A 288,358-nucleotide genomic window follows, 5' to 3' on the forward strand; every position below is an offset into this window, starting at 1 on the left:
TTCATTCCACCTGCTATTCAACAGCAGACCTGCAACTTTGTCAAGTCCCATGATTAGAATGGGGGTGATGTTATGTATTATTTATAATGTGGTAGGAGGTACAGGATTCCACTTGGTCAGGGACTCACTCAACTCTAACACTGGTTTTTTTTCTTTTTAATTTCTTTGCATCAAATTTTGAAAGTTTAAAAAACTGTGACCAGCACCACTAACAGAATATATTGTACTATGATCTCTGGTCCACATCCCTTTTTCTTCAGTTTTTTGTGTCACTGTGAGGTTTGAAAAGACCAGTAAAAATCAGGGCACCTACTGTTCACTCTGTCTGTCTTGAGCTAGTCAGCGTTGTTTGCATAAATATAAACTGGCAATAACCAAAGCCCAAGGCTCATGAAGTTTTCCATAGAAAGGGTTATGGAGGTTGGCTTTCCCAGAAGCTGAGCATGGGCAACAGGGGGTGGACAGTAAATGACTACCTGCATGGGCTGTGGGTGAACTCTCAAAGCCCGTCAGCCTTGCCCCTTCTGCCCAAGTCCCTTTCTCTGCATGATGGTGCCTCAAAGCCTCCACCCCTATAACAGGAAAAGCCCTGAGGTCATCTCCCCCTCAGACCAGAAGACCCCTGGAATGCCTGCTTCAGCCACATCAGGCCAACCTGTCATCGTCCCCCCCCACCAGATTGAGTTGCTCTCCTGGCCCCAGAACAGTGGTCTGGCCCCAGGGCCTGACTGGACTGGCAGCCACCCTGAGCTGGTAATAGTCAGGCTCTCCTGTTATTAAGATGAAATGCATTTACTATTGTTTTTTTCAGGGTTTGGTTTGAGCCTCCATTTTGGGAAGCATTCTTCCATAGTTCAGAGGTCTTCCATTAATGCTTTCTCAATGTCATGGAGGTTTGGTGCTTGGATTACCATAGCAGGATCATCTGTATATCCAAATATTCATTATTATATTCAAACAAACTGCTGGAGTACAAAGAGATGCAAATTAGACTGAGCTCAGAACATCTTGCCCAGTTTGAGTGGAAAGTTTACACACACTTAAATTAAGAAGGAATTATAATCCCATAGTCTGCCATAGAATTTCACTACATCATTCCTTCATCAAGTCCATAAATGTGTGTAGACCTGGGGATATACCTGCAGCAAGGGAGATTTAGGTTAGATACTAGGAAAATCTTTCTAACTATAAAGATAGTTACTAACTGATACAGGTTTACAAGGGAGGTGGTGGACTCCCTGTCCTTGGAGGTTTTGATCAGCAGAATAAACAAACTCCTTACAGGGGTGGTCTAGATATAGTTGGGAGAGTGGACTAAGAGGACTTCAACCTTACATATCCAAACCTGATTTACAGATTTCAAGTGATGGAAGATCCACCATTTCCCTATGTATGTTCTTCCGATCATTAACAAGGTACACATTTTTAACAGTGCTGCTTACTGCTAGTCTGAATGTGTTTAGCATCAGTTTCCAGCCATTGGATCATGTTATGCCTTTGGTAAATTGAAGAGCTCACTACTGTAAGAAATCTACTCCCACTGTAAGGTATTTATAGGCTGTAATATTTATATAACAGGGCACTTGTTAACCTCTTCTTGGATAAACTTAAACAGATTGAACTGCTTTACTTTCTCTTGGTAGGTTTTCCAGGCTTGGAATCCTTCTGTAGCTGGACCCTTTCCAATTTAACAGTTCTGTGGATTGTGTGCTATTTCTGTTGTGGTAAAATTAAAATGACTTCTCACTCTTTCAGATTTAACACAGCATCTCAGTTTTTAGTCTGAAATCTTTTCAGACTGCAGAAATACTTACCACAACTATTACATTCTGCTTAGACCAAACCAGGAAAGTGCCAGCACATAAAAGTGGCCGCTTCCACTTTTATCAGTGAGGACACTGTGATATATTTCCTTGGACTGTATGTCTTGAGACAAATATCTCATTCAGACCACCAGAGAGAAATGAGACTAAGCTAAAAATAGTGGTAAGGTTGTAGTGTTGGAAAATGGAATCAAACCAGGATCAGAACTCAAAAAAAAGGAGGAAAAGGAAAAGGAACACTACAAAAACTCTGTTCTTACAGCACTAATTCAACAAATGATTTTCTCTAAAAGGAAACTTGGAAATGTCCTTTATAGAGAGGAATTGTTCATATGGGGATAAAGCTTTTATGGAACAAATGTAGGCTGCTTGCTGTGACTCCCCAGTCACATTCTTTGGAATTCAGCGATGAAAAAGATTTATGTTCCAGCTCCTGTTGGTATTGTTCTCTTACTCAGACAACAGAATCTGGGCCTTCTCCTGCTTTCATTGTAATAGCAAGATTGAATCCTAGGGGCCTTGCTGCAGCTGTCTTTATAGCTTTGCAGTGCAGAACAGCTAAAAAGATGCTCAAAAGAGGCAAGTGAGGTTTCCTGCTAATGCAGGAACCCCACAGGTGATGGAGAGTTGATGTAACAAGCTCTATTGTGATGTAACAAGCTCTTCTCCAGGTCAGTGGTACATAGGGATAGGAAAGAGGAGATAGTGCAGACCACCTTGGCTAACACAGTGGTTGGCTGCAGAAAGGATAACAGAGCAGGTTTTCTCCTTCAAGGCCACACCAAGTGTAAATTTTGTGCAGCTGAGGACTGAACCGAGCGATTAATCACGATATTCCTTAGGAATAGGATGGGGCCCTGTACCCACTCCCGATAAACATAGGCATACAGAATGAAATACCAGTATTTACTGTGTTGCATTTATGTCAATCTATGGGTGGATGTGCATCTCATATTTAACTAATCCATTTAAAACAGCATGCCCTTTTATACTTAGCTATCTCCGCACTGCTGCATCTCAACCTGAAGTATGATAAGTGTCTGTCCTTCCATCCGTGTCGGTTTGTTCAAGAACTCCTCCTAAACGGAAAGAGTTCAGACCATCAACTTTTGTATGTCGCTTCCTCTTATCACAGCCTAAAGCGAGGTCAGGGTTTGGTTATTCCAGGACAATGGGACATGCATGGAATGAGATTAATTCTCTCTGCTATTACACTCCTCCCTTTCCATTCGATGGGAAACATAGTAATCAATGACCATGAGGGCAGCAAGTGCCCCAGCTCTGGGGACCCTGGGATCAGCCCCCAGTGGGCTGGGCACCGCCCTCCCCCACCTTGTGCTCTGATTCCTGCATAATCCATCCCTGCCTTGAGCCTTTCCTTTGCCCCCAGCCCTGACTCCTGCACCCCTCTCACCTCCAGCCCTCTGCCCTGAAGGACCTGAGCAATTCTGGGTAAGTCTTCTAGTTGTTAGTATAAGCCCCAAATTGCAATTTTAATTGTCTGTTTCAATGACAGAATACTCTGGATTGTTATGATTGGTAATAAAATAAAAGCCAAGTCTTCTGTATATTGCTGTCTAAACTGAAGCTTATGGGCTGGTGCTGATTTTCCTTTTGCTGGTGTAACTAACAGTCATTGCAGTCCTGTTTAACAGTGAGGGGAGATTTGAAAAAAAATCATAGACCTATGGCCGGGAAATCTAACTTTAAAAAAAAAAAAAAACGATTATGCTTGGGTGATTCATTTATCAATGGTAGGAATCCCTTCTCGATTGCCTCCAAACTTTAAATAAATCCTATCCACCTTTTAACAGCAGTTCTCAGAGTGGGGGTCTGTGGGTCCCTGGAGGCCTGCCGGGTTGTGTCCAGATTAACTCCTCCCAATCTCTCCCAGTGCCTCCTCCAATTGCAGAACAGCTGTTCAGGCACACAGGAGGTGCTGGGAGGGAGGGAAAGCAATAGAGATGGAGTGGGCTCAGGAGAGAAGATGAAGAGGTCCAGAGAGTGTACTTACTGACATGTCCACATTTACAGATCATGTCATGATCTGCTGTTTCTGTTTATCTTACTTTGTTATATGTATCATTTGTGTGTATAAAATTAGACACATGGAGTGGGGAATACTTTGTGAGTTTCAAATGTGTGAATGGGAGACATGGTGGGTATTACCCGCAACTTCTTGATGAGCCGCTGTTAAACAATATTTTGTCCTTAAGTCTGAGCACTGGTTGGTAGGGAATGGCCTCAACTCCTTAACAAAAAGATAGGAAAGCAGAGCCCTGGGTCTTTTGGCTGGGCAGCACCTGAAGGAATGAGCGTGAGACCCCAGGGTGGGGGAGACAGCCCTGGTTTTGAGAGGCAGCTGGAAAAGAGGTTTTAGGGTGAGTTTGATTAAGTTTGTACTGAGGTTTCAGTCAGAGCCGGCCCGAGTCCTTCTTGGGCCCCAGGCGTGCGGTGCATGGGTGGACCTGCCCCTGGCCGTGTGGCTCATTCTTGTGCCCCGGGCGCACAGCGCATGCGTGCCCCCACTCCTGTCCCCGCCTGGCCCCACATCACCGCACGCCGCCCCTTACAATCGGACGCTCCGGGGTATCGCCCGGTCAGCCTGTAGCTTGGGCTGGCTCTGGTTTCAGTGTAGAATTAGCCAAGTTGCCAGGTGCCCGGCATTTTTGCCTGCTGGCCAGGGAAGAAATCAGAAAGTACCGGACATTTTAGGTATTCGGTATTCTCTGAATTTTTTACCAGACAGGAGGTGAAAATACTGGACACCTGGCAATCCTATCTCCTTAGACCTGAAGAGGTTCAGTGTCTTACTGCTTCTCGGTGGGGGCAGGGACCTCAGCTCGGGGTCTTGTCTAGGGGAGACCAGTGGAGCTGGCCCAGCAGGACTGGGTGGTGAGGAGCCCCAGACAACAGGAAGGCAAATGGCTGTGGCTGTGTCAGCACCCCAGGAGGCACCCCCGAGGGGTCATCTGTGACTGTACCCCATCACAGCTGTTCTTACTATGTTGTGGAGCTGTTTACTTCAAAGAATTAATGCTGTCAGCAAATCACTGTAAAAAGTTGGAAAATGTATTGAATGCTGCACAATTGTTAGCCTCAGTTACAAGTTTTGCCATGGAAGTTTGAAATGGCTGTAAGTCCGTAGAAACAGAGGCACTAGCATTAATGGAAAATACAGATTCCTCTGATATATTTGATGAGAAGAGGTTAAAAAAACCCAACAAACCAGGAAGCTATTTTTCCATGAAATTAGAGACAATGAAATTAATTTAAAAGGGAAAGCAAAGATCATCATTGAGACGTCAATGTTATTTGTGGCACAATAAGGGTGTGTCTAGACTACAGAGTTTTGTCGACAAAAGTGGACTTTTGTCGACAAAACTATACCTGCGTCCACACTACTGCTGAGTTCTGTCGACATAACGTCGACAGAACTCAGCAGTTTTGTCGACGTTGGTAAACCTCATTTTACGAGGCATAACGCCTTCTGTTGACAGAGTTTCTGTTGGCAGAAGGTGTTATTGCATGTAAACTGTCCTTTGCGTCTACACTACCATGTCGACAAAGCAGCTTGCTTTGTCGACAGAACTGAATGTAGTGTAGACGCTCTTTGTCGACAGAAGTTTTGTCGACAGTATCTGTCGACAAAACTTCTGTCGACAAAAGCCTGTAGTCTAGACGTACCCTAACAGTGCAATTGCAGAGTAGAGGTGTATCTCTAAAGGAAACTGTTGATTTATTTTGCATGTTTTTTTGACAGAAGTATAGATGAAGATGCTAAAAGCCATTACAGTAAGAAATTAAGTGAATTCTACCGAGAGGACATAGACACAAATCTTTTTGAAGATTAAGTGAAACATTTCATTCATTTTATTGAAAATGATGAGGTCTGTGCTTTGAAATCGCTAGTTGATTTGTACAGACTTATACATGATGGTTTGCAAGCAACCTTTCCAAATGTAGAAATCATTCTGAAAATACTTTTAACACCACCTGTCACAAAAGCTTCTGGTGAACATTCTTTTTCTGTATTGAAACGAGTTAAAAATTATTGGCAAAATACGATGAGTCAGGAACATTTGACAAGTTCAGCAATATAGACAATTGAAAGTGCCTTTTACAAAATCAACAAGAAGTCCTGTGGCATTTTATAGACTAACAGATTTATTAGAGCATAAGCTTTCGTGGGCAAAGACCCACTTCATCCATGCACGTACATCTGACGTCAGATGCATGCAGGACTTCTCATTGTTTTTGCAGATTCAGACTAACATGGCTACCCCTCTGATACTTGTCTTTACAAAATATTACTTAGGATGACTTAGCTTTCTTTCTACACCTTTTCTTTACAAAATCAACTATGTGAATAAATTTATTTTTTCAAATTGAATAAGTTTCTTCAGAGGAAGCTAACTTTTCTATTTTTCCACTCATGCGTCATCTATACATTTTATTTTTACACATTTTTCACATTAGCTTAATGCAAATACGAGCTTTCATCTAGACCAGAAATTCTCAAACTGTGCTCTGAGAACTCTATTCAGCTGGACTGAGGAAAGGTTATTATGGTTTTTTTTATATAAAGTGCTCTTATTCAAAGCACTTTACAATAGTTAGGAAATGGTACAAACAATACTTGGAAAGATCATTAAGTGGTCCACCGAGGTCCTAAGCAATTTTCAAGTTGTCTGGGGCAGGGTGGGGGGGAGTTAGACGACAAAAACAATCAAAGTACCTCACTTTTATTTTCATTTACTTCTTATTACTTATAATATAGGAGGAGGATGAAGAAAAAAGAATGAAAATGGGTGGGGCAGGAAAAGTGAATGTTCTTTTTTTTGGCTCATTCTCTAGTGGAGCCCCAAAAATGAAGCTGAACTCAGGGCCCCACTAACTCTAAATTTGCCACTGTTTAAAGTGATATTGTGTCTTATTTGCAATTAAAAAGAGGGGTGTGAGTGAAGATATTAGGCTAGTGGTTAGTGGCCCCAACATACATGAGCAGTAGAAACCTTTTGCAACCATAATCCATGTCAGATAACTAGGGCTGGGAAATAAAGATTGATTAATATCTCTTATAAGCAATCTTTTTTTTTTAAAAAAAAAGCTCGATAAAAGCTTTTACTTTAGAGAATGACACAGATCACTGCTGGGACTTATTGTTGTTTTGGTCTTAATACACTTGTTTCCTCTGAGTGTACACGGAGAGAGCTAAGTATCCAATTATAACATTTTTTACTATCCAAATCATGGGACTATTCCTCAAAAATGCCACACTTCTTTGCCATTCATTCCAACATACTGGACTCTTATAAGGGAAAGTTATGCATCGTTATCTGTACACTATCAGAAGACAAACAAATCACTGATCTCTGGGGAAAAAAAGCCAAACAAACCTCTCATTAGCGATACTTCTAAAACAAAATCTGTCAGCCGAGCCTAAATCCAGATGGGAAAATATTAGCATCTGTATCCAATGGAAAAGTACTGCCTTAAAACAAACGTGTCAGTAAGGTACAGGAAGCCAGTTTTGCCAACAAAGACACTTCTCCCTGTTGCTGGGCAAAATTTGAGTGATCTATTTTGTGGCTGAAATGGTAGTGATTCACTGTGGATGTTTCACTTACTCAGCCACTTCCACTTTTCTGTGAAGTCTTCTATTTATTTAGGCACAAGAACTTTAAGCTTTTGTATTACACAAGGAAAGATGCCTTCATTTGTAACCTTCATCTGTGGCTTCCCTAGCAAACCCAGGTGACCTGTGTATTCTCAATCTCCATCCTTTTACTGAATGCATTTCCTATTAACCTGAGTCAGATTTGTAGCCAACCACCGATTATATAATAATTAAACATTTAAGTAAAGCTTTGACAGCCTTAGAACCCCAGTAAATTCTGCACTAAAATTATTGGATTACTATACAAATTCTATGTCCGGTATACTAAATGAGTTCAAATAGCTTGTACCCAAATTACAGGCAAACAGAAACAAGTCTGATTTATTCTGGGTGTAATTATACCTTAATAGGTGCAAATTTAGTAAATATCCTAATTTTGGGTAATAGATTTGAAAATCTCAGCCAGTGCCTATTAGTTAGTTTTTGATGTGCCCCCTTCCCTTGGGTACTTTTGAGAATCCCACATGTCCTATGCAGTTTTTACAAAAATAGATAGTTAATCCACTTCCTATTTGGAATTTCAGAGTTAAGATTGAAACAACTGTGCTGCTTATACAGTTCAACGCAAAAGGAGGTGGTGACAGAAAGGACACTAAAATAGGATCCTCTTTATAAGGAGACTCTTCAGAAGATTGGCTGGCAGTTTAGAAGCTGTTAGTTCGTGGTGAAGAATCATGTAGAGAACTGACTAACCAGCTTGGCACCCTTGCGTCTGTCAATAGGCTTGCATTGTTGTTGCTGTTGTCAGTGTCCATATTAATGAATCTGCCAGGTCCAAAGCTATTTAGTAATGTGAAACGTACAGTTCCAGGTGTGAGATCAGGAAACTCTTTAAATAAAACACCTGAGCACCTGGCCACTGTCCCCTTGCCTGGGTTCCAGATGCTGGCCCCAGGGTCCTGGATGCCTGAACTGCATATCCCCAGCTTGCAGTCCTGTCCATGAGCTGGGGTTCTGTAGGTGACCCCAGCTGTGACCCCACCCCCCAACCTGGGGTAGTGAGAGGCACGGACAGGAGAAAGGGTGGGGAGGTGTCACAGCTCAGCACACTCTATACTAAACATTTTTCCTTACCACTGTGGATATAGTGATTTCTTTTCCCCATGGCTAGCACACTGTGTTGAATTCCATCTGGCTACAATGTGGCTGAATATATGTATTCCAATTTTGGTGTGACGACACACAGCCCAACTGCTAGGTTCAGCTTACCATTAAAAATGTATCTTTGGAAGGGTTTACTTCCCCTCCTATTCATGGATACTTTGAATAACTAATACTGACTTCTAGTGAACCACAGAGAGAGATGTAGAAAGATACAAATAGAATCTATAGTCCTTTGCAGAGAGGCACTCTTTTTGCATTATTGAATGCCTTTCCCTTTTTCTCCTGCCTCAAATCCCTTCCCTTACATTTGCAAATTGAAGACAATGTGCATGAAAGTAGAATTTTCTGCAGTCGCAAAATGGAAGTAATTGAGAGTTCCATAAACAGAGAACTTGCAAAATAAAGCAGTCAAGCAGTTGCAGCTGTAGTTTCAAAGGAAGAAATGGCTCTATCAGAAGTTTAGTGCATTGAATGGAGGTCAGGAGAGAGAGTCAGTTCCCAAACTTGGTATCTGCATTTATTTACACACACAAACTGCCCTTTAAAAGCCTTGAACTGTGATTTAAAATCTATATATGGTAAATTTCAGTGCCATTACCTACATGGCCATACTGTACAATTATAACGGGGGAAGGGGAAGCTTAGCTCCACTAGCCCCAAATGACAGCATTGTGTTGTCATCTTTTTATTTTTATTTTTGAGCACACTGATGAAGAGGAAGCAATTATAGGCAGCATTACACTGCTATATAGGTTTTTAACAATACTAACTGGACTCAAAATGTTCATGACATTGTGCACAATTACAATACTATTAAATACCTTGATTATGGGACTGCTTTCCCCTTTCACTAACAGTAACCATATTACTGATTTAAGGCTGGAGCCTATTTCCATCAAAATCAGTGGTAATTCAGACATTGACTTTAATGGGAGTTGGATCAGTCCTTATCTGTGTATAGTACGCAGTCGGCATAATATCCATTACCACTGCTCAGTCTCAGGTTAACAATTGAATAACTCATAATGGATTTTTGTGTAGGGATGTAAAATGCTCTTTAATCTGTTAACTGGGTTAAATGTTATGTTTAATCGGTTAACTGCTTAAACAGGGGCAAGCAGGGAGCTCTGAGGCACACCGTGGGCAGAGGCTGCTCCAGATGGGTTGGCATGATCCCCACCCATGGCATGGCTAGATGGGTTGCTCCAGCCTGGCTGGGCCACCAGTTAACCAGTAACCAATAATCATCACCTGGTAAGGCTAACCGGTTAACTATTCACATCCCTATTTCTGTGTCAGCTAAAGTATTATCTGACTTGCTCTCTTTGTATCTTTTGAATCTGCTTGTGCCAATTGGTAGACAGAAAGAGCATCTACACTACACCTGTAGCTCAAAATAAGCTATGCAATTTGATCTACACAAATTGCATATCTTATTTCAACAAGAAGTCCTGTGTCACCTTATAGACTAACAGATTTATTGGAGCATAAGCTTTCATGGGCAAAGACCCACTTCATCAGATGCATGTAGTGGAAATTCCAGAGGCAGGTATAAAAATACAGGCATAAGAAAAGAGTTCCAATCAAGAGTAAGGTTAGCGATAATGAAGTCAATTCAGTCAGATAGGATGAGGCCCCCTTCTAGCAGCTGATGTGGAGGTGTGAACACCAAGGGAGGAGAAACTGCTTTAGTAGTTGGCTAGCCATTCACAGTCTTTGTTTAATCCTAAACTGAGTGTGTCAAATTTGCGGATGAATTCTAGTTCTGCAATTTCTCTTTGAAGTCTGTTTTTAAAGGTTTTTTTTGTTGCACTATGGCTACTTTTAAATCTGCTACTGTGTGTCCAGGGAGATTGAAGTGTTCTTCTACAGGTTTTTGTATATTACCATTCCTGATATCTGATTTGTGTCCGTTTATTCTTTTACATAGGGACTGTCCAGTTTGGCTGATGATACCATGGCATAGTTAGTGAATGATACCAAGCAGTGAGGGGTTGCAAGCACTCGGAAGGACAGGTTTAGAATTCAAATGATCTTGACAAACTAGAGACATTGCATGAAATAAATAGGATTAAATTAAATAAGGACAGATGACAAGTTCTACACTCAGGGTATGTCTACACTACAGTGCTAATTCGAACTAACTTAGTTCGAATTAGTTAATTCGAACTAAGCTAATTCGAACTAACGCGTCTAGAACTAAAAACTAGTTCGAATTAGCGTTTTGCTAATTTGAACTAGCATGTCCACATTAAGTGGACCCTGAACAGGGCTTAAGGATGGCCGGAAGCAGTGCCGGCAGGGCATCAGAGGAGGACTTAGAGCGTGGAGATGCTGTCTCAGGCTAGCCGAGGGCTGTGCTTAAAGGGTCCCGACCCCCACCCCGGACAGACAGTTCTCAGGGGTGCCCCGCTTGAAAACCAGTCCTGGCTTGGAGTGCCCGGAGTGCCCACACTGGGCACATCACACCACTCGGCCATCAGCCTGGCTGCACTTGCTGCAGGCTGCCATCTGGGGGGAGGGGGCAATTGGGGGGCTGCAGGAGAGCTTCCACCCCCAGAAGCCCACAGAGCCAGCCCAGTCCTCCCCATCGGGGGCTCGTGTCCCATTCCTCCCTCACCTCCTTCCACTTACCCTTCCCTAGCCCCTTTTCTTGATGTACAAAATAAAGGACAATTGTGTTCAAAAATGGCTTGGTCACTGTCCCCTCCAGGGTCCCTAGGGTTAGCCGCTGTCAGCAGACAGGCTACTGGGCTAGATGGACCTTTGGTCTGACCCAGGACGGCCATTGTAAGCTCAGGGCTCAGGGTCGGGCCCCCTTGATTTTCATGCACACCTGCTCCTGGGTGGCCAGGCTGGCAGCTCTCCTGCCCAAGCCGGCCACTTTCCTGTGCCTAGTGTGGAGATCGTGGACAAGGTCCACGATGTCCGCACTAGCCCAGGCGGGTGCCCGCCTCTTGCGGTCCCGGGTAAGCTCCTGGGAGCCGCCAGCCTGGTCCCGGGAAGAGGGGGTGGGCTGGGGGACATCGGGTGGGTGGCTCGATCCGTGCCAGGTGCAGGGTCTGCTGGCTGGGGGATGGCAGGCTTGCACCTGGCACGGGCACCGTAGCCAGCCTGTGCCCCTTTAAGGGGTCCGGGGCCAGGAGGGGGGCATAGAGTTTCCCTGGTGTTGGCCAGAGTGGCCATCAGGGAAACCTGGGAAGCCTTAGCCTCCCACTAGTTCGAATTAAGGGTCTACACAGCCCTTAATTAGAACTAGCTAGTTCGAACTAGGCTTAATCCTCGTAAAATGAGGTTTACCTAGTTCGAACTAAGCGCTCCGCTAGTTCTAATTAAATTCGAACTAGCGGAGTGCTAGTGTAGCGCCTATTAAAGTTAGTTCGAACTAACGTCCGTGGAACGAGGTGTACCGGTAGTTTGGAATAGGAAGCCTAGTCCGAACTACCTAGTTCGAGCCCCGTGTAGCCGCGCTGCACGGGGTTCGAACCAGCGGGGTTTTAAAAATGGCGGCTCCCCGCTTATGCAAATGAAGCCCGGGAAATTCAAATCCTGGGCTTCATTTGCAAGTGCGGTATGCCTACATTACCCTCCTAGTTCGAACTAGGAGGGTAGTGTAGACATACCCAGAGAGAGTTCGGGTGAAGGAATGGGTTGTGATTTGGGTCAGGAGATTGGGGTGAAGAGTCAGGGAGGGTTTTGGGGTTCAGGAGAGGATTCTGGCCTGGGGGAGCTGTGTAGGAAGGTGTATAGAGTCTGGGAGGGTATGTCTACACTGGAAAGTTAGTTCGAACTAACGGAGGTTAGTTGGAACTAACTTTAATAGGCGCTACACTAGCGCTGCGCTAGTTCGAATTTGAATCGACCTAGCGGAGCGCTTTGTTCGAACTAGGTAAAACTCATTTTACGAGGATTAAGCCTAGTTCGAACTAGCTAGTTCTAATTAAGGGAAAATGTAGGCATCTTCCTCCACATGGCTCTCTTCTCCAGAAGGAAGGAAAGGCTTGTTCAGCCCCTGTCCCTCAGGTCGATCTTTCAGCTTCTATTGTCTGGTTGTTTGTGGCCAATCAGAGCTGAGAAACTGAGTGGGGTCAGTTCCTATTGGGTGATTGTTTCTAGCCAATAGGCGCTGAGGATTTGGCTGGGGGCGGGGAGCTCACTTGAAGTCTTCCTCTTCCTCCAGAGTAAAGAGTCACTCAGAGCATCCCTGCACTTAAAACAGTGGCTGCTGTGTGCCTGCGGGTCCTGGCAGGGGGCCCTTTGGTCTAGATCTGGTGGCTTCGTGGGCTGGATCTGGCCCATGAGAGGTATCTGTCCCACCCCTGGTCTAGATAACATTAGTTCTGTCCCAGTGCAGAGAATTGGACACGATCATCTATCTAGCTACCTTCCAGCCTCATATTTCTGTGCCCGTTTTTTAACTCTCTTTCATAGATCAGATTTCTAAAGCTCTTATTTTTGTTGTTCTCCTCTGGACTTTGCAGTTTGTCTACATCTTTCCTCAAGTGACATGCCTAGAACAGAATATGGTACTCCATAAGAATTTGTAAGAGTTGAACAGAAGTATGTAGGTTTCCTGGGCAACCACCATTTCCACAGTGCCAGCAGTGACATGTACACTCCCCAAAACCTTCAATGTGCAGAAGTTACACATTACAGAAAAATCCATGTTGAGTGTCTGAGAGTTGTCTTGGTGATTGTTGATCATCTCCTTGATTCTATATAAATCCCTGGGGCATGCCAGAAAGTGTCCAGGCAATAATATTAATTTCTAGGTAGCTGCTGTGACTGTCCTGCTTCTGAATTTTTTTGCTGGTATTTACCTTGGCTCTTACTTGGATACTGAGCCCCGGTCAGTTCTGGGAACATCACCACTGACTCTGGTTCTTCTTCGAGTGATGTCCAAATGGGTGCTCCACTGTTGGTGTCGTGCTCAACCCAGTGTCATGGATCGGAGACTTTCAAGCAGTCATCAGGCGGGCTGTGCATATGTGAGGACAAGAATATTATGGCAGACACACTCAGCCGCAACTACCTCAAAGAGCAAGAGTGGAAGCTGCACGATCACATCACCCATGAGCTCTTCCAACGTTGGGGTATACCGCAGATAGACCTCCACGCCACCAGACAGAACTCCAAATGCCCCAAGTACTGTTTGAGAGCAGGCATAGGATGTGGCAGATGCAATGATCCTTTCTTGGGGGACCCATTTACTATATTCCTTTCCTCCTATCTTCCCTCTTACCCAGAGTCCTCTGAAAGATACAGGAAGACGGGGACCAAGTGATTCTAACAGCCTCAGCATGGCCTCGACAGACATGATTTCCATGTCTTTATTAACTGTCTCTACGACCTCCCTGCCCACTTCTGAACTTCCCAGACCTTCTCTCCCAGAACAAGGGCTCAATACTTCATCCCCAACCGCAAACACTACACTTGATGGCATGGTACCTACCTGGTTCTCAGAAGCGGAGCAGCAGTGTTCCCAGCAAGTGAGAAACGTACTGCTGCACAGCAGGAGGCAAACAACATGCAAGATTCACCTGTACAAATGGAGTCACTTTACACAAATGGTGTCACTTTACACAGTGGTGCATACACATAGGAATCCAACCCTCCGGGGCGCTGCTCCACCTGATAATTGTCGAGGTAAAATGGAAGATTCAGGAATGTGGCCAGCCCTGGGGAGGTGCAGAAACAGGCAACCTTGTACTGAATATCTTTTAACTTTTATTAAAATGCTTTTAACTATAACTTCTATTTAACAGTTTTTTACAGGCGTGGGCGCCAAATAACTATTAACAGGAACAGTAAACAAACTGCAGTGCAATAGAGGAAGATACCCTGAGGTTTTTCCAAGTTCCAGTAATTATCAATAACAAGCCAGGGATTTTTAACAGTTATATTTACATTAATTTCACTCATAAGGTCTAACATCTATCTAAACTCCTAACAGTACTATTTAACAAACTTCTAACTAACTTACTCCTAACAGTATTATTTAACAAACCTCTAACTAACTTTACACAGCAATACTCACACTTATCAGACATACAAGGGACAACAGAGACAACAGCATATTTGTTATACATTTACGCTCTGCAGAAGATTCAGTTGATTCGGTGAGTGGGAGGGGGCCCTCGGGTGATCAGCCCTCAGAACCTGGCTCGTGTTCTGCCTTCCAAATTTTTGGGAACCCTCAACTGGATGCAGGAGGGGTAGCTGTTTTATAGAGCGAGCAAGAGCTTTCCCACGCTTCGCTGTGATAGGCGTAATGGATTCTGTCTGCCTAGTGACAGGACTGAGGGGAAGGGGAGGGGGTGAGATGGCTCTTGGCTTGCGCGAACTTTGCATGACCCTTACCTGCCTGGTTTTTTACTCCTGCTTCTTACTGATCTTAAGTCACATAGTGCAGGATTTTTGGTTTGAGGGGAAGGTAATCTTGGGGTAAGAAGGCTATGCGCATGAGGCCTGGCCAGGAAAGAGCCTGCTTTTACAATAATGGGCTATATTATGCACCTGAAACTGCAAAATTTATCATTCTCATCACTCCAAGTGCACATAGAGGCCTTTACAGCCTTCCATCCCCCCATTGATAGGTTCTCCATATTTTCCCATCCCATCTCGAAGAGATTCTGGAAGGGTCTACAAAACGTTCACCCACAGCGTACCTCCCACGTGGGACTTAGGACTGGTCCTTCACTCACTCACAAAACCACCTTTTGAACCAATGGCAACTTCATCACTTACCTTTCTCACACTGTTCCTTCTCGCAGTCACATCCACAAGGCAAGTTAGTGAACTTGCAGCACTCAAGGCTTTGCTTTCATACATGACCTTTCACAAGCACAAGATTATTCTGCAGCCGCCTCCATCCTTTTTATCCAAATTTGGGTCAGAATTCCATATAAATGAGCTGATAGTCCTTCCCACCTTCCATCCAAAACCGCACCGCTCTAGAGAAGAAACCATATTACACACTCTGGCTGTTAGAAGGGCAATTGCCTTCTATCTTGATAGGACTCGGTCCTTTCAGTTTTCCCAGATATTGCTGGTATCCCTGGCTGAAAGGTCCAAGGGACAACCACTGTCTTCTCAGCACATTTCAAAGCTGGTAACATCATGCATGTTACTCGCTCCAGAACAGGTCATTACTGATGACTCCAAGGGCCTATTCTACCAGGGTGATGGTGACATCAGCTGCTTTCCTAAAGGGGGGGTCTCATTCCAGGAAATACACAGAGCAGCAACATGGTTATCAAATTACACATTCATGAAGCACTATACTATTCCACCATGCTCCACAACAGATACTGGAGTAGCCACTGCGGTCCTCTCCACAATTTGTAGCAATTAATCAAATCCCACTGTCCATTTCAATGGTCACTACTACAGAGTTACCAACAGTGGAGCACCCATGGAGACATCAGTCAAAGCAGAAAGAGAAGTTACTCACTTTGTGCAGTAATGATTGTTCTTCAAGATGTGTGTCCCTGTGGGTACTCTACAACCTGCCCTCCTCCCCACTTCTTCGGGTAATAATAGCAGCCCACAAGGGCGTCAAAGAAGAAACAGAGGGAAAAGCGGGCTGCATGCGTTACTTCAAAGGCAGGAATGCTGCTCTCCGCTCAGGCACGCAAGCCTGATGACTGCTTGAAAGTATCCAATCTGTGGCACCAGGACAAGTCCAACACCAACAGAGGAGCACCCATGGGGACACACATCTCGAAGAACAATAGTTACTGAATGAAGTGAGTAACTTTTCTTTCTGATCGTTGGTCTGATTTTTGACTTTGTCTCTGACACTAAGCTCAATTCCTGAACTTGATGCTAACTTTGACTCATAGCTTTCATTGCAACAGCATGTATTCTGTCTTCTTTTCTGAGCTTCCCTCGTTCATTCTCATTGGGATTACCACCTGTTCTTGTTTATTCCAGACAGAAGTTCTAACAACCTCACTCATCCATCATCACAATTCCTATGAGACTTCTCATGAAACAGAACCATGAAATTGTGGAGCAATGAAGCAGGTACAATCACAGTTGTGAAAACAAGTCTTAATATGAACATGGGTCTTAAAGCTGTGAAGGTGACATTGAAGAATAGTAAGCCTGTTTAGCTAGTTATTTAAGGAAACGACATAAAAGCTGAAACTTCATTCTATTAGACATCTTCCCTCTAGTTACCCTTAGGTCAAAGCCAATAAAAGGGAAGCAGATCTAGTGGCAGGGGTGAAGGAGAGGGATAGGAGCAGAGGAAAAGAGATTCTAGCTAATTATAAGGTGCTATGTAATATTAAGTCACAGAAAAAAATAGGTATTTCTGTGTTTAGGTTTGTTTGTCAATTTAAATGACAGTGGTAAATCACTGTATAGATTCTCTTGGAATACACAATGAATCATGTGCAAATGGTGGACAACAGGCAATTGCTTTTGATGTTTATTTTCTTCACACAACGCACAGTCACCCTGTGGAACTCCTTGCCATACTACAACAGGGTTCAAAGAAGAACTAGATACATTCATGGAGGATAGAGCCAATAACTGCTTTTAGTCAGGATAGGCAGGGGTGGTGTATCTAGCCTGTTTTGTCAGGGCTTGGAATGGGAGACAGGGAATGGGTCACTTGATAATTACCAGTTCTGTTCATTCCCTCTGGGACACTTGGCATTGGCAATAGTCAGAAGACAGGATACTGGGCTAGATGGATCTCTGGTCTGACCCACTGTGGCCATTCTTATGTTCTAATCCATGTAACTACTTACCAGTAATGCTTAGGCAATAGGTCTGCTTCGGATTCTTAGGCCAGACCTACACTAAAGAGAAAGGTCAACTCAAGATATGCAAGTCCAGTTATGCTAACTATGTAGCTAGAATCCATGTACCTTGTTTCGAGTTACTCTGCCATCCCCACAGTGGGAGGCAGTGGGAGTGCAAATGCTCCAGTAGGCTTCCCTTACTCCTCACAGAAGCAGAAGTACTGGCCACCAATGGGGGGGAGAGGTGCCCTCTGAGTTTGATTTAGTGGGTCTGAAATAGACCTGCTAAATTGAACTTCAGAGGATTGATCATGGCAGCACTGATCTTCTGCTTAGTAAATCATAGAATCATAGAATACTAGGACTGGAAGGGACCTCGAGAGGTCATCGAGTCCAATCCCCTGCCCCCATGGTGGGACCAAATACTGTCTAGACCATCCCTGATAGACATTTATCTAACCTACTCTTAAATATCTCCAGAGATGGGGATTCCACAACCTCCCTGGGCAATGGGTTTGACATGATTTGTTCTTTACAAATCCATGCTGGCTGTTCCCTATCACCTTGCCACCTTCCAAGTGTTTACAGATGATTTCCTTAATTACTTGCTCCATTATCTTCCCTGGCACAGAAGTTAAACTAACTGGTCTGTAGTTTCCTGGGTTGTTCTTATTTCCCTTTTTATAGATGGGCACTATATTTGCCCTTTTCCAGTCTTCTGGAATCTCTCCTGTCTCCCATGATTTTCCAAAGATGATAGCTAGACGCTCAGATACCTCCTCTATCAGCTCCTTGAGCATTCTAGCATGCATTAAGGACATGAAGACATGTCCTTAATGATTGCCTACTGTTCATGTAAGAACTCTCAGCTGTCAAGTGAAGGCCTGAAACTGTATAAAAAATCCTTGGGTCCTGATCTTTTTAATCTCATACCTGCTTGATGCTTTATGCAGAGGAAGCTTGAATCCTAAGAGTGAGATGTCCAGGCCTACCAGGATCATCCTGAATAGGAACATTGGACCTGTAATCTCTGGCAGAAGGTTCTTTCAGAATTAGTAAACTAGAAAGTTCACCACCTCTACTATAAAACTGATCTGAGAACTGCAATCATGTCTGTATTTGGACAACACTTCCCTTCTCTGTGTGCCCGGAACACAGAAGCATAGGTATCCAAATGAAAGTATAACCATAAGGTGCACTTTAACCCACTTGCAGCCAGCACAGTATATCTGAGTGAAACACTATTTCTTTCTCTTGCTTTCAAAACAGCCCTATAATCTGTTTGGTTTTGGACAGTGCAAAGGGTGTAAGTGTAACTTGGTGAGCTCACTGGGGACTTGTTGGAGCCAGTGCTTATTGTTTCCAAGAAATTTGAAAGACTCTGGCTGTGTCTAGACTGGCAAGTTTTTCCGCAAAAGCAGCTGCTTTTCCGGAAAAATTTGCCAGCTGTCTCCACTGGACACTTGAATTTCCGCAAGAACACTGACCATCTCATGTAAGAAATCAGTGCTTCTTGCGGAAATACTATGCTGCTCCCATTCGGGCAAAAGTCCTTTTGTGCAAAAACTTTTGCGCAAAAGGGCCAGTGCAGACAGCTCAGATTTGTTTTCCGCAAAAAAGCCCCGTTCGCGAAAATGGTGATCGGGGCTTTTTTGCGCAAAAGCGCATCTAGATTGGCACGGACGCTTTTTCGCAAAAAGTGCTTTTGCAGAAAAGTGTCTGTGCCAATCTAGATGCTCTTTTCCGCAAATACTTTTAACAGAAAACTTTTCTGTTAAAAGCATTTGCGGAAAATCGTGTCAGTTTAGACGTAGCCATTGAGTTTAGAGTTTGAAGGACATTTTATTTACATACCATTTTAAAGTTTTGTTTATCAGTAGTGAGGCCATTCTGTCCCATTGTATCTCAAAGTTACATAGGCTCTGTGTTGTTCCCAACTTCTAGATAAACTATGTAAATAAATATGCAATATATGTATCTGTTTTGATCAGGGGTGGGAAATAATTTTGGAAGGGGGCCACTTCACAAATTTTGGAAGTGCCCGTGGGCCGACTCGGAAGGGGCGGGGCCTCAGGCAGAAGGGGCATGGTTGAGAACTACCCTGTGGGGTACTGTGACCTTATTTTCTGAACCAGCTGCAGCTAGTAAGAACAGTTTAATTTAAATTATGAAACAGATTAAGCATTTTAACTTTCTCATGTTAATTTATCAAACTTTATTTTAAATAAAGTAAAATATTATGTCCAACACAAAAGATTTCAATGTTTTCTTTATTTATGGGAGGGGTAGGGAATCTTTTTGGGTCTGGGGGTCACTGACCTGCAGAAAAATCAGTTGGGGACCCCACACAAGTGAGAAGCAAAAAAACTCCTCCAAACCCCTGCAACGGTCACTGATGTGGCCCCAACTGAGACATCTCACTCCTCTTCTGCCCCAACCTCAGTGGATGAGGGGAAAGAAAGCGGGAAACTGAGGTTCAGGACTTCCCATCGATCAGATTTACTTTTCTGGGGTTCTGGAGTTAGTAGATTTTATGGACCTCCTTAGGCTCTGGGGGAGGGACAAAAATGAGGGGTACAGTGTGAGAGACAGGGCTGCCAGCAGGTAAGATAGGGATGAGGTGCAGGATCTGGGTGGGAGGTGGGGTGCAGAAGCAGGCTGGGAGTAGGCTATCTGGCCAGGTGGAGGGAGCAGGAACAAGGGAGGGTGCAGTGTGTGGCCAGGAGAGAGGGTGCAAGAACAAGGAAGGATGTTGGAGCAAGCTGGGGGTTCTGGGTCTTGTGGGAGAGGGAATTGGCAGGATTGGGGTGGGGCTGTGGGGTCTGCACATGAACAAAAACCTTAACTGGCTTCGTGCTCCCTTGCAGCAAAAGCTGCAGCCACAAGGTCCTGGCCACCCTGAAGGGAGGTCCTGTTGCTGCAGCCATGCGGTCCCGGAGGCTGGAGACACGGCTGCCATGGCCATGCATTCCAGGGCTGGCCCCGAGGCACCATGGCCACAGGCCGCCCCCAGAGGCACCCCTGCTGTGGCCATGTAGCTTGGAGCTGGCCCTGGAAGCACAGCACCCACACAGCCCCAGGGTGCTCCGGAAGCACCACGGCCCTGGGCCGGCCCCAGAGGCCCTGGAGGTGCTGCTACCATGACCCAGCAGCCTGGTGCCGGACCAGAGGTGCCACTACCACGGCCAGTTGGCCCAGTGCCAGCCTGGAGGCACCGATACTGCAGCCTGGGGCTGGTCCCGGAGGTGCCACTACCGTAGCCACTGTGGCCTGGGGCCGTCCCTGGAGGTGCAGTGGCAGCAGCACCTCCAGCGTCTGGGGCTAGCCCCAGACCATGTGGCCGTGGAAGTGGCCCCATTGAGGACCCTCAGTCCAGGCCCTGCCTCCTCTCCAGCGGCAGAAAGTGGAGGGGTGGGGCTGAGCTCCTTCCCTCCAGTGGGGCCTGTAATTGCCTCGCGGTCTGGATTAAAGCCGAAGGTAGGCTGGATCTGGCCTGCTGACAGGCTTTTGCCCACCCCTGGTTTTGATTAATATGAATGCCAAAATCCCAACACTTAAACCAATCATTCATTCAGAGCTACAGTCTTTAAATACAAATATGTCAGTTAAATAATCTGAGTAATTAGCTCCTTTTCTTTTAGCCACCCAATTGTATAAATGTTTGGAGCACCTGTGAATCTCTTCAGTCCCTCTCCCTTAGTTATGCACCTCTTGGAATGTGATTAACAAATGCCAGGTCAGTGTAGGGTTGGCATTAAAACCTTTAGTTATGCTGGGACTTGGAGAAATTTGGTTTCCATCAGTATTCTTTTAAAAAGTACCAGAAAATATTTTAACTATGTTTGCTGCCTTTTGAACATGCCACAGAGACATTGGATGATACTGTCTAATCTGCGTTCTTTAAATGCCATTTCTCCTAATCTGTCTCCTCTTTAGGAATTGAGCAGTAAACAATTTTTAAAAAATTAGTACATATACACCCTCATGAATAGATATGGGTCTGACCCAAGAGGGCAGATACAAACACTCCTGTGTTGTAGGGGTATGGAGTGCTGGAATCCAAATTCTGACTCAATTCCAAAGTATTCCCATTGTGGACTGAGCCAAAAGGCAGCACAATTATGGGGAGGCTCAAAATCCAGATTCAAATAGTGTAGCTCAGGACCTCTGTAGGTATAAATGATGATTATGATATCATAGCATCTGGGAAGTATTAGATATCAAGGTTATCAAGGTTTCCATGGCAATTTGAGCTCCTTCCTCATACACACAAGTACAAAAAGTGATCTTGTGAAAGTCGTGTTGTTTTTTTACCAGAAGAGACAGAGATAAAATCATACTATTTACCCGTTTGGGAGCTGTGCTTCATTTCTTAAACAATTCAAATAAGCAATTTCTAAAAGCAATTGTCTAAATTAACGTCACGTGCCAGTTTTAGACATTGCTTTCCTAGAGGAAATACAATGAGCAGTTCTGTGGCATGCTAGAGACTAGCAGTAGGAAACAGCAACTTTTCTTGAGCAGAGGGAGCATTAATGGCTATTCTTAGTTGTAGTTCACATTTTACAACAGTTTCTGATGTGCTCAGGAGATAGAGGTGGCTAATATTTTGGCAGCCTCCATTTGACAAAACCATGAAAGTCTGTTTATACTAAAAACCCATTTACAATTAATAAAATGGGTTAATATGAGATCAGTGTCCGGCCACTGTTTGAAGACAGGGTTGTAAGAGGCATGGTTCCAAATTTTAAGTGAAGCTTGCTTTTTATTTTCCAATAGCACTTTAAGGTTTCCCTTTTCTGTGGCGATATATTTTGCCTATATTGACAGCTGGAGTAAAATGGTTTACGAGTGTGGGGGCATTACTTCAACTTACTTCATTTTATGGTCCACGATTTACAACACATCTTAATTGTAAAGGGACTCATACTTTCCTGGTGCTTGGAAGAACAGTATAGTTTTGGTTCCAAAGCATATAGAAACCTTATGCGCTATCTCAAAAAGCTACTGTGCAATAGTAATTAAATAGGGCTGCTGCTTTGTTAGATTACAAGATTTTTTTAGTGAGCTAATGACCTAAGTAGAAAAAAATCACCAAAGGTCACCCACTGGTTTAATATATAATTAATTTATATCTAAAATAGAAGTATGCTGTATATGAGAGAAAAATTAAGGCCCAGAATCAAGAAAGTACTGAACGCGTGCTTATAGTTAAGCATAGGTATGCATGTGCTTATGTGCCCTTCCTGAATAGGGATACTTTCCTGAATGAAGACAAAAAACCTATTTGTCAGAATACTAGCTGTTAAGAATTAAAGCTATTCTCTGTCTTTCAGCAACATATAGGATCCAGTTTTCCACAGATGAAAATTAAGAGTATTTCCACTGAAGACATCTGAGTTACTCTTATGTTAAATTGGTATCTATCAGTGAAATCAAAAGCAGGTCCATAATCTCCAAATGCATACTTGTTACAATTAGAGTGAAATCCTGGTGCCTTTGCAACTGATTTTTGCATTTGACTTCCTTGGGCCCAGGATTTAAATATAGTATAGTGATCTACATATTAAGGAGAATAATTCATTGCAATAACAGGAGTGTTGTGAGCAAGACACAAGTCATTCTTCCACACTACTTTGCACTGATTAGGCCTCAGTTGGAGTATTGTGTCTAGTTCTGGGCACCACATTTCAAGGAAGATGTGGAGAAATTGGAGAAGGTCCAGAGAAGAGCAACAAAAATGACTGAAGGTCTAGAGAACATGACCTATGAAGGAAGACTGAAAGAATTGGGCTTGTTTAGTTTGGAAAGGAGAAGACTGAGAGGTGACATGACAGCGGTTTTCAGGTATCTAAAAGGGTGTCACAAGGCGAAGGGAGAACAATTGTTCTCCTTGGCCTCCGAGGATAGGACAAAAAGAAATGGGCTTAAACTTCAGCAAAGGAGGTTTAGGTTGGACATAAAGAAAAACTTCCTGTTAGGGTGGCTAAACACTGGAATAAGCTGCCTAGGGAGGTTGTGGAATCTCCATCTGTGGAGAATTAAAGAGCAGGTTAGTTAGACATCTATCAAGCATAGTCTAGACCAGTGTTTCTCAACCAGTGGCATGAGTACCCTATGGGTAGTCAAGAGAAGTCTGGGGCATACATCAACATGACTTAAATGTGGAGAGAGCTGAATTTTTGTTTTAAGTTTTACAGTGCTTTGTTATTTTTGTACTTTCTACACCCAAACATGTCATTGCCCGTCTGGCTATGATTAAGTTGTTTAAACAAATGTGTTGCAATGGTAGAAAATTTTTTTGTGTTTCTGAAAACTGTAGGTACTGGGGGCACTTATAATTTTTTTAAAGGAGTACTTTATAAAAAAAAGTTGAGAAACACTGGTCTAGATGGTACTAGGTCCTGCCATGAGGGCAGGGGACTGGACTCCATGACCTCTTGAGGTCCCTTCCAGTTCTAGTGTTCTATGATTCTATAAATAGTAGAGAATCCAGCTAGCTGTAGTTGCTTTAAGGAAATATTAATTTCTTACCATTGTAATTATTTTTAAACTGCCCTGACATTTCATAAGTAAAACTGATGGAAATTGTCTTAGGCCACCACACCCACCGACCAGGGTAGGAAGGTGTTGAAGGGGAGAACTGCCCCGGAACCTGGCAATACAAAAGACCCCTGAGATTCAGGTCCTTTAAATCACTACTGGAGTGGCATGTGACACACTCCGGGCAGCACTGAAGGTTGCCTGATGCAGGCACAGTGTTCTCTGTGCTGCTCAGGACTGCATAGCCCCAGCCCTTCCTCCTCTACCCAAAGCCACACCCTTTCCAAGAGGCCCCTCTTCCTCAGGAGCCCAGTGAGGCTTTTGGCTCTGTTCTAGGCCTCGTTCATTCTTAGTTATTGCCATTGTGAATTCAATGATCTAATAGAATCATACTAGTTTTATGGGGCAACATTTGGCTCAATTTTTGCAAATTGTGTAGTCCTACAACTCCGTTTTCCAACAAAACCTCCCTGTTAAAAAGAAGAAAAAACTGCAACCACCCTATGCTGTTAGGGGATATATTCTGTCCAGAGATGTGCATGCATAGCTTCAGCTGACTGCAATGAGAACCATGTGTGTATTATCCAGGAGCAGAATTTGTTCCAAAGGGAGCCAGCAACGTGTCTGTATGCATGCAGTTAGGGGGTGACAGCTATTTCTAGAAGGAGTGGAATTACTAGAACTGCGCCGTTTGATTATTCTCCCCAGATGGGATATATGGAAAATATTTGAACTATGAGGAAAAGTAAATAAAATTAAACAAGATATATAGATGTTTGGGCAAATGAGCCTCTCCGTGCAGATAAGATCTAGTGATGAATGTTAGTCAGAGATAGGCATGTGTACATGAAAAAGAAAACAGTTGTTTGATATTGTTGAGGAAATGTGAATGGTGCCTGTGCTGTTTGGGAGTCTGCAATATTCCACTAATAACTGAAACTTTGTGTGTGTGTGTGTGTGTGTGTGTGTAGGGGGGAGGATGATAAAAAAATATCTGAAGAATATGGTGGAAAAGACTGTGTGTGTGTGTCTGATGTTTCAAAACTGGGTAAACATAATTGCATGTATACTACTGTGTTTTTCTATTTTGCATATGCAAGTGTTATAACCTTCTCATATCAAGCATTTGCACTTACTAATGGACTCATCTGATGAAGTGGGTTTTATCACGAAAGCTCACGACCTAATATATTCCTTAGTCTCAATTGGGTGCCGAGGGACTGCTTGTTGTTATTAATGGTTCTGCAGGGGTTTGTTTTTGGACCGTCTCTGTTCAGTATCTTCCTCAACAACTTCGATGATGGCATAGAGAGTATGCTTATTAAGTTTGCAGGTGATACCAAGCTGGAAGGGGTTGCGAGTGCTTTGGATGATAGGGTAAAATTCAAAATGATCTGGACAAACCAGAGAAATGGGCTGATGCAGTTCAATAAGGACAAATGCAAAGTACTCCATTTAGGAAGGAACAATCTGTTTCATACATACAGAATGGGAAACTACTGTCTAGGAAGGATACTGCAGAAAGGGATCTAAGTGTAATAGTGGACCACAAGCTAAATATGAGTCAACCTTGTGACACTGTTGCAAAAAAAGGAAACATGATTCTGGGATGCATTAACAGGAGTGTTGTGAGCAAGACACGAGAAGTCATTCTTCTGCTCTACTCTGTGCTGATTAGGCCTCAATTGGAGTACTGTGTTCAGTTCAGGGTACCACATTCCAAGAAAGATGTGGAGAAATTGGAGAAGGTCCAGAGAAGAGCAACAAAAATTATTAAACGTCTAGAAAACATGAGCTATGAGGGAGGACTGAAAGAACTGGGCTTCTTCAGTTTAGAAAAGAGAAGACTGAGGCTATGTCTACACAGTGGCAATTTTTCGGAACAGGAAATGCAAATGAAGCGCTCATTTGCAAATCTTGCTTTCTCATTTGCATATTCTCTTCTGATCCTTTTTGCGGAAGAGGTTTTTTAAAGAGCCTTGTGTAGATGGGGCCATTGGTTGGAAGGAGGTGGAGGCAGAAAAGGAGGAGGCAGAAAAATTATTCTCCTTGGCCTCCAAGGATAGGACAAGAAGCAATGGGCTTAAATTGCAGCAAGGGAGGTTTAGGTTGGACATTAGGAAAAACTTCCTAACTGTCAGGGTGGTTAAACACTGGAATAAATTACCAAGAAAGGCTGTGGAATCTCCATCACTGGAGATATTTAAGAGCAGGTTAGATAGATATCTATCAGGGATGATCTAGATAGTGTTTGGTCCTACTGTGAGGGCAGGGGACTGGACTCAATGACCTCTCAAGGTCCCTTCCAGTTCTAGCATTCTATGTTTCTATGAATGGACAGTTAAGTACATGAGTACATGTATACTAACTGTGTAGTATTTGTATGCACAAATCAGATGCATGCAATTGAACACATGCCATTACATTCACTCAGCTTTGAAATTCATACCCTCTAGCATTGTAATATATATTCGGTGAATTAATAAATTAGTAAACATTTATCATAGTAAAATAATTTTTAGGTAAGAAAAAGTTTCTGTATGATGTGAGGGGGTAGCTAATGTACTGAAGTGTATATCTTTAAAGCTGTTGAATGCTACTTATGCAAAATTCCAAAAATTCTATTATCCACATTTTTACTAGACACTTGATTCCAAATGTTGAGAAAATACTTTCAGCTTATGTTCAGACATGGAAATCTGTTCCAGTTTCTACATAAAGTATTTTTTTTTTGTCAACTGCAGTGAATTAAATAATTTCAGTTCAAACTTATTTAGTTATTGAAAAGATAAGGTCATTTTTGCTAACATGGAAAAATAATTAAAATTGTCCTTCTTTTACAACAACTGAAAGTACCCTATTTCTGGTTTGTATTAGATTTATGTACACCTCTGGAACATCTGAAAGAATGCAGGATAGTAAAATTATGCACATTTTCTGTGACTAAAGATCTGCACTAATTTATGCATAAGTCGAAAGGAGTAGAGTTGTAGATGTCCTAGAAGGAGAAAACAATGTAAGAACATCTGTGAAATCCATCAGGATACAAGATGGATGCAAGAGGTGCTACTAAGAAGGATAATCAGGAATTATTATGTAAATTTCCCCCAAATACAGAAGTCTTAGCTCCCACAAACTGCCTTCTTACCATCATTGCTCTAGGGTCAAAGTCTGATTTAAAAAAAAATACATCCTGTGCAGAACTGGTTAATTTTTTTGCATCAAAACTTTTTGGATAGAAAATGGCTTTTCAGTTAAATTAAGCAATTTTAATTGTTTTCATTTTATATTTCAGTGAAAGAAATGAAAACTCATACCTGAAAAAGTTTTGGCAACTAAAAGCCACATTATGAAAATAATTGGTTTTCAGATTTTTTTTCAAATAAAACTTTAAATGAAAACATTTTTTTCATTTCTGTTTTTTGTTTATTTGTTTTTTGTTTTGTTCAGTAGTTTCCTACCAGCTCTAATTCTGTGCAGGAGAAGTGAGGATCACAGCTGTAATTCAGAAATTGCTATGAGGAAGAAGAATAAGAAACTTACGTTGATGATTACGCATAAAGTAGTGGATCAAAAGTATACGGATTCACTTAAATTTCAGTGGGTAGGTCTGGAAAGCAATTGTTTTAAGGTTTATGGGTGCTGAGATCTGAAATTTTGGTTTAATCAACAAGAACGTTGTGCAGAAAAACTACTATGAATTATGTTTGATATGTATAATCTTTCTCTCTGGTATGTTGTATTAGTAGTAATGGTGTGGGGGCAGGGGAGACAGGAGAAGGTTGGAGAGTTTAAAGGTAAAAAGACCTGATGGACTTGAAATCTGTGGAGGATATTTTCACTTGATTTTCATCTGCTTTTGCCTGGAGCAATTCATGCGTCTTACTCCAAAATGAGGCTTAGAGAACCCCAGACTTAATATGATTCCCTTTCCTCAGCGTGTAGCAAGATTTGAGTGGCCTATGAAAGGTTACACACTTCTTACATTCCATGGCACCCAATATGCCAAGGACTCCCATGGTGTGTCTACAGAGCTCCCTTACCTCAAAATAAGCTACGCAATTTGTGCTACACAATTTGCGCAGCTTATTTCAAGGTAATTTTTGAAATAGCTTATTTTGAAATTTTGAAGTAAAATGCTATTCCAACAAGTCCCTTTACCCTCATGGAACAACAGTTATAGGGATGCTAGAATAGCGTGCTCATTATTTCAAAATATTTCAAAATAATGGGCATGTTTAAAGACGCAGAATTGCTTATTTTGGGATACTTCCAGTATCCCAAAATAGCCCCGCTATCTAGATGTAGCCCTATAGGGTTGTGGTATATGGGCAGTGGTGTACGCTAGGGAGTTATTTCAAAATATCCCCCTTATTTTGAAATAATAAGCAGAGCATTAATGCTGTTTTGAAATCTCTACTCCTGCTTTCCTCAGGGAATAATGCTTATTTCAGAACAGTCATTTTGAAATAATATTAGTGTGGATGCTCTGCTGCTGCTATTTCAAAATAACTACTCCTCAGAGTCATTCAAAGTAATTACTCCCCAGAGTTTCCTGGGGCAATACGTTGCAATAGCATATTCACAATAACAAAGCTTGGCTCGGAATAATTTCGAGGCTCCCCTATAGTGGGGACACTTTATTTCAATTTTGTTATTTTGGGAGTTGTTATTTTGAATTTAATGATTTTTTAAATAATTTCCTAGTGTAGACATGCCCTGGCAGAACTGGGGGCAAAGTTAGGTGAGGACTTAGAAGGAGTGGAAGTCCGGCAGGTGGATACAGTGGGACTGTAGGTTTACTTTCCTTACTTAAGACCTTCTCCAGTGACTTTTCTTGAGCAAATCTTTCATTTTCTTTCTTGCCTTTGTGTTGCTATGTAGAGCAAGTGCACCATAAAACTAAGAAAATATGAAGGAAAAATACAAATCACCATCACCTGTTCTATATCCACCCCATGCAACCAAACAAAATGCCTTAGGACTAAAGGAGATCATGCAGGCACATTTTCCTTTGTGTACAGCTTCATATAAAACAATGTTAATTTTACTTTATAATCAAAGCAGAGAAACAGAACGTTTTCCTTTGATGTAGACACAGTCTCTTTGGCAAGAAGGAGATGTACATTTATATTGTGACTGGGAGGCAAATGCTTGTTGTCAATTTTACTTTTTGTCAAATAAATGAAGTCCAGAATCAGCTGGGTGATTGAGGGCTGGAGTCACTGCAGCTTGCAAGGGTAAGCCAGGGTCTGAATGAGCTCTCCCCTGCCATCTAGTGAGGGCCTAAAGGAAGACACTTCAGGAGCAGTGTGTATATTTGCATAGAGTGGTGCTGCAGCTGTGTCAGACCAAGGATATTAAACAACATGGGTGAGGTAATATCTTTTATTGGGGCAACTTTTGTTGGTGAGAGAGACAAGCTTTCAAGCTTATACAGAACTCTTCTTCGGGATATGAAGTAGGCAGAGCTGCTTTGCCAAAGTGATCAGTTTTGGCATTGTTCAATGCCCCCCCTTCTTTCAGGGGTAGGAATCGATCCCACATGGATGCACTCTCGAGTTCCAGGACTTGGCTGATACAGACAACTGAGAGGGAAGGGAAAACGGAGTGGCATGTTGAAGGGACATTCATCCATCAAACTTTCATACTGCAAGGTGGGAAATTAATTGTCCATTCCTTCTCCCTTTTAATAAAACTTTCCTTTTGTTATACACAGACTAGGGGCTTGAGAGTAAGGAACTATCACCTCTTAGATGATCCTGTTAAATTTTCCCAGATTAGAGTAGGAGCTTGAACGAGTTCTGTTTCTCATTGTTCAGAGGATCCCCTAAATATTGAACTGGATCATCTAGCAGAAGAGTTATACAAACCAAAGACACTGAGCTGAAAACTGTGTCTTGTAGCTTTGGTTTTTGCAGGGAAAGAAAGAGGGAAAAGAGAAAAAAAGAAAACAAGGCAGAGTGTTCTGGAGAGCCACACCTGCCAAGTGCTGGCAGAGCAGAGCTCTCTCTCTTCCCCCTGTGTGTCTATATATGCGTCTGGCTGGTGAGTCCTATGATCACATGCACCTCGGGCTCCTGCCTCCCTCCCTCCCTCCCCAGCCCTCTCTCTCACTGCACTACTTGCAACTTTTGAAAACTAGTCTAATGCAGAAGCACTTACCATAGACCGGACTCTGTATCCTTCCTGGGATTCACCAGCAACCAAGGCTTACTGTTTTTCCTATCTGCTGAATAAAGATCTGGGATTCACAGTGGAACTTTTGTGCTGCTTTAAAAATGATTCCCCTTAGCAAGAAAGGCTCCTGTTCTTCTCATCTCTGTCTTGCTCTCTGTGCCTTCTGGCTAGTGCTGCTTTGGGATTTTTCCCGGGCTTTGCCTGTGGAGGATCAGGATTATTACCTACAGGAGATTATAAGCAGGGATCATTATTATTCTTATCCAGGTCCCGATGAGGAATTTTCCCCTTTCACAGAGCAACCTAGAGAGGAAGAAACAGTCCCCGTCGCAGAGGCAGAGGAGCCCCCAAGGTTCAGACCAGGCAAGAAAGAGTTAAAACAGAAGAAAGACAACAAAAAAGAAAAATCGATTCTCGAGATTCCACCAGGTAACTTTCCACCTCTTTCTCCAAACTTTAAGAGCTCTGCTGAGTCTCACACTGAATCTGACTTTTAGCACAAATTAATTCCCTAATAATGACAGTAATAATAATAATGAATGTGATGGTGATGATGACACTAACTTCTAACACCAGACTTGTTCTGCTCTTTGGAAATCTCACATGCACTTTCACCCTTTCCCTCTCACCTGTCATGTTAAGAGCTTTCAAAAACACTGCATTTTATTAATCAAATGAGACTCCAGCTGGTGCATGAACTTCCCTACTCATTGTTTTTCACATTTGGCTTGTTGTTGAAACTACTGTTTTGCAATCACATGAAGAGAGACTCACTCAGTGGTAAAATCTGATTGTTTATTTTATGGTGATTTTTTTTTATTGTACCACTGTTCATTTTAACTCTTCACCTTTGTACAAGTGAATAACTATCCAAAGGTTCTTCACCTTTGTACAGGTGAATAACTATCCAATTTCACTTTAAAGCCCTCCTATGAAAGAAGCCTAAACAGGGATTTTCCTTCAGAGAGATCAGTTCCTAGGGGGATTAATTTTAATTATTAGGAGGTACTTGTGAAAACAAATAAATGAAAGGGCAGCCATATCATTTGTCATTTCAATTATTCCATGTCACTACTTTGGCTGAAAGAAGATATGCTCTGGAAAACCTACACATTGCTATAATTCACAAAACTGTGGTCAATAAGCAGAGAAGTGTGGTTTATGTTATGATACAGTAACACTAAGTTGGAAAGGTGGTTTATTCTACAGGCATTCTCTGTTTTTATTGGCCTTGTTTGATTTCTTTGGTGAATATTCAAAATCAAAATGATTTCACAGAGTAAGCAACAATCTTATAAAATTTAGGGTGAAATCCCACAGTCCTTGATTAGGCAAAACTCTCTTTGGCTTTAGTAGGAATTTTGTATCCTTAAATACTATGCGATATGGTATCAACTTGGCAAATTAAAGACACGCACATCATATCATATATAGACCATATCATATCAAGCTGAAGAGGTAAGATTCTCATAGTAGCATTAGCTCTTAAGTTGCATATCTACTATATATTTGAGAGCGTTTGTCTGTGCATCTCTGCATGAATCTGTGTCTTTGTCTGTTTGTTCGAGAACTCCTCCTAAACTATAAGAGCTAGGACCACCATGTTCGGTATCCAGCTTCCTCTTATCATAACTTAAAACCAAGATAAGGGGTTGGTTGTGCCAGGGAAATGGGATGCGCCTGGAATAGGATTGCGTCTCATAAAACCATACAGAAAAGAGACAGAATCATGAAGAGATGAAAGGGACTGGTGGTGATGTACCATCCCCTCGTCCAGGACTGCCCTGGTCCCAAGCGTCCCATCCCCTAGGTGCCCTTTCTGGAGCCTGATTCATACTTGAACATTGCTGGCTGTTCCCCCCTCTTCAGGGAGCATAGGGAAAGTGCACAATTTGCTGCATTCCTCCATTTGTCTGGGTAGCACGGGGGCAGATGAACTGGACCTGACCCAGCTGGGGAACACATACCCTTTTCCCAGCTGTGAATGCTGGAGCAGTAGCAGCCATGGAGAGATGTTTCTCACCAAACCACTCATCCCCAGACCCACCCAGCAATGATTCAAACAAAGCATGTACATTTTCATTTTATTTTCTAACCCCCCTCAAATTAATTAAGTTAAGGACCCAAGCAACGCTGGATAAATCTTCTAGTAGGTGATATTAAATTTAGGGTTGCAGTTTAAGTGTAGAACTAGTAAAGATCAATTACTGAAAAGTAATTGATCTTTACTAGTTCTACACTTAAACTGCAACCCTAAATTTAATATCACCTACAAAAATATCATCAACAAAAAACTGAAAACACTTTTTGTAAGTTATGCATTTAAATTGTCCCAAATTTCCCATTTTGGCAGTGTGGAAAATTGTTTGAGGGTCAGCAGATCTTAGCTGCAAGTACAGGTCCTTGCAGAGGATCTTAATGACAGAGAGTCTGCCTGATGTGAGGGTAGCAAAGGTACAAGAAACCTATAAACCTGATGCTCTACTGGGGATCAGCAGTGAGGTTCAAAAGCAAAGTGCGCTGACAAGGTATCTCTGTGATGTGCTGATTGAGCGTATTGTCTGGGCAGTCCATGCAGTTAATACTTCCTCCCTGCATGTCCTTGAAATGTGCTAGTGCAAGTTCTGTCTTTCCTCCCATTTTGTGTGGAGCAAGTCAGGAGTGCAATCGCCCGTTTGTGTACAAGGCTCAGTTCACAGCTCTCCAGACTTCAGGGGGCATGTAGGAAGCCCCACATATGGACAGCCAAATTATCCCCAATAGCTCAAATTGATGTCTAGAAACTTTGTGTGCGTGCAATGGGAGAATTTACCTGCCTCCAAGCTCCCTGACTCTCCTGCAACTTCCATTGCAAAACAGCTGCGAACATACTCCTAGAGAGCCCAGCATTACCCAGGGGCTTTGTAGTAGAGGCAGGGATAGAATTTTCTCCTCTCCTCTTCTTGCAATCTCCTTCATTCGCTACACACTTTCCAACTTTTGCAACAAATGAGGCCAGAGCCCTCCAAACAGCAACCCCCTTTAAACTATCCTGATTAAATCCCGGTACAGGTCCCTTTTGTGGAGTTAATAAGGTTGGAGTCCTATGGGAAAAAACTTGTATGTAATCATGTAATTAAAGACTCTCATAATGCGTATGCACATGGGAGCTGAATTACTGGCCTTTTTTAGTGCCTTGTTTCTTTAAGGGCCAGAGGCCTGGGCCCATCCAATCTTAGATAGTAAGGAGGTACACCTGAGACTGGATCAGCTGATTCCCTACAAAGATTGCAAGGAAGAAGAGCAGAAGGTCTGCGAAAAATAAGGAAGTACATAGAAAGGAAGGAATAGTGAGGACTGCTGGAGACAGGAGGCCTGGCTATAAGCTAGAGGATATTTTCATGAAGGCAGAGACTAAAGCCAGAAAGGTATCTTCATGTTTGCATTTTTGTATTGGAAAACAAAGCCTCGCAGAAGGGCCTGCAAGAGTGATCAGCTTGTGAGTTTCATTGGGCAGCCTTGGAGAGGGGTGAGATTGATGGAAGGGGGCCTGCAGAGTGACCTCATGCCACACGGGGGCATTTGGGAGGCAGCACACTGTGAGGCTGGTTTTCCCAACTTTTGAGCACATGGTGGTGTCTGAACCTCAATGTTCTTTTAACATCTTTTTTTTCTTTGTAATTTCCTAGATATTTTATTAAAAAAAAAAGCAAACTGTCAAAACAGAAATTCCATATTGTGGCATTGTATTGACACTGATCTGATTCATCAGGTGGGCTGGAACATTTAGATCTATCACATGGACTTCTGCCACTTGACCCCAGGGAGTAACTGACAGCAACAGTAGCTGGTCATCCTCTGTGTGGACCCATATTAGTTGGGGATAAGATACATTTTGCCAGTGGGTTTCATGCACATTTGCTGACAGCAGACGAATGGTGAGACTTGGGAATGTTGGTGTCCTTGTCCCCGCCATATTTGTTCCTCATCCTAGTGTCTTGCAGCACCAGTCCCTCACCTAGCCACTCTCTATCTCCTTGTTCCAGTTCCTGTGTCCTTGACCAGTCAGTTTAGGCTTCTTCGACTAGTTAGTCCCAGACTCCATGTCCCCACATACTCTCGGTCACAGTTCCCTCAGCTTCTTGTCCCAGTCATTCCCAATCTCCTTTTCTCCCCTGCCTCCTTTTCCAGTCTGTGTCTCATTCTTTCATCCCTTGTTCCCCATCCCAAATCCCCCATCAGATTCCTTGTCCCAACTCTACCCCTTGTCCCAACTCTACCCTAACTTCCACATTCAGCTCCTTGTTTCTTCCACATTTCTTCCTCCTCCTCCTCACTACTTGGGTCCCAGATCAGTGGGTAATGAGAGAGCACGAGTGACTATTTCCTTGTTCTGGTGATTTGGTGCCATATTGCCTTAAGCTATTACAGAGAAAGTCCAGTTCAGCCTTGGGCTGGAGTATGTTTAGTGCAGAGAAACTGAGCTGCCGATCTCTAATAAGTCTCTGTGGAGCATGTGTGATCTGAAATCTTTCAGACCTATAGCATGGCCATATTTGGACATTTTTGTCAGTGAGACAGCAATGGGCATATCCCCAACACCAGTGTGACTCTGATGAATTTCAAGTCCCTGCTGTGAACTAAGAGAGGCTCTAAACCATCTCAAATAATTGGTCATAATTTTTTTAACATGGGGGGGAGGGGGGGAGGTCACATTTTCCTCTTACTCATGCTCTGGAATGTCTGAAACATTTTAATTGAAACTACTGAAAATCAATCAGCCTAAGCCAGACACCCAGAAGGCTGAAACTCAGCTGGAACGCATAAGGACTGGTACATTTTAACTAACTGAAAAAAGGGATCCTTAATAAGAATTATTGAAGAGCCTTAACTATAGGTGACACTAGTAGCTCCATATATACTGTATATCAGTGGTCTCCAACCTTTTAAACTACAAGATCACTTTTTCAATTTAAGTGCCATGTAAGATCTACCTCAAACCTAAATACCCTTGCCCCGCTTCCTTCCTGCCCCTTCTCTGAGGCCTCACCCTGCCTGCTCCATCCTCCTTCTTCCCCCAACCTCATTCACTTTCATGAAGCTGGGATAGGGAGTTGGGGTGCAGGCTCTGGTCTAGGGCCAAGGAGTTCGGAGTGTGGGAGAGGGCGGGGAATTGGGGTCTAGGAGTGGGTTTAGGATGCAAGCTCTAGGAAGGAGTTTGGGTGCAGGAGAACTCATGTCTGGAGCAGGAGGGAGTTCAGGACTGGGACAGGGATTCAGGATGCATGCTCTGGCTGGGCACCACTTAACTGAGACGACTTGGCCCTGTACCCCTCCTGTAAGCAGCAGGCAGATACAGCAGTGGCTCCATGGCGCCATGTGCTGCCCCTTATCTACAGGCACTGAGCCCACAGCTCCTACTGGCCACAGTTCCCTGTTATTGATCATTGGGAGCTGCAGGAGTGGTGTCTGCAGGCAAGGACAGGATGTCGAGACCCCCTGCTCAGGCTGCAGGGACATGCCAGCCACTTCCAAGAGCAGCACACGACAGGTTAGGCATTTTAGAATTTACTACTCAAAGAATTAAATTTAAGCACGAGAGAAATTAACATTACGAAATGCACAGACCAGTCAAAAACCAAAACCAACCCACTTTGCAAGCAGTAAGAGTAGTAGCAACAACCCACACATGTGTTGGGTCAGATGAGAGTGAAGGACAATTGATGTTTGTGGGAATGACAGACACACACAGTGTATGAGAGTGACAGAGATTTGCATTGCCTAACACCCTCCATCCCCTTCTCTCTGTGTGGAGACAGGGTACAGTAGTGGGGGGAGGAGGGACACCCTGACATCAGCACCCCCCTTCTTGCTTCCACACTCTGCACAGCAAGCAGGAGGCTACCAGCGGGGCAGCTCCAAGGCAGAGGGCGGGAGCAGCATGGCCGTGGGCGGAGGGGCAACTGAAGTGCGAGCGTTTGATAGCTTCCTGCCAAACCAGTCAGGATCACCTGTCAGAGGCTCCAAGATCTACTGGTAGATCTGATCTACTGGTTGGTGACCACTGCTATACATAATATAACTATCCAAAGCAATGTAGAGTGATCCAGCAATTATGCAGGTTAAATCTAAAACACCATCCCGTGCAGTGCCATCTGGATTAGTACTATTATAATCAATTAAGGTTGTTGGTTTTCAGCACCTTTAAAGATCAAGCCACTTACATACATGCCAAAATATAAATGTAGGTACCTCACATTGCACTCCCAACTTTGATAATTTGGCCTTATAAAAGTACAGAGTGTAGAACTCAGGATTCATTGGAGCTTACCTAAGAATTATGAATCTCACTGTAAACATGTGTAGGTGCGTATAACTCTATGTAAATTTACATACGTGAGCAAACACTTTTATACATTGAATGGGGATTAAATCAATGGATGTACAGTAAATATAAAATGTGTTTTTTTGGTGAAGTTCAGTGGAAGCAGGGGCGTGTTGGATTAATTATATGTTGTAGCAAACAATAGACTGGATCTTGGTTGGAATGAAGAAAGGAAGAGGAGTGAGAATGTATGATCTGCCCTTTGGCTGAGCAGCTGGTAGTGATCAGTGCTAACTTTGAATTCAAGTTGGACTAAAATCATAACAGTGTAATGGCTACAGCAAATTGCATGTGACACATACTTGATTAATTTAAGCTAATTACTGTTGATGGCATGAATGCAGCTGTTTTACGTTGTGAAGTATTAATACATTGTGAAGTACAAATCCTTTTCTATTCAAGTCAATGGGCAGGGCTCCCAGTGACTTTAGCTGGGCAAACCCAGGATTATGCCTTGATAGTTTTTAAATTAAAGCATATTTGTGAGCACTTGAGTTACAGAGCAATACATCAATCTTATCCTGCCCTTTGACTCCTTTATCTTACTATATATTTTAGAAATGTGCATCTGTGTGTCCGTCTATTTGTTCAAGAACTCCTGCTCAAGGGTAGGAGCTAGGACTGACAAATTTGGTGTGCAGCTTCCTCTTATCATCACTTAAAGCAAGGTCAGGGTTTGGTTGTGCCAGGAAAATAGAATTCACTTGGAATTTGATTGTTTATCATAAAATGGAAAGGGAGGTGTCTGGCAAGAGGAACAGTTATACTGTTAAATGACCACAGGGGGCATCAAGGGATCAGATATGGGGACTGTGACAGTTATACCCCGTTGGGCCAGTCAGGGGCATAGGTGGAGGTAGGGAAAGCTATCTACTATATATTTCAGAGAGTTTGTTTGTGTGTCTGTATGGTTGTTTGTGTGTGTGTCTGTCCCTGGGGGACATGCAGCCTCCCCCCACTGTGGCAGTGGCCACGGTCAGGCCACGGACAAGTGCTTCTCACCTGGTCCCAAGTTGCTGCAGTGAGAAAGGGCTGGGGTTGTTCTCTCTCCCCAGGGCAGCCTGCATACTGAACCCCTCATCCTCATTCCTGCCCCAGAACAATGATTTAAATGAAGAAAAACAAAACTTATTTGAGTTAAGGACCCAAGCCATTCAGGGTAAATTATCTAGCAACTTTTATAAATTCAGCTGTACCCTAATCTCTGCAAGGCAAGACAGATCCTATCAAAAGTAGATTTGTACTTTCTAATTCCATTCTCACTTATTTAGGGCATGATCCATTGAAATCAACATGTCCCACTGGCTTCAGTAGGTTCTATTCTATATCTGTTCTTATGCCACATTCATGACTATAATATCTGAGGTCCTTCCAGTAATGCATTAAATAACATGATCATATAACTCTCATCTGTTATTTGTTCTCTCCTCCTCTTCCTAAGTGTACAAACATGTAGTGTAGTGTCTTATTTTTGTAGATTTTTTTTAAATACATACATTACTAGGGCTATGTCTAGACTGCAAGCCTCTTTCGAAAGAGGCTCTTTCGAAAGATACTTTCGAAAGAGCCTCTTTCGAAAGAGAGCGTCTAGACTGCACGTTGAACTTTCGAAAAAGCGGCTTGCTTTTTCGAAAGAAAGCATCCAGTGCGTCTGGATGCTCTCTTTCGAAGAAGCCCTATTTACATTCAAGAACGCCTTCTTTCGAAAGAGGAACTTTTGAAAGAAGGCGTTCTTCCTCGTAAATTGAGGTTTACCGCCATCGAAAGAAAAGCCGCGTTCTTTCGATTTAATTTTGAAAGAACGCGGCTGCAGTCTAGACGCAGGTGAGGTTTTTTCGAAAAAAGGCTACTTCCATCTACTTTTTTCGAAAAAACCCCTGAGTCTGGACACAGCCTATGTGTATATAAGGGAAGGCAAATCAAAAAATGTGCCTTGCGCTTGAATAGGAAGATGATGCAGTTTGTGATGGTCTTTAATTCTTAGGGGAATTTCTTCCGAAGTCTCAGATCAACGCTCAAGAATATTTTGTCTCCTGCACAGACAAGCTTTATATTTGTTTATCTTTCATTATGCCAGAGGGGCATAGTTATTGACTGCCGTTCCCCCTACCCCCAGAGTTTCTGGTGTTTTTTCAGATGTGTTCAAGGATCTCCATGGCCTGGGACCAGTATAAGGACTGAGACCTTGAACTTGCATTTGAAATTCCAGGGGAAGTCAGTGTAGTAGAGAGTAGAAAACAAGCCGCAAAGTTCTTGTGGTAACCTGTGTTGCCGAGGAGAATCTCTGTAGAGTTTTGTGTTAGAGTTTCTTAAATGTTGAAGGCTTCATGCCCAAGGTGTACAGCACTGTTGTAGTCAAGCCAAGAAGTGGCAAAGGCACGAATACCTGAGGTTAGACCTAGACGAATACCTGCTAGGACAGGGCAGTCTCCTAGTGAACAAGAGATATTAGAAAGTGCTACTCACAGCTGTTGCTTTGTTAGTACTTAGAGCCCGTGAAGAATCCAAGAGTATTCCTATACTATGAATGGATCTGATGCAACGTGTATGTGTACCTTCAATCAAAGGAGAATGTGCTATGGCTGCAAATTCCTCCAAATAATTCCCTCTGCCCACCACTGTCTTGTTTGGATTCTGCTCCAGCCAGCAGTGCATCCATGACTTCATCCTGGTGGCAGCGGTGTAATTGTATGTGGTGAAGAACAGGTAGACTTATGTACTATAGGCATATTGCTGGCAGTTGAGTCTATGTTTTATGATCATTTCACCTAATGGATGACTGTAGATGTTGAAAAGTAGTGGAGAGACAATTGTTCTTTGTGGGACTTGACAAGTGAGGAGTTTAGTGATGGAAGTGGAGTTTCCTGGCACTTCTCTTTGGATGTGTCACTTCAAATAGGACTTAACTCATTTTAGCAAACTGCCTTGGATAACAGTTCTCTGTCCAAAGTTATCTGGAGTTAGAAAAGCCCATACCAGTTTTGATAGGACAGCTCAATCAAATGCTATTGTTTCTATTTTCTGATTGGATGAGTGTAATTCTAAGGTTTGGGGGAGGATTCCAAGAAGTCACACGTGCTTTGATTCGCTTAGGCTGTGTCCAGACTCAGGGGTTTTTTTGGGAAAAGTAGCCTTTTTCCGAAATAACTTCACCTGCGTCTAGACTGCAGCCGCGTTCTTTCAAAATTAAATCGAAAGAACGCGGCTTTTCTTTCGACGGCGGTAAACCTCATTTCACGAGGAAGAACGCCTTCTTTCGAAAGAAGGCGTTCTTGAATGTAAATAGGGCTTCTTTGAAAGAGAGCATCCAGACTCACTGGGTGCTTTCTTTCGAAAAAGCGGCTTGCTCTTTCGAAAGTTCTGCGTGCAGTCTAGACGCTCTCTTTCGAAAGAGGCTTGCAGTCTAGACATAGCCTTAGAGAGAGGTAGAAGTATTGGTGTGAGAGCAAGATATAAGCAGCACTAGCTGATTTGCATAAAATGTGGAAAACATAGTTATCAACTTCATGGGTGCTCCAATCCTGAAGCACCCACAGAAAAAAATTAGTGGGTGCTTAGCACTTATTGACAGCTGCACTCTCCCTTCCTCCCCAGTGCCACTCGTCTGCTGGCAGCCCTCCCCTCCCCCCATCAACTCCCTCTTCACTCCCAAAGTTTCCCTGCCCACTGCAATCAGCTGTGGAGGGAAAGGGGATGAACAGGGATGGGGCATGTTTGTAGGAGTGGGCACAATTGGGTTAGAAGAGACAGGGCAGGCTGGAGTGGGGATGGGAAGAGGTAGTGTGTGTAGGCATGAGGGAAGGGGTGGGGTTGGAATGTGGCTGGGGGCAGAGTGAGGAGAATGAGCAGCTCCAGACCTGGAGGAAGCCAGAACCTATCATGAAGAAGTCTTTTTTTTTCTTTTGTGGGACACACAGGTACAAGAAGGATGGAGCAGAGACAGATGAAACCTCCTCAGTTGGGAATTAAGCTGCTGCTGCAACCTCAGAGGCAATGCAGTGCTGAGCTGGCAGGTGGTCTCCCCAGTCCCATGGAGAACAGCCATAGTGGAGGAGCTCAGGCAGATACTGGCACCAACTGGAGGGGTTGGTGCCTCCAGAAGGGTTCAGTGCATGCTGCCCGTGTGGCAGAGGGAATGTCAAGGGAATGGCTCTGGGAATTCTGGTTCTAGGAGTGGGTGGTGACAGTCTGGGAAATGGCATTGCCACCACCAGACCCTTTTACTATGCACTCTTCCCAGATCCCACTTGAGGCTGAGATCTGCTGCTGTCTCCTAACAGTATCTCAAGAGGCACGGGCTGGTGCCAGGCAGGCTCAGTCCCAGGTGTCTGGCCAGATTGGAGGCCCAGGCTGGCTACCACTGGGTACTAGTGCGTAGAGTAGAGATGGAGCAGAAAAGCAACAACCTCGAACAACAATTCAATTTTGTGGCTCAGGCTCAGATTACATGAGACCCATTTACCTACTCCCATCCTTGAACCACCCAATTCCAGCCCTTTAACTCTCCGTCTGGAGGCATCTACCCCAGTTTCCTCCATCTGCCATGATCTCCACCCTGCAAATCCTTCAATCACATCCTTCCCTGTCTCTAACTCCAGCTTCTGGTTCCTGACAGTCTCTGTGCCAGCCCTCCGATTCTAGTCCTCCCTCCCTCCAACAACCTCAAATCCATTGCTCATTCCACTCCATCTCACGGCTCCAATCCTGCAAATATAGCTGTGGGACTCACACCTCCCCTTCTGTCTCCTAAATACATTCCACCAGTTGGCCCTTACTTCCCGATGGCCAGCTGTAGTGCTTGCTCCTTCTTGCTTTTGAAATGAACATGGTCAGATCCCTGTATACTGAGAAAATAACCCAAAAGTGGAGTGCAAGTAAATCATGGAAAATTTCCCTTGAGCTAACAGTTTATCAGTCCAGACATTTAAAGTAATTATTACTTGCCTATTTTGTCACTGCAGAATTGCTGTGGTAGTTAGTCCACAGAGCTGATCTCATTCAGTATAATTTCAGGAAACGTTAGGTAAGTTTTTGAGACTCCATCCACCTGTACATCTGAGACTCCCATGGTGCCTGATATGTCATCCCCATGACAATTAGGCTACCGGAAGATTTTGTTGCCTAGTGCAGAGTTTAAATTTGATGTTTCTCTCATCACATTCACACACAGAGGAGCTGCTTGTGCATGCGCTGTCATATAGACAAAGGACACATCAGATACATATGTGGCTTGTTTAAATGTCCCATGCAAAGGAACTGGTGAGCAACCTGTGTCAAGCAGCATTCATGGCCATATAATCTATATCATTCCTGGCACGGACACGTGAGAGCTTAACATTCTACTTTCTGGATGTTCGTGCAAAAGTAGACACAAAAGGAATCCAAATATGGTTGAAATGAGTGCATCTTAAAATTCAGAGGGAGAGTATTTGGCTAGCTCAGATACACATGAACACAAAGAGAATTAGTAATGGTGGTGGCACAAAGCCAGGTGAGAAATAGAGCAATACATTTCCCCTTTTATTCTCTCCATAGAACCACTCCTGAACAATCTGCACTAATATCAAATGTTTAATAGAGTGGGTGTATATTTAAAAAGAATTAAGAGGGGACAGGCCATCAAGACTTGTTCAGTGTTTTCAGGCTTCTCTTCTGTTGGAGTAGGATTGCATTGCTGAATGTTCTTTGGAGGTGAGAGAGCTTGTATGGAGGACACTGTAACAAATCAGAATATAGATGCAGAACGATGCTGCTTTTCTGCTCACTAGCTTTGGGGGCATTCTTGCCTGTGGACAGAATATTGGTGGAGGTCTGGGAAGATGTTAGATTACTGCAGTCTAAATATAGTCATCCTTTTTAAGGTCTGATCTAGCTCCACTGAAGTCAAGGGGAGTCTTTTTGTTTACTTCAATAGGCGTTGGGTGTAGGCCTTATATATCTGATTAGGAGCACTGAGCAATTAACTGTAAATGGTGCACATATAATCATTAATAACTGAGTTCCCTTAGTGCAAGAAAGAAATGCATAGTGTTCCTTCATAGTGCAGTGAAGAAAAGACACTCATGATTCCTTGTACTCATATTTCTACAGTACTCATACCTGGAAAAAAATAACAGGCTATTCTAAACTGCTATATTGGAAGTCTTGGAATGCCATCACACAGAAGCAAACAGTTTTATTCATTCTGTAGTTATTAGAAATTGTTAAATATGCTTTATAGTGACAAAAGTAAAACTTGTTTTTCTTTTATTCTTACAGCTAAAAATGGCAACAAGAAAGGTGAGAAAAACAAGAAAGGGAATGAGAAGATGCCTGATGGTGACTATGAAAGTCGAAATGCCTATCAAGACCTCAGGGAAAGTATGTGGAGAGTTTCTAAAATACTTTTGGAATTCTTGGTTTAGCTGCTACTCTCTCCAGTGATGTTTAAATTAAATGACAAAAGATGCTGAAGAGTGCTATGAAATGTCTAGATGCAGCTGATTATGAAATGGCATGCTTAAATAACCCATGTTAGCCCCATGTGTGACAAAAGATGGGGACCGGAAACCACATTGTGTTAGTGTGGGATGAAGAGAGATACAAAGAAAGGGAAGAAGCCTCGTTCACATTTCCACTAAGGCCTCTTTTAACATCACTGTGGCAGTAAAAGGGACCTTACAGTAAGTTTCCCTCTCTGGAGTTGTGTTTAATGGCAACTTTGTGGAACTGAGAATGAAGCCCAAGATATTTTTTTATCATTTATAAAAGAGCATTGTTTCATTTAAAACAAACAGTTTGGGGCTTTAAGAATAGTGCTAGATTAAGAGTTTTGGAGAATGAAGTCCTGTCTCTCTGGAACAACAATGGCAAAGGAGTTTTCATTCTGTTGTACCAATATGCCTTCAATCTGACCTGGAGAGTTCACCTCAATTTATGTGAGACTGAACTAGCCAGATGCTAATTGTGGTTTCTGTACTGTGGATACTTGTCCATTGTGACCTGGACTAATATTTCAAACGATTCATGAAAATTAGTGAATTCCATAAGCTGTCATGATTTTCAGTTATTACAAGCCTCAGGTGGAAATGAATCACTGATATACCAAAGAGAGTCTTTGTAATACCTTGAGAAATCCAGTCTTCCTTAAATTTATGGGAATTTATAGCATGGGCATGCTATGAATTTCCATTACTAGCATGGAGACTCAGACCAGTATTGGGAGTACCATCCATCTGATCCTCTCTACTCCTGCCTCCCAGAGTATTTTAAAAAGTGTTCTAAAGTGTTTTAAGAAGTTGGCTTTAAAAAAAAAAAGTTTTCAAAGTATTTTCATGTGCAGGTGTATGAATCCAAATTTCATTTTGAATATGTCTGTTCAGTAGCTTCTCATTTATGGAGATAGAAAATTTTGCATCTCCAGTGAATAGTTTCTGATTTATTTTTCTCCCATTGTGACTTACTCAGACATTCTGATTTTCTTTAATGTAAATTGTCCAACAACCGTTTTGTGCGAACATATGTCGGCCTATAGGCTGTTTGCAAATTATCTGCAGTGAGTGACTGCCAACAGTACAATCTGACCAAAAATCAACTTAGTATTCCTCTGATTCTCCAGAAGGACTGGCTAAAAAAATAGTAGAGTTGAAATTCTCACAAATGTTAGATTAAGGGAGCTTTAATCATTTTGATTACTTTGACTCTTAGAAATTTGCCCATTTTCAAAATATCTTAAAAGGCAAGACAGTCTGGTGGTTAACAGTAAACTGGAAAATTCAGGAGATCTGGGTTCATTTCCTAGCTTTCCCACAGACAATGTCTATGGGTACGTCTAAACTACATGACTCTGTCGACAGAGCCAAGTAGATTAGTTTACTCGAAAAAGGGAAATGAAGCAGTGATTTAAATAATCGCCGTTTCATTTAAATCAAAATGGCCACCGTGCTGCACTGATCAGTTACTTGTCGGCACAGCACGGCAGTCTAGATGGGGATCTGCCAGCCCCAGAACCCTTCGTCGGCAGATCCTGTAAGCCTTGTTTCACGAGTTATAAAAGATCTGCCAACAAAGGGTTCGGGGGTCGGAAGATTCCTGTCTAGACTGCCGCGCTGTGCTGACAAACAGGTGATTGGCGCAGCATGGCGGCCATTTTGATTTAAATGAAGCAGCGATTATTTAAATTTCTGCTTCATTTCCCTTTGTTGTCCTGCCTCATCTACATGGCTTCGTTGATGGAGCCATGTAGTCTAGACACACCCTATGGGACTGGATGAAGGGAGATACAAAGAAAGGGCATTTAATCTGTCTGTAACTCAGTTCCCCATTTGTAAAATAGTGATGATAACATTTCCTATGTCTGATTTCTCCATTCAGATTGTAAGGTTTGATGGCACTCTCTGGAGTTACTTCAGAGAGTGAAAATTTCTTACCCACATGCCACTGACAGAGTAGCTCTTTGGGCCTTTCCTGCTTTTTTTGTTGCTGTTGGCTCTCTAGCTCTTTCTCTGGCTACTCAGTTCTCCTAAACCTTGGATCCATGGAGAGGATGTAGGGAGTCTGTGTGGGCTTCCATCCACAGCTGCTTTATGCAACCCTATGCAGGAGACATGAGGAAGCCTTCAGTATCACTAACCTCAATGGGACCAGAAGGCAGATCTTCAGCTTCTGCAGCTTTCCCTGGTCCCATTCAAGGGACCAAGAGGAATCTTGAGGACTTGCTGGTTGGCACCTGCTAGAGCCACCAGCCCTATGGAGACTAAGGCTAAGTGTTTTATTCCCACTGCTCCTAGAGCTTTGCCCAATTCAGTCTGACTAGTGGAGTCTCCAACCCCTAATGCCCTAGTTAGAAGCCAGTGTTTTGTTTGGTCCTAAAGAGGGATCCTGGAGGGAGACTTCCAGTCCCTTACTCCTCCACCTCATTTCTCTTACCTCATTGCATATTCTATAGGAAACAAAACAGTCTTCTTCCTTGACTTCATTCCCCTTGATTTCTATGGGAATTATGCTTAGTAGGGAGTGTTGGGATAGGCCCCATATCTCCTGCCTCCAAAATGCTGAGTTTTACTGTAAACCATCTGAGCGCATGACTCACTACAGTGTGTTGGGAAATGACACTCTTTGGAATGTGCACAGTTGCAAACCATGCTTTTCCAGCAATTAGAGTATATTTATGTTCACTTCTTCAGAGATAGCTTATATTATGGTGACAGTTTTACAGCCTTCCTTTACTGTCAGTGTCTTCCTAAAACATTCATCCAAGGAGGGGAAAAGTTCAAATATATTAAAACTGTAGATGTGCCTAAACTGCAAAAGTTGTATCCAGATTATGAACCTCTTCCTACCCCCCGTTTTGAATGAGATGAGATTATTCCACCAAAGTGAGGGTGGAGATCTACAAAGGTCAAAACTGGATCCAGGATCAGCTTCCAAATCTCTAAAATACGTAGGAGTTGTTCAGATCTGAATTTTGACTCATGCCCATCATTCCTTGTAAACTGTATTGTAAATTTACACTCACAGAAATAAAAAAGGATTTATCCGGACACAGCAGCTAACAACTCCAGCCTGCAAATTAGATCGTAAATTCTCAGCCTTTTCTTTCTTTTCATAATTGATAGATGATGTAAAATGTTACAAGGGACAAAAAAAAAAACAAAAGTTGGCATCCACTCAGCAGGCTGGCTTCAGCTCTCTGTTCTGAAGTACAGAGTCAGCTTTGCTCCCTATGGTTTCTGTAAAGGGAAATCATGTTTTACTAATCTATTAGAATAGTGATAGAAATGTAGCCGTGTTAGTCTGGTGTAGTTGAAACAACATACAGCACTAGTCTTTAAAGTGCTACATAGTCCTGTATTTGTTTAATCTATTAGGGTATGTCTACACTACCCTCCAACTTCGAACTAGGAGGGTAATGTAGGCATACCGCACTTGCAAATGAAGCCTGGGATTTGAATTTCCTGGGCTTCATTTGCATAAGCCGGGCGCCGCCATTTTTAAATCCCGGCTAGTTCGAACCCCGTGCTGCATGGCTACACGCGGCACAGACTAGCTAGTTCGGATTAGGAAGCCTAATCCGAACTAGCTACTCCGTGCCGCGTGTAGCCGTGCGGCACGGGGTTCGAACTAGCCGGGATTTAAAAATGGCGGCGCCCATCTTATGCAAATGAAGCCCAGGAAATTCAAATCCCGGGCTTCATTTGCAAGTGCGGTATGCCTACATTACCCCGCTAGTTCGAACTAGCGGGGTAGTGTAGACATACTCTAAGAGTTCTTTGAAGGGGTTAACAAACATGTAGACAAGGGGGATCCAGTAGATATAGTATACTTAGAATTCCAGAATGCCTTTGACAAGGTCCCTCACCAAAGGCTCTTGTGTAAATTATGTTGTCATGGGATAAGAGGGAAGATCCTTTCATGGATTGAGAACTGGTTAAAAGACAGGAAACAAAGGGTAGGAATAAATGGTAAGTTCTCAGAATGGAGAGGTGTAACTAGTGGTGTTCCCTAAGGGTCAGTCCTAGGACCAATCCTATTCAACTTATTCATAAACGATCTAGAGAAAAGGGTGAGCAGTGAGGTGGCAAAGTTTGCGGACAATACTAAACTGTTCAAAATAGTCAAGACCAAAGCAGACGGTGAAGAACTTCAAAAAAATCTCACCAAACTGTGGGATTGGGCAACAAAATGGCAAATGAAATTTAATGTGGATAAGTGAAAAGTAATGCACATTGGAAAAATAACCCCAACTATACATACAATGTGATGGGGGCTAATTTAGCTACAACTAATCAGGAAAGAGATCTTGGAGTTATTGTGGATAGTTCTATGAAAACATCCATACAGTGTGCAGCAGCAGTCAAAAAAGCAAATAGGATGCTAGGAATGATTAAAAAACGGATAGAAAATAAGACAAAGAATATCTTACTGCCCCTATATAAAACTATTGTACACCCACATCTTGAATACTGCATACAGATGTGGTCTCCTCACCTCAAAAAAGATATTTTGGCATTTGAAAAGGTTCCAAAAAAAGCAACTAAAGTGATTAAGGGTTTGGAACAGGTCCCATATGAGGAGAGGCTAAAGAGACTGGGACTTTTCAGTTTAGAAAAGAAGAGACTGAGGGGGGATATGACAGAGGTATATAAAATCATGAATGGTGTGGAGAGGGTGAATAAATAAAAGTTATTTACTTGTTCCCATAATATAAGAACTAGAGGACACCAAATGAAATTAATGGGTAACAGGTTTAAAACTTATAAAAGAAAGTTCTCCTTCACACAGCTCACAGTCAACCTGTGGCACTCCTTGCCATAGGAGGCAGTAAAGGCTAGGACTATAACAGAGTTTAAAAAAGAGCTAGATAAATTCATGGAGGTTAGGTCCATAAAAGGCTATCAGCCAAGGGGTAAGGAATGGTGCCCGTGGCCTCTGTTTGTCAAAGGCTGGAGAAGGATGGCAGGAGACAAATTGCTTGATCATTGTCTTCAGTCCACACCCTCTGGGGCACCTGATACTGGCCACTGTCGGCAGACAGGATACTGGATTAGATGGACCTTTGGTCTGACCCAGTATGGCCATTCTTATGTTCTTATATACTTAAAAAAACAAAGTTTTCTTGTGTTCTTTAATATTTTTATACTCCAAGCCAAAAGACATGCTCAGTGCCAAAAATGTAACACAACTTAGGCAAACTGTTCTGAATTCTGACATATCCAGAAGTGACTTAAACAAGTCATGTACGTCAGTCATCTCAGCATGGTGAAGCTCAATCTTAAATTATATTCCCGACAATTCCCATAGCACTCTACCGGGGTGTAGCAGCTGTCAGTCTGGCCTACCCAGTCATAGGAAGTTCACCCTAGGTTAGGGGATTATTGCAAGATGTACAGCCAAACCAGCACCTCTTATTACACACATCTTCCCTGGTGCTGGTGAATGGCTTGAAACCAGGGGAATGGGAAAGCTAGCAGAGCTTTCCTCTGTCCTGATGATTCCTGACTGTCTAATGCAGTATTTCTCAACCTTTTTTTTTTATAAAGTACCCCTTAAAAAATTGTAAGTACTCCCAGTTCTTACAGTTTTCAGACACACAATTTTTTTTCTACCATTGCATCACATTTGTTTAAACAACTTAATTGAACTGGGCGGACAATGACATTTTTGGGTGTAAAAAGTACAAAAAAAAAATAAAGCACTGTAAAACTTAACAATTCAATTTTCTCCAAATTTAAGTTGTGTTGACATACCACCCAGACTTCGCTCAAGTACCCCTAAGGGTACTCGTATCACTGGTTGAGAAACACTGGTCTAATGGACCATTGGCAGAAAGGAGACCAGACAAGCCCATAGCCAACATACGATATAGGGAAAAGGAGCTTAAAGTGGGAGAATACACACAACTGGAACATTGGTATAGAAGGGTACAACTTGCTCAGGAAAGACAGATGGGGAAAAAGGGAGGAGATGTTGCCTTATATATCAGACTGGACTGAAATCAAGTTGGAAATAGGACATAGAATTGTTGAGAATCTCTAGGTAAGTAAAAGGGGTAAAAACAAGGGTGATGTCATGATAAGGGGTCTACTACAAACCATCTAATCAGTTGAAGCTTTTTTTAAACAACTAACAAAATCATCCAAAGTGCAGGACGTGGTGTGATGGGGGACTTCAGCAATCCATACATATGTTGGGAAACTGATAGATCAGGGCATAAATTATCCAGAAAGTTCTTGGAATGTATTGGAGACAATTTTTTTTTATTTCAGAAAGTGGAGAAAGCTACTAGCAAGAAAGCTGTTGTAGATTTGGTTTAAAGAGAATTTGAAAGTGGAAGGCAGCTTGGGTGAAAGTGATCACGAAATGATAGAATTTATGATTCTAAGGAGTAGAAGGAGGGAGAAGAGCAAAGTAAAGATAATGAAGTTCAAGAAGGAAGACTTTAGTAAACTCAGAGAACTGGTAGGTAAAGTCCCATGGAAAGCAACTCTTAAGAGGAAAAATGATTGAAGACAGTTGGCAATTTTTTAGAGAGACATTATTAAGGGTACGAGAGCACATTATTCCACTGCATAGGAAAGACAGGAAGTGTGGCAAGAGACCACTTCGGCTTTACCAGATCTTCAATGATCTGAAAATCAAAAAGGAGTCTTATAAAAAGTGGAAACTAGGTCAAATTACTGAGGAAGAATATAAAGAAATAACACAAGTATATAGGGGCAAAATTAGAAAGGCCAAGACAAAAAATGAGATCAAACTAAATAGGGACATAAAAGGGAACAAGAAAAAATTCTATGAGTATATTAGAAGCAAGAGGAAGACCAAGAACAAGGTAGAGCCATTACTAGATTAAGAGAGAAAAATAGTAAGAGAAAATGTGGAAATGGCAGAGATGCTTAATGACTTATTTAATTTAATTTTCACCTAGAAGGTTGGTGGTGATTGGACATCTAAGACAGTAAATGTAAATGGAGTAGAATCAGAAGCTAAAATAGGAAAATAACAAGTTAACAATTACTTAAACAAATTAGATGTCTTTAAATCACCTGGGCCAGATTCAATGCATCTTAGAATACCAAAGGAGCTGATTGAGGTGGTATCTGAGCTATTAGCTATTATATTTGAAAAGTCCTAGAATACGGGAAAGATTCCAGAAGACTGGAAAAGGGAAAATATAATGCCCACATATAAAAAAGGATAACAACAACCTAGGGAATTACAGACCATCAGCAGAACTTCTGTGCCAGAAAAGATAATGGAGCAAATAATTAAGGAATCCATTTGCAAACATTTGGAAGATAATGAGGTGATAAGGAACAGTCAGCATGGATTTGTAAAGAACAAATTATGTCAGACCAACCTGATAACTTTCTTTCACATGATAAGAAGCCTTGTGGATAAGAAAGAAGTGGTAGATGTGGTATATTTAGACTTAAGTTAGGCATTTGATACAATTTTGCATGACCATCTTATTAACAAACTAGGGAAATACAACTTACATGGACCTACCGTAAGGTGGGTACAGAACTACTCTCTGAAAATGGTTTTCCTGCCAGTTATAAATGGTTCACAGTCATTCTGGAAAGACATAAGTAGAGCTCTTCAGGGAACAATTCTGGGACCAGTTCGGTTCAATATCTTCATAAGATTTAGATAATGACACTTATACAATTTGTGGCCAACACCAACCTGAGAGGGATTGAAAGTCAAAATGATGGAGAAATGGTCTCAGATAAATAGAATGAAATTCAATATGGACAAATGCAAAGTACCCCATTTAGGAAGAAACAATCCATTACACACATACAAAATGGGAAATGACTGTCTAAGAAGGAGTATTGTGGAAAGGGATGTAAGGATCACAGTGAGAGGGGACATAACAGCTTTTTAGTATCTAAAAGTTTGTTACACGGAGGAGGGAGAAAAGTTTTTCTCTTTAACCCTTGATGATAGGACAAGAAGCTATGGGCTTTAATTTCAGCAAGGGAGGTTTAGATTGGATATTAGGAAAAGCTTCCTGTCAGGATGGTTAAGCATTGGAATAAATTGCCTCAGGAGGTAGTGTAATCTCCATCATTGGAGATCTTTGAGTCCAGTCCCCTGCCATGAATACAGGGCCCTAGTCTTGATGACTTCTTGAGATGTTCTTTCCAGGTCTATTATTCTATGATTCTATAAAAGCCACTTCTGCAGACACCCTCCATTTGTCCTCAGGTTGCTCTGTGTGCACCTTGACAGCAGGCATGGATTGCAGCCTCATACTCTTCCAAGACCCTAATTCAAAGGGCAAGATTTTCTGTGCTGATTCAGGGTAGATAGACTGAGGTGGTGAAAAGGGCGGCTCTAAAATCCTCATGTCATCAGGTGGGAGGATTTCTGTGGCTCAGGTCCTGTGGACTCCATGCAACCCTGACATAAGGGGTAGAAAGAAGCATGGTGGAGATGGGAAGGGTATGTCAAGAGAGGAATCACAGCACATGGTACTGCAGAAACCAAAAACAGGACTGTGTAGCACTTTAAAGACTAACAAGATGGCTTAATAGGTGATGAGCTTTCGTGGGCCAGACCCACTTCCTCAAATCAAATAGTGGAAGAAAATTGTCACAACCATATATACCAAAGGATACAAATAAAAAAAATGAACACATGTGAAAAGGACAAATCAAATTTCAGAACAGAAGGCGGATGGGGGGGAGGGGGAAGGGCGGGAGGTAAATGTCTGTGAGCTAATGATATTAGAGGTGATAATTGGGGAAGCTATCTTTGTAATGGGTAAGATAATTAGGGTCTTTATTCAAATTTGAGTGTAAAGTGTCGAATTTAAGCATGAATGACAGTTCAGAGGATTCTCTTTGAAGTGAAGTCTTAAAAGGTCTTTGACGCAGGATGCAGGTAATCAAGTCGTTGAGACAATGTCCTTTCTGGTTGAAATGGCAAGAAACTGTTAATGATAATGTGAATTTGAGAGACTGTTGCAGCACAAAATTTGCAGGCCAGCGCGAAGGGAGGCTGAGGCAACTTTGTGCCACCATTGCGCCTTCCTGATCCCAGAAGGCCTCCTGTCTGACTTTCCCCAAGTTCTGTGCTGTCCATTCACACAGGACAAGCAGGACGAATAGGTCAGTTTCTCTGACACTGCAATGGCATTCCTAGAAGTGGCAGCTATGAAAGAAATGGGCATTAGCATTTACCAGACAACACAGCATCATCTCAGTACTGTAAGTGCTAAATATCTTCCTTGCCATATAGTGCATGAGCTCTGTTAATCATGGAATCATAGAATCATAGGACTGGAAGGGACCTTGAGAGGTCATTGAGTCCAACCCCCCACCCTCAAGGCAGGACCAAGCTCTGTCTACACCATCCCTGACAGATGTCTATCTAACCTGTTCTTAAATATCTCCAGAGAGGGAGATTCCACCACCTCCCTTGGCAATTTATTCCAATATTTGACCACCCTGACAGTTAGGAATTTTTTCCTAATGTCCAATCTAAACCTCCCTTGCTGCACTTTAAGCCCATTACTCCTTGTCCTGTCCTCAGAAACCAAGAGGAACAAATTTTCTCCTTCCTCCTTGTGACACCCTTTTAGATATTTGAAAACCGCTATCATGTCCCCCCTTAATCTTCTTTTTTCCAAACTAAACAAGCCCAGTTCATGAAGCCTGGCTTCATAGGTCATGTTCTCTAGACCTTTAATCATTCTTGTCGCTCTTCTCTGTACCCTTTCCAACTTCTCCACATCTTTCTTGAAATGTGGCGCCCAGAACTGGACACAGTACTCCAGCTGAGGCCTAACTAGTGCAGAATAGAGCGGCAGAATGACTTCATGAGTTTTGCTTACAACACACCTGTTCATACAACCTAGAATCATATTTGCTTTTTTTGTAGTAGCATCACACTGTTGACTCATATTCAACTTGTGGTCCACTATGACCCCTAGATCCCTTTCCGCCATGCTCCTTCCTAGACAGTCGCTTCCCATCTTGTATGTATGGAACTGATTGTTCCTTCCTAAGCACTTTGCATTTCTCTTTATTAAACTTCATCCTGTTTACCTCTGACCATTTCTCTAACTTGCTAAGGTCATTTTGAATTATGTCCCTATCCTCCAAAGAAGTTGCAACCCCACCCAGTTTGGTATCATCTGCAAACTTATGGGGGAGTTCATATTCAGAAGTACCAGAACCTTGGCTTGGTTTCGGAGGAAGCTGCACAAATGTATGTGTGTATTTATGTGATGGGGTTATTTGTGATGCTAGGGGGCCAGGACTCAACAGACCCAGGGCTTCACTTATGTCCAAAAAAGCTCATGCTACTGGGTTTCAGCTGGCCACCTGTGGAGGACAGGAAGGAATTTTTCCCGTAATGCATTCTGGGATTTTTTTCTCTTTCCTATCAAGCATCAGGGTGGTCACAGCTGGAGATGGGCATTGGAATGCAGGGGGCAGGGTTCTCAGGTGCCACTCAGCATTCTCGCTTTTGGTTGCGTGGGTAGCTGGCCCTTGCTCACGTACCTAGATTCTAACTGATTTGCCATATGTGGGTTTGGGAAGGAATTTTCTTCTAGGTGAGAAAGTGACTGGAGATGTGGAGGAGGGCTTGCCTTCCTCTACAGAGCATGAATGTGGGTCACTTACCAAGGTTTTCTGTCTGTATTGCACTTAATTAGCTCCCTGCCATTATGGGGGAGCTTGGGAGCAGGGTTCTGCCTGTTCTCTGCCTATGGCTCATAACAGTCTAGTTTCCTGGGGGCTGCAACACTTGGATCTAATTGTGATTGTCGGGTTTAGTGTGTGTGTGCGCTGAGGGGCACTGGTGGCCTGTGATATACAGCAGATCATATCACATGATCTGGTGGTCCCTTCCACCCTCAAAATCTGATTTTTGTGGCCCTTTCTTGTTCCTGCTTCTCTGAAACATTCACAAAAATGGTAACTCTACTTGTCAGCAAAGCCAACAACAAAACATGAAGAATATTTTAGGGTTCACATGCTAGAAGGATATGGGAACAATTTAACACCAGGCCTGCCGATGGTGGGGGTGGGGTTGGGGCAAAAAGGGCAACTCCCCAAGGACCCAGCGATTCAAAAGGGCTTGGGACTCCCGATGCCACCACTGCTACTGCAGCCAGAGCAGTGACCAGACTCCGGTCACTTTAAATCACCACCAGAGCTCTGAGGGGCATGCTCTGATTGGTGCTAAAGGGCTGGTAGGAAGAGGCTAGCTCCTGTCCTTCCCTTTCCACTTGAGGCCCTGCCCCTTCTGGGAGTGCAGAGCCACCTCTCCCACCTTGCCCAGGGGCCTGGCAATTCTGTTGACCTCCTCTGCGCAACACTGAAATCTTAACAGGTCCTTTATAAATTGCAGCAACCATGCTAAGTTTGCTTCTGACGTATTTATTCCCTAAAATGAGGTATTTATGGAATGTAACCGATCATGCAAATTATACGGCATGTTGTTTGCTTCCTGACTGGAGGGCTGAGACTTGAAAACAAAAAAAGGAGAATTGTGAATTATGACTAATGCGCTTTCCATAGGAATTTTCTGCAAAATAACTTTTGTACTAGACTTCATTCAACGTTCAGGATCTGAGACCCTTTCCACAAGTAAATTGGCACTTATGCGTGGGTGTCTGTGAACAACAAATAAAACCCCACAAAGAACAGCAGAGCAGTCTCAGTAAGGTTGCATACAGAAATACTCCCAAATAAGCTCTAGGCATTCAGCGCTATTTTAGGACTATACAGGAAAAAATGATGCTTAAATGTCCTTTGTGCCCACTTTCCAAACAAATGTAAGTAATGACCCTTTACATTGGCTACGCACAGTTCTGCTAATAAATCTGAATTCTCTGGTATTGCTAAATAAACAGTAGCAGTCTTCCATGTCACTTTCAGAATGCTAGTCCAAAAGCAATCATCTCCTGGGGGAGAAGGAAGCTACATGGGTTTTTCAAAGAGAACAGCATAACCTTTTCAAAGCACAGCAAAAATGTGAGCAGCAGGGTCCTCACTAAACTGAAGGAGAGTTATGCAGTTAAATCACCATCCAGCCCCTTAAAATTGAAATGGCAGAATAACCATCCTCTATGCGTTCATTGCTCACTTTCATTCTCTGATTCTGAGGGTGTGTCTAGACTACATGGCTTTGTCGACGGAGCCATGTAGATGAGTGTATTTGGCAAAGGGAAATGAAGCGGCAATTTAAATAATTGCTGCTTCATTTACATCAAAATGGCTGCCGCACTGTGCCGATCAGCTGTTTGTCGGCACGGCGCGGTAGTCTAGATGGGGATCAACCGACCCCAGATCCCTTTGTTGTCAGATCCTGTAAGCCTTATTTAAATAGCCGTTTCATTTCCCTTTGCCGAATACACTCATCTACATGGTTCCGTCGATGGAGCCATGTAGTCTAGACACACCCTGAGTGAGATCTCTTCCCCTTACACATCTGAGTTAGAGAATATAGTTACAGAATGGGTCAGATTAAGCCTTGGGGCAGCAATAACAGAAGTAAGATAGAAGTAGGCATTTGGGGCATGCTCTCATGGTCGATTTTCTAGCATTCAATTTAGTGGGTCTAATATAGACCCCTACAGCGAAGGCTGAGGGTGGCCCCTGTCAGTGTCCATACTTCTTCTTCTGCGAGGAGTAAGAGGAGCCAATGGGAACATGTGCTCTTGTTGGCCTCCTGCTGTGTGGATACCGCCATGGCTTGGTTTCAGGTAAGCTGACTCCAGGTACACACTTTGTATAGCTGGAGTTGCGTATCATAAGCTGACCTGCCTGGTCTGGTGTAGACCACACGTTGGAGTGTATATGGGAAGAGAAAGTAACATGGCTAGAGTCCCTGGAACAAAGACACAGGCACAAGCTGAGGCACAGCAAAACATGTGTTTATTGCTGGGGGAGGGGACAGAGGCAGAGGCCTAATTCTGGCCAGTACTGCAGAAACCTCCCCACCCCCAAAGTCTTGTATTCCTACCCAGGGAAAAGCAGCCCTTCATCTTCTGAGTCAGAGGTCTTCCCCTCCTGGAGGAGACACCCCCTTTAGGGGCAGTGTGTGGGATAAAGTGTGGGAGCTCTATTTAGTCCATGTGCAACGGGTGCTGCTACCTCCTGAGCACCCCTTTGTGATTAAGTGTGACTCTGCTGTGGCCTGCCTCCGTTTCCCCCAGATGAGGTAATAGTAAGGTCCCAACTAACAGCCTGGTCAGGGAGAAGCCAGACATTCCACTTTACAGCAGTCTCTCTCCCTTTAATAAAGCTTTCTGAAAGGAGCACTTATCCTACAGCTTAAAGGCTTTTGTACCAGAGCACTGATAAATAAATTCTCATAACAAAAATCAGTCACAGGTAGGGTGGACATCTGACTCTCCTTAGAGGACCAGCCCTGTGATATGCTAATATGACCTGAATTAGGCATCTGGAACAGAGACGGGAGAACCTGAGTGCTCAGACATTTGGACTGGGTAAGTGTCTAAGCAATGAAATGTTCATCTGAACCTTGTTTGAACCAGTGTTCTTAGGTTTGCAAAACTGAGCTGGCAGCCTCATAAGAATAGGCTCCGTTGCAGGATTTCCAGTGCTTTGTTCAGAGAAAGGGTTCCACGTCTGAGATTTAGGGAGGCTGACCACTGGGCAGTCTCCTACAACAGCTTTGAAAGGTACCCCTCCCATCTCTTCCCACAAGCCCCTGCCTTCCTCACCTAGCTCTTTACTCGTCTTTGATAGTGAGACTTAGGTCTGTTCCACTCTCCAGTGCTGACAGGAGACACTACAGTTTCAGTGGGTTGAGGGCCTGACACACACAGCACAACCTGGGTGTTCGCTACACTCCTAGCCACATGATTTTCATAGTGGCTGCATCTAGATTGGTATGATTTTCCAGAAATGCTTTTAACGGAAAAGTTTTCCGTTAAAAGCATTTTCGAAACAGAGTGTCTAGATTGGCAAGGACGCTTTTCCGCAAAAGCACTTTTTGCAGAAAAGCGTCCGTGCCAATCTAGACATGCTTTTCCGCAAAAAAGGCCCAATCACCATTTTCGCAATCGGAGCTTTTTTGCGGAAATCAAATCTGAGGTGTCTACACTGGCCCTTTTGCGCAAAAGGGACTTTTGCCTGAACGGGAGCAGCATAGTATTTCTGCAAGAAGCACTGATTTCTTACAGTAGGAAGTCAGTGCTTTTGCGGAAATTCAAGCGGCCAGTGTAGACAGCTGGCAAGTTTTTCCGGAAAGGCGGCTGATTTTCTGGAAAAACTGGCCAGTCTAGACACAGCCAGTAGGTATAAGGTGGCTGCAAGGCAGTGTGTGCATGAAACGTACAGAGAATGTTAGTTCCAAGTAGGAAAAAAACACAGCACACTGAATCTCTTCACCCACAGCCAGCAATGCAGTACAAAAACTGGCCAGACCAATTAAGAGCCTGCCAACTGACTATCCTGTGTGATCACCCTGGAAATGCGGAGAGCACTGCCTTTCTTGCAGTATATTGGCACTTCTGGGACCAGGAAGCTTGTGAAAATGATGACTACTAAAAATTTAAAAGACATTAACTGAACCTTTAAAGCCATGAGACTCAGGTGGTAACTTGAATTTGGAACAAAAATTCTTTAACTGGAACAGGTTCCCCTTTCTGTAGATTGAAGCCAGATAGGTGGGGAATGGGAAGTGGGTAAAGCATGGGAGGCGGTTGAAATTAAGAGGCTATCCGCACAGTGAGCAGCTGTTTGAAATGGAAAGTACCTCAGAAAGATTGGCATAAGAAGCAAAACTAGTGAGTTGTGGGAACAAGAAGGCCTGGATACAGTTTGCTGGTAAGTTTACTTAGCTCTTTAAAAGGCATGCCCTTTCCAGGGGTGGAGTAAAGCATAAATGAATGGTCTGAATGATCCAGGCTTCATACTCAGATGGCATCATCAATGGTACATTTTCCAGTGGAATTCTTAGGCCACTCATGGTTTTAGGGTTTTTTTTGCTGTAATCCCCAGTCACTCCTAATAGACTGGTTCTTGAAAGAACCTGCACATATTTTCTCCCTCTCCAGAAATACTCTTCTCTCGGCTGAGCCAAATTGGGGCATTCTTTCTTGGTTTAGGCCATGTTTCATGTTAAATAATCTCTGGCTTAGGTTTCCTCAAACTCTTAGAATCCTAATTTTTTCCTTCATTGTTACTTTTCCTCTTCTAACTTCTTCAACATTACTATGCATTTCAGGGGTTAAAGAGCATGTAAAACTTGCATTGTTTTTGCAATAGAGAAACTTATCTATTGGGTGAATTTTTCTCAAAGTCATATAGCCCTATAAAATAACTATTTCTCTGTGCCCATGTATATCCAAAGAGCTTCCTGTTCTCTAACTAATTTTTCCCGTTCTTTGTATTCCATGAGGGTATGTCTACACTACCCCGCTAGTTCGAACTAGCGGGGTAATGTAGGCATACCGCACTTGCAAATGAAGCCCGGGATTTGAATTTCCCGGGCTTCATTTGCATAAGCGGGGCGCCGCCATTTTTAAAACCCCACTGGTTCGAACCCCGTGCAGCGCGGCTACACGGGGCACGAACTAGGTAGTTCGAACTAGGCTTCCTAGTTCGAACTACCGTTACTCCTCATTCCACGAGGAGTAACGGTAGTTCGAATTAGGAAGCCTAGTTCGAACTACCTAGTTCGTGCCCCGTGTAGCCGCGCTGCACGGGGTTCGAACCAGCGGGGTTTTAAAAATGGCGGCGCCCCGCTTATGCAAATGAAGCCCGGGAAATTCAAATCCTGGGCTTCATTTGCAAGTGCAGTATGCCTGCATTACCCCGCTAGTTCGAACTAGGAGGGTAATGTAGACATACCCTCACTGATAGAATATTCAAGTAACCTATATGTTTGTTCCACTGACCGACTCAGTTGTTTTGGATGTTTTAATACTGTTAGAAAGGGGTTTGAGAAAAAAATCTTTGGTTGAAAAAAAATCTGTCTAAAAGGACAACAAATTAAAAACAAAGCCAAACAAAAAACAAACAAAAAAACCCAACTCCATGTTAATTTTTTCTTTTAACATATTTAAGAAAAGACAAACAGATTTCCTTCCCAATCATTAAGCAAACAAGCAAAGTCAGGAATTAGATAAATTGCAGACACATGAATTTCCTCTGAATGCACTGTCTGAGTAATAGCAGGTCTTATGAAGATGGTGTGTTTTTATTCCTGACTCTTATTATCCCATATGAAAGACTAATAGCACAATCCTCCAATTTGTCTAGGTCATGCTGGACCCTATCCTTATCCTAGCATATCTATCTCTCCCACTAGCTTGCTGTCATCAGCAGACTCACTGAAGGTATGAGGGTAGTTCGAACTAGGGTGGTAATGTAGGTGCAAATGAATTTGAATTTCCTGGGCTTCATTTGCATGTTGCCGGGCGCCGCCATTTTTAAATGTCTGCTAGTTCGGACTTCGTGCCCGCGGCTACATGCGGCACAAACTAGGTAGTTCGGATTAGGCTTCCTATTCCGAACTATCTGTACACCTCATTCCACTTCCCCACTTACCTTAGGGCTTAGGTCACCGTCCCCTGACAAACCTAGTTTAAAGCCCTCCCTCTAGGTTTGCAAGCCTGCCTGCGAAGATGCTCTTTCCTCTCTTCATTCAGTAGATCCCATCTCTTCCTAGCAATCCTTGTGCCTGGAACAGCATCCCATAGTTGAAGAATCCGAAGCCCTCTCTTCAACACCACCTGCGCAACCATGCATGTACTTCCAAACTTTGACGATCCCTACTTTGACCTTTTCCTTGAACAGGGAGGATGGACAAGAACACAACTTAGGCCTCAAACTCCTTGATCCTTCTTCCCAGCACTATATAATTTGCAGTGACCCACTCAAGGTCATTATTGACAGTATTGTTAGTTCTTACATGGAGAAGTAGAAAGGTGTAGCCGTCCAAAGGTTTGATCAGTCTTGGAAGACTCTTGGTCACATCCTGAATTCTAGCTCCAGGTAAGTAGTACACTTCTCGAGATTCTGGTCTGGACGGCAGATGGATGACTCTGTCCCTCTTAGGAGGGAGTCCCCGACCATCACCACCCATCTCATTTTCTTGGGAGTGGTGGTCATGGAATCCCCATCCTTAAGACTATGCATTCCATGCCTTCTGGTTGATGGGGTCTCCATCAGATCCCTTCCCTCAGACAGGGGCAGATGACCATTTTGCAGGTCCTGGAACAGCCTAATTTTGTGGGGCCCCCCTTTGCCACGGCGCATGCGCGGGGCTTCTTGAAGCACGGGGCCCGGGGCAGCCGCCCCGCTCGCCCTGCCCTATATCCGACCCTGCCCTCAGATGTCTCTGTCAAGGTGTTTTCCACCGTAGTATCTGTGCAGTGGTTACTTACCTCCACTGGGATTGGGGATATCTGAGTAGTCTTTCTTCTCCAGGAGGTCACATGCTGTCAGTTTTTTCCCCCTGTTCTGTACTGCCTTCTGTGGTTCTTCAGCATCCTGTGCCTGCAGTATCAGATGCTGACTTCTATCCAGAAAGTATTCATTTTTTCTGATGGAAAGTAGAGTTGATATTTTGGCCTCTAGTCCTTTAACCTTCTCTTCCAATATGGAGACCAGCTTGCACTTCGTACAAAGTCACTTCTATCTTCTGGGAGAAAGACAAACATAGCAGGTCACAACAGCTGATCTTTCACTATCCATACTGTTTTCCTTCTGACAGACTCCTCAGATGTTGTTTTTATTGCACCCTGAAGCCTGAAGAGGAGAAGAGAGAGAAAAAAGAAGAGAACAAAAAGAAGGAAAAATACGAACCTCTTTGGGGTTCTCCCAAGGCAAACTCCCAGGCAAACTCCCCATTGGCTGCCGCCCTGATCGCTGCTCCGAGCAGGAGAGAGATAAAACTTAGGCCAATCTGTGGGTGGCGAAATTATGGATAGAACTTCATGTAAATAAACCCATCTAAATTTGAATAGTCATCCATTTAATGTTGATGTCTCTTCCCTCTGCTAGCCTATAGAAGTTCCTGCTGATTCAGGAAGAGAGAGTTTGTATGGTGTTGAAATATGCATCCTCTTAATCATTATTACAAGATAGAAAGCTGTGTTCCCTGGCTGACTGTTTTATTGTATTCTCTAAGCCCTGGAACATTTCTCTATTAGACTTTGCTCCTCTCCCATCAAGCTCTTTCTGCAGCCTAAATAAGTGGGGGAACTTCGATAGGCTTTATGGTAAGCAGCGTGTTCTTGAGCAAGAATTTTTAAGTGGCAAGGTGTAAGAGGAATGGTTTAAAAGTGAAACCTTAAAAGTTGCATCTCTGTTGATTTGGCCTTGTTGCACAAAAAGAATATTTTTATTCCCATTTTCCTTGGTAAATGTGAACTTTAATAAATGCCCTAAAATATCAGAGGGACAATTGTATGGTTGAGTTAAGCTGGAGATACCTGAACTCATCATTTTGGATGTAAAGGAGATTTATAACCTGCCATGAGCAAAAGACAAATAATTTCCTATATCTGCTCCATGCTTGATGGTTTAATGTTTCCTTTCAGTTCAGGGGTGTTGTTTTAAACAGCTATCATTTGTTATCCATCAATTGGCTCACCAGGTGAAGTGGTGATTAAATGCTTCCCCATGCTCCCTTGCCAATGTGTCTCAATCTTTACCAGAGAAGATACTGTTAGAGGAGAAAGGATAGTTCCTGTCTCATACTGAGTCAGCTTTTGGTTTCTGATCATATTATGCGCTGGTTAGGCCTCAGTTGGAGTATTGTGTCCAGTTCTGGGCACCACATTTCAAGAAAGATGTGGAGAAATTGGAGAGGGTCCAGAGAAGACCAACAAGAATGATTAAGGGTCTAGAGAACATGATCTATGAGGGAAGGCTGAAAGAATTGGGTTTGTTTAGTTTGGAAAAGAGAAGATTGAGGGGGGACATGATAGCAGTTTTCAGGTATCTAAAAGGATGTCATAAGGAGGAGGGAGAAAACTTGTTCATTTTGGCCTCTGGGGATAGAACAAAAAGCAATGGGCTTAAACTGCAGCAAGGGAGGTTTAGGTTGGAAATTAGGAAAAAGTTCCTAACTGTCAGGGTGGTCAAACACTGGAATAAATTGCCCAGGGAGGTAGTGGAACCTACACCTGTGGAGATATTTAAGAGTAGGTTAGATAAATGTCTGTCCGGGATGGTCTAGACAGTACTTGGTCCTGCTGTGAGGGCAGGGGACTGGACTCGGTGACCTCTTGAGGTCCCTTCCAGTCCTAGTATTCTATGATTCTATATGGATCTACCACACTGATACACCTATTTTTGTATTGTACTAAGCACTGAACTAAGAGTACAGATTCATTTTCATGTTGACTGCCACAGGCATCAGATGTGAACTAGATAATTTCAGGTGCTATTAACCAATTTTAAATGAAAAACAATGACCTATAGGCAAAATACTCTGTATCCCATTGCCAGTCAAACAAAGCATCTAGTTCCCATTAAAGGTCAGATTTTTGTTTTTAAATTATATTCTGCCATAGCCTAATTGTCTGAGGTTTGCTGGACATGTGACAAAAATGTATCAAAATAACCTATTTTTCTCTCTGCAATTTTCAAACCTTAGATGGTTGCATCTAAGGATGGTATGCATCTGCTTGAGTAACAATGCTGGCATACATTTCATATAAATAACAGAATAACAACTCTAGCATTTATTTCATATGAATAACAATAACAGAAAATGTGGAAATGACAGAGGAATTTAACTTCTTTGTGTCCGTTTTCATCTAAAAGGTTTGTGGCAGTAGGATACCTAACATAGTGAATCCTAGTGAAAATCGGGTAGGTTCAGAAGTTAAAATAGGGAAAGAGTGATTTTAAAATTACTTAGACAAGTTAGTTGTCTTCAAGACACCAGGGCCCAATGAAATGCATCCTAGAATACTCAAAGAGCTGATTGAGGAGGTATCTGAGTCATTAGCCATCATCTTTGAAAAGTCATGGAAGATGGGAGAGATTGCAGGGGACTGGAAAAGGGCAAATATAGTGCCCATCTATAAAAAGGGAAATAAGGACAACTTAGGAAACTATAGACCAGTCATCTTACCTTCTATGCCAGGAAAGATAATGGAGCAAATAATGAAGGAATCCATCTGCAAACAGCTGGAAGAAAATAAGGTGATAAGTAAGAGTCAGGATGGCTTTGTCAAGAACAGATCATGTCAGATGAACTTGAGAACTTTTTTTGATAGCATAATAAGCCTTGTGGATAAGGGAGAAGCACGGTATACCTAGATTTTAGTAAGGCATTTGATACAGTCTTGTTTAACCTTCTTATTAATAAATTAGGGTATGTCTACACTAGAACTGGGGTGGCTAATGTAGGAATTCAAACTTGCAAATGAAGCCCGGGATTTAAATATCCTGGGCTTTATTTGCATGTTCCCGTCCGGTCGCCATTTTTAAATGCCACTAGTCTGGACTAACTGCCCGCAGCTACACGCAGCAATTATATAGTAATTCAAACTAAGTCCTTAGTTTGAATTACCTGTTACACCTCATTCCAGGACAAACTGAAGAAATGATCTGAGGTAAAAAGGATGAAGTTCAGTAAGGATAAATGCAAAATACTGCAGTTAGGGAGGAACAATCAGTTTCACACATATAAAATGGGAAGTGACTGTATAAGAAGGAGTACTGAAGAAAGGAATCTAGGGGGCAGGCCCTGCCTTTGGACAAGGTGAGTGAGGCAGTTGCCTTTGGCTCCACGCATTCAGGACCTTTGCTGCCCAGCTCCCGGCCCCACCCACATGGCCGCTCACTTGTCGGGGCCTGATAGTGCCCAGCTCCTAGCCCCGCCTACCTGGCTGCTCACTTGCTGCCCTGACTGGGAGCCATGCATCTGTGTGGCTCAGGGCCCTGTGCTGCCCAGCTCCCGGCCCTGCCCACCTGGCCGCTCACTCGCGGCCATGCTGCTCAGCCATGCTGCCTTGGGTCCCGCAAACTCTTCAGCCGGGCCTGTCTAGGGGTCATAGTGGACCACAAGCTAAATATGAGTCAACACTGTGACACGGTTGCAAAAAAACAAACATAATTCTGGGATGTATTAACAGGAATGTTTTGAGCAAGATATGAGAAGCAATTATTTTGCTCTACTCTGTGCTGATTAGGCCTCATTTGGAGTAGTGTGTCCAGAATTTTGCAATACAGAAACTTATCTATTGGGTGAGTTTTCTCAGATTCATACAGCCCTATAAAACAACTACTTCTCTGTGCCCTGGTATATCCAAAGAGCTCCCTGTTGTTCTCTAACTAAATTTTGTCGGTTCTTTGTTCAAGCCGTCTTTGCTCTAAGTTCAAGATACATTCCAAAAAACTTGGACTTAGAGTGAAACAATTTAAAGCGGGGATTTTTTTTCCCGTGGCTGACTTCCATTTGCATTTCTTTCAGTCAGGACCACCATTTTATAATAGAAGTATGTATGGTCATTGAAAGAGATTTTGTATACTATTATTCATTGGAATATGTCTGCATTAGAGTGTTGTCCCACCTTAACTAATCCAGTATAAAAGTCTTAGAGGGGTAGCCATGTTAGTCTGTAAGGGTATATCTCTACTAGCCCCCTTGTTCAAACTAGGGAGGCTAATGTAGGCATTAGAAGTTGCAAATCAATCCCGGGATTTAAATATCCTGCACTTGATTTGCATCTTCCCGGCCGGTTAGTCTGGACTAACTGCTCATGTCTACACGCGGCAGGGACCCGGTAGTTTGAAATAAAGCCCTAGTTCGAACTACCTGTTATTCCTCCTGGAATGAGGTTTAACAGGTAGTTCGAACTAGGGCTTTATTTCGAACTACCGGGTCCCTGCCACGTGTAGATGCGGGAAGTTAGTCTGGATTTGTAAATTTCAAAAAATGGTGACCGGCCGAGAAGATGCAAATTAAGCGCGGGATATTTAAATCCCAGGCTTGATTTGCAACTTCGAATGCCTACATTAGCCTCCCTAGTTCGAACTAGGGGGCTAGTGTAGATATACTCTAACTTAAAAAAAAAGTAGTCCTGTAGCACCCTAGAGACTGAGATAGATAGATAGTATCATAAGCTTTCGTGGACAATACCCACTTCCTGAGAGTGGAGAAAAAAGGGGAAGCCTCTCAATTTATAATAGAAAAAGAAGGGAGAGGGGGAGAAAAAGAATACCCTGTTAACTGGAGTGCTGGTGCTAATGAGGCTAACTGAGTGGGCGGTTAGTGTCCCATACTTAACTCTTGATGTCATCCAGCTCTGCAGTTTCCAGGATAGTTATAGCAATACAACCTGCTAGTGTGGATGCAGTTGTATCCATATAAAGGTACACTATATTGGTATAGCTATTTATCAGTGAGAAGGGGAACACTATACTGGTATAAAATCATCCTTCTGCATGTACAAATGCATCCACACCAAGACTTTACTGGTGCAATTATTTTGGTAAAAAGAAATCATGTTCTCGCTGACAGTTACATCTGTAAAATGTGCAAGCATAGATCAGACTATAGTAGTTCAGTGGCTGTTGTTTGGGTTAGGTTTTACAATACTGAAAGATTTGGCTAAACTATGTCTTCGATATGTTTCCTATTTCCCTTCCCATTTTCATCCTTTTGTCATTAGGCCCTTATTGGCCCAGCATAATGTTTAATGTAGCAGCAATCTTCCTAGTTTCCTTGTCCTATTCATTAATGTAATGGGCAAAGTTAAGATGTCTTTTGAGTTGTAGCTACCGTGTGTGTCCCTCTGTGAAATCTTTTTGGCCTTGCAGTGTATTTCATGATTTTGATATTTTTAAGACACTTTAGATACACAAATAGTCAAGAAGTATGCTTTTTCCACTGATAGTTTTTGTCAAATATCCAGCCTTTCTGAGAGAGGATTGCCTCTGGTTTTTATCTGAGATGCTTGAATAAGTATGTTTGTTTGACTTTGCAAGAGAAAGCTAATTCTTTTTCTTTGACTACTGTGTTTAGTTTGGCTGCTCTACTTGGAATCATGCATTCTTTTCATCCTTGTACTTTAAACAAATATCAGATGAAAATGTTTTGAATTAACAGCACACAAGTCCGCCTTGCTTGCACTTAATTTTGAACTCATAATTTTTACATTTTAAGGGTTTGATTCTCTAGCAGTGAAAGAGAAAACATCTCTTTCAAAGAGATATCAGCCACATACAGTGTTCTTTTATAGAAGATGGGGTGGGTTTCTCAGTCAGTTGTATTTGGGTATAAATCTGGAGTATTCTTCTTTCATCAATGGCACAGCACACCAGCAAAGAGATGTACAAAAGCCCTTTGGAAGCATAGCTACTGCAATGTTTTCATGGAAGGTGCAGAATACGTTCCTTCCTGCAGAGAGTGAACTTTAATACTGAGTGAATTCAAGCCATGGACATTGTTCCTGCCATGAGAAGACTTGCACCATTCTGGATGATTCTTGAGCTCTCTACAACATGCAACATCTACAGTTAGGTCTATACATATAGACAGAAGTGAGGAAGACTCCTTGTGCCCATTACCCTTGCTCCTAACTAAGGCATAATCAGACCCTAAGACAATTTTGTGATTTCTGAGCCACACTGACTGGAGGCCATCTGCTGTATGGAGCTCCCATATTGTCTTTGCCATAAATGACGTAACTTCTTAGGTAAGATGTTTGGCAGCAGCAGCAGGCTCAGAAATTCCAGTTTTTAAAGTTGGAGAGCCAAGGTGGGTGAGGTAATACCTTATTGAGTCAATATGACTTCTGGCTTCTTGAGAATATGCAAGAAACAAAAGATATTACCTCACTCACCGTGGCTGTCTAATATCCTGGGACCAACACAGTTATAGCACCACTGCTTGCATCAGTTTACAAAACTGTATGTTATCTGAACCTCTTAAGTCAGAAAACATGGAGAGGAAATCTTCTAAAAACAAGCTTTCTGGGAAAACCTGCTTTCAACTCTGCAAGAAACACCACAAGATCCCAATGCTAAATATGTTATTTTGGCATGTCCAGAACTATCTGCAGCCTGCAAGTGTGAAGGTGCTTAAACATGACAAATAAGTGAACTTTTCTGAATTTAAAAAATGTTTGGTTTCATTTCAGGTTTGAGTTATGGAAATGGGGTAGTTCTTACTTCATTCTATACCTATCACTAGTTTTACTTCAACTAGGGAAAAAGAAAAAGAGATTTTCCCTGATACCTATACTATACTCCACAATCTTTTCAATAAACCATGTGCCCAATTTTGTCAGTCGGTGCGCAACATTTAGCTGACAGAAAAGGTGCAATTTACAGTCAGTCTTTTTAAAAAGGACATACATTGTCACAAAATAAATTCTGCATTGTTCTTTTGTCCTAGCAGGAGTTGGGGACATAATACAACTTGTATCATGCTCAGATTTTTCATGAGCTCTGTAGAAGAAACTAATTTAGTCATACAAGAAATAGGTGTGTCTAGAGCCTGCCCACTTTCTTAACATGATATGTAGAGGACACTCTATTTGTCCGTGACATTGGATCCAGGTGTGGCGGTGACTGATTGGAACTGGTATCTGAATCCAGTGATGGACTGGATGAGATTGAATAAGCTGAAACTGAAACCATGTAAGACTAAGGTTCTGTGGATCAAGAAGCCATCTGACCAGGAATGTTGTGTTTTACCTGTTCTGGATGGGGTCATACTTCCCCTGAAAGAATAGATATTCAGTTTGGGAGTCCTCCTGGACCCTTTTTTAACATTTTAGAATGAGATTTCCTCAGTGGCCAGGAGTGCTTTTCGGCAGCTTTGGCTGATCCACCAGCTGTGACCCTTCCTGGATAAGAAGGATCTGGCTATGGTGATTCATGCTCTTGTCACATCCCAATTGAATCACTGCAATGCACTCTACCAGGGGCTGCCTTTGAAGAGTCTTTGGAAACTTCAGCTGGTACAGAATTTGGCTGCTCAAGTTTTAACTAACGCTCATTTTACAGAGCACACTATGCCGGTGCTTCAGCAGTTGCACTGGCTTCCGGTATGTTTCTGGGCACAATTCATGGTTATGACTTATAAAGCCCTAAATGGGTTGGGACTGGGGTATTTGAAGGACCATATCCTCCCATATGAACCTGCCTGGGGATTGAGGTCAGCTGGGGAGGCTCTGCTCCATGTTCCTCCACTTATGGAGATAAGGTTAACATCTATGCAAAGCAGGGCCTTCTTAGCTTTTGCCCCCCAAGCTATGGAATTCTCTACCCCAGGACAGTCACCTGGCACCAACATTGGCATTGCTTCAGCACCAGGATAAAGCCACCTGTGCTTTTATTGGTTTTTGAGTTTGTGTATGTGCGTGTGTGTGTGTGTGTCCTCCTGAGATGTGTCAGCAGGTTTTATGTTCCCCCTTCTGGGGACTTGTATTTTATTCCTTTTGATATAATATATAATTGTGTTTGAAAAATTTTGTAAGCCAACTCAAATATTTTAAATAGAGAGGCAAAGTAAAAATATTTTAAACAAAATAATAAATGAATAAATGTGGGCAGTCATTCCTAGTGGCTGAAGAAGGATTCAGGCCTAAGAGCTGGTGGAGCCGTCAGTAGTCAGGAATTGAAACCCAGGAACAGAGCCAGAGTCAGATGGCAGAGCAGGATTGCCAACTTTCTAATGGCACATAGCCGAACACCTTTGTCCTGCCCCCTTCCCTGAGGCCCTGCCCCTGTTCCACCCCTTCTCTGAGGAACCTACCCTCTCACTCCATCCCCTCTCACCTGCCTTCACTTTGACTAGGCTGGGGAAGGTGATTGGGGCACGGGAAGAGGCATGAGGGCTCTGGCTGGGGATGCAGACTGGGGTGGGGCTGGTGCTTGGGTTGTGGGAGGTGCTCCAGGCTGGGGCTGATGAACTTGGGGGGCGAAAAAGGGGGTCAGGATTCGGACAGATGGAGCACAGGGGTGAGCGTGGGGTCTGGGTGGCACTTACTCATGTCTCAGGAGCTGCTATGCTGGGGAGCTTCCTGGGGCTCCTGGAGGTGGCAGGGAGGCTCCATGGGTGCCCACCCCAGAAATTCCCATTGGTTGTGGTTCCGGGGTGGGGGCATGGAGCCACAGAGACCTGCCAGCTGCTTCCTGGGAGCCACATGGAGGTAGGCAGTTAGGGAGTCTCAGCTTGCCTTCAGTCTGGGCCCCTGCTGCACCACCAACTGCACTTTTAATGGCTGCTTGGCAGTGTTAACTGGAGCCACCAGGATCCCTTTTTGACCAGGCATTGTGGTTGAAAACCAGGCACCTGGACCCTCTGTGGCAGAGCCAAAGGTCAGAGCCTAAGTCACACATCAGAGCCAAGGGTCCGAGCTGGGGTCAGAGGCCAGATGCTAGAGCTGAAGTCAGGAATTGGTGAGCAGAGTCAAGATGGGTTACCTGGAGTGAGGCAAGGCTGAGACCAAGCAGGCAAGGCCACCATCACAGCTGTGGGTAAATGCTTAGAGGAGCCACTGAACTGCTGCTGTACTGGACTGAGAAATGGTCTGAGGACTCTTCAAAGCTGTCAGGACTAGCCAGTTACAGTCATGAGGTTGCTGACTTTGATGTCTGATACCCATCAGAAGCAGTACTCAACTCTCTTCCCCTCCCCCCCAAATTACATAATCATCCAATTTAAAACATCACTAAATCTGGCCGCGCGCATGAGATTTGGGAAGCTCTGTTTAGTGCTAGGTTTGATGTTACTGAGTGTGGGCACTGTGTCTGTAATAAATAATGGATGAGTCCCGGGTGCAACCTGGCCAAGATTTAAATCCAAATTTTATGAAAATTCAGAGGAATCTGGATGAAAGGTTCTGGTGCAGACATATCTGATTTATACCAGACCCAACCACAAAGAGAGTAATTTCTCGTAAGGACAAGCTCTCTGTTTCTGTTTCTATACAGGAGGCTCCCAACTTGCGAAGTGATTGGTTCTGGGGGAAGCATCGCAAGTTGGGGATGTCGTAGCTCGAACCTGCATTTACGGTAGGCACCAAGCGCCATTGTAAATCTGGGCCAAGGACATAAGTTGGGGGTTTCCGGCCCCTTCCACACTTACAAAAATGGTTGTAAGTGCGGAACTTGGGTGGTTGCAAGTCAGGGGCCTCCTGTATTTGATTTAATATATACCTACACTGTGTTTCTAGAACATGTTCATCAGTGAGAATTAGGTAGGGGAGGAGTTTTGATCCCAATCAAATATTGAGGGGTTCAGTGTTTGACTCTAATATGAGTAATTGGATTCATGTTTTTACTTAGGAGAGAATTTCAGGGCTAAAAAGCATACCAGATGAAGGATAAAGAAATATTCAGTGTGAGATATGTTTACCGTGTCCTATATGTCTCCCTGTGCCAGCAGTTTTTGAAGTCTCTTCTGTCCCTGCAATATAGAAGAAACATTTGAATGGAAATACTCTTAAGAAACCCCTGTGCCCTGCCATATGTTTGCCCATTTCTGATCCAACCACCATTCCAGATCCAATAGACATGATCAGCAGTAGCTCATTTGTTATGTAAAGCAACATACATAACATATTTTTATGCACACTGATTCTAGCTATATTATGACCTATGTTATGTGCCTCCCAAAGAGCAAGGGTGTTTGAGGAGCAAGGGAGCTGCTGAGTGGGCTACATGCATTGCAGATAACAATATGGCTACCTAAACTTCTGCTCTGAGACTGTAGCAATCTGCATGGAGCATAAGTTACAGGAGGCAAGAATTTGGAGAAGGCACCAGGAAGTCTGTCTGCACATAGCTTTAATGCTAGCTGCAATTGCAGCATCTCTATAAATAGTTGACTTAATAAAGAACCATTTTAGTTTCAGAAATGCTGAATCCTGTCCTGTTATTTACCTATTGATTGGTAAAAGCAACCATGATCAATGACACATCATGAATCACAAGTAGCTAGTAATTAATGTGGCTGATTCACCGACTGCCCATAGGCTGAAATATGTTCCCACGAAATGTTCACTAATTGAGATTTATTAAAGTCCACTAATGGATAATTTTTTAGGTAAGAGATATCCTCATTGAATAAGTTATTTACCATGAATAATTATCCTAATTCTGTGCAAACAACACAGTCTTATGTCACCTCTAGGCTGGCTCCAAAGCCCATGGAAAGACTCCTGTTGATCTTAATGGACTTTGGCTAGGGATGTTAAATATTGGTTAATTAAATAGTCGATTAACCTCATGAATTTTTATCATTTAGTCGACTATTCTATAGTCCCAGAGCAGCCCCTGTTTGGGGGGAGGGTTCTGAGCTCCCAAACTCAGCATGGAACTGCACTGGGTTGTCTGCCTGCCTGGCTCCTAATATACTTTAAATGCAGAGTCACAGTGGGGGTAGGTCTAGGACCCAGTGCAAGCTGGGACTGAGCTGGGCTACTGGCCAGCCTGCTAAAAAATTTACTGGCAAGGGGTGGGGGGTGGGGGAAGCTTTTGCTTATTGGTTAATCGACCATACTATTACATCCCTACTTTGGACCAGGCTCTCCATGCTTAGCCAAAAAGGAATCTTTCTCACCAGAACAATTTCCTATGCTTACAATATACCCACAGGGTCTTTTTTAAGTTTTGACAATAATAGTAGTATAAAGGGACATGGATATTATTGCCTTTTCCTTTTAAGTGGAGAATCCCCATTCTGTTAAACCTCATACAGTGGTTGCTGTTTGCATTAGAAAGTTGCATGGCTTTGATGGCAAAATGCAGTGAGTGCTTTCCTAGGATAGACTAGAGTTTTAGAGTATCTTTATTCCCCCACTCTGCACCTATAAATTCAGCATTGATCATAGCATATGTGTAATTAGTTGTAAGCTCAGAGATAGCCTGCCCTGTTTCACCAGTGCAGTGGGAATTTTTTTACTTGAAAGATGAATTAAAAGTAAATCATGTGCCAGAGCAACTTTCATCTGCTTCTAGTAGTTCTCCTAAATGGGGAACGGGAGGTCACCTGAAATGAAAGCAGATGATAACTATTGTAGATGTATGGAATTGAGGAAGACGAGAAAAACGACACACAGCTGAATCCATGAACTTGGATCCTCCAGAAAAGCGAAGGTAGCATACCAAGTAAATGAAGTGACTCATACACATCTGTGAACATTTCACACTTATGTGAACACATCCTCAAAACAGAAGAATTTAGCTGTAACATATTCCCCCAAATTGGTCCAAGACTATAAATAGAACTAATTATTTAGACTGAATGGAGAATGTTGTTCCATTCCATCCAGCCCCCACAAAGGCTGTCCATGGCAATATTTAATGGCACAAAGCAATCAAAACATATTTTCAACTCAAAAGCTGCTTGGTTGTTACCGCTCAGATAGAATCTGTTCTGGCACATTGCGTGTTTAGAATACTTTGTACCACTGGTGACATAATAGATGTTAAATGATGAGCAAAAGTCGCTATGATGAGGCACAGAATATGGATAGAATAAATTAGGGCTTTCCACACCATATGTTCCATTACTAGAAGGTGAGTTATTCAAACACATTTCATAGGGAATAAAGAATAAAATTATATGCATTTATATGCAAGAGAATAAAATTTATATGACCTTGACCAAACCCATAGACCTTAGGTTGACTCTGATAGGGTTTTTTATCTAAATAAGAGCAGCATAAGATTTGCCTCATAATAATGCAAATAAAATATTAATGAGTAAGGCTCTGATCTAGCAAAGCACTTATTGACCAAGTGTTACCTTTTCAGTAGGTAAGTAGCCCATTGATTTCAAGTTGAAGTTCACCATGTGATTTGCTGGATGCGGGCCTAAATATCTGTATATCCTCAGGACATACCGACATACGTAGTGCTCAGGACAGGAAAATAGGAATCTGAGGCTGTGTCTAGACTACATCCCTCTTTCGACAGAGGGATGTAAATTAGACACTTTGAAATTGCAAATGAAGCAGGGATTTAAATATCCTGCACTTCATTTGCATAATTGTGTAATGGCGCTCTTTCAAAAAAGCGCCATTTTGAAAGTAATCCGCGGTCTAGATGCAGTTCTGTCAAAAACAGCAGGCTTTTTAGAAAGATCCTGTACTCCACATCTTTCGAAAAAGCCTGCCGTTTTCTACAGAACTGCATCTAGACCGCGGTTTTACTTTTGAAATGGAGCTTTTTCAAAAGAGTGCCATTATGCGATTATGCAAATGAAATGCAGGATATTTAAACCCTGCTGCATTTGCAATTTCAAAGTGTCTAATTTACACCCCTCTGTTGCAAGAGGGGTGTAGTCTAGAGACAGCCTGAGATTCAAACTTCAGAAGCAATGTTGTACTCAGTGTGGTGGGCCAGAGGGAAGAGCAAGACCGTAATGTGCTAACAGATGTGCCTACCATGTTCACAGCCAAATCTGGTAAGCATGTCTCCTGTCACTAATAGCAGGCACAAATTGGAATGATTACAGTGATATTATTGCTGACCAAAGGAACAGCATAGCATCAGAATGGCCCCACATGCAATGGCAGGACTGTTCCTACAGGGCAGTATGGCCAAGATTTGTACTACGTGTGTCTTGACTGATTTTCATAGAGGCTAAGTACCCACAACTGCTTGTGAAGATGGGAGCTGCGGCTATTCAGCATATTTGAGAATCAAGCCCACAGTATATATAGTCACAGAAATCTCATTAGTGTAACTACAGTCAGTTCTGTATAAACTATAGTGAAGTACTTGAGCTCAGATTACTGAGAGCCTGATTCAACTCCTACTGAAGTCAATAGGAATCTTTCCCAAGCCCCAAATGCGTAGTTAGAGATATCTTGGGGAAAATTTACAAAGCCAACACCAGTATTTGTATATGGATGATTCTATATCAAATAAATATTGGCAGTGTCTTGATCTCTTTTAATCTTCCCCTGGACTGTTATGTCTATAACATAAACTCTAAATTAAATAAACATGTTGAACTGCTGTGGGAGCCTTATCTATTTAAAAAGGACAAACCTCCTCGAGCTAAAACACATTTAGAATCATAAAAAATAAATAAGCTTTCAAAGTAAATTCTGCCTCCAAAATGGTTAGACTGCACTGTGCAAATATTTCTCCACTTATAGATCTGTATATCACTGTGTGGTGAGGAGTGAGATTTTCTTGTGGGAAACCAATATGATCATAGATGCATGCCTTTCAAATGATAAATATGAATTTATAAATAACAAAGAAACACTCCTCCCAGTAGAACGAATACATGGTTAGAATTGATGGGAAATCATTTAAAAATAAAATAGCCAATTTGGTTGCTTTGCCCCAGAAAAGCAACAAAAGAGAACTGATATTTCTAAATTGTATCTATTAAATATAACAAAATACATGTCAATCTGTGCTTTTAACTGAGAAAATTGACTGAGAAGAAAAAGAATACATTAACAATTGAACTAGGATAGCTAACTTATTATTTTCCCTGCCTATTGCTGAAACTGAACTGTAGTTCCAAGGATGTATAGGTCCTAAATTTCATGATGAATTGTGAACATTAGAACACCAGTTTTAGCACCATGGTTCCTCTATCACTTACCTGAACAAGTAATAATTATTTCAGTGATTGGGATCTAGTCTGAATCCTTCCAACTGAAATATGATCCCATTAAGTTGGTGAGCATTTCTTCTCAGGTGTGATCCAATAGAAATCAGTGGGACCGCTTACATGAGCAATTGCTAACCTAATTATGAATCTTTGAGCTGGGCATTGGTTCTCCACCAGTGTTGCCCACCTTTCAGCTCAGTGCACTCTACATTACAAAGGAACTTGGGCTGATAAATACTTTTAGGATTGAAGGATAATAGCAAAGGTATTTGGGCATAAGCTTTTGTGGGCTGGAGCCGAAGTAGACTCCAGCCCATGAAAGCTTATATCCAAATACATTTGTTAGTCTTTAAGGTGCCACAGAATTCCTTGTTGTTTTTGTTGATGCAGACTAATATAGCTACAGGGTAATAACATGTATTTGAAACCATCTTCAAAGTCCCTGCCATACAGAAAAGTTGTGGCTAATGTCTTGGCTAATGAAGATTCAGCATCAGAAATGCTGGTTGGTCTTATCTGTACACTACACTACTCAGCAAGCTAGCCCTAAGCATTATCTGAAGGAATGGACATTGCATCATGGCTGCTTTACATAGGTCAGAGGTACTGTATTTAGCCTAGAAGAGCTCTCATATAAAGGACTTTAAATAGTTCTGCCTGTAGTAGATTGACAAATTTAGATGGATTTCTGTGTCTTATATTCAGTATCCAAGAGAGCATCAGACCAAGTCTATTGGAAACTTTCCCACTTCCATTCCCCCATCCATTTACCAAACAAAGGATTGAAACCCTTTGTTTGGTAAACTCTGTAAATGGCACAAACTTTTCTTAATATTTGTGGTGTTGATGAAATTGGCATGCAAGTGAAACAACTGAGTCTCTTAAAAAGTTAGACTTCATTTATTATAGGCACTCAACTTTAAAGTAAAATCAAAGATAATCTTTTGTGAAAAACATTGGAATCCCATATACATTCGCTGCTTTGAACAACAGACTTGACAGAAAGATCACCACCAGTATTAGCAATTTAATAGCCTAAAGGTAGGTCCAGAAATCTTTTATGAAGAGTGATATTGTTCCATTCCTAGTTTGGCATGACTGCCAGAGAAAGAGGGACCGTGAGTGGAGGAAATGAGATGTTTTTAGTTAAGGTCAAATTTTTCAGTCCAGACTTAGGGCAACATATGTGATTTTTCTTAAAGGGATTTTTTTTCCCAATGACTTCATGTTTCATTGAGTGAGTGCATTAGCCTTGACCTTTGGAGACTTAGTTGAAATTTTATCTGAGGTTTCAAATGAAAACATGGTTGGTGCTCTCATCCTAATTCCCATGTGAGCACATAGCAAAAGTAATAGAAAGGGTAAAAGACTGACTCCATTTGAATCAATGGCAAAATTCCCATTGACTTCAATGAAGCTAGTTTCATTCAAAATGTGGCAGGATAAATAGTCCTTCATTAAGAAAGGCCAGTGTATTCTCAAAGCCACATGAAGGCGTTTTCACGATATGTATCCATGCAGTATGTTGTTTGTGGCTTTAAGCATTCTTTTAAAAGTCTGATCCTCCTTTCATTGAAGCTAAAGGCAAAACTCTCATTAATTTCAATATGTTGCAGGATTGGTTTTTTTAATCTCGTGTGTTCATGGTAAAAATTAATTCACCACTTTTTAACAAATTTAAACTCACACTTTATCTGGGAATTTACAGAGGCATCTACTTCAGATGATGTAGCAGGTAATCTGGAAGTTGGGTTTATACAAATATGTGTTGTCATGCCCCCCATGCTTTATGAAAATTATCTTATGAATATGGATATGGTTTATGCAAAATAAGACATGCAACATGTTATGTTGAAAATTGTAATCCACTGACTCTATATATCCTATTTTTGTGTGTGTATTATTCTTATATGTGAAGTTAGGAATATGAAGTGTGAATCTGTTTTTAATTCTAAATGTGTTAAAGAGGGCCATTAGCGATACTTTAGGAACTTAATGACTCAGTGGCCAGTGAATGGTATTAGTTTTCCTGTAAGCCCAGACTGTGGTTGGTCCCAGAAAGACATGTGATCATGCCACCAGGTCTGGAATCCACCTTGAATTTAGTACTTTTCCATGGGGATGGGGAAACTGAACCAAGGGTTACTGCTCTGGGGAAAGTGTATTTAAGGAATGGAAAGCAATCGGGTCTTTATCTTCAACTGGCCTGTGAAACTGCTTTGCCCAACCTAAGAGGATACACATGAAGAAACCTGAAAACAAGAACTCCAAAGAACTCTGAAAAGCTGTAGACCCAGGCCAGAATAAAGATAAACTCTAACTTGAAGCATTTTATCTGAGATAAGAACAATTGTTAAGAATAGGAATTTGCATGTAACAAGTTTCTTAGTGTATTAGAATTAGCTGGTGTCTTTTGTTTATTTTGGTTTAGTAACTTACTTTGACCTGTCTGTTTTAACGTTCAACCACTTAAATCCTTTTTTATAATTAATAAAACACTTGTTTATTATCAAGCCCAGTGTAAATAATTGTTACCTGGAGGGAACAAACAATGTGCATATCTCTCTTTCATTGATAAATGGAGCTGACAACTTTATGAACTTTCTGTGTAAAAATTCCACATAGATGGATTCATTTGGGATTTTGTTTCCTTTTGGGGGTTTGGTTCTTGGGTGCTGCCAACAGTCTTATAGCTGAGCCCTCCCAGAGCTTATCTGGTTCGGTGTCTTTATTGCTCTACAGGGGTGAGGTAACCCCAGCTCTGTGCCTTGGCTGGGGGAGACCCAGAGATTCTGGCCCAGCAAGACTGGATGTGGGGAGCCCCAGAGGGCAGGAAGGTTGGCATCAATGGCTTGATCAGAAAACCGGGGGACAACCCCAAGGGGATTTCTGTGATCCAACCCATCACACATACACACATAATTTTTCACTCTACATGTGACTTTTATTCTTCCTTTAATAAAATATTAAGAGAATAATTTGAATATAGTACTGTATCATGTATGCTACTTATCTTCCACAAAGCCCTTGGATGGCCCCATAATGCATGGGAAATATACAATGCCATATTATAAGTCTCAATAAAAACCTGGCATAGTCATGCAGGATAACTGATCTCATTTATATTTTTAAGAAAATTAACCAACTGGTTTTCTCAGAATTCTTTGTAAAGATTGTCCATGGCCATAAGAGTTAAAGGTACTTTAAACAGGGAATAGAATTACTTTATTTTATATACCTTTTTATATTATGGTAGCATCAAGAAATCCTAATCAGAAATGGGGACCTGGACGGCTAGGTACTGTACCAACACAGAAGCAGACACTGCCTGGTATCTGAAGAAATTAAAACTGTAAATGTTACACTTTGTATTATTGGTTTTGTGAAGTTTCAAGCATTGCAGAGATAAAAGCAACATGCATTCACTTCTATCACCAACCTTAGGATCCAATCCTGCCAGCACTTACATGCCTGCCTAACTTTATTTTTATAGTTTTGTTTACGGGCCTACATATGTGAATGTACTCAGGTGCAGAAGTGTTTGCAATATTATGCCCTTAGATTGATTTCTAAATCTGTTCAGAGGGTTGAATTTGTAGGAGTGAGACAGGGAGTTCTTATTACCGGTTCTTCTGTGTAACTTACTCCCAATAGAGATCTTTCAGAACCTCAGGCTTGTCTTGTTCACGGAACAATGTAAGATGAAACACTCATATGTCACAGAATATAATTAAAACAAACAAAATTCCCTCTAAACTACTCCTTCCTCTGGTTTTCCCAGTGCATCCTGTCTCTTCTCTGTTTGTTAATTAGATTGAAAGCTTTTCTGATCAGGGTCTGTCTGCATGTTGCCTTTTGTGCAGCATTGAGCCTATTATTAGTGTTGTAAAAATACATTAATATTAAGTGTTTATCATTCTAATAATCCCATTCCTGTCTCCATTGTAATCAGGAGTTTTGCCATTAACTTCAGCTAGACCAGAAGCTGGCCCTATTGCTGATGATGTGTCCAAACCCTTTTTGTAAGGGTGAGCAAATAAATACAGCAGCATAATCCCAGTTACATTTTTCCAGGAGGATTTTACTTTGTGCAAGAGCTAATGGGAAGAAAGAAATTCCATGTCCTTTCTATCAATTTGTGTATGATGACTGGAGATAGACCTGGATCAGATTCTCAGATCCAGATAACCCTGAATTTCAGATGAATGGTGTGAATCAAGACCTAAATCCAGACATAATACTAGCCATACAAGGTCATATCAAAGGTCCAATAAGCCCAGTAGCCCATCTTCTGACAGTGGACAGTGCCAGGTGCCCCAGAAGTAATGAACAGAGCAAGTAATCAAGTGATATATCGCTTGTTGCCCATTCCCAGCTTCTGGCAAACAGAAGCTTGGAACACCATCCTGGCTAATAGCCAACGATGGACCTATTGTCCATGAATTTATCTAGTACTTTTTTTGAACCCTGTTATAGTCTTGGATCTAAGCTTTACATGCATTGCTAATTCCACAGCTCTAAAACAAAGCATAATGGAAGGATGGTCTAGTCATAGTTATTGCTTGCATTAGGAGACCTTAAGTCAGGCTCCTGTGTGAATGCTCTCTCTATGAATCCACTTCCCTTCCAGGAAAAGTTGATAAGAGAACTTTCCTATCTCTGAGGACTGATATAAGGAGAAATACGTTAGCGATTGTAAGGAGCAGAGATACTATATAATGGAGGTCATATAAGTACTAGAATAGAACTTTTTCTGATTACAAAATATAGTAGGACCTTTCTGATGTCTTATCATCCAGAATATGATCTTATGGCTTTGACTTTGTTGCAGTACTATACTGGCATCTATTTTTTACTCAAAATTCTGAACATTTTGAAGCTTACAGAGGTGGCTTCTTGTTTCAAATTTGCCCTGTTTGTACTTACTCATTGTTCCAGCAGAATTCCACAGTGTGGCCTCCCAGACCTTTGTAACAGATACTATTGTACAATGTTGTGCATGACTGAAGTCTCCAAAACGAGCTTTAATTGGAAACATAACTTGACACAGTAATAAATGCCAAAAGAGAAAAAATAAAAGGCCACTCTGCTGGCATTTTGTACTGACAACACTTGACAGGACATACTGTGCATAGCTGCGGAAAAGGAAAAGTATGGCAAATTAAAACAAGAATTATTAAAGAAAACTTAAAGGGGTAGATCCTCAACTGGTATTAATCAACATCATTCCATTGATTCCAATGAAGTAACCACTATATCATTGATTTCGTTGATGCTCCCCTATTTAAACTAACTGAGAATCTGATGTATTTCTCTTTCACGTATACACATGCACACAAACTTAAAAGGATATTTATTTGTTTCCATTTTTTTCAATACAAAATTCTGTTTTATAGGTTGCCCACCGCTTGGTTTAGAGACGTTAAAAATTACTGATTTCCAGCTCCATGCTTCTACAGTAAAGCGATATGGCCTTGGGGCCCACAGAGGAAGGCTTAATATTCAGGTAAGATCAATTTTCTTTGCAAGTGGTAGAATGGCTTAGGGTTGTACAATTTTGCAGACAGTGCTAATGGATGTTATAGGTTTTGACTGCCTTGTCAGCTCACATTATTCAAATGAAGAGGAAATATTGAATTACATTGGTGGACAGGGTTGGTGAAGTTGTGCAGTTTGTTTTATGCTTAAAAAAACCTTAAATGTCATGGTGCTTAGAATTTAAATCCTAATGGAATTCCATAAAATAAAGAGCTGGATGGGGCAGCGGAAAGAACTTTTCCTCCTGTGTTAGCAGAACACAAAGAGGAGAATGTAAGGATATTTGAGATGTAAGATGGTTTTGTTTCATTATTTGCCTGTAAGTAATGAACCTCGTAAACAGAAAAAAAGAAAAACATTTTAAGCAAAGTAATAGAGATGCAGCCCTGTTAGTCTGGTCTAGCTGAAACAAAAGATAGGACTACGTAGCACTTTAAAGACTAACAAGATGGTTTATTAGGTGATGAATTTTCGTGGGCCAGACCCACTTCCTCAGATCAAATTGTGGAAGAAAATTGTCATGACCATATATACCAAAGGGGTACAATCAAAAAAAGTGAACACACAGAAAAAGGACAAATCAAATTTCAGAACAGTGAGGGATGGGGAGGAGGTTAATGTCTGTGAGTTAATGATATTAGAGGTGATAATTGGGGAAGCTATCTTTGTAATAGGTAAGGTAATTAGCATCTTTGTTGAGACCAAGTCGGTAAGTGTCAAATTTAAGTATGAATTACAGTTCAGAGTTTTTGATCTGAGGAAGTGGGTCTGGCCCACGAAAGCTCATCACCTAATAAACCATCTTGTTAGTATTTAAAATGCTACATAGTCCTGTCTTTTGTTTCATTTTAAGCAAAGTAACTTGTCATCAAACAGCTTTTCCCAGGCAATGGTAATACTTCTAAAATTGGGCCTTTGGGAGCCACTTGTATATGTTCTCCCGTCTCCTGTGTTGGCTACTTTCTCTTCATATAGTGTTATTTATTTTATTCCAGCATCAGCGCTTAGGCAAAAAGTCACAACTTAATTCTAGGCATATGAATATTGCTAGTTAATGTAACTGCTAATCTGGGAGAACAAGTTTAAATAGTGTGTTTTTAATTGTTTTTTTCCCACTTTTTTTAGTGCTTACTCTTCTACTCTGGTCCCTTCCAGTCTAAATCTATTACTAACACAAAAGAGCACAATATCTATAGCTGAGTAGCACGTACAGGACATTAGTCACCAAATTAAAAGTGAAAAGTTCCTAAAGTCTCGACTAGTTTTATGGTTCCAGTATATTATCCCTTTCATCCCTTCTTTACAGATCTCTTTTCTAACTACGAACACTTACAATACACTAGGAGTTGTTGTCTAATGGGTTGAACATGGAATTAGGAATTAGCTATTTATTCCTAATTCACCCCTGAGTTACTTAGTTGTATGTTGGTATAAATCCACTGACATCAAAGGAATTAAGATAAGCATAAAACTGGAGTTATGTGGTGTGAATCAGTTTCCATATATTTATTTACTGATTAAGCAAAGCAAGGGACGTATTTCAAGGAAATCTACTTACTCTAGTCTAGCTGAGTGATGGAATGGAGCCATGGATCAGATGGCTTGAGGAGAGTGAGTTAACCAACATTAGAAGTGACCCTTACTTGCTTTGAAATTCTTTCCAAACTGAAGTTCAGCTTGACACTTTTCTTTAGCCAATAGAGTGGAATACAGTTGTTGAAGTAATTTGATTCAGGTTGCAGTTACTTCCAAGATGATTCCTTCAGTCTCTTCCTTCCAATGCAGTTACCAAAACCAGAATCAGTGCATTCATTGTTTAAGGGGCAAACGTGATTAGGTTGAATATGTTTAAACCTTAAAAGGTTTTTTTTTAAGTATAAAAATGGTTGAGGGGATCACTCTTAGATTTATGACTGGATCAAAACCTCATAACCGGAATGTAAACAGAAAAGAGGCTCCAGCCAATTATTCCTCTCAGAATAGCCAAGATGCACACAGGCTGGACAGTTTCCATAACAACATTTGGTTACTTGTTCAAGCTTCTTGTCTCCAGTTTGTTACGTTATAGGGTTTTTCTAGGCCACAGAACTCCTTTTTTGGGTCTTTTTCTCATTTTGATCTGTATCCAACTCTTCCTCCAGCAGCTCTCCAGACACCACTGTCTGTAATTGTAATATCTGTACCAACTTTCAGATAGTGACCCCATTTTTCTCCACAGTGAAGCTCATTCTTCTCATATCTCTGAAGCATTTCATACTTTAGGTGGTCACCTGACAGATGTAGTGAACTCTTCCATTAAGAGTCTTTTAACCCCAAAGGCTAGTCTACTTTATTTCAAAAATATTTTTCATTTGTTCTTCATTCTCCAGTTTCAGGTCTTTGTCCAGAAAATTGATCTATTTTCCTACTGCACAAATGCTTTAACCTGTCATAACGCTACTAGATGCAACATCTTATTACTCTCTGTCTCTCTCTCTCTCTTCCATTTCCATTGGCAAACATAATCTCTTCATTTTCTGAGCGACTTTCAAGTTTGTTTTGATTATTTCCTGATATAAATACTTCACAATCCTAACACTGTTCATATATAAACAACACTAGAGTGCCTAATCTGCTGTTTAAACACAGGGGTTTCTCTCTTTTCCTTTTCCTGTTGAGTGCCACCTTTTTCTCCTTCACAACTTTATCTTTACTAGACAGTTTTGGTAATCTTCAGATTGCACATTTTCTACATTATAGCTCCCAGATAGCCATTCTATAATCCCATAAACCAGCGCAAACTCTCAGAACACTTGCCATAACTGAAAATGTATGAAATGTGATTGTTGGTACTTATTTATGTGCTCTCATTCTTAAACGTAACTAGGGGTGTGAAATTCAACTCTGGGCAGAGGTTTTTTTCTATGCACTTCAGCTGTGTTTAGAAGGTATAATGGTTGGATGGCCAACTTTCTAACCATACAAAGACCCTTGCCCTGCCCCCACCTAGCTCCTTTTCCTGAGGTCCTGCCCCGACCTGCTCCTTTTCTAAGGCCCTATTCCTACTCACTCCATTCCCCCTTATTATGTCACTTGCCTCTCCCTTTCCCATCACTCATTTTCACCAGGCTGCGGTAAAGGGGTGAAGTGCAGGAGGGGGATGAGGGCTCTGGCCAGGGAACTGGGGTGGGGCTGAGGATGAGTGGTTTGGGGAACAGGAGAAGACTTTGGGCTGGGAAGGGAATTGGGGTGTGGCATGAGTTAGGGCTCCGGATGAGGAAAGGAAGGGGAAATTCTAGATGTGGGAGAGGGACCTGAGCCAAAGCCAGGGATTGGGGGTATGTGGGGGTGAGGGTGCAGGTTCCAGAAAGGATTCTGTGTGTTATGCTTATAAGAAGCACACAGGATCTTTATAAGGGAAATGGCAATATGCCGTGTTTATTAAGAATACAAAAGTAAAGTAGCTAGCATATGCTCACATAGATGAATGCACACGCACACACGCACACACACACACACTGTCCCACCAATCGGTCTCACCAATAGATGTTATATTTACCAGTCCACAGTCCAGATCTCTCTGGTGGTCAACCAGATTGACCATGGACATGGAGGAATAGGGCTCTGTCGGTCTGGATTGATGCTCCAGTCTTGGTAGAGCTGGATCCAAAAACTGTGGCAAAGCAGCTCCTTTTTATAGCACCTTTCCTTCATTAGGCTCAGTAAGTTTCACACCATCATGCTATAATCAATTGCTGTTTGACTGAGTGCTTGTTTTTTAAAATTTTTCTTCTCATGTCACAGCTATTTTGTCCCAATTGATAGGTGCTTGCCTTATCTTTTAGAGCTGTCAATTTGTCATTCAGCTGCATCTCGTTAGGGATATACTGCAATCTCAGGGAGCTTTTATGTCTGTCCTCCCTAGAACATCTGGCTCCTCTGTAGAAGATCTGGTATGATGATGGACCTCACACTTATCTTCTAATACACATTCCTTTTTCTGCACATACACAAACAAAAATTACATAGTTGCTTCTGTAAAAACAGATCTAATACAACCCCGCCCAACCACCACCATTCTTATACTTCTAAATTAGAAAAGAAAACAATCCTAATGGTAAAAGAGTGACAATAGTGACAAATAGACCCTTTGGTCTGTTCCTGCTTTAGCATTAATAAAAAACACAATGGATCTTTATCAAAAGTGCTAGGCTGTTTCTTTCTGTAAGTCAGAAAGGATGACTGGTAAAGTACACTGAGGCATATTGCATTGCATAAAGCTACATTTTAGCTACATGGCTAGATGTGTGTGGGAAGGGACTCTGGGCTGGTTCAGTGATACTGGGGTATAGGACAATGTTTGGGGTGCAGGGTCTCAATGACACTTACCATGGCTCCCAGGAAGTGGCCACCAGGTCTCTGCAGCCTGGAGGCACCTGGAGGCTTTTTCTGACTGATGCCCTTGCCCCCGCAAGCACTGCCCCCACAGCTCCCATTGGTTGCAGTTCCTGGCCAATGGAAGCTGTGGAGCTGGTACACTGCCCCTGCCCCGAGTGATGGCTCTGCAGCTCCCATTGACTGAGAACCATTACCAATGGGAGTGGCAGGTGTGACATCTGCTGGAGAGATGACAGTAGGCAGATGAAGCCTCCCTGTATCTACATTCCACAGGAACCTGGTGGCTGCTTCGGCGAGCTGAATATGACCAAGGAAGGAGGGATGCCTGTATTAGCCCTGGGCCCTTGCTGTGATGCCAACTGGACTTTTAAAGGCCCACTTGGCCCACCAGGGTCCTTGTTTAACCAGGCATTTTGGTTGAAAACTGGATGCCTGGCAACCATATTTAGTTGTGATATAGGTGGTACATACAACTTTATAGGCCCTGTGAATATTACCCAGTGTGCGCATAATAGATTCTCTTTTAAATGTCAGAAAATAAATGTGTGTGTAGTCTTGTTTCTTCGTGTCACTCTTATAGGACAACAAATACTTAAGTTATTTTATCCTGAAGAAATGCTGATGAACGTGTACAGTTATATTTAAAAAAATGGTTGTTACATTGTTGATGGTGATATGCACTGTGCTTTTCATTAGCTCCTGACAAAAAAAAATCTGCTCTCACATTGTTAAGGTGGTACATGACTATGAACAACATCCTGGTTTTACTCTGTGAATTTTTGTGGCAGTACTCTTTTGTGTTGTCAGTCTCTAAATGGAGTATGAGCTGGTTGAAAGTACAAGTCCTTAGCAATTTCAGATCTACAAGCTTCCCGTAGCAAAATTATTATTGCCTTAGAGGATCTTACTGTTGTTCTCATTCCACTAGGAATCCACAATATATTTGAGAGAGTTACTCTACTTGTGTGTCTGTCTGTTCAAGAACTTCCTAAAGGGTAAGAGCCAGGACCACCAAATTGAGTATACAGCTTCTAGTAAAGACCCACTAAATTGAACATTGAGGGCGCCCCCATGGGCGTCATTATGCCTTATTGTTGTTTATGTAGCTAGAATTGTGTACCTTAAGCCGACCTTCCTTCCCGCAACATAGACCTGACCTTAGAGTGCTATTAAATTCAATGTGACAGAACTGGGTTCATAAATAACAATATATTTGAGAGATGAACTACAACCAAAACTACATAGACAAATTTCAGATCCAGACCATACTTAGATCTAAGTTTGCAGCTTTCAAGTTTCTGCAGTGGTCTGCATCAAAAAACCAACCATGACCCCCGGGAGCCTTGGAAAAGTTTAAACCCCAAGTTCAAGAATCTTTAGAATTGGGGATTTGGACTTATCTGTAATAAAGATCCTAACCAATCTGAACCTGGATTCAGAGTTTGAAATCAGGGGTGTGGCGTCTCTTTAAAATCAAAGTATGTATTTAACTTGCCAATTAAAACACTTTAATGGTCTGATTTAATACTTTGGCTGACTTTCAGCCCATCTTCTTCTGTGCTTCCACTAATCCCTTTATTCATTTAGTTATAAATTTATTGTATCAGTACTTTAAAATGAACTTTTGAAAAATTTACACTTTTAGCCATGCTTAAATCATAATTCTAATCCCTTAGCACCCTTAATTAAACTGATGGAAGTTTAAATTGATGTAAATATCTTACTTGGGATTATATATTTTGTTCCATATTCTTTAACTTAGTATTTGATTTTAGCTACTTTCCTCATGTAACCAGGAATGAAAATTACAGTCATAAAAGATGTGCAATAATAATTTAAACCACTAATGATATGATTAAGCACATAGCAAGATTATGGAAACAAACTGAAAGTGGCCAGAAGGCACGTCTAAGGAACTCAAACATGTTTTTTAAAAACAAATTACAGTACCATGGCTTTAAAAAGAGATTTAAAGCAAATTATTTGTAGGATATTTTTCCTAAGAAAAAAGCCTGTTTTAAGCATTTTTTAAATTAATTAAGCATCTTCATGTTTAAAAATAGCATCTTTAAACAATAAACAAATTGCTGATACATTACGTAGTAAATATATTCTAGTAGTTGGAAAAAAGTTGATGTAAGAAAAAAAATAGAACAAGAAGTAACAACAGACTTCATCTTCATGTCTTCTTTCAGACCCAGGCTCAGAAAACCACTTCAGCACATGCTGAGCTTTAAACATGCACTTAAAACCATCCATATTCAACAAAGCTCTTAAGCATGTGCTTAACTTTTACAGTGTAATTTAGTTTCATTGAAAGCAATGAGTTTTAAGGATTTGCTTCAGTGATTTGTGCAAACAAGGCTTCTGATATGCCATTGGTCTTTTCCTTCTTTCCTCCTGTCTGCCATCCACAATACTGCCAAGTCCATCTTTCTTCCCACCCCCAGATAAAGCAAACAGCACCCAGAGTTCCTCCACACATAATGACATTGCAGCCTGACATAGCTTCCCAGGAAATGGCCTGTTCTGAGGTAGTTATCGCTTAATAGCAATTTCCTCAGATTCAGTTGCATTTGTCTGTATTTTATATGGCCAGCCCAGAGTCATTCCTCCTCCTTTGAAAAAGGTGGGAGATGGCATGTTTGTTATTTATTGACAGAATACACTGAGTGTAAGACATGTATGGGCTAGTGGTTTAAGTGCAGGACTAGGAGACAGATCATCTCTAACCTTAACTAGCTATGTGGCTTGGGTGTCCCACGTAATGGAGATGAATGTCCCTGAGAATCAGAAATAGTGGAGTGTGTTGATCCCATTTGCACAAACTCTCTGTTCTCCAAAACAGATTTTGGAGAAAAAAGCAAGGGTTCCTCAGCACGGAAGCTTTTCCTCGATATGAGTCAGTCTGTCACAGAGATGTTAGCCTTTTAAGACTTGAATACTTTGAAGGCCACATGGATAATTTATGCTGGAAAGACTTTCTGAGGTTCCAGGCACAGAAAGGTAAGTTGGGTTGAAGCCCTATTCAAAATTAGCCCAGTCCACTCTAAATTAAATGTATATTTCAGGGTACTAGTTTTTTAAAGGATTTTAAAATATTTTTCCACTATTGCCAGGATGTTTTCTTTCCCAATGAGTACAGGGACACTCCATCAGAGTCTTAGAACACCTGTATGAGGAAAAGAAGGAATGAAATGAATAATGATTTGGTGTTCTCTTATTTTTTCCATGAAAGGCTTTTGGTTTATCAGTCATGATTTATGAAGACAGCTTTGCCTTCTTTTCAGGCAGGTGTTAATGAAAATGATTTTTATGATGGTGCTTGGTGTGCAGGACGAAATGACCCATACCAGTGGATTGAATTAGATGCTCGAAGGCTAACAAAGTTCACAGGCATTATCACACAAGGAAGAAACTCTCTCTGGTTGTAAGTATATGCTTACTTTTTCTAAAGTTTGTATCTGAGAGTATGTCTATACTGCAGAGTTTTTTCAGAAAAATGGCTATTTTTCCAAAAAAATTCACTTACGTCCACACTGCAATTGTGTTCTTTTGAAAAAAATTGAAAGAACAGAGGGGTTTTTCTGACATTGGTAAACCTCTTTCTATGAGGAAGAAGCCTTTTTCCAAGGCTGTGTCCAGACTCAGGGTTTTTTTGGGAAAAGTAGCCTTTTCCCGAAAAAACTTCCCCTGCATCCAGACTCAAGCCGCGTTCTTTCAAAATTAATTCGAAAGAACGCGGCTTTTCTTTCGATGGCGGTAAACCTCAATTTACGAGGAAGAACGCCTTCTTTCGAAAGTTCCTCTTTCGAAAGAAGGCGTTCTTCAATGTAAATAGGGCTTCTTCGAAAGAGAGCATCCAGACTCACTGGATGCTTTCTTTCGAAAAAGCAAGCCGCTTTTCGAAATTTCTCCGTGCAGTCTAGATGCTCTCTTTCGAAAGAGGCTCTTTCGAAAGATGCTTTCGAAAGAGCCTCTTTCGAAAGAGGCTTGCAGTCTAGACATAGCCCAAAAGAGCTTGTGTGTGGACGGGGAGGAGGGGGTTCTTTTGAAAGAAGAAGAAAGAGGAAAAAAGCACAGATGCCCTGGTGGCCACTCCACCCATAGTAATCGCAGCTTAAATGTGAGATAGTGTCCATTCAGTCTGGACACTCTCTTTCGAAAAAGCAGATCACTTTTTTGATGCACTTTTGCTGTGTGGACACTCTCGGAAGAAGTTTTTTTGGAAGATCTCTTCTGGAAAAGCTTCTTCTGAAAGAAGCCTGCAGTCTAGACATAGCCTAAGTTGTTCTTTTTGTCCCCAAGAAAGGAAAAAAGAAGAGATAGTGGGGAATTATTATAGTTTTAGCAAGCAATTAAACAGCGAATAGGTAAAAGGCATGCTTTTTGTACAATATTTTGTATATGCAAAACAAATCCAAAGGTAGCACCCGTAAACTACGGATGTCAAGAAAGCAGCACAACACACTTTGATAACAGTCATCATTATCACTTAATTGATGAGTAACACTGTGTTACAAATACAGTTATCTAAACGAGTGTGCACATTGCTGATACTAAGTCTCGTCTGTTTTCTAATATTTAACAATTATTCATTTTCATTCATGCTGGATATAATATTTATTCCTTGAGATTTACTGGTATATCAGCAATCACCAGTTATTCTATACTCTGAGTCACATAAATTAAGTCAACATTTTCAATCATATTTATTTGCACATCACCTCCTTTCAAAAGGAAAATAATCTGAAGCTCTTCCAAGAAAATATACATTTTAATCAGAGTTCCAGCACCTGCTACTGCACTGACTCTGTGCATTCTGGTTGGAGTCCATGGAATTGAAGTGTAGCTAGTGGGCTTGCTATAGCTTCTCCAAGGGGTATACTGCCAGAAAAGGGACAACTCTCCTCTCTCTCCTCATAGACAGCGGCCTATAGAGTACAGAATAACCTCTTCATGACCAGCATCCTAATTAAAATGTGTAGCTTCAGCACCCATACTATTTTTTGAAAGTTCATCCTGTTATGTCTACCATTCAAATTGTCTCTGCATTAGTCATATTACTCTAGCACTGTGGTTCTCAACTGGTGGTCCATCGACCACTGGTGGTCCAGGGTGACTTTTTCAGTGGTCCACAGGAACATTGTCCAAAGTCACACAGCGTGAGCAGTGGCCGCCATTAGTCTGTTTTACACCGTGTTCACAAGCACGTGGAGCTTCATCCATAGCGTCACCTAGGACGCAACCGCATTGTGTCGCCAGTAACTTTTGTCTGAGGCTCTGAGCGTCAATGTAGCTGCCGCCGTCATGCTGAGGGGTTGCTGTGTCATTCGTGCTGGGCTACAAGCGCTGTTTTACAGGTGTGGTGTAGTTTGTTTATAATGGCAATGTCAGGAAGAAATGTCAAGTGCAAGTATTCGGAGGACTACATCAAATTCGACTTCACTTGTCAAAAAGAAAAAGAAGGCATGGATTTGCCACAATGTGTTATTTGCTTCAAAGTTTTGGGGAATGACTCAATGAAGCTGGCTAAGCTGAAACTCCATCTCGAAAAGTTTCACCTCAACTTGTTGCAAAAGGATGAAGATTATTTTGAGCAGCGGTTATCAGGTCTGAAATGGCAGCGCCTCGACTCAACAAGTGCATTCTACAATAAGACAAGCAATGCAGTGTGTGCTTCCTACATTGTTGCATACAAAGTTGCATAGGCCAAGAAGCCTCATGCCATTGTAGAGCAACTTGTGCTCCCCTGTGCAAAAGAGATGGTGTGGCTTGTTCTTGGCAAGGAAGCAGCAAGGAAGCTGAATGATATTTCTGTCTCTGTTGAGGGAACGTACTCAACAGAGTTTTTCAATTGAGAGAGGAGTTGGATTTATTTCTCCAGGCTCAAGGGAAAGAGGAATTCTGAAATGTGCTGACACAGTCACATTTAGAACTTGCATATCTTGTTGATATTTTTGGAATCTTGAACAAACTGATTCTTCAGCTGCCAGGGAAAGGTACAAATCTATTCTCTCACCAAAGCATCATCAAGGCTTTTCTTGACAAATTGGTACTCTGGATTGTAAGAGTTGAAGGCAATAATTTGGTTCAATTTCCATATGCGGATGCCATGCTCGGCGAAAAGGAAGCCATTCGGACGCAAATTCTCGTTAATTTACGGAAGCTACAAGACGCATTCCAACAATTCTTTCTGGAGGTGGACAGGACAAGGGATGGATTATCTTTCATCGGGTATCCATTTACAACAGATGTTAATAGTGTTTCAGAGGATCTGCAGGAGGAATTCTTGGATCTGAAAAATGATTTTGCGGCTCAAGACGTGTACCAGCAGTCTACCATAGAGAAATTTTGGGCCAGCATGACTGGGAGTTACCCAAATCTGTTAGCACACTCAGTCAGATTTCTTTTGCCATTTGCCTCAACTTACATGTGCCATTTGCCTCAACTGGATTTTCATGTTTGTTGCCCGTTAAGCCCAAACAGAGGAATAGGCTTGCAGTGGAAAGCGATATTCGTTGTGCATTATCAAGTACCACTCCAAACATTGAAAAGCTTGTCAGTGAGAAGATATCCAAAAATCTGTTAGTAAGAAATAAATTTCAAACCAAAATGTTCACTGTCTGCTCTTTTTTATCATATCTCAAAAAGAAAGTGGTCCATGAAAATTTTTTGATTGGCCTGGTGGTCCGTGGGCTGAAATGAGTTGAGAACCACTGCTCTAGCAGAAGGCTGATTGTGTGGCACTTTTACCTCCCCACTTGTCTGAAAAGTGCAAAATCAGAACAGGAGTTGATGAGACTGAGTGTAATAACACAGAGAACTAGATTCTATTCCAGACTCTGCCACTGGACTGATGGCTGACCTGGGCAACTCACTTCACCTCAGTGTGTCTCCATGTCCTCATCTATGAAATGACTGATACTGTCTTTGTGAAGTGCTGTATAAGAGCAAAGAGGAATACATTATTATTCACTGCCACAGTATGGCCCCACTCATGAATAACAGAGCAAGATCTGCACATACTTAGCAGAAGCCTTAATTAGAGAGGGAAATCTATCCTGTCTATACCTCTCCCTACTAGAGATTTCCAGGCGCTTACTTACTTCTAGCCTATAGTCATAATTAGGCCCAGAGGGGTAGTACATGGGGCAAAAGAGGGAAAATGTATTTGATTTTTTAAAAAAGCACTGATGTTACCAGACACAGAGAAAGGAGCAAGTGACATCTGAATTGCCTCCCCTGAAGTCAGTGGTGTTTCTTTAGAATAAGACCAATTAGAATTAAGCCCTACAAATACAAAGTTCTCTTAAGGGAGGACAACAGGAGGTGAATCTTGGTATTTATTTTGATTCTTCCCCATGCAGTATTCGTTCAAATCCCCCTTTGATCTCTCTTTCTGCATTATTCAAGCCAGCAATCCCATTGGTACTACTGAGCCTTTTTCAGTGAGTAGAGGGTTGCAGGATTTAATAAGCTCTGTATCCCACACTGTAAAAGATGTAAGATGTACTAGAAAAAAATAATAATTGTGGTAAAAACAAACTTTCCCTTTTTATACAGTAATCTCTGGTATTGATTTCTTTCGCATACTGGCGTGGGTGTGGGAGCCTTTTGATGATGAGTTTGCTGCAGTTATTCCTCATTGTTCTGTGATAGGTAATTACTGTGGCAAAGGAACAGACATCTTCTGTACTTATACATTAGACATCCCGTGTCAGCTATCATTTATACCAGCATGTAACTTCTTCATCTTGTCATGTTCCTGGTTGTCAGGTAATGATATTATGCAGTCTGGAGTAGGGCATGAGGCCCCGTTTACATTGGCAACACACTGACTTCTAGGTTTTTAAACTTCTGAACAAGGTGCATGATCCTGCCCCCCATTAAAGTCAGTGGGCAGGAGGAGCAATGTTCAATTTCCTTGCCTTCATGCGTCTACACTGTGTCTATCTCAGATATTCAGGCCAGGCTCAAAATCTAGCCCTTCTTCAGTAATGCTTTTCCATAGGACCTGATCTTGCTTTATGGAAGTGTGAATTTTTATTACCTACCATAGGATCAGAAGCAAGTCCTTTTTTAATTTTGTTACTTCTATTTGTAAATTGTAACATTAGGTGTGCTATTTGATTTGGTTAAACTCTGCTCTTTAATCTCTTATCTCAGAAATTATTTAAAAGCAGAGATTTCATTATCAAGTTTATGATGCCTGAAACATGAATCTGCAGTATAATTTTAAAACACGAAGGAAAAAACGATAATGTTTACTGCAATGGATGTTTAACATTTGCTGTCAGCCTTTCCAACATGCGATGTGTGTGTTTGCACTGTATGAATAAAATCAAACTGTCTGATGCTTTGAACCACTCCTGTTTAATCTGGGAACACGCTTTTGATGATTTTCAGAATACAATGCATTTTAAATAACTCAAAAGAGATGGTGTAAATCTTTCATCCAGTTGAATGTGTATCTACAATGTCACTCAAGCTGAAAGATGATCTAGTATAGAGCAGTGTTCCCTCTAAGCTGTGCGGCAGCATGGCTTCACAGGTGATTAATCAGCCCCACCCAATCAGAGACTCAGGGCTCTATGCACAGAAGGGAACACTGGTACAGAGTTTCTCAATATATAATTTTTCATGATTTTATTTCTTGGGTCATGAAGAACATATGTTGTTGCTAGCTATCACTTATCCAGCACAAATGTGTGTGAGGTGCCATACTAGCTCTGAAAGGCTTAGCTTCAGAAGACTGACGAAGATTGACAACAGGCAAGTGGGATTTAGGGCAAGGAAGACTAAAAGTGACTAATCCTATGGGATTGGTTTGGCTAGTTCTGCACACACAGGTCTTGAATTTTCAAACACATTCATGTTGACACCAAAATGGGTGTCATATTTTCAAAATTCATAAGTTAGGGCTTTTTCAATCTGTCTGGAGATGTTACCACTGGGACTTACGAATTCTGGACTCTCGTGTGAAAATCTGGCCCACAACGATGTCCGGTTATGTTTTGTTTTTAAGTATTTTAATTGTTTCTAAATGACCATGCCATTTAATGTGTGTCTACTTTCCTTCCTTCCTTCATTGGTCAGGCAAATAAGAGCAGTAGAAAATAGGGAAATGGTAGGGCTAATGATGACTTAATGAGGGAAAGATGTATAGAGAAGGATAGCAAATGGAGGATAAAAATAAAGATGGTGAGGAAGAAGTATATGATGTATGAAGGGTTAGGGGAGTGAGGTAAGTTAGCAGAGGAAGTGATAGAAGCAGATGTTCAGGTGCCAAAGGAAAGAGCCTAGTATTGCGAACTTCTGGTGATAATCAGGAGGTGAAATTTCTCTTTTTTGATGCCTGGATTAATGGATCTTGGGCTTCAGGTGGTTTTAATGACCTTTTATAGGCCTCTCTAGTAGCCAGTTGTCATGGGCAGGGGAGGAGGGAAAGAGGCTCACGGTGGCTTGGGCAGGAACCGGTGTTGCCTGTTGTCTCAGAATGACTGCTTACTGGTCTGGTGGAAGGAGGAGGGAAGGGGATTAATCGACCTGGCTCTCTCCCTTGGTTAGTTGCTGCTGTTGATTGGGAGGGCGCCCAAAGAGGTTGTATAAGAAGATGCTATTGTATTATCTGAGGTCCTGTCCTATTTTAAAATTAAACAGACATGAAGAATATTTCTTATTCCAAAGAGAACACATGTTGGCAAAGAGAACCAAGGAGTACCCTTCTTCTGAGTTATGCTGCATTAAAGGAAAAGATAGCTAAGCTTGCTAGCCAGTGGGAGACTTGATTTAAACCTTAAAGGGTATGTCTACATTACCACCCTAGTTCGAACTTGGGTGGTAATGTAGGCATACCGCACTTGCAAATGAAGCCCGGGATTTGAATTTCCCGGGCTTCATTTGCATAAGCCGGCCGGCGCCATTTTTAAATGCCGGCTTGTTCGAACCTCGTGCCTCGCGGCTTCACGCGGCACGGGCTAGATAGTTCGAACTAGCAAGCCATTCCGAACTATCTGTACGCCTCGTGGAACGAGGTGTACAGATAGTTCGGAATGGCTACGTAGTTCGAACTATCTAGCCCATGCCGCGTGTAGCCGCGCGGCACGGGGTTCGAACAAGCCGGCATTTAAAAATGGCGCCGGCCGGCTTATGCAAATGAAGCCCGGGAAATTCAAATCCCGGGCTTCATTTGAAAGTGCGGTATGCCTACATTACCCCACTAGTTCGAACTAGCGGGGTAGTGTAGACATACCCAAAGAGTTTACAAATGAGAAAAAAAATAAGGCATTAAAATATACCAGCTTCCTGCAGTCGGTCTAGGGGAAGCCACAGGTTAACCCTGGACCAAGGAATGATTCCGGTTAGGTTCAGTTAGGGTACATCTAACAGCTGTGTTATTTTGGAATAACACCCGTCATTCTGAAATAACTATGTGAGCATCTACACAGCTAGCCCATTATTTCGAAATAACAGGTGCTTAGTTTGACATTTGTAAACCTCATTCCATGAGGAATAATGCCTCTTCCAAAATAGCTATTTTGGAATAGCAGTAGTGTGGATGCTCCACTGCTGCTATTTCAAAATAGCTCCTCCCCCAGGTCATTCAAAGTAATTACTCCCCAGTTCTTCCTGGGGCTCTAAATCATGGTAGAACATCCTCATTAGGAGGGCCTGTTTTGGACTAATTTCCAGGGTTCTCTGTAGTGTAGAGCACTATTTGACAATAAGTTATTTCAGAGTATTTCTTCTGGAATAACTTATTCCAAAATAATCGTGCAGTGTAGATGTAGGTAGTGCTCTAGTTTAACTACTGAAACAAAAACACAAATGTTGGACTCTTCCGCCCCACCTGCATATTCTGAAAAGCAGAGAACATGTGCAGTGGACCTCCTCCACAGCCCACAGGATGTGTGGCAGCACACAGATCTTTGCCACTGACTGAACAACAGGAATATTGGAGGGGACAGGAAGGACAAATGGGCCTATTCGTAGTACAGATGCAGTGGCTCAAAAGCTTGTCTAGGCAATGAATGCAGCTGCTTCTCCTTTATACCCAGTAGTGGCATCTGAAAACTGTATTTGCTGGTGATCCAGTCCATTCAAACAGTTCCTAGGGATAAAGCTCTTCTATTTCATTTATGGAAACAGTTTTGATCATGGAAACAGGTTTTGGCCTTCAAGACATATCATATAGAGCAGTCAAGTTCACACCACCTCTGATGGAAAAGCAATGAATGAAATGAAGATCATGCTGGGACACTTATTGGGTGGAGTATGAAAAACACTGTCCCATTTATTGCATCATCACAATCCATCCCATTCTATTCCTATCAATATCAGCATTGTTACTGAACTATACAATGTACCTGTCTTGCAAGTCCCAACCTGCTGCAAGTTTCTGGCAGCACTGACTTCCTGGGAGGCCCTGCTCGCCTGTCTGAAGTGACAGACCAGTGGCAACAACTGCTGAGGCTTTTCCTAAGAAATGGAAGAGAAACTTTCAATATCCAAACAAAGAAACAAAAGGGCGGGGGAAGATGGGGAGGAAGAGAAAAAATCAAAAGCAGACAGGAGACGAGGCACCAGCAGAGTTGGGGCGGTGGGAAGGGATGGGGGAGGGGGGAGCTGAAAAGAGATTAAATACTGTCCCAGAAGTGTAAAAAAGTAAAAGTCAGAGGAATAGAATCAACATGAGAAAGGGACAATGGCACCAAGAAACAACTCAATATAAAAAAAGATGACAGAAAGTACAGTGATGAGGAAAGAGTGGAGAGAATGAGAAATACAGAAGAGAATTAAATGTGAGATTGGGGTAAACGGAAGGTGGAATGTGACAAAAGAAGAGGAGGAAAGGGAAATGGGAGAGAAGACCTACGGAGAGAAGCAAAGGAAACTGTTGAGAAGAGCAGTAATAAGTGAAGAGGGAGAAAGGAAAATGGGATTCTGCCTGAAGAAGGTATCAAAATCTGCAGCTCTCACCCCACCTTCTCCCTTGCCCCTGAAGTAAATGCCATGAATTGCTCTATCTCACTTCTTCCCTTTGTAATCTGTCACTTTGTCGATGTCTCCCCTTCACCTCTGACTGTGGGACTTGCTTATTCCTCCCCCCGCTAAAGAATACTTGTGTCTGAGCCTGAAGAGCAGAACAACAGACAAGTGCAGAAAAAGGCCAATATGGAGCAGCAACTCTTGGGCTATGTCTAGACTGCAAGCCTCTTTCGAAAGATACTTTTGAAAGAGCCTCTTTCGAAAGAGAGCGTCTAGACTGCACATGGAACTTTCGAAAAAGCGGCTTGCTTTTTCGAAAGAAAGCATCCAGTGAGTCTGGATGCTCTCTTTTGAAGAAGCCCTATTTACATTGAAGAACGCCTTCTTTCGAAAGAGGAACTTTCGAAAGAAGGCGTTCTTCCTCGTGAAATGAGGTTTACCGCCATCGAAAGAAAAGCCACGTTCTTTCGATTTAATTTCGAAAGAACGCGGCTTGAGTCTGGACGCAGGGGAAGTTTTTTCGGAAAAAGGCTACTTTTCCTGAAAAAAACCCTGAGTCTGGACACAGCCTTGGAGATGAAGTGTAGCAAGTGGGAGGAAGGAGGAAACAAACTTGTCAGTACTGAGTAATTCATGCATCATTCTTATTTCCTTCAGAAGACAGAAGTCATTTCAACTCCATAGGCCAATTCTGCACTCACTTATATGTCTGTGACTCCTACTTGTAATTGCACCCTTTACAACAGAAGCAAAATTGGACCCCTAGAGGAGATTTCATAGATTTTGATGAGTAACCTTATTTCAGTGATTAAATAAACACATGGACTCAGTGAACAGAATTGTGTAGATGCTGCAGACCTGGTTAAGAAGTCTGAAGACATATGAAAATTGCCTGATTTAATTCATCATCAACTCATAAACACTACTGAGGTTTGTGAAAACTTTTGCAAAAGTTTGCCAACCTCCGAAGCACATCTGGGGCCAACTGCAAATAAAAGTGGGCTGGTTCTGGATTTTATAATATTGCCGTGGTGTGAAACCCACAAACGTAACAAATGTGGGTTGAGATCTTTGCAAAGCACCGGTCTGTTAGTGGATAGGATGGCTTGTTGAGAATGACTACCTGGGGTATTAGATTTGAGGAGTAGCTTCATTGTTTCAGCATGAATGCCAGCTGATTAAGAAAGAGGCATTAGCAAGGATTCTTTGCAAAGCCATTTTGCCTGCATTCTCATACAAAAGAAAGTTGCCAGGGTGACGCAACCTTTTAGAAAGGGATGTGAAGCTCTTTCCTGAGAAATGGATACTAGCTGATGGGATTTATTTGGGATGGGGGAAGGGTTGTGGCTGAGTATTCATAGAAATGTGTGTTATGTGTAATGAGTCATTACTGTCCAGGTGTATTTGTGTTTTATGACCCACACATTTTACACAGCTGTTCACCCCTATTCTGAGTGGGGCACCATAAGTATTCTTTTAAAAATTTTCTGAAGAAATTATATGAAGCTATTTAGAACATGCACTTTTCTGGCAGAGGAGAAGTAAATGTGAATTGCTGCTAGTCTCTAGCTTATTCTTGAAAAGCCTTAGGGAGGTCTATCTCTCACTGCCCAAAGAATTTGTGGATAATTTAGCACATCTTTTGTACTAGGAATAGAAAAACATGTCTAAATAGAAGTGTACAGTCCAAGTACTGTCTTTGGACTTGTATCCCCTGGAGTTAATGGCAAAATTCCCATTTTCTTCAGTGGGAGCAGGATTGGGCCTTTGAACATCATTCATTTTAAACATAAGGTATTGCCAAAATAATTCCTTTCATGTCATGTTAAAGGCCTGCAGATTAAAAAGAAAATAACATACTGCAAGAGCTACTACCTCAGGGTATGTCTACACTACCCTCCTAGTTTGAACTAGGAGGGTAATGTATGCATACCGCACTTGCTAATGAAGCCCGGGATTTGAATTTCCCGGGCTTCATTAGCATAAGCGGGGAGCCGCCATTTTTAAATCCCCGCTGCTTCGAACCCCGTGTAGCGCGGCTACACGGGGCTCGAACTAGGTAGTTCGGACTAGGGTCCTATTCCGAACTACCGGTACTCCTCGAAATTCAAATCCCGGGCTTCATTAGCAAGTGCGGTATGCATACATTACCCCGCTAGTTCGAACTAGCGGGGTAGTGTAGACATACCCTCAGAAAAGTTTTAAAGACTAATTTATGTTGCAGGTACTATTGTATTGGGAGTTTTATTTTTTGGGTGTTTTACTGTATTTTCTACTTGATGTGACTGAGTAAAGGCTGTGAATTTGGGATCTATTAATATATAGCCCTTTGTAGTGTATATATAGCTTATGAAGTGTTTGAGGATCATTTTTGCAAGATGAGCTTGCTGGGTTGACAGTCCAAAAAGCCTCTTCTGATCTGCAAACATCTGAGGCCAGTCCATAGGGCCCTCATTCTGTCTGGCTAACACCATGAAGCCAGTGTAAAAAAGCCATAAGGGAGGCATAGACAGTCTCTAGTGGTACCCATATCTAAGTGAAATGCTGCAGTTGATGTAGAGAGGGTGGAATGGCTCTAGCACCTTCATTCTTGATCCCTGTCATAGAAAGAGGGTTGGTAATGTGTCAGAGGCAAATGTTACTTCTTACAAACTGACTCAATAACCAATTATATGGTTACTGCTCAGGTATGACTGAACCCAGTCTCTGGGTCCCTCTTGTGTACAAGCCAACATGAACTGATCTTCGCTCTGAAACTCCTGGGCACACTCCCAGGCTGTGTCCAGACTCCATGCCTCCGTCGACGGAGGCATGTAGATTAGCCAGCTCGGAAGAGGGAAATGAAGCCGCGATTAAAATAATCGCGGCTTCATTTAAATTTAAATGGCTGCCCCGATCTGCCGATCAGCTGTTTGTCGGCAGATCGGGAGAGTCTGGACGCGATGCCCCGACAAAGAAGCCTTTCTTCATCGACACAGGTAAACCTGGTTTCACGAGGCTTACCTGTGTCGATGAAGAAAGGCTTCTTTGTCGGGGCATCGCGTCCAGACTGCCCCGATCTGCCGACAAACAGCTGATCGGCAGATCGGGGCAGCCATTTAAATTTAAATGAAGCCGCGATTATTTTAATCGCGGCTTCATTTCCCTCTTCCGAGCTGGCTAATCTACATGCCTCCGTCGACGGAGGCATGGAGTCTGGACACAGCCCCAGACTCAAATCTCTTTCCTGACATCCTTCCGTGGGATGTAGAATGTTGCCCAGACCCTCGAACCAGCATGTCAGACCTTCCAAGCTATACAGTCTCTTACAAATACTCCCTCCATGTACCATCTACACCTCCTCCTCAAAAAATGAGGAGTAAGGGTTATTTCGAGGGAAGTGTTTTATCGCGAAATAACCCTGTTTTTTCTCTCTTGAAATAGTGCTATTTCGAAATAGCGCCATAACGTGATTATGCAAATGAAGCGTGGGATATGTAAATACCCGCTTCATTTGCAATTTCGGGTGTCTGCATTTGCATTGCTCTCTTGAGAGAGGAATGAAATGTAGACATACCCCAAGTAAATAGGCTTACAGAAGGAACTGACTTGACTCTTAAAGCATGTGACAGATCTTTGAAAATATCAATAGTCCTGAGATGCATCTTCCCTCAGACTGAGCAGTTTACCCATTTTTGTGAGTCTGGGGTTCATCAGCATTTCAGACTGGACAGAATCTCCCCTGCCCTCTCTCTCTCTTGCAGGTCCTCCTTTTGTGTGGCAGTCATGAGAACAGAGGGTCCCTATCTCCTTGCCACGGATTCATGGCCCTGTGGTCTGGCCTCAATTGTGCTCAGATTGCAAATCAGAAGAGGCTTTTTTGGACTGCCAACCCAATGGAAAAGCATAGTCCTTGGGCTCCCTCAAGACCAGAGCCTGCTCCTTTCTGGCACACTCTGAGGCACAAATCAGCCAAAATGGGATGGGGAGGAGGTGGTCCTGCGGCCCTGCCTCTACTTTTACGTGAGATATTGGAGTTCACTGGCTGAGGGGAGAGCATGCTGCAGCCCAGGAGTGTGTGTGCTTCCCTGCTCACCCTGGAGCTCTGGATGGGATTGTGCATAACTGAAGGACAATCCCTCATGAGCTGATGCAGCTCCCAGCCTCCTCCAATGGGAAGAATGTCTAAAAGCTGCAACTGTCCTCTTCAATTGCAAGATACAAAAAAGAGGAAATAAACACAGATCCTACTTTACCATTCCTGTTGAGTAGCTTCTCTGACTGTAACCATGCTTGTCAGCAGGGTGAGTAACAGTGATAAATATTCCATAAAACTGACTTTGGGTCTGATTCTGCCCCCGCAGTGTAATATGTGGGTGTGTTGTCACTGGCTGCAGAGGTTCATGAGCAGGCTCAGATGTATATACTGGTGCAAATGAAAATGTCTGTTGGTTTAGTCTCAGATGTGTTAGTCTGCACTTGCAAATACAAGAAGGAGTCCTGTGGCACCACAGGCCATGTCTACACAATAGATAACATCGAAGCAGATGCAGTCGACCTTCGGAGGTTTGAGTTAGCAGGTCTAGTGAAGACACACTAATTTGAACTGAGAGGGTGCTCCCATCAATGCCAGTAGTCCTGCTTGCACAAGGAGTAAGGGAAGTTGAAGGGAAAGTGTGAGCTCTTCGACTTCCCGCAGTGTGGATGGCAACAAAATTCGAGTTAAGATACTTCGACTTAAGCTACTCAAGTAACGTAGCTGACGTTGCATATCATAATTCAAACTTATCCCCTAGTGTAGACCAGGCCTTAGAGCAGGAGTGTTGAACTTAAGGCCCAAGGGCCAGATGTGTCCCCCAGCTTGCCTGGATCTGGCCCTGTGTCTTGGGGCTCCCCCCAGCATCGGGATCCCATGCTGGTGCTTCAGTTCCCCTGATCCCATGAGGCTGGAGCACACAATCTACTAACCTGGATCCACGAAGGCTCTGGTGTGGAGGGGTATATCTGGGGAGTGTCTTTCTCCTTCTTAGTCAGAGGCCACATCAGTGAGGGCATTTTTGTTTTATTTTAGGGTTTTTTTATTTGTGTGTGTGTGTGTGTGTTGTTGTTGTTTTTTTTCTTCTCTTCTCACTTGAGTGAGGCCCCTGAGTGATTTTTTGTGGGCCAGGTGCGGCTGACCAAAAAAGGGTCTCCACTCGTGCCTTACAGTATGTCACACTACAAGAGTATTTTAAAATAAGTCATTTTGGAATAATAACTCATAAAATAACTATTTTGAAATAGGACATCCATACTACAGGGAAGCCTCGAAATTAGTTCAAAGCAGGCTCCCCTAATGTGGACATTCTATCTCAATTTAGCACTCCAGGAAGCACTGGGGAGTAATTACTTTGAATGGCCCTGGGAGGAGCTATTTTGAAATAGCAGCAGGGGAACATCCACACTGCTGTTACAGGCAGTCCCCAGGTTACGCACAAGATAGGGACTGTAGGTTTGTTCTTAAGTTGAATCTGTATGTAAGTCGGAACTGGCGTCCAGATTCAGCCGCTGCTGAAACTGACCGCCAGTTCTGACTTACATACAGATTCAACTTAAGAACCCCAAGTCAGCTGCTGCTGAAACTGATCAGCGGCTGATTCCAGGAAGCCTGGGGCAGAGCAACTCTGCCTCGGGCTTCCTGTAGTCAGCGCTGGTCAGTTTCAGCAGCCGCTGACTTGGGGACGCCTGGGGCAGAGCAGCTGGGGTGCTGCTGGGTTGCTCCAGTAGCACCGCTCCTCGCTCCTTGGCGCTACTGGACCAACCCAGCAGCACCCCATCTGCTCTGCCCCAGGCGTCCTGATTCAGCTACTGCTGAAACTGACCAGCAGCGGCTGAATCAGGACCTGGGGCAGAGCAGCTGGGGTGCTGCCGGGTTGGTCCAGTAGTGCCCAGAGCGGCGCTGCAGGACCAATCGGCAGCGCCCCAGCTGCTCTGCCCCAGGGTCCACAACAAAAGCCTGGTCTGCTGGGGGGGGGGGCACACTAGCTGCGTTCCCCCCCCCCCCCCAGCAGACCAGGGACACAGGGAGCAGAGCTGCAGCGGCAGCGGGGTGCCGTGCCTCTGATGCTTTGCTCTGGCAAAGTCTCAGAGGCGAGAGACCCCGCCGCGGCTGCAGCTTCAGTCCCGGTGCCTGTGGTCTGCTGGGGACAGTCCCCAGCAGACCACAGGCACCGGGACTAAAGCTGCAGCAGCGGCGGGTTCCCGCGCTTCTGAGGCTTTGCCTGGCAAAGCCTCAGAAGCGCGGGAACCCGACGCTGCTGCGGCTTCAGTCCCGGTGCCCCTGGTCTGCTGGAGACGGTCTCCAGCAGACCAGGGGCACCGGGAGCAGCTTACGAACGGGGCTTTCTCGCCCCGGAGCTCGCAGGCAGCAATCCGCCACCTCGACCTCCGGGGTGAGAAAGTCCTGTTCGTAAGTGCGGATCCGACGTAAGTCGGGGACTGCCTGTATTTTGAAATAGCAATTGCAAAATACGTGTTATTCCTCATGAAATGCGAGTTTATTATTTCAAGATAAGAAGCCTATTATTTTGAAATAATTTTGAAATAGCGGGCTTGCTGTGTGGACACTCACCTTGTTATTTCTAAATAAGGAGAGTTATTTCGAAATAGCGTTGTAGTGTAGACATGCCCTTAGAGTCTAACAGATTTATTACGTGTCTGAGATCTGACATAAATCTCTGTTCATAATTATTTGTGATTTTGGTGAACTGCTTACCTGTTATTTCCCACTTCTTGTAGAGTCTTTCATGATGAATCAAAGCAATTAATGAAAAACTGGCATCATTTCTGGTCTGATGTCTTTGTGTCTGAGTATCTGGTAATTCATAACTTCTGGTAAATTCACAGGCAATGTTTTAAGCAGATCTTTGGTACAGTTGCTTTATAACTTCATGATATTTTAAAACTGAATAAGGTTATTTAAGAATTGCGAGGTCTAATCCTGGGCCAATCAAAGCCAATGGTAAAATTTCTGATGGCTAAAATGGAGGCAAGATTGACCTTCATAAGTTTTTTTGATTAAAAATCACATTTGTACGATGGGATTTGCTCGCCTCACAGTGAGCATGAATAACTCTCATTAGCAGTTTCAAAATGTCTCCTGATTACAACTAGATTGTTTCACTTGTTTTTCATAGGAATAGAAAATGTTCTACCTAAAAATATATGTAACAGTTGAATATAAAAACACTCTAAAATTATTGGCTCAAATGTCCCTTCTGCTATACCCCTGCATCATCACTGACATCAATAGAATTTTTTGTACGCATATCTGAGGGCAGGATTTGTCCTGACAGTTTTTTAAAATCATAATCTTTCTTTTCAGAAGGAAGATAACGTTTGGTAAAGAGTTTCAAATAAAATATTCATTTCAAAAGGAAAAGTTAATGCAATAGAAAGTAACTGATACTTCCTGTAACAAAGCTGTGGCTACCTAATATGGCATGGCTCTTGCACTATGGTCATGGAATGTAGCCTGTGCAGTACTGAAAGAATTCCTCAGAATGCGATGGATCCATCATTTTGTTTTCCTATGATCAGGGCTGTCCTTTCACTTTATGGGGCCCTACACAGAACTAGTAAACTGATAGCTAGAGGTGAGAGAGAGATGGATGATTTTATAATCTTCAGCAAGACACTAATGAAATATTTTTAAAGCAAATTTTAAATGAAAGTCCTGTACACTAACTCAGTAATTTCAGAAACTGACAGTATATACCTGGGGTTGGCAAATACTGTTAAATGGCTTCATTATGACATAAACGACTCTTTCATAGGTTCAGTATTCTGCTAATAGGTCTGGCTTTTTCACTTTTAAGTTAACTAGATCCTCCTCCAGTGGAAGCAGAGCCGTGAAACAGGAAGAGGAAGAGGCAGGTGGGTGGACATTAATTTGCAGGTGCCCTACACAGCTGCATATTCTGTGTATGGATAAGGAAGTCCCTGCTTGCGGCGATAGAACAAGTAAAATGTAAGATCTGCCATACGAGGCCGGACCAGTGGAACATCCAGCCATGTATCCTGGCCTGACAAGCCAATACCAGAGCTTCAAGAAGAATGTACAGTGTAGGGCAGTTGGAATGATCCACATTGTCTTTCCGTCCTGACTTCCAGCAGCCAGAGGTTTATGATCATCACAAGAAGTGGATTGCATTCCTGAGCATCTTGGCTAATAGCCTTTCATGGACTATCCTCCATGAATTTATCTAGTCCTTTGTTGAACGCAATTATATTTTTGGCCAACATAACATCCCATGGCAATGAGTTTACTAGGTTAATTGTTCTTTGGGTGAAAAAAAGTTCTTCCTAGTGTTTGGACTAAACATGCTGCCTATTCATTTCATTGGTTGACCCCAGGTGTTTGTGTTTGTGGGAAAGGGTAAATAACAGTTCACTTTTTCCACACAATACTTGATTTTATAGACCTCAAACATAAGCCCCCTTAACTGTCTCTTTTCTAAGATGAACAGCACTCATCTTCTCATGTGGAAGTCATTCCATCCCCTTGATCATGTTTGTAGCTCTTTTCTGAATCATTTGCAGTTCTAATAGATAATTTCTGAGATGAGGTGACTAGAACTGAACAGGGTATTCAAGGTGTCAGTGTGCCATGTATTTATACAGTGTAGTTAAAATATTTTCTGTCACTTTTCTAATCATGCCTAAAATTCTGTTAGCCTTTTGACTTCTTCTGCATACTGAGCTGAAGTATTCAGAAAATATCCTTGGTGATGCCAAGATTTCTTTCTTGTGTGGTAATAGCTAATTTAGAAAGTAAAGCAGGACATTTTTGACATCTCTTCTCTTATGGAAAGTTGTGAAAAATATTATCTCTTCCGAATGCACGTGCGCAGCACTGAAAGAAGATGAACAGGCTTTCAAAATAATAGCAAATATACTATGGATTCAACAGTGCAGTACAGATTCAGAATATAATATTTAATGATGAGTTATTTCCATTGTAAAGGCAGTTTTTCATGGGGTGTGGTGATTCAGCCATTGTAAATTTGTTAGTTGAATCATGATGATTTAATAATATTGCTGATAAGTAATCAATAGTCATCACAGTAATAAAAAATATTTAGGGTTACATTGTGCCGCTAAGGCACCACCCATCTCAAGTACCATTGCACCCTGCCAGGAAGAAAATAAAGATACATTCCACCTTCAAGGGTCACAGTGACCCTCAGAGCTTCACATTTGCAGCATGTGAAAGATTAATTTGTGTTATCCCCTTTAATAAGCTAGAGATCTCATGGCTAATTCACCAGACAGCTTTGTGGTATGCACCATATGTCCACCCACTCCTCACCTATCTTTGCACCTTTTTAACATGATGCACCCAGAGAAAAGCGGCAGCCAATTGATGTGGAGATCTTGGCGTCATTATGGATAGTTCTCCGAAAACATCCACTCAGTCTGTAGTGACAGTCAAAAACAATGTTAGGAATGATTTAAAAAGGGATAGAGAATAACACATAGAATATCTTATTACCTCTACATAAAACCATGGGCACACCCACATCTTGATTACTGTGTACAGATGTGGTTGCCTCATCTCAAAAAAGATATATTGGCATTGGAATAGGTTCAGAAAAGGGCAATAAAAAAGATTAGGGGTTAGGAACAGGTGCCGTATGAAGAAAGTTTTAAAAGACTGGGACTTTTCAGCATAGAAAAGAGAAGACTAAGGGGGGATATGATAGAGGTCTATAAAATCATGACAGATATAGGGAAAGTGTATAAGGAAAAGTTATTTAATTGTTCCCATAACATAAGAACTAGGGGTCACCCAATGAAATTAGTAGGTAGCAGGTTTAAAACAAACAAAAAGAAGTTTTTCTTTACACAGCACATAGTCAACCTGTGGAACTCCTTGCCAGAGGATGTTGTGAAGACTAGGATTTTAACAAGGTTCAAGAAAGGACTAGATACATTCATGGAGGTTAGGTCCATGAATGGCTATTAGCCAGGAAAGTTAGGAATGGTGTCCCTAGCCTTTCTCAGAGGCTGGGAATAGGTGATAGGAGAGGGATTGCTTGATGATTCCCTGTTCTGTTCACTCCCTCTGGGGCATCTTAAAGACTAACAAGATAGTCTTTAAAGTGCTACATAGTTTTTCCTTTTGTTTTAGCAAGATCAAACTAACACAGCTACCTCTCTATTACTATTCTGGGGCATCTGGCATTGGCCACTTCAGCACACAGGATACTGGGCTAGATGGACCTCTGTTCTGAACCAGTATGGCTGCTCTTGTGTTCTTATGTTCCTTGACCACAGATGTTGCAGTCTTTTTATGAAAGGTGCGGGTTCTCTTCTCCCCTCTCCCAGTCTGCAGCCATGTTAAACAGAGCCATCCTCTTGTCTTAATTATTAAATATGTTATCCTCTAGTATTTGGGCTGTAAAGCACAGTGGGCATGTTTGACTTGATGATAATACCAAGTCTGCCAATGTAACTATATTAGCCTCCACATATGATATGGTGGTTTACCATTCTATGGTTACTCCAAGTTGCTACATGTCTCTAGGAAACTATAGTTCTGCATTGTACTTAGAAAAAACAATAGGCACATTATAGTATAATGTTGGCTTCAATATAGGATGAGTTGTTAGTGGTAAAAATACTGGCTCCTTCACAAGAATAGTTGTATCTTACAAGAGGGCTGCTTCAATAAAACTTGAACACATTTAATGCATATGTCTTGGTGTTTTATCCAATTACTGTTGTAAATGAGTAGCTGCTATGCAATAACACACAAAGAGGATCTATGATATATCCTACCATTACAAACTATTATTTATCCTGCTTTCCACTCACTGACAGGAATATGGAGATTGTGACACATCCTTGCATTTGGTAAACTCTCACTTCAAGAACTGTCCTAGCCACCAGTGAAATCATGTTGGTTCTATAGATCCTTCCTAGTAGGATTTCAATGGAAATGTCCAAAAATAAATCTGAATTCAATGCATAGAAATAAACTAATCAATAGCCCAATGTTGATATGATTAATAGTATGATACTTATGTAATTGTTTTCTATTCTTAATAAAAAATGCTTTACCATTAACTGTAGCACTGATACTGCATCTTCTCTGACATTGTCCCAGTGGAACCATCTAATGTTTTTATTTCTATATGAAGGAATAAAGTTCAGATTGTTAAAGGCTTTTAAGCATTAGTGCACTTAGTATTGAAACACACAACTGATTTAGGAGCCTAAACCTCATTTAAAAAAGGAATTTAGGCATTTGAGAAAATTGGCAGGATTTAGATTCCTAAATCCTAAATCCCTCTTGAAAATGAGGTTTAGGCTTCTAAATCAGTTAAGTGTTCAATTCTGAGTGCAGCAGTGACTAAATACCTTACATTTCCGGGTCAAAGACATTAAGCCTCTGAAAAATTAAATGTGGAATTCCCTTGATTGATTTATTTAACTGCAATTTTGTACCTAAACTGTCATTTTCTGGTTCTTGCATCCTGGGAGGAGCAGGATCAGCTAACTACCCACACAGACTGCTGATTGGACACATTTTAATATAAGGCTTCCTGCTGCTGCCACACCACTTGTCTAAGCAACTACTGGTTAAGACTGATGCTGACCTAACTCCTGAGACAAAGTCTCTGCCTCCTTGCCTGATTCCCACTTCTTACCCATTACTACACCCTGCTTCTTGTTCCTGCTGCCTTACTCTAGCTCTAGTTATTGACCCTGCCTTGACCTTTGGCATGACTCTTACTTCAACTCCACTTTGAGCCTTGACATGGCTTCTAAATCTGACTCTGGCTTCGACTCTTGGTGTGAATCTTCACTATAATCCCAGCCCTACTTTAGGCGATGACTAGTAAATCAGTGCTGTCTCTAGGCATTACCAAAATACAACTAATCATAATTAAGAACAGCACCAATAAGAGTGTCAGATATATTTGGGTGTTGAATCTGGACAACTGGGTGAATACACAAATAATGAAATTAAATCCCAGTTAAGCCATACAAATGAAAATTTCCAAAGAATTCAGAACTCAGCACCAGGTTTTCAAGAGCTCAGTACACTGGTGTTTGGGTTCTTTTAGAATCTGGTTGTAAATGTCACCATGGTACAGAGTACTTTTGAAAATCCAGTTCTGATTCAGATCCCTACATGGGTACTGAGCTTTTGATAATCGACCCTCAAGAGGGGACACTGAGTACTTGAAAATCTGGCCCTGAGCTCTTCTGAAAATCCAGCTTTGTCAGTCCATGGGCTCTCTGAAGAGTTCAGTTTCACCAAAGTTTAGTATAAAGCTTTTGGTCACAAAAGCATAGCTCAATTATTTTTAAAAAAGTTAAACATTTTAAGATTTCAGTTATTAAAAAATACCCCATTGCTTGACAAGTTGCATGATTTAAATTCAATATACTTATTTTAATTACTTTTGATAATGCATTGGCCCACATGTGGTTAGCCTGAGAGCTTTTGAATGTTGCCTATAGGGAGAAGCAGTTGGATAGTGGGCGTTTTAATATTAACACTTTTATATTTAATTGCTTCTGACTACAAATTCCATTCTCATGCAGAAGTTCACTTAAATTTCAACATGCTGTTTTTTATATCTATATATCTATATATCTATACACACAGAGAAATGTATATATAGATCTATGGTGGTGGTATGGCAATATTGGTCTCTGATTATTAAAGAGATAAGGTAGGTAAGGTATATCTTTTAAGGTGTAACTTTTTTTGGGTCAATTTTTGTTGGTGAGGGAGACAAGCTTTTGAATTAACACAGAGCTCCTCTTCGAGCCTGAGGAAGACCCATCTAGTTTCTCTTGAGATGAAATGGCATTAATAAGAAGGTGTTGGAAAATTTGTTTTGTCTTGACATGATTTTTTTTTGTTACAGAAATCACTGATTGAAAATGCATGCTGTAACAGAGGGTGCAAACCTATTCTTTGCCCATTTTTATTTTCCATTCATTTTTTGGTGTTTATAATGCAGCTAAATTGGATTATGATGACAGCAAAAGAATAATTTGATCAGCTGGAGCCAAGTCCATTGTAAACAGCATTAACTCTCCCTTTGTAGTGTGGTCTAATCTCCAACATCACTGCTTTTTCAGTCCTGAAACACTGCCAGACATATTGAATTGTGTTAAACTGTGTGGTAGCTCTGTGATATGGACAACCATCCACTAGGGACTGGGGTGAGACCATAAAACTTTCCTTGTTGCTTAGTTAGGGCTTCGTTGTTACAGAGATTTACATTCATTTTTTTTGTGCTTAAGTCTATAATTCAAATAAAACCTCAAACAGTGATAATTCTGGATCTATGTACTAGCTGGAAAGCAGGCAGATAACAAATTTGGGCTCTGTCTTTGTGTCATTGCTGTACCTGGCATTAACTATATTGATGTAAACCAGGGCTGAAATGAGCTCTCTGCTGCCTCTATTGGTGAACTAGCAGAAAATACAGCTAGGAACAGACTATTTTCACAGACATACCTATTTTGCCTGAGTGATCAACAGACAGATGTGCTAAGCAGAATGATCAACTATGGCTGTTTTGGGTTAAAATTCTCTTTAGTCTTGTATGCAGGGGTAATGTTTTCCTTAAGATATGTCTATGTGCAACTGAACTGTACTAAAGAGGGACTTAATTGGGGGAAAATCACCTTAAACTTAAGCACATCCATGAAGTATGGAGTATTGATGCCAAAGTCAAGTGCAAGGGGATAGGGACAGGTGTAAGTGTTCCTACTTTGTGGTGGAGACTCTGTTTAAGGAGTCCTAGATACCATTTGACCTTTGCCCTCCAATGTTTAGACAGAAACCAGGAGCTTGATCAGCTCTTAGAGCTGAAATTAATGATAAGCTAGTCTGGGGGTTGAGCTTTACAGCTGGTATGGGGATGATGTTCTGGGGAAAGGTAACATAAGGGAGACAGTAAAGGGAGCTGCATTGAAGTTCCTTGGTGCCCACTGAGCTGAGCTAAAAACTGGGCTCAGTGGTGGAACCTCAGAACATAGCAGCAGCAACTGCAATGCTTGTAAACAGGGGTGGTGGCAGCAGCAACCACAACTCTTGCAAGCTGAGGCAGAGGTGGCAACATCACTCAACCACCCATTCACTATGAGGTGGGAGGGGACCCACATGAATTCACCCCTGACATCAGACAACAAACTGCAATTGGGGTGGGACTTGAAGCAGTTCTGTTGCGTAATGCTAAGAAGAACCCCTAAATACTGAACTGGTCCCTCTTGCTGACAACACCCCCTGGTGTTATATTAGTTATGTTAGGTTCTTCTGTGTCTATCAGAGAAGGTATGTCTACACCACAGAGTTGTGTTGGAAAAACGGCTGTTTTTCTAACAAAACTTGAGTTACATCCACACTGCAATTGCGTTTTTTCGAAAGTAAATCGAAAGAACAGAGGGGTTTTTCTGACAGTGGTACTCCTCTTTCTTTGAGGAAGAGTACCTTTTTCAAAAGAGCTCTTTCGGAAAAAGGTGTGTGTGGACGGGGAGGAGGGTTTTCTTTCAAAAGAAGAGGCCTCCAGGAAATAACACAGGTGCCTTGGTGGATACTTCATCCAAAGTAATCAGAACTCTATCGTTCCTGTCTCCTGCCAGCTCTTAAAGCTGCAGGCACCCTGGACAAGCCTTGTGGTAGAAAGCCGGCCTGGGAACAGCACCTGACTGTGCAGCTCTGACTGCCACAGGCCTACTGACCCATGGTGGAGCCACAAACCAACCAGCACTCCTGGCCCTTGCAGGGAGCAGCTCCAGGGGTCCTAAAAACCACCCAGGGGGACCAAGAGGCAGGCACCTTCCTGATCCGGAGCAAAGATCCTGTCCTTCCTCAAGCTGTGGGGCAAGGAGGAGACATTGCAGGATCTCCGTTCCAAGCACCACAATGCGGACATCTTTGAGCACGTGGCCGAGTCCCTGGCAGAGTGTGGACACCCACCCTGGACCTTAGAACAGGTCTGGAGGAAGGTGAAAGAGCTCTGTCAGGGATACGTCAGGGCCAGAGAGCACAGCTCACGCTCAGGGATAGGACCCCACACCTGCCTCTACTATTAGAAATTCCACCAGATCCTGGGGGATGGGGAAGCTGTTTCCCCTGTTGTCGTCCGGCCGGAGGCCACAGCAGAGGAGGAGGAGAACCAGCGCCAGCAGGAAGAAGAGAAGGAGACATACACCATCACCCTGTCCCTGGAGCTGGTTCCTGTCAGTCAGGATGTCTCCCAGGCCTCGTCTGATGCCAGGGAGGGATCTTCAGGTGAGTGCTCTCAGATTGTCACACACACAGGGCAGGGGAGATGGGTGTAGAGGGGATGGGGTGTGAGCGTCGCTTGGACTGCTCGGGCTGGATATCGTGCTGCAGTCCGTGCACGTGAAACCATGTTCAGCGTTAGTGTGCACCATGCCGACTCAGCAGGCAGCCCCTTGAGCATGGGTGGGATCCTGCTGCTAGGCTCAGTGGAGGCCACACACATCTGGCCCCAGGAGGGAGGGAGCCCTCCCACCACCTGCCTGCTTCCAGCCATGACTAGACACAAGGCTGCAGGCACGACCCCAGATACACTGAGGAGTGCAGCACACAGCACACGGGCATGCCTGTACGTGCGAGGCACTACACACTCCTGCGGATAGTGCTGCGAGCTGCAGGTGTGTGAGCTCCCCTACGTTCAGGCGGGTCAGGAGGCACCTGAACCATGCCTTGAGGTGGCCGAAGGTGCACTCGACCTGAATCCTGGCCCGGTTCAAGAAGGCATTGAATTGGTCCCTGCTGGGGTCCAGGTGGCCAGTGTATGGCTTCATTAACCATGGCATGAGGGGGTAGGCAGCATCCCCCACGATGCATAGTGGCATCTGCATGTCGTGGCAATGACAAAGTCGTGGCAGGGGAAGAATGTGCACGCTTCCAGCTTCCCGTACAGGCTGGAATTCTTAAAGACATTGGAACTCCAGCCTGTATGCCAGCATTGTGTGCCCTGCCCGACCACCCTACAAAAATGTCCGTGAAGTGTCCACGGTGGTTGACGAGGGCCTGCAGCACCATGGAGAAGTAGCCCTTCCTATTAATATACTGCACTGCTCAATGCTCAGGTTTGGGATGTGGGTCCCACGCAACTCAGGAACCCCAGAATAGCAAATCTGGACATGATCGGGTCCAGGTCTCCCAAGTGAATGACCCTCTGCAGCAGGATTGAGTTGATGGCCCTCACAACCTGCAGAAGGAGACAAACAAACACACAAAACAGAGAATGAGAGAGGGAGTGCCTGAGCCTCTCTGTTTCAATTTCCCATTATAAAATTAGGATAATAATACTTTCCTACATCACAGAACAATTGTAAGGTGTTTAGATACCATAATGATGGGGCCACAGAAGTATCATAGATGGATAAAATATAGACCATATAGGAACACTAAATAACAACAATAATTAAGGGTATGTCTACACTACCCTCCTAGTTCGAACTAGGAGGGTAATGTAGGCATACCGCACTTGCAAATGAAGCCCGGGATTTGAATTTCCCGGGCTTCATTTGCATAAGCGGGGAGCCGCCATTTTTAAAACCCCGCTGGTTCGAACCCCGTGCAGCGCGGCTACACGGGGCTCGAACTAGGTAGTTCGGACTAGGCTTCCTATTCCGAACTACCGGTACATCTCGCTGCACGGGGTTCGAACCAGCGGGGTTTTAAAAATGGCGGCTCCCCGCTTATGCAAATGAAGCCCGGGAAATTCAAATCCCGGGCTTCATTTGCAAATGTGGTATGCCTACATTACCCAGCTAGTTCGAACTAGCGGGGTAGTGTAGACATACCCAAAGAGATCCACTATGCCTAGTACAGGTTGGACCTCGCTGGTCAGGAACCTCAGGACCTTACTGGTACTGAACTAGGGGATTTGCCAGACCAGTAGAAGTCCCTCCCCTCATGACCCCCAGTGCCCTCAGGCTAGGGCTCTAGCCCAGCCATGCTGCTGCTTGGCGCCAACCCCAGCCCCTGCTGCTGCCTGCCTCACTGGGGCTCCCCAGGCCAGAGCTCCCTGACCACAGCTGGAGAGGAGCTCCAGAGCTCCACAGCCGGAGTTCCCTGGCCACAGCTGGAGCTCCCTCACTGCCATCAGGGCCGGAGCGCCACTGCTGCTGCCAGCCCACCACCGCCCGGCTACTGGGGCCAAAATGCCCCACTGCGCCATCTGTCCCTAGTGACATGGGGCTCCTGTCTGAGTCACCGCCTCTCCCCACACCTCACCATGCTCCTGCCCCACCACCAGAGCCCCCTGTTCCCGGGCTCAGTGCTGGATCTTGAATGTTGCTGGACCAGAGAGTCCAGCATTAGGGAGGTACAAACTGTGTATTTCAATTGTGTTTTGATTGCCGTGTCTCTCCTCTGTGAGGTTAATAAAACTTTCTCAGAGAAAATAAAATCTTCATAACAAATTACTTTTTTGACTTTTGTAGCTATGTTGTTATTACATAGAACAGTCTGGCAGAAACAACTAAAGCAAGAAATGTTTTTCATGGGGAAACACCTGAATCAAGCTGAAATCTAATAGATCCATATTTCTTGTCACCGTAGGTTTTCTCCCTTCATACCTTTTGGTTTGTGGGCAGGTCATGCAAACTGTATTTAAAGCTGTATCAGCACACTGAGGAATAGCTACAGCCAGGGTTCGCTGAGCCGTGGCGAGCCCCGCTCGCCAGCCGCGTGGTTCAGCACGCTGCGCATGCGCAGACACGTTGTGCATGCGCTAGTCATGCTGCAGTGCTCTGCCAGGCTATAATCTACTCGCCTGTGGCGAGTAGATTACCTTAATTGTCGAGCTCACAGCAAAACAACATCTAAGCCCTTTAATGGCGACTGTGTTTCAAAAAGATTTGTGATGTCAAGCCCGTGCACAAAAAAATAGCTTGATAAGGAATTCAGTATGGCTCTGTTCTAAGGAATTTCCATAAATTAGGTTTTCATATGTTCACAAGCAGATGGGTATCTCTGATTTAGTATACTACAGGATTGTGGTAGATTCAGCTATTTGTACAATTAATTCAGCACAGCTTCTCAGCATGTTCCCTATAAAAGAGCTATAGATGACCAAAATACTGGAAAGTACTCCAATATTCCCTTTAATGGGGAAGTTCTGCTGTTAAAATGTTTATACATCTTTTAGAAAAGAACCTTGAGGAGTTTTGATGTGAAGTACTGTTGAAATTGTTGTTGTCTTCAGATCTCAGAGCCAATGTCAAGTCTAGCACATGAGCTAAACCCTGTAGTATCCAGTTCAGCAAGGTGAAACAGAGATGTTGCCCAGTGTTTCCTATGCCAAGGGACTCCTGCTGGTTGTGGCAGGATTTCTCAGGGAAAGCAGAAAACAATGCTCTATGCATCTGTTCCTGAATTATTTAATTCAAAGGAAATTTTTCAGTCAGTGTCAGTGGGACCCAGATCACAGCACACTGCAGGGAAAAGAGGATCACTTCCCTGCTCTGAGCAAGGGCAAAGGTATGCTTATTTGTTGCAGGCTATCACATACCTCCTAACCTACAGACTACAGCGAAATGAGGGCCAGATGTGTCGGCTGCTACATTAGCGTGCATTATCTCCTACCACCAATCCCGTGCAGTCATTTCAAGCTGCATATGTATTGGGCTAAAATCTAACCACATTTGTATTTTAATTGACAGACATTGTCTGAGAAGCAGGTTACTTTTTTATCACTTCCAAGAAGGTTAAAATCTGATCAGTGCCCATTTTCCTTTGGTGCAAATGTGGACATTTATAAGTGTGTGAAGTGAAAATTAAAATGAAGATATGATGACAGAAAAACAAGTCAGGAATATAATTGTAGCTTCCACCTGCTTCCTTGTGTCAGTAGAATGAGCTAATTCCGTTGAATGAAAATGTTAGGGACCAGAACATTTGCCACAATAAAAAAAAAGATGTTTAATACTGTCATATGCTGTGTGCTGGTGGGTTTTACATTCTACATCTATGGAATGGTATTATAACATTCTCACTTATAAGGGATTTCAGAAGTGATTTGGAATATTGACTTAGAGAAACTCAGTGCTTGATTTATTTTCCTGTTACTTTCAAAACCAGTTACTTAAGAAAACCATGGAAGGAGGTGGAAGGGGAACTGACTTTTACTTTTTATCCTTATTTAAATTACAAAATCCAAATACAAATATTCTGTGGTAGATTTCAGTTGGTTTCAGGAAAGGAAAGATGCCTTTGGGTTTGTAATAAAACTATTTTTGGTTATCCATCCTGACCTTAACAAGTAGCCCTGGAGAATAGCAAAAAACAAAACAAAATTTAAAAACCCATTGTGTGTGTGTGTGTGTGTGTGTGTGTGTGTGTGTGAGCTTTTTGATTGCAGATTTTTGTGTGTGTGTTTTGGCAGGGGTTATCTCCTAAATTCCTCATTTCCATCTCTGCTGGATGTAAATTGGCTCTGTAGGGGTATGTCTACATTACAGAATTTTGTTGGAAAAATGGCCGTTTTTCCAACAAAACCTGAGTTACGTCCACACTGCAATCGCATTCTTCCAAAAGTAAATCAAAGGAACAGAGGAGTTTTTCTGGTGTTGGCAATCCTTTTTCTGTGAGGAAGAAACCTTTTTCTGGGAGAGTGCTTTCGGAAAAAGGCGTGTGTGGACGGAGACAAGGGAGTTCTTTCAGAAGAAGAGGAAAAAGCACAGGTGCCCTGGTGGCCACTCCGTCAATAGTAATCACAGCTTAAATGTGAGAGAGCATCCAATCAGTCTGGATGCTATCTTTTGAAAAAGCAGATTGCTTTTTTGATGCACTTTTGTGTGTGAACGCTCTTTTTAGGAAGAAGTTTTTTCGGAAGATCTCTTCCGAAAAAAAGTTCTTCCAAAAGAAGCCTGCAGTCTAGACATAGCCTAGGTCATGGATGACAGTGACTCTCCTAGGGCAATCCCCCCATTATTTCACAAGGTCAGGAAAGAAAGATGCTACTATAAGTGAACTAAATGTATTCAGAGCTCTGAAGTTGCTCTATTATTTTGTATCATTTTACACCAAGAAAGACTTGAGATGCCAGCATAGCACTTTTCAGAACTAATACCCTAGTAAATCCTCTGTCTCTAGAGATACTTAATTGAGTTACAGAAAAACTCAGTGTAGGGCTTCTGTCTTTTAACAATTATTTAATAAACATCACAGCAGCATGTATATTATGGGTGGTTTTCTAGCTTTTAACTACACAGGCAAAAAGTCCACTCTTCCTGATGATAATCAAGTTTTTGCAGTCTAAATTAGTAATAATTTTTAAAAAAAGGCTGAATATTGATTCAAAATGCAAACCAATTAACTGGTCTTGAAAATGCTCAGGGCTGGGGGGACAGATTTACAAAGACGCTTAAAAATGCACATAGGTACCAAAGCCAAGTGCCTAACTGTTATTAATTTTCAATGGGAGTCAGATACCTCACCTGCCTAATGACTTCTGAAAATCCCCCTGGGCTCTTATTGGCATGTGTAGGTACCTATGTATTTTTGTAAGTCTGACCCTAAGTGCTCACTATCATCCACAATCTTATTTACAGTAATGGGAATACTCCTACTAATGAGACAAACCCAGTAGCAGCCCCACAAAGTCTTTATGTTTTTGCTAGCGGGGGTTGGTTCACTCATTATCTGAGCTGTCACCTCCCGATGAAAGAGAAAGGAAAATATCAGTTGCCAGCCATGCAGAAGTTTGGTGAACATGGGATAAGATTGTTTTGAGAGCTGGTAAAGCTCCCTCTTGCCTCTCAGGCTCCTATACTGATCACCAATAAGCCATAATACTTTCTAGAACTAGCTAAGGGCTAAATTATGACTTTAGTCCAAGTAAAGGAGCTGCATTACGTACATAACCCCAGCCAGGAACTGTGACTCAGAAGCACCTCTGTGAGAGACAGTTCCTTCCCCGATCCATGCTGGCTCTCAAACCCAGGAAGGAGGGGCTGGGAAGGAAATAGGTGACTGCTGCCCATCAAAGGGCGTAGCTTACTTCTTTCCTCACACCTCACTAACCCTTCTGGCCTGTGAGTGGTAGCAGTGGTGGGGAGAGGAGCTAATGCTTTGCCCTTTCCCTGCCCCTCCTATTCTCTCCACTCATAATAGGGAGTACAGTACCAGAGAATAGGGGCTGTGCTCCATATCAGATTGACCACAGGATCTGAATAGGTCTGATTCAGTTGAGCATAGAAGCCGTGGCTTCTAACTCCTCTGCAAACCCCTGATAAGTTGAGAAGGACAAGGGCCATTAGGTAAGAATGAGAGTTCCTGTCCTGGGACTAGCTGCTAGAAGTAGAGAGGGTCTGGCTGCAGGTGATGTGGAGGGGAGGGCCTCTTAAGAGTTCAAGTCTGTGGAACCTGGACCATATTATTCCCATTTTGTATTCATATTTCAGTAATGCCCCAAATCCTCACTCAGCTAGGGTATGTCTACACTACAAAGTTAGTTCGAACTAACGGACGTTAGTTCGAACTAACTTTAATAGGTGCTACACTAGCGCTCCGCTAGTTCGAATTTGAATCGAACTAGCGGAGTGCTTAGTTCGAACTAGGTAAACCTCATTTTACGAGGACTAACGCCTAGTTCGAACTAGCTAGTTCGAACTAAGGGCTGTGTAGCCCTTTAGTTCGAACTAGTGGGAGGCTAGCCCTCCCCAGGTTTCCCTGGTGGCCACTCTGGCCAACACCAGGGAAACTCTATGCCCCCCTCCCGGCCCCGGACCCCTTAAAGGGGCACGGGCTGGCTACGGTGCCCGTGCCAGGTGCAAGCCTGCCAGCACCCAGCTAGCAGACCCTGCACCTGGCACGGCACAGAGCCACCCACCCGATGCCCCCCAGCCCTCCCCCTCTTGCCGGGACCAGGCTGGCGGCTCCCGGGAGCTTGCCCTGGACCGCAAGAGGCGGGCACCTTCCTGGGCTAGTGCGGACATCGTGGACCTCGTCCACGATCTCCGCACTAGGCACAGGAAAGTGGCTGTCTAGGGCAGGAGAGCTGCCAGCCTGGCCACCCAGGACCAGGTGTGCATGAAAATCAAGGGGGTCCACTGAGACCCCCGACACTGAGCCCTGAGCTTACAATGGCCGTCCTGGGTCAGACCAAAGGTCCATCTAGCCCAGTAGCCTGTCTGCCGACAGCGGCCAACCCTAGGGACCCTGGAGGGGATGGACCGAAGACAGTGACCAAGCCATTTGTCTCGTGCCATCCCTCTCCAGCCTTCCACAAACTTTGGGCAGGGACACCACTCCTACCCTCTGGCTAATAGGACTCCATGGACCCAACCTCCATGACTTGATCTCACTTCCCTTTAAACTCTGTTCTAGTTGTAGCCTTCACAGCGTCCTGCAGCAAGGAGTTCCACAGGTTAACTATTTGCTTTCTGAAGAAGAACAACTTTCTCTTACTAGTTTCAAGCCTGCTACCCATTCCTTTCCTTTGGTGTCCTCTAGTCCTTCTTTATGGGAACTCAGGAAGAACTTTTATGAATGCACCCTCTCCACCCAACCCCTGCTTTTAGAGACCTCTATCCTGTCCCCCCTCCGTCTCCTCTTTTCTAAGCTGAACAGTCCCAGTCTCTGTAGCCTTTCTTCATCTGGGACCTGTTCCCAACCCCTGATCATGTTAGTTGCCCTCCCCTCTCCCAGCCTTTCTCTTCCCCTCTCCCACCTCCTTTTCCCAGTCTCCCCCAGTTTTGTTCAATAAAGACAGAGTCAATGTTGGAAGAAACGTTATCTTTATTTTGTACATCAATAAGAAGGGGGGCTAGGGAAGGGTAAGTGGAAGGAGGTGAGGGAGGAATGGGGTACGAGCCCCCGATGGGGAGGACTGGGCTGGCTCTGCGGGCTTCTGGGGGTGGAAGCTCTCCTGCAGCCCCCCAATTACTCCCTCTCCCCAGATGGCAGCCTGTGGCAAGTGCAGCCGGGCTGATGGCCGAGTGGTGTGATGTGCCCAGTGTGAGCACTCAGGGCACTCCAAGCCAGAACTTCTTTGCAAGCGGGGCACCCCTTAGAACTGTGTGTCCGGGGTGGGGGTCGGGACCCTTTAAGCGCAGCCCTCGGCTAGCCTGAGACAGCATCTCCACGCTCTAAGTCCTCCTCTGATGCCCTGCCGGCACTGCTTCCGGCCATCCTTAAGCCCTGTTCAGAGTCCACTCAATGTGGACTTGCTAGTTCGAACTAGCAAAACGCTAGTTCGAACTAGTTTTTAGTTCTAGATGCGTTAGTTCGAACTAGCTTAGTTCGAATTTACTAATTCGAACTAAGTTAGTTCGAACTAGCGCTGTAGTGTAGACGTACCCCTAGGGACTTATCCTGCTGGGAACTCAGTAAGACACCTCTTTGTGAACCTGTAGCGTTTGATCCCTTTCCATCTGCTGGGAACCCAACTTCAGGATTCAGTTCATATGCCCCTTCTTGAAATACCATACTTTTTAGGATTCATACAGCCCTCATTTTTGCACCTGGAAATGGAAAGAGCCTGTTATTAGAAGTAGGATGAGCCACTGAATGGAAATGCTGTTGCTTAAATTCAGGGGATTTTATTCCTAGAGTTTTTATTAACTTTTTTCATCCTCACTGTCAGTGATGGTAGGAATTGCAAGTGTTTTGTGGCTGCGGGGGGGGGGGGGGGGCATATTCATGGGTAATGGAAATTCTCTGGAATTAGTACGCCGGCTCTGAATAAACTATCAAAGAAGCTAGACTATTTTATATACTGGGAGGCAGGAGAGGACTGAACATTATCTTGTGTGTGCTGTTCATTTCCATCTTCTTGAGTTTTTAAATTGTCTGCCAAAGCCAGTTCTGCATTTTGGTTCCCCAGCCAAGAGCTGATATTATTTTGCCATTTGGGATTTCAATAACTAGCAGTTTTATTAAACATACTTGAATACATTTACAAACAAAACCCAACACACATGACCACAAACAACAAAATCCTTTGCCTTCTGTCTAGGAGTGACTGGGTGACATCTTACAAAGTAATGGTGAGCAATGACAGTCACGCATGGATCACTGTCAAAAATGGATCTGGAGACATGGTGAGTAGAACAGAACAGGAGTGCTACAAAGAATAGTGGGAAAGCATTACCTGAGAAAAGAGGAATCACACTGACTTTTGACTTGCCAGTGGTATCTGTCCTCGAGAAGCTCTGTGAGGCCACAAGGGGAATATGTATACATGCCCCTAGTCTTCTTCATTGTTTGAATGTTCCTGCCTCATGTCTGCCAATCCTTGCAGTGTAGATATGAATTTGAAGAAGTGACCCCCCCCTCCCGCTTCTTGCACACAGGAGGGGATAGATCAAATATGGAATCCCCTATGGATGTCAATGTGTAGACAACTACATGATTAACTGACAAGCCTGGGCTTATTGGTTAATCTTGTTGACTACAGGCACTCCCTCCCATGCTACCTCTATATCAGAGGCAGCGGGGGGGAGGGGGGAAATCCAGTGCCCAACAGCACTGGATCTGTGTGTCCAACACCATGCTGCGACCTCTAATAGAGGCAGCAGTGCAGAGGGTGAGCGGGCAGGTGGGAGCTGATACACACGGGGAGCTGGCTTTCAAGCAGACCTGCCTACCCCCTCCAGACATGCTCCACTGTGGACCAGCCTGCCCCCCCTGCAGCTTCCTTCAGAGGCAGCAGCAGGGGAAAAGGGGGGCAGAATCTGGTGCTGGGGGGGGAGGCATGTTAAAAGCCATTTTCCCATAGCATCAGCTTCGTGGAGCTGCCTGTCCCCCTACCCCGCACTGCAGCAGTGTGGGGGTGGGGGTGGGACCCCAAAGCAACCTCTGTCTGCAGCAGCCTAGGCCCACCATAGACAGAAGCTGCTCCACAGGAGCAGCCCCTGTCTGTGGGGAGCTAAGATACCCCACGGACAAGGGCTGCTGCCATCCCGTGCTGCTGCTTCTGTATCTGAGGTAGCAGTGCAGGGCAGCAGGCAGGAGCCGGTCTGCACAGGAAGCCACTTTTTAAACTGGCTCTCCTCACAGACGGGCTCCCGCCCGCCATGCCGCAGATACAGAGGTAGCAGTGCGGGTTGGCAGGGGGCTCCCTGGGAGTAGAGCCGAGAGCGCAATGGCTGCCAGCCTCACATCTGGGGGCTATCGAATAGTCATGTAACCGTTAAAATTTCATGTCGTTACACAACTGTTAAATTACATGCTATCTAACATCCCTAGAATTCCCTCCATGAGCCAGATCCTTAGTTGGTGTAAATCCGTTGATGTCAGTTGAATGACACCGATTTACAGTAGATGAAGATCTGGCCTCCTGTGTTGAGCTGAAGGGGTCCCCACATGCATAGTGAACTGTGCTTTTCTAGAGCTTGACACACCCTGCAGGTAGCTTATCTCAGGGTGAGCTGGGGGGAATTCAAAGTGAAATGCACTTTTCTGCTCTTCCCTTAGAAAAGAATGTTCTGTCTAGACCACGCTATTGAGAGCAGGATGCCCTCTCTGCAGCTGCAGTGGAATTCTGGCCACTCGCTCTGTTTGGCAGACCACTAATTTGACTCAAACCTCTTGTGTACCAGTGGGTAGTACAATAAGATCTCCCTTTCTGATATGAGTTCAAAGGCTACTTCATCCTCTTCCTATGCATCTCAAAGAGCACTCATGCAATGCAGGGAGGAACTTGGGTTTAAAGGTGTTTGAACAAGATTTGGGAATGTGCTATGAATGCTGAGGGCCAGGTTCCTGAAAGATGTTGGCATGAGTGAGGAACATATGCAAAGGAGCTATATGTCATTGCATGTGGTGTGCAAGGGCCACAGACAGTCTCTACATATGGAAAAGTCAGGCATGTGAGTTCTATGCCTTTAGGGTGGACATTGTTTGAGAGAAGCTATGGAGAAGATGGGACTGTGACACTTTCCCCTTTTACTCTGTTCCACTAATATCTGAGCTGACTGTGTGATCTTTATGAAAAGCAGTTCCTCTCTGATTCCCCCTCACCTGCCTATCAGGGCATAATCTCATTCCAATCTTTGAGTTTGATCTAGTTCCAAAAGTTTGGAAAGCTCTGTTGAACTGAACTTGATATTTTTATATGTTTGAACCTGAATAGATTTTTGAAGGAAACAGTGAGAAAGAGATCCCGGTTCTCAATGAGCTGCCAGTACCAATTGTTGCTCGTTATATCCGTATAAACCCTCGATCATGGTACGAAGAAGGGAGCATCTGTATGAGACTGGAAATCCTAGGCTGCCCCCTGCCAGGTAAGCACACTTCTCAGTTACAGTTGGCAGGATTACCCACAAACTTTGCCAAGACCACATTAATCAGCTCATAAGGAGTCCTAAGCATGTCTTGGCATTAACAGCTCTCTCTTGAATGGACTATCAAAGTTCTGTAAAAGGTAACAGAATTACAGTCTACCCAGCTGCAATGATAGCATCAGCGTAATTCTATTTAAACACAACAAAAGTATGAATAATGGGCATGATTAATAACCCAAAATTACTCTTCTGATCTAATGAGAATTCAAGTTCAAGATGAGATGTGATTCATAAACCTTATTGAATGCACATGTACCCTTGTTAATAGAAGTATGCATTGAAAGGCTGATTTGTGAATTGCATAGAGTCATCGATTTTTGAGGAAAGAATGGACCACTATGACCATGTATTATGACAGCCAGCATAAGATAGTCTAATGGACTTCCCTGAATAAATTACTGCTTCAGGTCTGATAGCTGTGCTTAAACTACAGTATTTTTTTATTCTTTTTTTGGAGGGGGCAGGAATCCAACTGGGAATTAAAATGTATCAACTGTTGACAAATGTTAGCAAATGGTTTCATTTTCCTTTAAGATTATGAAAGTCACACATCCTGAAAGTCAACACAAAATCTTCTGAATACAAGCTATTTCAGTAATCATACTCATGCAAAATGTATCTAGTGCCTAACTAGGTACCGTATACAAGGTGGAAACGAATTTGAGGCCATTTCATAAAAAGGTCATTCAAAATTTCACATTGCCTCAAGCTTACATCTCAGTTATGGATTATCATAACATAGCCTAGTGTCATGCTCAGATATAGATGTGTGTGTGTATATGTGTAATTTGTAGTTTTGTTTGCTCAAGTTTTGAGCTGCTCATTCTAAATCTTTCATCTGCTTTTTTTCCCTTTAAACTGAAATTCTGGTATCTTGGGGTTATCTCTTCCTTTTCTTCCCGCAGGAGGCTATGAATAGTGCTTTCAGAAATACTAGAACCTAGACAAGAACTGCCTTTCCAGATCTTACCATTCCCATTTTAACTGCTTCTTCTCTGAGATTTGCTGCCTCCAATTCCACTGTTGATGTAGGTTCATCCCACCAATTGAAAGTGCAGAAGAAAAAACCTCGTGGACCAGCAAAGAGCAATGAGCACCTCAGATTTCTATTTGAAGTATACACCATATAGCCTTGGTTAGTGTATCTACAGGCACATTTTTTAGAATACAGGATGTCAGACAGAATTAAGTGAGAAACTCTCCTTCTTACTAGGGAACCAGTAGCAAGTGCACAGGAGGGACAAGCATAGTGGTTTCCATGGTATTATGAAGGTGATGCTGATACCATGCTAGAGAGTGACATGTGCTGTGGGAGACATTGAAAGTTCTTTACCACCATTAAGTCTCAGTTCTGTAAAACTGGTCTTTTTTTGATTCAAGCCAAAGGCAAAATGTGGTGCTTTGAAAAGTAAATGCTTTTTAATAATAGCTGTGTCATAAATACTGGATGTGAACACATAGAAACACATGCTGCCAGCTGCTGATGAGTGTGAGCACTGCTAATCACCTGGGTGGCATATGAATCTCTGCTGTGCATCCACCCAAGTGCTCAGCTTAGAGGAAACACTGCTGCTCATGTGCATCTGTAGGATCAAGGCATAAATAAACCACATAGGGTGTAACTACACTGCAGGGCTTAATTCGAAATAAGCTATTCAATTTGAGCTACGTCAATTGTGTATTTTATTTCAAAATAGCTTATTTTGAAATAGGGAGCATCTACACAGCACCTATTTTGAAAGTGATTTTCTGTTTAATCAAAGGCAAGACATGATTATTTGTGGAAGGAGAGATGGCAAAAAGTCTTCCTGCAGCAGTGGAATAGTACAACACTCACAAGCTGAAGAGAAGGATGATGAAGGCGGCACTGGTTGTTCTATTTCCCCCCTGGTTTCCAAAAACGTTGCTACTTAGATACAGACTGACACATTCAGTCTTTTGCAGCTGTCTCAGAGGGATAGAAGTACTTTTCTTTCTTGTCTTTGCTCTAATACAACATAAAGAAGCTGGATTTGATAAAAAAATCAAAAATATTGGAGGAGATAAAAATTCAAGAGAGGCTTTCATGTATGTATTATGTCAGAGAATGATCTCCACAATGGATGATTCTTTTAATAGAATAAATTCATGACATGAATTTAATATAATTTTCTGAATTCTTCAGATTGAGCTAAGAGGTAAAAATAACTTACATGATAGTATGTGCAAGTATATACTCTGTTTGATGGCATAATCTTTTGCAGTGGATACTCCATTCAATAGCTCTTTGAGCTACAGAACATTTCTTGCTACAGGTTACACCTCTAAAATCCGGAATTCTCTGGTCCGGCAACATCTGTGGTTGGGCATGACCACAGATGTTCCAGGATCAGAGAGCCCTGGAGCTGCAGGGTGGAGGAAGGGGGCAGGCAGCACATGGCTCAGCTGTACTGCTTGGGGACGGGGGAGCAGGAGCAGGTGCACAACTCAATTGGGCTGCGAGGGGGACTGGGGCTGCGTGGCTCAGCTGTGCTGGGGGTGGGGTGCCAGGAGCCGGTGCACAGCTCAGCTGTTCTGGGGACAGGCCATGAGCTAGAACGTGGCTCATCTGGACTGCGGGGGAAGCTGGCAGGGGTGAGAGGGAGTGAACTGAATTCACCTTTCCTGGTCCAGAAAAATCCCCTATCCAAGACCAGTCAGGTCCCAAGGGTGCCAGACCAGGGAGGATCAGCCTGTAGATCGGAAGACATTAACAAACAAACAAACAAACAAACAATAGACTCTCAAAACCCTCGAACTCATATCCTACTGATGGGTAATCATTTACACAAGCAGTTCCATTGACTTCAGTGGGATTGCTTATGCGAGCGACTGCTGTCTGTGGTGTCAAAATCTGGCCCTTTGTGTTTTTAATTTTATCAATGTAGAGAATTAAAGTCTTTATGTAGACAAATTCATATTAGCTTTCCTGGAAATTTTTCCTATGTTGGGGACTGCATCAAAATAAGTCTAAATTCAATAAGGGTATATCTACACAGCGACATTATTTCAAAATAACTTAGTCCATGTCTACACAGCAGGCAGTTATTTTGAAATAATGTCAAAAAACTGTCACGCTGGAGGACTTCTTACTCCGACTCCTGTAACCCTCATGGTATGAAGAGTAAGGAAAGTTGGAGAAGAATGCTCCATTTTGAAATAATTGCTGTGTAGATGCTCCCAATTTCGAAATAAGCTGTGCCATTGACATAGCTCAATTTGTGTAGCTTATTTTGAGTTAAGCCTTGCTGTGTAGATATACCCTATGAGATTTGAGTGTAGCCTATATAACATATCCCTATATATTCATCATGGGGGATGTGTTACAGCATGCTGTAATAAAATGATTGTCCTCAGAATGTTTCCTTTCACCTCTTCATTGTTCCATAAAGTTCTGTTATGAGCACCTACTCCCTATGCTTAGAATGGGGAAAGTTGTTGGAATCTGTAATATTTCTAGAACAAGTATAAACTTTACATTTGCTTATTATTAACAGTTAAAAGAAAACTTTTGAAAGATAACTCCTATAGACTAATGAATTTATTCTTAGGCTGAACATACATTCCATTTTGGCTGGGACAGTCTCTTTTCTAAGCCCAGTCCTGGACATCCTTATTTTTTGGGGACAAAACTAGGTATTAGTACTGATTGCTCCTACAAATGGGAAAAATGGCCAATTGTGCTAAAAATTGGGAGACACCCCCCTAATGGGGTATGGAGGAAGTTGGGGAAGGGGAGCAGTGACCATGAAAATAGAAACACATGATTTACTCTAGTGGCTGTCTGTACATTTCTTCAAGATGTGTTTAATATCCATAATATGTTTAATTTGCTAGAGACAGTTCAGACTTGTGCATGTTCATTAGGAACAGGGTGTACGTTCCCAATCAGTAAGTCTGAGATTTTCAGAGTTACCTAAGGGATTTAGGCGTGATCATCCTTTAATTTTAATAGGAGGTATATCTAAATCCTTTACAATGCACTGAACACCTCCAGAAGAATACTGACAATCAAATTAGGCCCAGGAAATGGGTTGAGAACAGCCCTCCCTATGACGTCACCCGTGTGTGTCTGGCATGTGGCACAGGCAGTGGATCGGGCTCTGTGTGCCTCATACAGCACGGATGCAGAGCCGGTTGGAGTGAGGTGCAACGGTGTGCGGACATGATGGCCCATTAGACGACAGCCCACCGGGAAATTCCTGGTATTCCGCTGAGCCAGTCTGCCCCTGAACACCTCAGCCACAAACAAACAAACAAACAAACAAACAAACAAACAAAAAATGCAGAATTAGAATGGCTGCAAATTCTGTGAATCTATACAAGGGAATCTTTATCATTTGGTAACGCAAGGTGCTTTGAGAGTTGTAGTTTCACCCTCCTATCTTAATGAGACTCTTTTCATACATGGCATTTCACATCCACCCCTAAAGAACACTAAAAACTGAAGAAAGAAAGACATAATTACTTACCATTTATTTATTTGTTTATTTGTACATACTATGGTAGCACCTGGGAACCCCTTTCAAAGTTCATGGTCTCATTGTGCTAAGCACTGTTCAGACATGTAACAAAGAGACAGATCTTGCCCTAGAGAACTAAAGTCATCATGACAGACAGGATACAAAAGGAGACAAAACTAACAAATAGGGTGGAGCAGAATCGGAGGATGCCAGAGGTGAGCAGAAAATTATAAGCATTTGTTTTATAAAAGTAGTTTAGATTAATTGAAAACTCTCTATGTTCTTTAGTTGAGAAGCAATTAGACATTGTGGCAATTATTTCTTTCTCTCTCATTCACACCCAAACTCTCATAGAATTACAGATAGAAAATATCATATGTCCATCTCTCTGCTAGTGCAACAGATTTCTGTATTTTACACTATGTTGTTTAACTTTGGGACAGAGGTAGAAGTATATCAGAAACGATTCTTTCAAGGTTCCTTTGCCAGCCAGTATATAAATTAGCTGTGATTCTGGCTTAAATGGAAGTTGACATTGGAAAAATCAATACATTCTTTTGAATTCATCATAATCGTCCTGACTTTCAGGGTGTCTTCTTCCTAGAAGGGGGAGTGATTGTTTGAAATAATGCCAGGAAACCACAGTTGAAATGCTACAATGATTTTAGCTGCATGGGGTCTTATTTTCTGTTTGAATGATGGTAAACAGTTGTTGCTAAGACAGACTTAATATATAGCAGATGAGAGTGGGGTTTTGGTTGGTTGGGGTTTTTTTATGTTTTGGTTTTTGTCTTCTGCATTTTGCTCTGTTATGTCCTAATCTATATTCCTGCTGCAACAGAAAATTCAATGGTCAAAACAGCCTGAAAATAGAGGTTGGCAAAACGTTGTTTGTTCACAAGAGATCTTACGTTGTGCACATTTTAGAAGTAGCACCAGAGGTGCAATACTCCTTTTGTAGGACTGTTTTCATTTTCAATGGAAATGGGAGGTCCCTTATTACCTTCTTTGGGTTTCACCCACCAAATCTATGGCATTCCTAGGACACAAACATGTCATGCATAGACAAAATGCCAGGCTTTGAAAGTCTCTCTTAAAGGAAGGGAATTTTAAGTACTGATCTGGGCTGTGGGACGTTAGCAGCCCAGAGGGTCATGGCGGGACAAAGCCAAATGTTTGGTGGGCCACATTTTGCCAGCCTCTGTTCTAACAGTAGACTAGAACGTGGAAATGCAGAACAGAATAACAATGAAAAATAATCCCTGGTGCGGGTGAAAAACTCAATTAACATTTCAGAAATGTCCAAAAATGGTGGTTTGGGTTCACTGCTTGGAATTAGCATAAGCTGGAGTTGGGAGTGTTTCTAACTTTTCCAAAAGAGTTTGCTCATCCCACCTTTTTCTTTAATGGAACTTCCAGTGCATTCAGCTGGAAAGGCAAGAAAGCACAGGTTTTTGTTTCACCTTCATCTTCTTGCTTGACACTAATTATTAACTGTCACGCTGCTGGTTTAATTAGATATGTGATGGCCTGCCTTCTGTTGAGAAATGTTTCCATGGAACACATCACACAGAGTAAATTATATCCACATGGTAAAGAAAATAGTCTGTTAATTTTCAATTAAAAAGCCCAAAAGCTTTTGCAGTCAATTTAAGAAAATACTTAGCTAGAGATAATTCTTACTATCAAGTGTGGGTCCATTATTTATTAGACCCAATATTTTTCAGGCAGTACACAATCTCTGAAAATGCTAGCATCAAAGAGCTACTGGTTCTCTACAGTAGCTAATTATCTGGTAGAAACATAACATTTGCTGGGGCTTTTTCCTTTGAAGTGGCCTTTCCATTCTTAAATCCATCAGAATGATGCCTTGATCATTTTCTAGTGTCTTTTGCCCTTTTACAAAGCACTAGAATGTGTTTTTTGCTTTTCCTATTATTCCCAGTTTAGTTGTTAATGCAGAGTAAATGTGTCAGTTACCATAAGCTTGCTGTTTCTTTGCTCCTATTTGGTTTAACGAGTTGATTTGTATGGTAATTAGTAATATTTCAAAGCTGCTGTTTGTTTACTTCAGCTATTCAAAAGAGTCTTCATTAAACATGACTAGGAAAATGGTGTTCAGAGCAAAATGCTTTCTCTCCATGTTTGGCATCTCTTCCTTTGGGAATAGTTAATAACTATATGCAATTTTTAAAATTTCTTTTCTCAGACCCAAATAATTATTATCACAGAAGAAATGAAATGACAACCACAGATGATCTTGATTTTAAACACCACAATTACAAAGAAATGAGACAGGTAGGCCACACAGAATGCAATTTAAGTTCTGGCATGTGTACAGGTGTGGGTGGGTGATTGTGTTGGGGTTCTTGTTTAGATAGTTGAATTCTATCAACTCCTAAATTTTGCAGAGCATTGTAGGGGAAAAGTGAATGTATAGGCAGCTGAGATCTATGCATTTTCCAAATACATCCTAGCTGCAGATAAGGCTTTTCCAAAGAATACCTTGACCAAGTTATTTTGTAAGGGCTTACAGAGGAAATTCAGTGTCCATCAACAGACCTTGATAGTTTCATTTATTAACTTTGGGTACAGTATTGGTGTGTGTGATAAACCATTAATGAGAAATACATTCTAGATCTCAGAGAGCGGGTTTCTTTCTGCCTGCCCCCTTTCTTTGATAAGCTACTTTAAAAGGCACATGGATTCTTCCTAGCAATGCACGTTTTGGCCGTATGGTAGATCCAGAGCTCTCTGAGGTTGGTAGGCGTCTTTTCATTGATTTCAATGGACAGTGGATCAGCCTGGTGAGATTTCCATTGAGTGTCATGCTTATGCATCTATTATACAAATATATATTTAAGGACTTGTACTAGTACTTCAGAGTTATTTAAGATGAGCATTTCCCCCTTAAATGCCACAGAGAAAACATTAACAAAGACTTATGAGCTGAAGATGCAAGAAAAGGATATTTAGACTTTGTCACTAGACAGCGGAATGGTACTCATGGAAGGAGGTATTTTATGAATAGATATACAAAATAAAATATTATGAATCTGGAAAAATTATTTAGAAATCAGAGGTTTACCATGTTTGTTTCAACTGTGAACATACTGTCTAATCTAGATTTGTGCATTGGTGTGTTATACATTAACATTTTTGTAAGCTGACATCACTATGAACACAGCACTCTAAAGAAGATATGATTTTTCTTTCTATTACTGTGGTGACTATTATTACATCAAAATGGCTTTAGAAACTACATTTAACATTTATGTGACATTTGCAGCTTTTAAAATTGGCAGGTACAACATTTAACGTACAGTACTTTGAAATGTCAGTTTGTTTTTAAACTTTTTTCTTGATGATGAAAAAGAATCTACCTGGCCACAAAAATGAATGCTGGCACATATGGCTAAAAGTCTAGCTACTTCTTTGTCAAATTTCCATTCAACCCTAACAGATTTTTCCCTGGTGGTGGTGGTGACATTGCCCATGCTTATTGTTTCAACAGTTTGCTTTTGTGAATACCCAGAATAAGAACATTGCATTATGTTTGTTCCTTCAGAGCACACTAAAAGTTCTTTAATAACAAAACTGTGGTCACAGCTCCTTGCCCACCCCCAGCTAGGACAGCTCCCCCCAGCTCCCTGACACCCCCAGCCAACACAGCACCCCCCCCCCCAAGCTAGGGCAGGTCCCACCCCAGCCAGGATAACTCCCCCAGGGCCCCCCCACAGCCAGGGCACCTCCCTGCCCCCTCCCCGCAAGGGCAGCTTCCCGAGCCCCCCCCAGCCAATGCAGCTCCCCCCAGCTCCCCACCCCCTTCCCAGCCAGGGCAGCTCCCTGCCCCACCCTGGCCAGGAGAACTCCCCCCAGCTCCCTGCCCTCCCAGTTAACACAGCTCCCAGCACCCCCCTCCTAGTGTAGGGCAGCTCCGAATCTGGAGCTCCCTGGCTTCCAGCACCCCCCGTCCGAGAGGGCAGGTCTCAGCCCCAGCCCCAACTGCAGTGCAGGGCAGCTCCCAGGCCCCCAGCCACACCTTCCCCTGCAGCTGGGTACAATGCTGGCCCAAGTTTGACCAGTCCCCTGGCCAGGGCACGAGGGACAGGAGAGCAGCCCAGCTTCCTGATCCCATGGGGCAGAACTCTGCCTGCAGAGCAGAGACCCCTGAATCCCAGATCCAGGGTCTGTTTGTTCATTGCAACAGTCACTCTCACATGGCAGCCAGACGCTGCTCCAAAAAGGGAATAAGTTATCGGCCCATGGGCTGAGGGTGGAATGGAAGCCGCGCCTTGCCAGGAACGCAGGGTGTCTGGCCAGCCTACTGGCACCTGGATGACAGACTCCAATGGCTCCATGATGCTCTCCAGTGGGTGTGAGTGCACGGTACGCACAGACAGCGCAAGGTGGGGGCAGAGCAGTGGGGACATAGCCATGGCAGCAGCAGGTCCTTCATGAGCAAGATGGCGGCCAGGTCTGCTTTTGCCCCCCACGCCAGGTGAACCTGAGTGTACGTCTACTGTCACAATGAGACAGGTAATGCTAGTATGAATAAAACAGGCATGATAAAATTCCTTGCTTGCTTACACCAGTGTAAATCTATAGTAACTCAGCTCACATCAAATGAGTTATTTTGGATTAATACTGCTGTACATTAAAATAAAAATTGACTCAGGTATAAGGGATATCACAAAGGTATCAGCAGGCTCATGCCATGTAAATGCCCATGTACCAAAAGAAAGGTAATACTGCTAATCTAATTAGAAACCCACCAGTTTTAATTATCTACTTTTAACTTGAAATAGAGGGAAAATCTAGATTTATGTCATCCCAGACATAGGTGTGGGATGTGCTGGAGAAATATTTCTTCCTGTCTTGCTCTTCAAATCTAAAGATAATATGCTCGGACTTGAAGTATGTGAATCATTATCTGAGTGCTGAATTTTCAGTGTATTTATACTGCATGAGTCATCATTCATTTCTATTGAGCAATTGTGTACTGAGTCACACGTTTAGTTCACCAGAGATTTCATGGCCTATATTCTAGCACAAAGATTAGACAAGTAGAAACTCAATTGGCATAATTAGTGTCAAGAACAATAAGTGTAAATGCATTTTGGATACTAATTGCACAAAGAAAGATTGGTCAGGTTTGAAATATCTTTGAAAACAGCTTGAAAAGAATTATTTCCCTAGTTCTTAGGTAAGGAGAAAAATCAACATGCGATTAAACAATATTAAGGGCTGTGAACTGGTCAGCTGTGAACTAGATGTCCTTTGCTGTGCTTTTTCAGTAGCATAACTCATTTTGGAGCACTCTCGTCACGGAGAAAGCTGCCAGATGGTTCAGGGTAAAATTGGAGGAAATCATGACCACACACCATTGAGGATGTGGGAGAATTCATTGTCTTTGAGCACTTAAAGCACAACAGCTTTTAAGAGATGTGTGGATTTCCCCATTCAACATACTGCTGTGTTCATTGTTCAGTTTATTGTTGACAGTTTTGTTAACGACTTTACTTCTGACTATGTTGGAAGAAATAGCTAACTAATGAGTTTTCCACTCTGGGGGTATGTCTACACTAGAAAGTTAGTTCGAACTAACGGATGTTAGTTCGAACTAACTTTCCTATGCGCTACACTAGCGCTCCGCTAGTTCGAATTTGAATCGAACTAGCGGAGCGCTTAGTTCGAACTAGGTAAACCTCATTTTACGAGGACTAACGCCTAGTTCGAACTAGCTAGTTCGAACTAAGGGCTGTGTAGCCCTTTAGTTCGAACTAGTGGGAGGCTAGCCCTCCCCAGGTTTCCCTGGTGGCCACTCTGGCCAACACCAGGGAAACTCTATGCCCCCCTCCCGGCCCCGGACCCCTTAAAGGGGCACGGGCTGGCTACGGTGCCCGTGCCAGGTGCAAGCCTGCCAGCACCCAGCTAGCAGACCCTGCACCTGGCACGGCACAGAGCCACCCACCCGATGCCCCCCAGCCCACCCCCTCTTGCCGGGACCAGGCTGGCGGCTCCCGGGAGCTTGCCCTGGACCGCAAGAGGCGGGCACCTTCCTGGGCTAGTGCGGACATCGTGGACCTCGTCCACGATCTCCGCACTAGGCACAGGAAAGTGGCCGTCTAGGGCAGGAGAGATGCCAGCCTGGCCACCCAGGACCAGGTGTGCATGAAAATCAAGGGGGTCCACTGAGACCCCCGACACTGAGCCCTGAGCTTACAATGGCCGTCCTGGGTCAGACCAAAGGTCCATCTAGCCCAGTAGCCTGTCTGCCCACAGCGGCCAACCCTAGGGACCCTGGAGGGGATGGACCGAAGACAATGACCAAGCCATTTGTCTCGTGCCATCCCTCTCCAGCCTTCCACAAACTTTGGGCAGGGACACCACTCCTACCCTCTGGCTAATAGGACTCCATGGACCCAACGTCCATGACTTGATCTCACTTCCCTTTAAACTCTGTTCTAGTTCTAGCCTTCACAGCCTCCTGCAGCAAGGAGTTCCACAGGTTAACTATTTGCTTTGTCAAGAAGAACAACTTTCTCTTACTAGTTTCAAGCCTGATACCCATTCCTTTCCTTTGGTGTCCTCTAGTCCTTCTTTATGGGAACTCATGAAGAACTTTTCTGAATGCACCCTCTCCACCCAACCCCTGCTTTTACAGACCTCTATCCTGTCCCCCCTCCGTCTCCTCTTTTCTAAGCTGAACAGTCCCAGTCTCTGTAGCCTCTCTTCATCTGGGACCTGTTCCCAACCCCTGATCATGTTAGTTGCCCTCCCCTCTCCCAGCCTTTCTCTTCCCCTCTCCCACCTCCTTTTCCCAGTCTCCCCCAGTTTTTTTCAATAAAGACAGAGTCAATGTTGGAAGAAACGTTATCTTTATTTTGTACATCAAGAAGAAGGGGGGCTAGGGAAGGGCAAGTGGAAGGAGGTGAGGGAGGAATGGGGTACGAGCCCCCGATGGGGAGGACTGGGCTGGCTCTGCGGGCTTCTGGGGGTGGAAGCTCTCCTGCAGCCCCCCAATTACTCCCTCTCCCCAGATGGCAGCCTGCGGCAAGTGCAGCCGGGCTGATGGCCGAGTGGTGTGATGTGCCCAGTGTGGGCACTCAGGGCACTCCAAGCCAGAACTTCTTTGCAAGCGGGGCACCCCTTAGAACTGTGTGTCCGGGGTGGGGGTCGGGACCCTTTAAGCGCAGCCCTCGGCTAGCCTGAGACAGTATCTCCATGCTCTAAGTCCTCCTTTTATGCCCTGCCGGCACTGCTTCCGGCCATCCTTAAGCCCTGTTCAGAGTCCACTCAATGTGGACTTACTAGTTCGAACTAGCAAAACGCTAGTTCGAACTAGTTTTTAGTTCTAGATGCGTTAGTTCGAACTAGCTTAGTTCGAATTAACTAATTCGAACTAAGTTAGTTCGAACTAGCGCTGTAGTGTAGACGTACCCCAGTTGTTTATCATAGACACTAGAGAGGGACCTGTGGTAAGTGTTCAATGGACCACATTTTGGGACCCACTATCTTAAGCGACAGTGCATAAGCTGTTTACAAAAGACAGTTTTCCCTCCCATCAACCAACCGCAGCAGAATTTTGTGTGCAAAAGTACATTCAAAGCTCTCTGTGAAATCAGTATGAACACTCTCCATGCATCTTAGAGTATTTTCATATTACATCATGTTTGTACATGAGCATGTTAGAATGATTTACAAAAGTATGCAGCCCCCAGAATAATTCAGGGAGTGGGCATTTGATCACACATGGATGCCCATGAATAGGATAATTAAGGCAAAACTGTTCTGCTAAATCAAACCCCTAGTTACGTTCAAGACAGATGAAACTTTAGATAATTTGGGAGTAGGTATTTATTTCCCACAAATATTTTTCATTCCATTTTGTGCGTTATGAAGAGAAAGGCGCTTGAGCCAAACCAGGAATCCAAATATCCCTAAACTTCAGAAAAGTTCAGATCCCAGCTCTAAAACAAATGGACTGAAACAACTGCTCAGGGCCTGTTTTCTGTCTGGAAAATATTAGCTAATTTCAGTGGAAGTTACTTGTATCCTCTGGGAAAGAGAATGAGGCTCTAAGTTGCCCTGAAATTTGAGAAAGTTGACCCACTGTTGTAGTTCAGGTCCATTTTTAATTATAGAGATGGAATGATGATGATATTGAAAATCGATCTGATTTCAGCATACCAGGGTGTGTTACCATTAAAACAGCTACACTGGAGGATGAAATACAACCAGCTCTGGAGATTCACAGAAAGATCCACAACATCCTCTTAGGCCACGTCTTTACTTCCTGTGGCAGAGATCAATCTTTTGGCATTCAGTTTAGTGGGTCTAGTTAAGACTTGCTAAATCAAATGCTGCGAGCAGCTCTGGTTGGCACTGCCTTCTGTGAAAACAGTGCCAAGCTCAGCTTAAGGTAAGTTGACTCCAGTTATGTATTTTATATAGCTGGATTTGCATACCTTAATTCGACCTTCCAGGTCTAGTGTAGACCTGGCCTTCGATTCACCTTAGGGATGTGGGGAATGGAATAATGCTGGAGATTCTTGTAGCCCTCAGACACTACTGAAGTGGTTTCTTCATTAGTCCCAGGGTATGTCTACACTAAATCCAGGGTATGTCTACACTAGCTCCCTAGTTCGAACTAGGGAGGCTAATGTAGGCATTTGAAGTTGCAAATGAAGCCCTGGACTTAAATATCCTGGGCTTTATTTGCATCTTCCCGTCCGGGAGCCATTTTTAAATCCCCTTAGTCTGAACTAACAGCCCGCAGCTACACGCGGCAGTCAAATGTTAACTCGAACTAAGTCCTTAGTTCGAGTTAACTGTTACACCTCATGGAACTAGGGGGCTAGTGTAGACATACCCAGTGAATAAAGAGGCTTTATAGTTAGGCCTGGGCAGGGACCACAGGACTGATCCCTCAATGTATCTAGTGTCCAAATCTACTTTATAGAGTACATGAAATGGCAGTGGACATTATTCTAATCTATAGGCCAGAAGAGCATTGTAGTCCTCCAGCTTTCCAAAGGTTGGGGGCCAGTTGGCTCTGGATTCAAAACACGCGCCCTTTGTGTGAGATGGGGAAAATCACACCCTCAGAGCCCAATTCATTGGGCTTCTTCAGAGAATTTATGTCATTTTTTGAGTGTGTTAATAGAGTAAATAATTGCTGATTGCCAACAAATAGAAATTTCAATTAAGAAATTAGCTTCTGGAAATGTTTTATAACCCTGCTGGTTCTTAAAAACACTCTGACTGAGCATTACCATAGATTATCTTTGACAGTTTGTGCAGGCAGAAGGCAAAAAGCTGTCTGACATTTCAGCTGGCCTATTGTGCAATTTGTATCATGTAGATATGAAAGAAAACTGAAGATGAAAAATTTTCATTCAGACCCCTTATTTAGTACCATCGCCATCACCTCAGTGGAAGATCTTGCAACGTCAAAGATCCAGTGGAATTAGTCAAGGAAAGATATTCACACCGAACACTTCAGTTGAATGGATTATTTTGGAAGACTATTTATTCTTTATAAAATTCTAGGGTGAGGGGCCACATCTGTTTTAAAAGTAAAAAATTATAAAAGTTACTCCACAGTTTGCATCATTTGCACCATATTTAGATAGAGACCTACTTTTTAATTCTCAGTTTATGTACCTCTTAACATTTGAGTTTATATGTAAACATGAACTATCTTAATTACACCTGCATGGCTGGGCTTTGGTAGAATATTAAGAGATAATGAAAACGTAATTCATGGCTCCAATTCAAAAATTAAGTATGTGCTTAATGAGCATGTTGTTCATTAAAGTAATGGAAATATTTCCATTTATTTCAGTCCTCAGCTTAAGGGCCTGATCCAAAGCATGCTGAAGTTAGTGGAAATATTCCGATTGGCTTCAATGAGCTATGGATTAGGCTCTCGGTGCTTTGAATTAGAATAAACTCAAAAATGGGCTGAAGTGCTTTTCTGAATCAGGACACAAGATACTATGGCGATAGGCACATTTGAGATGCTTCATCTCTATTCCCCTAGTTCTTTGAGGGGCTCAGGCTTGGTCAGATGCCTGTTCCTACATGGAAATGGAAAATGGTGCAGGGGTTTGCCCATGTGGAGTTTTTTGTAGAATTAAAGGCTAAGTAAGAACCAAGGTGGATAGATATGAATGAAATACTTTTTCATTATCTATAAATCAGAGAAAGGGAATTCATCCTGCTACCATAGACCTCCTTTCATGTTTCAGGAGTTATACATTGTACTCTTTCTGCTTTGTATGGTAGATAATTCAAGATAAAAATTATTTCCTTTGTGTAGTAAATAAGTGTTTCTGGTCCAATGTCCTATTGAACATGCCCTTTGAGAATATCATCAGAAGAACGGTCATTTAAACAAAATAATAGAAAGTTTTAAAAATTATTCTCATTTAAAATATGCCTTTTTAATTGGAGTCACAGATATATTCCGGAGATATATTCTAAACTATAACAACAAAGGACGAGTTATCAATATATACATTAAAAAAAATTAAAGACAAAATTAGAAAAAATAGAAGAGTGGGAAAAGGAGGAGAATGGGGTTGAGGAGAGAAAAGGGATATGCAGGTCATGATTAATCAGAAAATGACTCTAGTGTTGTTCCATTAGGCCCTCCAACAGCAATTCTGGGCCCCAGTGCAGTCAATGGGCCCCGGCTGGTGACCAGTGAGCTGATGGCTGCACTGATAGACACGCTCTGCTGGTGTTATGCTTAAAAGAAGCACACGGGATCTTTTTCAGGGGGATAAGGCAATACGCCACATTTATTGATAATATAATGAAGTAGCATATGCATTTACACACACACACACACACACACACACACACACACACACATCCTGCTGATGGAGTAGTTACCAGTCTGTTGCTTGGCTCGACCTATTGGCCAGATAAGTCGGGTGAGAGGAAGGAGCCGGGTTCGTTTCAGTTGGAACTGAAACTCCACTTGGTCGTTGCAAGACAGAACCCGAAGAACTATACAAGACACCCCACACTTTATAGGGTTTTTCTTCCATGCAAGTCTGTGCATGTTGCCTTGTCAGGCCTTGATCAGTCACTCGGCATCACAATCAATCTTCCTATGACATGTGCTTATCAGGAAGAAGTTGTTCTCACAGCCATTTGATATCCATATGCTGATGACCCCTCGGGGGTGTTGTCCTTCCAGTGAAAGTTGTTATCGATTCCCTATCAAGGGGTGCTTGCCACTAACTTCAGGGTCAGTCAATCTGCTCCGGTAGTCTGCGTCTTCAGTGTGCTTTCACTTAGTTGATAATTATTTGGTGCTTCTGAGTCTCCAGCCCCTCCTCTGATCTTTTGAGCATGCAGTGGCCTTCACACTTATCTCTTCTAAAACATTCTCTCTCTCATTCACACAAACAATACATTTACAGAATTGCAGCATGGAACAAAGGGGTACTTCTAGACACTTTAACAAAGTTACAAAGTCTTTCAACATTTAACTTCTTTCTATCTATTACAAGGCCTTATCTAACACTAACATCACTATGCATTACAATGTTCTGTCTCTTTACTTCAATATGCTAATATCAAACAGAGCTGGAGCTAAGTTAACAAAGCTGCCTGGTCTGTCTGAGGCCTACTTCTTGTATTTAACTTTAATACAAACCTTTTGCTATAACATACATTTATTATAACTGACATATTAGTTACAAAATTCCAATTCCAGTGCTACACTGGTATGCCCATGGATTTCACATTCCCGCCTGGCTGCCTTTATTGCTGCTAGTACCACTCTGTGTACACATAGGGTGTGTCTAGACTACTGAGTTTTGTCGACAAAACTATACCAGCGTCTACACTACCGCTGAGTTCTGTCGACATAACGTCGACAGAACTCAGCAGTTTTGTCGACGCTGGTATACCTCATTTTACAAGGCATAACACCTTCTGTCGACAGAGTTCTGTTGACAGAAGGTGTTATTGCCTGTAGGGTTGCGTCTAGACTACAGGTTCTGTCGACAAAACTTCTGTCAACAAAACGCGGTAGTCTAGACGTACCCATAGGAGCATATGCACCGACTTCCAGATTTCCTAAAGTGCTCAGGTTAGGCCTCTTTACCCAGTGCCCCACCTCACCCTGCCTCTTCCTACCCCTGTTCCTCCCCCACAAGGACACGCAATATACAAGGGCCAGCCATGTGTTCCTCACACCCACTTCCCCTTATGTCCAGCCCAGGGCTACTGAACTCTTCCTGCCCCATGTTACTTGTGATGGTGGATCTTTGTTCTCCTGCTGTGGCTCCCTCCAGCATGTTCTGCTGCTCTCCCTGGTTGACGATAGCCCAGGGTAGGAGGAGGAGGTCACTGCTTTTAGCTTGTGGTCACTGCTCTATAGCCTTGTATTACAACTGCCTGAGAGAGCCTGGCTGGGAAGGAGGCGGGTTCTGCTCTCTGGTCTTCTCAGCTGTTGGGGATCCTGGCACCCAAGCCCAGGCAAGGAGCAGAAGTCACCTCCCCAGCCACGATCTCTCAGGCAGTTGCTGCGCAGGGCTGCAGCAGAGACCATCTCAGTGGCTAGAAGGGCCTGGTCCCACCCCTTCCACTCCCAGCATCTAGGTGATGTGTCACTCAAGCCTGCACACTGCCAAACAGCTGATGATGGCTGGCAGGAGGAACTGGAGAGGAGTGATGGGAATGAACTGATTGGCAGGTCCCACTCCTGTCGACGGATGGTGGCGGGGAGGCCTGGCCTGCCAGTGGGTGCTCAGCATCCACTCTGGTCTTATGCTTAGGAGCCCTGTTGCCCACCCAGGTGATTTAAAAGAGCCTGGGGCTCCCAGCTGCTGCTGCCATGATAACAGGCAATTTCCCCTTTGCCTCCCCCAATTGACAGGCTTGTGTTCCATTTATTATGGGCAAGGGAACTTCCTCGTAATTCTTTTTCAGGTTAATTATCACAAAGTGACCCTTCATATGTCAATGGTACTTAAACAGGAACTCACCTAATTAGGTTCCAAAGAACTGCTGACCAGTTATCCTCAAACAATGGTAGTAAGTGTCAAGGTAGGTAGATGAGCCAATATTAGTGTTACTGATCAGCTTATTATACCTGCAATTTGCACAGACAGCTAACCTGTGGATTCACATGCTTTTATTACCAGTAACTCCTCTTCCTTTCCTCCCTTTTTTTCAACCGCCCCCTATATCTTTTAGATCGTAAGCCCTTTGAAGCAGTGGCTCTCTTGTCTTTTACTAATTGTGTGTACAGTGCTTAGCATGATGGGGTCCTGACCTAGTTGACGCATTTAGAAACTATTGTAATATCAAAACATTGATGATGGTTGTGAAGACGATGATGATAAATTAAATAATTTGTCTTAAATGAGGACACTGGGAGTCTTATACTGCATGACAATTTCCTGATGAGGATGGATTTTATTATGCTGAAGAAAGTTGCTCTTTTATTTGTTAAATTGGTCTCTACAGTTAGTGAACTTAGAAAAATATTACATCACTTAGTCAATCGGCAATAAGATTGCAATTAGTATTGCAGTCTTTTATGGGTGGAATTTTGGTAATATTTTCACCAATGTGAATTGTTTTTCCATCTAGATTTGCTAAATTGGAGCCTTGGTATTGGACATATCTAATTACTGCATTTCTAAAATTGTCAGCCCTCTTGTCATCCAGCATCGGTTGTAAATTAACGCTGGGAGAACAAAGTTATGTTATGTTACAATACTCATTCAGTAGATTATGCACAATCCAGTGAAGAAATTATTGTCTAATTCATTTCCTTTGTATTCTAATTTACAGTAACATCCTTATTTCTTTAATCTCTTCCAGTGAACAAAATCACTGCAAAAAATCAAGGACATTCTTATAATTCAAAACTGTTTTCTACTATTTTTTATTAGGACCTCATACTTTGAACTCGTATATTTATTACTTTTTTTAATCCAACTGAGACTGATGCAGGGGTAGAAAAATTGAACTCAGTGGTCACTAATGGTCAAGTAGTACGTGGTGTATAACACTGCCATGCAGTTAATTTGCAACAAGCCAGACATTATAGTACATATCAGTTCAGCAAGTTTGAATGTCATGTACATTAACTTTATACTCACCTATAAATCTTTGAATTTGCAGAGATGCATGATAATTTTTCTCTGGCTTGGTGATAGTTTTTATCTCATATAAAAACTACAAAAAGACTTATATGGCATTGCCCAAGTCTGGCCTGGGGCAGGGATGGGGCCATTGCAGGCCTTATGCTGGTGCTTCCTGGGTCTAACCCAGGGCATCGGGGGCCGAGCAGCAGCTGGCAGCTACTCCCTGGGGCAACCCAGGGTGGAGGTGCTGCCAGCCAGCTGCTTCTCTGCCCCCATGGTCATTCCACAGTATAACTCCCTCCTACCAGACCCTTCCCTTTCTATTTTATAAGAAACAGTCTAATGGCACATCCCATTGGCCTAGTACAATCAAACCCTGACCTTGGTTTAAGTTATAAGAAGTTGCTGCATTCCCAATTTGGTGGTCTTAGCTCTTATAGTTTAGAAGGAGTTCTTGAACAAACGGAGTCATGGAAGAACAGACAGAAAGCCAGACAGACAGATGCACATTTCTAAAATATAATAGATAGATGTTAATTTCACAGACTATATCTCATGCTGCTTTGAGCCAGGCATTGGCACACACAGTAGCAAGGCACCTAGCTTTGCTACAGATGCTTTAGATCATAACCCCAAACCTCTGAAAAGTTTTAAGGTATAATAGCATATTGATGAAAGGTAAGAAGTCGCCTATTCTTCCTGCCATGTGCTCACAATGGGGAGAGTTCAGATTAGGTAGCATGCCCTTTCAGATGAGGCCTGTCTCACTGTTCTTTCCACTTCCATATCTCATCATGCTGCAATCCTACCACATATTTCATGCTGATCTGAGTAGGATTGGACTTGCTCTGTACTTAGGTGATGGCCTCCAGATATAATCAAAATGCTGAAAAAATGGGGTGAATGATTCAACAGGTGAAGTTCTTCCCTCTTGCAGAACGAGAATCCCAGTATGAGATTGGGGATACAGTGCTTCTGGAGGTATCCTCTGATGGACTGTATATTTGGCTTGGGTCCTGATTCCCTTATATTCAAGTCTCAATTCACCAGTAACTCAGTGTGTCACAGGCTCCATTTTTAAAAAAGAAAGTAATTATTGTACTTACCTAACACAGGAGTGTTGAGTGTTTGTTTAATTATTGTTAGTGCTTTGAAAATGTCAAGTGCTATACACCAGGAATGGAAAGTATTATTATTATTCGTTATTTATTTTTATTATGACTATTCCTCCTCTCAGTTCATTAGCTTAAATAATGTCATGTGTAAGAAGGATTTTGAACTTCGCCCACACAGTGCTGCTGCAGCAGACTGTTACACTTGTTCTAGCTGAATGAACATTTGGTTCTCAGCCAACAGACCTATAATTGTCTCAAGAATGGATCTTTCAGCAATTTTTGTTCTCAGCTTTAACTTTTAATTTTAACATCCCAGAAAAAATCAAAATGAAGATAGTATCTTTCCCCAACATCCAGTTTTGGATTATAGAAACATCTAAACTTTGTATTAGTTACTGTATAATCAATATTGTATGTATGTATATATACTGATATATACATTTGGAGCCTATATGTAAAATATAACTAAGTGCCTCAATTTTTTCTTTGACAGCTGATGAAAGTTGTGAATGAAATGTGTCCGAATATCACGAGAATTTACAACATTGGAAAAAGTCACCAAGGACTAAAGTTATATGCTGTTGAGATCTCAGACAACCCAGGAGAACACGAAGTTGGTTAGGATTATATCCTGAATAAATGTATTTCAGGGTGGTTTTATTGTATTTTTTTATTCCACATCTTGTCTGCAGCAGCAATTATCACTGAAGAAACTTATGTTCATTGCTGCAGTGCTTTTGAATATGTGTGGGAGGAATTTCAGTGTTATAGTTCTAAGAGGAGAAGAAAAGACTGAACATAAATAGAAGACATTATAGAAGTGGAATCCAATTCATTAATGCTAATGGGTTAAAATTTTAAAAATTAAAAAAAGGGTAGAGTGGATTTTAGTGCAGTGGAATGTGTTTGGATCACAGCCTTCAAGATAGAAAGAAAGAACGCTCAAGACACTATGAAAGAAAGCTATCAGGATGGTTGACATGATTTGTTCTCTACAAATCCATGCTGATTGTAACTTATCACCTTATTATCTTCCAGATGGATTCCTTAATTATTTGCTCCATTATCTTTCCAGGCACAGAAATGACACTAACTGATTTGAAGTTTCCTGAGTTGTCCTTATTTCCCTTTCTATAGATAGGCACTATATTTGCTCTTTTCCAGTCTTCTAAAATCTCTCCCATCTTCCAGGACTTTTCAAAAATGATAGGTAATGGCTCAGATACCTTCTCAAGCAGCTCCTTGAGTATTCTGGGAGGCATTGCATCAGGCCCTAGTGACTTGAAGACATCTAACTTTCCAAGTAACTTTTAACTTGTTCTCCTATTTTAACTTCTGAACCTACCTCCTTTTCTCCAGCATTCCCTGTGGAACGAGGCGTACAGATAGTTCGGAATAGGAAGCCTATTCCGAACTATCTAGTTCGTGCCGCGTGTAGCCTTGGGCACGGAGTCCGCACTAGCGGACATTTAAAAATGGCGGCGCCCGGCAACATGCGAATGAAGCCCGGGAAATTCATTTGCAAGTTCGTATGACTACATTACCCCACTAGTTCGAACTAGGGTGATAGTGTAGACATACCCTTAGATACTACCTATGTCATAGTTGTGTGTGTTTATTTACTAACATTTCAAGTTCTTCCCCATATTTTTTGCATCTGTATACAGACAACTAAGATACTGGTTTGAGTTTGCCCTCCTCTCCACACCCAGTTTTGCTTTGTTTCTGCTTTCTCCCTGCTATTACAGCCCATGCTGCCTCCAATGTGACCCATCTCCCAGGTCTCCATGTTTTTCACTAACCTGTGGGCTTTGGTCACTTGCCCCCGTCAAACTAACTTACAGCTCTCCTCACTAGGTTAGCCAGTCTGTATCCAAATACTCCCTTCCTCTTCCCTGATAGGAGGACCCCATCAATGCTTAGCAGTCCTTCCTGGAACAGCAGCATCTCACGGTCAGAGAAGCCAGCAACACTCGTAATCTTGTCAGAATTATGACGTAAAGGACAACAAACATTGTAGCATTTAATGAAACCTTGCCAAATAAGTATGAATAATTATTTTAGATTAATGAATGGAAAAGAGGGTGTGAGGTCAGAGACATATTCTGAGAGTCAGGAATTAGTAAATATTTGTCATGTTATCTTTTAAAAACATAGATCTTTTAAAATGATGCTCTATATCAGTGTTTTACTGTAATGGGAAAATACAAAATGATGCATTTTTATTTTACACTATGTTTTTCAATGGAAAATGTATCCCAAATGCTTTTCATGGTTTCTGTAGATATTTCCAATATATAATTAAATTGTGGGTAGGAGCAATGGGAAAGACACATTAAGTGGTATTGGCAAGTTAGAAAAGATTAATCCTTTTAGCTGAGATGTTTATTTTGGCGTGTGACTCCCATTGACTCCGTTGGGTTGGATCCCTGAGTTTTTCCTCTGACAACATTCCTGTCCTGTTTTGTTTTGTTTTGAACAGGTGAGCCAGAATTCCGCTACATTGCGGGAGCTCATGGGAATGAGGTACTTGGACGTGAGCTCATACTTCTGTTAATGCAGTTTATGTGCCAGGAATATCTGGCCGGGAACCAACGCATTATACACCTCATTGAGGACACCAGAATTCATCTCCTTCCTTCAGTCAACCCAGATGGCTATGAGATGGCATATGAAGTGGTAACATTACTTGTAATTACCTTATTCATAGGCGCATATGCTACCAATCTACTGTTATCAGGATGATTTTTTGAAAATGACCAATGTGGACATAATCACTATAAACAAAGGCAATAAAGCAACAATCCAAAAGGAAAAGCAAAACAGGAGTGAACCATGTTCCAGATGATCTCAGTTGCTGTGAGAGCATGATACCCGGGACATACACCATGTAGAGTAGAAGCACAGCTAAGCAAACAAGCATCTCCAATGCACACCAGCTGAAATTTCAGATGGCTTTTACATGCAGCTCAGAGTAGAGAACACTGCCATTTTTCAATGTGGAGTGAACAATCCTGGGAGTATTGCAGGCTCACCAGTGGGGTAGTAGGGGGACAAAGGGGGCAATTGCTCTGTGACCCATTGAGACAGCAGCTGGCAGTCCTGGGCTGTTTAATCACCATCAAAGCACCTCATGGCATGCTCTGTGTGGCTCTGAGGGCTGCCTGCCGGGGAGAGTGCTCCAGGCAGTGCTGACAGGTGGCTGCCCCCAGCCCAACCTTTTCCACTTGAGGCCCTGCCCCTTCTGGGAGAGCTGAGCTCCCCCCCACTTTTCCCAGAGGACTAGCACATTGGTGCCCCCCCCAAAGCACTCTGATATACACACCCAAGTATAAAAATTGCCGGCCCCCTGAACAGGTGCAGAAAGTGATCAGAGTTACTCAATAGTGCCAAGAATCCAAAAGGACCAGGAGTTTGTAAATCTCAGTATCAACCTGCAAAGGTTCCCTCTCCATAAAGGAAGTATCTGTCATCTCTACCATCTCGTCTGGGAATTTGCCTCCATAACTTGTTCCAGATGACTGTTCTTTTTATTTTATTTTTTAATTGGCATAGGTACTAGATGATTACAACTTTCTTTCTTCCAGTTCTGGACTTGTGTGATGAACATCATAGTCAAAACCCATAATAATTGAGTTAAACCAAAATTATATTCATGAATTTGAGTAATTAATATGAGGTGATATGAATGAAACTAGTCAAATGAAATGTTTGAGATGAATGCAGTTAAATATTACAGAATTTAATTTAATTCATTTTGGGGAGGAGTTGATAGCTAATAGTTACTAAATGATGATGATCTTATTTTAATATATTACCTTTAATTTCAAAGGATCTTCAAGTCCTTTATAAACTTTACTGATTCTATCTAGACCTGTGGATAATTGTGTGTGTATCTTTAACACAGTGGGTCACATCCTTGGCCTCTGCTAAGGTTGCTTTGTACTCTTAAAGTGTCACAAAGAAACCTTAAACTGTCCTTAGAAGGGCTGCTGGGGATTCCTCCACATAGTCAACTTTATACCATTTTCACTAGTATGGAGGGACCATATCAGGGACAAGACAGGATCGGGCTGGTGCACACACAGTCTCATCCAATCAAGTCCATTGGTGTGCAGCTTCACAGTGCTATGCCTTCAAGTCACCTATAGAACACTATAATTAGAATTCATTCTTCTGCCACTGAAGTACAGCCACTTTGGGATAAAATTCAGTACAGACAGTAACACTCCACAGCACTATTGGACAGAGATTGAAGAACAGAGTAGTTCATCCAGTTGGAACTTCAGCAGAAAGCTTAGGTAGACAGAATCTAATTCCCAGTGCTAGCATTTGACCAAGATAGTAAGCACTTAGGATAGTTTACTCCTAGAAGAGAGTTCATTGGGATCCAATGTAGTTACAAAGATTTTTGAATGCCTTTTCTAACAGAAAGATGCATGTAACATCAGATATTCAATGTAACATAAGGTTGACTGGAGGTAACATACTGAATGATTTGAAAATTGTGTCACAGGGTTCGGAATTAGGAGGCTGGTCTTTAGGAAGATGGACTAAGGACGGCATTGACATCAACAATAATTTTCCTGATTTAAATACCATGCTTTGGGAAGCTGAAGATAGGAAAAAGTTTCAGAGAAAGGTCCCAAATCATCATATTCCAATTCCAGAATGGTACCTTTCTGAAAATACTACAGTAAGTACAAATAGCTCCAGAGAATATGGGAGGGACAAAAAGAGGGTGGGATGAACCTGTGATAAACCTTATGACATATTTGCATAAAAGTTTTTAAGATCTTACTTCCTATTCATCAGAAACTTAAATCAGGAAGAGCGATGATGAATGATAGACTGTTAGAACATATAACAGGGCATATTAAAACGTATATTCACCTCCCAATTTAGATTAACTTGATTTTTAATAGTGAACATTATTGTGATTATATTAATTTTGTAGGTATTAGTTTATATACCTGGGCTCTTTTCTATTTGTTTTGGAGAGACTGCGTGTTTAATCATTTTAATGAGCCATCACCATAACTTTGTGAGATCCTCTTTGGAAAGCACAAGATTAGACATCAGGCAAATTTCCCCTAGGTTTCCAACTGAATTTCATTAAAAAATCATAACATCAAAAATCTCTTAAACATCAGACTCCATCTTACATGCAAAACCATCCCAATGGCCAGTGTCAATTGCATGTATTGGATAGTAATGCAACAATATTACGTTATTTCTGTATCTCTTACTTTAACCATGGCCAGTATTTTGAATGGATGAACATAGCCATCTTGAGAAGAAATGAGGGGAAGGCACTTCACCCTTGTGAACTCTGTATGATTTAGAAATATTTTCATACTTAAGCCTCTTCAGTTTGCAAATTCTTTCATTTTCACTGACACCAATGGGGCAGGGAAAGAGCCTAGTTCCTTGGTGGCTGCTGCTACAGAGTACATGCACCCTCATCACTCTTTGACTAGCTGTTTACCTATTTAGCACCCCAGCATACGGTAGATCAATCCGAAAGCTGTATTTTATATTGGTTGCTGGTTACCTCAAGATACACAGCCAATAGCTACCAGGATGCAGGGAAGCCCTGAATACATCCCCCTTTCTCTTTCTCATTCCTCTTCTGCTGACTACAGTGAAGAGGGTGACACAGGAATTGCAAGACTCTGTGCTAACAGAGTATCCCCTTGTATTCAAAGGATCCCCCCATTGCAGCTATGCTGACTTTAGAGATTACTTTGCACCGACGGCTTTAGCATAAAGTGATCTGTGTGCAGCTGAAAACAGGCCATTGTTTCTAAGCGATAGGAACTTTGCAGCTAAATCCTCTTATATTGTTTCATTTGTAATATTGCACAATAAAGAAGGGAAAAAAATCAAAACCTTGATTCTGAATTTCTTTGAAATTCTGAGAGTTTATGTTCAAAACTCTGCCCTCATTCTACCCTCTACACATCCAAAAGCCCCTATTTTCCAAATTCTGGTGCAGAAGCAGTCAACTTTTCATGAAAAATAAACGATTCTTCCAAGTATCTGGCCTGAGATGGTAAAAATGTCCGTGTTTTGCTCCAAAATTGTATGAATACAACTCAGATCTATTCAATTCAGATGTGAACCCAAACCTAGTTCTGATTTGACTTCAGGCCTTACGATAAACCTCATGCATAACCAAGCACCATCTCTTTGGTCACTGCCCAAATAAGTGGGGACTACTGAATTTTGTATGCAGCTGATGTTTCTTTTGTATATAGGTGGCAGTTGAGACTCGAGCAGTGATAGCATGGATGGAAAAAATTCCATTTGTACTGGGTGGCAATTTACAAGGAGGAGAACTGGTTGTTGCATACCCATATGATATGGTCCGATCTACATGGAAGACTCAGGAGCACACACCTACACCTGATGACCATGTATTTCGGTGGCTGGCATATTCATATGCATCCACTCATCGACTAATGACAGATGCCAGAAGAAGAGTATGCCATACAGAGGATTTCCAGAAGGAAGATGGGACTGTGAATGGGGCATCATGGCATACAGTTGCTGGAAGTAAGTGTGTCAAGAAAATTTGCATAGGTTTCATTGTAGAGCAATCCTCTTCAGTGCTATAAACACTTTAAGTCTATGATACATCTCATACAATTACTGGCAGGCAAACACCTACAGTGAGAGAAGAAAATACCCTAATGAAATCTGCCCTGTTGGGTTTCATATGATGTGCATAGATTGACAGAGAGTTGTCAAAATTTTCTGGTAAATACGTCATTTACTGCTGATATTTTCCAAAGTTATGCATATGATACCTTATTTATTAAACATATTTAAAAGTCACCTGTCATAAGTGAGCCACAGAAAGTGCCATACCCCCCATTCCAAAATTAAAAACAATCCAAAAGACCCAAAGTCACTGACAGTCAGTAGTGGGCAAATTAGTTGAAACTGTAAAGAATAAAATTGTCAGAGACATAGATGAACATAATTTGTTGGGGGGAATGTCAACACGGTTTCTGTAAAGGGAAATCGTGCCTTCCTAATCTACTAGAGTCCTTTGAGGGAGTCAACAAAGCCTCACCAAAGGCTCTTAAGTAAAGTAAGTTGTCATAGGATAAGAAGGATGTCCTTTCATGGATTGATAATTGGAGTGTGGATTCTTTCGAAAAAAGGGTTTTTTTTCCTCGAAAGAACCCTGTCTAGACTGTGGGGTTTTTTTTTCGAAAAACCCTTTTTTGGAAAAGCGCTCTCACATGATGAAGAGCAAGATTTGCAAATCCGCGCTTCATTTGAATTTTCCATCTCCTTCATTTGCATTCTTCTTTCAAGAGAGGAATGCAGTCTAGATGAGCCCCTAAGACAGAGGATATCTTATTGCCTCTATCTAAAACCATGGTACACTCACATCTTGAATTCTGCATGCAGATGTGGTTGCATCATCTCAAAAAAAGGTATATTGGCATTGGAAAGGTTCAGAAAAGGACAACAAAAATGATTAGGGATTTGGAATAGGTCCCATATGAAGAGAGATTAAAAAGACTGTGACTTTTCAGCTTAGAAAAGAGGAGGCTAAGGGGGGATATGATAGAGGTCTATAAAATCATGACTGGAATGGAAAAAGGGAATAAGGACAAATTATTTACTTGCTCCCATAATATAAGAACTAGAGGTCACTAAATGAAATTAATAGGGAGCAGGTTTAAAACAACAAAAGGAAGTTTTTCTTCACACAGCACAAAGTCAACCTGTAGAACTCCTTGCCAGAGGATGTTGTGAAGACTAGGATTTTAACAGGGTTTTAAAAAGAGCTAGATAGATTAATGGAGGTTAGGTCCATCAATGGCTATTAGCCAGAATAGGTAGGAAAGGTGTCCCTAGCTTGTTTGTCTGGAAATGGATGATAAAAGAGGAATCATGTGACGATTACATATTGTGTTCCCTCCCTCTGGGGCATCTGGTATTGACCACTGTCGGCAGAAAGTATACTGGGCTAGATGGACCTTTTTGTCTGACCCAGTACAGCCGTTCTTATGTTCATATGACAGGAAAGTACTCACCAACTTTTACGCATATATCTTCACCAGCAAAATGTGCCATTGCCATATGAAAGCTGGAGGAAAAAGAATAGTACATACTAGAATTAAAGTAGTAGTCCCAAAATGAAGAAATCAACAAATGATGTCAGTGACCCTTTATTGAGAATGTCCAAGGCTGCAACCTGACCCGTGCACATTGAATTTAGGAACAGATCTTCCCCAGGTGGCAGTAACTGGATAGTGGAAACATGTAAGACCTGATTGTTCTCAAGTACTACTGCCCTAAGGACATCATATATTACCCTAAAACATTGAATAGCATGTATGGGCATTTCAGCAGCCAGAAATTATGATGGTGGTGGGTTATCACTCGTTGCTGAATATGATCATCTTCCATGGGTGTTGTGGATCCTCAGAGGCTGGTAAGGCTCATACTTGAACTGCAAGTTCTATTACAATGAAGACAGATGTTTCCAGGTACAGCAGGAGGCTGTTGACCATGACCAGAAGTCAGTCTCCTGTTCCTTCTGCACCTCTTCTCCTCCCCAGCTTGTCGGTGGGCAAATTCAAAATGCAGGGGGCTATTTCGGAGGACTTCTCTCCATTTTGAGCAATGTTGGGTGAGTGTTTCCTGTGTGTCAGTGTCAATGTTGCACTTGCATGTGATGGCCTGGCATGCAAACGTGACCTATCCAGAGACGTTGTTGATGGATTGCCTCGATACTGGTGGTCTTTACCTCTTCCAGAACATGTGCCAGTCTTCATATTTGATCTTCAAAATCTTGGCGGCAGCGTTGGTGATAACTGTCAAGGGCTTTCAAGTGACACCTTTAGGTTGTCCAGGTTTCAGACCCATACAACAGTGTTGGGAGAATGATGGCTTAATAGACAAGAAGCTTGGTGTCTGTTTGAATGTTGTGATCTTCAAAACCTCTGTGTGGTGAATGAGCAAAGGCTCTACTGGCACAGCTAAGACAATGTTGGATTTCAACATCAATATACAACTTGAATGAAAGATAACTTCATTTTTTTAATTACAGACTACCATGGCTACCCTTCTGAAACTTCCAAAGCAGAGAAAATGACTGATATTCTTCAGTGCTTCTCCGTTTATTATAATAGATGGGACATATGGTACCTCATTGGAGAGGGCTGATGGTGCACCCTCAACATCAAGAAGACTAAAGTGCTCAATCACCCATAAATCATAAAATAAATACAAATGGAATGAGTTGTACTCATATCCTTTGCTCCTATCTAACAGAGCAAGAGAGAAATAGCATTATTCAATAGTTGTAGCCTATGGATCAGTTTTAAGGGAAGACTAGGTGGTCATAGAGTAGTAATTGGCCTCAGTGCCTCTTGGATGTGCTCTTTCAAACACAGTCTGATTCTTAGCAGGTTATGCTCCATTGATGTTCCAGCCCCTGCCCAAAATCTTCATTTCTAGAGCAGGGGGCAGAAGCAAGATGTGAGGGTGGGGCTTGCATAGTCATATACCTCACCAGATTTGTCACTTTGCTTGTGCATGCTCAGTAGCACTGCTGAGGCCAGGTGTCCTCACTCTGCCTCCCCACTGTCAACAGGCATGGGTCATCACTAACTGTGGGGTTAATACAACAAATGATCTGGTAGCACTTTATAGACTAACAAAACATGTTGATGGTATCATGATGGTACCATCTACATGTTTTGTTAGTCTATAAAGTGCTACCAGACCATTTTTTGTTTTTTCCTGTACAGACTAACTCGGCTACCCCCTGAAGCTTGTGGGGTTAATGTAAGTTCCGTGAATGTCTATATGTAATCCCATGAATAGTATTAAGTATAACAACGATAATAACTGTAAATAGATACAAGCATGTGGTGTACATGCCATTTGCTTTATTAGAGTTTTTGGTCTTGTCTATTATTTACAACCATTCTCACTATAAAAACAATTCCAAGTTTTGGAAGCTACTTTTATTGCTTTCACATTGGAGCAGGCAAAATTAATTTTGGCTGGCACTGAAGCCAAGCAGAAACTTGCTGCACTTGAAAATATTTTTCACTATGTTAAAAACAACTGCACAAATTCAAGGGAAGAAAGACTGAACTGTCCACATCACAAAAACAATTCCTGCAGATAAGCATGCATGCATTATGCAAATTCTGAAACCCTGAAATTCAAATTATTATTATTTAATAGTAATTAAACTGCCTAATTATTGAATTTGATTTTAATTTTCTTAAGTGCCGTATAAAACAGATTATGAATCAATGCAACAAAGACAAGTCTGGTTGTCTCATTAACATCTATAACATTGAGCATAGATGCTGAGTACTATATGATTTCTTAGTAGCAATTATGTCGAATTTGATTAATTGAATTTGTTTTGTTACAATATGAGGCTTCCCATTACTTTTAATATTCTGTTGTCTGGTGCTATAATGAAGTTTCTGGGTTCGTGTTGTGAGGAGATTACTAGAATATTTTTTCTAGTTTTCTTCTTAACACTAAAAGCACTGAATTGAGATTCAGGAGAACTGGGTTGTATTCAATACCTGTGGGTTTCCTGTTAGGTGACTTTGGGCAAGTCATTTCTACTCTGTGTGCTGCAGTTTTCCCATCTATGAAATGGGGCTAAGGATATGTCCTTTGTAAAGCACTTTGAACTCAGCTGATGAAAAGCACTGCATGGGAGCTATTTTGTTAAATTAGGAATAGCCTAGCATTAGTTACTAAGGAGACTAGTAAAATATGGTTTAAGTGAACCATAAACAAAAAAAATCCCACCTAAATTATATTTAACAATTAATAACAAAATCCTCTTTAACTAGAGACATCCCACATTGCTATATTGAGCTCCAAATCTGGACTGAAACTGTCTTAGATTTGGGGGTAAGGAGTTGCCTGTTACGTCGACATTACTTCTACCTCGTCACACATTTCCACACGGGCTGTTCTCTGTTATTCATCTTTTAAGTGCCATAGTTGTAACAGTTATTCCATTTGAACTGCTGTTCACTTAAGTTCTTTCCCAAAGTGACATTCCTGAAAATTACCCAGGGTCTGCTCTAACTTATCATATTGTCCAACGTGTTTCTCTACAGCCCCAAATAACTCAGTTCAAAGCTGTGCAGCCCCTTCCTTCTCCCTCCCTCGGTCCAGCCTTGTCCTTAGGATGCCTCTACTCTGGGTATTGGAAAGGAGCCAGCGCTACCCATGCATGGAGAGAGTTGCCCAGAAGCTGTCTGGCTTCTTCCTACCACCCAATGTCCCTGGAGGTGTAGTAAGCGGACCATTAACTGCTTCTGCAGATATCAAATGCCTCAGCATTTCTTTGGTATTTAAACCACACTGTTCTTTGTTGCATACCCCGGGCTGCCATGAAAATGATCTCTTCAATTCGTTTAAAAATAACAACTAAGGACTGGATGAAACGCATGTCAACGAAGCAACGCATGAATCCTATCTTTGAATTGCAATGCTGGATTTGGGCATTCAGACAATATATGGAGCGTTCCCCTTGGCAATGAAGGAGACGCGTGAAAACAGAGCAATTACTGTAACACAAATGTAACACAAAACATTTCACTATAGATTAGCCGGGATGAAATACGATATGTAAAGAGAAAATGTGAGTATTTCTCAAATGGAAAGGAAACAGGCTTCTGTAAAGCAGCATATGCCAGCATCTGAAATTTTAGTCTTCCCCATCAACAAACATAAAAATTTAACATCTGTGTTATATAATCCTCCTACTTTGAATCCAGAAGGCACTGAGGGCTCATTAAATACTTGACTGCTGCTGCATGGTAATTGGATTGATTGGATCTTCTTTTTTTATTATTTTCTTCAATCAGATATACTTGGTGAATGTATTTCCTGCTAATCTTTGCCATTAGGAAAGAAATCAGCTAATAATCATTAATGAGCAATTTTCTTTCTAGCCTTCAAATATTTTTAATTATAAATTTGTTTGGGTAACGAGAAATTAATCTGCATTCCTTCCTTCCCCCTGCACTCAGCCATAAAACTGTGTTATCTGCGTTAGTTTGGAGAATATTAATAAATGAAATTCCCTGAAGGGGGATTCTTCTGATAATCAGCAAGGGATACGGAGAAAATGGAACTGGATTGGAGGTTTCCATCTACATGCAAACTTCCTCCAATCCTCAGGGGATTCTGGAAGTGTAGAGTTTGACCCAGTATAGAGACTGAAGTTAGCTGTGACGTGTGAACACAGATTGGAGTTTCCTCAAAGTTGGGGTGTGTGTGGCTAGGACAGATCTCTAATGGACACCTTTAGTATGAGACAATACTAATTCTGATCTTTTTCAGGAGGCTGTAGGGGAAGAAAACATGAAGCCCCTAATTCTCTCACCATGCTAGGCTCTATATGAGGAATAGGTCACTCTGGCTGTGTCTAGACTACATGCCTCTGTCGTCAGAGCCAACAAACAGCTGATCCGCTGCTTGTCCGCTCAGTGCGCTAGTCTGGACGCTCCCCTGCCGACATCAAAGCCCTTTGTCGGCAGCCCCATTATTCCTCGTGGGATGAGGTTTACCGGGGCTGCTGACAAAGGGCTTTGATGTCGGCAGGGGAGCGTCCAGACTAGCGCGCTGAGCGGACAAACAGCTAATCAGCTGTTTGTCGGCTCAGCGCGGCAGCCATGTAAATGTAAATGAAGCCGCGATCATTTAAATCGCGGCTTCATTTGCCTTTGCCAAAACAACAAATCTACATGGCTCCGTCGACGGAGCCATGTAGTTTAGACGTACCCTCTATGTTTACAGATGAAGGGATACCAAGTATAACCTATATGGCCTCAGCTCTTCTCTATACCCCTATCACTTATACATGATGTTCTCATACACACCACTTTAGTAAGAAAATATTTGTATTGTCCACAACCCTGCTTATTAGTAATAGCTAAAAACTAAAACCACACTCCCTCTGCATTGGTTATTTAAGAGGTGACTGAGGTTGAGTGGGTGTCAGTGCATTGGTGATTGTGTAGTCCATTCATTCACACACACTCACTTGGCTGTCTCTCAGATGTGTTGAATACAAGAAGTGATGGGACTGAACCCTCAGACATGCCAACTAAGACTCCCATATTCTTCAATAGGCTTTCTGCAAGGATCATATTGGGAATGAATACAGCAGTTGGGTGTGTGTAATATTCACTGTAGTTTATCATGCACTGTGCTATTCAGTTCCCTATTTTAAATGAGATAAAATTAAGATGCACTAGATTTTTCTATGGGCACAATGTTATAAAAATCAAATCTAATTAATATATTCATGAACTTTATTAAAACAACATTTTATTTCCAAAACTGCAGACTACTTTGTGCTTTGATTAAAATAATCAGATCTGGTGCACAGAATAAACGACAGCATTTTTATGGTTCTGAAGCTTTTCTTATTTTATTGCATCAACAGGTATAAATGACTTTAGTTACCTGCACACAAACTGCTTTGAGCTATCCATCTATGTGGGCTGTGACAAATATCCTCATGAGAGCGAGTTACCTGAAGAATGGGAAAACAACCGGGAATCCCTGATTGTTTTTATGGAACAGGTATGACAGCATATCTTGCCCAGGCCTTTGAAATTAAAATTCTCTTCGGCAGGGGCCTGTGTGAAAGTCTTCATTTGAGGTCACTATGGCCCTGCTGTGTTACCCCATAGATAAGGTTTCAGTCCAGTAGATCCACATAGTTTGTAGAGATACTCTACGAACTACCTGCTCCCCCAGGTTGTTCACAAATCACCTTCTACCTGATCCTGCAGAGCCAAAGAGTTCAGGACTGTGCTGATCCTTCTTGGAGCTCTCTATGGGTTGCCCTCCACAGCTTTTCAAATCACCCAATGGGATCCAGATACATATCTTCCATTAGCTTAATTATTTATCTTCCATTGGTTCTCATGCTACTTTGGAAATTTCAATCACAAAGCTTACTTTGCATTACGGTATAGTCCAGATTTACCTTTAAAATCCAGAGTGCTAATGCTAATAAAGGAACTGAGCAGCTCTGTACAAATACAGATAGAATGAGGCATCATTTTAAAAACTGGAAAAAATACACTTTCTTTCTCAAAGTTTGCCAGTCCTCCACACACCCCTTGTGATCTCACTGGTCTAAAATGTTTCATTTCAGTAAAACCCTTTGTGGTAGCTAATTCTTTCACTGAACGGTTTCACTTATAATCTGTGTTTTGAATTATGAACATTTTTGGCATTTATAATAGAAACTTTACCCTTCAAAAATACTGGTAATTTTTTTTTAAACATCAGACTATTTACGTTTAAGAGGACAAAATAATGAAGTATGGTAAAATTTTACAAGAGTGCAGTGTTTGATTGAAACAATCAGATGAAAACCATGTTGACTTGCTACTTTTCATTGTTTTATCTGGCTTGCTCTTATTTTTGTAACTACAGAAGCTCTCAAAAATAACCAAGTCAAAAGTGGCTGAAGCCTAGAAACTTAGTTTCATATTGATAGTGATATTTCAAAGCTATATTATTTATAATATAGTTACAAAAAAAAGTAAAAAGCCTAACATGCTGTTTACATACATATATTTTATATGCTTTGAAAATGCATGCCATTTTACTTACAGCAATATGCAAACATAGGGAGAAGACTCAGATTTTACATTTGATGAAAAAAATGTTATTTTTAAGCTTGGGGCAAGATTAATATATCTTTCATCCAAGATTCCTGACTGAAGAGAACATAGTCATTATCAAGTTAATGACTTGCTTTCTCATGCAGATGTGACTGTTGGATGAGTCATCATATTTGCTTTTCACTGTTATGTAACAAGTATTCATTTATTTGTTCCATTAATAGGTCCATCGGGGTATCAAAGGCATGGTAAGGGATTTATCTGGAAAGGGAATTCCAAATGCCATTATTTCAGTAGAGGGTGTTAACCACGACATTCGCACAGGTAAAAAAAAATGTATCTCCACAAATCAATAGATTTATTATCAATAAAGATATGGCTACATTGTAACTTTAAAATCTGCCCCAAGTAAGGAAGTGCACATTGTTCCAGTACCTTAGGAGTACACCAAAGAATGATTTGTCATGCAATTCCTCTGCTCTGGAAGAGCTGTAAGTAACTTCATTCTTTTTCATGGAGCAGCTGCTCCAACCAAAAGGTAGGGAAAGGAGCTAGTGGTCCTCTGGCTTCTTGCCCTTTTCTGCCCCCTCTCTGCCTAGTTGCTTATAGCAGGCGTACTGGGTAAGTATCCCCTGCTCTTTCCAAAAGAAGTCACAGTCTGAATCAGGCTGAGCTGGGGAATAAGGGAATCCTTACTCCCTTGTGTGGCCATGTAAGGGCTGTGACTTTCTAGGCCAAAATAATTAGAGCACCAGTTAACAATAGTAAAAGGTTCTTTTAGGGTTATTAATGCTTAAGGAAACATGGAAGATTTAGGGGTCTGGTTTGGATGAGCATGAAAAGATGAAGTAGCTGTTGAATGAAGGGAAGAACTTCATGCTCCTTTGAGTTTTACTGTTCCACTGTGCATGCTTAGCAGAATCTCCAGGGTATGTCTATACTAGCTCGTTAGTTCGAGCTAGGTAGGCAAATGAAGGTAACCGGGGTTGCAAATGAAGCCCAGGATTTAAATATCCCGGGCTTCATTTGCATCTTCCCGGGCGCCTCCATTTTTAAATCCCCCTTAGTCCGAACTCCGTGCCCACGGCTACACGCGGCACAGGAGTAGGTAGTTCGAATTAGGATCTCTAATTTGAACTACCATTACTCCTAGTGTACTGGTAGTTCGAATTAGAGATCCTAATTCGAACTACCTACTCCGTGCCGCGTGTAGCAGCCCTAAACCAATACTTCTAGAATTCTATCTGTCCCATAAATACCACATACAGAGGAGGTAATCTTGTGAACAAATGTGAGACTATTATGGCCATATATTCAAGGGTTGGTTTGGTATTAGAAGGAGGAAAAGCAATTAACAATATGGCATACTGGGTATTTCATTATCTACTCATCACTGAATTTAAGATCTGCTTGTGCAGTTGTATGACATAATTAACCAATGGGAGACTATGGCATACCAGGAACTCCAGCAGTTTTAAGTAAGCAAGTTCTGAGACTCAGATATCTGCTATTTTAGGTTAGCTGACACAACAATAAATCTCAGCACATTTAGCTCAGTTATGATAAGTTTTATTTCAATTTTACGGCATCTCTGCTGTGAGAGAAAACATTGAATTGCAGATGTGGTGTAAGGCAATTATGACTTCCTTAAATATTTCAAAATGGGGCCACTGGGAAACAGAAGAGGGAATGAAAATAATCAGTTGATTTTTCACTAACCAGGAAGGCTGCCATGAAGTGTAGCTTGTATTACTCTGATAAATATCTGCTGGGAACTGAATACAGGCAATCCCTCATTATACTCAGTTACATTGGGTACCATGCTATAGAACAGTGGATGATTTAGAGAAATTGCAAAAGGAAGTGCATATCAAGGGGAATCCCATATGAATGAATAATAATAGAATTATAGCCGATCCCATAATCTACTCTGTAAGCACTTGTGGCTTTTTAAGAAGGTCAAGGGCTGATCTGAATCAGAATTGTCTAGCTCAGGTTCACCTCTCGCTATTAATAATGAAAAAGTATAATTATTATTCTTTTCCAAAATCTGGGAAGTGTAAAAGTTGATACTCTTATTTATAGATGGAAATATAGAACTTCTGTTTTGTCTTACAGTGAATAGGGGAAAAGGATGAGCTGGTATTAGTTTTTTAAATAAGAAATGTTATTGGATAGCCATTAAGTTAAAAGGATATATAAAAAGGCAGAAATAAATTATTCATATGGGACTTCATTATTCTCTCTTTATACCTGTTTAAATAGGGAATATTTCCATTGAAGCAATAGAGTTGCACTGGGTCAAAATTGTTTTAAATGAGAGGAGAACCTGGGCAACTTTCTTTATCTTTCAAAGTTTTGCTTTAAAATGGATTATAGCTATTAACTTTTTAAAATACTGCTATTTTTTGGACATGTAAATGGAGTCAGCTACCCTCTTAAGCAGACTGTGCCGACAATAAGCTTTCTATTGACATTTACTAGATTCAGGAAATTTCCCCTCTTCCATCCTAGTGAAAAAGGAACTTTTTGTTATTTTCACTTAGCTGTAACAATGTATCTGATGGGTGTATGAGGATGGTGACAGGGTGCTGATAATCTTAATTGACTAATTGAAATGATTGATTTTATAAGATGAGGATCTTGAAAACATTGTTCTATTTTTTTCTTGATGCACATACAGCTACTGATCGGATAGACGTGAGGACATGGTATTATGGTTACATGTGAACTGTGCTCTGTTAGTAAGATGATCCTCGGAAATAAGTTCTTAAGTTGAATGAACAAATTTGTTTGGACCCTTTTTTGTTTTGTAAAGGCCAGCTGACTGAGGCCATTGAGATATGAAATTAAAGTTATTCTAAATATTTTTATTTATACATAGGGCCTGATTCCAATGACCATATTAATGTCATATAGAACTTTGCTCCTTGGGGTGATGGAGTTCACACAACCCTATCACCCAGGGCTGTACTTAAAGACACACTTCAGCCTTTAGGGTTAGTTACAGTCCTGAGGAAAGGTGGCACACAAGTTGAACCATCCCAAGGATAGCTTTGGGAGACATAATGTATCCGAAACACTTTTCTGCAGTATAGTTCCCTTTCTGCTTCACCTGTGTTCCAGGCCTTTACCAGCAGCAAATTGCAACACGCTTTGTGCTAGCTCAGCTGTGTTGACTAATCTGTTGTGTGAGGGAGAGAGGTGAGACCCTGTCTATTCTGTGCTCACTTACCTCTGCATGCCTAGATACAAGGTCTGGGTAACTCATAGAGAGGTGTAAGGGATATATATTAATACCAAAAATGTCATGTGCACACCTCTTTTCCCATTCACAATCCCACACCCTCTCTCCTTCCATAAACAATCAGAGAACATGCCTGTGGCAACTTGGAAAACACCTCATGCATTTTTAACTATTAAAAACATATTTAGCACCAGGCTAAGGAAGAAAAGTCAGCATTGTATGTCCAGTTACCTTTCTGCAAATCCCTCTGAAAGCTCCATGGACAAGCTGAGGCCCAAAGACCGCTGTTTTGAGGGCCCATGATTTATACAGGGACTTAGCCCATTACAGGTACTCAGTGTCAAACGCATAATCTACTCTGCTATCATTCTGGAAGGGTCTGTGATTTCTTTGGAATTGAAATGGAAATGGAATCTTTTCAGAGTAAAAAGTCCATTTTGCCTATGGCAACCTGCCACATGTGCAGCGAACAATTATTATTTTACTAATCACCAACGTTTTGATGAGGGAACTTCCCCTGCCCACCAGAGCTCCTGCTGGAGAATAGGGTTGGGGTGCGGGTATCTTCCCCTGCACTGAAGCAGGGTCAGCCTCCACACCCTGACCCCACTCTCTAGAAGGAACTCTGTGTGGATGAAGTGGAGCAGGGAGCATCCATTTTTTCTGAGGCTCCTGAATTGGACGGGGCTTCTGGTCTCAGGATCTACTGGCCCAATGTCTAATCCATCATTGCAAATTACTACACCCTTCTACACCAGCATTGTGGGAGTGGGGTAAAGTCAGGCTTTCCTATTCCCTACCCACTTGGTATCCAAGAAAATATGCCCAGTTACTCTGGTGCACCTGGAACCAAAGTGGGTTCTCAGCTCCCACTCCAAACTAGCTCTAAGTCCCTGTAGTGGACACTGTATCAGTGCAGGACAGGCAGAATGAAGCAGAGCTTCTTCATAACCCCACTCAGCCCTATTCCCGAGAAGTGCCCAGCCGCCAGTTAGCAGCAGAGAATATGACCCATCTCCATCTTTTAAAACAATTCCAATTGGTTGGTAGAAAAATATGAGCCCTCTTTATTATACAAGAAGTAACTTGACCAGATGTGCCAGTTATGTACTGTCCCAATAATTTCAGGAAATGATTAGCGTAACCATCTGCAGGCAGATTTGAATCTGGGACCTAACGTAGGATCCTCTCTACAGCTTGAGCTATAAAGCTGACTCTTAGCTTGTGTTCTAGAGCTCACTCATTCTTATCTCTCGCTGTAAGTGGTCTAAGTGCCACTGCATGGGACAGTGCACTGCACCCACTAGATGAGTGGGTTACAATTAGCACTGCTTTTTCTCCCAATTCCTGCTATGTCAAAGCATGATGCCTAGTTTATCTAGCCCCTAATACACAATTTTATACCTTTACATCAGAGGTGGGGAACCTCAAGCCTTGGGGCTGGATGCATCCCCAGCTTGCTTTGATCTGACCCCCTAAGGCTCAGGGGCCCCCAGAATTGGGGAGACAGCACTGGTGCTCCAGCCGCTCCTCCCCCCTCCCACCGCTTCTCACACGTGTGACCCCCAATTAATTTTTCTGTGGGTCAGTGGCCTCCATCCCCAAAAAGGTTTCCCACCCCTGCTTTACATAGATGCAAGAAGTGAAGTATATAGCTTAGCTCCAGCACAGTCTTTGTTATTCTCAGCCAACAACCTTTTCATCTAAATTGTCTTGCATTTTAGCAACACTGTTTCGTAAGTCACCCAGGGGCTGGGCCAATAATAGTAATGTCATTTCACATGAACATTACAATAACTCTTCCTGTGGGAGATGTCACGTTTCTTTATATATAGTATTACGGCTAGGAACCCTTGAGAATGCAACTCAGCTTACAACTCAGCAGGCTTTTCTAGGGCAAACTGTAAAATAAATAAGATTTTACGGTAAGTAGCTAAATTTCCTCCCCTCTTCCAAAGCATTACTAAGCATATTTGCTGCTTAAAGTAATGCCACAAGAAGACCATAGAATGTCAAATTATTGGGTAATCACTAATCTATGGATGTTTTCTATAAGGAAAATCAATATGGCCCTGATTCAATGAGGAACTGAATTGAAGCATGTGCTTTACTTTATCTGCACAAATAGCTCAATGGACAAAGCCATACCTAGGCATACATGAAATACTTGACTACATAGGGTACCCCTATGCAGCTGTGTGTGCTTGTATGCCCAATTATGGCCCTATCCACCTCTGTTGAAACTTGCTTGGTTCCTCTCCCCCTACCCCTGACACTCTCTCTTTCTTCCCCCCCCCCCATCCACATGCTCTGCTCAGCTAGCAGCCAGTTGTAAGGGAGGGTGCCCCCCTGCCACTCTGGGGTGGAGAGGAGCTTTCAGCTTCTCTGGCTGTGCTCCATCCCCAGGGAAGCCCGCAAGCTCAGGTAGAAAGCAGGGAGAGGAGGAAAGGAATCCACAGCCCCAAGCAGAAGCTTCATGTGTGGCATGCCAGAGGGTGAGGAAGGGAGAATCCAGGTCCCAGCAGAAATGGTGGAGGAATGAGGTGGGGGAAGGGAGGGAAGCTCTGAGCCCCAGGCAGAAGCTACTAGGTGATGTGGGGGAAGAGAAGCTCCAAACCCCTAAACCCTCATCAGAAGCTGCACAGGGAGAAGGGCGAGGGGTGGAGAGCTCAGTGGAATCAGTTGCGTAGGGCACGATGAAGCATAAGGACAACCCTGACAATGGATTACAATGGGAGTACTTCTGTGTTTTAAAGTGGGGCATGTGGTTAAATACTATGCTGAAAATCATGGCCTACATTACATATGGCACTGAAATTGCTCTGTCAATGAATTGATATTAAACAGTGAAAACATGATCCTGGAATGTGAAGGGCAACAGTGAAAAGACCCTCACATGGCAAATATGGGGTATCAAGGAACTATTGTGGGTGTATTTTAATTCAGCAAATATCAAATCACTCAGATCAATCTTAATTTGGTTAATGGAGTTGAGAAACAGGTTATTTTAAACCCTTCTCTCAGCCCTGTGTGAATCTCACCTGTCCAGAGAATTTTAAAAATCAGCCCAATTTTTATTTAGTTATTGAATTTTGAATGGGAAACAAAAATTGTAATGGATTTTCATGGTGGCATACTCTTTTCATTGCTTAGCATATGAAAGGTTCATTTATATTTCCAGGGTGAGAAATACATAGTCACACATGGGAGCAGCCAGGTCTATGTTACTCTTCCAAGTAGTGACTTAACTTGGAATCAAGCACATCTTAACTTTTTTTCCATTTAAAGGTCATAAAAAAGGCTTCAAAGGGAGTTTGTTTGCTTAAAACATATGGTTATAGAGAAGTATGGCATTGTCAAGCAAATGTTATATATACCATGAACTAGATTCCTAGAGTCTGTCGTGTTACTTTGTGTTGCTCTAGTGGTACGAGACAGGTAGCAGATCTGGCTACTTGCATGGTGTAGGCGTATCCTTGTGTGACATGAAGCCAGTGTACCTCGCCCTATACAGCTCCTCTCATTGCCCCAGTGTTCAGAAACAGGATTTCTTGAGTTTCAATGAGGCTGTTTCAGCCCATAGGCTGTTTCAGCTTGTGTGAGACACCAAAGTGTCACGTAGCTGATCTCAAAATTAGTGGGAAAGAAGGCTGTAAAGAAGGGATACAGCCAGCTTTGGTGCCCCACTTTTTTTCTGGGTCTGGTACCAACTACAGCCCAGGGGAGGTTAACTGGACACAAGGATCAAGCCCTACACATATAACTTCAGGTCACAGATCTAACATAGATCTTTAATAGTCGATAAGTGTTGTTATTTCTGTCAAAAGGACAGCAGTCTGAAAATCATCTTTTCTGATTTCTTTAACAGCGAGTGATGGGGATTACTGGCGTCTCCTGAACCCAGGAGAATATGTGGTCACTGCAAAAGCGGAGGGCTATACCTCTTCCACCAAGAACTGTGCAGTAGGTTATGACATGGGAGCCACTCTGTGTGACTTCACAATCAGCAAAACCAACCTCGCACGAATCAAAGAAATCATGGAAAAATTTGGAAAGCAGCCCATTAGTCTGTCAATCCGACGGCTCAGGCAGAGGGCTAGGCAGAGACGCCAGCAAAGATAGACTACTTTCTCCTTTGTAACACATGGCATTTGCAAGTTCTCCTTAAATCAAAATCCATAATATTAGTAAAAGTTACATACCCAACATTAATACATTTTTGTCTATGTTCTAATTAGGGTATTTGTATACTAATTCTAAACCTAGAGTTCTACTTCGTATATTTGTATTGAAGAATCTCTTGAGCTTCTTTTTCCTCTTGAGGTTTTAGGGCTCCATGTTTTGTTCTCTGTACAAAATCCAGCTAAATGGGCATTGGGTGGCGGGCCTATGCAAGTTGGTAGAATGGAATTCTCCCTTCTTTGCTGTGTCAGCAGCCCTATACCACTGTTTTTCAGTTGTTGCTATGCTGTGGGCACCAGATTTGTGCCTTATTGACTTTTAAGTAACAAAACGGCAGAGGATTGTCAGGAGTAATCCAGGTTGACTTGGGGGAGAACAAACTAGAGAAATACCAGACAGCTCTTCAGTTGGTGAAAATCATTTGCAGCCACTTCCAATCTACTATGTTGATTTACACTAGAGAAGGGCATAGCCCTACGTTATTAGTTTCCTGTTGAAATTCTATGAATAAACATAACATCCCTTGTATGCTTGGTAGCAAGAATGCAGTGTGCACTTTCAAGTACATTTCTGCTAAAACCATTATTATTTCTGTTAGAGTGTTGCCTTACTCAGTACATTCTTATGATTCCTGGAAAAGGTGATCACCAAAGTATCATTTGGAATTGAAGAAAATAAACTTCAAATAGAAAATCTTTGGTGAAAATACATGTCTGTTATATTTAATTTATTTCTTCTTGTCAACAACTAATCTTGTACATGAAGAAAAGAAAGACAAAGGGTTGCAGAATCAATAATATACACTAAAAGCAATCATCAATCCTTGCATAATAACTAGTTTTAGTCCATCCTATGAAAGCTATTCCAGCACAGACTTATTCTGTAAATATCATTAAACAACAATGCTGCCACAGCTGGGACCCAAGGAAATAGCAGGACTCTCATTAAATTTTGTATTATTGAGATGGTTGCATTATTTATTAAGAGCATGACTCTCTCTCTCTCTCTCACTTACATTACTGAAGTATACAGGGTCAAGGCTTCTTAAATTCCACTCCAAGGTGCATTTAAATTGGGTAGTAAAACCTCTGGATTTTTCAGTTCTCTGGTACAAATCTTAGGGCACTTTCATTTAATTTGAAAAATTGAGGTTTTCAATGAATTGAATATGAGGTTAGACTAGATGATCACAGTGATCCCTTCTGGCCTTACAATCTATGAATCTATGTCAACTGAATAATTTAGCCCCCATGTTATTTTGATGTTACATTTTATTTATTTCTCCCTGTCCCCATCCTTTTAGTGTTCAATATGCCACAAATTTTTGTAGTGCCAACACCTAATTGTATTTGCAAGTTGCCAAGGAGAACCGGGAGATTTTTGCAACTGAGTAGGAGATTTGTGTGCCTGGAGAGACGTGAGGAGGAATTTGGGATTGTGGAATACTGACAATAGCATGGTGTTCCTGTTCACTTGGTCAGCAGTGCAATAATTAGTAATGTTGGCATTTAAACTGACATGTTTAGATTACAGAGCCAACACTCCCAGTTAAAATAAATGGGGCAGTTCACATCACACCTGCTTAATGTTCCAGGCTCTTTGCAGACTCAAAGCAACACTGAATATTGGGTGCGTCTAGACTGGCAAGATTTTGCGCAAAAGCAGGCACTTTTGCACAAAAACTTGCCTGCTGTCTACACTGGCCGCTTGAATTTGCGCAAGAGCACTGACTTTGTAATGTACAAAATCAGTGCTTCTTGCGCAAATACTTTCATGCTCATTCTCAGGGATAAGCCCTCTTGCGCAAGAATACTTGTGCAAGTGGGCCAGTGTAGACAGGCACCTTAATTTTTTTTGCAAGAATGCCAGATGGCTAAAATGGCCATCGGAGCTTTCTTGCGCAAAAGCGCATCTATCCTGGGCATGGATGCTTTTGCACAAAAGCACTTTTTGCGCAAAAGCATCCGTGCCAATCTAGACACTCTTTTGCGGAAATACTTTTAATGGAAAAACTTTTCCATTATAAGTATTTCCGCAAAATCATGCCAGTCTAGATGCAGCCAATGAGTTTATACTGGTGTCACCTTTAGAAGGGTATCTCCAAAACCTTAAAGATTAGAAATATACTTCTTTAAAAGTGAAAGCCTAGTTCTGGAGCATAATTCTGCAGGAAGGGGTGAATTCCATGGCAAATTCAGAGACCATGGAATTTCAGAATGTATGGGGTCCTTGGCATGGAGACAATGGAATCTAATGTTTCCTTCTTCAGTACTTATTCCCTGGTATTGATTTTTGATGCTTGATCTTCTATCAAAACATTTATTTCTTACAGGAGGATTTCTATGGTATAGATCAGGAGAATGGAAGGGAGTAGTACAGAAGATTAAAGTGTATTTACTTCTCTCAAAATATGTTCCTAGTAGCCTCAAAGGTGGGGTGATTTTGTCTAGGCCCTCAGGGTAAAGAAAACTCTTTGCCATTTTAAGGATTGCATCTTCCCAACTGTCTCTTCCCCATAGGCTAGAGGAGAAAGAAGCTAAGTGGCTGATTGACTGGACAGAAGGTTGCAGCATAACCTTATTCGCTTCCAAAGGTGCCATTGTGCACTGGGAAGAAAAATCCCTCTCTTCTCCTTGAGATTAGAATAGGACTGAGTTTTGGGACCTTGCTGTGGGCATCATGCTAGTTACTTTTTAGGACTAGGTAGGAATTTTTCCTTCATTGCCAGTCTAAATTTGCCTATGGCCAGTGTGGGGTTTTGTAACTTGTGATCCAGCAGGCCAAGGACACAATGAATAGGTTAGGTGGTAACATTCATTTTATCACAATTTGGTAAGTGCCTAGAGCACATATTGGTCAATGGGAGGGGTGTGTCTGGTAAACCAGTACTGAAAGTGGATTAGGAGAAGGCATTACCTAAAAAAAGTGAGGAATGGGGTTGGAACTCTTACGGTCTGGTACAATGAGAAGACAACCTCTGTCCCTTAACTCTCAGGTGAGTGGGGAATAAAGGGTTCCTGGCATCAGTGCTGGGAACACTTTAAGAGGTGCGGAGATGTTGGCACTCTTCTGCCAAGAGATACCAATTATGGAAGGAAGGATAACTTGTATTGGAGGAGTTATTTCTGGATAATTCACAGATGTGTTCCTTAATAAAGCTGCAGTCTAGTTAAACCATATTCTGGAGTCTCATCTTACTGTGCTTTCCAGAACAAATATACTTTTATAGATGTGTATGTGAACAAGCACAGGAATGTGTGACAGGAATGTGTGGATGCAACTGCGAGTACAGACTCCAGCAGGAGGCGCCCTCAGCATTTAATTTACGGGTCTATACTTGACGTGCTAAATCAAACCCCAGAAGATCAACCTCCGGATTGTTGATCCGCCAGTAAGTATAGATGCACCCTTATTGCATACTGATGTATTTGTGCATCTGGGACAACCAAAGGAGATCTTTAGCCCATCAATGGAGTTTTCTTCCCTTACAGGCCTAGAATCACAATCCAATAGTAAAGAGATTTCCATTTGGTGAGGTAGTGAAGTTCTTTAGCTCTAATCGGTGCCTCTCTACTGCTCAGATTGTTAAAGACCTCATTATCATTAGATGACAAAAGTAGTAATGTCTACACTCTTGTACTGGCTTTCATTAGTGCTTGTATGTACCAGCACAATGCAGAATTTTGACTAATGTAAGTGACCTTATGCCATTTTCTTCTGGCTGTTGCTTAATAGCTGTCAAGCCTGCCAGTGTGTACTTTGTATTCATCGGCGCACATTTTTTTCTTTGACAATTGCTGGAAAGCATGGTATTCATTTACATTGTGCAGAAATGAGCATTTACCTCACAGTCCTGAAGTCATAACCGTACTTCTGTCCAGTAGGAAAATATCTTTTCTTCAGGAAGCTGCAGTTATTCAGTGGACTTCACCCTGCAGGGCGGGAAATCCTTGAAGTGAAAGTGGAAGTTTAAAACTCCACAGGTAAAGTCCTGGCCCAATTAAAGGCTAAGGGAGTTTTGCCATTGAATTTGATGGCACTAGGATTTCGGCCCAGGTTCATAATAACAATAATTTGATCTCCTAGTCCTGTCACTAGAGAGACAAAGAACTGACACTCTGGTTCAAAATTACTGGATAGCATGCATAAATAGTTATATTACGATTTATGCATGTCATACAATAATACTGAACCAGGGTGTCAATTCTGTACTGACAGGACTAGGAGATCAAAGTATTGTTCACACACAGGCTACATTTATACTGTATGTTTTTTTGCAGAAGAGGAAATGCAAATGGAGCACTCATTTGCATATCTTCTTCCGATCCTTTTTGCAGAAGAGGTTTTTACAATAAAAAGCTCTGTGTAGACGGGACCATTTGTTGGAAAAACGCTCTTTTGCGCAAGAGCCTGTAAACCTCATTTTTGAGGAATAAGGGCCCTTGTGCAAAAGGTTTTTTTTCTGACAAATGGCCCTGTCTACACAGGGCTTTTTATCGCAAAAACCTCTTCCACAAAAAGGATTGGAAGAAGATATGCAAATGAAAGCATGAAATATGCAAATGAGAACTCCATTTACATTTCCTCTTTCACAAAAAATACACAGTGTGGACATAGCCTCAGAGACAGAGTCTGAAACAGCAGATGTTTTTATGAGAACTGGTGGTAGGCCCATGCCACAAGCTTATGCTGATAAAATCAGATATCATGTTTTCCATTTATATATCTAGTCTACATCCTTATAACAAATATTTTCTCTTGATGGACATTACATTCTACCCTTTCTATCGACCCAATGAATACTGTCTGTACTGTGATAGAATGGACAAAATGTGACAGTTTTCTATTAGGGGAAATAAATCTCCATTATATGTGTGACTCCATTTTATTATTATGTTTCTTTTTCTTAGAGCTTTGCTTTCTTAGAGCCTCCTGGCATATTTGTTAAAAACACAGTCCATCCAAAATAATAACAAATTCAGCTGTCTGTCCAAAACAAAAAGTTAAAACAAGAAACACTAACCTTTAGTCGGCTCCCCATTCCTCAAATCCTGGCAAGTATAAAACAAAATATAAGTCTGTTATCTTTCCCTTGGAGTTCTGTATACTAATGTCAGTTACAAAAGCTTTCACATCAAGTCTCACATTCTTAGTCTTATGTATCAGCATTGTTAATGCCCTTCATGTACACTTTACCCAATTCAATCCAAGTTAGTAACAATGCACAATTCTAAGTGCATTGCATTTATATCCCAGTTACATAAAGTCCTATGGCAGATCTCAGTTTATATGAAGCAGCATGGCTCATCTGAAGCCAACAGAGCTGTGTTTATTTGCACCAGCTGTGGAACTGGCCCTTTTATTTCAATCTTTGCAGAAGAAGAGTTGTTCATTTTTACTCTGTTATCAAGCAGTTGACAGCAGAGGGTGAGATATAAGTATTTTAGTATCTAATGTATTAGAAGATTGGGCAGTGGGTGTGTAAAATCAATTTTAAAAGGAAGCCAAGGATTATAGATTATGAGCTCACTTTCACTAAATGGATTTATCCACCTCTAAATGAAGTCAGTTCCAAGATATCTATTGGCTTCAATGGGAGTTGACTCAGACTCCATAAAATATCATGTTTTATAGTTCTTAGACCTCAACAAATTAAGTTAAGGAGGCTGCAGAATCTTTATCTTAGGAGCTTCCCATTTTGTGTGTTTAAGTTACAGCCATATCCTTGCTCTAATGTACTTATTCAATTTAATTTACTTTTAAAAGGCCATTTAACTTGAAATGACATTGTTTTATTTCACTTTGACATTGTAACATGGTTTCTAAGAAGTGAAATGGTGCCTGAAGGTAGTGAAGCCATCACATTACATGAAATCTTTTGCCTGGATAGATGAGACTCAGACACTCTGTTAGTTTGCCCATGATGTTCGTATAGTTTCTATCCAATAGGAACTGATGAGAGCTTTTCTCCTTCTCCCATGAAGTTTAGAGATTCATCATTGCTGTGAGGATTTTTTGGCCTCACATTTCAACTCAGTACAATTGGAAATGGCCCTACTTTTCACTTCTGAGTCTTCTAATGTAGAGTATTTTTACTTACAGCTTTTATCCTTCTAATTTATACTTCATAATACCTAATGGAGAATGATGATGAACACTAAATATACAACAAGGAATAATTTCAGAGTTTTTAAAGCTACTATAAATGTTACGGGGTAAAATGATCTAAAGTGTCTGATTCAGGAGCCTGAGTTCTATTTTCAAAAAGGATTCGGACACTTAGGAGCCTACGTCCTATTGCCTTTCAGTGAGACACAGGAATTTAAGGGCCAGATTTTTCAACATGTTTAGGCATCCAAAGGTGCAGATAAGCACTGTGAGTTTTTAAGAAATGTCTAGGCACTTAACTTCCATTGAGTTAAGGTAGAGCCCATGCAAAATAGCCTTGTGTGGGATATAAACTGATCCTTAACATAGTGTGCATTTACACTACAAGCCTTTTTTTCAAAATAATGTTGAGCTGGAGGACTTCTTACTCCAACTCATGGTAACCCTCATTTCACAAGGAGTAAGGGATGTTGAAGGAAGTGTGTTCTTTCTTTGACTTCCTGCTGTGTAGACAGCGCCAAAAGATGAATTAAGCTATTTTGACTTCAGCTATGCAATTGATGTAGCTGAAGTTGCGTATCTTAATTTGACTTTGGACCCTAACAGAGCTCTTGGTCTTAAAATGCCCCATCTTAAAATTCCATTTCCATTTCAGATTTGTATTTTATTTTCCTCATGTACTAATGCTGTTGTTCAGAGAAAGCAGTTGGCTGACATTTACCTCTTTTTAATATGCTAGGCATTGAATATTTGAATAAGTTTTTTTTTAATCGCACTGGCTTTAGAGCAGCTGTTTGTAAAACTTCATGTGCCAATTATGTCAACATCAAAGTCATTCTCATCCCAGTATCAACAGAATACAGTATTCCATGCAAACCTTCACTTAAGGATTTTATAAAATTGAGCCAGCCTTATTGTTAGTGAGTATGAATTTGAAAAATTGAATTAATTTTCATACCCTAAATGTGACAATTTCAATAGCTCAGTTAATGAAAATCAATGACAGCCTTAATCTCATTTGAATAGCCCATAGTGCTTTAAATTCAAGATCTTTTCCTTCCCTCTAGGGATCTGGATCAGATCATTTAGATATAGTTTTTATTACATATCATGTGTTTAAATGATTACATGGTTTAGTATTGACCAGAGTATGAAAATATTTTGTTCATCCTCCAGAAATGTGATTCACCACTCAATGGAGTCAATAGAAGTTATTCTACTGCCTTCTATGTAAGTTAGAACAGACCCAAAGCACATTTCATACTGTACAAACAAAACCTGTATATTGATAAGGAGCCCTGTGGCACCTTATTGACTAACAGATGTATTGGAGCATAAGCTTTCGTGGGCAAATATGCATCTGACGAAGTGGTCTTTGCCCACGAAAGTTTATGCTCCAATACATCTGTTAGTCAATAAGGTGCCACGGGACTCCTTGTCGCTTTTGCAGATTCAGACTAACACGGCTACCCCTCTGATACTGTAAATTGATGACACTTCCAGTATGACCAGCTGCGTGGAAAAACCTGAACATTATTCTTGTGGACACTACTTTTAAGAACCCATCTATTTTTATGTGAAGCTGCTACACATTTAGAAAGAGTCATCAGTAATGTTACATTCTGCCATTTCTGAGTAGCAACTATTTGAAACTTACCCTTCCTCAAAAAATGAGTTGAAAGCTTTATAAAATTTTCTGAAAATATTTCTGCCTTTCCTCTTTGCTTTTAAGCTAGAACCAGGATGTGCAGATGTACTCAAAGTAGACTAAATAAATACCTAAATAAAAGGTCAGAGAGCAAAAGTAGTCATGTGGTTTTTGTTTGTTTGTTTGTTTTAAATTCTGAACCTCAGAAAGGTTTCTTGTTTGTATTTCTCTGACTGGTTTGGTTCTTATTTTATTGAAATTACTTTCTCCATTTCTGGTATTTACTGTAAAAGATTCTTTCTCTCCCCTGGCTGCTCTGTGCAGATGGCATAAACCAAACAGCAGTAGAGTTGCTAAGCTCCAGCAATGTGAGGGAGAGGAAAAGGAGTGAGGACACGCATAAAATAATCAATAGCCTTTGAATCCACCACTAATGTTCAGCAGGAGATGCAGCTGCTGTTAAAGATGCAGGATCAAACTAGATGATAACAACAATCCCTTATAAAAATATAAATCTATGTGTAATAGGTTTGGGGAAAGCACTATCCCAATGTTAGGTATCATTTTTCTTTCCCCTCCTTTGTACATGATCCTACCCCATATGATGGGCTGTACCAACCAAACACTGAGGCTATGTCTACATTGGCATGATCTTGCGCTAAAGTGTTCTTGCGTTAAAGTGTTTGCGCAAGAGAGCGTCTACACTGGCATGTACCTTTGCGCAAGAGATGTGCTTTTGCGCAAGAGCATCTGTGCCAGTGTAGATGCTCTCTTATGCAAGAAAGCTCTGATGGCCATTTTAACCATCAGGCTTTCTTGCACAAGAAATTCATGTTGCCTGTCTACGCTGGCCTCTTCCGCAAGAACAGTTGCACAAGAGGGCTTATTCCTGAGCGGGACTATCATAGTTCTTGCACAAGAAGCACTGATTTCATACATTAGAACGTCAGTGTTCTTACACAAGAACTCCCCACCAGTGTAGACAGGCAGCATGTTTTTGTGCAAAAGCAGCCGCTTTGGTGCAAGATCGCGCCAATGTAGACACAGCCTGAGGTTGAGAGTGCTAACCCTGCCCACCTGGAAGAGGCGGCCCTGCCCACATAGCCCTGCTGGGCATGCTTCAGCTGGCCAGGTATAAAGGCCTGTGTGGCTGCTCAGTCTGGGCTGACAGCTAATGAAGAAGGAGGTGCTGTAGGAGTGCCTGAAGAGGAAGTGCAGGTGTACTCAGAGGCCATTGTCAGTCAGCAAGAAATGGCAGCAGAAGTCCCTGGGCTGGAGGGGAGAGATGGAGATGACTGTGCTGGAGAAGCAGGTAGGAAGTAGCCCAGCGTGGGGAGATGTACCCTGGGTGCTTGGTGTGTTTTGGTGGTATTTGTTGGTGAGCTAGTGGTAGACCAATGCACCACAGGATAAGGTACACCCAGTGAAGAGTGTGGGCCTAGGTCCCCTACACCATCCTCACCACCCCCATGAGGGGATCTAAACCCTGTTGTTAGTGACTCTGACTGCCAGGCCGTCTGCTCTGTGGGAAGAGGGCATGGATATCGACTTGGGCTGCTGATCCATGCTGCCCTGAGGGGAGAAGGTGCTGTAATTGACTTGGGGCTGCCAGACCCTGTAGTCTGGGATAAGTTATTGGGAATTGTCAAAAGAAGGCATAGCCTGTCCCAAACGGATATACATGTGGAGTTGAACACTATTTAAGGCGCCTCAGATGCTGGATGCCTGCCTCTCTGAGGGGGATGGGTGCATTCACCTTGTAAGATTCTTTCTGTGGCACAGACCATAGTTTAGACTTATTAGGCTTGTGATATGTGTATGTGTAGATGTAGATTTGTCAGTACATATAAATCACCATTTAACCTTTGGTAGGCAAGTGGCACAACCTGTGAAACAAACACTTAGGCTGTGTCTAGATTACATCCCACTTTCGACAGAGGGCTGTAAATTGGGCGCTTCGAAATGGCAAATGAAGTTGGGATTTGAATTTCCTGTGCTTCGTTTGCACAATCACAAAATGGCGCTCTTTCAAAAACATGCTATTTTGAAAGTAAAACCATGGTCTAGATGTGGTTCGTTTGAAAAGGGAAGGCTTTCTCGAAAGATCCTCTAAACCTCAGGCTATGTCTAGACTACACGCTTCTTTTGAAAGAAGCTTTTTCGAAAGAATCTTTTGGAAAAGCCTTCTTTTCCCAAAAAAAGCATCTAGATTGCACCAAGAGATCTTGGTACCTGGAACCACTTCTGGCAGGGTATGGGGGCAGTGTTTACTTCCCGGTGCTGCTGCATGCCCTTTGCAGAGACGGTGCTTAAAGGGACCCCCCCTGGACAGCCGTTTCTCTGCTGCTGCTTCTGGCTTGTCTACCTCTTAGAGGGACAGCAAAACTGTTTCCGAAATTTTTGTCATGGAGCCAGAGCTGCCCCTGGGCAGGCAATGGCCCCACACAGCCATGCTGCAAATTCTACTGCATCTACATGACACCATCATGAGGCTCCTGCCCCATCTGGACCCAGACCAGAGCTATGAAACCTTTGCCCGGGATATAGGACCAATGCCCTTGACTGCAAACCATTTTGGGGAGAGGTGTTTTTGGAGGCACGAAACGAGTTCGGACTGGTGGGAGCGGCTTGTCATAGAACAGTGGGATGACCAGCAGGGGCTCTGCAACTTCCGTATGCTGAAAGCCACATTCAGGCAGCTGTGTGTTTGGCTCACTCCTGTGCTCCAAAGACAGGACATCCACCTGTGGCCTACCATCCTCTTGCAGAAGCAGATTGCAATTGCTCTGTGGAAGCTGGCAACACCCAACAGTTCCCGCTTGGTGGGACACCAGTTTGATGTGGGGAGGCCTACCGTTGGGTCCATCTTGATGGAGGTAAGTCACTTTCGGGGGGCAGTCCCTGCTGAGTGGGGGTGCTGAAAAGGGGGGGACTGTCAGACATGGGCAAGGGGGAGTGAGAGATGGAGTTGGAGGAAGCTCCTCGATTAACCCAGTGCTGCTGTGGGGTAGGGGGCCATCCTGAGAAGGGGAATGCTGGGGTGGGTGGGTGGTTTCTCCTCCCAAGGTCTCAGGCACCCTGTCTAACTCCCTGGTTTTTGTCTATTTGTCTCTTTCTGCAGGTGGTGAGGGACATCATTTCGGAGCTTTGGGTTTTTTTGGGGGAGGGGCATTTAAAAACACCACAAGTTCAGATGTAAAATATAGAATGTGTAATCCTCTAGGGCTGTTTGGACAGATTTCCCTCTCTCTCGGTGGAATAGTGTGCAGACCCACTTCTGGGAGACAAGTAATCGTCTCAAAATCCTCTTTAATCTCCTCTTGAGACTGTATAATTTTCACAGCCTACAGTAAATTCTGCTCTCTTTCTATGAGGTGAAGGCTCCTGCAGTCTTTATAGCAGATTCTTTTGGTCCTTAAGTTGCTTCACTGCTGATCCTGCAGTCTTGCTCCCATCCTTCCTATTTATAATTTCTCCTCATGAGTTCCCATGGGTTCCGCTCTGGGGGTGTATCTACCCAGTTGGGCTTAGCTCAATTTGCTGCACTTATTTCAAGTTATGTCAATTGTGTAGCTTATTTCAAAACAGGGAGCATCTACAGGGCACTTATTTGGAAACAGAGTACTCTTCCTCCGACATCCCTTACTCCTCGTACAATGAAGGGGTATGTCTACACTACCCCGCTAGTTTGAACTAGCGGGGGTAATGTAGTCATCCGCAGTTGCAAATGAAGCCCGGGATTTGAATTTTTTAAATGCCGGCTAGTTCGAACCCAGTGCCGCGTGGCTACACGCGGCACAGAGTAGCTAGTTCGGATTAGGAAGCCTAATCCAAACTAGCTACTCCATGCACATGAAGCCCGGGAAATTCAAATCCCGGGCTTCATTTGCAACTGCGGATGACTACATTACCCCCGCTAGTTTGAACTAGCGGGGTAGTGTAGACATACCCAAGGTTACAGGAGTTGAAGTAAGAAGTCCTCCAGCTTGATAGTCTGCGTCTACACAGCAGGCAGTTATTTTGAAATAATGTTGCTATGTAGATGTACCCTGGGTGTGTTCTACCAGACTGCCTGGCTACAATGGAAGTCACCTACATAGCTTTAAACTGTTAATAAGCAAGCTTAGTGCCCGACATTCCATTTCTGGACATTCCAAGCCCATCCTGCCTGTTTCTGGCAACTCTGCAGGCAGAGTCCCTCATACAAAAGTAAGGAACTGTGCCCTCCTACGAGTTTCTTCCTTTATTTCTAGTACTAAATACTGTGTTCCCCACACGTCTTACAAATCTAGTTTAAAAAAAAACACACAAGCAAGTGAATTCATAGCCATGCCAGACTGGGAGACTTGGAAAGTGGAAAAACTCTGTCTTCCTATAGAGCAGGGATTGCATGTCAGCACACGCGTCACCATGCTGATCCACCCATTTGCCTAAGTCACATTCAGAAGGGATGGTTAAGGACCGCTTAGTCCCTGGCCTCTATTGTTAGCACTCGTGTAGAATTTATCCTTCAAGACTGAGACTACAAATTGGAAACCAAACAAACTTTAGAGGGCTAGATATTGCAGACACTAATGATTTCAGGTTGCTACTCACAGCTGGCCATAGGTAAAAAGCTCCATGTCTCCAAATAAGGTTTGTGGTGTGTTTTTCTTTTTTGAGGGGAAAAAATTGGCAAGAATCTTGAAAACTAACTCCATGAACTGACAAATACAATAAACTTTATCAAACCTGTCTCTGTATTGGAGAATCCTCTGTTTCAATGGGCATTATGTAGATTTTACCGTGAACATCTGCTTTGACTATTCCCATGTCACACAAAGTTTCAAGTGCCCTCTATGATCAGTTGCATTAACCATGAGCTAATAGCTCTTGCTAGAAAAATTTTGCATTCTGTTAAAAAAAATTAAGATCACACTTGTTTTCACTATAAATCTCACTTTCTGTTATGGATAGATTTCAGACAAATAAGTAGTAATTACTGACTAAGCAGCAGTTCTGCAGAAAAGGACTTGGGGATTACAATGGATGAGAAGCTGGATATGAGTCAACAGTGTGCCCTTGTAGCCAAGAAGGCTAATGGCATATTAGGTTGCATTAGGAGGAGCATTGCCAGCAGATCTAGAAAAGTGATTATTCTCCTTTATTCGGCTCTGGATTAGGCCACATCTGGAGTATTGTGTCCAGTTCTGGGCCCCTCACTATATAAAGGATATGAACACATTGGAGAGGGTCCAGTGGAGGGCAACCAAAATGATTAGGGGGCTGGAGCACATGACCTATGAGGAGTGGCTGAGGGATTTGGGTTTGTTTAGTCTGCAAAAGAGAAGAGTGAGGGGGATTTGATAGCAGCCTTCAACTTCCTGAAGGGAGATTCCAAAGAGGATGGAAAGAGGAGAGGCTGTTCACAGTAGTGATGGATGGCAGAACAAGGAGCAATGGTCTCAAGTTACAGTGGGGGAGGTCTGGGTTGGATATCAGGGAAAATCTATTTCCTTGGAGGGTGGTGAAGCACTGGAATGGATTACCTAGGGAGGTGGTGGAATCTCCTGGAGGTCTTTAAGTCTCAGCTTGACAAAGGCTTGGCTGGGTTGATTTAGTTAGGATTGGTCCTGCTTGGCCAGGGGGCTGGACTTGATGACCTCCTGACGTCTCTTCCAGCTCTAGGATTCTATGAAAAATGTGACTAATACAGGTGTTGTCCCAAAATGCTCAAGTTAATTGTTCAATCTGATTTCCACCACCCCCATCTCCATAGCTAATTCAAATCCAGAGCTACATCTCATTTGGATGCCATGCTAGTATCTAGAGAAATTTCAAGCATGGTATCCAAGAATTAAGGCATCTGAAGTCAGTGGCCACGTTTGATAATTTGACTGTAGTTATAATATCCTCGCTCTTGGTCTAATGGCAACTTTTTGGCTTTGTTGATGTGAAATGCTGAACTAATTTCCTTAAATGAGACAAAGCCTTTAAAATGTATTCAGTCTTCAGGCTTGACTTTGAAACTTTGACATTTGCAGTAAGATGATTACACAATATCAGTATCGTCTGCCCTCTAAATTTGTACATGAATTTAATGTGTGCAAATAGCTCTGCATTTAAACCACTAGTTACACTGTAGCCTCAATATGCAATCCCTAGCACTGACAGCTTTAAATGAAGTGCAGAATACACACAATTTAGAGCAAATCCCCCATAATGTCAGTTTTTGAGTAAAGAAAAGCATTCTTACAAATTAAATAATAAATTATTGTCTTGGCTTCAGAAATGATCTACCATTCCTTAATGTAATAAGGTGCTCCAGAGAGTACATTTCACTCTTGTATGTCTCAGGTGTATTTTGAATCATCTGGCTATGGGATGATTCTCTATTAACGTATTGCAAATCTAACTTAATACAGTAGGTACTTGGAAATGTACTGAATTTCATCTGGCCAGATTGCTTGGTGGCTATTAGCTCTGCAGCCTGGGATGCTCTCACATCTTGAAACAGCAGGTGCCAGGGTTATTTCACAAGAACAGCCTTTCTAGGGGCATTTTGAGTTTGCAGACTTGGAACAAAACCAAGCAGTACAGATGCACACACAGTGTGGCACTTCTTCCTCAGTGTTATCTAATATATTTGAAATACTAAAAAAATTCTGTTCAATTTTGGACAAAAGTTATATCCTCAGTCATTTAGCTATTCTACCAGTGTTGATGGAAGTGTTACTATTTGAGTGATTCAGAGCTTGCCAGTATGAGTAAGGATTGAACAGGCTTATCCTAGAAATGCAAACCCATCTATGGATCTGAATTTTGAAAACAGTGTCTCTTCAATTGGCTGAACAAAACACTACATGTGGATAATTCTAACTCTAGAATGTTGGTAATCAATAGCTGATTGCTGCTGCTGCTTGGGCCCATCTTGCCTCATAGCAAAGGAGTGGGAAAAACTGAGAGTACAATATTAAGAGCTACCTGTCCTATAATTCTCATAGAAAGAGAGAATCTCATGACCAAAACTGGTAGGTGCAATGTTCGACCTTGGATTATTTTCCTGGTTTTGTCACTGTCCTGCCTCTCTGCCTTAAAGTCCACATTTGTGAAATGGGAATGATGATACTGACCTCTTTTGTGAAGTGCTTTACAAACAGTGGGTTTACCTAGGCATTGTATGCAATGAACCAACACATGCAAACAGGCTCCTCCGAAGCAACAGCAGTTAGAGAACTCATTCTCTGAATGCCTTCTCCTACCCACAGTTTGTAAAAGCACTAACAAAGGTGTAGATCCTCAACTGAGTCTCAACACAGGGTCTCATTGTTAAGGCATTGTTAACTGTTCTGGGGAACTGGTTTCTGTCCCTGCCACAGCGTTCTTGTGTGCTTCCAGTCAAGTCATTTAAGCTCAGTTTTTTTCAGGGCCTCACTACTGGTGTTACTTTTGACCTTAATCTCTCCATGCTTCACTTTCATCCAAAATAGGTACAATAGCATCTTTCACAACATTCATGGGAGTTGAAGTAAATGCACTAGTGTGTAAGAAACACTCAGATGCTGAAGTCATGAACAGCACAGGAAAACCCATGAGGAAATAATGCTGTCTTCAGAGCAGGGGTTGAAGTAAGTAAGGCTTGCACCCACACAGTGAACAGAATATTGGAGGAGACAACAAAGTATTGACTAGCTGTTCACAAAGCGAGCACAGTCAGGTGTTTATAAAGCTTAAAATAGCTGCAGGAAGAAGCATTCTCCATAAGGTTTGAAGGAGTTGTAGCTAAAAAAAAAAAGTAACATGTTTCATTTCCTTTGAAACTGAGTGAAAGAAAATATCTGTACTTTCCTGTAGCCTAATAGAGAAGAATGTGCCAGAAATGTGCAGGGTGTGATTCTGAGCTCACTCCCCCCAAAGAATCTCCCCTGTGTAGGTCCATTGAGTTATTCCTGATTTACACTAATGCTTGTGAAATCAGAATAAAGCCCATTAAATCTGCTTCACGGGTAATTGCTCACTAGGGTATCTAGCCATTTGTAGCAAACTGCAACAAGAATATTTCTTCTATATTTGACATGCAGACATCTTATATGCTCCTGTCAAGTTGTGTTATCTCTTTGGGTTGCTGACCTATATAAGAAATCATTGTTCACAAAAGCCCAAATGGATAGGAAAATGCCTACAATATTTGGAAAATGTTACCAAAAATACTCTACATCAGATATGATGGAAGCAATATCCTATTCTGTAACTGATTTCAGCCAAATCATAAAGACCCTGTTTTTATTTTGAGAGGTAGCCAAAAAATAGTAGAAATGCTCACACTGTATAAATGTGTTCACATGCTTGCTCTATTGTGTGTGTGAATATGCACATGCACACACACACACCACACAGAGACAGAAACCGAATAAAGGCAAACATGCCAAAGCATCAAACAAGGTTTAGATACACATCTTTGTAGAATTATCTTGGAATTAAGCCACTGGGGATTTAAGCAGACCCAACCATCAAAACAATCATTTGGTTGGTGTTGAAAGCTCTTGGAATGTCTGGAAAATAATGATCACATTCTTGATGGCATTAGGTAGTTACAGAATTTCTAGACTTGGCATTGCTAGCATGATAGTGTTGGTAAGGGAGTATGGTACCATAAAGTAATTAATATAAGAAATGTCCAAACTACAAATATCTCAGCACCTTCAAACAATTTTCTGATTATATTTAGATGGCTTTTCATTATTTTACTTGTGATCTTTTAAAAAAATAATTCTACTGTTGAACGCTATACATTTTAGAAAAATTGCAGATGTGCTCTGAAAGATTTGTATACCACTCCTTTCAACCATGAGGGGTCTCTGTAACAGTACTCTTAATTACATCTAAAAATCCCTCCAATATTTACAGAATATTAAGATTAAAAAATAAAGTACTCAAAAGGCAATCAAGGTCAGAATTCATTCTCTGTGCACCCTTAATTCAGTCTCCTTGTGCATACAGGCAGTCCCCGGGTTACATACAAGATAGGGACTATAGGTTTATTCTTAAGTTGAATTTGTATGTAAGTCAGAACTGGCTCCAGATTCAGCTGCTGCCACTGAAACTGACCAGGGGCTGACTACAGGAAGCCGGAGGCAGAGTTGCTCTGCCCCCAGCTTCCTGGAATCAGCCTGATCAGTTTTAACAGCTGCTGAATCTGGAGCCTGGGACAGAACAGCTGGGGCGCTGCCCGGTAGGTTCCCACAGGACCAACCCGGCAGCACCCCAGCTGCTCTACCCGAGGTGACCCACAACAAAAGCCTGGTCTGCTGGGGGGTGGGGGGGCGCACTAGCTGCTAGCTGCACCCTCTCCCCCCCCAGCAGACCAGGGAGACCCGAGCAAAGCCAAACAGGTGGAGGGACCCCGCTGCCCGTGCGGCTTTGCTCCTTTGCCCCCGCTCAGGCGGCGGCTTTGCTCGGGTGTCCCTGGTCTGCCTGGGGGGGGGTCCAGCGGCTTTGCTGGACCCCCCCCCCCCCAGCAGACCAGGGAGACCAGGAGAAGCTTTTCTCGCCCCGGAGGACACGGGTGGCGACCCGCCGCCCATGAGCTCCGGGGTGAGAAAAGCCCCGTTCGTAAGTGCGGATCCAACATGAGTCGGATCCGCGTAAGTCGGGGACTGCCTGTATATACATGATTCAGTCTTCATTACATGATCGCATACTATTTTTAACATTTCTTGATAAAATCAGTAGTTACTCAATAGCTGCTATTCAGAACATACCCCCAGACTATATTCAATGTGTAGTATTCAAATCCTGACATGAATAAAAATTGTCTTCATGATTGTTTCAGTGTCTCTTTCTCCATAGTATGGGAGTGTTGCATAAATACTGCTGAATTTACTTTTTAAAACACACCTTTGAGATTGGATGTGCCCATTTTGCAGCTGCGAACCAAGGTAAAGAAAGTGAGGCCAAAATTATCACATGTCAATTAGTATTGGATGCTCAACGTGAGACACCTAGGATCTGCTTATTCAGTAAAATCAGCACTTTTATAGCATGTTACACGTTTAAAGCACAGCTTTATTCCATTAGCTCAAATAATGAGCTTCAGTGCTCTGGTTGGAAAAGGCAAGGGTTCAAGGACCTCTGAAAGGTCTTTACAGTTGTATATGATATTTCCCATTTTCTTAATTCACTGCCATGGGGCATACAAACCCCATGTTGGCAACACAGGATCACTGTGGGCTCAGGTGCTCTCACCCTGTCATATCTGTGAGAAATGTCAGACTTGGCAATTCAAACTTAAATGAGCTGGGCTTCTCCCTTTTTGAGGGAAGATCAGACTTTTACCAGTATCTCCTTCTTCCCCCTAGTTAGAGGGCAGAAGCTGCTAAGGTGGCTGTTGCCAGATGTCCCCTTCCTGAGAAATGAGAGAGACAGATGCTAATGTACTTGGGGAGTGGATCATTTCCCCCTCTGTGTTAATACCCCTTGCTCACTATCTTGTAAGGGGAGAGACTTCTAAGCAACCTGTCAGGAGGCCTAAATCACAGAAAGAGGCAGACCAGCACAAGCTGGGAGTGACCACTGACAGGAAGTACTAGCTATAAGATCATGAGCTTTCTTTTGTAGTAGAAACACCCCTGGTGTAGTGGAGTAGATAGACCCCCACCATGAACACTTTATTTAACTCTTTAGAATCCATTCACCTCCCCACCTGCAGGTTGAGCATGAGCTACCCAGCATAGACAAAAAGGCTGCACTCTAGCCAGAACAGTACAGTTGCTGGTGAGACCAAGAGCTACAGTGTGGGGGCTTCATGTGGCTGGACCAAAGGAAGGTGCCTAGTCAAACCAGTTATCTGCCAGTAGGCATCAGATAAGAGTCCAGTAAGGCCCTGTGGTAGGAAGCAATCCATGAAAACAGTGGGTGATTGAAATGAAGAAGTTCCCCTCCCCCTTGGGAGAGGGGTCCACTCCCACCCATGCATGATGGGAATAGAGACTGCCAGGTACCTAACCAGGGTGGGAACAATAATAGGAATACTGGACTTCACTTTTGTGTTCATGCTTTAACCTATAGTTTTATAAGGGGTGCCCTTTAGTTTCTGAATTCATTTCTGTCCTCCTTAAAGAAGGAAAGGAAGAAACCTGTCAAGCACTGATAACGGGGGTTAGGAAAAATCTGAGATGAAAGCCCTAACTCCTGGGGCCACTGCTTGAAGGTTCATTAAAGGGGCTGGTAGAACTTTTGTTGGGACCAGACTCCTTTCAGTCCCAGAAAGGAAGATGTTAGTAACCTAGCCACATGGCTGGAGTTATAGGTGAAGAGTAGATAGAGGCCCCATCCCTCAATGAGCTAAGGGAAACTGAGGCAAGGAGCAGCACAGTTCTGTGGCAGGCTGCAAGGGATGCTATAGGGCCAAGGTCCCTTGGTTATTACTGATTCACTAAGGGTGTGTCTAGACTACAGAGTTTTGTCGACAAAAGTGGACTTTTGTTGACAAAACTATACCTGCATCTACACTACCGCTGAGTTCATTTGCTGGCCAGAGCAGTTAATCCAACACTTTGCATATACCCGAAAATATACCACTCCCCAAGGGATGGCTGGAGTGGAAGGAGCTGTCAATGAGTGACACAGCCTCTGCACAGTTCCTGGTTCAAAGCAGTTTTACTCTTTGACTCATGTCAAAAATCCAGATTTCGTCTCTTAGAAACCATATGATACATTTGTGGTTTAAAAAATGCTGAAAAATAATGAAGAATAAAGGAAAAGCACTATAAATGCCAGCATTTCCAGAGATGGCATAATACTGCAGTATGGCTGTGTGGGCATGTTGTGTACAGTTCATGTGTTGTCTTTTGATAGAAGGAAGCAATTATGGACATGCAGCCCTCAGGGAGTATCAACATTGTATCACTGCCAACTGTTTGACATTAATCCCCCTCCCCACACTACAAACGTAGACTTGTTAGAGAAACAATCAAAGCACCATGTAGGAGTCTGTAGTATTTCTGGCTATTTGTCTTTTCATTTATTCCATGGAGTCTAGGCTGTTTCCTAACACATGTCTGAAAATGTAAAACAGTGGTCTTAAAAACTACCCAAATCTATTGGAAAAATATATTGGGAAAACTCTTTTTTTTGAGTGTCTCAAAATATATATTTGTACAGGCCTTGTTCTTATTTTAGGGGCTATTCAGGAAGAGAGCAGGGCTTTGCAGAGGAAATTACAACAACCTGAACTTGTTAAGACAAATTATCCACTGACAATTCTAGCTCTCAACTTCTCTCACTGAAACAGCAGGGGCCAGACTTACCACTGGTTGCTAGTTACCTGATTGCTGATCTGCAAGAGTGGTGATGTTCCACATCTAAAGACTGTGAGTTTGCAGAGCACTGTCTGTCCCTCCTTGAATATTTAAAATGTTTCTAGCATCTAATGGGTGCCACTGTAATTAAAATAAGTCACCTGAGTAATTTCATTGTGAGTTCTATATATTTAATGTTTCTTCTCAATGTCCAAGCCCAGAAAGTCAAATGACTACATGAGCATCTTTTTAGCAATATATCATCATTGCTGAGGAAGTGCTTAAAAACCTAACCCCATCCAAAAAGCCTCCCACAATAGCTTTTAAAATCTCATAACATTGGCTTTTAAAAAATGATTTTGATGATACCTGACTGATGTCTGAACACTTGAGGTTTTTCAGTATTGATCACAATCTCATTAAACAAAGAATCAATTATAATTGGGTGTTTCTGAGCGCTGTATGATTTCTGATTCACAATGCAAATAGGGTGCTGCACACAATGGAGAAGTATCAAAATGTTACTATGTGCAATTATCTATGTAATTAACAAGAACTATTTGCAGATGGGCCCTAGCCCACAAGTTTAGCTCTGTATACCACCATGTTTTTGGAGGAGTGATGTCTTTTTCTGGTGTTCCTTGTGTTGTTGCTGCTACTGCAAGCAGTAGCAAGGTGGATAGAGAAGCCCATGTTACAACAAAGGCAGATGTTAATAATATGGAAGTTGTCTGAATAGCCAACGCTGCTCTTAGGAGTGGTAAGACTTTGAGTGCTGTTATATTATTATAGAAATGTAGCCGTGTTAGTCTGGTGTAGCTGAAACAAAATACAGGACTATGTAGCACTTTAAAGACTAACAAGATGGTTTATTAGATGATGAGCTTTCGTGGGCCAGATCCACTTCCTCAGATCAAATAGTGGAAGAAAATAGTCACAACCATATATACCAAAGGATACAATTAAAAAAAAATGAACACATATGAAAAGGACAAGTCACATTTCAGAACAGAAGGGCATTCATGCTAAAATTGGACACTCTCCGCAGGGGGCTGAACAAAGACCCCAACTACCTTACCCATTACAAAGATAGCTTCCCCAATTATCACCTCTAATACCATTAACTCACAGACATCTACCCTTCCCCACCTCTAATATCATTAACGCACAGGCATTTACCTTCCTCCCCCCCCCCCCCAGCATCCCCCCTCTGTTCTGAAATGTGACTTGTCCTTTTCATATGTGTTCATTTTTTTTAATTGTATCCTTTGGTATATATGGTTGTGACTATTTTCTTCCACTATTTGATCTGAGGAAGTGGGTCTGGCCCACGAAAGCTCATCAGCTAATAAACCATCTTGTTAGTCTTTAAAGTGCTACATAGTCCTGTATTTTGTTTCAGTTATATTATTATATACCAGTTGTTTAATGTATTGGCATAAACTAGGCAGAGGTGCATATATAAGTACCTCATCACTTTATAAATTGAAAGAAATCAACATTAACCCTTTAAGTACCTATTAGACTAGTTTCTCGACCAGATAGACTTTCTGGCTTGTGCTCATCTCTAGAAATGTTTTGTTTCTACTGTTTACACGTGTAATTGACTTGCAGTGTCAATATAAATTCATAGAACACTTACTCCTCTCTCCCTTCTGGGAAAAGAATAGCTCCCCAATGGTCCCTTTTTAGTACACTATATTAAGAGAGTGTTTTACTGACGTGTTTAAAATGAACTTTCAACGAAACAGATCAAATCACATTTTTCAAAGGGCAGTTCCCACTGGTGGGTTGGTGGTTTAGTTCCTCATTTATAATGAGCACTTGACCCTAACATCCAGATTAGGAAATTGTTTTATTTGTTGCCTTCAAAGGGAAGAAAATGTCACACCTCTCTGGGTGCCATGCAGCTGCAGGTAAAGCTGGCAGGAGTGCTAATTAGAGGCTGCATCAACTTAGCTGACCTGCTTTGGCATCAAAGTGTTTAGCAAAACTCAATCTGTCCCTGCACCAAGGAGGACTTGCATTTTGCCTGTTAGAAAGCTCAGTTTCATGGCTCTGCATGTAACAAACATTTGGCTGGAAGGAGCATACAAAAGTAAGACTTATAATGAATTGGAAAGGGGGTTTGCTTTTCCCTCTTTCAAACAAGCAGAATGATAATGTATATGTACTTCTCTAACAGAGGGGCTTTCAGCCCCCCTTTGAGCTAGGTACAATATACACAAAGACAGTTTCTGCTCTCACCGAATTCATGCTCTCACAGAATTCATACTCTGTACAAAATGGGGAAGGAGAAATTAGGGCTAGGGAATTTCTCAACATGCATCCCTGATACTTCTGGTAAAATCTTTTTTATTTTGAACATTATACCTATTAACTAATTCTCATTGGATGACTAACCCTAGCATGAATTTAAAATCAGCATCTTATTTACAAGTTCTCCAGAAAGGACTAACCATTGGTAAGGTAAATCACCACTTAAAGACACAGGACTTTGAAACATGGCTTTTACCCTTTATACTACTTGTCACAAAGCAAACTGAGCAAAGTTCCTGAACCCTCCTCCCTGTAACCTAATCCTATTCAATACATCCTGCTGTGTCTAGACTGGCCAGTTTTTCCGGAAAATCAGCCGCTTTTTTCAGAAAAACTTGCCAGCTGTCTACACTGGCCACTTGAACTTCTGCAAAAGCACTGACTTCCTACTGTAAGAAATCAGTGCTTTTTGCAGAAATACTATGCTGCTCCTGTTCGGGCAAAAGTCCCTTTTGCACAAAAGTTTTGCGCAAAAGGGCCAGTGTAGACAGCTGAGATTTGTGCAAAAAAGCCCCAATCGCAAAAATGGCGATCAGGGCTTTTTTTGTGCAAAAGCGCGTCTACATTGGCCACAGATGCGTTTCTGCAAAAAGTGCTTTTGCGGAAAACCATCCATGCCAATCTAGACGCTCTTTTCCGAAAATGCTTTTAACGGAAAACTTTTCCGTTAAAAGCATTTGCGGAAAATCATGCCAGTCTAGACGTAGCCACACAGTAACTGACTTGTGTTTCTCATCCCATGCTTTTCTACTCCCCATTGCTAGACAGTCCTCACCCACGGAACTGAAAGCAATCAGGTAGACCACATGAATAAATAAGATCCAACTAGCTGGCTCCAGGCTCCCCTGCTTCACTGCAAACAATTGAAATGGAAGAACATGAGTAAGAGTCATACTGGAAGTGGAGAATAAAGTACAGACTCTATGCTAAAAAAGAAACAGTTTTTACCTGTTTTGATTTACTGACATTATTTTGTTGTGCCCTGTGCTGCTGCCAGTGGATGGGTAATAACAGCACTATCAGAATCTTCTGTTTCCCTACAGCTCCTTGTACCTGTCTCATTCTACTTCTCATACCTTCTACTTTTACCCCATTCATTTGCATTCAGGGGACAGTAACAATACCCTGTTAACCATTTAGTATTCTTTACTATGCATATTATAGCAATGCTCAGATGTCCCAATCAAGCTCAGGGCCTCGTCTGTGATAGATGTTCTACAACCACATGTAGACAAGGCCCCCACCTCAAAACTTACATATCAAATAGTAGGTTCCAAAGTCACATATTTGGACTTGTTGAGCAGTACTTTTCAGGCAATCTGAGGGTAAAGTATCTTCATACAAAATATTCCTTGAGCAACTTCAATAACGAACAAAATATATACCCTACTACAACTTGCAAACAGGAGGCGAAATAAACAGGAGTTCTTCACAACAAATTATTTGAATAGTTCTGTGTATGTAATGAAACTAGATTATGGCAGATCACTTCAATAGAATAATTAAGATGTGTAGCCTCCGAGGGGAAAGTGTTTGAAAAATGTGTGCACCTGCATCCATTAAAAGAGTCAAAATAGGGATAAATGGCAAGCAGGAGCTCCTCACCTCATTTAGGGGTCATGGCATCTGTCAGTTAGAGCTGAAACAGAAGAAAAACAGAGACTACAGTTTGTCAGTCTGCAATTGTGTAATTAAAATGGCAAACGCAAAGGCAGTGTTGGCCAAGAAAAACAAGACTTTATCCTCAACTCCATGGCATCTGGTTGTTTATAAGATGATAACCTTTGAACGCTGCGTCCAATCCATTCCAAAATTTCAGGAAATGTTCTTGGCTTCCATGGGCAGAACCCTGTTTGTTGTAGGGAAAATTAAAAGGGGAAGATTGGGGAGACACTAAGGCTGCGTCTAGACTGGCATGATTTTGCGGAAATACTTTTAACGGAAAAGTATTTCTGCAAAAGAGTGTCTAGATTGGCAAGGATGCTTTTCCGCAAAAAGTGCTTTTCCGCAAAAGCATCCATGCTAATCTAGATGTGCTTTTGCGCAAAAAAGCTCTGATGGCCATTTTAGCCATCGGGCTTTCTTGTGCAAAAAATTAAGGTGCCTGTCTACACTGGCCCTCTTGCGCAAGTATTCTTGTGCAAGAGGGCTTATCCCTGAGAGGGAACGAGAAAGTATTTGCACAAGAAGCACTGATTTTGTACATTACAAAGTTAGTGCTCTTGCGCAAATTCAAGCGGCCAGTGTAGACAGCAGGCAAGTTTTTGCACAAAAGCAACTGCTTTTGTGCAAAGTCTTGCCAGTCTAGACGCACCCTAAGTCTTTGACATCTAATTACACCACACACCAGCTTCACCCAGGTCTGTAATTGCCTATGTGCCAAAGAAGCTTGATGGCAGCAGTTAACACCTTTCACCATAACCCCAATCTCAGCTCTTCTTCTCCTCCCAATAAAGTTTTAAAATATGGCCACTGTGAATTACTTTTTTCAGAGAGGAAGGGAGATTCCTTGGGAGCGAGGGGGTACATGCAGAGGCCTATTGCATGTGAGGGAGAGAACCCCTATTGCCACCTCAAAGTGCACTATCAGGAGAGCACAGAAAGTGAAAACCAAAATTAAAGACAGGAAAGGACCAGAAGTCTCACATCCCTCATCTCCATGTTCCACTTCCATGTTAAATGTGGGGAAAGTTTTGCCACTTTCACTCCAGATGAACAAACACAGTCTCAGAAACAGTAGCCCAAAGGTCCAAGCTTCTAAAGGTTCTCTTGGTAGCCCCGTTCAAAATGTTATCCTGTACTACGTTGGGTTTTTTCTTACTCTGCCGGGGAAGGATTTTCTTCCTTAAAATCTCCAAAAATTGGTGTGTTTCTCCTGGCTCATTTCAAACCCTGAAATGGGACCTAAAAATATGATCCAAGGCACAGACTTTCTGAACCCATTATTGCAAATTATGATGACAGATACTGGGCTCTCAGAATAGGGAGGCCTCCCAGGGCTTCTCTCATACAAAGGAAAAGGACAGAAGAAACAGTCAAATGTGTTTACATATTCAAGCAGATGGCAAGTTTATAAGCTATAGGGAGTTTCAGGTTCTTAGTAAATTGCCATAGTGCAGTACAGGCAGTCCCCGGGTTACGTACAAGATAGGGACTGTAGGTTTGTTCTTAAGTTGAATTTGTATGTAAGTCGGAACTGGTACATATTGTAGGGGAAACTCTAGCCAAACATTTTTTTTAGTTTTGGATAGCATAGGGAAAGGTTAACTCCCCTCTAATGTTTGTTTTGCTGTCTGTTCCCCTGTTCAGAAGATTTCACATCTATTTCTGTCCCTGTGACAAACTCAGGACTAAAGGAGTAACTCATCAAATACCAAACAGCTCTGCACCATGCTTTGAGCTAATAGCTTTTTTCCACACACCACCCAGGGTTCTAGGAGGAGGGTCCTTTTTTTGCTAACACAATGAGGCCAGCACTTTGTTTGTTTTGGTGGAGTCTTTGTTTGCCCAGGGAGCCCAGCATGTATAGGGGGAGGAGGGGCGGAGAGGCTGCTTTTGTCTGCTGTTCGGCAGCCTGTTGCTCAGGGGAGGGGGCAGCCTGTTGCTGGCAGAGGGGGAGGCGTGCAGGATGCGAGGCCGCGGGGGGGGGGGGGGGCAGCGGGCGTGGGGAGGCACTTTTCCTCTGCCCGGCAGCTCTGCGGGATCCCTGTCCCTGTGGCCAGCTGCTGCAGGCAGAGGCCAGTTGGAGCCGGCAGAAGAGGAGGAGGAGGTGGATTCTAGGACCCAGGTGAGCGAGCCCCAGGGACGCTGCTGAGCTCCGGGAGCCCGGCATGTATAGAGGGGAGGAGGGGCAGAGAGGCTGCTTTTGTCTGCTGTTCGGCAGCCTGTTGCTCAGGGGAGGGGGCAGCCTGTTGCTGGCAGGGGGGCGGGGGGAGGGGCAGCGGGTGTGGGGAGGCACTTTTCCTCTGCCCGGCAGCTCTGCGGGACCCCAGTCGGAGCCGGCCAGAGGAGGAGGAGGATCCTAGGACCCAGGTGAGCGAGCCCCGGGAATGCTGCTGCGCATGTGCGGGAGTTGCCTCACCCCGTTCGTATCTAGGGATCCGACGTAAGTCGGATCCACGTAAGTCGGGGACTGCCTGTAAAGGAAAAATTGGACCACTCCCATGTTCACAGTCAGCAGGGTTCTAAGTCTAGTCTCTGTTGGTCAAAAACTAGAGTACATCTATACTGCAAGTGTCTTTTGAAAGCAAGGTTACACAAACATTAACTGGTCATATATGGGTCCACTCTGTCAAAGGAGTAGTAACCTCAAAGGCAAATGGTTGGTGTTCCTTTGAAGAATGTGTTTGACATGACACCTCTGCTTCAGCTGACAAAGCATTTGGATATTGATTGCCTTATACGCACCAGCTGCCTTGCTTCCTGATCATCTTAAATACAACAGTTTTCTGGGGAGATATGTAATTTGCTGGAATTGCATTGCAGAACACCAAGCCAGAATGACTCCCTTACTTGGCCTGTACAGCAGTCCAGGGTTCGACAACAACAAAGTTCCCTTCAGCAATGAAATATTGTTGGCAGTTTTTACTGGATGTCACTCTTACCTAGGGCTTTCCCTCTAAACTAGGAGCTCAAGCTGACTAGTACCTTACATGCACATCGTCACATTAAAATCAATACACTCCAAATAAGGGATACATACACTCCAAAAAAGGTACTACTGTGTGAGGAAGAGTGGCAAAATCTGACCTAAGTAGCATCTTCACTGGTTGTGAAAATGCCACCAGAGAGAGAGATGGTCACAAAATCAAGGTATGAATCCAAACATATAAACACAAATCTTGTGCACAGTGATTGGTTGTGTCTGTCAAGATGAAAAAGAAGTTGCTATCCATTGCATACAAGATAGCCCTCTTAGATTATCAGGTAACTTATATTTGTAACCTTTTTTAGGCAGAATGGCTGCCTACTGGTTCCTACAGAAATGTATACATCACTTTCTCTGCTTGGTAATTGTCTGAGTTCAGCCTCATTTACATTTTCCTTTAGATTTAGACACCATCTGCTGCTCTGTTTTCTTTTGCCTACTGTCATAGTCACAAGCATGTAATTATCATACTCCTACTCATTTTTTCTTGTTCTTTTTCACTACATGCTTAATTTCTGTGAGAGTTGCTGTCTTTAGCTTGTTTAAACCTGTAATTATTAGAAGACACTTAATGAGATCAGCAGCAATATTCCATGCTATATGGATGGTCTTGAAATGGGATAAACAAGGACAGATGACAAGCTAAAAGACCAAAAGTAATCTTTACATCAGACAAATGGAAGGAAAGATCAATCTTCTAAAAGCAGATGTACACACAATTAGTATTTTGAGGTCTCCATATTAGGGGCTTTAGATAGGATGTTTTTATTTGTTCCTTGAATGAGTAATTGCAAATACTGTATATCAATTTAAATTGTAGATATACATAAAGTTCAATGTTGACTTTGCTCTTTTTCCCTGAGCTCAAAGATCTGGATCATGCCACGAGATACAGAATGTTGTCATGTTTGTCACTAGTATCTAATCTTACAGTTGTATTTTTAGTAGGTCACAAGAGACTTGCTAGATATCTCCAGGATACAAAAGCGTGCAGTGACGAATATAACCTCACTGGTGCCTCTCATGGAGCGTTGTGGCTCTGAATTGATGGTGTGATTAAGGATTCTTTCCTGGCAAAGCACCTTCTGAGCAGGATTGCTTTTGCAGTTAACATTAAGAACAGCATGCTTTTTTATAATTAATATTTGGATCCTCAAAATATCCTGGAACTCTTATTATCTGAGCTCTCTGAAAGGTTGCAAGCTGACATCGAAAGCTAAAATTAATACAATGATTCACTAATAGCAGCAATTGACTAAATTGGGTTTAAGTGCACAAAATGGCTACTTGCAGGAAGATTAAACAACAGCTATGTCTTGATTGTGGGGTACCTGGTCCCTGTTCCCTGAACCTCATTGTCTCACAAAGCAAAAATGCACAACCTGATACTGAACCTAATGCTATAATCACTTTCCCATAAGGTCAGAATCTGAATAGAAAGTGGCTCCAAGATTATTTGATGGTTATGGTTACTGTCACTTTATCATTTCAATCCTGGACAGTGTAATTTCTCCTATGCTTTGTGGGACAAAGGAAAAAAATAGGTGTTCAGAAGCACATTTGAAAAGAAGTATTTGGAGATATTTGTAGGTCTTTTATATATTCTGTATGTTGGTTACACAGAGGACTGTGGAGAGCATCTGACCCTAGAAACAAGTCGAAGAATCACTGAACACAGAGACTGGCAGCTCCGTGAAGGCAAAATTAAATGAACTCTCAAAAATACGTGGCATGACAAGCAGATCTAACCTTGATCCTAAGGTGATCAGTGGGTCTGCCTGTATAAATGACTTTTATGGTTGCATGAAATTATGTCTCATGACACTCTAATTTTCTCAGATACTGATTTTCTTTTAATTAAACAGCATGACCTGGATACCAGGTTTGTGGTGACAAAGTGTGTTATGCACAGGCCTCTTGATATCTACTGGTAGCAGACTTAGAGGGCATATAGACTATGATCCCCAGAGTCTGCTATTTACATTCTAGTTCACCGAAGAATGTCATGTCACGTATGGCTTTGACTGAAAATCTATTGCTCCCTGGTCATCACAATCTTCTCAGAATGTATGTGCAGATAATATGTAAGGAGATATGTGAGTATATATTGGAAGTCTTGTTCGTAAGGCCTTGGAGTTAAAGGCAGGTCACCCAGGGCACATCTACACCTGCACACTTACTCCAAAATAAGTTATTTTGAAATTTATATTTATATTTCAAAATAGCTTATTTTGGAAGAGCACATCTACTCAGCAAATGGCCATCGAAATAACATTGAGCTATTTCAAAATAGAACATCCATACTCATTGGACACTGAATCACATTTAAGGTCACCTGGAAGCACTTCAGGGCATCAGGACAGCACTCTCTTCCTGGTGCTGAGGCTTGAGCTTAAAGGGACTACCCTGTACTGCAGTGTCTCAGGCTCCTTTCCTTTGCCTACCTCACTGAAGGACAGAAAAGCCTTTTCTTTGTCTTCTGTGGTTGCCTTTATGGACACCAAAGTTCTCTAGACATGGAGCCGGACCTGCCTCCCAGCAGTTGACGACTCTTTTACATCTTAGTGCACCTCCTGCTGCTGTTTCCGTGGGCTGCTTTTCAGGCTCTGCACGAACAGGACTCCCAGCTCATTGTGGGGAAATTCCTTTCAGCTCTCCAGATGCTGCTCATGCAGCTTGACAGCACCCTCCCTCCCCTGCACACCGTGCACCACCACTTCTGGCAACTGGGCACCAGTTCTGACCAGTGAGACTGGTTTATCCTGAAGCAGTGGGATGACCAGCAGTGGTTCTAGAATTTCCTCATGAGGAAGGACATCTTTCTGGAGCTATGTGAGTGACTCGCCCCTGCCCTCAGATGACAGGACACCGACATGATATCTGCCATCCCCTTCCAGAAGCAGGTCGCCATTGCCCTCTGGAAATTCTCCACACCAGACAGCCACTGATCCGTTGGAAACCAGTTCGGTGTGGGGAGATCGACCATCAGGGCCGTGCTCATGCAGATATGGTTCACTCATGCTATTGTCCCAGGAGGTTGGTGAACTGAACTGCTGGAGTGGGGTTCCCTAGGCTAGATGGATGGGGGAGAGGAGGTGGAAGCCCACACCCTGGGAGGTGCCCTGGCAACCTTGTGATTCTCTGTCTCCTTCTACAGGTGGTAAGGGCCATCAATGCCATCCTGCTGAGCAGAGTCATCCACTTGGGCAGAGTGGACCTTATAATTGCTGGCTTTGCTACCATAGGCTTCCCCAGCTGTGGGGGCGGGGGGAGGGGGACTGTTGACATCACCCACTTTCTCATCCAGGCTTCTGACCACTGGGCATCTAAGTACATCAGCCAGAAAGGGTACTTTTCTATGGTCCTGCAGGCCCTCATCTAACACTGTGGCCAATTCACTGAAATCTATGTTGGGTGGTCAGGGAAGGTGCAAGACGCATGTGTCTTCTGAAATTCCAGCTGCCATCAGGGGGGAAGAAGGTGCGTGCTGACACCTTTTCCCCCCAACCACACCATCATGGTTGGGGAGGTAGACATGTCTGTCTGGGTTGTAGAGGATGCATCTCCTTCCCTGACTCATGAAGCCCTACAGCAGACACCTTGACCCCACCAACGAACGGTTTAACATCAGGTTCAGCAGAGCCTGTTGTATGGTGGAGGGTGCTTTTGGGCATCTCAAGAGAAGGGTCTGTTGCCTCCTCATCCGGCTGGACCTCAGTAACCAGAATGTCCTCCAACCTTTGTGAAAGGAAGGGGGAGATATTCCTACCAGGGTGGGGGGCAGAGGCTGATCTGATCAGCAAATCCTTTGAGCAGCTGCGCTTGGCTGCTATCTGGCAGGCCCATCAGGAGGCTGTACAAATCTGTGAGGCCCTGAGGGAGAGTTTTTCACTAGGACCACAGTGACACACTTTCCCCTGGGCCTCCCCACAAGGGGCCTGTGCATTGCCCCTCTTTCCTTTTCCTTCCACACCTCTCCCTTCTCCTGCCCTCCCATCTCTTCCCCCCCCCCCGCCCTTCCCCTGCAGAGACAGTCGACTCTTATTTTTATTGGTGTGAATGGGACTGGGGAAAGAACCTGAGAGGCGGAGAGGAGAGGCTCAGAGCTGGTGCTGGGAGTGGCACCTGCATCAGGTGGTGCCACTGCCTTGTGTGTGGGGCCCTCAGTAGCCATGGAGCAGGGGGGTTGGGGAGAAGCTGTAGGGATGGGAGCCATCATGGGAGCAGCCACCAAACTGTATGGAAGGCTGTTCAGATGGATTGGCCCTGCTGCAGCATCTTCTGCCAGGTGTCGTAGTGCAGCTGGAGGTCCTTCTCCGGTCCTGCCAGTCCATGGAGCACTGCAGGGCTCACGGGCCAGTGATATGCTCCCTCTGGAGATCCTCGTGGGCCCTCCAGCACCAGCAGATCATCCAGGGTTGGGAGGATGGCACAGGAGGAGGCAACCATTCCCCTCTCACAGCTGGTTCAGCTGTGGAGAACAAAGAGAAGGGAATCATCCTGGGGGACACAGTGCATGAAGCCTGGCTCTAATCTCTGAGCCAAGACCAAAAGATCTCGGTCAGATGAAGATAATGTGCTTCGAGCAAGGCCACCTGAGGCCTAGACAAGGGGCCCATTCCTGCAGGGGTGCAGATGTAAAAGGGGGGAGTCTCACTACCTCCAGATCCTGCAGACAAGCAGGCTTGGGAAGGTGCCAGCCAGAACGGAAGCCTGCAGGCAGGAGGGGGGTCTGTAGGATGTCTGGGCTTCCCTCCAGGCTGCACACATGCTGAGTCTAGCGGTGTTGGTTTCCCACAGGAAAAGGACTTGTATCCCAGGCTGCTGGAGGAGAGGTGGGCAGGGTGTTGCTGGGAGGTGTGTGAGAGTGGCAGATGTTGCTTTGCCTTGCCATGCTGTTGCTGGGAGCGGATGCTGCCCCGAAAATGCAGGCATGCCCGTGTGCTGTGTGCAGCACTCCTGTGTGTGTGTGTGCATATGTGGGTGTCTCCAGCTGTGTCTAGACTACATCCCTCTTTCAACAGAGGGATGTAAATTAGACACTTCAAATTTGCAAATGAAGCGGGGATTTAAAGATCTCGTGCTTCATTTGCATAATTGCATCATGGTGCTTTTTCAAAAAAGTGCCGTTTCAAAAGTAAGACTGCAGTCTAGACGCGGTTCTGTTGAAAACAGAAAATGAGGTTTACAGGATCTTTTGAAAATGCCTGCCTTTTTCAAAAGAACAGCTTCTAGACCGTGGTTTTACTTTTGAAATGGCACTTTTTCGAAAGAACGCCATGATGCGATTATGCAAATGAAGCACGAGATATTTAAATCCCCACTTCATTTGCAATTTTGAAGTGTCTAATCTACATCCCTCTGTCAAAAGAGGGATGCAGTCTAGACACAGCCTCCATGTCTCACCCTCCCCACCCCCCCAAGAAGGAGGCTGAAGGAAGGCCTCTCCAGACACTATGTGAGCCAGAGCACAAAGGATTCTCTGTTGCTACCTCCTGGGTTTCTGTGCCCCAGACTGGTGCTCCACGTGCACAGGCTGAGAAGGCCAAGCAAGGAGCACCTAGCAGCCCCTTACCACCTGCCACCTGCACTGGTGTGTGTCCATGGAAACTAATGGCACTCACCTGAGGGGCCTTCCCCAGCATCAGACAATGCCTTGGAAACATCCAGGGTTGGGGCAACCGGCTCCAGAGAGAGCAAGGTCTCCTGGCTGATGGGGATCATTACACTGCTGGCCTTGTCCAGCTCTTCCGTCTCCTTCCCATCTCTGCCCCCTGGGAGGGCGATGACAGATGTCTCTAGCCCTGAGTCTACTAGCAGGGGTGGGGGAAGGGGCTGACCTTCCCCTTAGGATGCGGTGGTGCTCATTATAGTAAGGGCAGGCCTGGGGTGCCAACCTGGAGCGGAATCTGTGCTCCCTGACCTTGGCATAGGCCTGCCTGAGCTTCTTCACTTTCATGCGCACCTGCTTCTGGGTGCACATGAGACCTTTGCTGTCCAGGCTCTCAGCTATCTGTCCATAGATGTCAACATTCCTGTATCTGGTGCAAAGATCCTGTAGGTTTGCCTCCTTGCCCCAGACCTTATTGAGATCCAGGATCTCCACACCAGACCAGGAAGTCACCACCCCTCTTTTATCCCCTGGCAGGGTCCTGGGAGTTGTCTGCCTTCTTGGCTGCAGCTGTAGAGGGCTTGGACGGAGCATAGGGGTGGCTCATGGCTGCAGGGGCAGCTGTGATGGCTTTTGCAATGTGGCTCAGGACTGTCAGAGCCTGCCTTTTGCCATAACATAATGAATGCTATTGGGAAGGGGGTAGTTTTAGAAGATAAAATAATAAAAAAAATAAGTTAAAAATCACCTAGAAAAGTTAGATGGCTGCAAGTCACCAGGGCCTGATGAAATGCATCCTAGAATACTCAAGGAGCTGATAGAGGAGGTATCTGAGTCTCTGGCTATCATCTTTGGAAAATCATGGGAGACAAGAGAGATTCCAGAGGACTGGAAAAGGGCAAATATAGTGCCCATCAATAAAAAGGGAAATAAGAACAACCCAGGAAACTACAGACCAGTTAGTTTAACTTCTGTGCCAGGGAAGATAATGGAGCAAGTAATTAAGGAAATCGTCTGTAAACACTTGGAAAGTGGCAAGGTGATAGGGAACAGCCAGCATGGATTTGTAAAGAACAAATCATGTCAAACCAATCTGATAGCTTTCTTTAATAGAATAACTAGTCTTGCGGATAAGGGAGAAGCGGTGGGTGTGGTATACTTAGACTTTAGTAAGGCATTTGATACTGTCTCACATGATATTCTTATCAATAAACTAGGTAAATACAACTTAGATGGGGATACTATAAGGTAGGTGCATAACTGGCTGGATAACCGTACTCAGAGAGTAGTTATTAATGGTTCACAATTCTGCTGGAAAGACATAACAAGTGGGGTTCCGCAGGGGTCTGTTTTGGGACCAGCTCTGTTCGATATCTTCATCAACGATTTAGATATTGGCATAGAAAGTACGCTTATTAAGTTTGCTGGGAGGGGTTGCGACTAATCTGGAGGATAGGGCCATAATTCAAAATGACCTGGACAAATTGGAGAAATGGTCTGAGGTAAATAGGATGAAGTTTAATAAAGACAAACGCAAAGTGCTCCATTTAGGAAGGAACAATCAGTTTCGTACATACAGAATGGGAAGCGACTGTCTGGGAAGGAGTATGGCAGAAAGGGATCTAGGGGTCATAGTGGACCACAAGCTGAATATGAGTCAGCTGTGTGATGCTGTTGCAAAGAAAGCAAACATGATTCTGGGATGCATTAACAGGTGTACAAAAATATGAATCATTAGTGAGGCAGCAAGACCTAGTTCCATAAAAAGTGTTGTGGTTCTACAAGTAACATAGGGTACGTCTAAACTACATGGCTCCATTGACGGAGCCATGTAGATTTGTTTGTTCGGCAAAGGGAAATGAAGCCACGATTTAAATAATCGTGGCTTCATTTAAATTTAAATGGCTGCCGTGCTGAGCCGACAAACAGCTGATCAGCTGTTTGTCGGCTCAGTGCGCTAGTCTGGATGCTCCCCTGCCGACATGAAAACCCTTTATCGACCTCCCCGGTAAACCTCATTCTACGAGGCATAATGGGGAGGTGGATAAAGGGCTTTCAGGTCGGCGCGAGAGCATCCAGACTAGCGTGCTGAGCCGACAAACAGCGGATCAGCTGTTTGTCAGCTCAGCGCGGCAGCCATTTAAATTTAAATGAAGGCCGATCAGCCTAATCTACATGGCTCCATCGATGGAGCCATGTAGTTTAGACACTCCCATAGACAACTTAATGTCTTGGGAGCAGTGTAGGATGTATTGTAGATACCACTGCTTCTTCTCTTATCCTGTTTTATTAGGAATCTCCTCTTCATTTCTTTGACAAGACAGCACTTCAATGTCCTATGCTAAAAAGAACCCTCAGATGTTGTAATCTCCTCTTCTTTGAAAGTTTCTTTCCTTTCTATTGACCAAAGGCTAAATATGGGTAACTGCTTATTTGCTGCAATTTGCTTTTCTTTTTTCTAGTCTTGCCACTTAGGATTTTTTTTTGCCCCCTCAAAAGATCCTGAAAATATGCAAAGGATGCTAATATAAGTGACTTGAGTAAGTGGCCTTAGATACTAGCAGTTATATGTTGCTTCCTTGGCATATCTGTATGGCATGTGACGATGAGCTTAGCCCAGATATAGCTGGAGGGGTGGGGGGGAATAACAGCTTAGGTGAGCATAAATATGAGACCTCTTCTCTGTCACAACTGCAATCACTGGAAGTCCAGGGGCTGGATCTGCTTTCAATTGAAAGAGGGGGCTGATATGGAATGTTCTCTATCAGAGGCTTTTAGCTCTGGAACAAGTCCACCCTCCCACTAGTACACAATTCATGAGTGTTGACCTTCAGGATATGTGGCATGGTGCATATTTGGGCATGCTGCTGCAGGAAGAGAGGGATTTGATGGAGGTTAGAAAGCATGAAGAAGAGGAGTTTTTATATTTCATTTTATATTGGTGGAGGATTAAGCTGTTTCGTTTTTGTTTGTCTCAGAACTTTTATCAGAGGCAGTTGATACTTTAGATAGGATATCCTTTAATTTTGTAGAAATGCAAAGGAATAAGAAATAACTAAGAATGTATATTGGTGGTACCATGTTTGTCCCTCCCAGAGTAGGGGTATGCATTTTGTGCTGTTGAAATTGCAAGCAGCTTTATTATGAACATCAGGTAACAGACACTGGCATGAAGCTCTAAAAACTGGATTCCAACAAAAAAGCAGGTGAAAGAGAAAAAATGTCAATCATCCAAATGCTGCACTCTTTTAAGAATACTTAGTCTCCAAAGTGAATATTCTGTCTCTGTTAAGTTTCCATGCAGAGCCTTCCAGGAATTGGTATCCTTGTGCACCAGCCTCTATGACATGAAAGGCAATGTTTGATATACTTAGAGTGATGCAACCAACTAGTTGTAATAGAGACCAGGACTAAAAACCCTCCAATAAATTCAGAGAAAATTACTTCCCAGAATCCCTCTCATTGTTCTATTATAAAACTTTACTCATTTTTTAATTTCAAGCACAGAGCATTTCATCTGACATATTGATTCCCCAGGTGCCTCTGTATTCTTCACAAGGGATACTCATTCCACGAGGAGTAATGGTAGATCGAACTAGGAAGCCTAGTTCGAACTACCTAGTTCGTGCCGCGTGTAGCCGCGCGGCACGGGGTTCGAACCAGCCGGGATTTAAAAATGGCGGGGCCCGGCTTATGCAAATGAAGCCCGGGAAATTCAAATCCCAGGCTTCATTTGCAATTGCGGTATGCCTACATTATCCTCCTATTTTGAAATAGGAGGGTAGTGTAGACATACCCTAAAGACTAGAAAAGTAAATCATGTCCCCATCAAATAATCAATATGGAAAGTCTTCTGTGTGATATGCTTACTCCATAAGTCTGAAACAACCCCAAAGGCCCCAAGAAGAAGAATAGGGGCTTCCTTCTAAAGTATTGCATTCTGGGGGTTTGATCCTATAGAGAGAGAAAATGGCTCTGTCAATAGCTTCAGTGGGGCCCAGAGAACTTTCAGCTCCAACTGCTACAGAATGAGAAATCAGGCAGGATACTCACCCGGATTCCCAGTGCCTCAAAGAAAGACAATAATATGGAGAAAGTGGCCCAAAGTTTCAGACACGAATCCTTAAGCTGTGCTTGCAAATCCTCTATCAGTTCAGGCAAAAGGATGTTTCAGCATGCAAAATGGGTAATAGTTTCTGCAAAAGGGGCATTTATGCATGCAGTTATCCATTTTCCACATGCATTCAGGCATGAAGTTTCTATATGTTCTATGGTGTACAAAGAATACATGCATGCATTGTGCGGGTACAGTTTATTCTCCATATGTTAGCTTTGCCCTGATCACCTAAAGGAGAGTTTACAATTATTACAACCAGAGATGGATTCAGAATAAAACCTGGATCCTTTTCCACCTCACCTGTTCTTCCCTTTGCCACAAATTTGGATGCTGTTTGAAATTTAAATGTAGTGCAGAATTCACATCTGGACTATCTTCACGAGCCAGTCCAAAACCTCAATCTGAGCTGCTCTAAAATTGGTGGTCTTCAAAACACAGATCAGACTGTGAAATATACAGTTTGAGATCTCTTAGGCTATGTCTAGACTACAGAGTTTTGTCGAAAAAATGGTCATTTTTCTGACAAAACTTGAGTTACGTCCACACTGCAAGCACATTTTTTTTTGACAGTAAATCGAAAGAACAGAGGGAGTTTTGTGCAACTGATAATCCTCATTCTATGAGGAAGAAGCCTTTTTGCGAAAGAGCTCTTTCACAAAAATGCGTGTGTGGACGGGGAAGAGGGAGGTTTTTTGGAAGACGGGGAAAGAGGAAAAAGCATAGGTGCCCTGGTGGCCATTCTGTCCATAGCAATCACTGCTTACATGTGAGAGAGCATCCAGGCAGTCTGGACACTCTCTTTCGCAAAAGTGCATTGCTTTTTCGAAGTTTTTTCAGATGATCTCTTCCAAAAAAAGTTTCTTTCAAAGGAAGCCTGCAATCTAGATGTAGCCTTAGTTTCTAGCTGGAATCCATATTAACTGACTTCACCACCTCTGACTTCTAAAGACTTGGGACATACTTCAACGTTGTGGGCCTGATCTTATGAGGAATTGAGGGAAATCAGTATCTTGCAGGAAGGACTCAGCAAGTTGCAGGATCAAGTTGTGTGAATGCACTTAATGGCTTGGACAGAAAGACACGGCAGTCACTCAGCAATCACCCTTTTATACTAAATGACTGCAAGATGACAAAAATAAAAGGAGAGGCAAAATTGGTATGCAAAATGCTATATCATACTTATTGGACTACAACACTAGTTTGGTGTAATATTGGGCCTGCATGTTGTGTAACAATACATCTGAAATGGCTTGGTTTATCAAGGCTACTTTTAAAAGATAATTGGTGAAACAAAATAATTTCTTCCCAAAGTAATAGTTGATCGCTAACCTATTCTCAAAGGTGATCGCCAGTCCACATCACTGGAAACATGTCCCCTCTCCCCCATGTGGCTTATTCCTATAGGACAAAAGAGCATTACTGGTACTTTTGGTGTTAACTTGAATGTAAGCCATCTGTTTTCAATTATTTAGCTACCCAGGATAATCAAGAGTAGCAGAAGCTACTGTTTTATTTACTGTATTACTGCAAAACAGAAAAAACAAATACACTGAAATTGTTTCATGTGGGGACTCCTATGGTAGCTGGCACATGAACAATTTCTGAAGTGGTAGCTGCCAATTTATCATTTGCTACTTGGCTTGCTAATTTGAAATGTGGGTGGGGAAGAAGCACAACATTAGGCTTTTCACTCTTGGGATCAGTCATGGAAAGCTGAAACCTCCCCTGGAGTAGGGAGGGTGGACTGTCAGTTGATTTTGGCACTGGATGGTGGATCAAAAGATCTGAACTCTGTCACAAAGTTCCTTAACATGTCACACAAATTAGTTCACTACTGTGGGCCTCCGTTTCCCCATCTGTAACAAGGAGATCATTAGAATCATAGAAATGTAGGGTTAGAAGGTAGCTCAAGAGGTCATCTAGTTCAGCCCCCTAAGCAGAGGTAGGACCAAAGATACCTAGATTGGGGTAGGCAATAACATGGTGGTGGTTCGCCAGCTATATTTACCTGCATGACTGCAAGTATTGGCAATCACAGTATCCATTGGATGCAGATTGCTGTTCCCAGCCAATGGGAGTGGCAGGAAGTGGCACAGGCCGGGACACCACTTCCTACAGCTCCCAATGGCCGGGAACAGTGATGCATGGCTGACAGGAGCTGTGAATGCCAATACCTTGGGCCATGCAGGAAGATATAACGGTGAGGGTCCACCAGAAGCTAACCCTGTTTGATTGGACCCAAGCCGCAGACTTGCATTCGCCCATCCTAGACCTACACCATACTTTACAGTTGTTTACTTAATCTATTGTTAAAAACCTCCCATGAAGGGGATTTCACAGAATCCCTTGACAGCCTCTTGAAAATTTAACTGCCCTTACAGTTAAAAAATTTCCCTCAACCAAAATCTTCTTTGCTGCAGATTAAACCCATTATATCTTTTCCTACTTTCAGTGGACATGAAGAATAATTAACTACTGTCCTTTTTCAAATAGCCCTTAACATGTTTGAAGATTATCAGATTCTCCTCCATACACACATACCCTGCCAGTTGTCCTTTCACAAGTTTTTTGAAAACTGGTCAGTTTTCTACACCTTTAACTATGTTTGTTGCTTGCCTTTGAATTTTCTCCAACTTGCCCACATCTTTCCTAAAGTGTGACACCCAGAATTAGACACAGTACTCCAGAGGAGGCCTTACCAGTGCTGAGTAGAATGGGACAATTGTCCTCTTTGTCTTACATGCAATACTCCTGTGAATACACATGAAATATTAGCCTTTTCCCCAACTACATAATATGTTGACTCTCATTCAGTTTATGATCCATCCTATCCCCCAATTTGTCAAGGTTGTGTTGAACTGAATCCTCTCCTCCGAAGTGATGATAACTCCTTCCCACTTGGTGAAATCTGAAATACTAACCACTCCATTATCCAAATCACTAATGAAAATATTAACAGTATTGACCTCAGTCAGAATCCTGCAGGGCAGCACCAGATATGTTCCCAGCAAATAGCTAATAACTGCTATTTAAATATGTTCCTGCAACTAGTTTTGCAACAACCTCATAGCAATTTAATTTAGACTTTATTTCCCTAGTTCGCTTATGAGAATGTCATGTGGGACGGCATCAAAAGTCTTACTAAAGTCATGAGATCTCACGTATACAGCAGGGTCTGTCTATTCCCACCCACTAGGACAGTGATCCCATCACAGAAGAAAAATAGGTTAGTTTGACATGATGTTTTTGACAATTCCATGCTGGCTACTCCTTTATAACCCTATTAGCCTCTAGGTACTTACAAATTGATTGTTTAATGATTTGCTCCAGTATCTTTCCAGGCATAGACAACTCATGGATTCATTGCTCAACATGATGCTCCCTCATGCCCCCTGCTCCTCTGGATGGCCCTCCCTGCACCCCGTCCTCTCACACGTACCAGTCGTCCATATTTCCAGGTTTCAAAGTTAAGTTCTGAAAACAATAGGAGTTTTGGGCATATAAAGGAGACGAGATCAGGCCTTAACATAACAAGGTAGGGAAAACTAAACAGCTGCTTCACTCAGAATAAAACTTGTACTGCTCCAGCTCCTCTTTGTTCCCCTCTTCAAACATCCAGGTTGAACCTCCCAAATCCAGGACTCTTTGGTCCAGGAATATCCATGGATCAGCAGGACCATGGTTGTTGCTGAACCAAAGAGCCCCAGAGGCCAGGTGTTTGAGCCAGCTGGGAGTCCCATGGGTGCGGAGGAGCCCCAGATGGGCTGTTGGTGGCTGGGGAGCCCCAACCCGGTGAATCCCAGTGGCAGTCGGGGAGCCCTAGCTGCGAACACCCTGTGGCAGTGGGGCCACCAGCCACTGGGGAGTCCTGGCTGGTAACCTCCAGCAGTAGCAGGGCTGGTGGCAGCCAGAGAACCCCATCAAGAGCAGAGCTGGTGATAACTGAGGATGCCCAGCACCAGCTGGGAACCCCAGCAGCTGATGAGCCTCATAAGAACATAAGAACGGCCGTACTAGGTCAGACCAAAGGTCCTTCTAGCCCAGTATCCTGTCTACCGACAGTGGCCAGCACCAGGTGCCCCAGAGAGGGTGGACTGAAGACAATGATCAAGTGATTTGTCTCCTACCATCTCTCTCCAGCCTCTGAAAAACAGAGGCCAGGGACACCATTTCTATCCCCTGGCTAATAGCCTTTTATGGACCTAACCTCCATGAAATTATCTAGCTTCTCTTTAAACTCTATTATAGTGCTAGCCTTCACAGCCTCCTCTGGCAAGGAGTTCCACAGGTTGACTACACGCTGTGTGAAGAAGAACTTTCTTTTATTCGTTTTAAACCTGCTACCCATTAATTTCATTTGGTGTCCTCTAGTTCTTCTATTTAGGGAACTAATAAATAACTTTTCTTTATCGGCCCACACCACTCATGATTTTATATACCTCTATCATATCCCCCCTCAGCCTCCTCTTTTCTAAACTGACCTCAGGGAGTCCTGGCAGCAGGGTGGGGAGCCAAGGCACTGGAAAGCTCCAGAGAGCCAGAGAGAAGCCCAGGAGTAGGGTTAGTGACCATCAGGGGAGCACTGACCTCCCCTGGTCTGGCAAACTCCCTGGTTCAGGACTGTTTCCAGGTCCTGAGCATGTCAGATCAGAGAGGTCCAATCTGTAACATTGGCTTTCTCCAGTCTCTTTTGTTCTGACCCAGTCTCCAGAAGTTCTCAAAGATAATCACTATTGGTCTAAGGTTGCTTCAGCTCGTTCCTTTAGTGTGTTAGGATGAATTTCATCGGCTCCTACCAACTTCAATACATCTAAATATTTTCTAACCTGAGTTTTAGCATGCTCCCATACCTCTGTGAGGTAATGCCAGATTATATTCGCTTTGCTCTAGCATGGCAAAGATGAATGTTATTTGAAAGTCAGCAAATAAGATTGGAGTCTTCCTTTCCACTTGTTCTTTTGGGAGAGCCACACTTTAGAGAACATGCAAGTATTTGGTTGGGTTTGGGGGTTTTGTTTGCATTCTGCCATTCACTTGTCTACACCTTCATTTTTCAACCAACAATAGGAGAAATTCTGTCCTTGGATGCATACGTGGAACTCTGCACATGCCAAATGGTACTCTGTGGACATGTCCAGAATCATTTGTCCCATCAGGTGAACAGAATCATGAGTAATGATGTCCACGTTGTCCCAGGAGTTATGTCTTTCTTCTCAGACAAATTATATTCTTGTTTACATTGGTATAGAACCAGAGTAATGCCATCAACATCATTGGAGCTAGTCCAGTTTCTCATCTGTGTGAGAGCATATCATACCCCAAACTTCTTATTTTATTTTGAATGAAGCAGCTGTTTACTTTTCCCTACCTTGTTACATTAAGGCCTGATCTTGTATCCTTTTTATGCCCCAAACTCTTTTTTTTTTCTTTTTTTTAAGAACTGGTCTCTCTCCGAATATCCAAAGGTAACTTTCAGGCCCAGATTTTTAAAGATATTTGAATGTTGTTTTGCTTAGCACAGTAAGATCTAAATCCCTCTTTCAAAAGTGAAAGACATTTTAGAGGCTGAACTTTCTTATTTTACAAATGAATTCACAGAAATTATACAAAAATACACAAATACAGGGAATGATGACACTGTTGGACAAGTGATGGTGAGATCACATAACTGTCTGAAATTTGTTTTATGACTGATGATCATAATGACATAGTTTCCATTGAACACATATAAAAAAAAAGACACCCAACTTTTCTGAATCATTTCCTTTTTGATGAAATTTTACTAGAAAGGACCCAAAATGAAATGACATGTTTTGACCCATTTCAGAAAAGAATGCTTCAATTTTTCTTTTCAAAATGCTTTTTTGAACAAAAGCTTAGTGGTATTTTATATACAAAATGAAAATTAGAAAAGTAGAAACCAAAACAAAATAGATCAGTGCTTTCAAACCAAAATATTTTAATTGACCCTTCTTATTTCCCTCTGAGAACTTAGTTTAGTGGAAACTTTTGTTTTGTTTTTTCTATTCCAGAAAAGAGTGCTGGGGAAGGCATTCTGTGGTTTTGAAATATTCTATCATAAAATTATGCTCACTATACGTTCATTTATGTAAAAGCACTTTCTCTTTCCCCATGGTATTCTCTCACTATTATTCTATCCTGTTGGATTTCATTTTATGTTGTGCATTCTTTCATATCATGATCTGCTGAAACTTGTCTCCTGCTTTTTTCCCCTCTCACATTTTATGCAAAAAGTATTTTTTTCTATATTCATATCTCTGCTTATAGTCCTTTGCACATTTATGTCCAGGCACTGTTGGGGTATGTCTACCCTAGCTCGTTAATTCGTAGGAGCTATGAGGAAAATGAGGGCAACTGGGGTGGAACGAGGTGTACCGGTAGTTCAAATTAGAGATCCTAATTCGAACTACCTACTCCGTGCCGCGTGTAGCCGCGGGCACGGGGTTTGGACTAAGGGGGATTATAAAATGGCGGCACCCGGGAAGATGCAAATGAAGCCTGGGATATTTAAATCCTGGGCTTCATTTGCAACCCTGGTTGCCCTCATTTGCCTACCTAGCTCGAACTAACGAGCTAGGGTAGACATACCCTTGTTGTGTAAAGGCTTTTACACAGAAAACAACTAAAATGACTAACTTTTCACATGAGACTTATGATTATGACTTAATTTTTTAAAACTGGGAGATGGTGCCAAGCTACAGAATTCTCATCTCTATATCCTCCTTCTGCTTCAAAGGGGCATTCAATCCAGAGTTATGACTGAGTCCCATCCCTAATCACAACAGTTGTGAAACAAGAATCTTCTTCTTCTTTAGAGTCCCCCTCACCTGTTGTTCTCTTCCTCTCCCTTTCTCTCTTCTTGGTTTCTCATTTTACCAATCTCTTTTCTTCTTTCCCATACCCTTCAAATCTATTTCTCTCACTGTTCCTTTCTTCCTCTCCTTCATCCTCTTTTTTGAAAGCATATATTTGTTTTCTGCATCTCAGTTGCTTTCTTCCCAAGCTCTCATTAGAAGGTCATCTCCCTCTTGTATGTATATGCTGTTAGTCAGGGGAATTGACTCCTTTGCATAGACTCTGTACAGCTTATCAAATTTTACTTCAGTGGAGTCTGACAATGGGAACCGTAAATTCAGTGAGATGCATTGCATTGTTCTAAAATCAGCTCTTAGGAGGAGCTAGAAAATAATAATAAAAAAAACCCTCATCCGGTGAATTTCTTGAAGCAAAGGAGGAAAATAGGATCCAAAGCCACAGAGTACATAAAACTGCTGACTTTCTCTGAAATTAACAGGCATTTGGGAGTGCTAAATTATCTTAAGGTCTTTATGCACTCCCACAATGGGAACTGCGCATCTGTAAGGAAAGCAGAACTAGCCCCGAGAGAGCTGATGTATGGACCAGAGTAGAGCTTAGTCCTTAAGTCCCAATCCTGCCAAGAACCCTGAATATGTGTTTGAAGAACTCATCAAGACTCATTTTTTGAATGTTATTTCTCTGTGAACTTTCAGTTATTGTATTGCTGGCTAAAAGGTAGCTAAGAGTTATCCTGAAGAAATGGCTGTAACATTGTAATGAAACATTACCTATTGATAGAGTCTACTTCCTTTAGCCTCAAATGGGCCACTGGGGAATGAAAAGTTCCTCCTTCCTCCTCTGGAGAAATGTGTAAACTAGTTAGGTCAGGTTCAGGAGCCATGCTTAAAATCTCAGATTTTTGGGCAGGGACTGCTAAGTAAAGGACCTTTGATTTGGCTGAAAGACAGCCTGGGTCCTGAGGAGGAGACTGACTTGGTTGAAAAGACTCTCAGGTCATGTTTACACTTCAGATAAGATCAAAGCAGCTGCCTCAGATCTTCTGGGGTTTGAATTAGCAGGTCTAGTGAAGACACACTCATTCGAACTGAGAGGGTGTTCCTATCAATGCCGGTAGTCCAGCTTCTGTAAAGAGTGAGGGTACGTCTATACTTGCTCCCTAGTTCGAGCTAGGGATGCAAATGTAGGCAACCGAAATTGCTAATGAAGCGGAGATTTAAATATTCCACACTTCAGTAGCATGGTCTTGCTGGCGCATTACTCCCCTTGGTTCAAACTAACGTTACTCCTCAAAAAGTGAGTCATTTTTTTGAGGAGTAACGTTAGTTCGAACCAAGGGGTTTGGTTCGAACTAATGCATCCAGGAGCGCACTTTCACTTTTGAATCAGCTGGTGAGCAGAGTAACGCGCCGGCGAGACCATGCTACTGAAGCGAGGGGTATTTAAATCCCCGCTTCATTAGCAATTTCGGTCGCCTACATTTGCATCCCTAGTTCAAACTAGGAAGCAAGTGCAGACGTACCCTGAGGGAAATCGAAGGGAGAATGTGCCCCCTTCAACGTCCAACAGTGAGGATGTCACCAATATTTGAGTTAAGATACTTTGACTTAATCAACACAATTCACGTAGCTGAAGTTGTGTATCTTAATTCAAATTTACCCCTAGTGTTGACCAGTGGTCAGAGAGGCAGAGGCTGCAGCCTGCAGCATCCAGCTGCAGTGCAAAGGAGGCTCCTGCAGCAAATGGAATCTGTTTAAGCTGAGAAGGGAAATTTAGAGAAGACAATATGAGTTTAGGTTTTTGTTATTTTTAACCATCCGCTTGTGATGTTCCTATGTGTACATAAATAACACATTCTGATTTCATTAATCTCTTCTGCTACTGAATTCACCCCTGTTCCCAGAGAGGATTCTGAATCATGAGCCAAACCCAGCTGGAGATGCTAGAGGTATTGCAGATGGGGAAACAGGAAATGTTGTACTCTTGTGGTGCAGACAAAAATGGAGTGCACTGGACTTTACTTTAAGACAAATTCAGGTATAGGCCTGGCATATGTAAGTGATCAAAGACTAAGATCATAGGTACAGCCTATCACCTGAACTGTAACATGGTGGGGACCAACTGAAGTCACTGCAGGATTGAGGATGTGATTACTAATTAGTACATCGGTGGTGCTCATACTGGTTGAAAAAATTTATCGTTATCACAATATACCCTGACCTAGCTACCTATTAATAAAATGAAATGATTTTATGTCGTTAAAAATAAATGATCTGCATCTTTCCAATAAGCAAGAGACAAATTTTATATGTACATTTTTATATAAAAATTGTTCACACAAGTTCATTTAATAATAGAATCACATTTTATAACAGAGTAACAAAATCACAATATACATATATATTTTTCTGTATTAACAATTAACTCTAGATAATAAAAATAGATTACAACATTTGCTATGTATTCACAAAGCACAAGCCATTGTAAACAGAACAGGCAGCACAGGCCTCTTGTTCAAATATATGTAAGTTAATTATATTAGTATGTAACCTTTTTTAATTCAAGGTACTATTGTAACAGAGTAAGTACATTTGTCAGTCTGTCTTTACACAAGCGATTCAGTACATCGGAAACATAAATAGGACAAAATAAATAAAGTAGTACATCAGTTCGCCTATATGGGAAATTGATGTTTTTATTACATGGCAGTTTTGTTCAGTTTGTCATGTGACATTTATTTTGATGTAAATATTCTCTGACATTTAGAAATATTTTATTCATTTAGCTATTATTTAAATAAATCCCTATAAACACATAGTATTATCCAAGAAAAATTAGTTTTAAGAATATCAAATCTAAATTTAAATGATATGGCACATTTAATGCTGAAGTAGTCATTCTACAGGTACAGTAGCTGTTAACTGTATTTCAGAACTACCTGATACCAAACTTTCTAGGTACTACTAAACATGAAAATAATAATCTTTTATATTTATTAAAACTGAAAATCCTGGTCCTCCAAACCTTTAGTCATGTGGTTGAACCTTACTCATCCATATATTCCCAATGGGACTTATGTAATGGTTCCTAAATCATTGTTAATGATTATTTTACAAATAACCTAATTCTAATGAAATGGGTGTTTTTTGTTTTTAGTTTTGGGGTTTTTTTTTTACTGGACTGCATCTGGAAATGCTGGCAATATGTTACATTCGTGTAAAAATTCAGAAGTGATTCACTTGTGACTGCCAATCTACGGATTTTGTTTTCTAAAATGATTTTAAAATAAAAACATTGTGGGGAAAAATTCTGATATTTAGAAAAAATGCCCTGTAGCTAAAGAAAGGTAACTCAAGGCACCTTTTAGTTATATATATATTTCTCGTTTCCAAGGCAATTTGTGATACTGAGTTTTCAAATATCACCTTTGGGGAAGCCCTCTTGGTTTTCTTTAGTATAGTAGCTCCATTTTTACACTCTCTGGTTAGAAGGTTTACTGGGGTGAACATAGGTTTGGGAGTTAGCATACCTGAATTCTGATTCTTACACTGCCACTGATTTGCTGTGTAACCTTGGGTAAGTTACTTGATTTTGTTTTGTCACAAGTGACCACCCATTATTCTGGATCCTTTCACAGTTAACATCTCTGTGCCGCAATTATAACATCTGCAAAGCCTTGTAATAGGCTTTGAGATCTGAAGATAAGGGAACTCTATAAGAACTTGGTCCAAGAATCATTGAAAGGAACATGAGTCTGTCAACTGACTTCAATGGGCTTTGGATCAGGCTCCATAAGAACAAAATAATTAAAGTAAATGGGACTATCTGTAATATGAACAGAAGCAGGTCCTATGTTAGTATTCTTATTATTAGATTTGTGTTTGCATTTTCATTGTAAAGCACTATTTTAGTTTTTCTCTAGCAGCTCTGGCTGGGCTGAAAGCAACAGGTGGTTGGTGGTGTTTAGGGAAGTTTTCTAATACTCATATAATTTTTTTTAAATACTGGACATTTTTAAGACCTAGGCATTCAAATACCTGGAAGATAGTTTTCCAGCATTTAACAATAACCACAACATTACATATTTTTCAAATACAGATTTCATAGAACATTAGTCAATTATGTGAATTAGTGCCTTTTGGGTACATTGAAACCATGTGCGATAACACCTCTTAAACAAAGTTTCATATTTTTACTATACAGAATTACTGCACATGCATGGTGTAGTACACATGATATATCACCAAACATGTATTTGCTTTTCAGGACACATATTCTTGACAGTGCATTTAGTCTATTCATCCAGTCATCTTCATTATGAATGTAGATATATACGATAAACCATAACAACCATTACAATTTGTTAAATCAGTATGCTTTGTTTAGAAAAAAGTAAACCCTAAATACCTATTTACATGATACACAGCAATGACAATGGAGTCCAGTAGTAGATATTTCGTACAGGCCTTAACAGCTGTTCCTACCATGTGAACTCTTATACATCTCCTTGAGGTTCATTTTTAGCAGTAGATTTTAATAAGAAGTTCACACACAAATATTTAAAAGTATCATCAGTGGCCTGATTTAAAACATAGAAAGTAATTTATAAAGAATTAAGGCTAATACTTTATCCTTTGCTCTCTCTAATGGGTTTGAGTATTGGAGAGATTGCTAAAAATGTACTCCCTGGTTCTGCAAACGCTTATGGCTAGTATTTGGCTAGTCCCTATTAAAGCACATGAATAAGTATGTGAAGAATCAGGACCTTATTTGCACTACTGTCTTATATTACATGCTCAATTACAGTGATGGGTGTGAGACTTTTAAAAATTTTCTTGGATTATTTGAATATAGTTTTGGCTCATGACTGCAGTACCGCACGGGCAACAAACATTCTCCAAGGTGCTGTGTTAAGATCATACGCTACGCAAGTTGAAAGTGTACAGGACTAGATATTTAAACTTTTAGGTGCTTGTCATGTCTAAAGCCTGAGTAGTAAATTACTGGAAGGTGAACTACAAGGCTGCGTCTACACTGGCATGATTTTGCACAAATACTTTTAACGGAAGAGTTTTTCCGTTAAAAGTATTTGCGCAAGAGAGCATCTATACTGGCATGTGCCTTTGCGCAAAAGATTTGCTTTTGTGCAAAAGCATCCATGCCAATGTAGACGCTCTCTTGTGCAATAAAGCTCAGATGGCCATTTTAGCCATTGGGCTTTCTTGTGCAAGAAATTGATGTTACCTGTCTACACTGGCCTCTTGCGTAAGAACACTTGCGCAAGAGGACTTATCCCTGAGCGGGAGCGTCAGAGTATTTGCACAAGAAACACTGATTTTGTACATTACAACATCAGTGTTCTTGTGCAAATACTCGTGGCCAGTGTAGACAGATAGCAAGATTTTGCGCAAAAGCAAAATTTTGCCAATGTAGACACAGCTCCCAAGTGTTTAGAAATTTCAGATAAAAGTTGGCTGTTTAATCAGACTGTTGGAGCCACATGGGTTTACCAAATTGATCTCAGAATTTCAGGAAAATAGATTCTCACAAGACCAAAGTGTTTCTGATCCTCAAAAGAGAATTTGGTTTGATTTATGTGAATAGTTTTGGTGGAAACTTGAACCCAAATGGCCTTGAAACATGAGCCATTTGGGTCATTCCAAACCCACTTTGATATAAACATTCTGTTGCTTTGAATCAATACTGTTCAGAGCTTGATTCCTCTCCATGCACTGCTCACTAGCTGGCCATTCAGGTTGGAACCTCCTATGCTTTACTATTGGATGATCTTTTGGAGGATGAGGAGCAGGTTGTGCAACTTTCAGGTTTCAATAGAGAGACTAGGTAACAGTGTCCTACTGCAGATATTGAAAGCCCTGCTGAGAAGCATCACTTTCTGGAAACTGTTTTGAATATCTAGTTCCTAACAAGTTGGGAACTGCAGCTTCTCAGAACAAGTCTGATCCCGGACCACTGAAATTAGAGGGACCATTGTCATTTTACTTAATGGGACCAGAAATAGACCCTATGTACCTAGGCCCAGATTCTTCCAAGATATTTAGACCTTAAAGATGCAAATAGATACCTAGTGGGATATATACAAGAGCCTAGACACTTCTCAATGGAGATTTGGTGCCTATGCACATCTGAAAATCCCACTACCCGTTACTGAATCTTTCCACACCTAAATACTTTTAAAAATCTGACCTGAAGCAATGTAATGGTTGGGTTAAACAGTATTTGCCAAATCATACATTCATACCTGTGGGGATAGATCCTCACAGCTCTATTGAAGTGAGTAAAAATATGATGACTTTATGCCAGTTGAATATTTGGCCTTTATATTCACTACAATGGTAAGTTTCAATCTTTTGTGTTTTTTTTCTTGAAATGCATTATTAACCCAAATACACCTGTTCCATTGTTGTTAAGACATAGATTCTATAAACCTCTGTCAAAGGACAATGAACATAAAAGAAGCTCGTGCTTTTAAAAGGCTACATGCCATACTGGGCTAAATTTTCATAGATATCCACTGAAGTTCTGCCTTCAAAGCACAGAGTTTCATGGTAGGTAATTGGATATGTATGTGAAAAATGAATACAGAATTGCAAAATTAAAACAATAAACTGCATATTATACAGGCAATTATGCAACTTTTGCCAAAGCAGTGGTGTTTACTGAGCACATTTTATACATTTTTTTAAAAATTACTCAAATAGTTCAAAATAACAACTGTATGTAAAACATACATACACAGTTGTGCTTCTGACAGGAAGACTATGATTCCGCTTCATGGTCAGAGATAAAGTATTGTGCATTCCATCATTATTCTAACTCACTGGAACAAAAGTATCATATAGTGTATATGATAATAGACAGACACCTAGTAACTTGAATGTACATTCATCACTCAGGCACATATTTTAGAAAACTTTGCCCATTGCCTGTAAGAATTCAGCTTAAAATCTAGCACTTAATGAGCCATTGAATCATATTTCTAGCATCCTATAAAATATCAGCAAAAAGTTAAGATATTACTTTTATTTTTTTATATTGAATCAGTTTATTGAGCACCAGAATTTACAGCTCTAGCTTGTCTCGGATGCTAGAAATATGGCAATGTATAAGATAGCTATATCAAGTTTTTAAAAAATGCAAGTATGAGGAAATTAAATTTGCTTCCCTTTTAAGGTTAATTCTGGAAGAAAGGCACCATGAAAGAAAGATAAATTGCTACACAACATACAGGGGGAGAAATTTATTGCTCATGATGACACATGAATCAACCATGGACTGGGTGTGACACGCAGTTGTAATGAAACAAACCTGTCTATATTCTTCTCTGTCTTTTACTAGCAACCTTAATCGTTCTACTAGAAGTTAGCTCAAAGGTCATCTCACTCTTTTTGAATGATTGCTCTTCTTAAAAAGTTAATCTGTGGGGACAGTATTGAATATTTAACCAGTCCTATTGTGGTTTTGCATGCAAAATTCCTATTGACTTCAGTAGCAGTCCCATGCGTAGATTGACAGCAGGAATGGGCCTTACGACAGCCAATTACAAATCACTTAACTAAACATGATCACTATGGAACTGACAATTATCTATGCTAGTGGGCTACGCCCCATCCTAGCTGTGATCACCTCTCTGGCCACTTTCGCTTTCATGGCCAGAGAGTATGAGAGTGTGATTATGTCATTCTGTCACTTGGCAGGAAAAACTTTTTGAAAGAGAGAGAGAGAGAGAGATTATACCCTTTACAGTTTTAAAACTAATAATGGTTAGTCATAATCCCCAACATTCTTGTCAGAATACAATCAAGCCATTAAAGTAAGTCCTTAAGAAACAAATACCATACAAAATGTTACTACTTATTGCACCTGAGAAAATCATGTTAAGCCTGATAATCAAATTATTAAAATGAGGTAGAAAATGTAATTTGGGGGGAGCTAAATTTGAGGTGTTTGATCAAGGGAAATTTAGCTAAATTCTGTAACTTTTTATGTCATTTTGATTGATTTGACTACTATTAATAGTTAACACGAGACTATTTACAGTGCAGTTATTTAAGATTTCCTTTTTAAAGTATGTGAATGTTTGCTTATTTACACGTTACTATAAAAGGGTATGTCTACACTACCCTCCTAGTTCGAACTAGCGGGGTAATGTATGCATACCGCACTTGCTAATGAAGCCCGGGATTTGAATTTCCCGGGCTTCATTAGCATAAGCGGGGAGCCGCCATTTTTAAATCCCCGCTGCTTCGAACCCCGTGTAGCGCGGCTACACGGGGCTCGAACTAGGTAGTTCGGACTAGGGTGCCTATTCCGAACTACCAGTACTCCTCGTTCGAGCCCCGTGTAGCCGCGCTACACGGGGTTCGAAGCAGCGGGGATTTAAAAATGGCGGCTCCCCGCTTATGCTAATGAAGCCCGGGAAATTCAAATCCCGGGCTTCATTAGCAAGTGCGGTATGCATACATTACCCCGCTAGTTCGAACTAGCGGGGTAGTGTAGACATACCCAAAGAGAGAACTTTATAGCAGGGGTAGCCAACCCGTGGCTCGCAAGCCACATGAGGCTCTTCTCCCCTGAAAGTGCAGCTTGCGAAGCCACTTCTGTGCCCCCCTTACAACCCTGCCGGCTCCCCTGTGCTCACAGGGAAAATGGCGCCCAAGCCTAAGCTTGTTTCTTAAAGGGGCAGCCTCCTTTTTTTTCTTGACAATTATGGGGGGCTTTCCTTTTTTTTTTCCTCAACAATTCTGGTGCGGCTCTTCACATTTTTTCTGCTGCTGTTTCAGCTCTCTTTGTTAAATGGGTTGGCCACCACTTCTTTATAGAACAATGGCTAAATTCACCATGGTTCTAAGCAGACATGGATACCTGCCCACATGGATATGTAAGGTCTGATCCAAAGCCAACTGGAGTTAATGGAAAGATTACCATTGACTTCAATAGGCTTTGGATTGGGTTCTTGCTAAAGCCTCAACAGTAGACATTCTCCCAAGGTGCAGGAGGTTGGAGAAAACACCTATGATCTCCCTTGAATGGGACAGCTGTATAAAACTAGTATTTCCAAAAAATGGACACAATTGATTGGAAAACATGCATGGCAGCATCAGCTAGGACCATACGTTTAGTTAGTCGATCAGCCTCTGCTAATGGAGCTGATAGATCAGTATAAAGTTCTCCTCACATGGCAGAAATATAAGGAGGAGCAATATCATTGCCTACCTTACTCCAAGAATAAATCTGAGCCTTCCAGTGCTGAGGACTTCATCAGTCCAATATGGCGCTCAGATTGATATTTATCTGCAGAATATGAACACAGCAAAAAAGTTTCAGTCTCATCCAAGGCCCTGAACCCTTAGTGGAAGATGCCAATCGTATGGAGATGCCAATCATATGAACAAAGGTGTCTTATTTTATTCATTCCATTCCAGATTACTCTGGGCGCATATCTGCAATCATCTCATCACCAAAACATTCAGTTGGTTTTGTGGAGCAGACTACTTTTAAATCAGATGCTACACACATATGTTCTGCAACAATTAATTTTTGTTGTTAATTTTTGCCTTTGTATTAAGTGACTGGACTGTAAATCACCTTCTAGAGATAAGTGTGCAGATCTGTGGCAGAATTTTGTCTCTATTAGAAAAAAATGGACTGTAAAATCTACTGAGAAGCATTAACTCAGTATTGGAATACTTCAGATACTGGCTCAAAGAGTGAGTTTATAAAAATCTTGTTGATATGTTTAACAAATATATAAATGCCATGTTAGGATTTTGAAGCCAACTGTGTTTGACTTAAAATCAGTCTTGCATCATGATGAGGACATCATGTGTTATGAATTGATTTTAAAATTACAGTAGCAAAAATCAGGAGTTATTAATTATTGTCCTTGTATTTTACATGCAGTTAACTGGCAAAACATTTGGAAGGGACAGACATAATTTTATGCCACCTTGGTTTTAACTGACTCAAAAGGAAAATTGCTGATAAGCTACATAGTCAAAATGATCAATGAATATAATTCTGAATGAAAGGCTGGATGATGGCTTCAGGGTCAAATATGTACATACCACTTAATTATAAGTCATCTACAAACTGTAGTTAAAATTAAAGGAACACAAATATTGTGTTGCACTGAACTCAGTAACAATTCTTTATCTAAGTACTGAACCAAATGTAATGTACACAATGAAGTTCCCATAGAAATATTATACATAGGATTAACTTGATTTTGTCTGAATGTTTTGCCAATTTGTATGTCTGCATTAACAGCCAGTTGAATTGAAAATGCAGTGATTGCTAATGACGGAGCTGTTTTTTAAGAGTGTCTACATTGCAGGGCTTAACTCAAAATAAGCTATGCAAATTGAGCTATGTCAAGTGTGTAGCTTATTTTGATATAGGCTATTTGAAAATTGGGAGTGTCTACACAGCACTTATTTCAAAATAGAGCTTTCTTCCTTTGACTTCCCTTACTCCTTGTACAATGAGGGTTACAGAAGTCAGAGTAAGAAGTCCTCCAGCTTGACAGTATTTTGACATTATTTCAAAATAACTGCTTACTGTGTAGATGCAAACTTGTTATTTTCAAATAATGTTTCTGTGTAGATGTACCCTAATAAAAGAGGGGGGAAAATCATACCTCTAAAGGAGAGATGGGATTAGCTTCAAAGTGGAGTTCAGATTGAAGTCTCCAGATTGAATTTACTTCTAGAAGGAGCTAAATTTAATATCTTCAAGTTTGGGAAGTTCAAATCTTGATCCAGATTTTGACCCACAAATTCAGGAGAATTTGGATACTTGATTTTTGGCCAATCCATTTTGGAAACATGAAGTTTAGGCCCAGGGTTCACCACTGGGCCTAGCTCTACTTCAAATCACCTCTTACTTCTCCTAAAAAACTAATCATCAAAACCATAACCATGTAAAGCTTTTCAGGATTAATAAAGGTGTGGTGAATAAAATGAAGATACTCATTGAAAACTTTCTGGGAAATCAGTCCAGCCCTGCAGTCAGATGGGATGTGTCTAGACTACATAGCTCCATCAACGGAGTCATGTAGATGAGTTTACTAGACATAGGAAAATGAAGCAGTGATTTAAATAATCGCCGCTTCATTTACATCAAAATGGCCGCTGCGCTGTGCCGATCAGCTGTTTGGCAGCACAGCGCAGTAGTCTGGATGCGCCATGGTTGTCAAGGGAAGGCTTTGTTGACCACCCCAGTATGCCTCGTGAAATGGCTCCATCAACAGAGTCATGTGGTCTAGACATACCCTTATTGGGTAAAATCATTTCTTATACAATTCAGATAACTAGACAACGGAGTTGAAGAAAGGGACATAAATACCAAGATCTCTTATTCCCATATATTCTATAGAAAATCTGCTAGAATTGTATGGGAAGAAAACCAAGAGGGTTCTATAGAAATTAGTCTGAGAACCTACATGATTTCATAAGGAAATATGTCCTCTAGCACTCTATAGAAGACATCATTCTCTGTTTAGTATTACAGGACAGATCCAAAGGGTATATAGAAAACAGTCCTCAGGTCCTACTGCAAAGGAGCCAAATAAGGGTACATCCACTCAGGTAAACAGATAATTTTCTATTAAACTCCATAGGGATCTATTCAAGCAGCTAGATTATGTAATTCTAGCAAGAGGGTTGGGGCGAAGTATCACATAGAGCTGGCAACTTGTGCAAACTGGGGATACACACTGCAGCTTTTTGTAGTAGCATTAAAATGGACACTGCAACATTTTTGCTCCTGCCACTTCTTTGACTCCTTCAGCTAAGGCCATGACCCTTTATGGATGCATCAGATTGCATTGAAGTCAATGGGATATTTGTGTCTGAAGAGCCTGCAGGTCAGGTATGAATCACAACACTTCATGTCAACCGAAGGACGTGTGACGCTGCTAGCTTCACTATGAAAGTTGTTAGATAGGCTGATGATGAGGTACAAGCTAGACTGTGAACTTCAGCGCATAACTTTCATAACCATTGCTAATGAGAGCTGTGTGTGACTTTCCCCTCTCTCCTTTGTATTCTTCCATCTTTCATGGAGATTCTGTGCCAGCGTCCTCATTCATTCAGTCTGCAATATATTCTGATTGTGTGATTCGCTTGTGAGGGCTGAAGAATTTATGGAGCTTCTTTTAAGAATCTTGTTTATTATGTCCTTCCATGTCTTCTTGTACTGATGTCGTAATAAAGAGTACACAAAAGGGTCTGAAACAGCTTTGCTGTAAGCCAAGCACTTGGAAATGATTCCCCAGTGGGAACTGATGGGGACTATAGATGATAACTCTACCAGTCTGTCAAGAAACAGGGGGAAAAGTGTTACTTAGAGAGAGACATAACAGGACAGATGGAAACAAAGTCCTAGTGGTACACCAGTTAGCTCTGGGAGGGGAATTTGCTCTGTATTTTTCAGTTCTTACAATAGAGCAGAACAAGAGCTACAATTTTAACATAGCACATTGGTTCTACACAGAGCTGCTTTAGTATAAGTGGAAGTGACATGCGTACCCTCTTGTACAAATTATAACTGGATGACTAATTGTGCGCCCAAGTACCAGCAGTATTGTTAAGTGGTTCTTTATAGTGGAAATCACCTTCCCTCAGATGGTCATAGACAGCGGCTTTCTTGGAATCTTGAAGCTACTGAAAGATAGCATCAAGAAGAGAGAAAAAAACCCCATGAGCCCAACTCCCCAAGATCTTTAAACTAAATGCAAGAGGCCAAATGTCAGGTCTTTCTCAGTCAAGTCTCCATTTACTGGAGTCTAACATCCTGAGGAATCATCTCTGGATCTGATCTGAGATGAAATAGTCACTATGTTGGGCCACATGCTGCCCAGCTGTAAGCAGTTGCAGTCCACTGGCTTCAGTGAAGTTGCATCCTCGTGGAGCAAGGTTACATTTACTGTTCAAGCTTCCTTTTTGAAAATATTGTGTAAACATAACTTTACTTTTTAGACCTCTTCTGTATCCTTTCTAGTAACAATGAGCAAACAAAGGTGGTATTTCCCATTCAGCGTGGGTCTCACATTGAGCATTTAGGGACCTCCCACAAGTTTTATGATACATAACATATATTCAACAATTATTCTTTGATTCTCCAGATCATATTCCAGCTGTATGCCCCTCCTGATACATGTATATTGATTTCTTTGATCTCTACTGGCATACTATCCTTATAAGATCTTGCTCTAGTAAAGAAAAGCATGAATTTACCCTTGGGTTTCTTCACAAATTATTTTTAGATAGTGATATGTCATCAGGTTCATGTTTGTTATTGGTTTTGCTTAGTCACAGACCCTACAAAATTGTAAGGGGGATGAAATGAATACAATCTGCACTGAAAAATTTCTATTAAATATCACACTATCATCACACTAATTAAATGACTTGTGCATAACAAATTAATCTCAACTCTTACAAGATGCTTTTTCCAAACTGACCAGTATACTTTTCTAAACAGTGTCATAAACTTTAATCCAAACAGAAGGGAAAAGAGTTTCTCATATTAGTTACCTCATTTTGTGCTGAATCAAATACAGATACTTCACTTTGTGATTTCAGGAAATGTTGACAAGACAATATTGAATATTCTGCAAGCTTCTCTCGTGCATTGTCATGAGAAGCAAGCACTGAAAGGCAGTTCTGCTCAATGCGTGTCCAAAATTGTTGAAAAACATTTTTTTTTCCAGATCAGTGTTTCAAAAGACTGCTATTTGAGACTAAAATGCTCTAATCTACACTGGGAAATTAAATCTTTACTGAAAACAGTTTTCAGCAGCAGGTCCCCCTAAACATGTATGACAAATGGATTTATTGCTAGTGTTCCTGCAAGGAAAAAAATGTCAGTATTGTTTCAGTGAGCATGTCTGAGGCATAGTTTTAGAAGCAGTATTAAGAGTAGCTTTGTCTTACTCAATCATCTTACAAATGTGTGAGTCTTCTCCCTTGATTTAATAATTTCATGTTCACTTCCTTTCTCAATCATGCTTTTTGCAAGAAAATGGAGAGGCAGCAATGTCCAGAGGTTAGGGCACAGGACTGGGACTAAGGAGACTGGGTTCCTTAATTGGCTCTTCCACTGAGCTTCAGCAACTCACTTAACCTCTCTGGCTACGTCTACACTGGCCCCTTCTTCGGAAGGGGCATGCTAATTTTGAAAGTGGGAATAGGGAAATCCATGGGGGATTTAAATATCCCCCGCGGGATTTAAATAAACATGTCCGCCACTTTTTTTCCGGCTTGGGGAAAAGCCGGAAAAAAGCGTCTAGACTGACCCGATCCTCGGGAATAAAGCCCTATGGCTTTAAAGTAGGAATAAGAGATTCCTCTGGAATAAAGCCCTATTCAAAGTAGGAATAAGAGATCCTCCGGAATAGGGCTTTATTCCGGAGGATCGGGCCAGTCTAGACGCTTTTTTCCGGCTTTTCCCCAAGCCGGAAAAAAAGCGGCGGACATGTTTATTTAAGTCCCGCGGGGGATATTTAAATCCCCCGCGCATTTCCCTATTCCCACTTTCAAAATTAGCATGCCCCTTCCGAAGAAGGGGCCAGTGTAGATGTAGCCCACGTGTTTCCCTTTCCCTTTCCACCCTTTGATTGTCCTGTCTACTTAGACTATAAACTCTTTGGCACAGAAATTATCTCTTTTTATGTCCTGGTTTGCACTACAAAATCCACACCTCTAAGTGATGTAATTATACTGTCCTATCCCCTGATGTAGACAGTGATCACTAGAATTTGTCCTGTTGACATAGCTACCGTCTCTTGGGGAAGAGGAGTATTTATGCCAACAGGAAAACCTTTGGGTAGGCTTCTTTACTAAGCACCACAGAGGCATCACTGCAGTGTTGTATAGAGAAGCCCTTTGTGTTTGTACAGCACCTGGTTCGGAATCATAGAAATATAGGGATTGAAGGGACTTTGAGAGGTCATCTATTCTAGTTCTCCGTGCTTATGCAAGACCAAGTATACCTAGACCATCCTCAACAGATGTGTTTAACCTGTTCTTAAAAGCCTTAAATAACAGGGATTCTACAATGTCATTGGAAGCCTAACCTAAGCCAAGAGAGCTCAACTACCTTTATAGGTAGAAAGATTTTTCTAATATATAATCTCAACCTCCCATGCTAGAGATCAATTCCATTACGGCTGCTACCTTCCGGGGAAATGGAGAACGATTGATCACTATCCTCATTATAACAGCCCTTAGTGTATTTGAAGACTATTATCTGGTCTCTTCTCCATCTTCTTTCCTCAGTGTTAAACTTGGCCAGAATTTATAACCTTTCCTCATATGTCAGATTTTCTAAACCTTCACTCCTATGTGTTGTGCTCCTCTGGACACCTTCCCTAAAGTGTGCTGCTCAGATCAGAAGATACTTCTTCAGCTGAGGCCTCACCAGTGCCAAGTACACAGGGCAATTACCTCCAATGTCTGATATGTGCCATTCCTGCTAATACATCCAAGAATATTAGCTTCTTTCATAACTGCATCACATTGATGGCTCATATCAATTCAAGTAATATTCATTTTACTTTCCGCTCTACCTCTTCATTACATTTTGGCAATACTAGCATCTAGTTAGGTATTCCCCATTTTTGTAGTTGTGCATTGACTTTTCTAAGTACAGTACTTTGCATTTGTCTGTACTGAATTTCATCTTGTTGATTTCAGATCAGGTCTACAATTTGTCAGTGTCACAACTGTAAAAATGGATTTCAATTGGGGTCTCTAGACACTGTTGTAAAGTAGATAATAACCAATAGTTTTATGACTTTTATACTTGCATTTAAATACTTTTTGTATGGGGGTTGTTTATATGAATGGTAAAACTTCTTAGTATGATCTTGGTTGTTGCAGAAACAGTGAAAGAAAGGGAATTAAGGGGTGACACAGCAGAAAGATGGATCCCATGATAGAAATTCAGGTAATTCATAGCCCGTCATCTTGAATTCAAGTGAAACTAATCTTCCCAAAATCAAACTTGTCATCTATGATAGCTGTACTCTCCAACATGTCAGTTTTCATATTTTTGTTTCATTTGACGTGAAAACCACTTTTGCTCTCATAGGGTACGTCTAGAATACATGCCTCTGGCGACAGAGGCATGTAGATTAGGGTACCGGACATAGTAAAATGAAGCGGCGATTTAAATAATCGCCGCTTCATTTACATTTACATGGCTGCCATGCTGAGCCGACAAACAGCTGATCAGCTGTTTGTCGGCTCAGCGCGATAGTCTGGACGCTCCCCTGCCGACATCAAAGGTATTTGTCGACCACCCAGGTATGCCTCCTGGGATGAGGCATACCTGGGTGGTCGACAAATACCTTTGATGTCGGCAGGGGAGCGTCCAGACTATCACGCTGAGCCGACAAACAGCTGATCAGCTGTTTGTTGGCTCAGCGTGGCAGCCATGTAAATTTAAATGAAGCGGCGATTATTTAAATCGCCGCTTCATTTTACTATGTCCAGTACCCTAATCTACATGCCTCTGTCGCCAGAGGCATGTAGTCTAGACGAACCCATAGTTTCCCAGTAAATATCATGATGATAAACCTCTCATATTCCAGAGGAGGACTTTTCATTTTAAAATCAGTTGACAAACTTGCCTTCAATGTCTGTCAGTTTGTGCATTGCACAGTGTAATTACTTGTACTCTGTGAGCAGCTACTGTCACCTGTTGCCAATACTATGGGGCTGTGTCTACATTGGCACCCCTTTCTGGAAAAGAGATGCTAATGTAGCACTTTGGAATAGGCAAATCCATGGGGGATTTAAATATCCCCCGCGGCATTTGCATTAATATGGCTGCCGCTTTTTTCCGGCTTGGGGAAAAGCCGGAGAAAAGCGCCAGTCTAGACGTTATTCTCCGGAAAATAAAGCCTTTTCCGGAGGATTTCTTATTCCTACTTGAAAGGAATAAGAAATCCTCCAGAAAAGGCTTTATTTTCCGAAGTATAACGTCTAGACTGGAGCTTTTCTCCGGCTTTTCCCCAAGCCGGAAAAAAGCGGCAACCATGTTAATACAGATGCCGCGGGGGATATTTAAATCCCCCGTGGATTTGCCTATTCCAAAGTGCTACATTAGCATCCCTTTTCCGGAAGGGATGCCAGTGTAGACACAACCTGGGTGTTTAGATGAATATGAACTAAGACAATCATCATCCTTCCAGGGCAGTGAGTGAAGACAATGTTTGGCTATTGAGTTGAAACCTAAAAGTACCATTCTGTTGATTGCCTTTCAAATAATTGCATATTGGTTGCTGCGTAACTATCAGGTTTCAAATAAGATTTTCTTTTCATCTCACATAACCAGGATCCCTTCATGTTGAAGATGCCAACTAACAAAATTCTGTTTGGGTTCTCCCATCCAGTGGGTTCAAACTAGGGATTGTGACCTAATACTGGGTCATGGAATGTCAGTCACTGGGTCTCATTGATGCAGGGTGATCAGTGGAAGTACAAAGGCAGATTTCCTGCCTATCAAGGCACTGCAGACTGCACTGCACCCTAGACGTGGCCAGCAGCAGACCTGGCTCGTAGGTGTGTGTCTCGGGGAGAGAATGCATAGGGTTCTGCACATTGCCCTTATCCAGAGCATTAGCTCTGTACTCCTATTGGTTGGGAATCTGATGCTGGCTGCTTCTGTGGCACAGCATAGTCTGCAGTGCTGGGACAGGCTGGAAGCTTACCTTAACACCCCTGGTGCACTGCTGACCAAGCTAAGCCCCTCATGCCCCAGCCCTGACCCTCCCCAAAGCTGGAGCTCCCTCCTGCAGTCCAAAGCTCTCATCCTCATCCCCACCCACACTTCAGTCAAATTATGTTGGGTCGCAGGTATCAACAATTTTCTCCAACTGGGTCATGAGAAAAAAAAATTGAAAACCAATGTTCTAATCTTTAGTTCATATAGACATTCTAGAATTGGTTGGTGACAGGCTATATGCTGCTCTTTCAGATAGAGGGACATTGAAATGTGGAGAAGATGTCCAGAGATCATCTAGGGGAAGAACAAATCATTTGAATTCTAGTAACTACAGTATACTTCACTTTACCATTTCATTTTCTGATAGAGTTTGATGGAACTTCATTAAATTCAGTGGATGCCCTCAATAACCGAGATGTGAACTTTGTGTTTGACCCTGTCAATCAATTCCATGAATTACAATCAATCTTCCCTAAAAGCACATCAAGTAGAAAGTTGGAAGAAGCAATCCAAGATTCACTGTTACGTTTTTTTCAGTGATTGAGATCTATTAAAATTTAATGAACCGAATTTTAGTACTTTGTGTCCTTGAAACTTACAATTTCTATAACTCAACGTATTATTTTAGCATCTATCTATATAATATATATATTTCTATGAATGTGGTTTTATTACATGTGTAACATATGTAATAAAACCACACATATATAAATGTACACAAACTCAGTGCTGAGTATTGTGCAATGAACAGACAATTCCATGATGGATATTCAACACATATTGTATTTGTCATGATCTTAAGAGGGAAGATTTTTTCCCCATTGATAAGGAACATTCTATACATCCAGTTTCAATTTACACAAAACATTAGAGCCAAAAAGTGACATTTTCAGTGAAGCAGCATTAATGCTTTAGTACCATCTATAAATTAAATTCTATTGCATCATCTATATAATTCCATTAGCTGGTTTCATAAGCCATGATTGTACTATGTGATCTTCAAATGCCTTAATGCTTTAAAGCTATAAAGCTGTATTCCTTATAATATTTTGTTAATATTTTAGAATATTTTATAATAGGGTGTCATGTAGAAAACAGATATTTTAACTTCACTTCAAGTGAACAGGACAAAATGTTTAGTTTGAGTAGAAAGACATTAATCTCTTAGGCACTACGTAGTGAAACCCCTTTGTATTAAGTCAATTCTTGCCTCTGTGTCTAAACATTTGTCATAGTGAAAGCTTTAACTGCAAACACACTAAAGAAGCTAGATAATGGTGCTGTTTCAAGATTCTTGTTTTTCAGTGTGGTAATTTTGGAACAGAGCTCTAAGAAAAAACAATATAAGGCAGATAGTCTTGAACATTTTACCATGAGGCAAAACAGACATTTTCTGGGCCTTAGAGGATCATATCAGAACAAATTCATTCATTTCCCAGAAATATGTTAGGACTGTCTCTAGTGTATTACATCAGGTTAGCCCAAATCATGATTGTTTTAATATGTGTCCAAGTGCTAAGGTTCAACTTCTGCCCTCAGATATTTTCACACAATCCCCGTTGACATCAGAGTTTGAATGGAATAGTTTCTGATTAAATCTGTTCTACTGGTGAGATTGTTATTATCAAGGCTTTATCAGAGAGTTTTAGTGCTAAATGTTGATTTCTGTGTTAAATGTGGTAAAGCAGGTCTGGGCATTCAGTTCTTCATCTTATTGTTTGGTAAAATGGAAGTCTATTAGTATGGTGGCTACCGTAGGTGCTGGAACTCGGGATGTTGGGAGTGCTGCAGCACTTCCTGGCTTGAAGTATTTTCCATTATATACAAGGTTTACAGATTGATTCAATGGTTCTCAGCACCCCAACTGTAAAAATTGTTCCAGCACTTCTGGTGGTTTCCTTTTGACAAAATGCTGTTCTAATAGTCACTGCCCTGCCTAACCTTCCAAAGCATGAAAATGACTGATTCTCAGTGATTATGAGTTTGACCCAAAATTGCTTCTGAGAATCATGCATTTATGTGCACAAACTAGCAAGTGGGAACCATGCATGGGAATTCTGCACCCAACTGCTCATTTGTACAAAGAGGGTTCTGTGTGTAAAGATCAGACAACCAAGTTTGAAAAATACAGCATTGTTGGTTTGTCAAATGCCCCCAATGACATCAGAGACTTTTTACCTTTCTTCATTTAAAATTAGGGGATTGGTTTGTTGGGGATTTTGGGTTACTTTTTACTGATATTAGGGGGTAGTTCATTAATTTAAAGCCAGATTATGGACAGACAGTCCTCCCTGACTCATAGGAGTAAATGTGGAATATTTTAAAATAATTTGAAGGCTCTAGGGTCTGCAATAGTTGCTAGAAAATTTAAATATAAGTGTTTTCATTTTCCTATTCAAAAGCTACAGGGAGAAAATGGGTGGGTGTGTGAGAATGTTATCTAACAAATGATAGGTATATCTAGTGATCTAAATACAGAGATATTCAGAAAGGAAGGGAAGCATGAACTAGCAGCATTATTATAAGTCAAAGTTTATTAGCATATCCTAGAGAAGTTACAGCTATCATAATTATTACACTAGTAACTCTAGAAATATAGACCAAAATCCTTCAGAAACAAGGGGTATTAGTAAATGTCAGTAACTGGATCTAATGAGGTTTGTTATAAATTAAATATGCATTTAATAGCATGTTTCTACTTCCAAGCTAAACACAGTTGCCTCCATTTCTTGCTTGAATCAGTAAAAGTATTGTTTTAACCTCAGTTAGATGAGCTTTTCCCTGGGTAAACCCAAGTTACTTTGAGATCCTTTTACTCTAAACCTAAATTAATCCAGTTTTGTAGCCTCAATTCAGCAAAGCATTAACCCACATGTTTAATCCATCCCTACTCTGCATAGCATGTAAGCACACATTTAATTGAAGCAAATGCTTAAGTGCTTTGCTGAGTTAGGGATGGATTGCTGAAAGAGCGACTGAGTGATTAACTCTGTCTTTACCTCTCCACCTTATATTCACTCTTTATTTAGAAAAATGACCAGAGGCTCAGTCCTGAAAATTGTTGAGGACTCTGTTTGCAATCTGGAAAAACACTCAGAAAGCTGGTTAACTTTGAGCACTTGATAGACCCATTGACTTCAACAGGATTACTCACATGCTTAAAGGTAAGTATGCATATACTGAGATTTAGTGGATTGAGGACAGGATGCTCAGCACCTTGTTAGACTGAACCATAGGCTACTATAGAGAAGAACCCTAAAAAAATCATCATTCGCCATTATATTGAATGCTTTAGAGTAAAGTGAAATTATCCTCTTGAAATCAGACTACTTACTTTAGTTCTGACGTTTTAAACCATGTGACTGGAGGCTACATGATAGTAATAATCTAAAAAGCATCAGAATGGGTTCCCTAGAATATCCTATTGCATTATTAAGTGGAATTTATTAATAAATACTCTCACATTCTGTTAAAAATAAATGCCATGTATTTAAAGCTCTTTGTCATAGGCTATGTCTACACTATAAGGTTTTTGCGGCAGAGAGCATGCTAATGACGGACTCATTAGCATGAGTTGCGATATCATTAGCATATTTTCTGCCAATGCTTTTTGCGCAAGGGTTTTTTTTCACAAAAAGAAGCAATGTAGTCGCTTCCGTTTTGCACAAAAAAAACCCTTTTGTACAAGATCCGGAAGAGGCATAAGGATTTTGTGCAAAAGTGTTTTTTTGTACAAAATGGAAGTGGCTACACTGCTTCTTTTTGCACAAACCCCCTTATGCAAAAAGCATTGGCAGAAAATATGCTCATCATAGAATCATAGAATACTGGGACTGGAAGGGACCTCGAGAGGTCATGGCAGGACCAAGTACTGTCTAGACCATCTCTGATAGACATTTATCTAACCTACTCTTAAATATCTCCAGAGATGGAGATTCCACAACCTCCCTTGGTAATTTATTCCAGTGTTTGATCACCCTGACAGTTAGGAACTTTTTCCTAATATCTAACCTAAACCTCCCTTGCTGCAGTTTAAGCCCATTGCTTCTTGTTCTATCCTCAGAGGCCAAGATGAACAAGTTTTCTCCCTCCTCCTTATGACACCCTTTTAGATACCTGAAAACTGCTATCATGTCCCCCCTCAATCTTCTCTTTTCCAAACTAAACAAACCCAATTATTTCAGCCTTCCTTCATAGGACATGTTCTCTAGACCTTTAATCATTCTTGTTGCTCTTCTCTGGATCATCTTCAATTTCTCGACATTAAGTAATATTCAAGAAAAGATTTCCTTCTCCAGTTCCAGATCAGAATTTTCTGGAGTCCTTTAATAACGAATGCAAGTTCTAAATTCCTTTCCAATACATGTAACTTCAGAATGTTTGTCTGGGCTTTAACATTTTTATCACAGGATTAATTTTGGGCTTTCTATAGGACCATTTTAAAAGATAAGATAGCTGATGGCAAATGGCATCTTATCATAAATCAAAATAATTTTTGTTTTAGCTCTGAGCAACGAAATCTTTGATATTCTGTTTATGACTAAAGGCTCTGTCCAGTCAGACAAGATTCCCATTTAAGTCTATGGTCTAGATTATGATCTAATTTAACCAGATTCTCATGGTTTTACTCAGGATGTGTAGTACCTGACTCTGTAAGGTATCCCACTGAAATCAGCGAGACAATTTGTGCTGTGAACTAAGTATAGATAAGGACAGCAGATCTTCTGACCCATTGACTTTCCTGCAGTTATTCATGGTGGTGTGAATGAGATCAGACTCCTGTCCTACTTGGACTCTGAAATCAAAGTCTGGCCCATTGCCTGACTGAGAATTGGACAGAATAAGAACTATAAAATATGTACAACACCATTAGTTCAGTAACAGCAACCTCTGTCATTACAGTGAAGATGTTTGACAAAATCTTTGAAGATAGTAGGAGACTTGTGGACTAATGCTCTGTTTTCTGATTCAATGATCTGACAGTGCCTTATTTTTCTGAAATAGTGACTATGAAATTTCAGTAGGTAGGTTTGAACTTACCTTGTAATTACATAAGGTGCAAAACAAAGTATAAAAGTACCAATAAAGGTACTAATTTTCTTTGTTGCTCGTTGTCTCCGTCTCTTTTGTTCTTCTAGACAACGTTCTCGTACACTGTGTAACATTTAACACAAACAAGAACATGAATCACAATACCAAATAGCAGATTTAAATTTTACTCCTGGAATGATTTATACAAGCCTTCCCAGATATGTTGTAATTTTATGGGGACTACTGTCTATTAATTCACTGTATCACATAACTTATGTATCTCCCAACAATATTTACTTTCAATTTTATTTTATAATAAGAGTTGGTCAAATTCAACCCTGGTGAAAGTAGCTATAAGTCTTACTACACTTGGTTAAAGTTGTCTTACTTGCTTACATCAGATCTGAATTTGGCCCTTTGTGTTCAATGGGATTTGGAAACAAAAGTGGTAAGCATGGAATTTTAGTCTATAAAAAGACCATTTTAAACAACATAATATAGGGGAAGGGGAATAAAAGAACTAAGAACTTCCCAAAGTGATAAGCAATAAATACTTAGCATACGAGTACTATAGTTAAAAACAGTAAAAATGTAACTAGAAAAATATATTGCACAAATCCTGTATGACATTAGAAATATCATAGAATCATAGAGCTGGAAGAGACCTCAGGAGGTCATATAGTCCAACCCCCTGCTAAAAGCAGGATCAATCCCAACTAAACCATCCCAGCCAGGGCCTTGTCAAGCTGGGACTTAAAAACCTCTAGGGATGGCGATTCCAACGCCTCCCTAAGTAACCCATTCCAGTACTTCACCACCCTCCTAGTGAAATAGTTTTTCTTAATATCCAAACTAGACCTTCCCCACTGCAACTTGAGACCATTGCTCTTGATTCTGTCATCTGTCACCACCGAGAACAGCCACTCTCCATCCTCTTAAGAGCCCTCCTCTCAGGTAGTTGAAGGCTGCTACCAAATATCCCCTCACTCTTCTCTTCTGTAGACTTAAATAAGCCCAAATCCCTCAGCCTTTCCTCATAAATCATGTGCTCTAGCTTCCTTATCACTTTTGTTGCCCTCTGCTGGACTTTCTCCGATGCAGCCACATCCTTTCTGTAATTGATGGGGGGGAGGGGAGAATTGGACACAATACTCCAGATGTGGCCTCACCAGTATGGAATAAAGGGGAATAATCACTTCTCTAGATCTGATGGCAATGCTCCTCCTAATGCACCCCAATATGCTGGTAACCTTCTTAGCCACAAGGGCACATTTGACTTATATTCAGCTTCTTATCCACTGTAATCCCCAGGTATTTTTCTGCTGAACTGCTGCTTAGCCAGTCGGTCCAGAGCCTGTAACAATGCTTGGGATTCTTCTGTCCCAAGTGCAGGACTCTGCACTTGTCCTTGTAGAACCTCATCAGATTTCTTTTGGCCCAGTCCTCCAATTCGTTTAGGTCACTCTGGACCTATTCCTGCCCTCCAGCATATCTATCTCTCCCCCTAGTTTGGTGTTATCTGTGAACTTGCTGAGGGTGCAATTCATCCCCTCATCAAGGTCATTAATAAAGAAGTTAAACAAAAACTGACCCTTAGACCATTCTGGTTGACCATGCTATCACCTATCTATGAATTGTATGGCTATATGCTTTGTATCTACTTGTAATTTCTGTGCATAATACTAGAAAAAAGTTTATGTAACATTGCAAAAGACAATTACATATCAAGTCCAAATAACCATGACATCCTGAACCTGGACTAGAAACCAGCACATTTGATTATATAGACTGACTAGAGAAGTAGAAATAAGCTAACTATATATTTCCTCCAGTATAATATTTGGCATGTTAGGACATGAACTACTCCTTTAAACTCACATTGGGCCAGATCTGGAAGTGTTTTTTGAAACCTAGGTTCTATGAGCCATCTATGAGTTCCGAAGGAGCTTAACCCAAATTTAAATTAATATGAGTTAGGCTCTCCTTCACTTATCTGAAGTGAGCCCATAGTTTTTGCTTGCCAAAACTCCCACTGAAATGAGTGACAATTTTTTAAGTTACCGACTAACACGGCTACTCCTCTGAGGCTACCTAAATAAGGAGTGAGAGCTTTAAGATCCATTTAAGGCCCATTCTGCGCATCTGTACATAGAAGTAACTCATTCTGCTGGCTACTCATTCTGAGCATAGCAGAATGGAAAAAAGAGCATGGAAAAAAGAGTGTCTCTAAGCTGTTATGTCGTCATTGTGCACATGAGGGAAATGAGCTCTGTCTCCCTCACTGTCCTAGCTAGCATGACTACACATGCTGTGGCAGGTACAGAGCTAGCAAAGAATACATTTCCCCTCCACCTGCCCTTGAGCAAGAGAAACTAGAAGTTGGGATCCCACAGTTTGAGTCAGGAGCAGCACTTCTGTAATTGTTGTTTATCAGTAATTGTATTGTAAATGCATTATTCATTGTCAGGGTCTAGCCATGTATACAATAGTAGGCATAGGGCTTACTACTGTCTCTGACTCTGATATCACTTAAGTCTAATGTTATCACAAGGTATTTTCATCATCACCTATGGTAAGTTTCTTAAACGTTTTTGAATCCTACTAAATTCTTGCTACCTTGTGGCAGCAGACCTGCCAATGGGAGTCAGGCTCCCCATCTTTCTTGGGGCCCATGGAGGTATTAGTACCCCTTCCCCCACTCTGTGGGAATGAGTTCCAAGACTTGCCATAGATTTTGTTAAGAGAAAAATGATTTCCTTGTATCAGATGGAAATGTATTCTTACATGGACAGCTCCCTGAGCATCTTGAAGCTGCCACTGGTTTTAAAGGAAACATGCCGAAAAGTTTTTCCTCCCCTGAAATATGTGACTCCCCTAGTAACATTCCGCCCTCCCCCAAAAAACCCTCCTGCTAAGGATGGGGAGAATCACATCTCAACAATGCCACATGTGCAAATTCTTGGTTTTGATTTTTGATCTCTTCAAAATTAGAAGTGGATATTTTTACCTTTAAATGCAGGATTTGCTTTCAGTTCTTAGGAACAGAGAAATATGTAGCATTGATAGATCTATACTATCTAGAAGTCTTTAGTGCTTCCTCTTTGCCCTGCACCGATTGCCTCATGGCAACTAAGCTGCTTGATTTTGTGGGTAAAGAGGTGTAATAAAAAAACACCCAACAACAACAAAAATTAGTTCCCATGCTTGCCTATGTGCATATGCAGAATAGTTATTAGCACTCAGCTGGGACATTGCATATCTCACTCAAGACCCCTACTCATGAGTAACACAACAATCTCCAAAGCATGTGATAACCACATCTTAATATATTTTCTTTTACTCTTTTTCTTACACACATACACATGTATTTAAGGTACATATGTATATTTTCATTTACAAATGCATGTATATGTATATAAATATATATGTACATATGCATGTGTTTTGATAATGGTGATAAAACTGCATTAAGAATTTTTCATTAATGTTTCTTCAGAGCACTGAGATCCTTAATTAAGGAAATTTCACAATTATGCTATCCTCTGTGGGAGAGCTGGTATAAAGCATTTCATTCCAGAATGGAAAGTTTATGAGATATTGGACCTTCAAATAACCACAATGTCATATATAGCAGCTAATTTTGAGGCAGGGATAAAAATATTCTAAATTTTCTACCAGTCTATTGTGGTAAATAAGGCAACATGGCTTTATGAGTAGAGAGATGAAAAACAATAACAATAAAAATGTAAAACAATGTTTACACAAAATACATGATTATATAAGGTGTGCTAAAGGTTTTCTTAGCGCTCCTTGTGGAAGACCTTCAAAGATTACTTGTTGCTTTACAACTTATGAATAATGTGGTCATCCTTTCCAGTATTATGTACTCTGTGTGCTTATATATTAGTATCTAAGGTCTGAATCCTGAATTATATAAAGGAGGCAGAAGGATGTGCGTATATGTTTCTCAATGCAGAATCGTGGCCTAAATGTATTCCAGCCAAAAAGCAAGTGTTAAGATTGAGGAATTGGGCATAGGTAAATCAGGAAAGGTTAAATTAATGACAACCAGTCAGCTTGTTGAACTTTGTATCCTCATTCATATTCATCATCATATAGTCTCTGTTTGTCATTATAATCGATAATGCAATAAAAACTGAGATTTCATATAAATCCCAGATGCAGGCCATATGCTCTACCATACTGTACTGCCGTGTAATATAAATGGTGCAAGATTTTGGGGGAAAGGACTAAGTTGAAGGGACCCATTTGTATGCTGTGGCTCACTATCATTTTTAGTATAAACATTTAACAATTATAGCCCAGATGAAAGAGGCAGAAAAATAAATGAATATTTGTTATGGAGAGGTAGACAGAGGGGAAAAGAAAGACAGTGCAGGCAAGGAGAATGAAACTGGAGGACAGACATGGGAAAAATGTAAATAGAAAATGGGAGATTGGGGACATGGAGAGCAACTTACTGAATCAAATGAATATGGAGAGACATTGAAGGTTACAGTATTTAAAAAAATTGAAAGGTCTGTATAATGATTATGCCTTGTATGGAGCCTACATTGTAGCTTTCAGGATCTCATACTATCTTTTTAGTTACTAGTTTGTACAGTGCCTCCTAATGGTCTTGAGTATGTGCCAAACAAGTGCCAATGAGATATGAAAACTAGATGACACCATTACATCTGGGTGCCTCTTATTTGACAGCTTTTAATCATTTCGAAGGAACTTGGAACCCTGCCTCTCTGTGATGGGAGAGTTGTTGCTTTCCTTTCCTTCTCTATCTTTATTTTCTTTTGTTCTCTCATTCAATTGTCTTCTCACCTCCAGATATTTCCCACTTTTATATTCCTGCCATATTTTTCTATTTCCCACATTTTCTGTATATTTTTTCTCTTCCTCAGTCTCTCTACGTATCTGTTTGCCTCCTACATTTGTAATTGCTATTAATAAAATTATAACTTTTAAAATATTGAACCTAGGAACCACAAGCATGGATTTTTGAAGTTTATAGGTGTTACAGAAGGAATAATAATTAGCAAATGGGCTATCTAGTGGAAGAGGGTTAACTAGAGGTACAGTATATTCCTGACAGATTCCATATATTATAGGCGTGAAATGTTGTTTATAGCTGTGCAAGCTATAATGTGATGATGTATCAGATAGAAGCAAAGTGTCTTCAAATCTAACTCTGGATCCAAAATCCTGTGTTAAACACTGCAGTTAAAAAGAGTTCATTAAATATACAGGCAGTCCCCGGGTTACGTACAAGATAGGGACTGTAGGTTTGTTCTTAAGTTGAATTTGTATGTAAGTCGGAACTGGTACATATTGTAGGGGAAACTCTAGCCAAACATTTCTCCAGAGCTCAGTTTTATTCTCCCACACCTCACTTCCTTCAGTCCTTTATTCTCAAGCTGAGGTGTCTGCTGAGAAAAGCCGCTCCGCGTCTCCCTGGTCTGCTGGGGGGGGAGGGGGCGCTAGCTTCGCGTCTCCCTGGTCTGCTGGGGGGAAGCAGCTAGTGCGGGGTTGCCTCACCCCATTTGTAAGTAGGGATCCGATGTAAGTCGGATCCATGTAACCCGGGGACTGCCTGTACGAAGTATTTATACTGCTTAATCCAAAAAGGGTATTTCCTATTTCTGAACCTTTTGTAAACTGTTGGGAAAAAACTACCATATATTAATTTTAAATCACTACCGCATAAAATAGATCAGAATATAATTGCCATATTCTGTATTTTATTTTTCAATTTTCTTAGCCAACTAAATAGCACTATTTTGAGGAGAGTAAATAATAGTCCCTTAAATATTTGCAGCATTCAAGATTGTTCCTACAAGAAATATCAGAAAGCACAAGGGAATATGGCTGATACTAAGATAACCCTATCCAATTATCTTACTTTAACTGTCAGATTTGGGCGGGGGTGGGGGGGAAAGGAGGTTTGGAATTTTAACTCCCATGGATTCCTTTGAAAATCCCCACCTATTCCTTAGGCCTTGATCCACAAAATAAATCAACGAGACAACTTATGTATTTGAAGTTATGCATCTGCTGAAGTGCTTTGCTGGACTAGGGCTTTAAAGATGTATACAGGGATGAAAAGAGGGTCTTTGGCCTTTTTATAGGCTTCATATCATTGGAGTTCTTCTAGTGTACAACTGATTCATATACAGCATTTTTTACAGCAGTACTGGACAGGACAGCTACAGATTAAAGTCAGACAATGTTTCTGTTATTTACAACAGGATTTAAAATTCATTTTACTGTGCAGTGTATGGGCATTTGATATAATGAATGGATTATAACTATCACTAATGGACATGTTGTGCACCCTGTTATTCTGTCAGTTTGCAAGATAAAGTGTGTAACTTGCAAAAACTGCTTTGGATCAGCTCCTAGTGTCTGGAAACCGTTGTTTCAATGCTTTGTGCAGAAACATCCTCATGTTAATGTTGGCTACAGAAAATCACAATAACTTCTGTTAGCAATGAGTAAACTTTTCACAAAACAGAAAATGCTTACTTCTTTTCAACAATTATTTTTCTAATCTTCTAAATATTGTAGATACTATTTTAAGGCCCAATACTGCCTGAGGAGTCAAGAACAGGGATGATTATTTTAATTGGTCCCAAGGTAGTCTATGGCACTGCTAAGGGAAGGAACTATTACACTTGGTAGTATTTAAAAAAATAATATTAGGAACTATTTGGCAATGTTTTATCAACTAATGGCACATGTGGTAGGGGACTACTTAGTCATGTTACTGCTATGGAGTCATAAATAAGGGAGAGATTTAAGTCCTGCTGGCACTACTTTTTTATCTGCTTCATATCCTTAGTTGAAAACAACCCTAAAATTGTTGCTTAACTGAAAAATAGAAAACAAAATCTGAGCTAAGGTTTCCATTTCACTCTCTTTTCAGTCAACTGCAACTGAAGCAGGTACCATAGGTGGATGAAATCCTTCCCCTTCATGTCTTTGGTACTTGGGAACCCAAGGCTCAGTGGTATCAGAAATTTGACTTGTGTTCTTGTCCCCACAAAGGAAGGCTCTCCACCAGTGGAAAGCAGCAGTCTTGGGCTTCTGGAGCTCAACTGCTAGCCAGGTGCAAGCTGAATATCCTCTCAGCAGGGAAGCCTCTGTGTTTGCTTTGTAAGGATTCAGGCTGAGGTTGATCAATAGCAAGGAAAGTCACTGTGGACGGCTGGAATGGAATGCCCTTTATCCCACCCAGAGCTCTTCATCCACACCACTTCAGTCCCAGCCACATCAGCTCCACTCTAACCCCTCCCCAGACAGATGACTTTGACTCACCCCACCCACAGCCCAGAAACATCTTTTCCTTTCCAGCTTACTCCCAGCTCCTCCCCTTTACCACATCCTTATAGACTTTCCCAGACAGATCTACTCTCTTATACACAAAGGTGAAAGCAGCCAGTGCACCCGTAAGAGACTGGCCAGCTGGAGGCTGAGCTTTGGATGTTACTGGCACCCTGGGCTGCGTGGTCCCTGATGCCCTGGGGATCTGGTGTCCAGGAAATGCTTCCCCAGACAGCCCAGTGCTCAGGCAACCAGGCAGCACAGTCCCTGCTGCTCCAGAGATCTAGTGGTTGGACAGTATGGTTCACTCCAGCCAGTCCCGAGGATCCATCAGCTGGCCAGTGTAGTGGCCACACTTCCAACCCTGGGCTCCCCCCATCCTCCTGGCCTGAGCCCCCCACACCTTCGAACCCCCTTTCCTGATTCCTGCACACACCCACCCACATCCCAACTCCTTTCCCTGACTGCTGCACCCACCCACACTCCAGCTCTTAGCTCCCCTACTGCCCCTAGTTCCCTGTCCTCTACTTTCCCACACTTACAGGCACCCCAAGCACCTGCCCTGAACCCCCTGCCTCCCCCCATCAAGTTTTGTTGCCCTGTTCAGTTCCTTTTTTTTTTTTTGTTCAACAAGTTTTGCTGCTATTGGGGGGGGGGGGAAGGGGAACCTGAGGGTTTTTCAAAAATCAAAAAGGGGGGCGTGATGCCAAAAAGTTTGGGACCTGTTCCCCACCCCTCCTCTCTCTGCCCCTCCAAAACCTCTCCCCCTCTCAGTTCTCCCCGCAGCCAGGCACCCTTTCTTCCACTCCCTGCTCCTCCACCAGACGCCCTCACCCAGCCAGTGTAAGGCCCTTCCTGACTATTGTCCATAGGCTTCTCCCTCTCCACCTGCCCCACTACACCCCTCACTTTCTAACTGGCCCAGGAAGACCCCCTCAGCAAAATCTGCTTCCCTCCGACCTCTCTCCCCAGCCAGATCTTCACTCCCCCCCCCCTCGTATCCCCTCCCCACACGCTGCAGCTGCCCTCTCCAGAGCCCCTGAGTCAGGCTGGCGCGGAAAGGTCTCTCGAGTGTTTTACCCCTAGGTCTCCGCTCGGGTTTCCCGGGCACAGATTTGGCGCGCTCCCTCGCAACAGGGCCGAGGTACTGAGTGCGCGCCGGCACTGGACGGCTCCAGCCAAGGGACGGCAGCTCCCCTCTGGGGATCTGCAGAGTTAAGGGCCCCCTCTGGTACCAGCCCGGTGCATTTGAGAGGGTCGGTAGCAAAGCGCCGGCGAGTGCTAGATCCGCTTTCGGAGACAAAGGGCAACGTTATTTCCAGGGCAAGTGCCGTCCTATGCGCGCCCTCCCCAGGCACAACGGGGCGGTCAGTGCCCTTGTTTGCCATGATCCCATCCCGGGATCCGTCGGCAGTTAACGTCTTAGCAAAGGGGAGCAACTCCCATGAGCAGGCTGCTTACACCCGGAGCGGGGCGACATGTGTGGTATCCTACCCCCTCCCCATGCCTTCCTTGTGATCCGGCTTGGATCCGATTTCCCTGATCTGGCTTCCTTTGCAGCGGGACCCTCCTCTTTCCTTGCGCCCAAAGACACCGCCTTACCTGGGATGGATGTCCACCAGCAGCACCAGGGTCTGCATGGTAATCACGTCAATCCGTTTACAGTGAAACCGTGCCACCTTCAGCACTTTTAGGTAGGTGAAGCACAACACTACGAGGGAGAGGAGGAAGCTGAGGGTGTGAAAGACCCCAGTGAAAATCACAAACTGAGTCCTCTCCTCCGGTCTCTTGCTGTACAGGGTGCAGGAGGCATAGAGGGGATGGAAACCCAGCCAGGAGAGAGACGCTGCCACGACTGGGAAGGACACGGCGTGTAACCACGTGTAGCTCAGTATCAGAGCAGCATCCTTGTACCGCATTTTGGAGTGGTAACTTAGAGGGAAGACCACCGCGATCCATCTGTCTATGCTCAGCGCGGCCATGCTGAGCATGGAGTTAGTGGTCAAGAAAGTCTCCAGGAATCCCACGACGTGGCAAAGCTGATCCCCTCCGGGTTGCTTCTTGTAAATGATCCCGGCCAGGGTGAGGGGCATGTTCAGAACAGTCATCAACAGGTTGGAGAATGTCAGATTGAGGATGAACAATCCGGGGACCTGCTTGCGGATGTCCGCGCTGTACAAGAAGCAGATCAGCACCAGCACATTGGACAGCAGTGACACGAGGATCAAGACCACAACCAAGAAAGCCAGGGTCGCTTCCCAAATGTTCATGGTGCGGCCATTCACAGGCGGCACATTTCCCAAACTGCACCCAGCGGACACCCGGAGAACAGGGTGCGAGGCGCTCTCGCCTCCTCCGCCTCCTCCTCCCCAGCCTGCTCACACTCCGGCATGCCCGCGGTATTTTTAGAAGAACTGCAGTTTTTTTCTCCCCTCCTGCTGCTTCTTTCCACGTCAACGCTTCCAGAGCCGCGCACAAAGGCGCTGGGAATGCCCATCAAGAGGCGAGGAGGGCTTAAAACATATCAGCAGGGCTGAACCACTGTTTCCACTCGCCCTCCGCCCCTCCAATCCTCCCCCCCCCCCAACAAACGGAACAGCAGGTTGTTCTGAGAAGTGACTCTCCTGAGATTTCTAATTATCAATCCGAATTTTCCCAGCCTCTCACCGAAAGCGTTTACACTCTCCCTCTGCCCTACCCCCTTTCCGGCAGGCGGAATCTAACCTGCTGCTAAGATCACAGATAACCCCCCTGATGAACTGATCAAAGCGTGCACACTCCCGGTGATTCGCGGACAGGAACTGGTCCGTATATCCCCCTTCCCCCACTTGCCCCTTAGAAAGCTGCAAGAGTGACTAGACTTTCCTCAGGAAAAATCCCATGCCTCTATCCCACCGATTTGGCCGTTAATTTACAAACAGGCATGTAATCGGAGCCAATATTGGTCACGCACTTTACTGCGTTGGTTTGCACAATCGCTAGTTTTCGTCTAAGCACAGGAAAAGGCTCTTCTTTGTATGTATTAGTTATGCTCAAAAGGGGGCCCAGGAATACCTATTCTCTTTCTATTCTTACCCTGTTACTGGGATACTGTAATAATTCTACAGTTTATACTTAAGTGCTTTTCATTCCTGGATCTCTAATCTCTGTACACCTCTTTACCCCCCTTTTATAGAAAGGGGGAAACCCAGGAAAAGAACTATAAAGTAACTTGCCTCGTGGTCACATATCAGATCAGTGGGAGAGCATCAGGACTCAAGTCTCCTGGACTCCCTATGACTGCATTTGTTCCACCTCAGTCGTCACCTGCCCCCTGTAATAGGAGGTGAGCAATTCTTGTGTGGGCATAAACAAGATGCAGGTTGACAAAGCCAAACTGAGCCCGGTAGGAAGTATATGCAATCTGTTGTTAAAATTAAATCTGGTTGGCGTCTTGAATTTTGAATCGAAGGCACGGAACAGTTTTCTGGGCTCAGGTTTCCTTTCCTATCATTTTAAAATTTCTCCAATTCAAATTCTTAAATGTAGAAAGCAAGCAATGCTACATTCTCAACAAGGCAGTCAATTCTTAATACTCTTGCTATAAGAATTCAAAATATACACTGGTGTGGGATTATGGAGGCTTAATAAGCACATGGGACTTGTGTGCAGGGGGTATCTTTTTAGAAGGACTATTTACTGCTTACTTCTAGCACTTGTCTGGTACAATGCATGGTTGATTTACAGTGTCTATTCATTTTAAAAATACTCAACCTCTAATTCACACAGTAGAACAGCAGTCACTATCTACTATCTCAATGGGTTGGGTATTAGAGAAGGGCTCCATATTCTTCCATCCAGATTTTTTTTTGCTTAAAACAGATTTAGCAAGGAGAAAGAGAAAGGAAATGAACCTATTGTGACACATTAAAGACTCTTTTGAATTCCTGGGCACATTTAACTCTAATGTGCAAAGGACACAGGACCTTTACTTAGGGTGTGTCTAGACTAAAGGGTTTTTTTGAAAAAAGTGGCCTTTTTGAATAAAAACTTCCCTGTGTCTACACTGCCACCATGTTCTGTCAACAGTAAATCAAAAGAACACGGTGGTTTTGTCGATGATGGTATACCTCATTCTACGAGGAATAACACCTTTTTTCAAAGGTCGTCTTTCGTAAAAAGGTGCTATTGCATGAAAACAGGGCTTTTTCGAAAGAGAGCGTCTAGACTCTCTTTCAAAAAAGCGAGCTGCTTTTTTGAAAAATCTTCTTGATGTCTAGACACTCTTTTTCAAAAGAGACTTGTAGTCTAGACGTAGCCTTAGTCACAAGGCATACTGGTAATCAAATGATCCAGAGTACAGAATCCCTTATTTCAAAATGGTCTCCTCTTACTCCAGGACATAAGTTAAGTGTATTTGTCACAGGGGGAATTGTGACTGTACAGAAGCAACACTCCAGGTTTAGGTCTGTGACTGAGTCAGGTGACTAAGGGGCACATGACAGCAGCTTGCAGGAAGTGCCTCCTGTCAGAGGGAGTGTTGCTTAGTCAAGGGATACTAAGGACTGGGAAAGACCTGGTGTAGATCCTTCCATAGAACCCAGTATGGGACCAATGTATTTCGCAGCCCAACTGAAGCAGGAGCCTAGGAAAGGATTGATGGAGCATGACAGTACAAAATCCATGACATTCCAGAGTGCCTCCATACAGAGGCCTGGAGAAACTCCTGTTTGAGAGAACTGGTGTCTGAAACTGGAGCATCAGGGGTAGCTGTGGAGACTTAGGGTACGTCTAGACTACAGGCTTTTGTCGACAGAAGTTTTGTTGACAGATACTGTCGACAGAGCTTCTGTCAACAAAGAGCATTTAGACTACATCCAGTTCTGTCGACAAAGCAAGCCGCTTTATTGACATGACAGTATAGACGCAAAGGATAGTGTAGATTCAATAACGCCTTCTGTCGACAGAACTCTGTCGATAAAAGGCGTTATTCCTTGTAAAATGAGGTTTACAGCCGTCGACAAAACTGCTGAGTTCTGTTGACATTGTGTTGACAGAACTCAGCGGCAGTGTAGACGCAGAACTCAGCAGCACTGTAGACTTTTGTCGACAAAACCCTGTAGTCTAGACACACCTTTAGGAAGGGGGCAAATGGACTGGGGAAGAGCTGCTACAAGTGTGGGCAGGAAGGAGTTAAAGAACGTAGAGCTACACTCCCCTGTGCCCTCTCCTGATCCAGCCACCCCATCCTGCCCATGCATACTCCAGGATTAGTACTGAAGGGCAACTCCAGGAAGCAGTGCCTCCATTTTGTTTCAAAAAGCTCTGCATGGCGGCTGAGAATGAATTCATGTAAGAGGCATGTGGGTTGATAGCACTGGAGGAGGAGGAGGGGTGGTAGGGGGGAGGGGATAATGGGATTCTGTGGAGAAGAGGGAATATACCAAGGGAAAGGGGGGTCTTTCTGGGAGTATAGAAATGGGAAGACAATGTGTTGGGGATATATGTGAGACAGAAAAGGGACAGAAGGACTAGGTCTGGAGGGGGGCCTGGATGTGAGCAGGTCTGGGTTGGTGATGGAGAAAGATGGTATGTCAGTCTGTCAGGAGGGGCCCAGTGCAGAGTGGGTTTGGATGAGGAAAAAAGAAAAAGGACTTGGGCAGTGAGGGTGGAGAATATGTATCAGCCAGCACAGGGGACAGTAGGTCTGCAATAAGAGTGGGGGCAGAGATTGAATTAGTTTTTTTCCCCCAGACTATGCTCTTGGCTTTTGAAGCAGATACATTTCTCCACCACAAAAAACAGATTGAACACTTGCTTTAATTGCAACAGAGTACCCAGCCTTAACCATGGAATCACTGCTGCAGCTACTAGTGCATTCCACAAGAAAGAAACAATTCTTAACAGCTAGGAGCTACTAGTATTAAATGGGGATGAGAGCCAGCCTTTGGATGAGACATTAAATCGAGCTATCTGTGTATGTGCTACCTTTATGACACAGGTTATTGTGAAGAAGGGAGGAGAAACCCAAGGTCCTGCTGACATTCCCTCATTTGGTAAGATATATTCAAATGCCCAAAGGAAGTATAGGCCATTGCTACTATTCTACTTGACAATTCAGCTAATAAAGATTAGTGAGACTTCATGAGTAATTTAGAGTGAAGTAAATCCTATGCCAGATCAGCAGACCTGTGTGGAGAAGGAACATGATGCAGGGAATTCACCTGCCATGAGGTAGTGGATCAATGACTAGGGGTATCTTATAGCCAACCCCCACCCTGAGTACAGGTGCCACAGAAACCATGGGGTCTATTGAAGATGAGAGACTTCTAAAGTAGGTATGTGTTGTCTCTGTGACCTCTCTCTCTGCTATTAAGGGAAAAACACACCATTCACCAACCAATAGGAACAGCCTCATTTGTAGTCCTTTGCACTCTGCTGAGGGTGTGTCTACACTGCACTGTTTTTTTCCGGAATAATGGCTGTTATTCCTGAAAACCAATACTAGCATCCACACAGCAATTGCGTTATTTCAAAAGAAAATTGAAATAATGGACAGCTTTTTCCACTGTTGGTAAACCTCATTCCATGGGGAATAATGCCTCTTCCGAAAAAGCTCTTTTGGAAGAGGGCGTGTGTGGATGCTCCACAGCTGCTATGTCAAAATAGCTCCTTACCAGGGGCATTCTAAAGTTATTCCTGCCCAGTGCCTCCTGGGGCTCTAAATCAAGACAGCGCATACACATTAGGGGAGCCTGCCTTGGACTAATTTTGAGGTTTCCCTGTAGTGTGGATGCTCTTTTTCGAAATAAGCTATTCAGGAAGGTATCTTCTGGAATAGCTTTTTCCGAAATAAGCTTGAAGTGTAGATGTGCCCTGAGTTCATAACTGTTTTCTGAGAGAACCCTCAGGGGCGTGAGACAATCCAAAGGGGGTATGGAGTAGCCAGCTCATTCCTCCCTCATGCCCAGGAGTTCTTATCTATAAGGAATTGTGGGATCAGAACCTGGATCTGTGAAATCTGAAAGAGCTGGTATTCCCACATCACCACTAGGAGGCCTGGCAGAGCTATCTTCAAAAATGCAAAGTAGCACGTAGGTGATACAGCAAGTACAACCCAAAAGGTCCAGGACAGCACCTTGTGGCCCTCTAAGACGCCCACTCGCTATTTAACCCTGGAAGGTGCCTGAGGAAGTTGCCTTGGCAACCATGCAGATTACTGGCATGCTGTGACTCCAGATCTCATCTCTTTTTCTGATCTCCAGCTGCTGACCTCCAGCCCGATTCTGATCCTGATCCTTGCTTGTCAGTCCTGGCTCTAGTGATTACTGTGATCCCACTAAATGAGGGAACCTGTGTGTGCAGAATCTGGGCTTCAGCAATTTATCCTAGGTATTGGAATTTGAGTGATAGCAAAGCTCAGCTCTTTGATTTTAGAGGATCAACAATCCACTGGCATTTAAAATAGTATTGCGAAGATTATCCTACTAGAAAAATGTTTGTTGCTATGTGTTTGTGCAGTGAGAGCCTGATCTCAAATGTGGAACCATTAGTACTATTATAATACCAATAATAAATAATCATCAACATACTACCGTTCATAACTGTGTATCACACTTTTTATGTGTAATGGCATATAAAGCAATACTTTTTCTATGTAACAATGTATCATAATTATTCTGAGGGCCCGCTTCCTTTACCTAGACATCACTTTAGTTATATAGCAGAATCACCATAATGTTGTATTTTGAAACTTGCCCGGGCAAGAATTTAACTTCTGACTCTCCACAAAACCTTTTCCATTACAATTTTTTCTATATTATGCCTTGGTCTTAGGCATGAGGATAATTAAATATTTATTATTTTAGGTTCATTGCTGTAGTTTAAATGCTCTTTGATCTTCAAAAGCCTTTGAGGAGAACGCAATTGTATTACATCACTGGTAAATAAGTTGTTCAATATGCTTTAGTGAATTTGGGTCCTTAGTGGTATAATTTAGACGGCTTTTTTGGGAAGGTGGCCCTCACTGAATAAAACCTTTAAACCACTTATTCTACAAAAAAAACTAATATTAAGTGTCTAAACAACCGAGCAAACAAGTGAGGGCTGTACTCTGAGCTACTCAAGAGATCAGATGTATTTTGCTAGGAATGACTATTGCAACTTGGAAGTTCCTTTTCTTGGTCCCTCTTTCACTTTCCAAATGCATTTTGCCCCACCTTCTCCATTAACAATGTCAGAAACTTTACAAACGGGTACCTTATATTTTTGATGAACAAAGGAGTCTGCTCACCTGCTAACAGCAGTATCTTTGCCCATTCAAATGTCATCAGACATCAGCATTTCTGGAGATGGTATAGGGACATTTCCTCTGCTCTCTGTCCACTGTGATTTTTAATTCCTACCTTTAGGTGAATTTGAAAATCTGCAGGATGTATTAGATTTGCTGCATATCCCCAGCTTATGATCAATTAACTTAAGTAACAGTTTTATTATTCTGACTATATAAGTATCAGATGACATGCACTCTCTTTTCAAATGAGCTGAATGAGATCCTGGTTATGCCGAGACAATGGTAACTTCTACTGACATCAATAGGGACAGAATTTTCACCTTGGTCAGATATCTACAGCAGGTAACATGAGTACTGATTTTCATAACACCTACATCTTATTTGGTGATTAACAAATGTAATGGGGCAGAAGGCACAGATGTGTACTCCTTTTCTGAGATGAAAGGGTCAGAAGCAGCAGAGAACCCTTCCTCCTCTGTTCTTACAAGGACTTACATGCTAGAATACTACAATAGTGAAAGTGTTGTGAATCTTCTGAGAAGCACTGGCAAATGTGGGAGAGGAAAAGGCAAGAGGAATCTCTTCTCTTTGTATGCTTTCTTCCACTCAACATTTAGGTTTGTTGGGGGCAGGTGATAGGTTTGTTGGGGGCAGGTGAACAAAGCCCACAGGTAAGTGCTGCATGTGCGGGACTGGGAGATGGGTTGGAAATGGGGGGGACTACGGCCTATAATGGGAAGGAGAAAGGAGGGTCAGGGCACAACAGGGAGGCAAGATCAAATCAGTATCTTAGATGCCTATATACAAATGCGAGAAGTATGGGTAATAAGCAGGAAGAACTGGAATTGCTAACCAATAAATACAACTATGATATCATTGGTATTACAGAAACCTGGTGGGATGGGACGCATGATTGGAATGTTGGTATGGAAGGGTACAGCTTGCTCAGGAAGGACAGACAGGGAAAAAAGGGAGGAGGGGTTGCCTTGTATATTAAAAATGTACACACTTGGACTGAAGTGGAGATGAATGTAGGAGATAGCTGTGTAGAGAGTCTCTGGGTTAAGCTAAAAGGGGTAAAAAACGAGGGTGATATCATGCTAAGAGTCTACTACAGGCCACCTAGCCAGGTGGAAGAGGTGGATGAGGCCTTTTTTAAACAATTAACAAAACTATCCAAAGCCCAAGATTTGGTGGTGATGGGGGACTTCAACTATCCAGACATATGTTGGGAAACTAACACAGCGAGGCACAGGCTATCCAATAAGTTTCTGGACTGCATTGGAGACAACTTTCTGTTTCAGAAGGTTGAAAAAGCTACCAGAGGAGAAGCTGTTCTGGATTTGGATTTAACAAATAGGGAGGAACTAGTTGAGAACTTGAAAGTGGAAGACAGTATAGGGGACAGTGATCACGAAATAATAGAGTTCATGATCTTAAGGAAAGGTAGAAGGGAGACCAGCACAATTGAGGTAATGGATTTCAGGAAGGCAGATTTTGATAAGCTCAGAGAACTTGTAGGTAAGGTCCCATGGGAAGCAAGACTGAAGGGAAAAACAACTGAGGAGAGTTGGAAGTATTTCAAAGGGATGTTGTTAAGGGCCCAAAAGCAAACAATTCCGCTGTGTAGGAAAGATAGAAAATATGGCAAAAGACCAGCTTGACTTAACAAGGAGATCTTGCATGATCTCAAAATAAAAAAGGAGTCATATAAAAAATGGAAACTAGGACAACTAACAAAGGAGGAATATAGGCAAGCAACACGGGAATGCAGGGGCAAGATTAGAAAGGCAAAGGCACAAAATGAGATCAAACTAGCTACAGGCATAAAGGGAAACAAGAAGACCTTTTATAAATACATTAAAAGCAAGAGGAAGACCAAGGACAGGGTAGGCCCACTGCTTAGTGAGGAGGGAGAAGCAGTAACAGGGAACTTGGAAATGGCGGAGATGCTCAATGACTTCTTTGTTTCGGTCTTCACCGAGAAGTCTGGAGGTGTGCCTAACGTAGTGAATACAAGCAGAGAGAGGGTAAGTTTAGAAGATAGGATACACAAAGAACAAGTTAAAAATCACGTAGGAAAGTTAGATGTCAGCAAGTCACCAGGTCCTGATGAAATGCATCCCAGGATACTCAAGGAGCTGATAGAGGAAGTATCTGAGCCTTTAGCTATGATCTTTGAAAAATCATGGCAGACAGGGGAGATTCCAGAAGACTGGAAAAGGGCAAATATTGTGCCCATCTATAAAAAGGGGAATAAGAACAACCCAGGAAACTACAGACCGGTCAGTTTAACGTCTGTCCCAGGGAAGATAATGGAGCAGGTAATTAAGGAAATCATATGCAAACACTTGGAAGGTAATAAAGTGATAGGGAATAGCCAGCATGGGTTTGTGAAGAACAAGTCATGCCAAACTAATCTGATAGCTTTCTTTGATAAGATAACGAGCCTTGTGGATAAGGGAGAAGCTGTGGATGTCATATACCTAGACTTTAGTAAGGCATTTGATACGGTCTCGCATGATATTCTTATTGATAAACTAGGCAAATATAACTTAGATAGGGCCACGATAAGGTGGGTGCATAATTGGCTGGATAACCGTAGTCAGAGAGTTGTTGTTAATGGTTCTAAATCCTGCTGGAAAGGGATAACAAGTGGAGTTCCTCAAGGGTCTGTTTTGGGACCCGTACTGTTCAATATCTTCATCAATGATGTAGATATTGGGATAGAGAGTACGCTTATTAAGTTTGCAGATGATACCAAACTGGGTGGGGTTGCAACTTCTTTGGAGGATAGGGACATAATTCAAAATGACCTTAGCAAGTTAGAGAAATGGTCAGAGGTAAACAGGATGAGGTTTAATAAAGAGAAATGCAAAGTGCTCCACTTAGGAAGGAACAATCAGTTCCATACATACAAGATGGGAAGCGACTGTCTAGGAAGGAGCATGGCGGAAAGGGATCTAGGGGTCATAGTGGACCACAAGTTGAATATGAGCCAACAGTGTGATGCTGTTGCAAAAAAAGCAAATATGATTCTAGGTTGTATCAACAGGTGTGTTGTAAGCAAAACTCGTGAAGTCATTCTGCCGCTCTACTCTGCACTAGTTAGGCTTCAGCTGGAGTACTGTGTCCAGTTCTGGGCGCCACATTTCAAGAAAGATGTGGAGAAATTGGAAAGGGTACAGAGAAGAGCGACAAGAATGATTAAAGGTTTAGAGAACATGACCTATGAAGCCAGGCTTCATGAACTGGGCTTGTTTAGTTTGGAAAAAAGAAGATTAAGGAGGGACATGATAGCGGTTTTCAAATATCTAAAAGGGTGTCACAAGGAGGAAGGAGAAAATTTGTTCCTCTTGGTTTCTGAGGACAGGACAAGGAGTAATGGGCTTAAAGTGCAGCAGGGGAGGTTTAGATTGGACATTAGGAAAAAATTCCTAACTGTCAGGGTGGTCAAATATTGGAATAAATTGCCAAGGGAGGTGGTGGAATCTCCCTCTCTGGAGATATTTAAGAACAGGTTAGATAGACATCTGTCAGGGATGGTGTAGACGGAGCTTGATCCTGCCTTGAGGGCGGGGGGCTGGACTCGATGACCTCTCGAGGTCCCTTCCAGTCCTATTATTCTATGATTCTATGATTATGCAAAACCCATATAGCAATTGGCTTCTGCAGTGAGGATGGATGGATGAAGTGGACATGGCTTGGTTCCCCTTCACTGTGGCCAGCACAGCTAGCATGCAGGAGAAGTTAATGAATTTTGCACCCTCTTCAAGTGTGTTATAATGGCCACAGTCCCTCATATTTCTCTTCCCTGGTGCACACACATCCATGCTGCCCTCAATAAACAGCTTTTGCCCTCAAGAGTGAACAAAGCCTTTACTCAGGAATCTTTTTATTGATAACTCTTTTTACACTGAAATACATTTCTTTTAAAAGATGCATGACTACTGAGTAAAATGATTTCCATCCTAATTCCTCTATAACCTGCATTGTTCAGAGATTATCACTTCTGGACTATATCCTGAATTTGAAATTGATTTTTTAGTTGCAAGCCTGTTCACTTCTCATAAGCCACTGCTTTCTTATAAGCCATTGCTTTCTGAAGCTACATAGGGAACTCTCTCTGTGTTTTGGTACCCAGCTCTTTGTATGCATGATTTGAAACATGCTAGTGCAGTGACAATTACTACAATGTTATTTACTAAAGCTCTTCTACTGAATGATTAATGCTCAGAGTGTCACTATTAGTTTGCTTCATGGACTTAAAAAACCCTGTCAAGTCTTCAGGCACACGGATGCTGCTTTTGGCAGTTCTGCCTTGCTGCATAGATTTTTTTTTAAAGGCTCTTAGGGTAGACTCAGGAATCAAATCAATCCAGCAGTAGCAGCAGCAACCCACATGAATCTTTGACTCAGGAACTTTCTGTAGGTGGTTGTACATGTGTGGGCGGAAGGCACTGCACTTTCTGAGGTCTGTTTTTGAACAGTTTCTGAGTTTTATTCCCTATAACCAAGTCAGTGGCTGAATTATGCTCAATTCCTCAGTTTGCGTTTGGAAGTAAATGTAGTTGTCTTCTTTCTTTTTGTAATTATGAGTGATGATATCAATACAGATTTTTGTAGCATCCATGAAATATTTAGTTCTTAAATTATGCTTTTAAATCTCATGGGTATAGTATTGTAAGTAGCACAAATATTGCCAAGTCACACCTCTGTTTTATTTCAAAAGTGCATTGTATACTAGTACTGCCGTTATTGGCATTTTGTTTCAAGGATAAACTGCATTCTGTTATTTCTGGGAATGTTAAATTACATTTCACAGGAAACAGGTTTAAATGAGATGATGAGGCAGGCATGTTTTAAATGAGATTAGCTGGCTTACCCCCAAATTGAATGTACTCTTGGGGTGGGGAGGAGATGAAATACTCAGACCATATTTTTTTTCATTTACAATTTTTTTTTTCAAAATTGAAAATGTTTCTGTTAGTATTAGTGCAAGTTACATATTTCACTTTTTGACTAAATTATTCTGGAGAACAAATGCCAATGTTTGTTTAAAAGAGGATTGATGAAGGTCGAAACTATATTCCCCATGTGGAAAGAGTGTTAGCATTCCATGACATATTGCAGTTGACGCTACAGGAGTGTTGAAATTCATTTGCCAGAAGTGGTGCATTTTGTCTGTCCTGCCACCCATATCGTGCATTGAGGGCTCTAGGTGAAGTGTAGTTCTTTCGTGCATATTTGACACATGGTGAGGGGAGTGCATGGGATCACATGTTCCCCTGATGGGTCAAATGTCTTCCCTAGATTTTAACTGCTGAAGTTAGATGCCCTCACTCTCCTCCTCTGCCCCTCCTAGGCATGGATCATCAGTGCTTTCATGTAAATGGAGTTATCAATATGAGCTGTACTAGGGTTGCATTCTGAACTTTGAGGACTCTGTCCCAGCATAATTCCTACTCCATCCTGTGTTTGCTAAATGTGAGTACCAACATTGTTGTTAGTAGTCTAGTACATTATTACAGTAGTGGGAGAGGGCCCAAATAAGATCAGTGATCCATTGTATTGGTCACTTTATATACACATATTAAAGGGCAGTCCTTAGCCAAGATGGAGGGGAGGGAATTTTCAGAAGTGTCTTAGGTTATGTCTACACTGCCACCCTAGTTCGAACTAGGGTGGCTAATGTAGTCATTCAAACTTGCAAATGAAACCCGGGATTTAAATATCCTGGGCTTCATTAGCATGATCCTGGGTGCCGCCATTTTTAAATGCCCAATAGTTCGAACTACCTGCCCGAGGCTACACGCAGCACGGGCTAGGTAGTTCGAATTAAAGCTCCTAATTCAAACTACCGTTACTCTTCCTGCAATGAGGAGTAACGGTAGTTCGAATTAGGAGCTTTAATTCGAACTACTTAGCCCATGCCGCGTGTAGCCGCGGGTAGGTAGTTCGAACTACCGGGCATTTAAAAATGACAGTGCCCAGGACATGCAAATGAAGCCCGGGATATTTAAATCCTGGGCTTCATTTGCAAGTTCGAATGACTACATTAGCCACCCTAGTTCGAACTAGGGTGGTTAGTGTAGACATACCCTGAGAGATTTAGGAGCACAAGTCCCAGTCAAAGTCTGTGCCTAAGGCAATGTTGACTTCCAATGGGTATTATGCTCCTAAATGCCATAGATGTTTCTAAAAAATAGTTCTGAAGTAAACAAAGAAACCTGTCCAACATCACACAATATGCTTCTGGTAAAGCCGGGATTAAACCACGGGTCTCTTGACTTTCATGCCAGTATTCTGTCCAATAGACCATTATTATTAATTAATTAATATTAGTAAGTCTGAGAAAGGAGGGTTTACTATTTTGTGGAAGGGGGAAATTAATAGATAAGTTAAAAAAACACTATCAATAAAAAGAGCAGCAATTGAAAAATAGTACAAAAAGACAGATAAGGCTAAATTCATGCCTGAAGCCAATAGAGGTCCACCAGGGCTGAATTTGGAACATGAGAGCAAAGTATTGTATTTTATATCACTTCCAGTTTCTGAAAACAAAGCAGTATCTGTCACATCCATACTCCTTGAGACAGAATACATGTATTCCTGTTTTCCCTATAGTTCTTCAAGATGTTTAGAATAAATCACATTTGTCATTTTTGCCCTTTATAGATGTGTGCCTGGTAGCTCTATTTAGGCTTATTGGTTGCTATGTTAATTGGGACTGTTTGAAATACAGTTCTTGTTAAAAGTTCATGGGAGGAAAAGATACTTTAGCTATAAAATACACCTGCTCTGTTAAGGCAGGTTTATTTCAAAAGACCTTGGATTCACAAAGTTTGCATACATGATGGGATCTCACGACAAAAATGTGCCCATCTCTCCCCCCCGCTACTATTCTTTGAGCAAAGGTTTTTAATTATATGTCAACAATGACTATTCAAATTATTCTTTACAATGTGGTTTGGTTTGCACTTCTCAGTATTATTATGTTGCCTCCTCGCCTAGCTTTGTTTGGTCTATTCTGAACTTCAGGATTCAAATAATTGGGTGCCACATGCAAATTCTGCTTTTAGCTCTCTGATTTAGCTTTCCTCCATTAATATATAATGTCAGTCCTTCCAGATACATTTTCCATCTACTTTTTCCTATATGCCATCTGCCTCTAACCTAGTTTATAATCCATATCAGAACTTTACCTCTAACCCAATCGCTGCTTAGCTTACTTTAATAGCTCCTTGTCAGGACTTATTCAAAAAACTTTTCAATGTCCATATAAATATTATCTTTTTCTCTGTTTTGGATAATTTGCCACTACTTTGGATAAAGAATTCCAACAGACAAAAGAAGAAGAATTTATCTTTACATTGGCCATGCTGTTTAGACCCATCATACCATGATCATGTAGGTATTTTATAATTCTATTTTTGGTTATTGCCTTGAACTGAAATAAAGCTTTACTGCTCTGTAATGCCCATGATCAGTCCCAGGGTATGTCTACACTACAGAGTTTTGTCGGAAAAATGGCCATTTTTCTGACACAACTTGAGTTATGTCCACACTGCAATCGTGTTCTTTTGAAAGTAAATCGAAAGACCAGAGGGTTTTTTTCTGACAGAAGTACTCCTCTTTCTACGAGGAAGAATGCCTTTTTCAAAAGACCTCTCTCGGAAAAAGGTGCATGTGGATGGGGAGAAGGTTTTCTTTTGAAAGAAGAGGCCTCCAGGAAATAACACAGGTGCCTTGGTGGACACTCTATCCATACTAATCACAACTCTATAGTTCCTGTCCCCTGCCAGCTCTTAAAGCTGCAGGCACTTGAGAGAAGCCTTGTGGCAGGAAGCCAGCCATGGAGCAGCACCTTGACCGCTTTGCCCTCCCTGCCACACAACTTGGAGGTATGGCCGAGCAAAAAGCCTCCTGAGACCCCTCCTGGACCTCACAGGGAGCAGCCCCAGGGCTCCCAGGACCCACCTAGGGGCAGCAAATGCCCTGTGCCCTCCTGGTATGGGGTGGAGATCCTGTCTCTCCTGGAGTTGTGGGTGGAGAAGGCCTCCCTGCAGGATCCCCGTTCCCAGAGGCGGAATGTTAACATTTATGGATGGGTAGCTGAGGCATTTACTGAAAGGGGCACCATGCTCGCACCTTGGACCAAGTCAGGTACAAGGCCAAGAACTGCACCAAGGATATGCCAGGGCCAGGGAGCACAGCTCTTGCTTTGGGGAAGGACCACACTTGTTCCCCTATTTCAAGGAGCTGCACAGGATCCTGGGGAGTGGTGAAGCTCTTTCTCCACGCGTAACGGTGGACTCGGGACTCGAGACACCTGTGGTCACTCGGCCTGAGCTCCTTGACAAGGAAGAGGAGGAGGAGGACGATGAACAGCAGCTGCAGGAGGAGGAGGACATGGCCAGTACAGTCACCCTCACCCTGGAGCCAATGCCCCAAGCCCTGGATATCTCCCAGGCATCCTCTCACACCAGGGAGGGATCATCAGGTGAGTGCTGTCAGTTTTACACACACACACACAGGGCAGGGGAGGCGGTGTGCAGAGCGGAGCAGTCGTCGCTTGGCCTGGGCAGCATGCTGCACTCCGTACATGTGCAAGCATGTGCAGTGGCAGTATGCACCCATGGCCTCAGAAGCTAGCCTCAAAGGATCCAGTGGCTCGTGCTCACAGGCTGTGTGGAGGCCCCACACAAGTCTGAGACACCACTGGAAGCAGACTGGGCACAAGAGCGCAGGCATGACCCCAAGCACTCCTAAGAGTGCTGCACACAGCACACAGCCATGCCTGCATGCTTGAGGAACCACCCACTCTTGCGGACAGCGCTGGCAGAAGCATGTATGTTTGCAGCCCCCAGGGAAGGCCAGGCAGCTCCAGGCCCCTCTCCTGCCCATGAGATCCCACTGTGGCTGGATACTTCCCTTGCCTGCTTGTCCATTGGTCGGGGTGAGGGGTAGAGAGAAGTATGGTCCCCTGGGCACCTTGGGGCCCCTGTGAGGCAGGAACTGCTGTGCAGGCCACACATAGCCTGGCTCATGAAACATCACTGTCCTCTGGCCCGAGGACTGTTGGTTGCTGCTTACACAGGAGGGCACGGCCTCATGCACAGTGTCTGCATGGATGACTGACCACCTCTCCTTCTTTTCCTCCACAGTGGGACCAGCCATTGCGGAGGGGCGATCCACGCCATCAGAGGCAGCCACCTGATCCTAGAGGAGTCACAAGCGTAGGAGAGTCCACGAGGACCTTACGAGGAAGCACGTGGCCATCCTGCATGATGTGCAACGAATCCTGGCCCAAAAGGTCCTGGATGATGCCGAGTGACTCAACCAAATGTGGGGCCAGCTTGTGCAGCAGAGCGAAAACTTGTGTGCCACTATCCAGGAAGCGATGGCACACCTGGCTCCTGTCCCCTCTCCAGATCCCCCGCCACGCCTATGTCCCTTTCTCTGGCCCCCACATCCATCCCTGACTCTGCTCCAGCCCCCCATCCTGCCCATCCCCTGAGATCCCAGGTCCCAGTCACCCCTGACTTTGCTGAGGTCCCCGAACCCAAGGAGGTTCCACCAGCCACCCCACATGCCACTCCCAGCCCTGAACCTCCCTCTTCTCTTCCCCCCTGCAGGTTCTCTGCCCCCATCCTCCTCAGTTACTGCTATTTGAAGAAAATACATTTTTTGTGTGGTTCCATTCAAAACTGGTGTGTTTATTGGGAGTACAGGGAAGGGGAGAAGGGAGTGGTTGTGGTTGGAAATGTATAGGGGGGGCAAGGCAGAGACCCCTAGTGGGGAGGCCCTGGGGAGAGTTACTGGGATCCTTCAGAGATACTCTCCTCAGGGCCTCCCGAATGTGCATCCTGGCCTGATGTGCCTGGAGGATGGCAGCTGTCTGCAGCTGCTCGAAGGTCCTCCTTTCATGGCCGGCTTCTGTCCCCCATCCTGGGAGGAAGGCCTTTGCCTTGCTCTCCACAATGTTGTGCACAACATGCTGCCATCACCTTGGAGATGTTGTGCTCTCCCATGTCGAGGTGGATCAGGAGGCACCTGAACCGTGCCTTGAGGTGTCCAAAGGCACATTCCACCTGCATGAGGGCCTGTCTGAGGTGCACATTGAATTGTTGCCTGCTTGGGTCCAGGTGGCCAGTGTAGGGCTTCATGAGCTATGGCATGATTGGTTAGACCACGTCCCCAATGATGCACAGTGGCATATGGACATCCCCCCATGTGAAAGTCCAGCTGAGGGAAGAATGTCCCAGCCTCCAGCTTGTGGTAAAGGCTGGAGTTTCAGAATACGTGGGCATCGTGTGCCCTGCTCGACCACCTGATGAAAAATGTCCCAAAACTGTCCACGGTGGTCAACCAGGGCCTGCTGCATCATGGAGAAATAACCCTTCTTGTTGATGTATTGGGCTGCTCAATGATGTGGTGCACAGATTGGGATGTGGGTTCCATCAGTGGCTTCCCCATAGTTGGGGAACCCCAGGGTGGCGAATTCTGCTACGATGGGGTCCAGGTCTCCAAAGCGGATGACCCTGAGCAGCAGGAAGCGAGCCAGGCACACAGTTCCATAAAGGTGGCCTTCCACATGTGGAAGTTGTTGAGCCACTCCTGGTCATCCCACCGCTCCATCAGCAGCCAGTCCAACCCGTCGGAACTGGTGTCCAGCCTCCAGATTCGTCTCACTACCGTGGGGTGCGGGTGCAAAAGCATTGCTCCCGCATCCATTCAGAGGGACTCACAGATGAGCTTGGAGTTGAGCTGGGGCAGGACCATCAAGACGGTCTATACAAACTGCTGTGGAACCTGCAGCATTATACTGTGTGGCCATCGTATGCCCAGAGGCAGCTCCAGCTCCGTAGAAAAAGAATGCTGTGGTGTCCAAAAGCTGGGCAACCAAAGCATACACTGCAAGAGCTTTGCAGTCCCTCAGAGAGGTAGGCAAGCATGCAGAAGAACCTGTTAAATGGCTGTCCAGGGAAGTCCCTTTAAGCATGCATCTCAGATAGCCTTAGGCAACAGCACCCAGAAGCAACTGCTGACCTAATGCCCTACCTGAAGTGGTTCCAGGTGGCCTTTTATGCAAGAGAGCATACAATCAGTGTGGACACTCTTTTGAAAAAGCAGATCACTTTTTTGATGCACTTGTGTGTGGACGCTCTCTTTCTAAAGAAGTTTTTTCGGAAGATCTCTTCCAAAAAAAACTTATTCTGAAAGAAGCTTGAAGGTTAGATGTAGCCCAAGTCTCCTTTTAAAAATAGGCATAATATTTGCTTCTCTCTGGCATAGTGATTTTAAAGAGAAATTGCTTATTTTTGTTATCAACTCAGCCATTTTATACTGAAATTATATCTCTTGGGTGTTGAAAGATGTTCAGTTTGAAACTGAAAAGTCAAGTAGTTCTCTTGCATTGAAAACTGAACTATTTTCAGTGAGGTGTTTTTTTCTTTAACATCTTGGGACACCAAGCTAGTTCTGAGCAAGTAATTGTCCATTATCTTGCAACCAGATTCTTGGACTGAACTACAACTGTCACAATATATTACAATACCTGCAGCTGCTCCAGTTATCCTGTATTGCTTTTGGGAAAAGGAAAGGCAACAATGATACTTGTTTAAGAAAGATCTTTTTTGTTTTCAGGTGGCAAATTGACCCTTATAGACAGTGAGCAGAATATTAATGTTGTTGAGAGATCTATTTTCTTCAGTGTAACTATTCTACAATGGAATGATTATAGGAAGCAACGCCAAGATACTGATATTATTTGTATGTATTTTTATTACAATAGTGCCCAGAGGCCCCTACTGGGGATGGGGGTGGGGGGTATTGTGCTAGGTACTGTGCACAGCCATAATGAAACATATAATTTATCAACAATTACAACTAAGCAGTTCACGTCTCCTGCTTTAATATTTTTCTGAAACATTGTGTATGGCTAGGCTGTTATGTTGTTTCCTTGTTCACTCTATGGAACCCTAGTACTTTAAGGTATTTCTAGTCTTCAATTTAATTTCCATATACAGAATTCATGGTCCTGCCATGAGTGCAGGGGACTGGATTTGATGACCTCTTGAGGTTACTTCCAGTTTTATGATTCTATGATTCCCTTTTCTGCCCTAAGCCACAGCTGTCCTGTGAGAGAGAAACCAGAAGTAAAAAAAAAATAAATAGTACCTTTACACCCTTTCCTGCTTTGCATGGAGAAAGTGTTCCAGAAAAAGAACTGAAATTAATTGGAGAGCAACTGAGGATATGGTACTTGAAATACTCAGATGCCGTGATCTGGCTCAGGGAAAAGCAACTATGTCTGACCTATAATCACTGATAAAAGCCAGAAAGCACTGTGGCACTGAAAGCAAAAGCAAATTTGTTGGGCAATAAAAGTGCCAGTGGCATATCAGCAGAGATGGGAATATCAGTGAGCAATTAGGAGAGTGCCCCTTGGACTTCTTTGACTAAGCAAACACAAAATGCAGCATATATAGTTGGTCTGAATATACTGAATAAAACATGGTAAAGATGAAGCATTCATTTAAACTACCTAAAGGCTATTTACTACCAAGGAATATGATAATAGCATTGGATTAATTTCTTTAAACTCATTTTGCTTAGCTTCCTTTGGTTTGCTAGAGATCAGTTATGGCTGGCTTGATAAAGAGGATACTGTTATTGATTATTAGTATGTTTTTAAAATATTCACTGATTTTCTCATAAAACACACAATGCAGGAAGTTTTTAATTTACTAGTTCTAATTTTAAGGATTGCCCTGTGTCCCAAAGGCAGGGCCAACCACTTGTTAGGGAAATTGAAATCCCTGTTTCTCCTTGGACCTCATCGTGTCCCAAAGAGAGACAGATATTCAAGGATCTGAGACATTCTCTGTAAGGGTCTCAGTCATGAAAATTCAAGTTGGGTCTAACTCCCTTTTTTAATGAAGTCAGTGACAAAACTCTGTCATTTCAAAGTGTCAAATTTGTTTGAGGTATTCCTGAAGAGCCATGGGTTTTTAGGGTGGGGGAGGGAAAGACCAAGAAAAATTCAGAGAGACAAACAAAGAGTAGAACTTACTCCTTTTTCAAGGAGGTATATAATGAGGAAGGGGGAGGGGAGGCAAAGCAGGGAGTATCTCTCCCTTTCTGCTAGTAGGGGTACAGACATAACCTTACATACTACCAACTTTCCCTCGCTTCTGTGCTGCTAGTTGTGGGGGCTTTGGTGACACGGATTTTGCTCACTGGCGACTATACTGAAGTTGTCAAATTCATTTCACACAAGTCATCCATTTGTAGATATCTGTGAGTAGACAATGTTGAACTTTGGGCATCAAAACTCTGAAAATTTATTTTCAATGCATGGAATCAGGCTAGTTGACATCATTAGTAAGTTAGGAATGGAGATTTTGAATGTCGATTTAATTAATTCATTGGAAATAAAAAGGCCCAATTGCTACGTCTGAGCCTGCATAAGGAGGAATGGGAAAGCTTCCTATCATATTTGAAATGGATAGCCTGAGGCTGCTGTGCACAATGAGGCTCATCTTACTTTTTTTTTTATTAAAGATCATAGGCTAAATTAATCCCTGGTGTAACTCCACTAACTTCAGCTCAGTGAGGTTACACCAAGGATACATTTAATGCAAGAGATGCAACATACAGCAGCTTACAAAATGCTCCTTTGGGGGATAAACTAACCAGTGCCCTATTACTCCAAGAACTTAAAAAGTTGCCTTACATGCTGTTCTGTGAATATTTTCCATGTGACAACTACTAATGCACGTTAAAGTAGAGCATCACAAATCTCAAGTTACTATCATTTATAAGTGACCTTTAAAGTTTGATATAGCAGGTAATGAGAAAAATGTTAGCAGTGATGTATTTCTGCACACAAGACTGACACAAGCTATATACTTACAGTCAGAAGACTTGTTTTAAATGAAGGAACACAACCGGATAAGAAAGAACTAAGGTAAAGTCTCTATGAGAGAGTACAGTGTGTATGACTTATTCCAAAACAGCAGCCCTCTTAACACGAAAATGCCTTCTAAAATGGAGGGCCCACAGCTGGAGCATTACAAACTTAAATATGCAACACAAAACAACAGACACAGCAGATTCTATATGCAGCTTACATACCAACTGTACCATTCTAACCAAACTATTTTAGGAAATATCCATCTGGTGCAGCCTTTCCTCCTATTGTGTAAGTTGTCCAAAAGTATGCTGGAAATAACTTCTTTAATATATTGCACCATATTTAGTCAAAATTCTAAACTGCCCCTGCTGTCTGGATTCAATAAATTGCCATAGTTCTTCTAACTCCCTTTTCATAGTCATGTAAAAAAATGGATGGAAAATAAAAACTGTCATATGGACTTGGCAGTTAGCCAATGTTCCAGTAAGCTATTAAATATAATCTCCTGCCATGACACTTGTTCTTGCATTCTTTTTTTAACACAGAAGCAGCTTAAAATAATTATAAGTGATGAAATAACAAACAAAATAAACAGCAAAGGAAGCGACTGCCTATTTAAATAAAAAGCACCTGTGAGCGAGACATTTCTAGACATTGTCTTTTCAGCCCTAAAACACTATGCAAGAATTGCTAAAAACAAAATGAAAATTACTTCACGGTTATGGAAAGATCTTGGTCCCCCGTAACAGTGGAAAAATAGATTATGTACAGAAAAATTTGGAGAGCTATGAAATTCATAGTTGTACTGGGGAATCAGTTTCAGGAGAATGCTTGGAGTAGTTTGGGGTAGCCTCTGTTTGTTTTCACATGGATAAACTGCCACATGTCAGTATTTTCTCACGTTCCAACCTTTCTAAAATTGCTGCAGTGGCAGAGAGATTTTACTCCACATTCAATTAAGCTGTTTTGAGTGGCTATTATATTTAAGCTAAGTATTGAAGAGCTACATCTCTCCTGAAAAAGCGTGTGTGCAAGAGAGAGATGCTTCAGGCACCAGTGAACAGAAAGGATGTTTTAAAAAAAAAGAGAGAGGGAGAGAGATTTCAGCTTTGTGGAAGGGGCATGTGAGGACAAAATCTCTGGAGTAAAGAGTAATGCTCATTACATCCCAGTAGCCTAAGACAGTCTTAACTTTTTTAATGTTAAATGTCTTGTCTTTTCAAATATTTAATTTTCCTTGACAGTAGACAATCTAGCTCTAAAGCAGATGATAAAGAACATAAAAAAGGCTTGGTTTTGTTTCCAGACCCACTGGTTCATTTTGTCAACCCGAGGAACACTAGGCATTTTCTGTGAGCAATGATTCAGCATGTCTTTTTTTAAAAATAGTCAGAAATTCTTTGTGATAAGGTATTTCAAATGCAATAAAACCATAGTTGCAGGTCCTGTTTCATTTTAGAGTTCTTAATAACACTCCTCCCCCCTGTTTTGGTGCCAACAATGGAACTTCAAGCTGGTTTCTATACCTTTTTTCCTATCATGTCCCTTCACTTGAGTTGAGAGAAACAATGGAGACTGACCCCTGATAATTTACCTTGTCCATTGCCGGAAGAGAATTTTTAAAGTCTAAGAATATGTCTGTTCTTCAATATTATCTCTAGAGAAGCAGGCAGTATAAAAATGAGTAGAGTTGGAGAACATATGGTGAGAATAGAAAACTCAATCCAATTAGTACAAATTACATGTTCTGTGCTTAGAAAAAACTTGAATATACACTGTCAGGGCATAGAGACAAGTGTCAGTGACATGACTGTCACTGAGTGTCTTAAAGAGACAAAAGACACTTCAAAACAGTAAGGCTATGTCTACACTGCAGGCTTCTTGCACAAGAACTTTTTGCACAAGAGTTCTTGCGCCAAAAGTTCTTGCACAAGAGTGAATCCAGACTGCCATGTGCTTTTGCACAAGAGCGTCCATGGCAGTGTGGATGGTCTCTTGCACAAGAAAACTCTGATAGCCATTTTAGCGATAGTGCCGTCCACACATGCCTTTACGTGCAAGAGCTCTTATAGAAAGAGGAATAACTTTTGCGCAAAAATCCCTCTCTTCTGATGATTTACTGTACTTTTTCTTGCGCAAGAACGTGCTTGTGGTGTGGATGCTCCGCAAGTTTTTGCACAAAAATGTTTGTTTTTGTGCAAAAACTCTGCAGTGTAGTCATAGCCTAAAAAAGTCTCAGCGGGGTAGCTATGTCTTTCTGCAACTTTAAAAATAATGAGTAGTCCTGTGGCACAATAAACAGTTTAGGCCAGATTATTAGGACTCACATTTTTATTTGCTCTTCTATAGGAAAGTATTGATTTGAAAGACGTTGAACAGGAACCACCATGTTGAGAATGCCACTTATTCAAGTTTGACAGTGTAGAAGCTTGGCCACAGTGGTCGGAGCACACTGATAGGTGGAATATTCCTGTAAGATGTCTCAGGCTCTCAACCAAGAGAGCTCAGGTGCATGTGGACATATGCAGTATGTATTTGTATGGTAACTTCCACCAGATGATTCACTAAGTCAGATTGGTGCTGACCTAAAGGAAGTACTTGAGGTGGAGAGGGGATGTACTGCTTTTATGTGCATGAATGAAGTTAGCCTCAGGTGTCTAGCTCACAAAAGACCACAATGACCAGCTAGGGAGCTTGTTTAAAGTTTTCAGGGGGGCATTACACCCCTCAGAGGTCATTGGAACACAGCTGCACTCTGGGCATCAGCCTGACATGCCTCCCTCTGCCAGAAGAATCCTCAGCTGTCAGCTATGGTAGCTTTATAACCCTTTGCACTGCTAGAAAAGAAAAAATTCTGTTGGGAGCCAGGATCTGGGCCGTGCGGTGTAGGGGGCATGCTATTTCTGTTACACATTTTAGTCATCTTAATCCACATGTCAAGCCTGGAGACCATGTTTAGTAATACCTGTCTTCTTAGAAGACACACAATTCTGCTAATGGGTTAGACTTTGTCTGACAGTTGAAGAATTATAACCATTACACTCCATGCATACATCTATTTGAACTATTGTGCTTTAATATGCTGTGAAAAGCATTATGTGTCTCTTTGGCTTTATTTACTTCAATAGAACATGCAAGTTAGTTTTGAAATCACCCACATTCTTCTGCAAACTTGATATATCAAATGATTTTTCTCTGTTAGTGTTTGTGTGGATTTCTGAGTGTATTGGAGGCATTTGGGGTAAAATTCTCTCCTGTGCCAGAGCTCTGCTCATCACATTGTGGTAAGGACATTATCCAGGCCGGTTGTGATGAACTCCCTGATTCTCTGGGCTGTGCTGGCCACAACAATGCTTAGAATGACTCCTGGACAGCTCTAAGTTCTGTCATCAGGTTCCCTAAGGATGGATTGCCCCAGGTGGAACTTGCCCATGTCCCCAGTCTGATCCTGATATTCCTGCCTCAACATACCTCCCCTACTATTACTACAGGGAAGGGGGCAGTGGAATTCAACTCAGATGTGCCAGCCATGAATTGTTCTACAGCGGGAGACTTCTCTGCTAATCGTTTGCAGCTGGAGGACAGCCTCTTGGTGCCTCCTGAGTGACACATAGGACTCATGACCCAGTTTGAGAGTTTGGCCCAAGATTCACTTACACATATTCATGCATACTTCAGAATTGGAGGCATGGTTTAAACAAAGTCAGGACCTATCTGTTTTCCTGTCTCTAGAACTGAACATAAATGCTTTTGTAAGGCATGGCAATATCACGATAAGCCCCATCCCAGCAACATTGCTCTGTCTTTTTTTATTTCTGTCCGATGAATATGATTCAGTTTTTGGATACATTAAGTTAAATAAAAGGTTCCTATTTCATCTAAAAAACCTATGGGAATTTACCTAAGAGGGGGCTGAGTAAAAATGAGTTAGACCTGAGGGTTCAGACTATTCCGCTGAAAGGGAAGGATAAGACAAGCCTATGACAAACCTCTGTGCACTACCAACAACGCAGTGTGATTAGATTAATTTACCAAGGGTGTAATTCTATAGACAGCTTGCATCCATCAGCAGTAATCCAATCCAAACCAAATAGTCTCGGACCTCAGAATTCTGGATACATTCACTATTTTCCAGTGAGCTATAAAGCATCTGAAACATTTTTATTTTAATGACATTTTACAATAAGAGAGATTCCCTTTGGGCCAAATACCAAATCTCTCAGTCTTAGGAGTAATTTTTCTGACAAGAAATATATCACTGAAAATAAGGATTCGTAATCAAAATGCTGACACAACTTTGTAGCATCACAATCATGAAACTTCAGTGATGGTAATACTGAACAGAAACACGTTATTGAGACAAAGTTTTTATGGCTCAAAAGTAAAGTCCATTTTCTTCGTGAAATCCACTAAATTTGGAATCTATCATTTGAAGTAGGGTTCTGCTGACTTTTGAGAATGGACATGAAATGGTTTGAATGATCAGAGCTGGCAATAAGCATCAGACACAGTTGGATGGAATGGGACAGATCTTTTGGTCCTGTTGTAGCTACTTTAGTCATGCAAAAGGTATGAAATACTGACTCAGCTAACTACCTGAGGATTCTCCATCCCTAGGTGAGTCAGAGCTGGTGGTTAGCTATTCATCACCCTTTCTTAGATCTTGCCATGGCCAGTGGAAACCTGTGCTCTGCTGATCCCATAAAAACATAAGAATGGCCATACTGGGTCAGACCAAAGGTCCATCTAGCCCAGGATCCTGTCCGCCGACTGTGACTAATGCTAGGTGCCCCAAGAGGGAATGAACAGAACTGGTAATCATCAATTGATCCCAACCCTGTCACCCATTCCCAGCCTCTGACAAACTGAGGGACCCCATTCCTACCCATTCCCTGCTGTTGGAACATCCCTTTGGGTCAAAGTCAACTGGGTTTAATTTCAAACATTCCTGAGGTTGTTCTAATTAGTTTTAGGTAAAAAAATCAACCAATAACTGGACCCAGGATTGGGAAGCCAGACATGTAGCCTGCAGCCAGCCACTTGTCGTCTTCACCTTCACTCTAGTCCTGAGCTGAACACCATCTGGCTGGACCCCTGTCTTTCGTAATAAAACTGTTTTTTCTTTAATGTAATGACGTCCTTTGAATCCATGGCCTTTCTTGGTAAATTGCTCTCTTTTTCATAGATAGTCAATTCTGAGGATAATACCTTTATCTTCTTATTCACTAATGGATAAGATTACTTGCTGTGAGACTTTATTAAGCTTTGTGTTGGATGATTTTCACCATGGGAAGCTCTATTAGATTGCGTGGGGGAACTAGAGATTGAGAAAAAAATTGAGACTCTATATTATCTAAATTGAGCTTATGCTCCTCTCCAAGAAGTTCTAGTAACAAAGCACATTTTTTCATTTTCTAAAATGTCTTATTAATCCATTGGAAAATGCTGGATTTTGTATACAAAAACTTTTGGGTTGCACTTTCCCAGTCTGACACCATTGGACAAATCTACAAGGGACTTTTCACTAATTATAGAATGCAACTTTGGAAAGTAACAGCTGCTGCAATGCTCGAAGAAAGGGAATGATCATAGAAGTAACAAAAGGAGAGCCAGGTAATTAACTTTAAATAATGTGTTGCCAGTGACTTCTGTGGGGACAGGATTTCACCCTGGATTTTTGTAGGCTTGTTTTTGTGATCAGACCCTTTCAGGTCTCATGCTAAACAATCAGTTTCATATCCACCATCACTTTGGGATCAATATTCGCTGTAAAACTGAGCAAGTGGGTAGTATCTGTGGTTTGCCTGGAGCTGGCAAGGCACATCCTCTCCCTCCAGCCACCAGCCCCAACTGAGCTCAGCTGCTCCTTTTTTATAGCAGAGCAGCTTGAGCATGCCCAGTAAGGCTTTGTGGGTGGGCCTTCTCAGCCTTCAGGGCTGGTTTAACCTCCTCTTTCTCAGTGTGGGGCAGGAATGCCCCATCACAATTCTCCAGTTTATTTTATTTTTGAGAAGGGAGAGGTAGGGTTGGATCTCTGGTTCTGATCTGGCTCACAACAGAGATGGGTCCTTCTGTGAGATTCAGATCCATGTCTGGATTCCAGTCACCCTGAGCCTAAACTTCAAGGATATGCAGGTGAAAGCTTTTGATTGAGATCCATTTCTATTTACTATACAGTTTTCTAACGGAGGGCGATAGTCCCTTTGCAGGTATCAGAACGCCTATGGTTCTATGGTAGTTTCACAGGTGTCTTTGGTCAGTTCCTTTCTTCACACTTAAACAGACACGGTAATATAAGGACATTTCTAACTTTACTAATCTGTGCAAAGCTTCCCTTGCTGCCTCTTCAATGTCAGTGCTACTGCTATTCAGACAGTATTATTTCAGATTTCTCTGTGTGAGGCTGTGAAGGCAGAGATGAGGAACAGAATCTGAACAAAATAACTTTTTTTTACTTCTCTCAATTAATTCATAAGAAAACCAAGTGGGGTAAAAATGGCAAATGAGAACATTGAGGAAAAAATTGATCTGTCAAGTTATGCTTCTCATAATGCTAACATGCATGATTTTAAAGTACTGTCTATGGGAAGTGAAAAATTAGTTGGCTATGGGAGCAGGTTTTTAGCTTTAAAAGTAAAACAAAATTTATTGAAAACTTGGGGTACTTTAAAATGTAAGACAGAAATAACTTTTAATGCTCATTTTAATGTGTATTTAACACTAGAAGATTTATCTAGTGTTGTTTGCATCCATAACTGATAGGAGGGGTTCATATCCCTGGCTGTAGTCAGACAAATAATAGACAGACACAAAAACAGACACATTCTCTCAAAAATATAATAGATTGCTGTCCATTTCTCCACCCCTACCCACTGCTGTCCCAATGGTATTATAGATGTCCCGGACACCATCTCTGGCCTCTTGCTGCCTCCTGTGGTCATTATACAGTATAACTGTACCTGCTGGCAGAACGTTCCCTTTCTGTTTTATGAGAAACAATTGCATTCCAGGCACACACCATTTTCCTGGCACAACCAAACCATTACCTTGCTTTAAGTTACGATAAAAAGAAGGTGTAAACCAAATTTGGTGGTCTGAGCTCTTAACTGTTTAGGAGGAGTTCTTTAGTAAACAGACAGACAGACAGGCTATGTCTAGACTGCAAAGAAAAGTCAGAAAAAGATACGCATATTGCAAATCTCAATTTGCATATCTTTTTCTGCTTTTTCTTTCTTTTTTTTTTGGAAGAAGCTTTTCTGAAATTTGGTCCGTCTACACAGAGCCAAATATCGGAAAAACCTCCTCTTTTAGAACATCTTTTCTTCCTCATATAATGAGGAATACAGGGATACGAAAAGAACGCGTCCACTTTTTCAGAAACTGTTCCGAAAAAGCAGATGCGTTCCTTGGACGCGGCACAGCTTTTCTGGGATACAAACTCTCTCAAATAGGGTATGTCTACACTACAAAGTTAATTCGAACTAACAGCCGTTAGTTCGAATTAACTTTCATAGGTGCTACACATGCAAACTGCTATTTTGAATTTAATTTGAAATAGCGGAGCGCTTAATTCGAACTAGGTAAACCTCATTCTACGGGGAGTAATGCCTAGTTCGAATTAAGGGCTGTGTAGCCACTTAATTCGAACTAGTTGGAGGCTAGCCCTTCCCAGGTTGCCCTGGTGGCCACTCTGGGCCAAACCAGGGAAACTCTTCTGCCCCCCTCCCGGCCCCGGAGCCCTTAAAGGGCCATGGTCTGGCTACAGTGCTTGTGCCAGTTGCAAGCCTGCCAGCACCCAGCCAGCAGACCCTACACCTGGCACGGCATGAGCCAGCCACCCGCTGCCACTCAGCCCTCTGACTCTTCCCAGGAACAGGCTGGTGGCTTCCAGGAGCCTGCCTGAAGCTGCAAAAGGCGGGCACCCACCTGGTCTAGTGTGGAGATCGTGGACCTCATTAAGGTTTGTGGGGAGGCCTCCAATGTCCACGATCTCTGCACTAAGCACAGGAATGCAGCTGTCTATAGCCGCATGGCTGCCAGCCTGGCCACCAGAGGCCACATGCGGACCCAGGAGCAGGTCCGCTGCAAGATTAAAGACCTGCGGCAGGCCTGCTCCAGGGCCTCCCAGCCAGGGGCCGACCCAGAGGCATTTCCTCATTATGAGGGCCTGGACCGCATCCTGGGGGCTCACACAGTCCATGCCCCCTGGATGGTGATCAACCCAGGGGCAGACGGACCCGTCCCTGACACAGAGCAGCAGGAAGAGGATGCTGAGAGCCAGGAGCCTGCAAGGAGCCTGCCCAGAACCCAGGACCCCCGAGGCACCCCACAGAGCACATCGGCTGTGATGTCCAAGGGCGGGAAGGGCTCCACATGTGAGTGCTATCATGCTCCCCTTATGTGTATGGGTGGTGGGGGGATAGGGAGCCCAGGGACTATGCGCCTGGGACTTGCCCACCATGGAGCAGCAGCTGGGTGTCATGCAGGGACCCTGGCCCGTTCCCTACATGCCGACATCACCTTGCAGAGGGGGCCTGGGTTCACCCACTGTGTTTCCAGGAAGAACTGACCACTCCTCTTGTTTCACCACAGCTGCAGCACCTGGGACTGCAGGGTACACCACCCTGCCAGCAACTACCACCAGCACCTGGGCCAGCAGGTGCACCAGGAACCTGGAGGACTACCAGCGGTGGCACCTGCGGCTACTGGAGCACCAGCTCCACACCCAGGACCACTGGGTTTGGGAGGACCTGCGGCTGTGGCAGCAGAACTTTGAGGCACTGGAGGAGCAGGGCCGTGTCCTCCGCGGCCACCTCCAGACCTTGGTGGGCAGGTTCCTGCCTCCTCCTGCTCCAGCCCCTGTGGCCACCCCAACTCTCGCTCCTCCTCCCAACCTTGCTTCCCCTCCCGCTTCCTCCACAGCCCCACCCTCCACACCCACTCCCCCCGATGCCCCTGCACCCGCAGTGCTGCGAAACAGGAGAGCCAGCAGGATCCCCAACCTTGAGTTTTCCCTTCCCTTCTTCCCCTTCCTCCTTCCTCTTCCCAGGTTTCCCTCTCCCCTCTCCCACCCTCATTCCTCCCTCCCCCCACCCCAGTTATGTACAATAAAGAGAGGTTTTTTTTGGCAAAACAGGTGTTTTTATTTTACATTAGGAAGGGGGTTTAGGGAGGGGAAAGGAGAAGGAGGGGAGGGTGGAAGAAGGCCCCAGTGGGGCATGCAGGGATAGTTCAGTCTTCCTCCACCTGGAAGCTCTCCTGCAGGGCTTCCTGGATCTGGACGGCCCTCCACTGGGCCTCCCAGACGGTGGTGGTGCGTGGCTGCACATACTGGCCAGCCATGCACTCAGCCTCAGCCATCCAGGCTGGCAGGAAAGCCTCCCCCTTCTGCTCACATAAATTGTGCAGTACACAAGATGCCACCATCACAGGAGGGATATCGTGCTCAGCAAGGTCGTGGCAGGTGCGGATGCATCTTAATTGGGCTTTCAGGTGTCCAAAGGCCCCCTCGACCATGATGCAGGCCCTGGTGAGCCTGGAATTGATGGCCTGCTGGAAGGGGTTGAGGTGCCCCGTGTACGGCATCATCAACCAGGGCTGTAGGGGGTAGGCCGCATCCCCAACCAGGCACACAGGCATGTCCACGTCCCCAACCCTGATGTGGCAGTCGGGGAAGAAGGTCCTGGCCTGCAGTTTCTGGCACATGGAGGAGTTGTGGAACACCCTGGCATCGTGTGCCTTGCCGGACCAGCCCACATTTATGTCTGTGAACTGGTTCCGGTGGTCAGACATGGCCTGCAGGAGGATGGAGAAGTATCTCTTGTGGTTGATATAAAGGGAGGCCTGGTATTCCGGGGCACAGATGGGGATGTGCATCCCATCGATGGCCCCCCCGCAGTTGGGGAAGCCGAGGGCTCTGAACCCCTGGATAACCGCATCCGGGTCGGTGAGGTGGACCACCCTGCGGCGCAGCACCCAGTTCATGGCCTTGACCATCTGCACAGAGACACACCAAACCACAAATTACTGGGATGCCCGGGAGGCTGGGAGTGGCTCGTTCCCTGGCACTGCCCCGTGCCCCACTCCCGGAAGCAACCCCCACTGCGATCCTGGCCACTGTGGACAGCATGTAGTACGTCCGGGACAGACCAAACCCTCCCATGCGGGGCACATTTCTGCTAAAAAATATTTTATTCCTGGTATGGGGGTATTTTCTGTATAATCCCATGGCAAAACACTGTAAAGAACAATGATTTTTCTTGCCTTAATTCTGTCACAAAGGCAGTCAAGCATTGCTGTGGGGGAAGGGACAGCAAAAAAGGAAGAATGCAAACTACAAGATGTGGGATATGTTTGGTTGTTTTAAGGCCTGATTCTGCAGGCCTACATAACAAGCTCACTCCCCCTTGCCCAGCTCCAGCTATATCCCCAATAGGGCCTACAATATGAGGGGGCTTAAGGTTATAGCCTTATTAGCCTAATGCTAATCCGGCCCTGAAAATTATCAATATATTTTTGGAAGGTATTGGGACAAATTTTCAGAACCTGAAGGAAATAACCAGTGGGACAGCCAGTTTAGACAGGATTCTGATTAATAGGCAGAAATTGGTTAACATCTGAACGTTGAAGGTAACGAGTAAAAATGATCATGACGATTGATTTGATGATTCTAAGGAAGAGAAGGAGTGAGAACAGTGGAATAAGGATAATGGATTTCTAAAAAGCAATATTAACAAACTCAGAGGTAGGTAAATCCCATGGGAAGGAAATATAATCACTAAAAAGAGTTCAGAAGACCTGGAATTTTTCAAACAGCCATTATTAAAGCAAACTATTCGGATGTGAATGAAAGATAGAGGAATGGTAATTGGTCACTAGGATTCCATCAGGAGTATATTTTGACAGTTTCACATGACAGTCTCATAAGCAAAATAGGAAAATAGAGTCTAGGTGAAATAACTATAAGCTAGGTACAAAAATAGTTGAAAGAGCATACTGAAAGTGTGGTTATCAACAATGTATCTAGTGGGTTCTGCAGAGGTCTGTTCTGAATCTGATACTCTTCAGTATTTTTATTAGTGACCTGGACAATGGAATGGAGAGGATGCTTATAAAATTTGTAGATGACACTACGCTGGAAGGGGTTGCTAACCCTTTGGAGCAGATGATTGCAATTCAAAATGGCCATGACAAATTGGAAAATAAGATAAAATTCAATAAAGACAAGAACAAAGTACTACACTTAAGAAAAAGCAATCACATGCACAGCTATTCAAAGGGGAAGTATTGCTGAAAAAAAGCATCCAGGGGCTCTAGTGAATCACAAATTGAACAGGAGTTACAATGTGATGCAGTAGTGAAAAAGGCTAGTATTATTTTAGGTTATGTTAACACAAATGTCATGTGCAAGACATGGGAGGCACTGGTTAGACCTCTTCTGAAGTATTTTGTCCAGTTCAAAGCATCATATTTTAGGAAAGAATTGGACAAATCAGAGAGAGTCTAAAGAAGAACAATTAAAATGATAAAAAGTTTAGGAAATCTGACCTAGACGGAAAAGTCTACCTAGCACTTATTTGGAAATAAATTGCTATTCTGAAATGTCCTTTATTCCTTGTGGAATAAGGTTTACAGGGATGTCAAAATAGTGAGCCTGTTATATTCTGAAATAACAGGCACTCTCAAAAGACATAGAATAGGTATCTCGGGAAACTTCTGCTATCCTGAAATAGTGCTGCAGTGTAGATGTAGCCAAAGAGTTTCATTGACATGAACAGGCTTTTAAGCTGACTCCTACTGGGTTTTTAATCAAGGTAGGAATAAATATCTATCTCATTTGCCTTTCATTTTTATATCACTTACATAAGGGAAAATATTTGTGTATACCCTACATGAAATTAGAGCATAAATGGATCTTAAGTCATTTTTAACAGAATTCCAAAAGTTAAATAACTCCTAAAAACAATACAATAAATTTTTTCTCCTTGGATTTATTTCTTTATTTAGTGATCTGTTTTCTGTGCAGTGTCTTATGTATCATATGCATACATCATTATAATTATGAAATTGCTATAATTACACTCCCTCAGTAAGGGTAAACTATCGGCCTTATTGTTTTCAGAATTCAAATTCCTTTATAGCAATAAGGTACTTTAAGGAGTGCACTTTACAAAATTGCAATTCCAGTGCTACACACTCAGGGTATGTCTACACTACAGCGCTAGTTCGAACTAACTTAGTTCGAATTAGTTAATTCGAACTAAGCTAGTTCGAACTAACGCATCTAGAACTAAAAACTAGTTCGAACTAGCGTTTTGCTAGTTCGAACTAGCAAGTCCACATTGAGTGGACTCTGAACAGGGCTTAAGGATGGCCGGAAGCAGTGCCGGCAGGGCATAAAAGGAGGACTTAGAGCATGGAGATGCTGTCTCAGGCTAGCCGAGGGCTGCGCTTAAAGGGTCCCGACCCCCACCCCGGACAGACAGTTCTCAGGGGTGCCCCGCTTGCAAAGAAGTTTTGGCTTGGAGTGCCCTGAGTGCTCACACTGGGCACATCACACCACTCGGCCATCAGCCCGGCTGCACTTGCCGCAGGCTGCCATCTGGGGAGAGGGAGTAATTGGGGGGCTGCAGGAGAGCTTCCACCCCCAGAAGCCCACAGAGCCAGCCCAGTCCTCCCCATCGGGGGCTCGTACCCCATTCCTCCCTCACCTCCTTCCACTTACCCTTCCTTAGCCCCCCTTCTTATTGATGTACAAAATAAAGATAACATTTCTTCCAACATTGACTCTGTTTTTATTGAAAAAAAACTGGGGGAGACTGGGAAAAGGAGGTGGGAGAGGGGAAGAGAAAGGCTGGGAGAGGGGAGGGCAACTAACATGATGAGGGGTTGGGAACAGGTCCCAGATGAAGAAAGGCTACAGAGATTGGGACTGTTCAGCTTAGAAAAGAGGAGACGGAGGGGGGACAGGATAGAGGTCTCTAAAAGCAGGGGTTGGGTGGAGAGGGTGCATTCAGAAAAGTTCTTCCTGAGTTCCCATAAAGAAGGACTAGAGGACACCAAAGGAAAGGAATGGGTAGCAGGCTTGAAACTAGTAAGAGAAAGTTGTTCTTCTTGACAAAGCAAATAGTTAACCTGTGGAACTCCTTGCTGCAGGAGGCTGTGAAGGCTAGAACTAGAACAGAGTTTAAAGGGAAGTGAGATAAAGTGATGGTGGTTGGGTCCATGGAGTCCTATTAGCCAGAGGGTAGGAGTGGTGTCCCTGCCCAAAGTTTGTGGAAGGCTGGAGAGGGATGGCACGAGACAAATGGCTTGGTCATTGTCTTCGGTCCATCCCCTCCAGGGTCCCTAGGGTTGGCCGCTGTTGGCAGACAGGCTACTGGGCTAGATGGACCTTTGGTCTGACCCAGGACGGCCATTGTAAGCTCAGGGCTCAGTGTCGGGGGTCTCAGTGGACCCCCTTGATTTTCATGCACACCTGGTCCTGGGTGGCTAGGCTGGCAGCTCTCCTGCCCTAGACGGCCACTTTCCTGTGCCTAGTGCGGAGATCGTGGACGAGGTCCACGATGTCCGCACTAGCCCAGGAAGGTGCCCGCCTCTTGTGGTCCAGGGCAAGCTCCCGGGAGCCGCCAGCCTGGTCCCGGCAAGAGGGGGTGGGCTGGGGGGCATCGGGTGGGTGGCTCTGTGCCGTGCCAGGTGCAGGGTCTGCTAGCTGGGTGCTGGCAGGCTTGCACCTGGCACGGGCACCGTAGCCAGCCCGTGCCCCTTTAAGGGGTCCGGGGCCGGGAGGGGGGCATAGAGTTTCCCTGGTGTTGGCCAGAGTGGCCACCAGGGAAACCTGGGGAGGGCTAGCCTCCCACTAGTTCGAACTAAAGGGCTACACAGCCCTTAGTTCGAACTAGCTAGTTCGAACTAGGCGTTAGTCCTCGTAAAATGAGGTTTACCTAGTTCGAACTAAGCGCTCCGCTAGTTCGATTCAAATTCGAACTAGCGGAGCACTAGTGTAGCACCTATTAAAGTTAGTTCGAACTAACGTCCGTTAGTTCGAACTAACTTTGTAGTGTAGACATACCCTCATTGACCATTAGGGAGTGGGGATGGTGTTGAAAGGTAGAAGGACATACATTTACAGTCACCTCATAGATGATACCCCAATAACTGATTGGCCAGTTTGACACTTTCATGAAAAAGGGGTGACAGGCAATCAGGATAAACACCTTCTGTTGCTGAGTTTTCACCAAAATGAAAAGATGTTATTTAACTTACCTCACAGGGTAGAGTAAGTCAATTACTGACTGGATGTAAAAGGGAATGTGGAGGAGACAGTACAAGAGGCCTTTGCCTTATTATTGTGCTCTTTTGACAGGACCAGACACAGTTCCTGGCCTTGTACTTAGGGAAGACTCCTGCAGATTTCTAGGGGCTGGTTTCTGGTCTGACTTCTATCTTCCCCCAGCTCCATACCAGAAAGCAGAGCCACAATTTAAATATTAGATGCCATGCTACATTTAAATATGAGATGCTCATAAGTAAAGAGAGTAATTCCTTCTATAATTCCTTTCTGAGGGGGTCTTAAAATTTGGGCTGGAGAACCATTCTTCTATTAAGGACATGTATCTTCATGGATTGTTTTTTTTTTCAGACCTAACTGCTGCACTTTGTTTTTACAAGTTCTTTTTCTTCTCAGTACCTGTGCTCAGTATCTGGGATATAGATGAGAGCAAAGTATCTTTATATGAATCTGCATGAAACATGGAATATATTCGTTTAAATTGATGTTGGGTAAAAATTAGTGTTTTAAACTGATTTCACTGAGATTGGGGTGTATTCTGACCCCAAAACTTCAAAGTGCAATGCAAGGCATGGAAAGCCATGCAAAACCAAACCAGAATAATTTGCCAAGCTCCCCTGCAAATTGAAAGCATCAGATTTACCACATCTGCTTCCCAGACTCCTTAATATCTGCTCTCTCTTCAGAGAAGAAAAGAGAGATGTATGGCAGCCCCTGAAAGTGGCGTAAAGGCTTTTTTTAAACTCCTAACCAGTCCCTTCTTTGCTAGATTCTTTGCCAGCTTGAAGGATTTTTATCAATCAATTTTCTCCTATCTCCTTCTTAATTGAAAGTCTTCAGCTAGGTCCTGTCAAAATCTTTCCATTTCCACAAGAAAATAAGCTCTTAATCTTCTGTTATAATTCAGATCTTTTAGGCTTCCACTCTTGATTGCCTTTGCTGTATCCCTCTGATGCATCCTTCTTGAAGAAGTTTAGCCACAAACAATACTATACTGTGCTTTAAAGCGTGACCAGTATGCCTTGTACTGTAGTATATGATATTAATATCACTGATTTCTCTTTTATTTTATTTCAGTGATGCATATCACTGGCCAATTCACTCATTTAATACAGGTGTGTGTTAAGTAGAGATTTTAGAGACTGTAATTTACTACTTGTTTTTAAGATATTGTGAGCTTTTGTCTCTCTCTCACTTTCTGCTTCTTCATCTCAACAGGTGTTTGTACTTTCTCCGTCTACGTTCAGTTACACATGCTATCTCCCATAGCTGATATGTGACCGTTCCACAACTGCTTGTGGCTGACTGCAAAATCTACTGCTCGTTTCTACATTCGGTTTCATTGTGAAAGATGGAAACTGACAAGAGGTAGAGATTAGAATGTGTTGTCAAATACAAGCTGTTTAGCAGCTCAGGAATCATGGAGTCTCTGCATGTTTTCTCCTACGTAATTCCATCACCAGTGCATCTGTTTTGGATTGTTAGTAAACTTAAATATAATGGGTCTAACTTCCAGCGTATACAACAGTATGATTTGCGTTTATAATTTTAAAAACAAACATAATTGGAAACATTAATTTTAGTGCTATAACATAAGCCGGGGGTGCAGGATTACCATGATGGTGTAGAGAAGATGTTAGTCATTTTAAATCTTTTTGCTCAACTAAAAGAGATAGCTTAGGTGAAAGTGAATTAAGAACTGGGTTCGTTTACAGTTTTAGACTTGTTCAATCTTGTGTATTGGCTTAAGACTACAAAGGTTGGATCCAGGTACACCTATGAACTTCCAAAAATCCAGAGGGAATGGAACATGTCTATACTGGTGATTTGATTAGGACCACTTCCATTTTGGGGGTCCGATTTCTCAACCTGTTTTCCAGTTGTGCATGCCCACATTTTTGTACATACATATATGTTCCTGGAACCTTTAACATCAATGGTGGAAAATGCAGTGATAGATTTTTTTTATTGTGCAGGAGAACCCAAAGGGCAAGTCATCTAATCTGTATGTGTCTCATTTTTTTCTCTTTAAAACAGGGATACAGTAATTATATTTGTCCAATTTGATAGTAAGTCTCACATTTACATGTGACTGATAAGTCCCCAAATTTTCCTCTGGTAAAATTTTACACTTCATTAGAAGGGAGGAAGAGAGTCATATTTACTGTGCCTCAGTATGGTTTCATCGAATGTGTCTTTTTTTCTGCTGTCCTAAATATCATAGTTATGATGGCATATAAGTGTTTATATTCATAGGATCTCACCTACTGTAAAGAGGAACAGGTTTTATATAATTTACATCATGTTACAGGTTTAGTGTCTGGAAGTTAACTGAATCTGTTCCCACTGACCTTTTCTATGCTTAGTTGCCATGTAACAATGGAAGTCAAGATGTAACATACACATGCCAGCCATAGCATAGCTGCACTGATAATCAATCCAGATGGTCCTCAGGACAAAATTTAGGCTGCCCCAGCCTGATGCTCCAGAGCTGCTGCCAGCTGTGGTACCAGTCTGGGACAGAGAGAGATGTGGTAAGATTTAAGGAGGGGGACAGGAAATGTAACCCCGCCCATGATAAGCAGACGTCCTGCTAGCCAAATCAACCCAGACCATGGATGTTGCTGGACTAGAGAGAGTGTCAGACTACAAAGGTTCCACCTGTACTTTGACAAAGTCAGTATTATATCTGTGTGTGAACGTCTCACTTTTTTTCTTCTAGTTATGAGTTTTGAACATAAAATAAATCAACTATATACTAATTATTACAAAATTCAGTGTTAATTTAAATACTCTAATTCTACATCTGCATTTTATTCAGCTGCTTATTCTAAATGTATCAGCCTCAGGATACTCTGTAGTTGAGGTAATGCTTCAGTACTTAGCAAACTGTGTAGGGATAGATGACCATTAGACCAATCAGAAATATATTTCAAAGAGCATTTTAAATATGGGCTGATGCACTTCCAAGGTACTTCATGTTATATAGATATGCAAGGAAGATTCTTCTGCACTGCATAGTAGAAGGTAATTAAAATGTCATGTCAAAACCAGGGTTCACTCTATGGCAGAAGTTCTCATTACTCACTGCACAGATCACACTTAGTATAGAGATTGACTAAAGTGCCATTGACTTTCCCATTGACAGTCACACAGATTTCCCCTCCATTTTGTGGCAACTACAGCAATTGATTACAGGGGGAAAATAGCATTAGAAAGAAATATTTGTTGTAGTTTTAGCTGATTTTAATGTGGTTTTATCAGTTCAAATCAGAAGGGATGACTGCAATGTGGCAATCCAGATTCCTAAGAACTACCATGGATCCACACACATATGATTTGAGATAATCATAGAATCATAGAACATTAGAACTGGAAGGGACCTCGAGAGGTCATTGAGTTCCCTGCCCTCATGGTAGGACCCAGTACCATCTAGACCATCCCTGACAGATGTCTGTTTAACCTGCTCTTAAATATCTCTTAAATAATATAAGAACCTTTGGCCTAAACCATTTTCTGTCTTTTTAGAATTGTGTGCAGGAGGAAGGAAAATTGTTATTTGTAACCTCTGATGATAGTACAGGAAGCAATGGGCTCAAATTACAGCAAGGGAGGTTAGGTTGGACATTAAAAAAATTTCCTGTCAGGATGGTTAGCTACTGGACTAAATTGCCTAGGAAAATTGTGGAATCTCCATCACTGCAGATTTGTAAGGACAGATTAGATAGACACCTGTCAGGGATGGTCCAGATAATATTTAGTCCTGCCATGAGTGCAGGGAACTGGACTGGATGACTATTTGAGGTCTCTTCCTGTTTTATGAGTTTGTAAACTGATGTCACTCTTTGAATTCTTCATCTTCAAATAGGGAGTGCCAGAGCAGATAGTTCCATAGTGAATTTTGCCTGATATTTTGCTCTTCTCTCATAATCTTCAAGTTTGCCAGCCAGGTATGAGGGGAGAGGGAGAAAATGTATTCGAGTGGAAACTGGATTTGTTAGATACTGAGCTAATCATAGAATCATAGAATACTAGGACTAGAAGGGACCTCGAGAGGTCATCAAGTCCAGCCCCCTTCCCTTATGGCAGGACCAAATACTGTCTAGACCAGTGGTCCCCAACGTGGTGCCCGTAGGCGCCATGGCGCCCACTGGGGCATTTATGTGCGCCTACTGAATCATCTGGGCTGGCCCAGCACATGGCACATGTGCGGAGCCGTCCCTGGGTGCAGGGCACGTGGGTGGCCCCTGCCCCAGGAGCGCAGCACATGTGCGGTGCCGGCCCCGGGCGCATGGGCGACCCCTGCCCCGGTTGCACGGCATATGTGCGGTGCCGGCCCCAAGCGCATGGCGCGTGAGCGGCCCCGCCCCCGGCAGCCCCTAAAGGTTGGGGACCACTGGTCTAGATCTTCCCTGATAGACATTTATCTTACCTACTCTTAAATATCTCCAGAGATGGAGATTCCATAACTTTCCTGGGCAATTTATTCCAGTGTTTGACCACCCTGACAGTTAGGAACTTTTTCCTAATTTCCAACCTAAACCTCCCTTGCTGCAGTTTAAGCCCATTGCTTCTTGTTCTATCCCCAGAGGCCAAGATGAACAAGTTTTCTCCCTCCTCCTTATAACACCCTTTTAGATACCTGAAAATGGCTATCATGTCCCCTCTCAATCTTCTCTTTTCTGAACTAAAACTCAATTCTTTCAGCCTTTCTTCATAGGTCATGTTCTCTAGACCTTTAATCATTCTTGTTGCTCTTCTCTGAACCTCTCCAGTTTCTCCACATCTTTCTTGAAATGCGGTGCCCAGAACTGGACACAATACTTCAATTGAGGCCTAACTAGTGCAGAGTCGAGTGGAAGAATGACTTCCCGTGTCTTGCTCACAACACACGTGTTAATGCATCCCAGAATCATGTTTGCTTTTTTTGCAACAGCATCACACTGCTGACTCATATTCAGCTTGTGGTCCACTATAACCCCTAGATCCCTTTCTGCTGTACTCCTTCCTAGACAGTTGCTTCCCATTCTGTATGTATGAAACTGATTGTTCTTTTCTAAGTGGAGCACTTTGCATTTGTCCTTATTAAACTTCATCCCGTTTACCTCAGACCATTTCTCCAATTTGTCCAGGTCATTTTGAATTATGACCCTATCCTTCAGATTAGTCACAATCCCTCCCAGCTTGGTATCATCTGCAAACTTAATAAGCGTACTTTCTATGCCAATATCTAAATCGTTGATGAAGATATTAAACAGAGCCGGTCCCAAAACAGACCCCTGCGGAACCCCACTTGTTATACCTTTCCGGCTGGATTGTGAACCATTAATAACTACTCTCTGGGTACGGTTATCCAGCCAGTTATGCACCCACCTTATTATAGCCCCATCTAAGTTGTATTTGCCTAGTTTATTGATAAGAATATCACGCGAGACCGTATCAAATGTCTTACTAAAGTCTAGGTATACCACATCCATGACTGCTCCCTTATCCACAAGACTCGTTATCCTATCAAAGAAAGCTATCAGATTGGTTTGACATGATTTGTTCTTTACAAATCTATGTTGGCTGTTCCCTATCACCTTGCCACCTTCCAAGTGTTTACAGATGATTTCCTTAATTACTTGCTCCATTATCTTCCCTGGCACAGAAGTTAAACTAACTGGTCTATAGTTTCCTGGGTTGTTCTTATTTCCCTTTTTATAAATGGGCACTATATTTGCCCTTTGCCAGTCTTCTGGAATCTTTCCTGTCTCCCATGATTTTCCAAAGTTGATAGCTAGAGGCTCAGATACCTCCTCTATCAGCTCCTTGAGTATTCTAGGATGAATTTCATCTGGCCCTGGTGACTTAAAGGCATCTAATTTTTCTAGGTGATTTTTAACTTGTTCTTTTTTTTAATTTTATCTTCTAAACCTACCCCTTTCCCACTAGCATTCAGTATGCCACAGGCCACAGGCATTCCTTCTGACTTCTCGGTGAAGACCGAAACAAAGAAGACATTAAGCATCTCTGCAATTTCCAAATTCCCTGTTACTGTTACTTTCTGTCCTGGAAAAAAACCCACACTTTTTTCCCAACCCCCAAAAAATAAAGTAATAGAATTTTTTGAGGATTGAAAATAGGACTAAAAATAATGCTTGCATCAAAGTGTTTTGGACCAGAGAGTTGTTTGTGCACCTGAAAGCTTGCCTCTTAATTGGCAGGCATCTAGAAATCCATAGATTAAATGCTTGCTCTTGGCTTTCCCAAAAGAAATGACATGCATACAGTTCGAGGTCAAATGGGGCTGCCAGATTATCTAGTCTGATATCCTATAGATCACAGACCATCACTGCCAAGCACTCACACACTAAACTCACACACTGAGGGTATGTCTACACTACAGCGCTAATTTGAACTAACTTAGTTCGAATTAGTTAATTTGAACTAAGCTAATTCGAACTAGCGCATCTAGAACTAAAAACTAGTTCGAATTAGCGTTTTGCTAATTCGAACTAGCGCGTCCACACTGATTGGATGCAGGGGGGCATTTAAGGGCAGCTGAAACCGGTTCTGGCAGGGCATCAGGTCAGTAGTTGCTTTGTGTGGCTGCTGTCTGAGGCTATCTGAGGCTCGAGCTTAAAGGGACCCCCCCCCGGACAGCCGGTTCTCAGCTTTTCCTGCTTGCTTGCCAACCTTGCCGAGGGACAGCAAAGCATTGGTCTCTGTGCCCGTCTGTGTCGGTGCTTCCCTTCAGGGGGGGCCGCCGCAGGTGGCAACATGGAGCCACGGCTCGCCCTGCACCTTCTGGTGCACGTTCTGGACTTGCTGCTGCAAGCCTGCCAGCAATGGCTCGAGGCTGCCTGGCACCACCTGGTGAACGTCAGCCTCTCCGCCTGGCCGCCCTGTGGGCCGTGGAGGATCTGCAGCGGTGCCCCGGCACCGGCGTGCCCCGCCGCATCTGGCGTCTGGACACCAGCACCAACTGGTGGGACCGCATCATCCTGGAGCGCTGGGAGGACCGACAGTGGACCCAGAACTTCAGGATGAGGAGGGACACCTTCCTGGAGCTCTGCGAGTGGCTCGCCCCTGCTCTGCGCAGAAGGGACACTCGCATGAGACTCGCCATCCCCCTCCAGAAGCGGGTGGCCATCACCCTCTGGAAGCTCTCCATGCCGGACAGCTACCGATCCGTCGGGAACCAGTTCGGCATGGGGAGATCCACCGTCAGAGCGGTGCTCATGCAGGTACGGCACTCGCCGGCCACCAAGCCGAGGGTCCCGGGTCCCGGGCAGGCTGGCGGCAGGCTCCTGGCTCTCAGAGCCCTCCTCCTCCATCTCCAGGAGCGAGCCCTCTGCCCCGGGGTCAATCACGTCCCGGGGGGCAGGGATGGCATGAGCCCCCATGAGGCGGTCCAGGGCGTGGAAGTGGGGGCAGGCCTCTGGGTCGGCCCCTGGCTGGCAGGCCCGGGAGTAGGACTGCCGCAGGTCTTTGACCTTGCAGCGGACCTTCTCCCAGCTGCACTGGTGGCCCCTGGCGGCCAGGCTGGCAGCCATGCGGCCGTAGACGGCTGCGTTCCTGTGGCTAGTGCGGAGATCGTGGACATTGGAGGCTTCCCCCCAAACCTCGATGAGGTCCACGATCTCCGCACTTGACCAAGCGGGCGCCCGCCTTTTGCGTCCCCGGGCAGGCTCCTGGGAGCTGCCAGGCTGGTCCTGGGGAGCAGTGGAGGGCTGGGAGCCCTCGGCTGGCTGGCTTATCCTGTGGCAGGTGCAGGGTCTGCTGGCATGGGTGCTTGCAGCCTTGCAACTGGCACAAACTGTGTTGCCAGCCCGTGGCCCTTTAAGGGCTCTGGGGCCGGGAGGGGGGCAATAGAGTTTCCCTGGTGTTGGCCAGAGTGGCCACCAGGGAAACCTGGGAAGCCTTGGCCTCCCACTAGTTCGAATTAAGGGGCTACACACCCCTTTATTCGAACTAGCTAGTTCGAACTAGGCTTAATCCTCGTAAAATGAGGTTTACCTAGTTCGAACTAAGCGCTCCATTAGTTCGAATTAAGTTCGAACTAACGGAGCGCTAGTGTAGCGCCTAGGAAAGTTAGTTCGAACTAACGGATGTCACTGACTAACTTTCCAGTGTAGACATACCCTTACTGCTCAGCACTCATACACTAAACCCAGAAACCAAAGTTTGACCAACATATTGTTGCCCACAGTCAGGTAGCCTATTGTGTGTCACAGGCGAAACATAGGAGAAACCAAGGTGCACCAGTACCTGAGTGGCAGGGATATGATTTCAACAAAGCAGTACAGAAGAATCCTGGCTTTTATTCCCGGTGCTGCCATGGGCCCACTGTGTGATCTTAGGCAAGTCATTTCACTTCCCTCCGCCTCCGTTTTGCTGGCTGCACACTGACAACAGTGATTCATGTCTCCTGTGTAAAGGGCATTGTGATCTCGGGATGAAAAATGCAGTTTAAGTTCAAAGGAATATTATATTTTTGTATCTCTTAGTTGAGCAAAAAAAACTGAATATGACTAACATCTCTTCCACACTCTCAGCCTTACCTACACCCCCAGCCTACATTGTAAGACTGCTGAAATTAATGTTTCCAATTATGCTTGTTTTAAAAATTATAAACAGAAATCATCAGTGCTGGAAGTTTTGAGAGTTTCATGCAGAGAGGAAAAATAATGAAGGCTGCTTTTTTATACAGATTCTGAAAAAGAGAAACTTTTGTTTTGGCTCTAGTTCAGCAAGGTACCGAAGTGTGTGTCTAGCACACAAGTAACATAAGGGTACATCTACACCACACAGCTATTTCGGGATACTGGAGGGGTCCCAAAATACCTACCTTATGTCTACACAAGCCACCCGGAATTTTGAAATATTTTGAAAAATAACGGGGAAGCTATTTTGGCATCCCAGTTACCCTCGTTCTGCGAGGGTTAAGAGATGTCTTAAAATAGCATGTTATACCAAATTTGGTGTTGTGTAGACATGCCAAATTTCAAAATAAGCTGTTTCAAAATGGATTCGAAATAAGATATGCAATTTGCATAGTATTAATTGCATATCTTATTTCAAGTTTAGGATACTCTGTAGACGTATATATATATATATTATATATTGGAAAATTAGCTACTGGGTTGGACACTTTGCTGAACTAAGGCCATGGGGGCTGATATATTTAAATGCGGATGGGGATCTACTGGGCTTAACATAAAAAAGGCCATACTGGTCCTAAGTGAGTGACCTCAGTCCCACTGGAAATCCTAAATACCTAATCTGACCCTTGATTCTCACTGCTTATAATAATATTATTCACAAGTCAGAATACCTATACTCTTAAGTAAAAATAGCTCAAACCAATTATGGGGAGTAAAATTTGACTGACCATAAATACTATGGTATTTTGGAGTGGAGAATTTTCTTGAATGGGTATTTTGTTTACATTGCTACAGTTACTGGACTATCTCTACCTGTTGATTTCCCTTCTCCATCAAACTCTCTGAATGCACCCCCACTTTTGCTGGACCTATTACCATTACCTTTTCTGTGATGACATTCCATAACTCTTCCATCCATAGACCAGACATTAAATAACAGCACCCTGTGCACCTGTGTTCACTCAGCAGATCCAACATCATTCAAATATGTGCAGTTTTTCCCTTAAGGAGCTTGTGACCAGCTGCAAATACAGCAAACCAAAGCAGCCTTCTTACACCAAAGTATTGCTGAATTTCAACAGGATTAAAGATACATAAAAAGACAAAAAGATTTTTACAACAGCAAAGGGTCTTTCTAACCCAGAGTCCTAGGTAGGACTATATTAGCATGGATGCTTAGCTTCTGAGAGTCTGGATCTCTGTCTGCTTTCCTTGTATCTCTCCCTGTTCTTGAGGCCTGTCTTTAAATCCAACCAGAGTTCTTCTCCAACCTCACACACTTGACCATGTTGCCCAAAATCAGTTTGGGGTGAGCTCCCAGGGGATCAAGCTAAAATCTGGACCAATTGCTCTCCAGTTGTCTTATAACGACCTTGTAAGAAGTTGTTGAGCTATTCTATGGCCTTCCTGCTTGTTTCCAACAAGTGGAAGCAATTAAGAGAGAGACAAGAAGGGTGAGAAGGTATATTGCATTGGATCAGCTTCTGTTAGTGAGAGAGACAAGCTCTGGAGATACACAAGGGTTTTCCTCAGTTTTGGGAAGAGTACTCAGTGTCACAGCTAAATATAAGATTGAAAAGATGGTTTATCATAAGTAGTTAGCCTATATTCTAAGAGACTCTCACACTGTCTGGAGTGGCTCACAAGGCTGATATGTTTTATAATTAAATTTCACCAAGCCACTACAAAATATCTAACAGTCTCACCATGGTGTCACACACAGTGCCCTTAGAGTCTCCAGTCTATCTTGCCTCCCAGGTAAATTGAACTTATAAATGGTCACACATACACACTCTCTCTCTCTCTCTCTCTTTCAGTCCAAAGGACCAATCACTTACCCCAGAACAATGGTACCCTAGATCCTGTATTCTCTATAAGCTGAGAGCTTGAGCGGCCACCCAAGAGAGATTCAAATGTTGCCCAGCCAATTAGCAGAACACTCATGATGCCCACAAACTACAGCATGTGTTTCTGCTGGTGGTGCACATCCACACATCTTGGTTTACATAAAATTTATTCTGCACATGGATGGAAAAAATTAGAGGGAACATTACTTAGATCCTACACTAAAGGTAACATGTGTATCCAGTCTCATAATAGACTATCTGATGTTTGTTAACTAGAAAAGATAAATTAATTATTTACAGATTAAAGTAACAACCATATACACAGATGAACTGCAATCTAAATGCTAAACCTGACAGAGTTGTAGTGATATAGCAATTCAAAGTGTCTTTCAGGGTAGACCAGCTGGTAACCCCATGTAATCTCTGGCTTCAGTTTGGCATATTTTGCCCTGTAAAAATTCAAACATCAAAGTTGGAAAATTTCCCTATATCTTTATTTCCTTCATTCAGCCTCCAATTCCATAGCATGATCTTCCTTTCATGTAAGGTTTCCAAGATGCAACAAAGCCATTAACCAGTCCTATGTAGTGTGATATTCCTTAATGATGAGATGTTCACCACTTCCCTCCACCCCCCCATGCACACACTTGTCCTAAAAGGGTGGAGGCAGATTGAGAAGGCACTAATTAACCCAACAAGCCATAGCTGAGTGGAATCAGGTGGCTAAGTAATCCATGACAGACTGAAGAAAGCTCAACTGTGAGAAGAAATGAGCTGAGCTGAGACTATAAAGACAGGAAAATGGCCTCACAATGGTGCTGGGAGGAAATTTGTAGCTGCTTCCTGGGAGAAGGGAGAGGAATTTGGGCTAACAACTCCAGAGTGGAAGGAAGGTCAGACAGGGCTCAGGAAAAGACAGGAGGGTCTAGAAGAGAACAAACCTTATCTGCTGGTTAGAGGGTCCCCAAGCCAGAACCTGGAGTATAGGTTGGGTCTGGGTTCCTTTGCTAGCCACTGAGCGAGTGGCACCATGGAGCATTAACTGGGAAGACTGCCTAAAACTGCTAATACAGACAGATTTTAAAAGACTTTCCAACTCTGGAAGGGGAAATGCATACAATAATCTGGCTAGAGGGCTGGGTCATGAAGAGGCAGCAGCAGCTCATGGAGCAAGAGAGAGGCTGTCTTGGTTATACTACAGATTGTTCCCACCACACCCCCAGTCTTACATTTCTGGAGGGACTCTATCTTGTTTGATGTCCAGTCCTCTCCTGGACAATACAAGTTATATGAGATCCATTATTTCTTTATTTAAAATGTAGACAACTTGTCACTCCAAATGATTTCCCAAACACTTAAATTTAAACACACTGGATGAGATAAAACAAGTTTATTGACTTCAAAGAGATTTTAAGTGACTACAAGTAATGAGGCATACAAGTCAGAAATGGTTACAAGAAAAATAAAGCTGTTTACTAATGCCTAAGTTAACAAACTATATCAGATTCAAGCAAAGTTTCCCACTATATGCTTTTCAGCAATTTTACTGAAAAAATCCTTTAGGTGAGAACCCCTTCTCCCAGAATCCAACTCTTTCTTCCTTTTCCACTTTAGTGAATGTGACGGGCAGTGGGAAAGATGGGTATTTGGGGGTATCTGCCCCATTTTATACTCCTATCCCCCTCTTTGAGGAGCATTTCCTGCTGGGAGCAGAGCAATCTGTATGGAAGGATGTTCCCTGGTACTTTTTCTCATCTGTTTGTACTCTCTTCCCCCCCACCCCTACCCCAGCTTGAGGAGTTTGTTTACTGTTTAAATGCAAATTAAGCAAAACACACATTCCTTTGTTTAGGACAGATCTATTTACCAATTTCAGTTCTTGCAGGGTATGGGGTTTGGAACATTGTGAACATAGTACATCAAAATTGTATAACTTAATATACAATGTTGCCACACACATCTTGTCAGGATAGTAATGACAGGCAAATTATGAGCTAGCTTGTCATTATTGAAAAAAGGTTATCACAATAGTGATAGGGTGTAGGGATGTAGGGTGTGAATACCTGGGTATATTCCATCACAACTGTCAAAGAAAGCCTTCATTGAAGCTGAATTTATTCATAGCATTCTGTCAAAGCAAAATTTACAAGTGAAAAGTAAATCTGAATACCCTTTGAGTTCTCTGGTTTGATTTTTCTCCTTATTTAACAACAGACATTAAGTCATTAGACATCCTTTACATTGGATGACTAATACATAGAAAGTTCCAAATTCACCTCTGCTCTTTATTTAATTTACTGGACTTATACTGAGGAGAATTTGAATGCAATGTCATCACTTATTCAAAGGGACAATGGATGCATAGATTTTTTTCAGATGTAAATATCAACCCATAAGCTAATATTAACTTCCTGTCTTATAGAACATCAGCAGTTTCACTTGAAGTCAGAAAGCTCATTGGCTTACACCCCACCCAGGTTCTTAGTGTGTGACTCTGCTAGGGGTAAGGGTTCTCAAATTTGTTTTAAAAGTTGAAATATGTGGAAAGTAAAGATCCATGGGGTAAGATAATAAGTAAAGGGAACCACTAGCACAATTAACACAGGAGAGTGGAAATAATTCAAATGTTTTCAACAAAACTCTTTTGAATGAAAAAAATGGCTCCCTGGGTAAAACATACATTTTATTTTGCTGAAATTTTCATTTTTTTAACAAAAATAAAATGAAAATTTTGGTTGAAAATTCAGTTTTTATTTTTTGAAAACCAAACATTTTAACCAATTATTTCTTACTGAAAATATTTTGCTGAGAAGGGCCTTTTCCGCAAAAAACTGATTTTTATAGGAAATCTAGGATTTTTTTTTCAAAATTTCCCACAGAAAATTACTGACATGTTTTTCCCAGCTCTAGAGGAGAGAACTAGTTCATAAGAACCACAAAAAGAAAATGTACCTTTAAGCTGACTCACTTTGTCATTTTTTCCCCCTAATTTATTGTTAGGTTTTTAACAGATAGCTCTCAATGAATAACACCATTATAATGAAAAGAATATTAGCACATACAGAGAGCTTTATGCAGATTATCTAATCAGTTTAAACACTGCATCCTGTTTGTTTACAGTACATCTTCCAATTGGATTAGTAATTAACTTTGTAACTATATTTAACATTCTAAATT

The 288,358-nt window shown here is 42.4% G+C and overlaps 2 protein-coding genes across 3 annotated transcripts; one reads left to right on the forward strand and one right to left on the reverse strand.

Moving 5' to 3' along the window:
* The first annotated feature begins 29,315 nt into the window (after positions 1-29,315).
* Positions 29,316-167,696, forward strand: CPXM2 (carboxypeptidase X, M14 family member 2). Of its 2 annotated transcripts, XM_006136104.5 has the most exons (15): positions 29,316-29,563; positions 30,354-30,515; positions 42,709-42,810; positions 79,875-79,984; positions 87,684-87,823; positions 120,378-120,462; positions 122,496-122,646; positions 129,397-129,485; positions 142,919-143,042; positions 144,908-145,104; positions 146,942-147,121; positions 148,686-148,983; positions 155,894-156,033; positions 157,313-157,412; positions 164,204-167,696. In XM_006136104.5, exons 1-15 carry the CDS (start codon positions 29,452-29,454, stop codon positions 164,455-164,457), a joined length of 2,244 nt encoding a protein of 747 aa, XP_006136166.3. In that variant the 5' UTR covers positions 29,316-29,451; the 3' UTR covers positions 164,458-167,696. The 2 variants fall into 2 exon arrangements, with proteins under 2 accessions (XP_006136166.3, XP_089636314.1); XM_089780188.1 differs by lacking the exon at positions 29,316-29,563 and having other exon boundaries at positions 29,972-30,515.
* Positions 167,697-219,573: 51,877 nt separating this feature from the next.
* GPR26 (G protein-coupled receptor 26) lies at positions 219,574-240,489 on the reverse strand. Its single transcript, XM_006136103.5, has 3 exons — positions 239,806-240,489; positions 230,878-230,991; positions 219,574-220,420 (listed from the first exon to the last, which is right to left on the reverse strand). Exons 1-3 carry the CDS (start codon positions 240,471-240,473, stop codon positions 220,192-220,194), a joined length of 1,011 nt encoding a protein of 336 aa, XP_006136165.1. The 5' UTR covers positions 240,474-240,489; the 3' UTR covers positions 219,574-220,191.
* Between the last annotated feature and the right edge of the window lie 47,869 nt (positions 240,490-288,358).

The sequence above is a fragment of the Pelodiscus sinensis genome, chromosome 8 (assembly GCF_052426305.1).
Source record: "Pelodiscus sinensis isolate ZL-2025 chromosome 8, ASM5242630v1, whole genome shotgun sequence".
In the NCBI taxonomy this organism is placed as follows: domain Eukaryota; kingdom Metazoa; phylum Chordata; order Testudines; family Trionychidae; genus Pelodiscus; species Pelodiscus sinensis.

Coding starts and splice junctions, on each gene's coding strand:
- CPXM2 (XM_089780188.1), top strand. CDS start 30,188: ATGATTCCCCTTAGCAAGAAAGGCTCCTGTTCTTCTCATCTCTGTCTT. Junction 143,043..144,907: donor CCCAGGAGAACACGAAGTTG/GTTAGGATTATA, acceptor TGTTTTGAACAG/GTGAGCCAGAATTCCGCTAC. Junction 147,122..148,685: donor ACCTTTCTGAAAATACTACA/GTAAGTACAAAT, acceptor TTTTGTATATAG/GTGGCAGTTGAGACTCGAGC.
- GPR26 (XM_006136103.5), bottom strand. CDS start 240,473: ATGAACATTTGGGAAGCGACCCTGGCTTTCTTGGTTGTGGTCTTGATC. Junction 230,992..239,805: donor CTGGTGGACATCCATCCCAG/GTAAGGCGGTGT, acceptor AATGTTACACAG/TGTACGAGAACGTTGTCTAG. Junction 220,421..230,877: donor GCACCTTATGTAATTACAAG/GTAAGTTCAAAC, acceptor GTTTCTTGACAG/ACTGGTAGAGTTATCATCTA.